At 29.2% G+C, this 269,928-nt stretch overlaps 9 protein-coding genes and 2 long non-coding RNA genes across 14 annotated transcripts; 5 read left to right on the top strand and 6 right to left on the bottom strand.

Moving 5' to 3' along the window:
* The first annotated feature begins 96,467 nt into the window (after positions 1–96,467).
* Positions 96,468–106,362, top strand: LOC142224502 (pickpocket protein 11-like). The gene is made up of 5 exons (XM_075294281.1): positions 96,468–97,240; positions 101,703–102,008; positions 102,072–102,532; positions 102,599–102,767; positions 105,943–106,362. The coding sequence occupies exons 1-5, from the start codon at positions 96,468–96,470 to the stop codon at positions 106,298–106,300; spliced, it is 2,067 nt and encodes a 688-aa protein (XP_075150396.1). The 3' UTR covers positions 106,301–106,362.
* Positions 106,363–106,594: 232 nt separating this feature from the next.
* On the top strand, positions 106,595–113,364 carry ppk16 (pickpocket 16). Its single transcript, XM_075294279.1, has 6 exons — positions 106,595–107,067; positions 111,877–112,185; positions 112,243–112,706; positions 112,779–112,947; positions 113,019–113,125; positions 113,197–113,364. Exons 1-6 carry the CDS (start codon positions 106,595–106,597, stop codon positions 113,307–113,309), a joined length of 1,635 nt encoding a protein of 544 aa, XP_075150394.1. The 3' UTR covers positions 113,310–113,364.
* A 3,927-nt stretch (positions 113,365–117,291) lies between these two features.
* Positions 117,292–158,818, top strand: ppk18 (pickpocket 18). The gene is made up of 13 exons (XM_075294278.1): positions 117,292–117,482; positions 117,554–117,760; positions 125,933–126,230; positions 126,633–126,837; positions 135,786–135,890; positions 135,935–136,122; positions 136,580–136,644; positions 142,296–142,646; positions 142,724–142,871; positions 142,942–143,135; positions 147,293–147,622; positions 147,682–147,791; positions 158,284–158,818. The coding sequence occupies exons 1-13, from the start codon at positions 117,292–117,294 to the stop codon at positions 158,547–158,549; spliced, it is 2,658 nt and encodes an 885-aa protein (XP_075150393.1). The 3' UTR covers positions 158,550–158,818.
* LOC142223777 (zinc carboxypeptidase A 1-like) lies at positions 125,871–127,281 on the bottom strand. The gene has a single exon (XM_075293630.1). It carries the CDS (start codon positions 127,230–127,232, stop codon positions 125,949–125,951), a length of 1,284 nt encoding a protein of 427 aa, XP_075149745.1. The 5' UTR covers positions 127,233–127,281; the 3' UTR covers positions 125,871–125,948.
* LOC142223778 (zinc carboxypeptidase A 1-like) lies at positions 135,727–137,046 on the bottom strand. The gene has a single exon (XM_075293631.1). The coding sequence runs from the start codon at positions 137,032–137,034 to the stop codon at positions 135,763–135,765; it is 1,272 nt and encodes a 423-aa protein (XP_075149746.1). The 5' UTR covers positions 137,035–137,046; the 3' UTR covers positions 135,727–135,762.
* Positions 158,811–163,665, bottom strand: Taf11 (TATA-box binding protein associated factor 11). The gene is made up of 3 exons (XM_075293632.1): positions 163,279–163,665; positions 161,634–161,818; positions 158,811–159,029 (listed from the first exon to the last, which is right to left on the bottom strand). Exons 1-3 carry the CDS (start codon positions 163,584–163,586, stop codon positions 158,893–158,895), a joined length of 630 nt encoding a protein of 209 aa, XP_075149747.1. The 5' UTR covers positions 163,587–163,665; the 3' UTR covers positions 158,811–158,892.
* A 1,944-nt stretch (positions 163,666–165,609) lies between these two features.
* Positions 165,610–173,979, top strand: und (methionyl aminopeptidase und). Of its 2 annotated transcripts, XM_075293629.1 has the most exons (4): positions 165,610–165,762; positions 165,838–166,008; positions 169,401–170,255; positions 173,182–173,979. In XM_075293629.1, the coding sequence occupies exons 2-4, from the start codon at positions 165,861–165,863 to the stop codon at positions 173,607–173,609; spliced, it is 1,431 nt and encodes a 476-aa protein (XP_075149744.1). In that variant the 5' UTR covers positions 165,610–165,762; positions 165,838–165,860; the 3' UTR covers positions 173,610–173,979. The 2 variants fall into 2 exon arrangements, with proteins under 2 accessions (XP_075149744.1, XP_075149743.1); XM_075293628.1 differs by having other exon boundaries at positions 165,704–166,008.
* Positions 166,232–169,059, top strand: LOC142223776 (uncharacterized). Its single transcript, XR_012718893.1, has 7 exons — positions 166,232–166,552; positions 166,618–166,949; positions 167,014–167,345; positions 167,410–167,730; positions 167,795–168,115; positions 168,180–168,500; positions 168,565–169,059. It is a non-coding gene; the product is annotated as an uncharacterized LOC142223776 (long non-coding RNA).
* A 2,114-nt stretch (positions 173,980–176,093) lies between the features above and the next one.
* On the bottom strand, positions 176,094–186,883 carry zf30C (zinc finger protein 30C). Of its 3 annotated transcripts, none has more exons than XM_075293625.1 (8): positions 186,750–186,883; positions 186,495–186,649; positions 181,398–182,120; positions 181,308–181,330; positions 181,031–181,238; positions 180,055–180,959; positions 176,664–177,647; positions 176,094–176,593 (listed from the first exon to the last, which is right to left on the bottom strand). In XM_075293625.1, exons 2-8 carry the CDS (start codon positions 186,511–186,513, stop codon positions 176,198–176,200), a joined length of 3,258 nt encoding a protein of 1,085 aa, XP_075149740.1. In that variant the 5' UTR covers positions 186,514–186,649; positions 186,750–186,883; the 3' UTR covers positions 176,094–176,197. The 3 variants fall into 3 exon arrangements, with proteins under 3 accessions (XP_075149740.1, XP_075149742.1, XP_075149741.1); XM_075293627.1 differs by having other exon boundaries at positions 186,495–186,669; positions 186,750–186,865; XM_075293626.1 differs by lacking the exon at positions 186,750–186,883 and having other exon boundaries at positions 186,495–186,732.
* Positions 186,884–193,953: 7,070 nt separating this feature from the next.
* LOC142223772 (lipase 3) lies at positions 193,954–246,472 on the bottom strand. Its single transcript, XM_075293624.1, has 4 exons — positions 246,339–246,472; positions 230,220–231,553; positions 201,247–201,972; positions 193,954–194,715 (listed from the first exon to the last, which is right to left on the bottom strand). Exons 2-4 carry the CDS (start codon positions 230,340–230,342, stop codon positions 194,299–194,301), a joined length of 1,266 nt encoding a protein of 421 aa, XP_075149739.1. The 5' UTR covers positions 230,343–231,553; positions 246,339–246,472; the 3' UTR covers positions 193,954–194,298.
* Positions 217,328–218,240, bottom strand: LOC142227457 (uncharacterized). The gene is made up of 2 exons (XR_012719839.1): positions 217,705–218,240; positions 217,328–217,643 (listed from the first exon to the last, which is right to left on the bottom strand). It is a non-coding gene; the product is annotated as an uncharacterized LOC142227457 (long non-coding RNA).
* Positions 246,473–269,928: the final 23,456 nt, after the last annotated feature.

Below are 269,928 nucleotides of genomic sequence, written 5' to 3'. Positions count from 1 at the left end.
TAGATGTAGTCACATATTCTCCTTCTCACACAACATAAGTTTGAATATACACCGATTGAATTATGTGAAATATGTGAACTATTTCCTATACGTCGGTATTTTAGATCCACGAGTAAACCTTTTGTTGTTAGGGGTGTGTCCTTAGGGAAAAATGAATCTGGCTGAGGTGAAACTTCCACACACAAAATTCAATGGCATACATTGGTTCAATTCTAGCACTTCCGACTATCATTTGGCTATGAAAAGGAGAACATAGTTTTTATTCCGTCCTAAGTGATTTAAGTTCAACACTGTCTCCCATGGTATGCTCGTGAAAAATATACAACTTTTTTTTCCCCATCTGCAAAGATTTTTAAAATTTTATGGTAACTTGGCGAAATGGTAGTATTTGAGGATACAATAGCCGAAAATAGTTCAATCGTCTTTTTGTTAAAAGAAAGGAATTGGGAATATTCGTTACAATATTACAAATTGTTAGATAGGATTGAATGTTTGATTGTAATCTTATATTAAGGCGAATCCATTCTCTAGAGTGATCAGAGGATCATTCTAGAGGAGTGAATTAATTCGAATTAAAAAATTCGAAGTAAAAATATTCAATACCGAAAAATAATGAATATCGAATAGTAAAAACTCGCTAAACTGGAGAGATATAAATTGAAGGGGATCCCTATCCCCTCATAGAATGAAAAAATGCGGGGGGAGTATATCTGAGTACTTACTTATATTGTATTGAATATGAATAGAACAAATATTCTATCAATTCACATACTCAACACACCAATCTATTCCACTACCATTAGTTGCAAAACTCTATCGTACATTCTCTGCTTCCCATATGTAAACAACATAAACAGTCTGAAGAGAGTTGTATCCATATGGACTGTATGTTGTTCAAAGTCTTTTCTCAACAGAGCCAACAGATCGCTGTGTGGTGGCCAAAGACAATATGCTTTACAAGTTGGGAAATTGACTTGCGTCATACCCAATGTTGCATTGACGGCGCTAGGTCCATTCATGTTTGTAATTTTTTATTTGCATTTTTAAATGAAAAAGTTAATTTTTTGAATTGAACAATGTTAAATTTTCAGCAATAAATTAAAAATTATATTTTCTCGTTTGTTCCAAGATATTTCCAACTCTTAAATTCTTTTTATTTGCATTTTAATGTGTCGAACCAAACACGTAAACGACAAGTAGGGACACCGATAAAAAAATAAATAAATAATAGAAAATCTATTAAGTTTATCAAACAACTTTTTCTTACTAAAAAGCCATTCCATTAAAACAGAAAATTTTTCCTATTCAAAAAAAAAAAATCACTACTCTGAGCAAATATGCAGCCAAAAAGTTAGGTCATTTTTGTACAATCATGCAAATTACAAAAAAAAAAAATCAAAACATATGTTTCATTTTAATATTATTTAAAATGCCGATTTTTTTACGATTTTTAAAATGCAAATGCCGGTTATGGCGATTTTTTCGGAAAAAAGAGACGATTTTTCTTGAATTTTTATTGGCACCATAAAAAAAAAAAACAAAACAACCCTCAGTGCTTTACTCACGTAGCTGTTCTGGTATTGTATGTATATGTGTTCCCATATCTGTTCTGGTATTGTATGTATATGTGTTCTCATATCTGATCATTATTTTCACTCTCTCAATTGCTATTCACAAGTGTCGGCTTAACTGTTGCTCATCGTATGAGATTCTTAATGTGTTTTGTGTGTGGGTTATCTAATTTGAGAAAGGTTGAGTATGGCTTTTTATTAGTAGGATTAGTATCAGTATGCGTTGTTATCATACTCCCTTCGACTTAGGTATTTTGGGTAGATATAAGTCCCATACCAGTTTGCGTTCTCTGGTACGTATGATTATTTAGTTTAGTACATAATAAAACTCATACGCCTATTGGTTCATCCGTCAAAATATACATAGATATTGTTAAATATTTTTACGCTCATATTACATGTATACTCTAGAGTGATCAGATTGTGCACTTATTACTATGGTGCCCTTAAAAATTCTAATCAACACTGATAGAAAAATAATCAATACCGTTATAAAATTTCAAGAATAACGAATAAAAATTAAAAACAAAAGTGCTAAAATGGAGAAATACAAATTAAAGGGGATGAGGGTACGTATGATTATTTTGTTTAGTACATAATAAAACTCATACGCCTATTGCTACTTCCGTCAAAATATACCATACTGGATTTTGTTTATTCATATTTAATTAAATTACAAATCTGTAATCAAAGTAGAAGTAGTTGACAATTTTGATGTATTTAATTAAAAATTACAAGAATTTAATAAATATATTTTTTTAATTGTACTTGAATAATGTTTCAATGACTGAAATTAATTATATTTAATTCAATTATTGTTTTAATAAAGTTTCCAACTGAAAATTCTAGCATAGTCAAAAAATAAATAAATAAATGAATAATTAACTTAATTATTTAATTGCTTCAATTAAATTATGTAGCCAATTTTGGAATAAAGGTTAGGTTAGGTTAAAGTAGCAGCCCGATTAAGATTCAGGCTCACTTAGACTATTCAGTCCATTGTGATACCACATAAACTAAAAGTACCTATTACATATGGACACTTCTAGTTATAACCGCTGGACTTTCTCGATTATTTTTCTTCGCTGAACCAACCAGATTGTTTCAAAAACATTAGCAGACTGCATAAGTTAACGTTTTCCAGATCCGCCAGTAATCTGAAGCTATATGCTCCTAAAAGTTGCTTGCGCTTTACACAAAAAGCAGGACACTCACACAAGAGGTGTTTTATTGATTCCTTTTCCTCCGCATCATGACAGCTCATACAATAGTCATTATACTTCGCGCCAATAGTTTTTGCAAAATCGCCTATCACGCAGCGACCCGTTATAGCAGATATCAGGAGTGATATCTGACGTCTCGAGAACATTATCATATCTAGTGTGCGGTTTAAGTTGAAATGGGGTCATATTTGCTTGGTGTCGTTACAACCCTTGCAATTCTCCCATCTAACATTTGCCATCATAACAGCCTTCTCACGCAGTATGAGCTTGCAGGTAGCTAGGGGCATGCCAATAGATTCTAGTTCCCCTGGAATATGTAAGGTAGTCCCTAGCCTTGCCAACTCATCCGCTTCGCAGTTCCCCGGTATGTTCCTATGGCCAGGCACCCATATTAGGTGAATATTGTACTGCTCAGCCATCTCATTGAGAGATTTGCAGCAGTCGATGGCCGTCTTCGAGGAACACAGAGTCCAAGGATTTTATTGCAGGTTGACTGTCTGAGTATATATTAATGCCCACATTTTTTGGAACATTACTTCTCAGCCAATTCGCCACCTCTCTTATTGCTAATATTTCAGCCTGAAAAACACTACAGTGATTAGGTAATCTTTTCGCTATTTGAAGTTCCAGATCATTAGAATATACTCCGAACCCCACGTGTCCATCCAATTTGGAGCCATCAGTGAAGAAATCTATATATTCTTTATTCCCCGGGGTCTGTGTGCACCACGCCTCACTGTTGGGGATTAGAGTCTCAAACTTTTTGTCGAAAAGTGGACTCGCCAAAGTGTAATCCACTACGTTAGGCACAACTGACATTATTTTGAGGACCGAACTGTGACCGTAACTTTTTTCCGACCACAGCGATAGCTCGCGTAACCGCACAGCCGTTGTTGCAGCTGACTGTTTGTCCAAAATGTCTAAAGGCTGCATCTATTGCATGACATTAAGGGAATTTGTTCCTGTCTTGCTGAATGCGCCTGAAATACACAAACACGCCATACGCTGAACTTTATCTAAACAAGTCGGTTTCTGAAGTGCCGGCCACCAGACTACAACACCATATAGCATTATAGGTCTAACCACTGCCGTGTATAGCCAATGCACAATTTTTGGTTTTACTCTCCACTTTTTTCCTATTGCCTTTTTGCACGAGTACAAAGCTACCGTTGCTTTTCTCGCCCTTTCTTCAATATTAAGCTTAAAGTTCAGCTTCCTGTCCAAAATAACGCGAAGGTATTTTGCACACTCACCAAAGGGAATTTCAATACCCCCTAAGGAAATAGGCCTAACCGTGGGAGTTTTGCGATCTTTGCAGTACATGACTAATTCTGTCTTTGCAGGATTTACCCCAAGACCATTGTCTTTCGCCCATTTCTCAGTCATCCGGAGGGCCCTCTGAATAATATCTATGATTGTGGATGGGAATTTTCCCCTGACTGCCAGAGCCACATCATCTGCGTATGCCACCACTTTTATCCTTTCTTTTTCTAGGGTAACCAGAAGGTTATTTATAGCAACATTCCAAAGAAGAGGTGATAGAACTCCTCCTTGGGGAGTGCCTCTGTTCACATACCTTTGTATGTTTGCTTGTCCTAGTGTGGCTGAAATACGTCTCTTCATTAGCAGTTCGTCTAACAGCCTGAGTATACATGGATAAACATTCAGAGTTGTCAGTCGATTTAATATCGAGCTCGGATGGACATTATTGAACGCCCCTTCGATGTCTAGAAACGCCACGATTGTGTCTGACTAGTTCATGTAATGCGGTCTCAGTAGACCTGCCCTTCGAGTATGCATGCTGTCGTTTCGAGAACAAACTTGAATCGATGCTAGTTCTAAGATAAATATCTATCATCCTCTCCAGAGTCTTAAGTAGGAATGAGGATAAGCTGATTGGTCGGAAATCCTTCGCCCTCGAGTGAGAGGCTTTTCCCGCTTTAGGTATGAAAACGACTTTTGTTTCCCTCCACTTTCCTGGGATATATGATAAGTGGATACATCCTTTATATATCGCCGACAACCAGGGGATAATTTTGTCAGTTACTGCTTGTAACTCCGCCATCAGGTCCGGGGGATTTGAATGGTTCAAAGCTATTTAGCGTCCATCTTATTCTAGTTTCCGTTACAATTTCCTCGACAGGAAACGACCGCTGAGCAACTGTGGCACCGCCAGTACATGGTTCAACCGTCTGATTTCCAGGAAAATGTGTGTCCAATAGTACCTCCAGCGTCTCCTCACTGGACGTTGTCCAAATGCCCTCCAATGTTTTAATGAAACCTGGAATAAAAGTCAATCAGTTTTCAAATTAATTATTAAAAAAATTTATTGATTTCGTTGTCAACATCAATTAAATTTTTATTTGAAAACTTGATTTAGTGTAAAGTAAATTGGTAACAGGTTCATTTCGTGATTGAAGCAACTTTGCATGCCCGCCTTCCGTGGGTTCAATTCCAGTTTCGACCAAACACTAAAAAAAAATTCAGTTGTGGTTTATCACCTCTCAGTAATGCTGATGACATTTCTGAGTGTATCTATACTAATTAATGTACTATTAATTAATGGGTTTGCGACCAATTACATTCATAATTTTTCTTCTCTATAATTTAATCTAGCAAATAAATAAATCACTCAAAAGTATGCATATATTGTACTATTTTTTTTTTGTTTCTGCTTAGTTATACAAATATAAATCTGTCAAAATGAAATATAATATCACGTTTTGTATTTAGTGCATGATTGACATATTGCTTAAGTTGCACGTTCAAAAATTTTTATGTAATATTTTCATTGAATTTATAGCATCCATACATTTTAAAGTTAGTTTTTTTTGTTATTTTTCTAAGCGAACAAAGTTATCTCGAATTTTGTATTCTAAAAAGTTATTAAATAGAGCCAAATATTAATACAAATCACAAAAGGTGGAAGATATTAGCACTATTACCAAAAATAAAACATACGATTACAGCATGACCATTACTTCATGAAAAATAAGAAAGTATCAACACAAGAATATATTAGTAAAGGAATGAGGAATATACAAATTCAAATATTTTAACAAAAAAAAAAAAAAAACAAAACTATATACACAATTGAAAAAATTTAAATTTTGTGGACTTTGACGTTTTGAAGTACTTTTCAAGAATCATTTGAATTTAACTGGTGGTAATGTAAAGAGCAAAATAGAACCAGGGAGGGAGAGATGGAGAGAGAGAGAGAGATCAAATACCAAACTTGAAATATATAGAGAAGTTACAAGATTTTTTAGGAGAGTTTTTTACCAGTAAAAAACTTGCATGAGGTAATACATAATTATAATAATTCCACAGCGTTAACAAGAAGTGTATTAAAAATAATATTAATATGCTTATTGTTTCAAAAGCTGTAAATGATTTGATGGTACTATAAAGCGTTCGCATTAATTTATGCTAAATCTAATAAAGAGACTATAATCCATTATTACTCTCTTTCAAGTTTTTACTAGAAAATTAAACAAACAGACCTCTGTAATACTTTCATAACGGTTCACGACAAGAAGGACAAATATAGAGTTCGCGCAACATTGATAACATTGCAACCAGCTGTTATATTGTATTGTTATCGTTATACTGGTGTACAGTTATATTAAACATTCTTGCAACCACTACCATATTTCTTATGGGAAAATAGAAATGTATGAGACTGCTGGTAGTGTGCCAACTTAAAATATTGCTGTTAACATCTTGGCGTTAAATTGACATAGGGTTACCACCAATTCCTACCTTTTGTAACTTGATGTCGAAATTACGGCAAATAAATGAAAACTGTAGTTAATCCAATAGAAATGCGCAAGAACTTGAAAATCTTAAACTGTGAGGACTTTTGAAATAAACACAAGCTACGAGAGTTTAAATAAAACAAGTAAGGAAAGTCGGGCGGGGCCAACTATATTATACCCTGCACCACTTTGTAGATCTAAATTTTCGATACCACATCACATCCGTCAAATGTGTTGAGGGCTTTATATAAAGGTTTGTCCCAAATACATACATTTAAATATCACTCGATCTGGACAGAATTTGATAGACTTCTACAAAATCTATAGACTTAAAATTTAAGTCGTCTAATGCACTAGGGTGGAACACAATGTTAGTAAAAAAAAATATGGGAAACATATAAATCTGAAGCAATTTTAAGGAAACTTCGCAAAAGTTTATTTATGATTTATCTCTCGATATATATGTATTAGAAGTTTAGGAAAATTAGAGTCATTTTTACAACCTTTCGACTAAGCAGTGGCGATTTTACAAGGAAAATGTTGGTAATTTGATCATTTTGTCGAAATCAGAAAAACATATATATGGGAGCTATATCTAAATCTGAACCAATTTCAACCAAATTTGGCACGCATAGGTATAATGCTAATTCTACTTCCTGTGCAAAATTTCAACTAAATCGGAGTTAAAAATTTGCCTCTGTGGTCATATGAGTGTAAATCGGGCGAAAGCTATATATGGGAGATATATCTAAATCTGAACCGATTTCAACCAAATGGGGCACACATAGCTACAATGCTAATTGTTGTCCCTGTGCAAAATTTCAACTAAATCGGAGCAAAAAATTGGCCTCTGTGGTCATATGAGTGTAAATCAGGGGAAAGCTATATATAGGAGCTATATCTAAATCTGAACCGATTTCAACCAAATTTGGCACGCATAGCTACAACGCTAATTCTACTCCCTGTGCAAAATTTCAACTAAATCGGAGTTAAAAATTGGCCACTGTGGTCATATGAGTGTAAATCGGGCGATAGATATATATGGGAGCTATATCTAAATCTGAAGCAATTTCAATAAAATTTGGCACACTTGACTACACTACTAATTGTACTCCTAGTGCAAAATTTCAACCAAATTGGGGTAAACCTCTGGCTTCTGGGGTCATATAAGTCCATATCGGGCGAAATATATATATATGGGAGCTATATCTAAATCTGAACCGATTTCTTCCAAAATCAATAGGGATCTATTCTGATCCAAAACACATAATTGTGCCAAATTTGAAGTCGATTGGACTAAAACTACGACCTAGACTTTGATTACAAAAATGTGTTCACGGACAGACGGACATCGCTATATCGACTCAGGAGCCCAGCCTGAGCATTTTTGCCAAAGACACCATGTGTCTATCTCGTCTCCTTCTGGGTGTTGCAAACATATGCACTAACTTATAATACCCTGTTCCACAGTGTGGCGCAGGGTATAATTAAAATATTTTAAAGTAATAGTAGTGTCGGTTTTATTGTGTAATATATTTTCTTAATGTGGCCCTAGAGATGTTTTTAAGAAGCATCAGAATTCTTTAGGGACCTTATAAAAGTTTGTTTAATGTTATATAAAACCTTCTTACTTATGTTTTTTACATATTTTTTATGTTTATAACATTGATGGGAAATCGTGGTCGCATATTTTACATTTTATTTTCTGTAGAAAACATTTTATTTTCTATAGAAAAATTTTGTCAAAATTTTATTTCTATAGAAAATTTTGACAAAATTTTATTTCTATAAAAATTTTTGCAAAATTTTATTTCTACAGAAATTTTTGTCAAAATTTTACTTCTAAAAATTTCACAACATTTTATTTCTATAGAAAATTTTATCAAAATTTTATTTCTATTGAAAATTTTCGCAAAATTTTATTTTTATAGAATTTTTTTTTTGATATTAAAATATTTTGAAGTAATGGTGGTGTTGGTTTTTATTGTGTAATATAATAAAGATGTTTTTTAGACGCTTCAAAATTGCTTATGGACTTAAAAAAAAATTGTTTAATCTTAAATACAACCTTCTTACGTATGTTTTTTACACATTTTTTATGTTTATACCTTTGATGGGAAATCATGATTGCGCACTTTTTGAATTTCTTGAATTTTTTGATTTCATTTTTTTTGAGTCTATTAACACACAATTATCTACAATTGTGTATAATCACCACAACTAATTGTGAATTCTAATCTAAATGAAGATCAATCCATCAATATATGTGAGACGTTAATTATTCTTTAAATAATTGCAAAAGTCATCATTTACTCTGAACCATTACAGAGCATTTGCATTTGAGTTTTGGTTCATATCATATGATATCATTTTTTTATTTATATTATAGATGGAAATAAATAAAAAATAAATTTGCAGTCCATATGTCGCAGAAGATATTGGAGATTTTATTTGGGAAGGGCAAAATGATCACAAGCGTTGTCTAGCGGTGCGCCGCGAAATTAATATCTACTCTAAATCGCAGAGAGAATTAAAACATAAGAGGACGAAAATTTCTCTTCTATAGAAACAACAAATGTCAACCGTATAGATGTCGCACAATGCCTGTAGCTTTGGTATTACCGACGTTGCGGTCGAAGCGCTGTTTTGATAAATTCTCTATAATGGCATCGGTAGTTATAATTTCAAATTGTCTGCCAAAAAATTAATAGAATGAAAAGATTTATATAAAAGAACATTTGTTGTTACAAAGTAGGTTCTAAATCCTATTTTCCTTACGTTTCGTAAAGCCGGCAGAGAACTGAACTGGGTGACGCCGACGCAAACGGTAAGATATTTGAGAGAAGCGCCGACAAAAACTGCATGATATTATAGAAATTTTCCTCATGGCTGCCACCTACTGACGCAGTTTTGCTTCACAGTTTCGACTTCTTGTCTTTTTATTGTCTCTGGCACTATTTAATATAGTGTTGCCACTAATTCTTATTATTTAATCTCAGTACTAGACATTTTGAAGATAGAATACATGTCATGCGTTAACCCGTAATGAAAAGGTTGAGTTTTCCTTTGCGGAATACTCTAACCGAGCTTTTTCTCGTAAGATAACAATTACTGTGGATTTTCTTTGGAAGGATTGGGTATATACAGAGCATATATTATTAAAATGTAAATTTTATTGAGAGATTGGTTGGATAACTTATCTCATAACGGTTCGGATTCCTTTAATTTGATTTTTTAGTGGATAAATGGCCGGCGCCAAAAAGACAAGTTTGTATCGGCGCTGTCGTCAACCCGCCGCCGCTGTTGACAAAGATTGAGTGCACCTCGCCACTGAGAAAAATGAGTCGGCTTCATTCTCTAAATTCCGGGACAGCCCTACAAGATATTTTCCAATGCAATAAAATTATAAACACTATTCTTTGAATTAGTATTGATATTCATTTATTTATTGTTATTGATTTTCTCAAGTGTTTGTCTTTATTTGAATTACACAATGAGCTCATTATTACAAGCAAAATAATTTATGTTACATGCACATGCAATTCAATGACAGAAAAGTCTTCATTCATAATTCTTACATTACATTCCAGTGGCGAAAAATAGGGGTATCTGCAAAACATTTTTTTTAAGTGATGTAAATGATTTCTGCGCTTATATACATTTTATTATCTATTTTGATGTTCAATTTTCTTTTATCAAATTCTAGTCAATGTTAATATCTTTTTTTTTAATTTGAAACTAGTATTAGAATTTTACCTTCTATCCTTGTAAAAGTCATCCTAATTGGACGGTGGAAGATTGGGAACGGATAATTTTGTTAAAAGCGTTATTTCTATAGAAAATTTTGTCAAAAATTTATTTTTATAGAAAATTTTGTCAAAATTTTATTTCTATAGAAAATTTTGTCAAAATTTTATTTCTATAGAAAATTTTGCCAAAATTGTATTTCTATAGAAAATTTTGTCAAAATTGTATTTCTATAGAAAAAATTTTCAAATTTTATTTCTATAGAAAATTTTGTCAAAATTTTATTTCTATAGAAAATTTGATCGAAATTTTATTTTCTATATAAAATTTTTATCAAAAATTTTATTTTCTATATATAATTTTATCAAAATTTAATTTCTATAGAAAATTTTATCGAAATTTTATTTTCTATATAAAATTTTTATCAAAATTGTATTTGCTATATATAATTTTATTAAAATTTCATTTTTTATAGAAAATTATGTCGAAATTTTATTTCTATAGTAAATTTGTCAACATTTTAGTTATGTAGAAAATGTTGTCAAAACTTTATTTCTATGGAAAATTTTGTCAAAATTTTATTTCTATTTTTGTTATTTCTATAGAGAATTTTGTAAAACTTTGTATTTCTATAGAAAATTTTGTCAAAATTTTATTTCTATGGAAAATTTTCTCAAAACTTTATTTCTAAAGAAAATTTCGTAAAATTTTATTTGTACAGAAAATGTTCTCACTATAGAAAATTGTTTCAATTTTTTTATATCTATAGAAAATTTTGTTGAAATTTTATTACTATGGAAAATTTTGTCGAAATTTTATTTCTATGGAAAATTTTGTCAAAGTTTTATTTCTAAAGAAAATTTCGTAAAATTTTATTTCTACAAAAAATTTTCTGAACATTTTATTTCTATTGAAAATTTTGTCAAAATCTTATTTCTATACTATAGAAAATATTGTCAAAATTTTATTTGTATAAAAACTTTGTCGAAATTTTCATTTCTATAGAAAATTTTGTCCAAATTTTAATTCTATGGAAAATTTTGTCGAAATTTTATTTCTATGGAAAATTTTGTCAAAATTTATTTCTAAAGACAATTTCGTAAAATTTTATTTCTACATAAAAGTTTCTTAACATTTTGTTTTTATAGAAAACTTTGCCAAAATTTTATTTCTATAAAAAATTTTTTCAAAATTTTATTTCTAAAGAAAATTTCGTAAAATTTTATTTGTACAGAAAATTTTCTCAACATTTTATTTCTATAGAAAATTTTGTCAGTTTTTTAATTTCAATAGAAAAATTTTGTCAATTTGTTTATTTCTATAGAAAATTTTGTCAAAATTTTATTTCTATAGGAAATTTTATTTTTTTAATTTTTTTGCCAATTTTTGTTATTTCTGTAGAGAATTTGCCAATTTTTGTTATTTCTATAGAGAATTTTGTAATTTTTTTGTATTTCTATAAAAAATTTTGTCAAAATTTTATTTCTATGGAATATTTTGTCAAAACTTTATTTCTAAAGAAAATTTCGTAAAATTTACAGAAAATTTTCTCACTATAGAAAATTTTTTCAATTTTTTTATTTCTATAGAAAATTTTGTCGAAATTTTATTCCTATAGAAAATTTTGTCGAAATTGTATTTCTATAGAAAATTTTGTCAAAATTTTATTTCTATGGAAAATTTTGTCAAAGTTTTATTTCTAAAGAAAATTTCGTAAAATTTTATTTCTATTGAAAACTTTGTCAAGATTTTATTTCTATACTATAGAAAATATTGTCAAAATTTTATTTGCATAAAAAATTTGTCGAAATTTTATTTCTATAGAAAATTTTGTCGAGATTTTATTTCTATAGAAAATTTGTGGAAATATTATTTTTGTAGAAAATTTTGTCGAAATTTTATTTCTATGGAAAATTTTGTAAAAATTTATTTCTAAAGAAAATTTCGTAAAATTTTATTTCTACAGAAAAATTTCTCAACATTTTATTTCTATAGAAAATTTTGTCAGTTTTTTTATTTCAATAGAAAAATGTTGTAAATTTTTTTATTTCTATAGAAAATTTTTGTCAATTTGTTTGTTTCTATAGAAAATTTTGTCAAAATTTTATTTCTATAGAAAATTTTATTTTTTGCCAATTTTTTGTTTGCCAATTTTTGTTATTTCTGTAGAGAATTTGCCAATTTTTGTTATTTCTATAGAGAATTTTGTAAATTTTTGTATTTCTATAGACAATTTTGTCAAAATTTTATTTCTATGGAAAATTTTTTCACAACTTTATTTCTAAAGAAAATTTCGTAAAATTTTATTTATACAGAAAATTTTCTCACTATAGAAATTTTTTTCAATTTTTTTATTTCTATAGAAAATTTTGTCGAAATTTTATTCCTATGGAAAATTTTGTCAAAATTTTATTTCTAAAGAAAATTTCGTAAAATTTTATTTCTAAAAAAAATTTCTGAACATTTTGTTTCTATTGAAAATTTGTCAAAATTTTATTTGTATAAAAAATTTGTCGAAATTTTATTTCTATAGAAAATTTTGTCGAGATTTTATTTCTATAGAAAATTTTGTCGAAATTTTATTTCTATAGAAAATTTTGTCGAAATTTTATTTGTCAAAATTTATTTCTAAACAAAATTTCGTAAAATTTTATTTCTACAGAAAAATTTCTTAACATTTTGTTTTTATAGAAAACTTTGCCAAAATTTTATTTCTAAAGAAAATTTCGTAAAATTTTATTTGTACAGAAAATTTTCTCAACATTTTATTTCTATAGAAAATTTTGTCAGTTTTTTTATTTCAGTAGAAAAATGTTGTAAATTTTTTTATTTCTATAGAAAAAATTTTGTAATTTGTTTATTTCTATAGAAAAATTTTGTAAATTTGTTTATTTCTATAGAAAATTTTATTTTTTGCCAATTTTTGTTATTTCTGTAGAGAATTTGCCAATTTTTGTTATTTGTATAGAGAATTTTGTAAATTTTTGTATTTCTATAGAAAATTTTGTCAAAATTTTATTTCTATGGAAAATTTTGTCAAAACTTTATTTCTAAAGAAAATTTCATAAAATTTTATTTGTACAGAAAATTTTCTCACTATAGAATTTTTTTTTTCAATTTTTTTTATTTCTATAGAAAATTTTGTCGAAATTTTATTCCTATGGAAAATTTTGTCGAAATTTTATTTCTATAGAAAATTTTGTCAAAATTTTATTCCTATGGAAAATTTTGTCAAAGTTTTATTTCTACAAAAAAATTTCTGAACATTTTATTTCTATTGAAAACTTTGTCAAAATTTTTTTTCTATAATATAGAAAATATTGTAAAAATTTTATTTGTATAAAAAATTTGTCGACATTTTATTTCTATAGAAAATTTTGTCGAGACTTTATTTCTATAGAAAATAATAAAAAAAATTTTATTTCTAAAGAAAATTTCGTAAAATTGTATTTGTACAGAAAATTTTCTCAGCATTTTATTTCTATAGAAAATTTTTGATATTTCTATAGAAAATTTTGTCAATTTTTTTTATTTCTATAGAAATATGTTGTAAATTTTTTTATTTCTGTAGAAATATGTTGTAAATTTTTTTATTTCTATAGAAGAATTTTGTCAATTTGTTTATTTCTATAGAAAATTTTGTCAAAATTTTATTTGTATAGAAAATTTTGCCAAAATGTTATTTCTACAGAAAATTTCTCAACATTTTATTTCTATAGAAAATATTGTCTAAATTTTATTTCTATAAAAAATTTGTCGACATTTTATTTCTACAGTAAATTTTGTAAATTTTTTTTTTCTGTAGAAAATTTTGTAAAAATTTTATTTGTATAGAAGATGTATATATACCAAACTTTTTCTTACAATTTATAAAAGATAAACCTGGAATATGTGACATTGCATAGTGCTATTGATATTATATTTTTACCACAAACTATGTGACATTTTTGCGGGGTAAATCGATTCGTTTTTCAGAAAAGAATTGCTCTTTAAATCGAATGTGTTTGTAGAATAAAAAGGTTTTTTTTTATTAAAACGTTTTTATACGTGTTAATACTTTTTATTATTATACTATCGTGGCTTGATTATCCAGTACTACAGGCCTAATGATTATTTTGTTGTACCCTGTCAATGCACATAGAAGTTGTTTTTTTTTGTGTAGGGGAGTGTCAGCACCTTGAATAGTTTTTATCATTCATTAACCCTATTTGCTTGGATCTCAAACTAGATTGTGAAACATCAGAATTGACGAGAAATATCAAATATTAACAATCTGTTTGGGCGAGGCCTTGCAAAATATTGCTACTGCCCAGACACACACATACACTAATATTCTCACACCCATCTCATTAGCAAACGACGATGACGATGGCAACCTTTAACTAGACTATTGACTCTACTCCAGTTTGACTTTGTAATGAATATAATGCAGGCCTGTCGTTGTTGGTTCGATGTGAGTCTGTCAACAACAACAACAACAATCACAAATCATCCATACATCCCATCTAATATGCACATAAACAATCAATGGGGATTTGAGTTGAGTAGTTTACATGGTTCTATTGTGTGAGTCTAGGCATATGAAGTGTCTTGTTTTGGTTGAAATGTCCATAGAGCTCCTTCTTGTTTTGGAATAAATAGATGCATCAGAGATACAAATAAATTAAGAAGCGCACGCGTACCAAACATGTGCTGTAGTCGTATGCCGCCATTGCTGTTGGTTGTGCTTTGATTGAGGTTTCAATTCATATCTTGGGCTTTGTCCATGTATGTATGTATCCCTTGTTGTCATTTAGTTTTGTAAAGGCGAAGTTCGTTGTCGTCTTTGTGGTAGTCGTCATTCATAGGTGATTACAAAACTCAAAATCGCGCAATTCGAAGGCGACAATTGACATAGAATCCGGCAAATACTTTAATATGATGGGTAAACGAATGAAACTAAATTGGATGTGAGTTGAAGCATTATGACGTGTTACATTGTCGTTGTTGACAGAAATGCCAAACATGTTTATTTTTTACATCCATCTTTGGGGTTATAAAATATGGTCGTTTTGCATGATGTAAAAATAAGCTGGCATCTCTAGGGCTAGGGCTATAAAAGATGAAAATTGATTTTTCGACTAATTGACTTTTTGTCAAAAATGCCACTTTTTTGTAAACCTTTGATATTTTTGAAAATCAACTTTTAACGAAAAAAAAAAATCGGACAAATGACTATGGATTGTAAGAGAAAATGTTTCTATAGTAACAACAGAGAGTATGAGAACAAAACTGTGAAGTAAAACTGCATCAGTAGGTGGCAGTTATGAGAAAAGATTCTCTAATATCATGCAGTTTTTGGCGGCGTTTCTCTTAACTCCTTGTGCGAATGTAAAACTATGGCTTCGGGGCCACTTTAGATATTGACCAAATGCGGTGTTACTTCACTTGTATGACGTTTGGTGGACATCGTTTCAGATTTCGATATAGTTCCCATATAAATCCTACGCCCGAGTTAGACTCATATGACCACCGGGAACCAAATTTTCACTCCGATTTACTTGAAATGTTACACAGATGGTAGAATTAACATTCTGGCTACACACACTGAATTGAAATCGGTTCAGATTAAGATATAGCTCCCATATATATATAGCTCACGCCCGATATGCACTTATATGGCGCCAGAAGCCAGGATTTTACTATGATTTGCTTAAAATTTTGCACAAGGAGTATATTTGATAGTATTATTGTGTCAAATTTGGTCAAAATCAGTTCAGATTTAGGTATGATCCCCATGTAAACGTACATTTGCAGAAATGCATTATTTTACCCGACTTTGTGATGTTTAGTGCAAGTTTTTGGCGCATTTTGCTAAGCAAAGCTCTAAATATAATATATCGTTGGAAAGGTCTTTTGGGAGAAATTTATTCTTATGTAATTGAATATAACAAAAATTACGAAAATTTTAAGTTTTTGGGGCAAGAAACAATTTTTTTCAAAAATTCCGAATTTTTTTTGGAAATGAAAAATATGAATTGAAATCTTTATAACTTTTGAACTAACGGCCGTTTTCATGTATCTCCGTTAGACTTTAACTCCCAGTTAGCAGAAAGTAAAATCGAAATATCTTCTCTCCGGTTAACTTTAACTGAAAAATTTTTAGCAGTTAAGTTTCTAACTGGCATATGAAATATATAGACAAGATGACAGACATGTCCATAGTACGGTTTAAAATTTCGTTAGCTAACGTAGCACTAACGGAGCTTCGTGAAAATGGGGGTACGTGTGATATCATTATGATTTGTATTGCATTTTTGCAGGGAAAATAGTTTTAAGAAATATTGCCGATTATACTATTCCCAAATTGGTATCAAAAATTCCCAAAATCCCAAAAATGGGGAAATATGTTAAACGTTATTTTTTTTGTAATTTGCATATTTCTCAGCTGTTTACTGGTGGCATGTTGAAGCCTTTTACAGTTAGTTAGTGGACACATGGGGCTTTGGGGAAAAGAGATCGGCTTAGCAATCGGTGCTTTGCCAAATGAGAATTAAAAAAAAACATGTTTTTCTTTTTGAAAAATTGTCGATTTTGGGAGAAGAAGAACTCATATACAAAAAAAAAATTCTGATTCAATCACGAAATTAATTGATCCAATTAATTTTTAATTGAAATGTCTTCAATCACAGAAATGATAGTATCAATTAAAAAATTAATTGAAAGTCAATTAAAAAGTTAATTGATCCAATTAAAAAATTAATTGATACTATTATTTTTGTGATTGATTTTTGTTTCAATTAAACAATTTGTTGAATCAATTAAATTTTTAATTGAATATTTTTTAAAACTCAATTAAAATTTTAATTGGAAAAATTTTCGAAATCCGATCCGGCTGAAATTTGGTACATGGTGTTAGTATATGGTCTCTAATGACCATGCAAAAATTGGTCTACATCGGTCCATAATTATATATAGCCCCCATATAAACGGATCCCCAAATTTGGGTTGCGATTGCTCTAAGAGAAGCAAATTTCATCCGATCCGGCTGAAATTTGGTACATGGTGTAAGTATTTGATTTCTTACAACCATGCAAAAATTGGTCCACATCGATCCATAATTATATATAGCCCCCATATAAACCGATCCCTCGATTTGGCTTGCGGAGCCTCTAAGAGAAGCAAATTTCATCCGATCCGGCTGAAATTTGGTAAATGGTGTTAGTATATGGTCTCTAATGACCATGCAAAAGTTGGTCCACATTGGTCAATAAATATATATAGCCCCCATATAAACCGATCCCCCGATTTGGTTTGCGGAGCCTCTGAGAGAAGCAAATTTCATCCGATCCGGCTGAAATTTGGTACATGGTGTTAGTATATGGTCTCTAACAACCATGCAAAAATTGGTACACATCGGTCCATAATTATATGTAGCCCCCATATAAACCAATCCCCAGATTTGACCTCCGGAGCCCTTTGGATTAGCAAAATCCGACCGATTCGGTTGAAATTTGGTACGTGATGTTAGTATATGGTATCCAACAACCATGCAGGAATTGGTTCATATCAGTCCATAATTATATATAGCCCCCATATAAATCGATCCCCAGATTTGACCTCCGGAGCCTTTTGGAGAAGCAAAATTCATCCGATCTGGTTGAAATTTGGTGGTAGTATATAATATTTAACAACCATGCAAAAATTGGTCCACATCGATCTATAATTATATATAGCCCCCATATAAACCGACCCCCCTATTTGGCTTGCGGAGCCTCTAAGAGAAGCAAATTTCATCTGATCCGGCTGAAATGTGGTACATGGTTTCAGCATATGATCTCTAACAACCATGCAAAAATTGGTCCACATCGATCCATAATTATATATAGAGCCACCGTGATGCAATGGTTAGCATGCCCGCCTTGCATACACAAGGTCGTGGGTTCGATTCCTGCTACGACCGAACACCAAAAAGTTTTTCAGCGGTGGATTATCCCACCTCAGTAATGCTGGTGACATTTCTGAGGGTTTCAAAGCTTCTCTAAGTGGTTTCACTAGAATGTGGAACGCCGTTCGGACTCGGCTATAAAAAGGAGGTCCCTTGTCATTGAGTTTAACATGGAATCGGGCAGCACTCAGTGATAAGAGAGAAGTTCACCACTGTGGTATCACAATGGACTGAATAGTCTAAGTGAGCCTGATACATCGGGCTGCCACATAACCTAACCTAACCTAACCTAGCCCCCATATAAACCGATCCCCCGATTTGGCTTGCGGAGCCTCCAAGAGAAGCAAATTTCATCCGATCCGGCTGAAATTTGGTACATGGTGTTAGTATATGGTCTCTAACAACCGTGCAAAAATTGGTCCACATCGGTCCATAATTATATATAGCCCCCATATCAAGTTCATAATTGTATATAGCCCCCATATTTCAATTCTGGCTCTCTATGTACCGTGCAAAAGTCCAAATCGATTCGAAATTATTTGTAGACTTACCTATACATACCTTTTTGTCTGATATATACCACGTATGGACTAACTCACAATTTAGAAAACGATGTTAAGAAGATTTAAGATACCTCAACACAAATAATTCGATTGTGGATGACAGTCTTTCGTAGAAGTTTCTACGCTATCCATGGTGGAGGGTACATAAGATTCGGTCTGGCCGAACTTACGGCCGTATATACTTGTTTCTTCTAAAATTCGTAGAATTTTTGTAGATAATTCAGTTAAGAAGAGAAATTACGGATCCACTCAAAAATGGACCTCCACTTTGTCAAAGTTTTCAAAAAAAAAAAAAAAAACATAAATTGTGGGGCCCATATATTGCGAACGGTAAAAGATAATCGTACACGTATGCGAACTTTTTTGTAGAGCTTTACAAGTTCCAGTATCGAGCAAAGAAGTTATCGAAATCGGTTCTAAATTGCGGTGTTGACAGCTAAAACAAAATTTCATACCCCCGAGGTGGGCAAATTTCAACGCCTACAGGTCAGCCCGGGAACCCACAAATTTGAAAACTTAAAGGAAAACACCCTAGGTTTCACACAAAAGACAAAATTATATTTTTCCAAAATATGTTGATATTTTTATCCATTCAAAAGGAATACATCCCATTAAATCCAACATAGCTAAGGATCATGCCCTCCAAGTTACGAACGAGATTTGAAACAAAAATTCGCCAACCAACATGATGTGTTGTTTCGAATTCATGGAAATTCCCACTTATCATTGCCGTTTACTTAACATACTATGGAAATAAGGCATTATTTGAATGCATATTTTAAGCAAACATTCCAAAATCTTTTAAGTTAGCTACAAAAATCCTTTGATCAACAAATCAATAATATATCGACTGATCATCATCAAGTATATGCTTGCATGAATTATTCACATTTTTTTAGTGTCAAAATCCTTTTGTTTTTTTTGCACTACAAGCATATGCATTAAGTCGAGGTCAGTCAGCCACTCAGTCACTCCAGTCACCATCAACTGAGTGATCACCACAATTGGCGTCATATTCAGTCATGTCATCATCATCATCATGCTAAAACAATAATCCAGAGTGAACAAAAAGCATCAGGGTATCAATCGAGCAAAATGAAACAATGTTCATATGTTGCTTGAGTAGAACAAACAAACAGAGATTCACAAATAAACAAAACAGTGTGGGGGGAGGAATATGGTGCGTTAACAAGATCTCAACCAACGATGTGGGCGATTGCAAATCTTTGTTATCTCCAAAGACAAAAAGTTTCAACCATCCCAATATTATGGGTAGTAGTTGTCCTGCTTCAATGTTTGTGGATTATTGTAATATCCCGGAAGATATTACACAAGTTGTTGACCTTTTTAAACGAATCGAATGAATAAGTTTTTGTTCTTTTGCAGCAATTAAGCTGACACAATTTGAAGAGAAAGGGAGCATCTACATACTCGACATTTGGTCTTTTAATTTGTAGAGTAGACTTTAGTATTAGCTGTAACATCGAATTTGCACTCTCTAAGAATTTGTAATCTCATAGAATTTACACTCTCAATAAAAGGAAGCAACCATCTACAACCTCAAAATTTGAAATTTTAGTATAAAATCGAAAGCTTCAGCATCAGTTATCCCGCGATAATATTTGAAAAGATTTTTAAAAAATTGTTGACCTTTTTGAACGAATCGAATGAATCAGTTTTTGTTCTTTTGCAGCAATTAAGATGACTCAATATTCTTAGAATTTACACTAACTATGATAAATGTACACTAACTTCGAATTTGCACTCTCTTAGAATTAATATTCTCAATAATATTCTCAATCTACATACTCCACATTTCGTCTTTTATATTATAAAGAAGACTTTAATATCAGCTGTAACATCGAATTTGCACTCTCTAAGAATTTACACTCTCATAGAATTTATACTCTCAATAAAAGAGAGCAACTATCTACAACCTCAAAATTTTAAGTTTTAGTATAAAATAGAAAGCTTAAAATTAATATTCTCATAGCCCAAAAGTACACGAACGCCATCCAGTAACTATTTGCTTATTCTAAATTTCAGCTTCTAAATACTAAAAACAATATAATATATAGTATAAAATCGAAAGCTTCAGCATCTGTTATCCCGCGATAATATTTGAAAAGATTTTTAATAAATTGTTGACCTTTTTGAACGAATCGAATGAATCAGTTTTTGTTCTTTTGCAGCAATTAAGATGACTCAATATTCTTAGAATTTACACTAACTATGATAAATGTACACTAACTTCGAATTTGCACTCTCTTAGAATTAATATTCTCAATAATTTTCTCAATCTACATACTCCACATTTCGTCTTTTATATTATAATGAAGACTTTAGTACCAGCTGTAACATCGAATTTGCACTCTCTAAGAATTTACACTCTCATAGAATTTATACTCTCAATAAAAGAGAGCAACTATCTACAACCTCAAAATTGTAAGTTTTAGTATAAAATAGAAAGCTTGAAATTAATATTCTCATAGCCCAAAAGTACACGAACGCCATCCAGTAACTATTTGCATATTCTAAATTTCAGCTTCTAAATACTAAAAACAATAAATGCATCCAGATTTTATATCCCAACCCACATGGTAGTTAGGGTATAATAACTTTGATCTGAACAAAAATGTGTCTACCAGAAATATTGATTTTAGTCTCCATAAAATGTACAGATCGACTTAGAATCACCTCCTGAGTCGATCTATTCGTATTCGTCCGTTCATCGGTCGGCCTGTCTATATATTGTTCGCAGGATTTCTGTAGCAATTATTTTAATGGAACTTAGTTCAGTGCTTTTTTTGGCACAAAGACAAACGCTATTGAATTTGGAAAAAATCGGATGAAATTTACATAAAGCCACCATATATATGTATCGCCTGATTTGAACAAATGGGGTCGCCTATTAACTAACCGGTCGTCTTCAAATTTAATACAAGGCAATTAGACACTCTTAAAGTAAGCAAAATTTAATCAAAATCCGTTCAGATTTCGAATTCGCTCGATATTCCCAACGTTTTGAACGAATTAAATATCGACATTTTCGAGGCAAAAATCGGAAGCTGCTATTTTTGAGTAAAAAATCGTCAAAATACCGATAAATCGGCAAAATTGGCAGCGCTGGTTGTAACATCGAATTTGCACTGTCTAAAAATTTACACTCTCACAAAATGAATACTCTCAATAAAAGAGAGCAACCATATACAACCTCAAAATGTGAAATTTTAGTATAAAAAAACTAGCGTACTCGGCCCGCTTCGCTGCGCCTCCCGAAGCAAGTCGGGTACAAAAACTGAAGTACTGATTAATCACAAAAACTGAAGTACTGATTTCCACACACGTGACCCGTACATTTCAAAAAAATCGAACTACTTGCTTTTTCGTTTATATACCGAAATAGGACGGTTATGCAGATATAAAACGGACCGGCTTAACAAACGTCGGGTAGGGGGTGTTCCCTTTCAACCATTTTTTTGTTTTTTAATTGTTCAGTATTCAAATCGTTAGACAATCTTGAAGCACCCTCTACGTTGCCTTTCAACTTCATGTAAATTTAAGTTTCTTACTTAAAAAAGTCTGGCAAAAGCCTGTGGAAAAACATAAAATTATGTATCGAGTTCCCATTTATCGACAATACTCTACTTTCTATTTTCAAAAAAAAAAATCGGACAAAAGGGAACCCCCCTCCTTCTGTAAACTTTCCTTCAAGTTTCATAGTGTGGGGCAAGGAGTAGGTTCCCGTCCCGTACTAAAAAATCAAGTACACCATATTGATTTCATAACCTTCCCCTACGGCCTTTGTAAATTTCAAGTAAACTTGAGAATTCTAGTTTTTTTTCAGTTTTAGAGGAGGTCTCCCTCCCTGTCCCAATATCGAAAAATGATATGCGTATATTATGTAGAGGTCCCAAAAAATTTCAAGCAAATTATAAGCCTAATTTTTAAACAGCAGGGCAAGGGGAGACCCCTCTTCCCTTCCGAATATCACAAAATTAGATATCCACTATAATAATATAACCTACCCTACATCCTCTGTAAATTTCAAGTAAATTGGAAAAGTTTGTTTCATGGTGTGTACTTGAGAAGAAATTAGGTCTCCCTGTGCCCTTTTATTTTTCCCCGACCAAATATTAAAAAATCATATACCTCATATAAATTTCATAATCTCCCCCAAGTTCTCCGTAAAATTTCAGTAAGTCGACAAATTTTAGTTTTTTCATTGTACCTTAAAAAAAGTCGGACAAAGGGGAGCCTAGAGGCCCCTTCAACCTTCACCCTTGAAGGAGTACAGCTTCAACATACTCAAATTTACTCTGTAGTGTAGATGGATGCTCTCTTATATTTAATATAAATTCAAAGGATATTTCTCTCCCACAAAAATTATTGTATTCAGATTATGTCTCTTCCCAAGGTATTATTTTATTTTATTTTTTAATTTTATTGGCCAGAAGCGAAACTAACATCAAATTTTAGAATCAGTTTGGATTTGTTCCAATTGGCTACATTTGGCACGAATTATGGTCTACAAATGGCCAATAAAGCCATCAAATGCTGCACGCTACAAACCTGCCAAAGATTTGTTAACTTTTGAATGCCAACGATAGGCGATTGTGGTTATAAAACATTCACACTTGAATTCCATTGCGAATGCTTTATATCTGAAGGCAATAGATCAAAATGTTTTTATAAGCTTCTAACCAATAAAATGAAATATCATAAATCATAGTAACCTGAAGTTGGTTGCAATATATATCAACCACCCTGCATATGCAATGTCTTAATACGTGTGTTGAGGGAAGGGCTGTTCATCTCAAAGGGAAAAATCAATTCTCCCGTACGGCCGGAGCATTCGAATTTACACTCTCTTACAATTTACACTCTCAATGAAACATCTTAAACATTTGGCCTTTTAAGAGAATAGAGAAAAAAAATCAATATGGTTAGAATACGTAAAAAACTGAAAAATTTCATTTGAATATTGAGGTATGTACATATAATACTAAAATTCAAACAAAACATCAATTTTTTTTTTATAAAATCGCCATATTTTTAAAAAATAAAATTATTTTGAATTACACTACAAGATGATGAAATAGTACATTTAATTTGAGTTTTATATTATCCAAATTCCTCAAAAATCGTGAAAGCAAATGTTATTGTTTTTGTTTATAAATGTTACAATAACAAAATTGTTTATATATAAATGCGATCTATATATTATTGTTATTGTTTTGTTTTTATTTCAAATTTCATTAATGCGGTCAGGTGACTGTTTTGAGTCATTTTTCACAAAATTAATATAAATTTGCCCAAAAAAATGGACTTTGTGCAATTTTTATTTTAGATGTCATTTGATTGTATACTATTGTTCCTTCGCTTACAATTTTTCATTACTAGAATTTTGACAAAAGGTAATATTTACGTCAAAGACGTAAATATTACTACAAAATTTGTATACACAACATATGGGCCTTTCAATGATAAATTCGATTTGGAGTTATTTGCATTGAATTGAAATTACTAGTAATTTAATTTAAATTTCGTAAATTTTATATAATTTAATTTTAAAAATTTTTTTAAATTTAAAATTTAAAAATTAAATTTAAAAGTTAAAAAAAAAGTGAATTTATTTTGAATATTAAAAATTTAATATAATTTATAATAATTTTAAATTTCTATAGAATTTATTATACCCTCCACCATAGGATGGGGGTATATTAACTTTGTCATTCCGTTTGTAACACATCGAAATATTGCTCTAAGACCCCATAAAGTATATATATTCTGGGTCGTGGTGAAATTCTGAGTCGATCTAAGCATGTCCGTCCGTCCGTCCGTCTGTCCGTCTGTCCGGCTGACCGTCCGTCTGTGGAAATCACGCTAACTTCCGAACGAAACAAGCTATCGACTTGAAACTTGGCACAAGTAGTTGTTATTGATGTAGGTCGGATGGTATTGAAAATCGGCCATATCGGACCACGTTTACGTATAGCCACCATATAAACCGATCCGCAAATTTGGTTTGGGGAGCCTCCCGGAGCAGCAAAATTCATCCGATCCGGTTGGAATTTGGTACCTGATGTTAGTATACGGCCTCTAACAACCATGCAAAAATTGGTCCATATCGGTCCATAATTATATATAGCTCCCATATAAACCGATCCCCAGATTTGACCTCCGGAGCCTCTTGGAGGAGCAAAATTCATCCGATCCGGTTGAAATTTAGTACGTGGTCTTAGTATACGGTCTCTAACACCCATGCAAAAATTGGTCCGTGTCGGTCCATAATTATATATAGCCCCCATATAAACCGATCCCCAGATTTGACCTCCGGAGCCTCTTGGAGGGGAAAAATTCATCCGATCCGGTTGAAATGTGGTACTTGATGTTAGTATACGGTCTCTAACAACCATGCAAAAATTGGTCCATATCGGTCCATAATTATATATAGCCCCCATATAAACCGATCCCCAGATTTGACCTCCGGAGCCTCTTGGAGGGGCAAGATTCATCCGATCCTGTTGAAATTTGGTACCTGATGTTAGTATACGGCCTCTAACAACCATGCAAAAATTGGTCCATATCGGTTCATAATTATATATAGCTCCCATATAAACCGATCACCAGATTTGACCTCCGGAGCCTCTTGGAGGGGCAAGATTCATCCGATCCTGTTGAAATTTGGTACCTGATGTTAGTATACGGCCTCTAACAACCATGCAAAAATTGGTCCATATCGGTCCATAATTATATATAGCAAAAGTCATCCGATGCGGTTGAAATTTGGTACATTTTGTCAATATATGGCCTCTAACAGCCATGTAAAAATTGGTCAATATCGGTCTTTAGTTATATATAGCCGATGACTTATTACACAAAAATTGGTCCATATCGCCAAAAATAATCTACCAAAACTTTATTTCCATGGAAAATTTTGTCAAATTTTATTACTATAGAAAGTTGTGTCAAAATTTCATTTCTATAGAAAGTTTTGTCAAACGTTTATTTCTATAGAAATGTTTGTCAAAATTTTATTTCCATAGAAAGTTTTGTCAAAATTTTATTTTTATAGAAAATTTTGTAAAAAATTTATTTCTGTAGAAAATTTTGTCAACATTTTATTTCTATCCAAAATTTTGTCAACATTGTACTTCCATAGAAAATTTTGTCAACATTTTATTTCTATAGAACATTTTGTCAAGTTTTTATTTCTATAGAAAATTTTGTCAAAATTTTATTTCTATAGAAAATTTTGTCAAGTTTTCGTTTCTATAGAAAATTATATACGTATTTAATCGGCCTTTTTTTGTTTAATATATACCCCGTATGGGCTAACTTACAATTTAGAAGACAGTGTTAAAAAGTTTTACGATACCTTGCCATCGGCAAGTGTTATCGCAACCCAAGTAATTCGATTGTGGATGACAGCCTTTAGTAGAAGTTCCTACGCAATCCATGGTGGAGGGTACATAAGATTCGGCCTGGCCGAACTTACGGCCGTATATACTTGTTTTTTATTGATTTTTTTTTTAAATTTTAACCAACTGGTTTTACGGTGAACTAAGCTGCAGTTACAATTGCATATTACATTACAGTGTTTTTAATACAGATTTATGCCAGAGAGAAGTTCACCACTGTGGTATCACAATTAACTGAATAGTCTAAGTGAGCCTGAAATATCGAGCTGCCACTATACCTAACCTAACTTATGCCAAAAAAAAAATTACCCATATTTTTTTAATTTTCAAATATTTGTATAATACAATTTTTTTATCATAATACTATTTAGTGACATTATTTTTAATATTTTGCATTTCCAAACCTTTTTATAGTACCACTTATTGATCATTAAAAAAATCTAAGGAAATATTTTATCACAACTAGTATAGTATAGAATAAGTTTTAAATTTTCATAGAATATCCCATAGAGTGTAAGTGTGAATCTGAAAAAAAATGTTTAAAAAATTGTAAATTAATTTTTTGTAAATATTTAATTTGAAATTTATTATTCGGTACCATTTTGCATGTAATTTGAACTGGGAAACGAATATTTGTTAATTGTTTATTTTTGTTTTTTTCTAATTACAAAAAATACGATTATGACGTCAATCATTTGAATTCCTTCCAATCATAATGTCGGATATTGGTATTTCTAAGGGGCTAAATTGAATGATTAATAGTTCGTAGTATTTTTTCGATACGAAAATGCTGTCACGTCCGCACACAGACTGTAATGAATTTAAAAGAAACGTCAAAGATTGGGGGCTTGTCAAAATAGTAAAATAATAGTAATACGATTTGACATTTCATTTTCCGGTACCATACAGCGATAGTGTAAGTAGCTATTCATCACAAAACCTAAAACTACTTTTAAACGGTGAAACTGGGTAAACGAAAATTTGAATTATCAAATTAAGGTGTGTATTTCATTGCGATCGCAATTTGTTGTGTGAAGTTGAACTAATGTTCTTTTGAATTGCCATGAACTTCATGTTATGTTTATATTTATAAAACTCGAAATGAAATATGCACGAATTGCAGACAAATATCACAGTCGTCTATGTGGCGTCAAACGATTGCTGGAAAAGTAGATTAAGTCATGTGTTTATATACCCATCAAAAAATGTTGACAACATTTTCTATAGGAATAACATTTTAATAAAATTTACTATAGAAATAAAATTTTAATAAAATTTTCTATATAAATCAAATTTTTGACAAAATTTTCTAAGAAAATAAAATGTTAACATAATTTTCTGTAGAAATAAACACAATTGCAAATTTTTCTTAAGAAATAAAATTGTGATAAAATTTCTATAGAAATAAAATTTTGACAAAATTTTCTATAGAAATAAAATTTTGACAAAATTTTCTACAGAAATAAAATTTTGGCAAAATTTTCTAAAGAAATAAAATTTTGGCAACATTTTCTATAGAAATAAAATTTTGACAAAATTTTCTAAAGAAATAAAATGTTGACAAAATTTTCTTAAGAAATAAAATTTTGACAAAATTCTCTATAAAAATAAAATTTTGACAAAATTTTCTATAGAAATTAAATTTTGACAAAATTTTCTATTAAAAAAAAAGTTTGACAAAATTTTCTTAAGAAATAAAATTTTGACAAAATTTTGTAAAGGGATAACATTTTGACAAAAATTTCTTTAGAAATAACATTTTGACAAAAATTTCTATAGAAATAAAATTTTGACAAAATTTTCTATACAAATAAAATTTTGGCAAAATTTTCTATAGGAATAAAATTTTGACAAAATTTTCTTTAGAAATGAAATTTTGACAAAATTTTCTATAGAAATAAAATTTCGGCAAAATTTTCTATAGAAATAAAATTTTGACAAAATTTTCTATAGAAATAAAATTTTGACAAAATTTTCTATAGATATAACAATTTTACAAATTTTCTATAGAAATAAAAATTTGACAAAACTTTCCATACAAATAAAATTTTTACATAATTTTCTATAGAAATAAAATTTTGATAAAATTTTCTATAGAATTAAAATTTCGACAAAATTTTATATAGAAATAAAATTTTGACAAAATTTTCTATAGAAATAAAATTTTGACAAAATTTTCTACAGAAATAAAATTTTGAAAAATTTTCTATAGAAATAAAATTTTGGCAAAATTTTCTATAGAAATAAAATGTTGACAAAATTTTCTATAGAAATAAAATGTTGACAAAATTTTCTATAGAAATAAAATTTTGATAAAATTTTCTATAGAAATAAAATGTTGGCAAAATTTTCTACAGAAACAAAATTTTTACAAAATTTTCTATAGAAATATTTTTTTTTTTAAATTTTTTTAAAATTTTGTCAAAATTTTATTTCTATAGAAAAATCTTTACAAAATTTTATTTCTATATTATATAGAAAAATGTTGACAAAATTTCCTATAGAAATTAAATTTTGACAAAATTTTCTATAGAAATAAAATGTTGACAAAATTTTCTTAAGAAATAAAATGTTGACAAAATGTTCTTAAGAAATAAAATTTTGATACAATTTTCGATAGAAATTAAATTTCGACAAAATTTTCTATAGAAATAAAATTTTGGCAAAATTTTCTTTAAAAATAAAATTTAGACAATATTTTCTATACAAATAAAATTATGACAAAATTTTCTATAGAATTAAAATTTCGACACAATTTTCTATAGAAATAAAATTTTGACAAAATTGTCTATAGAAATAAAATTTTGATAAAATTTTCTATAGTAATAAAATGTTGACAAAATGTTCTTAAGAAATAAAATTTTGACAACATTTTCTTAAGAAATAAAATTTTGACAAAATTTTCTATAGAAATAAAATGTTGACAAAATTTTCTATAGAAATGAAATTGCGACAAAATTTTCTATAGAAATGAAATTTTGGCAAAAATTTTATTTCTATAGAAAAATCTTTACAAAATTTTATTTCTATAGAAAATTTTGTAAAAATTTTATTTCTATAGAAAAATCTTTACAAAATTTTATTTCTATATTATATAGAAAAATGTTGACAAAATATCCTATAGAAATTAAATTTTGACAAAATTTTCTATAGAAATAAAATTTTGACAAAATTTTCTTAAGAAATGAAATTTTGACAAAATTTTCTAAAGAAATAAAATTTTCCATTCGTTTTGTTGTGTTATTGTTGGTTTTGTTCTTGAAGCATTGTTGTTGTTTTTATTGCAGTTTAAAACCATACATTGACTAAACTATAAAAAAACAAATTTTGACAAAATTTTCTAAAGAAATCAAATGTTGACAAAATTTTCTATGGGAATATTTTATTAAAATTTTCTATGGAAATAAAATTATGACAAAATTGTCTTAAAAAATAAAGTTTTGACAAAACTTTCTTAAGAAATAAAGTTTTAACAATTTTTTTTAAATAAGTTAAACATTTTATTTAAAAATAAATTAAAGAAATAAAATTTTGGCAAAATAGTCGGCTTTTGCCAAAATAAAAATTTCGACAAAATTTTCCATAGAAATACAATTTTGATAAAATTTTCTATAGAAATAAAATTTTGGCAAAACTTTCTACAGTAATAAAATTTTGACAAAATTTTCTATAGAAATAAAATTTTAATAAAATTATTTATAGAAACAAAATGTTGACAAAATTTTCTATAGAAATAAAATTTTGACAAAATTTTCTATAGAAATAAAATTTTGACAAAATTTTCTATTGAAATAATTTTTTTAAAAAATTTTCTATAGAAATAAAATGTTGACAAAATTTTCTATAGAAATGAAGTTTCGACAAAATTTTCTATAGAAATTAAATTTCGACAAAATTTTCTAAAGAAATAAAATTTTGACAAAATCAAATGTTGACAAAATTTTCTATGGGAATAAAATTTTGACAAAATTTTTTAAAGAAATAAAATTTTGACAAAATTTTCTAAAGATATAAAATTTTGACAAAATTTTCTAAAGATATAAAATTTTGACAAAATTTTCTTTAAAAATAAAATTTTGACAAAATTTTCTATAGAAATAAAATGTTGGCAAAATTTTCTATACAAATAAAATTTTGACAAAATTTTCCAATTTTCCTTTATTTCTCTAACCGCCACCCTTAAAATGTTTTGTTTTTTTTTAAGTTTTACCAATTAGTCATCGCTTAATGGGAAACAAAATGTATTGATTCTAATAATTGGACTTATACCATATCCATACACAATGGTCCATGCATATTGGCTTTGTTGTGAGTAATCATAAATAGTAATAGAATTTCAGTACATGCTTCCGTTTCTCCCACACACCCCCTCAAATTCCATATATAAATGTGATGATTGTTTTCAATATTTGAAATTCAATTTTGAATTGAAAATGCATTTATTCTAAACGAAAGTGAGTGAACTTTTGTAATCGAATAAGTTAAAATAGGAAAACAAATACAAATCCGTCATGATGAAATATGGGTATTTCATCAGAAGGACCAATGACCACCATCATAGAAAATGGAACGGAAATTACATTGCCATTTTGAAAAGAAGGCAAGATAACAAAAACTAACAACATCTGTTCGAAAATTCGAAGCAAAGCAAAAGTACATCATATTAAGAGTATCAATTTCAGAAAGTAATATGAAATGTACAATCAAGTTATATGTTATATATGGCTTTATAAGTTCCTCTTTGTTTGCCTAGGCACGTGACTGCTGTGAGTCTCCTCTACAATGGGTTGAGTAAACTGAATTATGGAGAAATGAAATAGCCAACGTTGGTCTATGGTGGCTATGGTAGACCCTACACGTTTGATGAAAATGGGAACCAAAGGTTCAACATTGCGGATTTGACAGCTAACAAAATAATACACCAGAGGTGACCAAATTGCAACGCCTACAGGTCAGCACGTGGACCCCACAAACTTAGAGGAAACACGGAGGAAAAACTTTGTTGATATTTTTATTTGCTCAAAAGCTGCAGATTTATGTAAGAATCGGGCTGTAAACATTTATTTTATAATTGAATGGGGAGGGGCTTCCCTCCACCACCAATTTTTTATAGGAACTACCAATTATTAGACAGAAAACCTTGAAATATTTTCTCAAAATTTTGTTTTATAGAAAATTTTGTCAAAATTATATTTCTATAGAAAATTTTGTCAAAATTTTTTTTCTTAAGAAAATTTTGTCAAAATTTTATTTCTTAAGAAAATTTTCTCAAAATTTTATTTCTTAAGAAAATTTTGTCAAAATTTTATTTCTTAAGAAAATTTTGTCAAAATTTTATTTCCTTAGAAAATTTTGTCAAAATTTTATTTCTTAAGAAGATTTTGTCAAAATTTTATTTCTATAGAAAATTTTGTTAAAATTGAATTACTGTAGAAAATTTTGTTCAAATTTTATTTCTATACAAAATTTTGTTCAAATTGTATTTCTATAGAAAATGTTGTCAAAATTTTATTTCTATAGAAAATTTTGTCAAAATTTTATTTCTATAGAAAATTTTGTCAAAATTTTATTTCTATAGAAAATTTTGTCAAAATTTTATTTCTATAGAAAATTTTGTCAAAATTTTATTTCTATAGAAAATTTTGTCAAAATTTTATTTCTATAGAAAATTTTGTCAAAATTTTATTTCTATAGAACATTTTGTCAAAATTTTATTTCTATAGAAAATTTTGTCAAAATTTTATTTCTATAGAAAATTTTGTCAAAATTTTATTTCTATAGAAAATTTTGTCAAAATTTCATTTCTATAGAAAATTTTGTCAAAATTTTATTTCTATAAAAAATTTTATATCTTTATAAAATATTGTCCAAATTTTATTTCTATAGAAAATTTTGTCAAACTTGTATTTCGATAGAAAATTTTGTCAAAATTGTTTTGCTATAGAAAATTTTGTCAAAATTTTATTTCTATAGAAAATTTTGTCAAAATTTTATTTCTATAGACAATTTTGTCAAAATTTTATTTCTATAGATAATTTTATCAAAATTTTATTTCTATAGAAAAGTTTGTCAAATTGTATTTCTATAGAAAATTTTGTCAAAATTTTATTTCTACAGAACATTTTGTCAAAATTTTATTTCAATAGAAAATTGTGTTAAAACTTTATTTATATAGAAAGTTTTGTCAAAATTTTATTTCTATAGAAAATTTTGTCAACATTTTATATCTATATAAAATATTATTCAAATTTTATTTCTATAGAAAATTTTGTCAAAATCTTATTTCTATAGGAAAATTTTTAAAAATTTTATATCTATAGAAAATTTTGTCAAAATTTTATATAGAAATACAAAATTTTGTAAAAATTGTATTTCTATAGAAAATTTTGTTCAAATTTTATTTCTTTAGGAAATTTTGTCAAATTTTTATTTCTTAAGAAAATTTTGTCAAAATTTTATTTCTTAAGAAAATTTTGTCAAAATTTTATTTCTATAGACAATTTTGTCAAAATTTTATTTCTATAGAAAATTTTGTCAAAATTTTATTTCTATAGAAAATTTTGTCAAAATTTTATTTCTGTAGAAAATTTTGTCGAAATTTTATTTCTATAGAACATTTTGTCAAAGTTTAATTTCTATAGGAAATTTTATCAAAATTTTGATTCTATAGGAAATTTTGTCGAAATTTTAATTCTATGGAAAATTTTATTTCTATAAAAAATTTGTAAAAATTTTATTTCTATAGAAAATTTTGTCAAAATTTTATTTCTATAGAAAATTTTGTCAAAATTTAATTTCTATAGTACATTTTATCAAAATTTTAATTCTATAGGAAATTTTGTCAAAGTTTTATTTCTATAGAAAATGTTGTCAAAATTTTATTTCTATAGAAAATTTTGTCAAAATTTTATTTCTATAGAAAATTTTGTCAAAATTTTATTTCTATAGAAAATATTGTCAATATTTTATTTCTATAGAAAATTTTGTATCTCTTTGCTGGAGAGGAATATTTTGCAAAATCTACCGAAACATCAGGAATACTACCAATCTTCATTAAAAAATTTACCGTGTTTGGTACAATTTTACCACTGTGGCAACACTGGTCGTAATACAGAATTACGTGAGCAATGGCATCAATATTTCAATTGCGTTACAAATTGAATCAAGAAATTACTATACCACCCATTCTATGGTTTAGGGTATATAAAATTATTCACAATGAAATATTATTGGCAATCCCTTGTTAATCAGCTTACAATAATCTACAATTATTATATTCGAAAATATTAAGCGATTACTTTGGCGTATGGGGGCAATTGACGTCTATGAATATTTGCACACAATTTCTTCCCATTATTAATAATTTCTACAATTTTTCAATCAATGAACTAACGGAGCAATGAGATGTACGCATTTCCGCTTTTTTGCATTGACGCTCAGAACAAAGCTTGCTAGATTAATCCTATTGGCTATTGGAGTACATTCTCACAAAATAGCTTGTTAGAAAAGTTCTAAGAAATATATTTTAAATAATAGCATCAAATGCAAAGAAGAAATTAAGAAAATAAAATCTATAGAAATACAATTTCGACGAAATTTCCTATAGAAATAAATTTTTAACAAAATTTTCTATAGAAATAAAATTTTGTCAAACATTTTTGTATAGAAAAAAATTTTGACTAAATTTTCTATAGCAATAAAAATTTTACTAAATTTTCTACAGAAATAAAAATTTTCTATAGAAATAAAAAAAGTCTACAGAAATAAAATTTTTAAAAAAAATGTCTATAGAAATAAAATTTTGACAACATTTTCTACAGAAATAAAATTTTGACGAATTATTCTATAGAAATAAAATTATGACAAAATTTTCTATACAAATAGAATGTTGAAAAAAAAATCTATAGAAATAAAATGTTGAAAAAATCTATAGAAATAAAATTTTGCAACAATTTTCTATAGAAATATTATTTTGACAAAATTTTCTATAGAAATTTTTTATTTATTTCGGCAAAAGCCGACTATCATAAACCTTTTTTCGGAAGGTTCCAGTGTGGTTCACTTTGGATTTGGTGAACTACCAGAATTTGTTCTGATAATTAGTTGATAGTTTTGCTGCAAGTAGAGGATGCTGACAAAATTTTCTATAGAAATAAAATTTTGATAAATCTTTCTATAGAAATGGCAAAATTTGTGTACAGAAATAATATTGTGACAAGATTTTCTATAGAAATAAAATTTTGACATTTTCTGTAGAAATAAAATTTTTATAAAATTTTCTATAGAAATAAAATTTTGACAAAATTTTCTATAGAAACAAAATTTTGACAAAATTTTCCATAAGAATAAAATTTTGACAAAATTTTATATAGAAATAAAATTTTGAGAAAATTTTCTATAGAAATAAAATTTTTGGGAAAATTTTTTAGAGAAAATTAATTTCTCTGTAGGAATGAAATTGTGACAAATTTTTTGATAAAAATAAAATATTGGCTAAATTTTCTATAAATGCTATATTAGCGTCAGCATCTTTAAAAATTTCAAATTTCGATTTAACATAGGTCATATTATGAAAGTCCATTGCAAGCAGGTCTCCTGTGTTGGAGAAATAGCAGTTTTCTATTTGATTAACTTGATGCTTTGCACATAGAATATAGCTAACATTTTTGCAATGTGTACCAAATTTGGTCAAAATAGGTTTTCTCTAGACTTCTTTGAATTCTATAAAAAACCCCTTGTTGTCAAGCTATATGTTTTTGTTCTATTCTCAACTAAATGTTGACCCATTAATTTATTATCCTCAGTTTATAAATAATTTCTAAATAAACCATAGACTTATAGTTACCATTTATTATCTATCTGAATATTTGTTAGTATTTTATTCCGTTGTACTTTATGGGTGTTTTTCCATAAATTAATGACAGCTGCCAGAATGGAGCCTGTTCGATGTGGCCTGTTTGTTGTTTTATCAGTAAATTTGTTCTTATTTGTTCTTGGCTTCGTTTTTTTTTTCTTCTTTGGTCCATGGTATGACGTCAATTGAGCTGTGTTGACATCTGCGAGAAACTCTTAGTAGAATTCAAGTAATGGACAATTAAATTTAATAAATTTGCATGGGGTATTCTTTTTTATTTTAAATATTTAATAATAAAAATAGAATTTTATATGATAATAATTTATATGAGTAGATGTTGTTTTTTTTTTAAATTAACATTGGTATCTTTTTTGCTGAAGTCAAAAAAATCTTTATTGACTGTTATTTAAAAAAGGGAATTATTATTATATGGCAGAATTAAAAAAATTGGAAGTATATTATGATTAAGAGCAATATACTGGGGATAAACAATCATCGTTATTATCGATTAAAAATAATCGGGACATAACCCAAGTAATTCCATTGTGGTGTCATGGTGGAGGGTACATAAGATTCGCCTCTGACCGAACTTTTGGCCGTCTTTACTTGTTTAGGTATAGCATACAAATACTATTTAAATTTGTACATATGTTTTTGTTTTTAATTTTTTTTCTATAACATATCATATGTATAGCGTAAAAGGTTACAAACGTTTCGCTTTTTGAAAAAAATTTTAAAACGTGATAAAAAAAATATGTATTGAAAATTTATGACATATATTTGTCTGGGGGTTTTGTATTTAACATAAAAGAACTCGTGTTTGTAGCGTGACGTAAATGGAGACATTTGAATACTACAAATAGTATGTTTGATATTCTATCTGTTCTATAGTGAGATACAATGATGAGTATATGATGTATAGTTCATTACCTTCAAATGGTGTTTACTAAACATTGTTGAAATAATAATAGAGCACCCCTCCATCATACAGAACGATGCAGATCGACTTAACAAAAATTTATAGAAAATATCCACTCTGCCATTGAATATGCGCTGGTACCATTGAAGCAATGTGATTTAAGTGACAAACACAAACCAACTTGAGTAGGTGAAATATTGGGTTTGTTCGCGTATATAATAAACCAATAAAACAAATAAAGGTCAGTGCTATGTTCGATTTTCGCGTCAAAATTTTATATCTATAGAAGATTTTGTCAAAATTTTATTTCTATAGAAAAAGAAGAGGAGGCACGCTCAAAATAAACCCAGCCATGTGAATTCAAATCGATGATTTGACAGTGGCATAGGAAAAGAGATATGTTTGTTTCGAATTTATTTCGGCATAAGCCGGCTATCAATGTAAAACCTTTTTTCGGAGGGTTCAAGTGTGGTTTTTGTTGGGTTTAATAAACTGCCTGAATTTATTCTGATAATTGGTTGATAGTTTTGCTGCAAGTAGAGGATGCTGATGAGGAATGTGGTAATGTGGCAATGCTTAAAGAACAAAACCAACAATAACAAAACAAAACAAATGGAAAATTTTATTTATATAGATTTTTTTTTTCAAAATTTTATTTCTATAGCAATTTGTTGTCAAAATTTTATTTCTATAGACAATTTGTCAAATTTTTAATTCTATAGCAATTTTTTGTCAAAATTTTATTTCTATAGACAATTTGTCAAATTTTTAATTCTATAGAAAATTTTGTCAAAGTTTTATTTCATTTTGTTTGTTTTTGTTGGGTTTTTCTTCTATAGCAATTTTTTGTCAACATTTTATTTCTATAGAAAATTTTGTCAAAATTTTATTTCTATAGACAATTTTTTTCAAATTTTTAATTCTATAGAAAATTTTGTCAAAATTTTTTTTCGTTTTGTTCGTTATTGTTGGTTTTTTCTTCTAAGCAAATTTTTGTCAACATTTTATTTCTATAGAAAATTTTGTCAAAATTTTATTTCTATAGAAAATTTTGTCAAAAATTTATTTCTATAGAAAATTTTGTCAAAATTTTATTTCTATAGCAATTTGTTGTCAAAATTTTATTTCTATAAAAAGTTTTGTCAAAATTTTTAATTCTATAGAAAATTTTGTAAAATTTTTAATTGTATAGAAAATTCTGTGAAAATGTCATTTCATTTCTATTTGTTTGTTATTGTTGATTTTTTTCTACAACAATTTTTTGTCAACATTTTATTTCTATATAAAATGTTGTCAAAATTTTATTTCTATAGCAAATTTTTGTAAAAATATTATTTGTAAAAATTTTGTCAAATTTTTAATTCTATAGAAAATTCTGTCAAAGTGTCATTTCATTTCTTTTTGTTTGTTATTGTTGATTTTTTTCTATAGCAATTTTTTGTCAACATTTTATTTCTTTAGAAAATTTTGTCATAATTTTATTTCGTTTTGTTTGTTATTGTTGGTTTTTCTTCGATTATTATTGTTGTTTTTGATTTCTATAGAAATAAAATTTTGACAAAATTTTCTATAGAAATAAAATATAAATAAAATTTTCCATAGAAATAAAATTTTGACAAAATTTTCTATAGAAATAAAATATAAAGAAAATTTTCCATAGAAATAACATTTTGACAAAATTTTCTATAGAAATGAAATTTATAGAAATTTTCCATAGAAATAACATTTTGACAAAATTTTCTATAGAAATAAAATTTATAGAAATTTTCATACAGAAATAAAATTTGACAAAATTTTCAAAGAAAGAAAATTTTGAGAAAATTTTCTATTGAAATAAAATTTTGAGAAATTTTCAATAGAAAATTTTTCTATGGAAAGAACATTTTGGGTAAATTTTCTACGGAAATAAAATTTTGAGAAAATTTTCTATAGAAATAAAATTTTGAGAAAATGTTCTATAGAATAAAATTTTTACAAAATTTTCTATAGAACAAAACTATGACAAAATTTTCCACGGAAATAAAATTTTGAAAAAATTTTCTATAGAAATAAAATATAAAGAAAAATTTCCATAGAAATAAAATTTTGACAATATTTTCTATAGAAATAAAATATAAAGAAAATTTTCCATAGAAATAAAATTTTGACAAAATTTTCTATAGAAATAAAATTTATAGAAATTTTCCTACAGAAATAAAATTTTGACAAAATTTTCTATAGAAATAAAATTTTGACAAAATTTTCATAGAAAGAAAATGTTGAGAAAATTTTCTATTGAAATAAAATTGTGAGAAATTTTCAATAGAAAATTTTTCTATGGAAAGAACATTTTCGGTAAATTTTCTATAGAAATAAAATTTTGAAAAAATTTTCTATAGAAATAAAATTTTGAGAAAATGTTCTATAGAACAAAACTTTGACAAATTTTTCCACGGAAATAAAATGTTGAGAAAATTTTCTATGGAAACAAAAAAAATGTTGACAAAATTTTCTATAGAAATAAAATTTTTTTCAAGATTTTTTTCCATGGAAAATTTTCGCAAAATTGTATTTCTATAGAACATTTTGTCAAAATTTTATTTCTATAGAGAATTTTTTCAAAATTGTATTTCTATAGAAACTTTTGTCAGAATTTTATTTCTCTAGAAATGTTCTCAAAATTGTATTTCATTTTTTAAAGTACCTCTTAGTTGGAACGAATTGTTTTGCAACATCTACATAAAACATAAAGAATTCTACCAATCTACCAAACAGTAAAAAATCTACTATTTTTGGTAGAATTATAGCAACTGTGACAACTGTGTTACCATGCCTGTCTTGCATACACAGGGTCGTGGGTTGAAATCTAGATTCGACTAAATACCAAAAAATTATCCAGCGTTTGATTATCCCCTCTAAGTAATGCTGGTGACATTTCTGAGTGTTTCAAGCTTCTCTAAGCGGTTTCACCGTAATGCGGACACCGTTCGGACTCGGCTATAAAAAAAGAGGTCCATTGTCCCCTTGAGCTTAACATAGAGTTGGGCAGCTCTCAGTGATAAGAGAGAACTTCACCACTGTGGTATCACAATGGAATGAATTGAGCCTATAATATCGGGCTGTCACCAAACCTAACCTAACCTAACCTAAGCTAGATATCCAATCCAGATGAGTTGAAAGGTTACTGTGTTGAAAAATTAATCCCCACCAAAATGTTTTCAAAATTTTCTATAGAAATAAAATTTTGACAAAATTTTCTAAGAAATAAAATTTTGACAGAGTTTTCTATAGAAATACAATTTTATCAAAATTTTTTATAGAAATAAAATTTTGACAGAGTTTTCTATAGAAATACAATTTTGTCAAACTTTTCTATAGAAATAACATTTTGACAAAATTTTCTATGCAAGTAAAACTTTGACAACATTTTCTATAGGAATAAAATTTTGAAAAAATTTTTGCATAGAAATAAAATTTTGGCAAAATTTCTATAGAAATAATATTTGTAGAAAATATTCTATAGAAATAAAATTTTGAGAAAATTTTCTATAGAAACAAAAAAAATTTTGACAAAATTTTCTATAGAAATAAAATTTTGAGAAAATTTTCTATAGAAACAAAAAATATTTTGACAAAATTTTCTATAGAATTAAAATTTTGGCAAAATTATCTATAAATTCAAAATCTTTTTCCACGGAAATAAAATTTTGAGAAAATTTTCTATAGAAACAAAAAATATTTTGACAAAATTTTCTATAGAAATAAAATTTTGTTTCAATAGAAATACAATTTTCTCAAATTTTTATATCCGTGGAAAATTTTGTCAATATTTTATTTCCATAGAAAATTTTGTCAAAATTCTATTTCTATATAAAATTTTGTCAAAATTTTATTTCTATAGAAAATTTTGTCAAAATTTTATTTCTATAAATTTTTTTTTCAAAATTTTATATCTAAAGAAAATTTTTTCAAATTCTTATTTCTATAGAAATTTTCTCAAAAGCTACAAGCGGTAAAAACATTTTGGTGGTGGTTAATTTTTCAACACAGTAACCTTTGTATCGATGTATCAGGCTCACTTAGACTATTCAGTCCATTGTGATACCACATTGGTGAACTTCTCTCTTATAGGTTAAAAGGTTACTGTGTTGAAAAATTATTCACCACCAAAATTTTTTTACATCTTGCAGTTTTGAGAAAATTTGCTATAATAATAAAATTTTGACAAAATTTTCTATAGGAATAAAATTTTGAGAAAATTTTTGCATAGAAATAAAATTTGGCAAAATTTCTATAGAAATAACATTTTTAGATAATATTTTATAGAAATAAAATTTTGAGAAAATTTTCTATAAAAATAAAATTTTGACAAAATTTTCTATAGAAATAAAATTTTGACAAAATTTTCTATAGAAATAAAATTTTGACAAAATTTTCTATAGAAATAAAATTTTGACAAAATTATCTATAAATTCAATATCGTTAAAAATTTTATTTTTCGTGTTAGATCATACAATCAAAATCCATTGTGAGTAAGTTCTCCGTTGTTTGTGGGAGTAGTATCTTTCGAAAAAAAAATTGTTTCATACTAACCACAAAAATGATCAAAAACTTCAAAATAAGATTTTTTTGACTTGGCAAATTTTTGGTAAATTTTTCTTCAAAGTTTGGTTGATTTTTTGGTACGAGTGGCAACCATGTTTGCAATATTCTCAGAAGATCTGATTCCCTTTCCTTTTTCCTTAGGTTTGGGAGAAGTCTCCACGATTTTCTTTGGAAAATTCTGCGCTGTCACATTTTTCATTAATTATCTAGTTCATCATTTTCAAATTTCGTCTAGACGGACGAAAAAGACTGTTTTTCATATGTTTGGGTGTAAAAATTATATGTTTGGAACTTAAGTTTTTTAACACAATATTTTTAAGTGCCAGCACATAATGTTCATAAACTAGCATAACATGTTTGGGATATATATGTTAATATGTTAGAACATATTATGTTTGGGACATAAACTGTTTGTAAATATAATATGCTTAGATGCAAACATATATTAATTTAGAAATAGCCTATAAACATATATGTGTTTAGAAGAGAGACCTAGAGAGTATGCTGCAAGTAAAATATGTTAATGGATGTAACCAGTTAAAAATATATCCACACAAAAAAAAATCATTAAAATTTTTTTCTACCAGTTTATGCCCTAAGGTGAAACATAATATGTTTGAACAATACAAACAATATTTTGTTTGGACCAATCCTGAAAATATATATGCTTGAAGCAAAATGTGTTTGGGGTATATTTTACAGAAGCGATTTTTTTGAGGGTGTAGCTTATTATCACTGGCATCCTTGACCACTTATTGGCTTCGCCGAGTTTTGAGTTCTCCAAGACGGAAATGTTAATATTAATGCCAGGATGCTTTATTCTTCCTTAAGCCTCTCCATTCTACTAAATGTTGGTGAATATTTAATAGTCACATATTAGCAAACATGGAATTTCCGTTCGGCATGGATTTTTTCCTCTTTAGTTATTGAAATTGCGGAAATTCAATAGAAAAAGTCTTAGTTGGCTTGAAATGACCACAAACTAAAGCTAAAAAGGGAAGGTACTCTATGACGCACGTCCGTTCAATTCATTCATAATAAACAAACTCCGAACTGATTAAATTTGAATTTCTTGGATTCCCCGTCATGCATTGTGGTGATTGTACTTAACCCAAATTGTTAATGAAATTAGAATAAATTTTTTATTTTTATATTTTTATATTTTTATTTGTTTGCCTTTCTTTTCACTGGGCTACTAATTGTAATGAGCGCTGACACTTTATAGAGCAAACTTGAACTTTACTGGGCGCTACTACTACTAGTTCTAAGCATGAATTAACAGATAATTAAAAACATTAGAGAGTTGATTAGAATGAGCAAAAAATTCTAGTATTTCAAATTGCTGGGTGAATTTTATTAATTTAATTTACATTAACTATATACATATACATGAATTATATTAAGGCTTTTTATTTATAGGAAATCCAGAATTAGAACAAAAATAAATAAAAAATTACAAACACATAATGTCAGTCAGGGGATCCGATAAGTACTTGACCTATAAATATTCTGTTTGTTTTTGACTTCATAGTTTCTTTGTTTTTGTGATTTAATTAATTTTTAATTGAAATGTCTTCAATCAATTGATACGATAAGGGTTTTGTGATTGATTTTTGTTTTAACTAAAAATTTTGTTGAACCAATTAAATTTTCAATTGAATTTTTTTTTGGTTTTTAAATTCAAATTTTCATTGAAAAATTTTTGGAGATAATTTTTTCTGTGTATACTTCTTTATAAGCCTGACTGGAGTGAAGAGGGGAGCTGTTTTCTTTTTCCACATCCTCATTGTTAGTGCCCTTTATTGGACAAAATATACACAGAAAAGGAATATAACCTCAAGAGCAAAGTGTATTTATTGACGGTGAAAATGGAATATTTTTGTCGCAAAAATTTTGTTTTCTCGGTTATTATATAAGTGGTTGCCGAAATCGGATACATAATTGTTGAGAACACATAATATGGTTGCCACAAACATGTTACATTTTGCCCGTCCAAAAATAATTTCTTTGCTCTTGAAACATGTTTGAGGTGATTACATTCTTTCTTTGGGTGTACTCATTCCAAGCCATAGCCATACAATATTGGCTAATTTTGTCTTTAAAATTACTGAGATTTTTCTATAGAAATAAAATATTGAGAACATTTTCTATAGAAATAAAATTTTGTGAAAATTTTCTGTAGAAATGGAATTTTGAGAAAATTTTATATTGAAATAAAATTTTTAACAAATCTTCCATAGAAATGAAAGTTTGAAAAAAAATTTGTATAGATATAAAATTTTGACAAAATTTTCCATAGAAATAAAATTTTGAGAAAATTTTCTATAGAAATAAAATTATGAGAAAATTTTCTATAGAAATAAAATTTTGATAAAATTTTCAATAGAAATGAAATTTTGATAACATTTCCTATACGAATAAAATTTTGAGAAAATTTTTTATAGAAATAAAATTTTGAGAAAATATTATATAGAAATAAAATTTTGAGAAAATTTTATATTGAAATAAAATTTTGAACAAATCTTCCATAGAAATAAAAGATTGAAGAAATTCTGTGTAGATATTAAATTTTGACAAAATATTCTATAAAAATAAAAATTTTGACAAAATTTTCTATAGAAATAAAATTTTGACAAAATTTTCTATAGAAATAAAATTTTGACAAAATTGTCTATAGAAATAGAATTTTTAGAAAATTTTCTATAGATATTAAATTTTGAGAAAATTTTCTATAGATATAAAATTTTGACAAAATTTTCTATAGAAATGAATTTTTGATAAAATTTTCTATAGAAATAAAATTTTGACAACATTTTCTATAAAAATAAGTTTGGAGAAAATTTTCTATAGAAGTAGAAAAATTGAGAAAATTTTTTATAGAAATAAAATTTTGAGAAAATTTTCCATAGAAATAAAGTTTAGAGAAAATTTTCTATAGAAATAAAATTTTGACAAAATTTTCGATAAAAATAAAATTTTGACAAAATTTCTTATTGATATAAAATCTTAACCAAATTTTCGATAGAAATAAAATTTTAAGAAAATTTTCTATAGATATAAAATTTTTACAAAATTTTTTATAGATATAAATTTTTGACAAAATTTTCTATAGAAATAAAATTTTGACAAAATTTTCTATAAAAATATTTGAGTATATTTTTTTATATATTTTCTCACAATTTTATTTCGATTATCAGTTTTGCTCGGCTTAAACAAAACTAATAATCAGAATAATCATAAAATAGATCAATTATGATTATTCTGATTATTAGTTTTGTTTAAGCCGAGCAAAACTGATAATCGAAATAAAATTGTGAGAAAATTTTCTATTGAAATAAAATTTGAGAGAATTTTATATTGAAATAAAATATTGAAAAAAATCTTCCATAGAAATAAAAGTTTGAAAAAATTTTCTATAAAAATAAAATTTTGACAAAATTTTCCATAGAAATAAAATTTTGAGAAAATGTTCTATAGAAATAACATTTTGAGAAAATTTTCGACAAAAATAATTTACATTGTGAGCCAATGTACATTTTTCGCCGATATATCGGATCTTTTAATTGAGTTCTATTTTTATACCCTCCATCATAGGATGGGGGTATATTAACTTTGTTATTCCGTTTGTAACACATCGAAATATTGCTCTAAGACCCCATAAAGTATATATATTCTGGGTCGTGGTGACATTCTGAGTCGATCTGAGCATGTTCGCCTGTCCGTCCGTCAATTTGTTGAAATTACGCTAACTTCCGTTGTTGTTATTGATGTAGATCGGATGGTATTGCAAATGGGTCATATCAGTCCACTTTTACGTATAGCCCCAATATAAACCGTTCCCCCGATTTGGCTTTCGGAGCCTCTAAGAGAAGCAAATTTCATCCGATCCGGTTGAAATTTGGTACATGGTGTAAGTATATAGTCTTTAACAACCATGCTAAAATTTGTCCACATCGGTTCATAATTATATATAGCCCCCATATAAACCGATCCCCCGATTTGACTTGCGGAGCCTCTAAGAGAAGAAAATTTCATCCGATCCGGCTGAAATTTGGTACATGGTGTTAGTATATGGTATCTAACAACTATGCAAAAATTGGTCCACATCGGTCAATAATTATATATAGCCCCCATATAAACCGATCCCCCGATTTGACCTCCGGAGCCTCTTGGAAGACCAAAACTCATCTGATTTAGTTGAAATTTAGTAGGTGGTGTTAATATATGGCCTCAAAGACCCATCCAAAAATTGGTCGAAATCGGTCAATAATTATATATAGTCGCCATATAAACCGATCCCCAGATTATACTTCCGGAGCTCCTTGGAAGATAAAAATTCATCCGATTCGGTTGAAATTTGGTACGCGATGTTAGTATACGGTATCCAACAACCATGCAGGAATTGGTTCATATCAGTCCATATTTATATATAGCCCCCATATAAACCGATCCCCAGATTTGACCTCCGGTGCCTTTTGGAGAAGCAAAAATCATCCCATCTGGTTGAAATTTGGTGATAGTATATGATATTTAACAACCATGCCAAAAGTGGTCCATATTAGTCAATAATCATGTATATCCCTCCATATAAACCGATCCCGAGATTTGGTTTTGGAGCCTCTTGGAGGAGCAAATTTTATCCGAGTTAGTTGAAATTTGGTACATTGTGCTAGTATATGGCCGTTAACAACCATGCCTAACTGGGTCCATATCGGTCTATAGTTATATATAGCCCTCAGATAAATCGATCCCCAATCACACAAAACTTGGTCCATAGCAAGTTCATAATTGTATAGCCCCCATATAAGCCACCCCCATATTTCAATTCTGGCTGTCTACGTACCGTGCAAAATTTCATATCGATTCGTAATTATTTGTAGACTACACCTACACCTACACATACCTTTTTTGTCTAATATATACCACGTATAGACTAACTCACAATTTAGAAAACGATGTTAAGAAGTTTTAAGATACCACAACCCAAGTAATTCGATTGTGGATGACAGTCTTTCGTAGAAGTTTCTACACAATCCATGGTGGAGGGTACATAAGATTCGGCCTGGCCGAACTTACGGCCGTATATACTTGTTTAAATTAATTTTTCTTTTATTTAAATTACATTTAAATTAATTTGGTAAGGCTTAATTTTATATATTTGAATTTAATTAATATCAAAATGTTGACTCTTAATAATATCCAATACATAAATATCTTTTCTGATAACATTCACTATGTGGTTCATGCAAATTGCATTCAACGTAAAATTAAATTGACGTTCTATTTTCTTCATTGAAATAATTCCACGTATATACTCGTAGTATGATACCACTTATAATTACCATACCAAATAACTTTCCAGTTTCATTTTCATGAAATTACATTTCAAACAGTGAGACTTTTTCAATACTGACGTCAAACATTATTTGAACTCTTGAAGACGTTGAAGCTGAGTTCATTGATTCAATTCCATGTTTGATTTTTAGTACATTTTCGAATAAGGTCGAAACAATCCATGTGATTTGTGACGATTTTGAATTCAGCAAATTAACATTCGGAAGAAGAATTCAAGATGTCTGGGTCTTTGTCCCTATTACCAAAAAAGAAGTTCATTGAAATATTGGCCTTTATTACAGATTGCATTGGGATGGTAATTTAAGAGGAAGATTCTCAAAAAAAAAACAACATTTGCCAAATATATGTCGGTATATTGTCAACTTGTAGACGGGTCGATGGACTGTAACACCTTTTTGGTAAGTCGAACCTTTCCTATGGTAAAGACATCAAAAGGCGGTAATCCTTTAAGAAGGAAGTTTACCGTTACTATTTTTTGGTTTTTGGAAAGATTTTTACTAAGGTCAACTTGCTTTTAATTATTCTGAAAAAAAAACTCTACAAAATCAATGAAATCGTTTTTAAATGTTTTGACTTTTTGCATCTTGGCTACAAGCATAATTTTTACATGTAGTCGAGTCGGAATTTGGAATTTTAAGTTGTCGTTAACACACGTTAAAATCCACATAGCACATTTAGAAAAAAAGCTGAAAAATTAATGAAAATTAAAATTTATTTCCTAGAATCAAGTAGTTGCAACTCAAATTTAAAAGAAAATTGTGTCTTAAATGTGTCCTTGCTTCAATTCTCAATACTGAAGTTATTATTGTTAAGACAAAATCTATTGAACCGGCATATTTTTTTATCCATTACGAGGAGATAATTTTAAAGAAAATTATACTTGTTGGAAGTATTTTAGCTTTATAGTCAAAATAAAAAAAATTGAACTTAAAGCGATTTCATTAATATTGGAATTTTTTTTCAGGTAATTAAAAGCTAGTCAATCTCAGTTCAACAAATTTTCTTTTATGTAAATCGTATTTTCACACTTTAGGGGAAGAATGCCTTGAATGAAAAGTTTAACAAAAAGAGAGAAAATATGTCTTCTATGCTAAGAAAAAATTGGAAACTAACTGTAGTTGAATTAATTTCCCTGTACAATTCTGGATGAGCTCGTTGAATAGTGGACTGTTAAGCGATTGCGGTTTAAGAGTCTCCAGGAATTGTAAAATACCAAAAAGAGACTGGATGACTGGATGAGGCCAGCTCGAAGAATTTTTGGCAGTTGGTCATTCGCGACTAGAACTTCCACATTTGATGGTTGAAAAAAAAAAATGAGGATCCGCTAGATCGTTCAGGTGGTTGTAGATACTGCGAAGCTTTGGTTCTGTGTTGGTGATTGGTGGGAAGTGTACTCATGAAATGTGACTCAATGAGGCAGCTAATCTGAATTTTGACCAATGGATCATGATACGATTCCAAATTTAATGTGCAAAATTCTTGGTTATTGCGTCTAGTAGTCTTTAAGTGTAATCGTTCTACCAATGACTTTAAAACAGCTGTCTGAGTATGGCCTGAGTTCAAAAACAACCTCACCTTGCTGGGACCACCATGAGTTACAACACACGCAAGCGCAGTGGGCACGTGAGTACGAGTTCGATTACCCAGCCGTTCGTTGAAAAAAACTTCGGTATCGTGTAGACTCTCTTGAAGACTGTGCTCGTTTACGGGATTCTTTCGATCTACTTCTATTTGTGGGGTAGCGTCGTAGTGTGGGTGTGTGTCGTTCTGGTGGACGGCGGTCACAATCTCTTGGCTTGGATGGGAGCTTAGAATCAACATGAACAAGGGTATGATGACAGATCATACACTTACTCCTAGAAGGGCACCAATCTCGGGTATGTGCCGTACATAGGCAATTGTAGCAAAAGCGTTTCTCGAGTAATTGTCTTCTCTCCAATACGGACATTTGTAGAAACTTCGTACAGTGTTTAAGAAAATGTCGGTCACCACAGACACGACATTTTGGTGTATTTGAAGTTAAGCTGTAAGGTAAGATTTAGTTATTGTGTGAACGGGTTGTTAAGGGATTAAGCAGTTGGAAGCATACATAATTTGACCAAGGGGGGATCCGGTTCGAAGGACCATATACAATTCTGGATGATCTCCTTGAATAGTGGACTGTTAAGCGATTACGGTTTAAGAGTCTCCAGGAATTGTAAAATACCAACAAGTATATACGGCCGTAAGTTCGGCCAGGCCGAATCTTATGTACCCTCCACCATGGATTGCGTAGAAACTTCTACGAAAGAATGTCATCCACAATCGAATTAATTGGGTTGTGGTATCTTAAAACTTCTTAACATCGTTTTCTAAATTGTGAGTTAGTCCATACTTGGTATATATTAGACAAAAAAGTTATGTATAGGTAAGTCTACAAATAATTACGAATCCATATGGACTTTTTGCACGATACGTAGAGAGCCAGAATTGAAATATGGGGGTCGCTTATGTGGGGGCTATATACAATTATGAACTTGATATGGACCAATTTTTGTATGATTGGGGATCGATTTATCTGATGGCTATATATAACTATAGACCGATATGGACCTAGTTAGGCATGGTTGTTAACGGCCATATACCAGCACAATGTACCAAATTTCAACTGACTCGGATGAAATTTGCTCCTCCAAAAGGCTCCAAAACCAAATCTCGGGATCGGTTTATATGGGGGCTATATATGATTATGGACCACTTTGGCATGATTGTTAAATATTATATACTACCACCACATACCAAATGTCAACCAGATCGGATGAATTTTTCTTCTCCATAAGGAACTGGAGGTCAAATCTGGGGATCGGTTTATATGGGGACTATATATAATTATGGACCGATTTCAACCAATTTTTGCATGAGTGTTTGAGGCCATATATTAACACCACGTACCAAATTTGAACTGAATCAGATGAATTTTGGTCTTCCAAGAGGCTCCGAAGGTCAAATCTGTTGATCGGTTTATATGACGGCTATATATAATTATGGACTAATGTTGACCAATTTGTGCATGGTCATTAGAGACCATATACTTACACCATGTACCAAATTTCAGCCGGATCGGATGAAATTTGCTTCTCTTAGAGGCTCCGCAAGCCAAATCTGGGGATCGGTTTATATGGGGGCTATATATAATTATGGACCGATGTGGACCAATTTTTGCATGGTTATTAGAAACCATATACTAACACCATGTACCAAATTTCAGCCGGATCGGATGACATTTGCTTCTCTTAGAGGCTCCGCAAGCCAAATCTGGGGATCGGTTTATAATTGTGGACCGATGTGGGCAAATTTTTGCATGGTTGTTAAAGACCATATACTAACACAATGTACCAAATTTCAGCCGGATCGGATGAAATTTGCTTCTCTTAGAGGCTCCGAAAGCCAAATCGGGGGATCGGTTTATATGACGGCTATATATAATTATGGACTAATGTTGACCAATTTGTGCATGGTCATTAGAGACCACATACTTACACCATGTACCAAATATCAACTGAATCAGATGAATTTTGGTCTTCCAAGAGGCTCCGGAGGTCAAATCTGGTGATCGGTTTATATGGGGGCTGTATATAATTATGCACCGATGTGGACCAATTTGTGCATGGTTGTTAGAGACCATATACTAATACCATGTACCAAATTTCAGCCGGATCGGTATAAAAAATGCAATCAGACATATTAAGTGTACAAATTAGTTAATTCAGCAATTCATTTTAATGGTGGAGAAGGACGAATATCGCTAAGATTAAATTTGAGTGAAAGCTTTCACTGAAGAGAAAAGCAAAGAGTTGCCACTTTCTCTATACTAGGTTATTTCAATTCAATTTGTTCAATTTCATTAAGAGTCCAATTTAAATATAAAATTAATTCAGTAAATACAATTCAATTATACATATACATTATATAGATATTTTAATCAAGGTAAAGATGGTTGAACAAGGTAAAGATGGTATAGATATTTTAATCAAGGTAAAGATGGTTGAACAGGCTTCAACATTCCCTTTTTCATGGAAATTGGCTTATGCTTCATATAAATGGCTAAACGGTTGAACTTAATCAATGATAAATTTTTGTGCTGGCATATGTAGACACATTGGAGCTACTAAACTTATAATTAATAAAAGAACTAATTGCATTTCAATTAATTTAAGTAAACTTTTTTATTTAATTCAGTTTAATTTTAGTTAATTTGATTAAAGTTAATTTAATTTAACTTTTAATTTAAATTTAATTTAACTTTAAACAAATTAACTAAAGTTAAACTAAATCAAAGAAAAGTTTATTTAAGTTAAATTAAACGAAATTACTGCTTTCTTTAATCATAAGTTTAGTAGCTCCAATGTGTCTACATATACCAGTACAGACATTTATCATCGATAATCAATCGATTCAATTTAACGTTTCGCGACTTATATGAATCATAAGCCAATTTCTATGAAAAAGGGAATTTAATTTAACCACAGTTATGACTGGATGCCATCAATGAATTTCTCTTTAGTTAATAGGTAAATTAATCACATTTTATTCCCAGAATAAATGCAGCGTTTATAGCAAAAACAAGTCTTTCTATTTACTCAAATGGTATTTCTTGTGGGTTTTACTTGAATTCAAATGGAATTCCATAATTAGACTATACGAAGAAGACTACTCTCATATACTATTACAGCTATTTGTGACGTTAACATCATTGCAGAAAACATCTTCTCAATATATATTTACCGTTATGAATTAGAGGTGTGCACGTGACACGAAATTGTCGTGACTCACGAAAATGTTCATGATTCGTGCGTGAGTCGTGAGTCACGCTCATGACAACAGCATGAGTGTGCGTGAGCGTGATTAACAAACCAAAATGTCGTGCGTGAGCGAAAATAATATCTTCGTGAGTGTGCGTGAGTAACGAATTACACTCACGACAATATTCCTGCTCACAAACATAAAACGCTTAAGAGTTAAATTCAATTACAATTCTAGTGACAATTGAGATGTTAAGAGTTTAATAACACTCTCGATTTTAATAATGCTCATGTTTTCAGACACTTCGGTAAGGTAAATTAATTATAAAATTATTCATGAGTCACGATATTTTTCGTGATTCACGGTATTTTTCGTGAGTCACAGTATTTTTTGTGAGTCACGACGTTTTCGTGCGTGAGTGTGCGTGAATACAAATTTTCTTTTCGTGAGTGTGCGTGAGCGTGAGTCCTACCAAAAAATATCGTGCGTGAGTGTGCGTGAGTATGATTTTTCTGTCGTGAGTGTGCGTGAGCGTGAGTAAACTATTACTCACGTGCACACCTCTATTATGAATGACGTCGATTGTTTGTTGTCACACCGCCGACAGAGCCTTAAGCAATGCGTTGCATTACATAAATTAAGAAACAACACACAAATATTATAGTGTAAACCTAATTTCATATTAAATACCAGTTTTTTTGTTGTCTGTGAGAGAAAAAACAAATGAGTAGACAGACGCTTTTAGTTTTTAAAAATAAACCAAAGCACGCAAGAGCATAATTTTCGTCAATGCTATCATTGATGTATTTAACGTCTTCACGAATTCATCAACGTAAACCCGAAGTGTTTAACGTCTTTTAATATACATATGTATGTATGTATGTGTCCAATTTGGGGGAAGAGGCGTGCTCTCATTGATGTCTAAAGATTTAAAACGTCATAAAATCACAATTAATTTGTGACATACTTGACTCCCGCTTCAATACGTTGTGAATCATTGCAATGCATTGTTTTAATTGTGGTTGTGCCAATTAGAGATAAATGTATCCTTGATTTGCCGTGACATAAGCCATCGCAAAATGTATAAAGTAGTAAAAAAATCCCAAAGTACGCAATGCTAAAAATTGCATGTAAAAAAAAAGAGAGGATGATAACAACAGGGCTGTTTGCTAACCTTTTCAGTAAAAAAAACATTCAGTTATAGCAACTGGACACAGTGTGTGGATCATCGACACAATGTGTGGATGATATGTGTTGCAATAAACTTCTGGTTGCTATCATTTCTAAACCCTCACCCAACACTAGACACTTTTATTCCAATTATAGACCATTTCATTGTTTACAAGCTTATAAAAGCATTTTGTTCTATTGCATTTGTTACCCTGATACTGGCAACATTGAGAACGGTAACAATACCAGAAATGAATGACAAATCTGATCGAAATTTTCGCCGCAATGGTAGAAAACATGAACTGAGCTGAACATATCGCGAGAATGGATGCAACGCATAAGCGATTTGGAACCATTGTGCGATGGTCGCTGCTCGCTTGTATTCATCGACGGTGGGGTCAAAATAGTACCGGATATTTTCGGGAAAATATCCCCAAGATGGTATTGAAGCTCTTGGCAGACAAGCTATTGATCGCAGATCATGGACACTCTAACTGGACGGACAACAAGAATGGCTTAAAATAAAGGTTCTTCACTTGACCGCACAATGGCTACCGAAATATACGGATCTCAATCCCAGTTGCCACTCGTGCCAAAAGGAATCTACCAAAATTTGAAGGAATATTTACAAAAAATCTATCAAACTTAAAAAGTCAAAATTTTATTTCTATAGAAAATTTTGCCAAAATTTTCTTTCTGTAGAACATTTTTTCAACATTTTATTTCTATAGAAAATTTTATCAAAATGTTATATCTATAGAAAATTTTGCCAAAATTTTCTTTGTGTAGAAATTTTTTTCAACATTTTATTTCTATAGTAAATTTTGGCATTTTTTTCTATAGAAAATTTTGTTAAAAAAATTTTATTTCTGTAGAAAATTTTGTCAAAATTTTATTTCTATAGAAAGGAGCCACCGTGGTGCAATGGATTATCACAATGGACTGAAGAGTCTAAGTGAGCCTGATACATCGGGCTGCCACCTAACCTTACCTAACCTAACCTTATTTCTATAGAAAATTTTGTCAAAATTTTATTTCTATAGAAAATTTTGTCAAAATTTTATTTCTATAGAAAATTTTACTTCCATAGAAAATTTTCTCAAAATTTTATTTCAATTGAAAATTTTGTCAAATTTTATTTCTATAGAAAATTTTGTCAAAATTTTATTTCTACAGAAAATTTTATTTCTATAGAAAACTAGCGTAACCCGGCCCGCTTCGCTGCGCCTTCCGTAGCACATTTTCGTTAACTTAGGCAACCATATCTCTGAAAACTCTTTTAAAAAGTAGGGTCAGGGGAAGTACTGATTAATCACTCCATGGTAAAATTTGGTCAAAATTTTATTTCTATAGAAAATTTTGTCACAATTTTATTTTTGTAGAAAATGTTGTTAAAATTTTATTTCTATAGAAAATTTTGTCAAAATTTTATTTCTAGAGAAAATTGTGTCAAAATTTTATTTCTATAGAAAAATTTGTCAAAATTTTATTCCTCAAAATTTTCTCAAAAATTTTATTTTTATAAAAATTTTATTTCTACAAAAAAAAATTTATTAAGAACAATGATTGTCTATAAGAAGAAAAAAAAACGCATATAAAAAAAAAGGTGTGTTTTTTCCGACTTTCTTATATCCGTTACCTACTGTAGAAAATTTTGTCAAAATTTTATTTCTATAGAAAATTTTATATTTTTAGTTTTAAGTGGTCTGTAAGGAATGTTGTATTTCCATGGACTTTTTTCAACATTTTATTTCTATAGAAAATTTTATCAAAATTTTATTTCTGTAGAAAATTTTGCCAAAATTTTATTTGTGTAGAAAACTTTTTCAACATTTTATTTCTATAGAAAATTTTGGCATATTTTTTCTATAGAAAATTTTGTTAAAATTTTATTTCTATAGACAATTTTGTCAAAATTTTATTTCTATAGAAAGGAGCCACCGTGGTGCAATGGATTATCACTATGGACTGAAGAGTCTAAGTGAGCCTGATACATCGGGCTGCCACCTAACCTTACCTAACCTAACCTTATTTCTATAGAAAATTTTGTCAAAATTTTATTTCTATAGAAAATTTTGTCAAAATTTTATTTCTATAGAAAATTTTACATCCATAGAAAATTTTCTCAAAATTGTATTTCTATTGAAAATTTTGTCAAAATTTTATTTCTATAGAAAATTTTGTCAAAATTTTATTTCTACAGAAAATTTTATTTCTATAGAAAACTAGCGTAACCCGGCCCGCTTCGCTGCGCTTTCCGTACCATATTTTCGTTAACTTAGGTAAACATATCTCTGAAAACTCTTTTAAAAAGTAGGGTCAGGAGAAGTACTGATTAATCACTCCATGGTAAAATTTGGTCAAAATTGTATTTCTATAGAAAATTTTGTCAAAATATTATTTCTGTAGAAAATTTTGTCAAAATTTTATTTCTATAGAAAATTTTGTCAAAATTTTATTTCTAGAGAAAATTTTGCCAAAATTTTATTTCTGTAGAAAATTTTACTTCCATAGAAAATTTTCTCAAAATTTTATTTCTATTGAAAATTTTGTCAAAATTTTATTTCTATAGAAAATTTTTTCAAAATTTTATTTCTACAAAAAAAATTGTCAAAATTTTATTTCTATAGAAAATTTTGTCAAAATTTTATTTCTATAGAAAATTTTGTCAAAATTTTATTTCTATAGAAAACTAGCTTAACCGGGCCCTCTTCGCTGTGCCTTCCGTAGCATATTTTCGTTAACTTAGGCAACCATATCCTTCGATCTGAAAACTCTTTTAAAAAGTAGGGTCAGGGGAAGTACTGATTAATCACTCCATGGTCAAATTTGGTCAAAATTTTATTTCTATAGAAAATTTTGTCACAATTTTATTTCTGTAGAAAATTTTGTCAAAATTTTATTTCTATAGAAAAATTTGTCAAAATTTTATTTCTAGAGAAAATTGTGTCAAAATTTTATTTCTATAGAAAAATTTGTCAAAATTTTATTTCTCAAAAATTGTATTTTTATAAAAATTTTATTTCTACAAAAAAAAATTTATTAAGAACAATGATTGTCTATAAGAAAAAAAATGTGTGTTTTTCCCGACTTTCTTATATCCGTTACATACTGTAGAAAATTTTGTCAAAATTTTATTTCTATAGAAAATTTTATATTTTTAGTTTTAAGTGGTCTGTAACGAATGTTGTATTTCCATGGACTTAAATAAATAAATAAATTTTGTCAAAATTTTATTTCTATAGAAAAATTAGTACAAATTTTATTTCAGTAGAAAATTCTGTCAAAACTAATCAGTTCGTCAATCATTTTTCCTGCAAAAGAGATTTTGCCTCCAGAACCTACTTCCGCATTTGATAATAAATGAAAATAAAAGTTTGTTTATATTTCCTAGAACTAAATATTTTTATTTTAAGCCCAAAAAAAGTGTTGAATTACCCAATATTTACTCTTCTATCATAATATTATTTTATCATCTTGGCTTAATTCTATAAAAAAAGCTATTGGAATGTTTCGCTTGGTATTAAAAAAACAACAACAATACAAATTTATTTGTTTTAGTGGATACTTTATTTTCTCATTGAAATATTTATTGCCGTATCTCTCAGTTATTTGTTTTTATTGTTAATTTGCCATATGGACTTTGCAAGATCTAGCTCGAAATTAGTCAGCAAGTATACAGGCTATCAAGTAAACATTTTCATTGCAAGACCATTTATTTTAATCGAATTTTAAATATTTATCTTTTTATTTAAATATTATTCACCGCCATCTGTGTTATATATCGTTCTCTATAATATACAAACAATATCTCTAAGGTTATCATTTCGTGAAATGATAATACCATTGATATGTGTATAGAGATTAGAAAAAATCATCCCAAGATTTTTATTTATTGCGTATTGGCTAAATTTATTTATTCGTAGGAGTTTTGAACTTTATAAAAATAAATCGTGTATTTTTAATTAAATTAAAACATAATCAAAATAAGTTATTTCAATTAAATTTAAATATTTCAGTTAATTTAAATACTAAAATTATATTAACTTCCCAGGAAAAAATGTGGGTGTTTTCTAAAGGCTTAGAAGTGCCTTTAGCGTTAGAGTGTATTAAAAATAAAATATCATAGAATTTTACAATTTACATCCAAAACACTGCATTCGGCTCACATCTTACGAAGTGATGTAAATTCTGTGCAACAGCTGTTGAAAAGGTGGACATCGGTCCTATGATAAGCCCATGCTAGTGTGGCTTTTTGTAGGTTTAAAGTTTTATTAACATTGGTTTATAATACTATGGTCAAATCTGTGCAAATCGGCCGATACATATATATCGGAGCTATATATAAATCTGAACGGATTTGAAAGACATTTGGCAGGTTTAGTTGATACCATAAAAAGTTACGATGCTAGATTTGAGTAAGATCCGTACATGGCGTTTCTTGTGGCAAAGAAATCGAATTTCATCAAAGTCGGTTAATAATTGTGACCGGAATCCTGCGAACAAGATATACATGGACAGACGGACGGACGCACGGAAAGCTAGATCTACTTAAGAGCACGGTTACCACAGCTGATAGAATTCTACCAAAAATGGTAGATTTTTTATAAAATAAAATTTTGATAAAATATTCTATAGAAATAAACTATTGACAAAAATTTCTATAGAAAAAAAATTTACAAAATTTTCTATAGAATTTTTTTTTCTATAGAAATAAAATTTTGACAAAATTTTCTATAAAAATTAAATGTTGACAAATTTTTCTATAGAAATAACATTTTGACATAATTTTCTATAGAAATAATATTTCTATAGAAATAAAATTTTGACAAAATTTTCTACAGAAATAAAATTTTGACAAAATTTTCTATAGAAATAAAATTTTTGACAAAATTTTCTACAGAAATATAATTTTGACAAATTTTCTATTGAAATAAAATTTTGACAAAATTTTCTACATAAATAAAATTTTGACAAAATTTTCTACAGAAATAAAATTTTGACAACATTTTCTATAGAAATAAATTTTTGACAAAATTTTCTATAAGAATAAAATTTTGACAAAATTTTCTAAAGAAATAAAATTTTGACAAAGTTTTCGATGGAAATAAAATTTTGACAAAAAATGCTATAGAAATAAAATTTTGACAAAATTTTCTATAGAAATAACACTTTGACAAAATTATCTATAGAAATAAAATTATAAAAACTTCTATAGAAATATGGAAATAAAATTTTCAGAAAATTTTCTATAGAAATAATATTTTGACTAAATTTTCTATTGAAGTAAAATTTTGACAAAATTTTCTACAGAAATAAAATTTTGACAAAATTTTCTTTAGAAATACAATTTTGACTAAATTTTATATAGAAATAAAATGTTGACTACATTTTCTATTGAAATAAAATTTTGAAAAAATTTTTATATAGAAACAAAATTTTCACAAAATTTTCTGTAGAAATAACATTTTGAAAACATTTTCTATAGAAATAAAATTATAACAATTTCTCTAGAAATATGGAAATAAAATTTTAATAAAATTTTGACAAAATTTTCTATAGAAATAACATTTTGACATAATTTTCTATAGAAATAATAATTTGCCAAAATTTTCTATAGAAAAAAAATTTTGACAAAATTTTCTATAGAAATAAAATTTTGACAAAATGTGCTATAGAAATAAAATTTTAACAAAATTTTCTATAAAAATAACATTTTGACAAAACTATCTATAGAAATAAAATAATAACAATTTATATAGAAATAAAATTTTGACATAATATTCTATAGATATACAAATTTTAAAAATTTTCTATAGAAATAAGAATTCGACAAAATTTTGACAAAATTTTCTATAGAAATAAAATTTTGACAAAATTTTCTATATTCGTTTTGTTTGTTATTGTTGGCTTCTCTTCAATCGTTATTGTTGTTTTTGATCTCAGCTTAAAGCCATGCATTGACTAAACTACAAGTGTAGCTTAACCAACAGAGGAAAAGTATGCTTGTCAAATTTATTTGGGCAAAGCCCTATAGAATGCAAGATGGTTGGATGTACAGCTGTTTCGGAATTACCACATTCCTCATCAGCATCCTCTACTTACAGCAAAACTATCAACCAATTATCAGAATAAATTCGGGTAATTCACTCAACCCAAAGTGAACTACACTTGAACCTCCCGAAGTAGAGGATGCTGATGAGGAATGTAGAGGATGCTGATGAGGAATGTGGTACACGCAGAGAAGAAACATGTTTGTCACAATCATATTCGAAGAGCAAAATAATATGATAGCAGCTATTTTTGCGGCGACCATGTAACATTTTAGCCTGCAACCATGTTGGCGCAATGAACATGGTTCTAAGAAAAATACAATTGTCTCCATCTAAAATGTTATTATATTGATAAAAAGAATTTTGTTTCCATTAAAAGACAATGGTCACGATCTAAAATGTTATGTTATTCGTCAAAAATGTTTTTCTTTTAGTTAAAAGAACATGGTCACAACCTAAAATGTTTTGATTTTTATGAAAAAACTTTTTTCGTCGTCGAAAAAAGGACGCCACTCGAGAAAAGAAAACACAAAATCAACTTTATTTATTTGTTTTTATTTATTTATAAACTAATTCATTGTTTATTTGTATTTATAATGTCGTGCAAGCAAACATCACATATTTTTACACACTCTAGTTTGGTTCAATTTCAACAATAATTAATCATTCCATATTTACTTCGTGCCCACCAAATGTACAAACGCAGACATCATGTAACTGCAAATAAAAATAAATGATACCATATAGCAAAATGCAGAACAAAAAACAGGTACATTTTTTCAATTACACTTTCCTTTTTTGTGTTCACATAAAACCACGTGCCACTTCTGAATAAATAAATAAACACAAAACACAGTAAATCCGTATTCTCCGTCCATTCCAAGAAACAACACACGACTGACGCGCAAAATAAAAATCGTGTGTACCTTCTCAATTTTTTTTATAAAATTCTTTTCGCTGCAAACAAGTTAAAAAATTAAATGGTCACGAAAAAAATGTAAATGGTCTTTATGGCCATGTAATGGTTCTAGACATGTCTATACTTAACCTATAAAAATACTTTTTTCCTTGTAAAAAAGTAAAAAAAATTGAATGGTCAGGTAAATGATTTTCCCAACCCGATGGTCTCAAATTCTATCATTTAAATGATAGAACATGTTTGCGGTATTTGAGAACCATTCAAATGCTTATTGCCACCATAAATTTTTCTCCGCTCGAAAACTATTTTTACAAAGACAAAATACATGGTTTTCGCGGCAATTACATGCTCTAGATAAGCATTAAATGGATGCGGCAACCATGTCCAAACATGGTTTTTCTGTGCGTGTAATTCCGAAACAGCTGTACATCCAACCATCTTGCAGTCTATAGGGCTTTGCCCAAATAAATTTGACAAGCATACTTTTCCTCTGTTGGTTAAGCTACACTTGTAGTTTAGTCAATGCATGGCTTTAAGCTGAGATCAAAAACAACAATAAAAATTTTCTATAGATATAAAAATTTGACAAAATTTTCCATAGATATAAAAATTTGACAAATTTTCTATTGAAATAAAATTTTGACATAATTTTCTATAGATATAAAATTTGACAAATTTTCTATAGAAATAAAATTATGAGAGAATTTTCTATATAACTAAAATTATTGTTGTTTTTGATTTCAGCTTAAAACCATGCATTGACTAAACTACAAATGTAGCTTAACCAACAGAGGAAAATAATGTTTGTCAAATTTATTTGGGCAAAGCCCTATAGACTGCAAGATGGTTGGATGGACGCACGTTTCGGAATTATCACATTCCTCATCAGCATCCTCTACTTGCAGCAAAACTATCAACCAATTATCAGAACAAATTCTGGTAGTTCACCAAACCCAAAGTGTACCACACTTGAACCTTCCGAAAAAAGGTTTATGATTGTCGGCCTTTGCCGAAATAAATCTTTTTTTTTTGAGAAAATTTTCTATAGAAATTAAATTTTATTTCTATAGAACATTTTGTCAAAATTTTCTATAGAAATAATATTTTTACAAATTTTTCTATAGAAATAACAATTTTGACAAAATTTTCTATAGAACATAGAAATAAAATTTTGACAACATTTTCTACAGAAATAAAAGTTTGACAAATTTTTCTATAGAAATAAAATTTTGGCAAAATTTTCTATAGAAATAAAATTTTGACAAAATTTTCTACAGAAATAAAATGTTGACAAAATTTGCTACCGAGATAAAATTTTGACAACATTTTCTATAGAAATAAAATTTTGACAAAATTTTCCATAGAAATAAAATTTGGACAAGATTTTCTATAGAAATAAAATTTTGACAAAATTTTCTATAGAAAAAACATTTTGACAAAATTTTCGATAGAAATAAAGTTTTTGACAAAATTTTCGATAGAAATAAAATTTTTGACAAAATTTTCTATATAAATAAAATGTTGACAACATTTTCTACAGAAATAAATTTTGACAAAATTTTCTACAGAAATAAAATTTTTCTACAGAAATAAAATTTTGACAAAATTTTCTATTAGAAAAAAAGTTTGACAAAATTTTCTATAGAAATAAAATTTTGACAAAATTTGCTATAAAAATAAAATTTTGACAAAATTTTCTATAAAAGTAAAATTTTGACAAAATTTTCTATAGGAAGAAAATTTTGACAATATTTTCTATTGAAATAAAATTTTGACAAAATTTTTTATAGAAATACAATTTTGACAAAATTTTCTATAGAAATAAATGTTCGACAAAGTTTTTTATAGAAATAAAACTTTGTCAAATTTTTCTATAGAAATACAATTTTGACAAAATTTTCTATAGAAACAAAATTCCCAATATACTAAAATCCAAGAGTGGGGATACTTTGCTTTAAAATGATAAATCATTAAATATAGGATACGAATCTGTCTTTGAAGTAAAGAAAAACATTTTTGATTTATAGAAATAATCTATAAAATAACTGAGATATTGAATCTTTGAATTAATTATAAAAAAGTTGAAATATAGGCTAAGACTTATTTTTAGGATTTTGTATCATTTGTTTTTTTGAATAAGGAAAACATTTTTTTTGCTTTGAAGTATCTCTTATAGCTCCCCAAAAAGTGTCTTTAATTTAAAGAAGCCGCATATTTGACTTGCAATAGGTCAAAACCTTTGGATTTGATTTAAACAAATTAATAAGGAATTTTCTCATTTTACAAATAAATCCAACTTATTTTTTGCCCACGGTAGTATGTTTTAAAAAATCATGCCATTTGGAAAGATTGCAATGGCCTCATATAGCTTTTGATGATATGTCTGCATGTGTTTTTGTTTTTTGGTTTGCTTAAATGACGTCAAAGCACTTAAAGTGATCTAGGAAAGTGTTATTTTAGTAGCTTCCAATTTAATCACTTTGATCGCAGTAGCGAATACAAACATTAAGAATATAATTTATTTTATTATAAACAAAATCGTTCAGTAGTGTTCGATCTTGCACCGAAAAGTGGTTAAATGTCCAAATTCAAAGAGCTAATGATAAAAATCACAATCTGTATATATTGTGAATAAAAGGCAAATACTTTGAATACGGCAACACGAATATACTTATGACCAAATAAGTAAAATGGAAAGTCGGGCGGGTACGACTATATCATAACCTAAACCACCCCTACTGAATTAGTAAACATAAGGATTTGTGGGGTATCATTGGTATAGGGTTTGGAGATAATGCGATTTATTAAAGAACATAAAGGGGTACATGTTTATTGGAGTCTTGTCGCAATCTGAACAGAAACGTCTGATATTAGGAGATATAATCGATTTTGCACCTACAGAGTTAGTACGCCACTAATATTGAGACCATTATAATATTAAATAAGAGTATTATGGCCAAATTTGGAAAAATCGAGCGATGCATATATATGGGAGCTATATCTAAATCCGAACCGATTTGGATGATATTTTGCAGGTTTAGTTTATATTACAGGAGATTACATTGTGATAAATTTGAGTATGATCGGTTAATAAATGAATTAATCAAAAATTAATAAATGATGGTCAAAATAAGATTATTAGAGGAAATTTTTCGAAATCGGCCGTTACATATATATGGGAGATACATCTAAATCTGAATCGATTGGGATGATATTTTGAAGGTTTGGTTGATACCATAGAAAGTTACTTTGTGCTAAATTTCAGTAAGATCGGTTAATAAATAAGGCTATTATGACCACATTTTGGAAAATCGGGCGTTACATATATTTGGGAGCTATATCTAAATCTGAACCGATTTCCATGATTTTTGGCACATATAGTTAGTACTATAGAATATTAGAGTAAGCTGGACTTTGAGTAAGATCGATTGATAAATAAGGGTTTTATGGCCAAATTTGGAAAAATCGGGCGATACATATATATGGGAGCTACAGCTAAATCTGAACCTATTTCGATGATTTTTTGCGCATATAGTAAGTACTATAAAAGATTAGAGTAAGCCAAGTTTGATTAAGATCGGTTCATAAATAATGTTTTTATACCCTTCACCACTACTGTGGTACAGGGTATAATAAGTTTGTGCATTTGTATGTAACGCCAAGGAATAGTGGTCATAGACATAGATCTTTTAGTATACCGATCGGCTTAGAATTAAATTCTGAGTCGATTTAGCGATGTCCGTCTGTCTGTCTGTCCGTCTGTATATGTAATTTTGTGCACAAAGTACAGCTCACAATTTAAGTTCGATCGTCCTCAAATTTGGCAGAGGGCCGTTTCTTGAGACTTCTTTCAGAGACAATCGCTATTGGTTTTGGAAAAAATCGGTTCAGATTTAGATATAGGTGCCATATATATTTATCCCCGATGTGGTCATAGTTAGCGTCTTTATCAACCGATTTTCTTAAAATACCGTACATCCAAATATTTTATGAATCTCGCAAATCTTGCAAAATATCAGCCAAATCGGTTCAGATTTAGATATAGCTCCCATATATATCTTTCGCCCGATATGGACTTATATGGCCCCAGAAGCCACATTTTTGGCCGAATTTGTTTTAAATTTTGCACTAGGAGTACAATTAGTAGTATAGTCAAGTGTGCAAAATTTGATTGAAATCGGTTCAGATTTACATATAGCTCCCATATATATCTTTCGCCCGATATGGACTAATATGGTCCTAAAAACCAGAGTTTTGGCCCAATTTGGTTGAAATTTTGCACAGGGAGTAGATTTAGCATTGTAGCTATGCGTGCCAAATTTGATTGAAATCGGTTCAGATTTAGATATAGCTTCCATATATATATTTTTCGCCCGATATGGACTTATATGGCCCCAGAAGCCAGAGTTTTGGCCCAATTTGGTTGAAATTTTGCACTAGGAGTACAATTAGTAATATAGTCATGTGTGCCAAATTTGATTGAAATCGGTTCAGATTTAGATATAGCTCCCATATATATTTTTCTGATTTCGACAAAAATGGTCAAATACCAATATTTTCCTTGTTAAATCGCCACTGCTTAGTCGAAAAGTTGTAAAAATGACTCTTTTATACCCACCACCATAGAATGGTGACGGGGGTATAATAAGTTTGTCATTCCGTTTGTAACACATCGAAATATCGATTTCCGACTATATAAAGTATATATATTCTTGATCAGGGAGAAATTCTAAGACGATATAACGATGTCCGTCTGTCTGTCTGTCTGTCTGTCTGTCTGTCTGTCTGTCTGTTGTAATCACGCTACAGTCTTCAATAATGAAGCAATCATGCTGAAATTTTGCACAAACTCGTCTTTTGTCTGCAGGCAGGTCAAGTTCGAAGATGGGCTATATCGGTCCAGGTTTTGATATAGTCCCCATATAAATCGACCTCCCGATTTGGGGTCTTGGCCTTATAGAAATCGTAGATTTTATCCAATTTGCCTGAAATTTTAAATCTAGAGGTATTTTGTGACCATAAAGAGGTGTGTTAAAAATGGTGAGTATCGGTCCATGTTTTGGTATAGCCCCCATATAGACCGATCTCCCAATTTTACTTCTTGGGCTTATAGAAACCGCAGTTTTTATTCAATTTACCTGAAATTGGAAATCTAGAGGTATTGTAGGACCACAAATGCGTGTGCCAAAAATTGTGAGTATCGGTCCATATTTTGGTATAGCCCCCATATAGACCGATCTCCTGATTTTACTTCTTGGGCTTATAGAAACCGCAGTTTTTATCCAATTTACCTGAAATTAGAAATCGAGAGGTACTTTAGAACCGTAAAGAGGTGTGCCAAAAATGGTAAGCATCGGTCCATGTTTTGGTATGGTCCCCATATAAATCGACCTCCCGATTTGGGGTCTTGGGCTTATAGAAATCGTAGTTTTTATCCAATTTGCCTGAAATGTTAAATCTAGAGGTATTTTATGACCATAAAGAGGTGTGCCAAAAATGGTGAGTATCGGTCCATGTTTTGGTATAGCCCCCATATAGACCGATCTCCCGATTTTACTTCTTGGGCTTATAGAAACCGCTGTTTTTATCAAATTTACCTGAACTTGGAAATCGAGAGGTACTTTAGAACCGTGTGCCAGAGGTGTACCAGAAATGGTGAGCATCGGTCCATGTTTTGGTATGGTCCCCATATAAATCGACCTCCCGATTTGGGGTCTTGGGCTTATAGAAATCGTAGTTTTTATCCAATTTGTCTGAAATTTTAAATCTAGAGGTACTTGAGGACCATCAAAAGGTGTGCCGAAAATGGTCCGTATCGTTCCATGTTTTGGTATAGCCCCCATATAGACCGATCTCCCGATTTTACATCTTGGGTTTATAGAATCCGTAGTTTATATACAATTTGTCTGAAATTGGAAATTTATATGTATTTTGGGACCATAAAGAGGTGTGCCACAAATGGTGAGTATCGGTCCATGTTTTGGTATAGCCCCTATATAGACCGATATCCCGATTTTATTTCTTGGGCTTCTAGAATCCGAAGTTTTTATCCAATTTGCCTGAAATTGGAAATCTAGAGGAAATCTGAGTATCGGTCCATATTTTAGTATAGCCCCCATAAGAACGATCTCCCGATTTAACTCCTTGGGTTTCTAGAAACCGTAGTTTTTATCCGATTTGCCTGATATTGTAAATATTGTCGTATTTTAGGCTCACAAAAACGTGTAAAGTTTTTATCGGTCCTTTTGGTAATGCCTCCATATAGACCGGCTTCACTTCTTGAGGGTATAGAAGGCGCACTGATCATGAAAATTGCGTGAAACTTTAAAATTTCCAGATTTTACTTTTCGGGTGAATCTACAGATTTCAGATTTCAAATCAAGACGTTATTTTACAATTTTCTTGCACACTTACAAGAGATGTTAATGATACCTCTAAAACTCAAACAAAAATGGTTCTCATAAATCCAGAATCTGATATAGTCCTCATAGGTGAAATCTTTAAATTTATCTTCGGGAAGTGTCCTCAAGTCCTCAAGCCCTCATGAAATTTCAAAGGAAACCCTAATATTTGGTTCATGGTGGTGGGTATTTAAGATTCGGCCCGGCCGAACTTACTGTATATACTTGTTTTTTTACTAAAATTGTGTTCCACCCTAGTGCATTAGCCAACTTAAATTTTGAGTCTATAGGTTTTGTAAAAGTCTATCAAATTCTGTCAAAATCGAGTGATATTTAAATGTATGTATTTGGGACAAACCTTTATATATAGGATGTGATATGGTATCGAAAATTTAGATCTACAAAGTGGTGCAGGGTATAATATAGTCGGCCCCGCCCGACTTTAGACTTTCCTTACTTGTTTATGGCCAAATTTGACAAATTCGGGTAATACATATAAAGGGTGATTCTTTTGAGGTTAGGATTTTCATGCATTAGTATTTGACAGATCACGTGGGATTTCAGACATGGTGTCAAAGAGAAAGATGTTCAGTATGCTTTGACATTTCATCATGAATAGACTTACTAACGAGCCACAACGTCGAATTTTCAGTGAATGGGCCCTAGAAAAGTTGGCAGAAAATCCGCTTTTTTATCGACAAATTTTGTTCAGCGATGAGGCTCATTTCTGGTTGAATGGCTACGTAAATAAGCAAAATTGCCGCATTTGGAGTGAAGAGCAACCAGAAGCCGTTCAAGAACTGCCCATGCATCCCGAAAAATGCACTGTTTGGTGTGGTTTGTACGCTGGTGGAATCATTGGACCGTATTTTTTCAAAGATGCTGTTGGACGCAACGTTACGGTGAATGGCGATCGCTATCGTTCGATGCTAACAAACTTTTTGTTGCCAAAAATGGAAGAACTGAACTTGGTTGACATGTGGTTTCAACAAGATGGCGCTACATGCCACACAGCTCGCGATTCTATGGCCATTTTGAGGGAAAACTTCGGAGAACAATTCATCTCAAGAAATGGACCGGTAAGTTGGCCACCAAGATCATGCGATTTGACGCCTTTAGACTATTTTTTGTGGGGCTACGTCAAGTCTAAAGTCTACAGAAATAAGCCAGCAACTATTCCAGCTTTGGAAGACAACATTTCCGAAGAAATTCGGGCTATTCCGGCCGAAATGCTCGAAAAAGTTGCCCAAAATTGGACTTTCCGAATGGACCACCTAAGACGCAGCCGCGGTCAACATTTAAATGAAATTATCTTCAAAAAGTAAATGTCATGGACCAATCTAACGTTTCAAATAAAGAACCGATGAGATTTTGCAAATTTTATGCGTTTTTTTTTAAAAAAAAGTTATCAAGCTCTTAACAAATCACCCTCAGGGATAACAGAGGTCACCACTGTGGTATCACAGTCACTATGCATAGCATTGTCCTTGTCTTTCTACTTCTAATTCTGCTTCTCCTTCTACTTTTACTTCTAATCCTACTTCCAATACTACTTCTATTTCTATCCTTATCTTTATCCTATTCTTATCCTATCATTATCATTATCATTATCATTATCATTATCATTATCATTATCATTATCATTATCATTATCATTATCTTTATCATTATCATTATCATTATCATTATCATTATCATTATCATTATCATTATCATTATCATTATCATTATCATTATCATTATCATTATCATTATCATTATCATTATCATTATCATTATCATTATCATTATCATTATCATTATCATTATCATTATCATTATCATTATCATTATCATTATCATTATCATTATCATTATCATTATCATTATCATTATCATTATCATTATCCTTATCATTATCATTATCATTATCATTATCATTATCATTATCATATGGGAGCTATATCTAAATCTGAACCGATTTCGATGAAATTTTGCAGACTTGAAGAGTGATGCAAAATATTACTTTGCGATAAATTTGACGACGATCGGTTAGTAAAAAAAGCGTAATGTGACCCAATTTGTCGAAATCGGGTGATACATATGTATGGGAGCTATATTTAAATTTGATCCGATTTCTTCCAAATTCAATATCGTCCTTGTGCTCAAAAAACACTCTGTACCAAACTTCATCAAAATCGGGTAATAATTGCGACCGGAATCCTGTGAACAACAAATACATACGCAGACGGACGGACGGACACCAAGCGCTAGATCGACTCAGGAGATGATTGTGTGTCGATCGGTATATATTTTATGGGGTCTAAAATCAATATTTCTGGTAGGCACAGAAGGTGCAGTGCTCCTGAAAATGCGTTACTTCATCGTTTTCTTGCACACTTACAAGAGATGTTTATGATTTCTCTAAAACTCATGGTTCTTATAAATCCAGAATCTGATCTAGTCTTCATAGGTAAAGTCTTTACATTTATCTTCGGGAAGTGTACTGGTTGAACTGATCTGCTTGGGAAAATATCTCTCATAACCCCCTTGAAATTTTCAAATGAAACTATTATATTTGATTCATGGTGGTGGGTATTTAAGACCCGGGCCGAACTTACGGCTGTACGAGTATATTATACTTGTTTTAAAATTCTAAAATCAATATTTCTAGTAGGCACATTTTTTTGGCAGATCAAAGTTATTATACCCTGACCACTACTCGTATGTGGTTTAGGGTATAATTAATTGATCCAATTAATTTTTGTGATTGATTTTAGTTTCAAGTAAAAATTTTGTTGAATCAATTAAATCCTTAACTCAATATTTTTTAAGACTCAATTAAGATTTTAATTGGAAAAAATTTTGTGAAATTTTTATCTGTGTAGATCGACTCATGGGCCGGCCCTGAGCAATATTGCCAATGACACCATATGTATATTTCGTCTCCTTCTGGGTGTTGCAAACATATGCACTAACACAGCGTGGCGCAGAGTATAAAAATTTGTCTTCAATTTGACAAAATTTAAGACATATTTCTATAAAATTGGGTACATGAGATTATTGTCCAGCTTCTGTTGTTGTAATGATTTTAAAGGGCTAGACAGACGTATTCTTCAAATTTGCCCTACTTTCCAAATCTTATTTTAAAACTAGCGTAATCCCGTCGGCATTCCTCAGCGGCAACAAACAAGGACTTCTAGTTTGATTATCTTTATTATTCAAACCCCAAAAAGAGAATGATCACTTAATTATGATAATTTTTGGTCACTTTTTTATATATACTTTTTTGGATGACGTTCCTTTAGCTAATAGGGCCTAGCGCATTTATGTAAATAAAACAATTTTTAATTACATGTTTCCCAACGTTTCGTCCATATATGTCGACATTATCAAAGGATTTTTTATTGTCTATAAATTGAAAAACAAATTATTACTGAATTTTTATAAGCATTTAAAATTTACAAAGAGAAATGTATTTTTTTACATTAAATTATTATTATTATTATAAGTAAACGTCCAATGACTTTTCCGAACACACATGTTTTTTTCTATTTTCTCTTGTATTCTTAGGCTCTCTATAATCAATCAATTTCTCTCTCCTCTTTCCTTGTCCAATATTTTGACATTGTCAAAGTCAGCAGTGTGGCTTGACTGCAGTACGAGTATGTGTTGTGATAGCGCAGTGCTTTGCTCTTTTCTTTTCTATGTCGTTCTTATGCTCTCCTATTCTTGTGTTTAAAGCTCTCTTCGTTGTCCAAATGTATATCATTTTCACAATGTTGTTGATTGTTACCTTTACATTACATTTTGCAGGTGTCTTCTTATTTAAAAGGAGTTTATGCATTAACCTAACGGCACTGATACAAATAAGAGTACAGTGATGTGGTTGTTGTTGTTACAAAATAAATAAGCTCTTCCAAAATTGAGTATTTCGAGTAATTGAGTAATCAATCAAAGCAGTGATTTATTAAAAGAGAGCGAGAGAGAGCGACAATTAGTGATAAGACAACCAGTTAGACGACACTAATGATCAATTATTTAAGTGCACATAAAAACAGAAATGAATGATTAATTATAACAAATATAAATTTAATACAAAAATAATGCATCTATTTCTAGAAAATAATTAATGATCTTGTTACAAATATATGTTCATTTTCTTTCATATAGGGTTAGTTTTTTGGGGTGACTATTTTTTGAATATAATATAAATATTGGTACACGTTAAATGCATTTTATAATTAGGTATAGACAAGATTCGTATAAAGAGATTAATGACAATTTTTCTCTTGTTCAAGTCAATGTCAATGAAAAAACTAAAAACATGCGATTTTTTTTTTCAAAAAACATGCTATTTGCAAAAAAAAAAAAATAGACATAGATTCACACAACTTATGATGATATGTCTTCATGCTGTTTGTTAATTGACGTCAACGTACTTCAAGTATATTCTAGTAAAGTGTTATTTTAGTGGCTTCCATTTTAATCACTTTGATCACCATGATGCCAAACAGAGTCTACATAGCTATTAACAAGAGAATTTGTTTTAATAATAAACAAAATAATCCATTTAGAATTTTCAAAAGAAAAAACAATTTGAATAACACAGAACAGATATTAGCAACAGTACAGACGGAAAGGCATATTAAAGTAGGCATTGTATACATCAAGAAGCGGCGAAGAATTATATAAACCATATGTTCTTAAAACCTTACAGAGTAAAAATAAATCTTATGGAAGTTTGTTTTTTGTTTTGCCACATGATTAATTACACATTATTCTTTATTCTTTATGAATTTACATTATTTTTATTATTTTAGTAATGATAGCTTTGTTGTACGTCATACAAAACGATTTTAAACGCATCCATCGGTCATCATGATGAATGCTTATCGTCAGGAAAAGAACCTTCAATTTTCTGCTGTTTTTTTCTCTCACCATGATGAATGATGATGATCGTTATTGTTGTAATATAAAACAAAATCAATGAAAAATCTGAGAATATTTTCATGATAAATATTGGCGTGTGTTGGCTTTAACACTTTCGTTTTGTTGATTGTTGGGAATTGTTTCGCAATGGTTACACAGTGGGGGAAAACAGTGTAATTATAAAAATCTTTCAGACCTCTAAAGAAACATCAGGTAAATTGAATAAAATCCGCATATGTCTGCATACAAATTTTTTTTCTGGTTCAATCACGAAATTAAATGATCCAATTAATTTTTGTGATTGAGTTTTGTTTTCATTAAAAAAATTATTTAATCAATTAAATTTTTAATTGAATATTTTTAAAAACTCAATTAAGACTTCTGTGTATAGATAAAAAAACATTTATTATTCAATAATAAATGTAGCCAATTTAGTCTTACAACCTATTTGCAAAATCCGAGTTGATCTTAGTTTGAGTTTGGATTTTGAATACATCTTAAATAGATTTTGAATATATCTTAAAAATCAATTTTTTAATTATAAAAATCTTTCAGACCTCTAAAGAAACATCAGGTAAATTGAATAAAATCCGCATATGTCTGCATACAATTTTTTTTCTGGTTCAATCACGAAATTAAATGATCCAATTAATTTTTGTGATTGAGTTTTGTTTTAATTAAAAAATTTATTTAATCAATTAAATTTTTAATTGAACATTTTTAAAAACTCAATTAAGACTTCTGTGTATAGAAAAAAAAACATTTTTTATTCAATAATAAATGTAGCCAATTTAGTCTTACAACCTATTTGCAAAATCCGAGTTGATCTTAGTTTGAGTTTGGATTTTGAATACATCTTAAATAGATTTTGAATATATCTTAAAAAGCAATTTTTTAAACATTTCATTAAAGAAAAGATTGAATAAAGTATTAATCTAATTTATTTTTATTGAAATTACGTAAATCACAAAAATGATACTTTCAATCGTGGTCTTACAATCTATTTGCGATATCCGAGCTGATTTTAGTTTGAATTTGGTTGATCTTCATAGACTAAAGAGATTTTCAATAAATCTTAAAAATCACATTTTTAAACAATTAATTAAGAAAATAATTGAATTTTTAAAAGAAAAAAAAATTTCGCTTTATTATTTTATTTTTTATTACAATTATTTTTTTCCTCCATTTGAAAAAAGAGAACAATTATTTCACTTCCTTTTTATATCCACCACCCTGGAATGGTGACGGGGGTATAATAAGTTTGTCATTCCGTTTGTAACACATCGAAATATCGATTTCCAACTATATAAAGTATATATATTCTTGATCAGGGGGAAATTCTAAGACGATGTAACCATGTTCGTCACGCCACAGTCTTCAATAATAAAGCAATCGTGCTGAAATTTTGCACAAACTCGTCTTTTGTCTGCAGGCAGGTCAAGTTCGAAGATGGGCTATATCGGTCCAGGTTTTGATATAGTCCCCATATAAACCGACCGACCCGATTTGGGGTCTTGGGCTTATAGAAACCGTAGTTTTTATCCAATTTGCCTGAAATTTGAAATCTAGAAATAATTTAGGACTATAAAGAGGTGTGCCAAAAAGGGCTAGTATCGGTTCATGTTTTTGTATAGCCGCCATATAACATAGACCGATACCCCGATTTTACTTCTTGGGCTTCTGGAATACGTAGTTTTTATCCAATTTGCCTGAAATTGGATATCTAGAGGTATTTTTAGGACCATAAAAAGGTGTGCCGAAAATGGTGTTTATCGGACCATGTTTTGATATAGCCCCCATATAGACCGATCTCCCGATTTGGGGTATTGGGCTTATAAAAACCGTAGTTTTTATCCAATTTGCCTGAAATTGGAAATCTACAGGTATTTTAGGACCATCAAAAAGTGTACTGAAAATGGTGCCTATCGGTCCATGTTTTGGTATAGCCCGCATATGGACCGATTTCCCGATTTTGCTTCTTGGGCGTCTAGAAAGTGTATTTTCTATCCGATTTGTCTGAAATTGAAAATCTAGAGGTATTTTAAGACCACAAATTGGTGTGTCAAAAATGGGGGGTATCGGTCCATGTTTTGGTATACCTCCCACATAGACCGATCTCCCGGTTTTACTTCTTGGACTTCGAGAATCCGTAGTTTTCACCCAATTTGCCTTAAATTTGAAATCTAGAGGTATTCTAGGAAAATAAAGAGATGTGCCGAAAATGGTGATTATCAGACCATGATTTGATATAAAGAGTGATACGGTCAAAATTTGGTCAATATAAACTTGACGTATTTCTTTCAATTTTGCATTTAAAAAACCTGAACACCCCTCATTTTGAAGGTGTGTGTGTAGAATGTTGCTCCTATTTTGATTTTGGAATTCACTCTTCAGTTGTCAAAATGCCGTCCAAGCAAGAAGAGCAGCGTATCAAAATTTTGCTCGCGCATCGCGAAAATCCGAGCTACTCGCACGCAAAGCTGGCAAAATCGCTAAAAGTTGCCAAATCAACCGTTACAAATGTAATTAAAGTGTTTGGGGAACGTTTGTCGACAGCCAGGAAGTCTGGAAATCGAAAACCGGAAGCCGCTGAGACGACAAAGAGAGTTGCCGGTAGTTTCAAGCGAAACCCTAACCTCTCTCTCTCCGAGATGCCGCAAATAAGCTGGGTGTATCGTCTACAATCGTGCATCGAGCCAAAAAACGAGCCGGACTATCGACTCCAAATCGCGATGATAAACAAAATACGACGGCCAAAGCGCGATCCCGGAGGCTGTACACGACGATGCTGACGATGTTTGACTGCGTGGTAATGGACGACGAAACCTACGTCAAAGCCGACTGCAAGCAGCTTCCGGGACAGGAGTTTTATACGGCAAAAGGAAGGGGAAAGGTAGCAGATATTTTCAAGCACATAAAACTGTCAAAGTTCGCAAAGAAATATCTGGTTTGGCAAGCCATCTGTACCTGTGGCTTGAAAAGCAGCATTTTCATAGCTTCCGGGACTGTCAAGAAATTTACGTGAAAGAGTGTTTGAATAAACGTCTGCTGCCTTTCCTGAAGAAACACGGTTGTTCCGTACTGTTTTGGACGGATTTGGCATCTTGCCATTACGGTAAAAAGGCCATGGAGTGGTATGCCGCCAACAACGTGCAGGTGGTTCCCAAGGACAAGAACCCTCCCAACACGCCAGAGCTCCGCCCAATTGAGAAATACTGGGCTATTGTCAAGCGGAACCTAAAGAAGACAAAAAAAAACTGCTAAGGACGAGCAGCAGTTCAAGGCAAACTGGCTTTCTGCGGCGAAAAAGGTGGACAAGGTGGCTGTACAAAATCTGATGGCAGGTGTCAAGCGTGAGGCCCGGCAATTCGGATTTGGAAAAGCGAAAGCCTAACTGAATATTTTTCCTGAATTTTATACTAATTGAACTTGAAAAAGAAATTTAATTTGATTTTTTAAATAAACGATTTCACCGATTTACACGCGTTTTCCCTTGACCAAATTTTGACCGTATCACCCTTTACACTAACACCATGTACCAAATTTCAGCCGGATCGGATGAAATTTGCTTCTCTTAGAGGATTCGCGAGCCAAATTTGGGGGTCCGTTTATATGGGGGCTATACGTAAAAGTGGACCGATATGGCCCATTTGCAATACCATCCGACCTACATCAATAACAACTACTTGTGCAAAGTTTCAAGTCGATAGCTTGTTTCGTTCGGAAGTTAGCGTGATTTCAACAGACGGACGGACGGACGGACATGCTCAGATCGACTCAGAATTTCACCACGACCCAGAATATATATACTTTATGGGGTCTTAGACCAATATTTCGATGTGTTACAAACGGAATGACAAAGTTAATATACCCCCATCCTATGGTGGAGGGTATAATAACATTTAGTTGAATTTTCGCTCGAGGTAGTTCAACTTTTCCATAAAACAATTTATTTATATGTTTGTAAGGCGCAAGGGAACTTTGGGGTGGGCTTCTTGGTTTACAGAACTGCCCATGGGGAAAATCTTGACGTTACTAACCTCTGCAAACAAAATCACTCCAAAATATTCGTTTATTTTTATTTGATTTATTTCGCACTATAACCTACTGTAAAGATTGGAGACTAGGTGCATTATTTTCATGACAACATTGCATTGAATGTCGCCAACAACTCATTAACACGAATGTGAATGGTGATTGAAACAATCACATGTTGTTGATCGTTTTGTTGATATTGTCTTCAATTTACTGGCAATGGTGTTTTCGTTGGCGTTGTTGATTGTGAACACAACCACACACGCTCTTATTTTCACTATTTGACATCCTCTACTCTAGACAGGGAATTCATATAGATTTCATCATTTTGTTTGTAAAAAAAATAGAAATATTGCACCCAGAGAAGGAATATGATCACCTCAAACATGTTTTAAGAGCAAAATGTAATTTTTGGGTGGTGACCATGTAACATGGTTTTCGCAACCATGTTGTTTTCTCGGAAATCATGTATCTGATTTCGGCAAGCAGGTTATATTTGACGAGAAAATAACATTTTAGTGACAAACATGATACATGATCACCATACAAAAATAACATTTTGCTCTTGAAACATGTTTGAGGTGATCATATTCCTTCTCTGCGTGTTGTCGATGTCCATAGTGTGATGTAGGATAAATTGGTAATATCCATAGTTAAAATTTTTATTCGGAACGAAATTTTAAGCATACTTAATTACCCTTTGTTATAAACTGCTTTTGTTTTTCATCGAATTTATGACAAGCATTGCAGCGATTGTGCTTAATCTTTATGTATTAACTATTAAAGATTTTCTTTTTAGCGTAAAAAAAAATTTCGTTTGTCTAAAAATTTCGTTCGCCAGCAATGAAAACACTTCTTTCAGTATAAAAACCTTCGATAATAATTGTAGAAAAATGCTAAGTCAAAACCAAAACTAACCCTTCACATACACACAAAAAAAAAACTAAAATTTGGATTCAATCACGAAATTAATTGATCCAATTAGTTATTAATTAAAATGTCGTCAATCACAGAAATGATAGAATCAATAACCGAAGTCAATTAAAAAATCATAAAAAACAAATTGTTGGATCAACTAAATTTTTAATTGAATATTTTTGAAAATTCAATTAAAATTTTAATTGGAAATATTTTTGGGTGAAATTTTTTCTGTGTACTGGTAATGTTACTCGATATATTCCAAATGGAGATTGTAATCAGAGTCAAAAATTCGATTTTTTGATTTCTTGACTTTTTCAAAATTTGGAAAAATCGATTTTCCGACAAATGTTTGTGCTGCGATTAAATCAGATAATTATACAAATTCATATTCATCGTAAAATCAAATAAAATTTACTTGCATTCAAAGATTTTGACCTTCCTTTAAGGCAAATAAGGAGAAATAGGGAGCCACCGTGGTGCAATGGTTAGCATGCACGCCTTGCATACACAAGGTCGTGGGTTCGATTCCTGCTTCGATCGAACACCAAAAAGTTTCTCAGCGTTCGATTATCCCACCTCAGTAATGCTGATGACTGAGGGTTTCAAAGCTTCTCTAAGTGTTTTCACTGCAATATGGAACGCCGTTCAGACAATTTTCGTTGCATAGTTTTAGGCGGTCCGAGTATCAGATTGAAAACATAGTGATATCCCAAGGGAAAATGATCGCCAACATAGTATTAGTGGCGGGAACTCGATTATTTGTTAAAGTGCCAATAACATAAATAAAATTTTGACAAATTTTTCTATAGAAATAAAATTTTGACAACATTTTTTATAGATATAAAAATTTGACAAAATTTTTTATAATAATAAAATTTTAACAAAATTTTCTATAGAAATAAAATTTTGACAAAATTTTCTATCGAAATAAAATTTTGACAAAATTTCCTAACAAAAAAAAAATTGACAAAACTTTACACCAAAATAAAATGTTGACAAAATTTTCTGTATAAATAAAATTTTGACAAAATTTTCAATAGAAATAAAATTTTGAAAAAATTTTTATAATAATAAAATTATGACAAAAATTTCTATAGAAATAAAATTTTGACAACATTTTCTACCAAAATAAAATTTTAAGAAAATTTACTAACAAAATAAAATTTTGACAAAGTTTTCTACCAAAATAAAATTTTGACACAATTTTCTACAAAAATAAAATTTTGACAAAATTTTCTATAGATATACAATTTTGACAAAATATTCTATAGAAATAAAATTTTGACTAAATTTTCTATCAAAATAAAATTTTGAAAAAATTTTCTATAATAATTAAATTATGACAAAAATTTCTATAGAAATAAAATTTTGACAAAATGTTGTACCAAAATAAAATTTTGAAAAAATTTTCTATAATAATTAAATTATGACAAAAACTCCTACAGAAATAAAATTTTGACAAAATTTTCTATAGAAATAAAATTTTGACAAAATTTTCTATAGAAATAAAATTTTGACAAAATTTTCTATAGAAATAAAATTTTGACAAAATTTTCTATAGAATTAAATTTTGACAAAATTTTCTATAGAATTAAATTTTGACAAAATTTTCCTAGAAATAAAATTTTTTATTCATTTTTTATAGATAAAAAATTTGACACAATTTCTATAATAATAAAATTTTAACAAAATTTTCTATAGAAATAAAATTTTGACAAAATTTTCTATAGAAATAAAATTTTGACAAAATATTCTATAGAAATAAAATTTTGACAAAATTTTCCACCAAAATAAAATTTTGACAAAATTTTCTGTAGAAATAAAATTTTGCAAAATTTTCTACCAAACTAAAATTTTGACAAAGTTTTTTGTAAAATAAAATTTTGACAAAATTTTCTATAGAAATAAAATTTTGACAAAATTTTCTATAGACATAAAATGTTGACAAAATATTCTATAGAAATAAAATTTTGACAAAATATTCTATAGAAATAAAATTTTGACAAAATTTTCTACCAAAATAAAATTTTGACAAAATTTTCTGTAGAAATAAATTTTTGAAAAAATATTCTATAATAATAAAATTATGACCAAAATTTCTATAGAAATAAAATTTTGACAAAATTTTCTATAGAAATAAAACTTTGACAAAATTTTCTATAGAAATTAATGTTGACAAAATTTTCTATAGAAATAAAATTTTGTCAAAATTTTCTATAGAAGTAAACTTTTTAAAAAATTTCCATAGAAATAAAATTTTGGCAACATTTTCTTGCAAATAATTTTTTTTTATTTATTTTAGAAATAAATTTTTAAATTTTCTATAATAATACAATTTTGACAAAATTTCGTACAGATATAAAATTGTGACAAAATATTCTATAGAAATAAAATTTTGACAAATTATTCTATAGAAATAAAATTTTGACAAAATTTTCTACCAAAATACAATTTTGCAAAATTTTCTACCAAAATAAAATTTTGACAAAGCATTTTGTAAAATAAAATTTTGACAAAATTTTCTATAGAAATAAAATTTTGACAAATTTTTCTATAGAAATAAAATTTTGACAAAATTTTCCGTAATAATAAAATGTTGACAAAATTTTCTATAGATATAAAATTTTGACAAAGTATTCTATAGAAATAAAATTTTGACAAAATTTTCTGTAGAAGTAAAATGTTGACAAAATTCTGTATAGAAATAAAATTTTGTCAAAATTTTCTATAGAAGTAAACTTTTTAAAAAATTTCCATAGAAATAAAATTTTGACAACATTTTCTTACAAATAATTTTTTTTATTTATTTTAGAAATAAATTTTTAAATTTTCTTAACAATACAATTTTGACAAAATTTCGTACAGATATAAAATTGTGACAAAATATTCTATAGATATAAAATTTTGACAAAGTATTCTATAGAAATAAAATTTTGACAAAATTTTCTGTAGAAATAAAATTTTGCAAAATTTTCTACCAAAATAAAATTTTGACAAAGCTTTTTGTAAAATAAAATTTTGAAAAAAAATTTCTATAATAATAAAATTATGACAAAAATGTCTATAGAAATAAAATTTTGACCAAATTTTCTATAGAAATAAAATTTTGACAAAATTTTCTATAGCAATAAAATTTTGACAAAATTTTCTATAGAAATAAATTTTTACAAAATTATCTATAGAACTAAATTTGGACAATTTTTACAAAATTTTCCTAGAAATAAAATTTTTTATTTATTTAAGAAATTATATATATAGAAATAAAAATATAGAAATATAAAAAAAATAGAAATAAAATTTTGACAACATTTTCTATAGAAATAAAATTTTGACAAAATTTTCTATAGAAATAAATTTTTGACAAAATTTTCTACCAAAATAAAATTTTGACAAAATTTTCTACCAAAATAAAATTTTGACAAAATTTTCTACCAAAATAAAATTTTGACAAAATTTTCTATAGAAATAAAATTTTGACAAAATTTTCTATAGAAACAAAATTTTGACAAAATATTCAATAAAAATAAAATATCAACAAAATTTTCTATAGATATAAAATTTTGACAAAATTTTCTGTATAAATAAAATTTAGCAAAATTTTCAATAGATATAAAATTTTGACAAAATTTTCTAAAGACATAAAATTTTGACAAAATGTTCTATAGAAATAAAATTTTGACAAAATTTTCTATAGCACTAAAATTTTGACAAAATTTTCTGTAGAAATAAATTTTTGACAAAATATTCTATAGAAATAAAATTTTTGAAAAAATTTTCTATAATAATAAAATTATGACAAACATTTCTATAGAAATAAAATTTTGACAAAATTTTCTATAGAAATAAAATTTTGACAAAATTTTCTATAGAAATAAAATTTTGACAAAATTTTCTATAAAAATAAAATTTTGACAAAATTTTCTATAAAAATAAAATTTTGACAAAATTTTCTATATATATAAAATTATGACAAGATTTTCTGTATAAATAAAATTTTGCAAAATTTTCAATAGATATAAAATTTTGACAAAATTTTCTATAGAAACAAAATTTACAAAATTTTCATAGAAATAAAATATTGACAAAATTTTCTATAGAAATAAAATTTTGACAAAATTTTCTATAGAAATAAAATTTCGACAAAATTTTCTAAAAAAATAAAATTTTGTCAAATTTTCTATAGAACTAAAATTTTTACAATATTGAAAAAATTTTCCTAGAAATAAAATTTTTTATTTATTTTAGAAATAAATTTTTGACAAAATTTTCTATAAAAATAAAATTTTGACAAAATTTTCTGTATAAATAAAAAATTTTTCAATATATATAAAATGTTGACCAAATTTTCTATAGAAATAAAATTTTGACATTTTCTATAAAACTAAGACTTTCTCAAAATATTACAATATTATATATAAACTATCTATGCAACCATAAATCTGATATCGGTTCAAAAATGTCTACACAAAAGGTACTAAATCATTCGTGGGGGTACTACGTTACTGACCAGGGTGAAAGTCGACCCAAAATAAAATTAGGACATATTTTCTCTTTCGATTTAAAAGACCGTGTGAAAATGAAGCCTAACTGATGGCAAAAAATATGAAGTTCAAGCTTTTTTTACTTTTAGTTTATTCTGATAATTGGTACAGTTCATATATTTTTATGGACTTTCTAATCAGGAACATTGATTGCAATAAGAATATTTTTCTCAAATGTTAACATTTCATATTTTGTATTTTTCACAAACCATTCCCAATCGACTTAGCCTACTTCATCAGTAATAAATCAATTTATTATATTGTGAGAGATTTCTGTTTCTGTGTTGCAATCAAAACAATAATGTTTTCTTCAATAAGCAATAAATTGAAATTGATTTAAAATTTAATTAAATGAATTTATTTTGGTTGTGTTTTTCACTCTTAAATATATTTTTAGTCATTGATCATGCACAAGACGAGTGTCTGGGTGCATGACTGATGGATGACATAGATGTATGGACTTTCGATGGACACATGTGCGACAACAAAAAAAAAACAAAAACTGGACATAAAAAGAATTCGATAAGAAGGGAGTACCATACACAAAGAAATGATAGTGTCTCGAAGCAATCGGGGAATATTTTTGGTATAATATAGGGGAAAAATTATATAAGCTAATTAGTATTTATTAATTATTTTTTATTTTAATAAATCAATCTGTAAAACAGTGATAGAAATTGTTGTGAATGCGGTTACCAAAGAATTTGTATAGGACCTATCACAATTTAATACACCCAAATAACAGATAAATGAATATTTCTAAAATAAATTATTCTTAACTTTTTTTGTTAAAATACACAACAAAAAAATACGATGTGATTAATGTGGAAATAATATGGCGCCAATTGTTTACTTTTAGTTAATTTTTGCTTTTATAATTAAAAATCAATATTGTACCCTTTATGGAAATAAAATAGAATACAATATAGTTCCATTTTCACACGAAATGCTTCATTTTTTAAGGATATAAAGTTAGAGTTGTCTTTTGCCCAGACACAAATCATCGGAGAACTTTGTAAATTTCACTTTTCAATGTAAAGTTTCCAAAAATTCTATCAATTGTCTCCTTCAGTTCTTGTTAATTGACTAAAATCAATAAAATATGAAAAATGTTTGCTATTTTTTTATATTTAGACCTTGAAACTTAGGGGAGTTAAACACCACAAATATACCACTTTTTTTGACTACTTCTAATGGACTAACCAAAGAGGATGGTAAACCCAACGGACGAGCATAAGGGGGTCTGTATAAGCGTTTGTGTCCATTTTACGGATACATTTTCTTCCAAATTTTGAGAGTGGCTCTGCGGTATTTTAGCCCAATTCCTACGAAGCGCCGTCTCGAGATCATAAACACTGTGATATTTTTACTCCCAACCTTACTCTCTACCATAAAATGCCCCAGGCGCAAAAGACAAACGGATTGAAATCGTGGTTGTCAGAGAATTTCACTGTATGGTATATTTTGCAAAATAAAACAAATTGACAATATATTCTATACACAAAACAATTTTGAGAAAAAATCTATAGAAATAAAATTTTGAAAAAATTTGTTATAGAAATCAAATTTTTTTACAAAAAATTTCTATACAACAAATGTTGAAAATTTTTCTATAGAAATAAAATTTTGACAACATTTTCTGTACAAATAAAATTTTGACAAAATCATCTATAAAAATAAAATTTTACTATAGAAAAAACATGTTTTCTATACAAATAAAATTTTGACAAAAGTTTCTATAGAAATAAAATTTTGACACAATTTTCTATATAAATCAAAATCTTGACAAAATTTGTTATAGAATCAAAATGTTGAAAAGTATTTTTATAGAATTCAAATTTTGACACAATTTTCTATAAAAATTAAAATCTTGACAAAATTTTCTATAGAATCAAAATGTTGAGAAGACTTTTTTAAAGAACTAAAATTTTGACAAAATTTTCTATAGAAATAAAATTTTGACAAAATTTTCTATAGATATAAAATTTAACAAAAAAAAATTTCTACATAAATAAAATCTTGACAAAAATTTCTATAGATTCAAAATGTTGACAAGACTTTTTTACAGAAATAACATTTTGACAAAATTTTCTATAGAAATAAAATTTTGACAAAATTTTCTATAGAAATAAAATTTTGACAAAATTTTCTATAGATATAAAATTTAAAAAAAAAAATTTCTACATAAATAAAATTTTGACAAAAATTTCCATAGGAATAAAATTTTGACAAAATTCTCTATAGACATAAAATTATACAAAAAAAAAATCTATAGAATTAAAATTTTGACACAATTTTCTATAAAAATTAAAATCTATACAAAATTTTCTATAGAATCAAAATGGTGACAAGACTTTTTTAAAGAAATAACATTTTGACAAAATTTTCTATAGAAATAAAGTTTAGACAAAATTTTCTATAGATATAAAATTTTACAAAAAAATTCTATGGAAATAAAATTTTGGCAAAATTTTTGTCAAAATTTTAGAAATAAAATTACTCTCTACCATAGAATGTCTCCTGCGCAAAAGTCAAACGGATTGAAATCGTAGTTGCCACGGAATTTCACTGTCTTGCAAAATAAAAAAAATTGGCAATATTTTCTATACAAATCAAATGTTCGCAAAAGGCTATAGAATTAAACTTTTGACAAAATTTCTATAGAAATAAAATTTCGAAAAAATTTGCTAGAGAAATCAAAATTTTTACATAAAATTTCTATACACAAAAATGTTGACAATTTTTCTATAGAAATAAAATTTTGACAACATTTTCTGTACAAATAAAATTTTGACAAAATCGTCTATAAAAATAAATTTTTTCTATAAAAAAAAACATGTTGACAAAATATTTTCAATACAAATAAAGTTTTGACAAAATTTTCTATAGATATTAAATTTTACAAAAAATTTTCTATATAAATAAAATTTTGACAAAATTTTCTATAGATATAAAATTTTACAAACTATTTTGTATGTAAATAAAATATTGACAAAATTTTCTATAGAAATAAAATTCTGACAAAATTTTCTATAGAAATAAAATTTTGAAAGCATTAAAATTTTTACAAAAAAATCTATAGAAGTAAAATTTTGACACAATTTCCTATAGAATCCAAATGTTGACAAGTCTTTTTATAGAACTAAAATTTTGACACAATTTTGTATACAAATTAAAATCTTTACAAAATTTTCTGTAGAATCAAAATATTGACAAGACTTTTTTAAAGAAATAAAATTTTGACAAAATTTTCTATAGAAATAAAATTTTGACAAAATTTTATATAGAAATAAAATTTTGACAACATTTTCTATAGAAATAAATTCTGACAAAATTTTATATAGAAATAAAATTTTGACAACATTTTCTATACAAATAAAATTTTGACAAAATTTTCTATAGAAATACAATTTTGACAAAATTTTCTATATAAATCATAATCTTGACAAAATTTGCTATAGAATCAAAATATTGACAAGATTTTTTTAAACAAAAAATAAATTTTGACACAATTTTCTATAGAAATAAAATTTTGACAAAATTTTCTATAGATATAAAATTTTGACACAATTTTCTATAGAATAAAAATGTTGACAGGTCTTTTTATAGAATTAAAATTTTGACACAATTTTCTATATAAATAAAATTTTGACAAAATTTTCTATAGATATAAAATTTTACAAACAATTTTGTATGTAAATAAAATATTGACAAAATTTTCTATAGAAATAAAATTCTGACAAAATTTTTTATAGAAATAAAATTTAGAAAGCATTCAAATTTTTACAAAAAATTCTATAGAAATAAAATTTTGACACATTTTCCTATAGAATCAAAATGTTGACAAGTCTTTTTATAGAACTAAAATTTTGACACAATTTTATATAAAAATTAAAATCTTTACAAAATTTTCTATAGAACCAAAATATTGACAAGACTTTTTTAAAGAAATAAAATTTTGACAAAATTTTCTATAGAAATAAAATTTTGACAAAATTTTATATAGAAATAAAATTTTGACAACATTTTCTATAGAAATAAATTCTGACAAAATTTTCTATAGAAATAAAATTTTGACAACATTTTCTATAGAAATAAAATTTTGACAAAATTACTCTCTACCATAAAATGTCTCCTGCGCAAAAGTCAAACGGATTGAAATCGTAGTTGCCACAGAATTTCACTGTGTTGCAAAATAAATAAAATTGGCAATATTTTCTATACAAATCAAATGTTCGCAAAAGGCTATAGAATTAAACTTTTGACAAAATTTCTATAGAAATAAAATGTCGAAAAAATTTGCTAGAGAAATCAAAATTTTTACATAAAATTTCTATACACAAAAATGTTGAAAATTTTTCTATAGAAATAAAATTTTGACAACATTTTCTGTACAAATAAAATTTTGACAAAATCATCTATAAAAATAAAATTTTTCTGTAGAAAAAACATGTTGACGAAATATTTTCAATACAAATAAAGTTTTGACAAAATTTTCTATAGATATTAAATTTTACAAACAAATTTCTATATAAATAAAATTTTGACAAAATTTTCTATAGATATAAAATTTTACAAACAATTTTGTATGTAAATAAAATATTGACAAAATTTTCTATAGAAATAAAATTCTGACAAAATTTTTTATAGAAATAAAATTTAGAAAGCATTAAAATTTTTACAAAAAATTCTATAGAAATAAAATTTTGACATAATTTCCTATAGAATCAAAATGTTGACAAGTCTTTTTATAGAACTAAAATTTTGACACAATTTTATATAAAAATTAAAATCTTTACAAAATTTTCTATAGAATCAAAATATTGACAAGACTTTTTTAAAGAAATAAAATTTTGACAAAATTTTCTATAGAAATAAAATTTTGACAAAATTTTATATAGAAATAAAATTTTGACAACATTTTCTATAGAAATAAATTCTGACAAAATTTTCTATAGAAATAAAATTTTGACAACATTTTCTATAGAAATAAAATGTTGACAAAATTACTCTCTACCATAAAATGTATCCTGCGCAAAAGTCAAACGGATTGAAATCGTAGTTGCCACAGAATTTCATTGTCTTGCAAAATAAAAAAATTGGCAATATTTTCTATACAAGTCAAATGTTCACAAAAAGTCTATAGAATTAAACTTTTGACAAAATTTCTATAGAAATAAAATTTTGAAAAAAATTGCTAGAGAAATCAAAATTTTTACATAAAATTTCTATACACAAAAATGTTGAAAATTTTTCTATAGAAATAAAATTGTGACAACATTTTCTGTACAAATAAAAGTTTGATAAAATCATCTATAAAAATAAATTTTTTCTATAGAAAATAAAAAATTTTGACAAAATATTTTCTATACAAATAAAATTTTGACAAAATTTTCTATAGAAATAAAATTTTGACAAAATTTTCCATATAAATCAAAATCTTGACAAAATTCGCTATAGAATCAAAATGTTGACAAGTCTTTTTGATAGGAATACAATATTGACGAAATTTTCTATAGAAATAAAATTTTGACATAATTTTCTATAGAAATAAAATTTTGACAAAATTTTCTATAGATATAAAATTTTACAAAAATTTTTCTATATAAATAAAATTTGGACAAAATTTTCTATAGATATAAAATTTTACAAAAATTTTTCTATATAAATAAAATTTGGACAAAATTTTCTATAGATATAAAATTTTACAAAAAATTAAAAATTAAAAAAATAAAAATTAAATTTTCTATAGATATAAAATTTTACAAAAAAAATTAAAAAATAAAAATAAAATTTTCACAAAATTTTCTATAGATATAAAATTTTACAAAAAATTAAAAAAAAATAATTTTCACAAAATTTTAAAATAAAATTTTTACAAAATTTTTTATAGAAATAAAATTTTGACAAAGTTACTCTCTACCATAAAATGTCTCCTGCGCAAAAGTCAAACGGATTGAAATCGTAGTTGCCACATAATTTCACTGTCTTGCAAAATAAAAAAATTGGCAATATTTTCTATACAAATCAAATGTTCACAAAAGCCTATAGAATTAAACTTTTGACAAAATTTCTATAGAAATAAAATTTTGAAAGAATTTGCTAAAGAAATCAAAAGAATTAAAATTTTGACACAATTTTCTATAAAAATCAAAATCTTGACAAAATTTTCTATAGAAATAAAATTTTTATAAAAATTTCTATAGAAATAAAATTTTGGCAAAATTTTCTATAGAAATAAAATTTTGAAAGCATTAAAATTTTTTCAAAACTTCTATAGAAATAAAATTTTGACAAAATTTTCTTTAGAAATAAGATTTTGACAAAATTTTCTACAAAAATAAAATTTTGACAAAATTTTCTATAGAAGTTGCTATTTTGTAGGATAAAATGAGTGTTTAAAGTTTTTTTCACTAATTTCTATTTTTTCGGTTTTAACATCTTAACCGACTTTAAGTAAAATAAAAACTAAAAACGAAACCCGAGATTGGGAGTATTGAATAAACTGAAAACCAACCTTTTCAAAAAAAAAAACAAAACGGTTTTTGGACACCCCAATCAAAATGCTAAAATAATCTGTCTGTGAAATAAACTGAAGTTGTAGGCAATCAGCCCATTCCATTGTAGACATAAGAAAGGATAAAAACAGCACTTAAGTCCAAGAAAAACAGAAGCGAAAATTTTATGAAATTCCGGGAAAGCCTTTATGCAATACATACTATGAGCCACCCTATATTGGGACAGTATAGCATTATGAGAAAAAAAAACAATTTTTTTCATTACATTTTTAATTAAGAGCTTCAAGTCATGTTTTTTTATATTTATAGCCAAGAGCAGATCAACTAATTTCTCTATAAATATTTAAAATCTATTTTCAGTATCAATATATTATTAAGTAGTACATAATATGCAAATATGCATTTGTTCTTATTGCAGGAGAATGAGAACGTTATTAACACGCTTTATGGATCAATTAGCAACATGTGCGGAAAGCCGGTCTAAACAATAGCACTATCTGACAATGAACTGCTAAATGTCTACCGCCAACATGCAAATAAAATACCACAAATAGTTTGTGCGATTATTATTGATATACTGCACAAAGGCTATGAATCGAGGAGGGAATTTGTTGACACGGACGATTATTACAAGCTCAGAAAAAAAAGAAAACATTTTTGGACCTGTTTTGGACCACGGTCTCAAAACCTTATATATTTGATCTTTATGAAAAGGTAATAAACTTTTATTTGGACCTCAATTTTTTTCTATTTTATGTTTTTTATTTATTTTATTTTTCTATTATTATTAATGACTGTAACCATTTTATAGTCACAACTAAGATGTATATTTTTTCGTGACCCTGTAATTCTTCGAATTGTATAAGTTAAAAAGAATTTTTTAGTTCACACAATTTCCAGGCAAGTAGCACGAAAAGTGACACACTTATTAAACATTAAGAAAAATAAAAATTAAATCAGTTTTCCTAAATTCAATTGTAAACTCAATTGTTTCAAATTAAATTGAAATATCGTAGCAATCAAAATCACCATTTGAACTTTATAATACGGGGGGAGTAGCATGATTTACCTATTAAAGAAAACTTTCGTTGCATAGTTTTAGGCGGCATGTTTGGAAACATTGTGCTATTCAAAGGGAAGTTGATTACAATTGTAGAGTGATTTTGTAATAGTTGTAGGGAACTATTTAAAACAAAAAATCAGAAAAATGCATGAAGTTCGGTCCATATAATTTAATATTTGAAGATAATTGTTGAGCGCGACAAAATTTTCTATAGAAATAAAATGTTGACAGAATATTTGTATAGAAAATTTTGTCAAAATGTTATTTCTATAGAAAATTTTGTCAAAATTTTATTTGTATTTTTTTTTTTTAATTTATTCCAATAGAAAATTTTGTCATATTTTGTGTTATTTGTAAAACTTTTTTTCACAAATAAAATTTTGACAAAATTTTCTATTGAAAATGTTTTATAGAAATAAATTTTTGACAACATTTTCTATAGAAATAAAATGTTGACAAAATTGTCTATAAAAAACAAGTATGGAAAGTCTAAAGTCGGGCGGGGCCGACTATATTATACCCTGCACCACTTTGTAGATCTAAATTTTCGATGCCATATCACACAGTGTGGCGCAGGGTATAAATATGGGAAACATTTAAATCTGAAGCAATTTTAAGGAAACTTCGCAAAAGTTTATTTATGATTTATCGCTCGATATATATGTATTAGAAGTTAAGGAAAATTAGAGTCATTTTTACAACTTTTCGACTAAGCAGTGGCGATTTAACAAGGAAAATGTTGGTATTTTGACCATTTTTTCGAAATCAGAAAAACATATATATGGGAGCTATATCTAAATCTGAACCGATTTCAATCAAATTTGGCACACATGACTATATTACTAATTGTACTCCTAGTGCAAAATTTCAACCAAATTGGGCCAAAACTCTGGCTTCTGGGGCCATATAAGTCCATATCAAGCGAAGAATATATATGGAAGCTATATCTAAATCTGAACCGATTTCAATCAAATTTGGCACACATGACTATATTACTAATTGTACTCCTAGTGCAAAATTTCAACCAAATTGGGCCAAAACTCTGGCTTCTGGGGCCATATAAGTCCATATCAGGCGAAAAATATATATGGAAGCTATATCTAAATTTGAACCGATTTCAATCAAATTTGGCACACATGACTATACTACCAATAGTACTCCTTGTGCAAAATTTCAAGCTAATCGGGATAAAACTCTGGCATCTGGGTCCATATAAGTGCATATCGGGCGAAAGATATATATGGGAGCTATATCTAAATCTGAACCGATTTCAATCAAATTTTGCACACTTGACTATACTACTAATTATATTCCTAGTGCAAAATTTCAACCAAATTCGGCCAATAATCTGGCTTCTGGGGCCATATAAGTCCATATCGGGCGAAAGATATATATGGGAGCTATATCTAAATCTGAACCGATTTCAATACAATTTTGCACACTTGACTATACGACTAAGCGTTATGTTTGTACAAAATTTCAAGCATATCGGTATAAAACTCTGGCTGCTGGGTCCATATTAGTGCATATCGGGCAAAAGATATATATGGGAGCTATATCTAAATCTGAACCGATTTCTTCCTAAATCAATAGGGTTCTATTCTAACCCAAATTAGGAACATGTGCCAAATTTGAAGGCGATTGGACTTAAATTTCGACCTAAACTTTGATCACAAAAATGTGTTCACAGACAGACGGACGGACGGACAGACGGACATGGTTATATCGACTCAGAGACCCACCCTGAGCATTATTGCCAAAGACACCATGTGTCTATCTCGTCTCGCACTAACTTATAATACCCTGTTCCACAGTGTGGCGCAGGGTATAAAAATTAACAACATTTTCTATACAAATAAAATTTTCTATAGAAAATGTTTTTGTGAAAAGAGTTACTTGACACGCCCAACATTTTCTTTCATTACACATTTTAAAACCTAGTTATTAATTTTACTTTATGTATTTTGGAGCTTATGCTGGTGAAACATTTTTTCTAGAGTGTTTGTACAAGAATTCCATAAATTTCAATTTATTGTCACAAAAGTATAACATTAATTTCTCTCAAAGGAAAAAAAAACTATTTTTCCATTGTATTTTGTGTAATTAATAGGTAAAGTCATGTAGATTATTTATTACCAAAGCCATACCCACTAATTTCACTACAAATATTTTTCTAAATCTATTTTCATTATAAATTTATTATTAGAAATGCAAATATCCATTTGTTCTTATTGAGATCATTGCACATGGCTACAGATATAAGCAAGTAAATAAAATAATTTAAATATCAAGTTATTTATTAACACGCTTTATAGGTTGATTAATAACATGCGCGGAAAGTCAGTTGAAATATTGACATTATTTATCCATTACTATGGACTGGTAATGTCTGCGAATAGTCAAATAAAATACGACAAATAGTTTGTAAATGTATTACACATATAGATACTAACCGAAAGCTTTGAATGGAGGGGAGAAATTATTTACATACCCGATTAGTATGTGCAATTTTGTCAAATTTTATTTCTATAGACAATTTTGTCAAAATTGTATTTCTATAGAAAATTTAGTTAAAATTTTATTTCTATAGTAAATTTTCTCAAATTTTTATTTCTATAGAAAATTTTGTCAAAATTTTATTTCTATAGAAAATTTTGTTAAAATTTTATTTCCATAGAAAATTTTGTCAAAATTTTATTTCTATAAAATTTTTTTTTGTTGAAATTTCATTTCTGTTGTTTTTTATTGCAGCTTAAAACCATACATTGAGAAAAGAGATAGGTTTGTTTCGAATTTATTCTGATAATTGGTTGATAGTTTTGCTGCAAGTAGAGGATGCTGATGAGGAATGTGGTAATTCCGCAACGTGCGTTCATCCAACCAATTTTGCAGTCTATAGGGCTTTGCACAAATAAATTTGACAAACATTATTTTCTTCTGCTGGTTAAGCTACACTTGTAGTTTAGTCAATGTATGGTTTTAAGCTGCAATAAAAAACAACAACAATGCTTAAATAACAAAAACAACAATAACAAAACAAAACGAATGAATTTCATTTCTATAGAAAATGTTGTTGAAATTTCATTTCTATAGAAAATGTTCTTAAAATTTTATTTCTATAGAAAATTTTGTCAAAATTTTATTTCTATAAAAAATTTTGTCAAAATTGTATTTTTATAGAAAACTTTGTCATAACTTTATTTCTATAGAAAATTTTCAAAATGTTATTTCAAAATTTTGTCACATTTTTATTTCTATAGAAAATTTTGTCAAAATTTTATTTTTATAGAAAACTTTGTCACAATTTTATTTCTATAGAAAATTTTGTCAAAATTTTATTTCTATAGAAAATTTTGTTAAAATTTCATTTTTATAGAAAATTTTGTTAAAATTTTATTTCTATAGAATATTTTGTCAAAATTTTATTTCTATAGAAAATTTTGTTGAAATTTCATTTCTATAGAAAATTTCGTTGAAATTTCATTTCTATAGAAAATGTTGTTAAAATTTTACTTGTATAGAAAATTTTGTCAAAATTTTATTTCTATAGAAAATATTGTCAAAATTTTATTTCTATAGAAAAATTGTCAAAATTGTATTTCAATAGAGATGTTTAGCAAAATTTTATTTCTATAGAAAATTTTGTCAAAATTTTATTTCTATAGAAAATATTGTCAAAATTGTATTTCTATAGAGATGTTTAGCAAAATTTTATTTCTATAGAAAATTTTTCAAAATTTTGTCACAATTTTATTTCTATAGAATATTTTGTCAAAATTTTATTTCTATAGAAAATTTTGTCAAAATTTCATTTCTATAGAAAATTTTGTCAAAATTGTATTTCTATAGAATATTTTGTCAAAATTTTATTGCTATAGAAAATTTTGTTAAAATTTTATTTCTATAGAAAATTTTGTCAAAATTTTATTTCTAAATTTTGTCAAATTTTATTTCTTTAGAAAATTTATCAAAACTTTATTTCTATAAACAATTTTGTCAAAATTTTATTACTATAGAAAATTTCGTTAAAATTTTATTTCTATAGAAAATTTTGTCAAAATTTTATTTCTATATTTTTTTTTAATTTTATATCTAAAGAACATTTTGTCAAAATTTTATTTGTACAGAAAAATTTTATTAAAATTTTACTTCTAAAGAACAGTAGTATGTGCAATTTTGTCAAAATTGTATTTCTATGGAAAATTTTGTCAAAATTGTATTTCTATAGAAAATTTATCAAAATTCTATTTCTATAGAAAATTTTGTCAAAATTTTATTTCTCCAGAAAATTTATCAAAATTTTATTGTTATAAACAATTTTGTCAAACTTTTATTACTATAGAAAAATTTGTTGAAATTTTATTTCTATAGAATATTTTTCAAAATTTTATTTCTATAGAAAATTTTGTTAAAATTTCGTTTCTATAGAAAATTTTGTTAAAATTTTACTTCTGAAGGACATTAGTATGTACAATTTTGTAAAAATTGTATTTCTATAGAAAATTTTGTCAAAATTGTATTTCTATGGAAAATGTAGTTAAAATTTTATTTCTATAGTAAATTTTCTCAAATTTTTATTTCTATAGAAATTTTTGTCAAAATTTATTTCTATAGAAAATTTTGTCAAAATTTTATTTCTATAGAAAATTTTGTCAAAATTTTATTTCTATAGAAAATTTTGTCAAAATTTTATTTCTATAGAAAATTTTGTAAAAATTTTATTTCTATAGAAAATTGTGTCAAAATTTTATTTCTATACAAATTTTTTGCAAAAATTTTATTTTTATAGAAAATTTTGTTAAAATTTCATTTCTATAGATTTTTTTTTAAATTTTATATCTAAAGAACATTTTGTCAAAATTTTATTTCTGCAGAAAAATTTTGTCACAATTTTATTACTATAGAAAATTTTGTTAAAATTTTATTTCTATAGAAAATTTAGTCAAAATTTTATTTCTATAAACAATTTTGTCAAAATTTTATTTCTAAAGAAAATTTTGTCAAAATTTTATCTCTAAAGAAAATTTTGTCAAAATTTTATTTCTAAAGAAAATTTTGTCAAAATTTTATTTCTATAGAAAATTTCACCAAAATGTTAATTATTTTATTATTTATTTAAAGAACATTAGTATGTGCAATTTTGTCAAACTTTTATTACTATAGAAAATTTTGTTAAAATTTTATTTCTATATAATATTTTTCAAAATTTTATTTCTATAGAAAAATTTGTTAAAATTTCGTTTCTATAGAAAATTTTGTTAAAATTTTACTTCTAAAGAACATTAGTATGTACAATTTTGTCAAAATTTTATTTCTATAGAAAATTTTGTCAAAATTATATTTCTATGGAAAATTTTCGCAAAATTTTATTTCTATAGAAAATTTTCGCAAAATTTTAGTTAGAAAATCTTTGAAAGACTCAGAAATGTGGCCAGCATTACAAGTCCTCCTCGGTGAAGAGATGGGTTCTGTAGATTGTCAGCTCTGGGTCGTCAGTTCTTTATCTATAATCATTCCAGAAGCTGTTAATTTATGCAATGATTGAATTTTCCAGAATTTATCCCCTAAACAAAACTATAGTCCAGATGCTGTGAATTACTCATTCCTTTGAGAAATAAGACAAAAAAAAACACCAAATTAATTCTACTTCATGGCATATTAAATGACAAAATGCAACAATTGTGTATTGCGCTTCAGTCCATACCATATGCATTTGAAATCAGGAAACCTCCATCGCAGCATTGCATTAATCTTTAATGGGCATTTGGTTTTTTCATAGAATCCACCACTTACCATAGAAAGAAAACGAGGAATCAACCATATGGATGATTGAATAGAACGATGAATTTTCCAAATGGTTTTGAAGTCATTGGTAATTTTATGTAATGTCAGTGCATATGGCAGTTGATTTTCAAAAAAAAAAAATAATTAAATTAAATTGTATGTACATAAATCTTTGACAATTGTGCCTACCTACAATGAAAACATCCGTGATAGACATACGACACAAAGTATGATGGCTGTGGATAGATGGTGGTGATGAAACTGAAAAAAATTGTTCTAGTTTGATCGATTGGTTGATTAACAATCGATTTGTTTTGTAAATGAGAATAGTGAAGCTGCGCCAAGACGAGGCTGTGATTTAGGCATCATTTTCCTTTGTTTTTCATTTTTTATTGATTTTTTTGCTCAAAAAGAATATTTTGAAAAAATTTTATCCAAATTTGGCCAGAAGTTTCCTTTGTTGCATAAAAGTGGTATACACAATAGAAGAAAAGGTACAGACTGACAATATTTATTTATAACTAGCGTAACCCGCTTCGCTGCGCCTTCCAAAGAGTATTTGTAGGAACATTTTGCGTTAACTTAGTCAACCATATCCTTCGTGCTGAAAACAAATTCGAAAAGATTTGAATTCTTTCAAACAAATCGGACTACTTGCTTTTTCGTTTATAGATATAAAAATACGGCGGATATGCATATGTAAAACGGTTCGTCTTAAAAAATGTCGGGGAGAGGGAGTACCCAAATTTTTTAAATAATGTTCTGTATTCAAGTAGTTGGACAACCACACTTAAAATTCTTGTGAATTTTAAGTGTGGTTTATCAATGAAAGGTATCCTTTTCCTCAACATTAAGCACTATATAATAACATACAAAGAATTCCTGTTTCCCATCCAATAAATCGGAAAAGGTCAAAATCTTTGGATCCAAGTAAACTTTTTTTTGAGTGTACTTTAAAAAAGTCAAACAAAGGGGAGGTCCGCCACCAAATATCGAAATATAAATTTTCAAAAAGTCCGACAAAGGGGAGGTCCTCCTCCGCGACCAAGTGTCAAAAACTGAGGTAAACTATTTTCACCACATGAGCGCCCCCTATGATCTCTGAAAGTTTCATATAAATCGGTTCAGCCGTTTCCGATCCTACCCGGAACATACAAACAAACATACTTAGAATTTTATATATATAAATAAATGGAAAAAATAAAGCTAAAGTATTTTATATAGAACATTTTTTTGACAAAATAATTTTGACAATATTTTTCTATAGAAATAAAATTTTTACATCATTTTTTATAGAAAAAAAAAATTTTACACAATTTTCTATGGAAATAAAAGTTTGACAACATTTTCTATAGAAATAAAATTTTGAAAAAATTTACTATAGAAATAAAATTTTGACAACATTTTCCATAGAAATAAAATTTTGACAACATTTTCTATAGAAATAAAATTTTGACAAAATTTTCTATAAAAAAAATTTTTTCACAACATTTTCTATAGAAATAAAATTTTGAAAAAATTTTCTATAGAAATAACATTTTGAGAAAATTTTCTATAGAAATAAAATTTAGAGAAAATTTTCTATAGAAATAAAATTTTGAAAAAATTTTTTTATAGAAAAAAAATTTTGAGAAAATTTTTTATAGAAATAAAATTTTCTTAAAAATAAAATTTTGAGAAAATTTTCTTTAAAAATAAAATTTGACAAATTATTTTATAGAGATTTAATTTTGACAAAATTTTCTTTAAAAATAAAATTTTGAAAAAATTTTCTATAGAAATAAAATTTTGACAAAATTTTCTATAAAAAAATTTTTTTCACAACATAGAAATAATATTTTGAAAAAATTTTCTATAGAAATGACATTTTGAGAAAAATTTCTATAGAAATAAAATTTAGAGAAAATTTTCTATAGAAATAAAATTTAGAGAAAATTTTCTATAGAAATAAAATTTTGAGAAAATTTTTTATAGAAATAAAATTTTCTTAAAAATAAAATTTTGAGAAAATTTTCTTTAAAAATAAAATTTGACTAATTATTTTATAGAGATTTAATTTTGACAAAATTTTCTTTAAAAATAAAATTTTGAAAAAATTTTCTATAGAAATAAAATTTTGAGGATATTTTCTATAGAAATAAAATTTTGACAACATTTTCTATAGAAATAAAAGTTGGACAAAATTTTCTATGGACGAAAAAAAAATGTTGATAAATTTTTCTATAGAAATAAAATTTTGAGAAAATTTTCTATAGAAATAAAATTTTGACAACATTTTCTATAGAAATAAAAGTTGGACAAAATTTTCTATGGAAATAAAATGTTGATAAATTTTTCTATAGAAATAAGATTTTGAGAAAATTTTCTATAGAAATTAAATTTTGCTAAAATTTTCTATAGAAATAAAATTTTAAAATTTTAAGGATAAAAATTCTCATAGAAATAAAATTTTTCTAACATTTTCTTTAAAAAAAAAATGTTGAGAAAAATTTTATAGAAATAACAAAATTTTCTACAGAAATAATATTTTGACAAAATTTTCTATAGAAATAAAATGTTGATAAATTTTTCTATAGAAATAAAATTTGGACAAAATTTTCTATAGAAATAAAATTAAAAAAAAATTAAAGAAATATTGACAGCCACCCTGACATTCCCACTTATGAGAAATAATCTGGAAGAATATTGAAAAAAAAATCCGAAATGGTAATATGTTATCTGTACAGGATAACCACGTTACCCTCTTTATAATGCTGAAAAATTACACAAAATTCGCACAAACATTTGTAAATTCCCCACAAAAACCCCAAGTTACCAACTCAAAAATGTCGTCCCCATTCCTGAAGAAATATCCGTTATTTGGGGGAAAACCCCCCATATTGGCATCACTGGTTACAGAGTCTTGGCGAACTTGGAAAAAGGGGCTTCCGAATAAAACTGCTCAAAAATATTGATGTATATTAGAAAAATTTTATTCGGGTTCGAAGGTATCGATAGTATGTCTTGCGAACAAAATACTACAAATATTTACATTTTTCTATTTCGTAAATTTATTTCGCAAAAATCGAAAATTTAGTTCGTTTTAGCGAACTTTCGCCTTGGGTGGGAATATAAATAGTTTGAACACCCCTACACCCCTACTTAACCAACAATATACTCAGTGCCTTTCAAACAGTTAAGTACTAATACCTTTAATGAAAATAAATTAAAGCATACTGTTAGGCTGATGACAATTCCTTGTACAGGGGTTGGGGTTTCACTATCTTACAAGAAACATCGGCATGTCGAACATATAAAAGGCATAACTTTCACTTGCATATAGAATTATTCGCTGCTCGCCTTAAAGCAACAAAACCTATAAAAATAAACTGCTTATTTCCAACAAAAGTTATTAGTCGAGAATAATTTTAAGAGTACGTACAAGGTAAACAAGAACTCCGAAAAATGTTGTCCAATAAAAAATCCCCAAAAATTCAATCAACCAAGGACAACAAGCAGCAACCTATATATTACATAACATTTGATGATTATTTAAAACCCACAAAATTTCATAAAAATCCCAAACCTTTGCTATTGACCGATAAACAAAATCGTAAACCTGAATTGCGTTTAAAACTTTTAGAACATCCAGTTCTGGTGGCAGGCCGTAAATCAAAATGGAAAAATTTTAAGGAAAATTTAAAAAACATCGTTCAAGTGAAAACTGCCAAACCAGAGAAATCAAAAACATTTCTTCGAACTCCAGAGCATAAAAAGCAAGCAAAAGAAAATGGAATTTGTTATGAATACAATCAACGAATTAAAAAATTTGCCAAACATTGGCAAGATAAGACTTTAAATCGTTGCTCTACGAATTTGATCAGTTCTCTGAAACTTCCGAAATTTTTGGCTTTTCTCAAGGCCCGCAATGATGATGGATTGTGTAAGCGTAAATCTGGATTTGAAATTTATTGTGAAATGGCCAGTATTCATGGTTTCATTAATTTTGTTGGTGCTACAACGGGGCAACGGGCTTTTTGGTGTTTTGTCATATTTGTGGCCATATCAATGTCTGGTTTTATTCTATTACTATCGCATTTGATGAATAAGAGTACACCGACTATAGTGTATACGGAAAGTACGCAACATCCAACGTTTTTTATACCATTTCCATCGGTTACCATCTGTAATTTGAATTTAATGTCGAAGAGCAGAGTACGATCGCTGGCTGAAAGATTGTAAGTAAAATAGATTAAAATAAAATATCAAAATTTTACTTCTATAGAACATTTTCTCAAAATTTTACTTCTATAGAACATTTTCTCAAAATTTTAATTCTATAGAAAAATTTTTTTTTAAATTTTATTTCTATAGAAATTTTTCTAAAAATTTTATTTTATTGAAAACTTTCCTCAAAATTTTACTTCTATAGAAAATTTTCAAAATTTTATTTCCAACGAAAACGTTGTCAAAATTTATTTTCTATAAAGAGTTTTATCAAAATTTTATTTCTATTTGGCAAAAAATTATTTCTATAGAAAATGTTTGGCAAAAATTTATTTCTATAGACACTGTTGTCAAAATTTTATTTCTATAGAAAAATTTATCAGAATTTTTTTCTATAGAATATTTTCTCCAAATTTTATTTCTATATGAAATTTTCGCAAAAATTTATTTCGATAGAAAATTTTATCAAAATTATTTCTTTAGAAAATTTTGTCAAAATTTTATTTCTATAGAAACTTTTGTCAAAATTTTATTTCTATAGAAAATGTTGTCAAAATTTTATTTCTATAGAAAATTTTGTCACAACGTTATTTCTATAGAAAATTTTGTCAAAATGTTATTTCTATAGAAAATGTTGTCAAAATTTTATTTCTATAGAAAATGTTGTCAAAATTTTATTTCTATAGAAAATTTTGTCAAAATTTTATTTCTATAGAAAATTTTCCCAAAATGTTATTTCTATAGAAAATTTTGTCAAAATTTTATTTCTATAGAAAATTTTGTCAAAACTTTATTTCTATAGAAAATTTTGTCAAAATTTTGTTTCTATAGAAAATTTTGTCGCAATTTTATTTCTATAGAAAATTTTGTGAAAATTTTATTTCTATAGAAAATTTTGTCAACATTTTATTTCCATAGAAAATTTTGTCAAAATATTATTTCTACAGAAAATTTTTGGCAAAAATTTATTTCTATAGACAATTTTGTCAACATTTTATTTTAATAGAAAATTTTATCAAAATATTTTTGTATAGAAAATTTTGTCAAAATTTTATTTCTGTAGAAATTTCTTTCAAAATTTTATTTCTATTAAAAATTTTGTCAAAATTTTATTTCTATTGAAACTTTTGTTAAAAATGTATTTCTATAGAAAATTTTGCCAAAATTTTATTTCAATAGAAAATTTTGCCAAAATTTTATTTCAATAGAAAATTTTCCCAAAATTTTATTTCTTTAGAAAATTTTTACAAAATTTTATTTCTATAGAAAATTTTGTCAAAATTTTATTTCTATAGAAAATGTTGTCAAAATTTTATTTCTATAGAAACTGTTGTCCAAGTTTTATTTCTATAAAAAATTTTCTCAAAATTTTATTTCCATAGAAAAATTGTGTCAAAATATTATTTCTATAGAAAAATTTTGTCAAAATATTATTTCTATAGAAAATTTTGTCAAAATTTTGTTTCTATAGAAAATTTTGTCGGAATTTTATTTCTATAGAAAATTTTGTGAAAATTTTATTTCTATAGAAAATTTTGTGAAAATTTTATTTTTATAGAAAATCTTGTCAAAATTTTATTTCTATAGAAAATTTTGTCAAAGTTTTATTTCAATAGAAAATTTTGTCAATATTTTATTTCTATAGAAAAATTTTATCAAAATTTTATTTCAATAGAAAAATTTTGTCAAAATAGTATTTCTATAGAATATTTTTGGCAAAAATTTATTTCTATAGAGAATGTTGTCAAAATTTTATTTTTATAAAAAATTTTATCAAAATATTTTTGTATAGAAAATTTTGTCAACATTTTATTTCTATAAAAAATTTTGTCAAAATTTTATTTCTATAGAATTTTTCTTTCAAAATTTTATTTCTATTGCAAATTTTGTCAAAATTTTATTTCTATTGAAAGTTTTGTCAAAATTTTATTTCTATAGAAATTTTGCCAAATATTATTTCTATAGAAAAATTTTGTCAAAATATTATTATTATAGAAAATTTTTGGCAAAATTTTATTTCCATAGACAATGTTGTCAAAATTTTAGTTTTATAGAAATTTTTATCAAAATATTTTTGTATAGAAAATTTTGTCAAAATTTTTATTCTATTGAAACTTTTTTCTATTGAAACTTTTGTCAAAATTTTATATCTAAGAAAATTTTGCCAACATTTTATTTCTATTGAAAATTTTGCCAAAATTTTATTTCTATAGAAAATTTTCCCAAATTTTATTTCTATAAAAAAATTTTGTCAAAATATTATTTCTATAGAAAAATTTTGTCAAAATATTATCTCTTTACAAAATTTTTGGCAAAAATTTATCTATAGACAATGTTGTCAAAATTTTGTTTTTATAGAAAATTTTATCAAAATATTTTTGTATAGAAAATTTTGTCAAAATTTTATTTCTATAAAAAATTTTGTCAAAATTTTATTCCTTTAGAACATTTTTTTTTTTCAAAATTTTATTTCATTGAAAATTTTGTCAAAGTTTTATTTCTATAGAAAATTTCCCAAAATTTTATTTCTATTGAAAATTTTGTCAAAATTTTATTTCTGTTGAAACTTTTGTCAACATTTTATTTCTATAGAAAATTTTGTCAAAATTGTATTTCTATAGAAAATTTTGTAAACATTTTATTTCTATAGAAAATTTTGTCAAAATTTTATTTCTATAGAATATTTTTTCAAAATTTTATTTCTATAGAATTTTTTTTTTGAAAATTTTATTTCTATAGAAAATTTTGCCAAAATTTTATTTCTATAAAAAATTTTGTCAAAATTTTATTTCTATAGAAAATTTTCTCAAAATTTTATTTCCATAGAAAATTTGTTTTTTCTATAGAAAATTTTATAAATTATTTCTATAGAAAATTTTATCAACAATATTATATTTTACAGAAAGTTTCCTCAAAATTATTTCCACAGAAAATTTTGTCAAAGTTTTATTTCTATAGCAATTTTTTTTTTAATTTTATTTCTATAGAAAATTTTAGTTCTATAGAAACTGTTGTCAAAAATTTAATTTCCATAGAAAAAATTTTTTCAAAATTTTATTTCTATAGAAAATTTTGTCAAAATTTTATTTCTATAGAAAATTTTGTCACAATTTTATTTCTACAGAAAATTTTGTCAAAATTTAATTTTTTTAGAAAATTATACCTAAAATTTTATTTCTATAGAAATTTTTTTCAAAATTTTATTTCTATAGAAAATTTTCCCAAAATGTTATTTTTTTAGAAAATTGTACCTAAAATTTTATTTCTATCGAAATTTTTTTCAAAATTTTATTTCTATAGAAAATTTTGTCAAAATTTTATTTCCATAGGAAATTTTGTCAAAATTTTTATTTCTGTAGCAAATTTTGTCTAAATTTTATTTCTATAGAAAATTTGTTTTTCTATAGAAAATTTTATAAATTATTTCTATAGAAAATTTTATCAACAATATTATATTTTAATGAAAGTTTCCTCAAAATTATTTCCACAGAAAATTTTGTCAAAGTTTTATTTCTATAGCATTTTTTTTTAATTTTATTTCTATAGAATATTTTAATTCTATAGAAACTGCTGTCAAAAATTTAATTTCCATGGAAAAATTTTTTTCAAAATTTTATTTCTATAGAAAATTTTGTCACAATTTTATTTCTACAAAAAATTTTGTCAAAATTTTATTTTTTTAGAAAATTGTACCTAAAATATTATTTCTATAGAAATTTTTTTCAAAATTTTATTTCTATAGAAAATTTTGTCAAAATTTTATTTTTTTAGAAAATTGTACCTAAAATTTTATTTCTATCGATTTTTTTTTCAAAATTTTATTTCTATAGAAAATTTTGTCAAAATTTTTTTGTATAGAAAATTTTGTCAAAATTTTTATTTCTATAGCAAATTTTGTCAAAATTTTATTCCTATTGAAAATTTTGTCAAAATTTTATTTCTATAGAAAATTTTGTCAAAATTTTTTTGTATAGAAAATTTTGTCAAAGTTTTTATTTCTATAACAAATTTTGTCAAAATTTTATTTCTATAGAAAATTTTGTCCAAATTTTATTTCTATAGAAAATTTTGTCAAAAATTTATTTCTATTGAAACTTTTGTCAAAATTTTATTTCTATAGAAACTTTTCTCAATATTTTATTTCTATAGAAAATTTTTACAAAATATTATTTCTATAGAAAATTTTTGGCAAAAATTTATTTCTATAGACAATGTTGTCAAAATTTTATTTTTATAGAAAATTTTATCAAAATATTTTTGTATAGAAAATTTTTTCAAAATTTTATTTCTATAAAAAATGTTGTCAAAATGTTGTTTCTATTGAAAATTTTGTCAACATTTTATTTCGATAGGATTTTTTTTTTTAATTTTATTTCTATAGAAAATTCTGTCAAAATTTTATTTCTCTAGAAAATGTAATTTCCATTGAAGCATTTTTTATTTCTATAGAAAATTTTAAATTTTTAATTTCAGCCACAAAAACACCAACTTTACTATCGATGAAGTAATTCATTTCTTTCGCTTGACTCTATATACTTCCGAAACAATTGATGCTGGACCTGAAGAATTCAAAAAATTGGATGACATTTTGGAAAAGAACAATATAACAATGTGGCAATTAGAGGAAAGACTTAAACCGAATTGTCAAACTTCTATTTTGAGATGTAAATGGAAAGGACATTACGAGAAATGCAATCACATTTTTAAGAAAATAAAAACCTCTCAGGGTTATTGTTGTTCCTTCAATAATATGATGTTAAAAAAGAATATCTACAAAAGGTTAGTGAACAAAAATCTAATAAACGTAAACATTCAAAATTAAAAGTGATTTCCTCCAAACAGAACAGATATGATGGGCAATGAAGAGGTGGAGTATACCACTAGCTGTGGTCCACCCACAGGACTAAGTGTTTTATTAAATCCTGAATTGGAAGATTATCACTTAGCAGCACGTAAAACACCTGGCATGCAAGTGTTCATACAGGATTCCTATGATTTTACCGATAATAATGCTTTGCAAAGTATTATAACACCGAAAAGTGTCAATCATCTTGGTATAACACCTCAAGAGACAAGAGCCACTGATTATATAGAATCTTTGGAATTACGTACTCGTCGTTGTTATCTACCCCAAGAAAGAAAACTTTTCTATTTTCCCACTTATTCACAACCAAATTGTTTGGCCGAATGTCGTTCGGCTAAATTGTATGAGAAATGTCGATGTACGCTAAACAATTGGCCGCAAAAAGTAAATTGGACCATTTGTGGCTTAAGAGAAAGAGAATGCGTCTTGAAGAATAAAGGTAAAGGGATTTTTTTACTATATATTCGCTTAAAGAAATTAAATGATTTCTATTTGAAACTTTCAGATATTTATAATTCTTTCTTACAATCGAATAATGCCGATTATCGTAATAATTATTATGCTGAGAGTTTCATTTGTGATTGTTATCCTTTGTGCGATTTCAATATGTATGCCTTAAATATGGATTCCGGAAAATTAGATCGAAAATTTGCTCTAACCGATCAACGATTTTTGTAAGTAATCACAATTATTTTTATTTATATGATATACATGCTCAATAATGCGTATGACTAACATTAATTTAGGATACAATAGGGGGTATGAGGAGTTTGGCCTGTTATCACAGTTGCCACAGTTGGTAGAATTCTACCAAAATATGTAGATTTTTCAAAGAGGAGAAATAAACTCTTGATAAAATTTTTTATCGAAATAAATTTTTGACAAAATTATCTATAAAAATAAACTTTTGACAAAATTTTTTATAGAAACAAAATGTTGACAATTTTTTTTGTAGAAATAAACTTTTGGCAAAATTTTTTATAAAAATAAAATTGTGACGAAATTTTCTATAGAAATAAAATTTTGACATTTTTTTTGTAGAAATAAACTTTTGACAAAATTTTTTATAGAAATAAAATTTTGACAAAATTTTCTATAGAAATAAAATTTTTGAGAAATTTTCTATTGAAAATTTTTTTCAAGAAAATTTTCTATAGAAATAAAATGTTAACAAATTTTTTTCCTAAAAAAAAAATTACAAAATTTTCTATAAAAGTAAAATGTTGAAAAAATTTTCTATAGAAATAAAACTTTGCTAAAATTTTCTATAAAAATAAAATTTTGCTAAATAATGACTGTGGGAAAGTTCACTCGGCCGAAAGGAAACATGTACAGCCAGGCGTGTACAGATTTGTATCTGGCGGTTTCTTTTCAATGACTTTGTTGATAAAGTTCCCTAATCTCCTTTGTCCATGAAAGCTCGAATGATAATTAATTGTAAATTGACAAAATTTTCTATAAAAATAAAATGTTGACAATTTGTTTTGGAGAAATAAACTTTAGCATAAAAATAAAATTGTGACAAAATTTTCTATAGAAATAAATTTTTGACAAATTATTTTGTAGAAATAAAATTTTGACAAAATTTCCCATAAAAATAAAATTGTGACAAAATTTTCTATAGAAAAAAAAATTTGATGAAATTTTCTATAGAAATAAAATTTTGACGAAATTTGCTATAGAAATAAAATTTTGACGAAATTTTCTATAGAAATAAAATTTTGACAAAATTTTCTATAGAAATAAAATTTTGACAAAATTGTCTATAGAAATAAAAATTTTGCTAAAATTTTCTATAGAAATAAAATTTTGCTAAATAATGACTGTGGAAAAGTTCACTCGGCTGAAAGGAAACATGTACAGTCAGGCGTGTACAGATTTTTATCTGGCGGTTTCTTTTCAATGACTTTGTTGATAAAGTTCCCTAATCTCCTTTGTCCATGAAAGCTCGAATGATAAATAATTGTAAATTGTCAAAATTTTCTATAGAAATAAAATTTTGACAATTTTTTTTTTGGAGAAATAAACTTTTAGCAAAATTTTTTTTATAGAAATAAAATTTTGACAAAATTTCCCATAAAAATAAAATTGTGACAAAATTTTCTATAGAAATAAAATTTTGACAATTATTTTGTAGAAATAAACTTTTGACAAAATTTATTATAGAAATAAAATTTTGACAAAATTTCCCATAAAAATAAAATTGTGACAAAATTTTCTATAGAAATAAAATGTTGACAAAATTTTCTATAGAAATAAAATTTTGACGAAATTTTCTATAGAAATAAAATTTTGACAAAATTTTCTATAGAAATAAAATTTGGACAAAATTGTCTATAGAAATAAAATTTTGACAAAATTTTCTATAGAAATAAACTTTTGACAAAATTTATTATAGAAATAAAATTTTGACAAAGTTTTCTAAAGAAATAAAATTTTGCTAAAATTTATTATAGAAATAAAATTTTGACAAAATTTCCCATAAAAATTAAATTGTGACAAAATTTTCTATAGAAATAAAATTTTGATGAAATTTTCTATAGAAATAAAATTTTGACGAAATTTTCTATAGAAATAAAATTTTGACGAAATTTTCTATAGAAATAAAATTTTGACAAAATTTTCTATAGAAATAAAATTTTGACAAAATTGTCTATAGAAATAAAAATTTTGACAAAATTTTCTATAGAAATAAAATTTTGCTAAAATTTTCTATAGAAATAAAATTTTGCTAAATAATGACTGTGGAAAAGTTCACTCGGCTGAAAGGAAACATGTACAGTCAGGCGTGTACAGATTTTTATCTGGCGGTTTCTTTTCAATGACTTTGCTGATAAAGTTCCCTAATCTCCTTTGTCCATGAAAGCTCGAATGATAAATAATTGTAAATTGCCAAAATTTTCTATAAAAATAAAATTTTGACAATTTTTTTTTTGAGAAATAAACTTTTAGCAAAATTTTTTTTAGAAATAAAATTTTGACAAAATTTTCCATAAAAATAAAATTGTGACAAAATTTTCTATAGAAATAAAATTTTGACAAAATTTTCTATAAATATAAAATTTTGACAAAATTTTCTATAGAAATAAAATTTTGTCATTTGTACATGAAAGCTCCAAAGATAATTAATTGTAAATTGACAAAATTATATATAGAAATAAAATTTTGACAACATTTTCTATAGAAATAAAATTTTGCTAAAATTTTCTATAGAAATAAAATTTTGCTAAAATTTTCTATAGAAATAAAATTTTGCTAAATAAAGACTGTGGAAAAGTTCACTCGGCCGAAAGGGAACATGTACAGTCAAGCGTGTACAGCTGTTTCTTTTCAATGACTTTGTTGATAAAGTTCCCTAATCACCGTTGTCCGTGAAAGCTCGAATGATAATTAATTGTAAATTGACAAAATTATATAAAGAAACAAACTTTTGACAAAATTTTCTATAGAAATAAAATTTTGTATAAACGAAAAAGCAAGTTGTCTGCTTTGTTTGAAAGAATTCAAATCTCTTCGAATTTGTTTTCAGCTCGAAGGATATGGCTGACTAAGTTAACGCAAATTGTTCCTACAAATATGCTGCAGAAGGCGCAGCGAAGCGGGCCGGGTTATGCTAATGTTCTATAAATATAACATTTTGACAAAATAAGATATTTTTGTTTGGTAGTTTTGTTTTTGGCAAAATATCAAAATTTTTTTTAATTCACATTTAAACCTCTGAATTCTGCGCCAACTTTGTACCAGTTCCGGATCCAAAATGAACATTTTCCCTACTTTTTTGTCGATGCATTTTTTGCTGGGTTATTTTATATAATTATTATATTTTTTTCTAAATTCATTCACTTTCAGCAAAGACATTAATATCACCAATCACATAGTACTGCATGTCTTCTATGACACTCTCTATGCGGAGCGTATGCGTCTGGATGTCTATGAGAATTGGTTGACATTTATTGGAACGTTTGGTGGTATAACAGGACTCCATATGGGCTATAGTTTTGTATCGGGCTTTGAGATGATATTCTTTGCATTTGTCCGTCCTGCCTGTAATTGGTTGACTAAAAAACAAATACGCTATCGAATAAAGCGACGTCAAAGGAAAGCCCAAATGGAAGCCGAAAAGAAACGCAAAATGGAAGAGGAAAAAGAAAGGCAAGAGCGTATAGAGGCGTTTCTACGAATGCGACCCCATTGTCCACAATATTAAGAACAATTAAATATGATAATTAATAAATGGTATAAAAATATACATATATGTGAAAAATTCAATTACCATAGTCTGATGGGTTTGTTACGATTGAGAGGTTAATTGAAGGTTCATTCAAATTAATGATGGTCATGGTCAATCATAGGAGACATTGTAATGATGGTTTTGAGTGATTAGTAGACAACACTTGTTGTTCTTAATCTATTGGTGTCAGGGATAAAATTATCCTTGTTTGTTGTTTTTTTTTTTTAGTAGTTAAGCTAGTTTGACAGAATATACTTGGCGTCCGGGATCATGAAAACTAAAATAAAACCCACATCGTATCATATAAAAACGGTGATACCCTATCAACAAAATTTTGATGGATATTTAAAACCTTCATTTTCTTCATCATGGGATTCAACACACGTCTCAAAGAAACGTCGTCGATCTTCTGCACCGCGGACAAAAGTTCAACACATTAAAATCTGGTTTATGGAGAATTTTCGTAATTTTTGTAATACCACATCATTGCATGGCTTCAATTATATTAGCCGTTTGGATTTGTCACACAATGAAAGACTTTTTTGGTTGATTATTACCATCGTAGCGATAATAGTTTCTATCGTTCTCGTTATGATCTCATACATTTGGAATCGTGAAACGCCAACAGTAACGGTCATCGAAAGTTCTCATTATCCCACCTGGAATATACCTTTCCCTGCAGTGACTCTATGCAATTTTAATAAAATATCCAAAACGAAATCTATGAATATGGCCAAGGCATTGTAAGTAAATGTATTTATTTCAAATTGTTTAGCCAGTCAAACAAGTGCTTTGGATAAATAGAAATAAAATTAAAACAAAATTTTTTACAGAAATAAAATTTTGACAAACTTTTATATAGAAATAAAATTTTCACAAAATTTTCTATAGAAATAAAATTTTGACAACATTTTCTAGAGATATAAAATTTTGAAAAAATTTTCTACAAAATACAATTTTGGCACAAGTTTCTATGGAAATAAAATTTTGCCAAAAATTTTCTATAGAAATAAAATTTTGATACAATTTTCTATAGAATTAAAATTTTGACAAAATTTTCTATAGAAATAAAATCTTGAGAAAAATTTCTATAGAATTAAAATGTTGACAAATTTTCTATAGAAATAAAATTTGGAGAAAATTTTGCCGACATCTTCTAGAGAAATAAAATTTTGACAAAATTTTCTATAGAAATAAACTTTTGCTAAAATTTTCTATAGAAATACAATTTTGACAAAATTTTCTATACAAATAAAATGTTGACAAAATTTTGTATAGAAATAAAATGTTGACAAAATTTTCTGCAGAAATAAAATATTGACAAAATTGTTGTATAGATATTAAATTTTGCTATAATTTTCTATAGAAATAAAATTGTGACAAAATTTTCTATGGAAATAAAATTTTGACAAAATTTTTTATAGAAATAAAATTTTGACAAAATTTTCTAAATAAATAAAATTTTGCTAAAATTTTTTATAGAAATACAATTTTGACAAATTTTTTTATACAAATAAAATGTTGACAAAATTTTCTAGAAATAAAATTTTGACAAAATTTTCTATAGAAATAAAATTTTGACAAAATTTTCTATAGAAATAAAATTTTGCTAAAATTTTCGTAACAAATAAAAATTTTAACAAAATTTTCTATAGAAATAAAATTTTGCTAAAAATTTCTATAGAAATAAAATTTTGCTAAAATTTTCTATAGAAATAAATTTTTAACAAAATTTTCTATAGAAATAAAATGTTGACAAATTTTTTTATAGAAATCAAATATTGACAAAATTTTCTATAGAAATAACATTTTTACAAGATTTTCTATGAAAATAAAATTTTGACAACATTTTCTATAGAAATAAAATTTTCACAAAATTTTCTATAGAACTAAAATTTTACAAATTTTTCTATAGAAATAAAATTTTGCTAAAATTTTCTATAAAAATAAAATTTCCATAACTTTCTATAGAAATAAAATTTTAACAAAATTTTAATGACAGTACAATTTTGCGAAAATTATCTATAGAAATAAAATAGAGGATGCTGATGAAGAATGTGGTAATTCCGAAACAGCTGTACATCCAACCATCTTGCAGTCTATAGGGCTTTTCCCAAATAAATTTGACAAGCATACTTTTCATCTGTTGGTTAAGCTACACTTGTAGTTAAATTTTGCAAAAACTTTCTTTATAATTTGCTCAAAATGTTATATCTATAGATAATTTTGTCAAAATATTATTTCTATAGAAAATATTGCCAAAATTTTATTTCTATAGAAAATTTTGACAAAATTGCATTTCTATAGAAAATTTTATTTCTATATAAAATTTTGTTAAAATTTTATTTCTATAGAAAATTTTGACAAAATTGTATTTGTAACGAAAATTTAAGCAAAATTTTCTTTAGAAAAAAATTGCCAAAATTTTCTATAGAAAAAAAATTTGCCAAAATTTTCTATAGAAATGAAATATTGCTAAAATTTTCTATAAAAATAAAATTTTCACAAAATTTTCTATAGAAATAAAATCTTCACAAAATTGTCTATAGAAATAAGATTTTGACAAATTGTTCTATAGAAATACATTTTTAACAAAATTTTCTATACCAAATAAAATTTTGACAAAACTTTCTATACAAAAAAAAATGTTAAAAAATGTTTAAAATTTTCTATAGAAATACAATTTTGACAAAATTTTCTATACAAATAAAATGTTGACAAAATTTTGTATAGAAATAAAATGTTGACAAAATTTTCTGTAGAAATAAAATATTGACAAAATTGTTGTATAGATATTAAATTTTGCTATAATTTTCTATAGAAATAAAATTGTGACAAAATTTTCTATGGAAATAAAATTTTGACAAAATTTTTTATAGAAATAAAATTTTGACAAAATTTTCTAAATAAATAAAATTTTGCTAAAATTTTTTATAGAAATACAATTTTGACAAATTTTTTTATACAAATAAAATGTTGACAAAATTTTCTAGAAATAAAATTTTGACAAAATTTTCTATAGAAATAAAATTTTGACAAAATTTTCTATAGAAATAAAATTTTGACAAAATTTTCTATAGAAATAAAATTTTGCTAAAATTTTCGTTACAAATAAAAATTTTAACAAAATTTTCTATAGAAATAAAATTTTGCTAAAAATTTCTATAGAAATAAAATTTTGCTAAAATTTTCTATAGAAATAAATTTTTAACAAAATTTTCTATAGAAATAAAATGTTGACACATTTTTTTATAGAAATAAAATATTGACAAAATTTTCTATAGAAATAAAATTTTTACAAGATTTTCTATGAAAATAAAATTTTGACAACATTTTCTATAGATATAAAATTTTCACAAAATTTTCTATAGAACTAAAATTTTACAAATTTTTCTATAGAAATAAAATTTTGCTAAAATTTTCTATAAAAATAAAATTTCCATAACTTTCTATAGAAATAAAATTTTAACAAAATTTTAATGACAATACAATTTTGCGAAAATTATCTATAGAAATAAAATAGAGGATGCTGATGAAGAATGTGGTAATTCCGAAACAGCTGTACATCCAACCATCTTGCAGTCTATAGGGCTTTTCCCAAATAAATTTGACAAGCATACTTTTCATCTGTTGGTTAAGCTACACTTGTAGTTAAATTTTGCAAAAACTTTCTTTATAATTTGCTCAAAATGTTTTATCTATAGAAAATTTTGTCAAAATATTATTTCTATAGAAAATATTGCCAAAATTTTATTTCTATAGAAAATTTTGACAAAATTGTATTTCTATAGAAAATTTTATTTCTATATAAAATTTTGTTAAAATTTTATTTCTATAGAAAATTTTGACAAAGTTGTATTTGTAACGAAAATTTAAGCAAAATTTTCTTTAGAAAAAAAATTGCCAAAATTTTCTATAGAAAAAAAATTTGCCAAAATTTTCTATAGAAATAAAATATTGCTAAAATTTTCTATAAAAATAAAATTTTCACAAAATTTTCTATAGAAATAAAATCTTCACAAAATTGTCTATAGAAATAAGATTTTGGCAAATTGTTCTATAGAAATACATTTTTAACAAAATTTTCTATACCAAATAAAATTTTGACAAAACTTTCTATACAAAAAAAATGTTTAAAATTTTCTATAGAAATAAAATGTTGACAAAATTTTCTTTAGAAATAAAATTTTAACAAAATTTTCTATAGAAATAAAACTTTGACAAAATTTTCTATAGAAACAAAATGTTGACAAAATGTTCTATAGAAATAAAATTTTGACAAAATTTGCTATAGAAATAAAATTTTGACAAAATTTTCTATAGAAATAAAATTTTGACAAAATTTTCTATAGAACTAAAATTTTGACAAAATTTTCTATAAACCTAAAATTTTTACAAAATTTTCTATAGACCCAAAATTTTGAAAATTTTTTCTACAGAAATAAGATTTTGACAAATTGTTCCATAGAAATAAATTTTTAACAAAATTTTCTATACCAAATAAAATTTTGACAAAACTTTCTATACAACAAAAATGTTGATAAAATTTTCTATAGAAATAAAATGTTGACAAATTTTTCTGTAGAAATATGATGTTGACAAAATTTTCTATAGAAATAACATTTTAACAAAATTTTCTATAGAAATAAAATTTTGGCAAAATTTTCTTTTGAAATAAAATTATGATAAAGTTTTCTATGAAAATAAAATTTTTACATTTGCTTTAGAACTAAAATTTTGACAAATTTTTCTATATAAATAAAATTTTGCTAAAATTTTCTATAAAAATAAAATTTTAACAAAATTTTCTATACCAAATAAAATTTTGACAAAATTTTAATAAAAATACAATTTTGTGGAAATTTTCTATAACAGTAAAATTTTGCTAAAATTTTCTTTATAATTTGGTCAAAATTTTTTTTCTGCACAAAATTTGGACAAAATTTTATTTCTATAGAAAATATTGCCAAAATTTTATTTCTATAGAAAATTTGGCAAAATTGAATTTCTATAGAAAATTTTGTCAAAATTTTATTTCTATCGAATATTTTGATAATTTTTTTCCTATAGAAAATTTTTACAAAATTTTATTTGTAACGAAAATTTAAGCAAAACTTCCCATAAAAAAAATTTTCAAAATATTCTATAGAAATAAAATATTGCTAAAATTTTCTATACAAATAAAATTTTGACAAAATTTTCTATAGAAATAAAATCTTTAGAAAATTTTCTATAGAAATAAAATTTTGACAAAATTTTCTATAGAAATAAAATTTTATCAAAATTTTCTATAGAAATAAAATTTTGCGAAAATATTCTCAAGAAACAAAATTTGGCAACATGTTCTATACATATTAAATTTTGACAAAAATTTCGTTAGAAATAAAATTTTGACAAAATTTTCTATAGAATTACAATTTTCACAAAATATTCTATAGAAATAAAATTTTGTCAAATTTTTCTATAGAAATACAATTTTGACAAAAATTTTCTATAAAAATAAATTTTAGTCCAAATGGTAAGTTTTTCTTTTTTATTATTTACTTCTCTAGGAAACGTCCTCAAAATACCAGCGAGGAAGACATTCTTCGAATGTTTCCCATTGTAATGTTTTACAGTTTTGCCTTCAATCAATCCAGTGCTAATATTTCATTGGCCAAGGAAATTCTACAACTCAATAACATGACTCTAAATGATTTAGCAAGGACATTGTCGCCAAATTGTATGGATATGATATCGCGATGTTATTGGAAGGGAACCAATACTCGATGTGATGGTTTATTTCAACCTATCAAGTCAACCGGTTTGGGTGAATGTTGTGCATTTAATTATTTCGGTGAGGAGAAACATAATTTTCCACCGTAAGTAAGAGTGAATATCTTTGCCAAGAAAAACTTTCCTTATATCGTTCTCTACAGAAAAATTGCCTATCAAATTCCCAAACGCCCTTATCGTGTAACAGGCTGTGGTTATCCCACTGGCTTATCGATTCTCATCAATCCCTTTGCCTATGACTATTTTGCTTCATCGTTTAGCAGTTATGGTTTTCGTTTATTAATTCATGATTCCTATAATGCCCCCGATGAGAATGCTGAAACTAAGATCATTTCCTCATCCCGTGAAAGTTTTGTCCACATAAATCCTGAATCGACCTATGCCACAAGTGAGATTAGTAACATGGATATCGAACTGAGGAATTGTCTATTTCCCCATGAGCGCAAATTGGGAATAATGCAACATTATAGCTTTACCAATTGTATGTTCGAATGCCGTATAAAATATATTTTGATGGGATGTGGGTGTGTACCCCATACGGTGCCCAACAATGGAACCTATCGAGTGTGCGATGTCCAGGATTTGAAATGTGTTATTAAGAACAGAAGTAAGAAGAATAACATTTCGATGAAAAATCCTAAGAGATTTCAAATGACATTTTTTGTTTTGGAAATTTTAGTAATCTTTACAAAAGCCTTAAATGACTATAATACCACCCTCTCAGCTGTTAAGACTACACAAAAATTCCCCTGTGATTGTTTGCCCGATTGTCAATCGAATCGTTTTATGTCTGAAATAACCATGGGCCGACTAAATGTTAAATTATTATTTCAAAATGAAGATGTTGAGTAAGTAACTTTTTCTTTAAAACCAAAAACAGGATACAACATAAATTTTTATTTATATCCCCTTTTTCTAGGAGGGCTCCCAATGACACCAATAATATTTTACTTCATATATTCTTTAGTGATCTTATGTCTACTAGATATCGTAAAGAGGTCTATCAAAATTGGTTATCAGCCTTGGGTAAGACTTTTTATGATATTATTATAAATTGGTTTCTATATATAAAATTTTATTTTCATTCAATTTTCCAGCTTCATTTGGTGGTCTCTTAGGTCTAATAATGGGTTTTAGTATTGTGACTGCCTTTGAATTTGTATACTTTCTAACATTTCGACCAGTTTTTAATTATTATAATAACCATTGAATGTCTGTGAATTGTTTAAAATTTTAATAAAAATATGTTCTTTTTATTTAGGTTATTTTTTTTTTTTGATGCGTATGAGTTATAATAATAGTAGGGCAAAGGGTGCGTATGATTAACTTAAGAGGTACAGGGTGCGTATGAACAATCCATAGATATTAGTGGGGCATATGGTGCGTATGATTAATGGAACAAAGTCTTTATAGTTCCCATCGTACCCAAAAAAAAAAACAAAAAAAAATATTACCAAAATATTTTTTATTAAAAAGTTAATTTGAGCTGAAAACCTTTTCAATTAAAAAATTACTTGATACAATTAACATTTTAATCAAACTAGAAACATAAAATCAATGTGTGCAAATTTTTAAATTTTTAATTAAATAATTTATTTATTCCATTAACTTTTTAATCAAACTCTGAGAAACTAAGTCAGTTATAAAAATTATTGCACTTTATAAGTGATACAATCATGTTTTAATCAAACTAAAAACACAAAGTCAGTTAAGAAAATGAGTTTTACAATCGATATCAATTACACTTTTTAATTGATTGAATTAAAAAATTAATTGAAATTTTCTAATGAAATCAATTAAATATTTAATAGAATATTCTCTTGTTTTATTCCCAATTAAAACTGTATTTGATATTATTATTTTCGAGATTGAAAAGATTTCAATTTAAAAACAAGTATAAACGGCCGTAAGTTCGGCCAGGCCGAATCTTATGTACCCTCCACCATGGATTGCGTAGAAACTTCTACGAAAGACTGTCATCCAAAATCGAATTACTTGGGTTGTGGTATCTTAAATAGTTTTGTAAATTGTGAGGTAGTCCATACGTGGTATATATTAGACAAAAAGGTATGTAAGTGTACAAATAATTACGAATCTATATGGAATTTGCACGGTACGTAGGAAGCCAGAATTGAAATATGGGGATCGCTTATATGGGGGCTATATACAATTATGAACTTGATATGGACCAATTTTTGTGTGATTGGGGATCGATTTATCTGAGGGCTATATATAACTATAGACCTATATGGACCTAGTTAGGCATGGTTGTTAACGGCCATATACTAGCACAATGTACCAAATTTCAACTGACTCGGATGACATTTGCTCCTCCAAGAGGCTCCAAAACCACATCTCGGGATCGGTTTATATGGGGGCTATATATGATTATGAACTGATATGGACCACTTTTGGCATGGTTGTTAAATATCATATACTACCACTACGTACCAAATTTCAACCAGATCGGATGAATTTTGCTTCTCCATAAGGCACCGGATGTCAAATCTGGGGATCGTTTTATATGGAGGCTATATATAATTATGGACTGATATGAACCAATTCCTGCATGGTTGTTGGATACCATATACTAACATCACGTACCAAATTTCAACCGAATCGGTTGAATTTTGCTCTTCCAAGGGGCTCCGGAGGTCAAATCTGGGGGTCGGTTTATATGGGGGCTATATATAATTATGGACCGATTTCGACCAATTTTTGCATGGGTGTTTGAGGCCATATATTAACACCACGTACCAAATTTGAACTGAATCAGATGCATTTTGGTCTTCCAAGAGGCTCCGGACGTCAAATCTGGTGATCGGTTTATATGGCGGCTATATATAATTATGGACCGATGTTGACCAATTTTTGCATGGTCATTAGAGACCATATACATACACCATGTACCAAATTTCAGACGGATTGGATGAAATTTATTCTCTTTTTGAAATGTTTCTCTTTAATGTATCTGGAATTTTTTAAGGATAAAATGTTGCAGCAACATGATATTTCCTTACAGAATTCCTTATATGGGTATTTCCAAAATGACGTGACGTGACATTTGTACGAATGAAAGTTAAAAAAAAATGAAAATGTCGATTTTTTTTAAAAGAGATCTATATATTTACGTAGCTATTGAATAGTACTATATTCAGTAAAAAAATTAGAATAATCGATTGTAAGGATTTAAAGATAGAAGAAAAAATATGTGCTGACGTGACGTGACAAAAAAGGGAAGTGGGGTTTTTCTTGAATTACAAAATTGCAAAACTCTGCGAATTTACCAAGACCTTTTGTATACAACATTTTTTACTAATATTTAGAGGAATATTAGTTTATTATCCAACTTATAAAATTTAAAAACTTTTTCTATTTTTTTCTTTATTAGCCTCTGTGTCTGACGTGACGTTACATGACGTTATGCTACTAAAATTGCAGCGGGAAATTTTTAGTTCAGATTGTTTTAAAAAATTATTTAACACATATACAACATAAATTTTAGGTATTATATTATTTATTAAGGTAATGATTATAAGAAACAGTTAAGATAGTCAAAAGGAAATTATATATGTACAGTTCTTATATAATAGATTTATGCGAAAATGCAGTTTCAGCTGCTTTTATTTGCATGTCTTCGCTGCATGACAAAAATAAATTTGATGGATACCAGGTATTTTAGGTAACTCCTTCCACTTTTCGGTTAACGAAGTAGAAAACATGTCTATTTTCTCTGAGGAAATGTATATAAAATTTACCCCAATGACGTTATTTGAGCACATTGATAAAATGAGAGCGCATTTTCTAAAGTTAAATTGTTTGTTTTTGTCATCTGCCAAACTTTTCGTTTTATGGTTACTCCTATCCCATCGACAGCACCTTTGCCGTGAGAAGTTGCAAAGTAATTCCACTCTAACACCTTGCAACCAAATTCAGAAACAAAATCAGGCAAACTTTGAGCAATGAACTTATTTTTAAATTGAGAGCTGCATCCATCCGAAAAAACATAAAGATTTTGGAATTGCCCATGTTCATTTTTGATCATCTTCACCAGTTTGGTCAAAAAGCAGTAAACATCGAACTTGTTATGGCTCAGTTTGTTACTGATTATTGAATAGGATTTCACTCCGCCAATTAGCCAAGCAACGCATGTAAAGATCGTAACTTGGCGGTAGCTGAAGTGTGCGCTCGGTATCTCATTTTGAAAAAATATCCTGTAATTCTCTGCGAAATCAATTTGCAGAACTAGGTCTCCGGCCTTAATATATGTTTTTCGCGTTTCAAAATAATTTTTCTGGGAACGTTTTACAAAAAAGTGGCGTTTAAAAAAGGGCAACGGGGCATCTAATTCATATAAGAGATCAGATAGCGCTTTGCACTATTTTTACTTTCAGTAGATGTGATACCATCCAAAACATACCATACAAAACAAGTTTAATTTAAAGTAAAAACAAAGCTGACCATAAGGACAACAACAATAACTAAAAGAAATATAAAAAAAATATTTTGCAAGAAAATTACTTACAATGTGGCGTAACGTGACACACTTTTGAAATTCAATATAAAATTAACTACTTCCTTAAAAGCCGAGTTATTTATTATTATTGGATTACTTTATTAACCTTCGTTAAAATCCGAAATTACACTTGATTTGCGACCGTCAGCGTTGAGATAATGACAAAAAATGCTTTTTATATGACGTGACGTTACCTTAGAATGTCCATAAAATCAAATTAAAATTTAACCGTTAACTGATATTTGTTTGGTCTTTTGCATTTATTTTATGGTAAGTTGTTGTTATAGCTAAAGGTTTACTATAAGAGTGGATTAGAACAATTACTCTTAGAAATGTAAATTGTAAAGCGAAGATTCTCTTAGAAATAAACAAAACTGTGCAAAACGTAAACCTTAAATTTATAGCCCGATATCTCAACATCGTGACTAAGGAAAGCTTTGAACTCTTCGATTTAAATAATTTTGAATATTTTTCTTTAACAATACAAGCAGAAAAATAATATTTGTGAACTTTTCATTTTTGAGGAACGGTTTACTTTTCCCTGGAAATACCCATATACATACTTATAAACATTTCAGAAAAAATATGTTCTCAAACAAACACTTTTGAAATTATATCCTGTCTACGACCATCATAATTAGAATGTCTATCAAATATATGATTGATTTATTTATTAATGACGGGTAAATGCTATATAAAAGGCAACATCTTCAAATACAAATGCGACAGTAATTTAAAAATTCCTACAAAAATGGTTTTCGGCATAAAGGTGAAAAAGCATAGAAATCGTTTCAATGAATTCCTTAAAGAAACTTCCATACATGGATTACGTTTATTACTATTCTATACACCATTTAAATATGCCAGGTATGCCAGGTCGAATTCCTGAAATTACATACAAAAACAAGTAATTTTAATTTCTTTTCTTATGTTTTTAGAGTACTTTGGAAATTCTTAATGGTTGCCGTTATCATTTGGACACATTTTATTATTATCAATTTAATCATAGAATATATAGATCAACCCACTGAATTGCATATGTCCACAAATCGAGTCCACATAGCCAATAGTCCATTTCCAGCATTTGGAGTTTGTAATGGCAATAAATTCAGTCGCAAGAAATTGCAAGCCTATGCTGAAGAATTGTAAGTACATATCTGCTATGCCATGAAGTATGTTTCCATAGACCCATATTGGATTAGACTAGACTGTTTGTTTTTTAAGTGCACTTAATTAATTAACACTTTCAATAAAAGTGGATTCTTTGTTTTTCTAAGTGGACGTGATAAGAATTTTATGGGTTATTGGTTTGAAAAATCACAACATTTGTGATAAGTTAACCTAGAAATGGACTTGAGTAAAACAATTCGATTTTTCTAATAATAAAAAAAAGTTCTAATAAAATTCGTCAAATCAAATTAAAACTTTCTCATTACAAATAAAACTTTTTTTCAAATCTAATGATTCTCTAAAATCGAAGGAATTCTTTCTAATGAATGACTTTATAATTCGCTAATTTTTATACCATCCGCCATAGGATGGGGGTATATTCCGTTTGTAACACATCGAAATATTGCTCTAAGACTCCATAAAGTATATACTTCTGGGTCGTGGTGAAATTCTGAGTCGATCTAAGCATGTCCGTCCGTCTGTTGAAATCACGCTAACTTCCGACTGAAACAAGCTATCGACTTGAAACTTGGCACAAGTAGTTGTTATTGATGTAGGTGGGAGCCACCGTGGTGCAATGGTTAGCATGCCCGCCTTGCATACACAAGGTCGTGGGTTCGATTCCTGCTTCGACCGAACACCAAAAAGTTTTTCAGCGGTGGATTATCCCACCTCAGTAATGCTGGTGACATTTCTGAGGGTTTAAAAGCTTCTCTAAGTGGTTTCAGTGCAATTTGGATCGCAGTTCGGACTCGGCTATAAAAAGGAGGTCCCTTGTCATTGAGCTTAACATGGAATCGGGCAGCACTCAGTGATAAGATGGTATTGCAACTGGGCCATATAGGTCCACTTTTAAGTATAGCCCCCATATAAACGGATCCCCAAATTTGGTTTGCGATTGCTCTAAGAGAAGCAAATTTCATCCGATCCAGCTGAAATTTGGTACATGGTGTTAATATATGGTCTCTAACAACGACGCAAAAATTGGTCCACATCAGTCCATAATTATATATATCCCCCATATAAATCGATCCCCAGATTTGGCTTGAGGAGCCTCAAAGAGAAGCAAATTTCATTCGATCCGGCTGAAATTTGGTACATGGTGTTAGTATATGGTCTCTAACAACCATGCCAGAATTGGTCCATATCGGTCCATAATTATATATAGCCCCCATATAAACCGTTCTCCAGATTTGGCTTGCGGAACCTCGAAGAGAAGCAAATTTCATCCGATCCGGTTAAAATTTGGAACATAGGGTTAGTATATGGTCTCTAATAACTATGCTAGAATTGGTCCATATTGGTCCATAATTATATATAGCCCCCATATAAACCGATCCCCAGATTTGGCTTGCGGAACCTCGAACGGATCCCCAAATTTGGCTTGCGATTGCTCTAAGAGAAGCAAATTTCATTCGATCCGGCTGAAATTTGGTACATGGTGTTAGTATATGGTCTCTAACAACCATGCCAGAATTGGTCCATATCGGTCCATAATTATATATAGCCCCCATATAGACAGATCCCCAGATTTGGATTGCGGAGCCTCTAAGAGAAGCAAATTTCATCCGATCCGGCTGAAATTTGGTACATGGCGTTAGTATATGGTCTCTAACAACCATGCAAAAATTGGTCCACATCGGTCCATAATTATATATAGCCCCCATATAAACCGATCACCCGATTTGGCTTGCGGAGCCTCTAAGAGAAGCAAATTTCATCCGATCCGGCTGAAATTTGGTACATGGTGTTACTATATGGTCTCTAACAACCATGCAAAAATTGGTCCACATCGGTCCATAATTATATATAGCCCCCATATAAACCGATCCCCAGATTTGGCTTGCGGAACCTCGAAGAGAAGCAAATTTCATCCGATCCGGTTAAAATTTGGAACATAGGGTTAGTATATGGTCTCTAATAACTATGCTAGAATTGGTCCATATTGGTCCATAATTATATATAGCCCCCATATAAACCGTTCTCCAGATTTGACCTCCGGAGCCTCTTGGAGGAGCAAAATTCCGATCCGGTTCAAATTTGGAACGTGGTGTTTGTATATGGTCTCTAACAACCATGCAAAACTTTGTCCACATCGGTTCATAATTATATATAGCCCCCATATAGACCGATCCCCAGATTTGGATTGCGGAGCCTCTAAGAGAAGCAAATTTCATCCGATCCGGCTGAAATTTGGTACATGGTGTTAGTATATGGTCTCTAACAACCATGCAAAAATTGGTCCACATCGGTCCATAATTATATATAGCCCCCATATAAACCGATCCCCCGATTTGGCTTGCGGAGCCTCTAAGAGAAGCAAATTTCATCCGATCCGGCTGAAATTTGGTACATTGAGTTGGTATATAGTCTCAAATAACCATGCAAAACTTTGTCCACTTCGGTTCATAATTATATATAGCCCCCACATAAACAGTTCTCCAGACTTGGCTTGCGGAGCCTCGAAGAGAAGCAAATTTCATCCGATCCGGTTAAAATTTGGAACATAGGGTTAGTATATGGTCTCTAATAACTATGCTAGAATTGGTCCATATTGGTCCATAATTATATATAGCCCTCATATAAACCGTTCTCCAGATTTGACCTCCGGAGCCTCTTGGAGGAGCAAAATTCCGATCCGGTTCAAATTTGGAACGTGGTGTTTGTATATGGTCTCTAACAACCATGCAAAACTTTGTCCACATCGGTTCATAATTATATATAGCCCCCATATAGACCGATCCCCAGATTTGGATTGCGGAGCCTCTAAGAGAAGCAAATTTCATCCGATCCGGTTGAGATTTGGAACATGGCGTTAGTATATGGTCTCTAATAACCATAGAAAAATTGGTCCACATCGGTCCATAATTATATAGAGCTCCCATATAAACCGTTCTCCAGATTTGGCTTGCGGAGCCTCAAAGTGAAGCAAATTTCATCCGATCCGGCTGAAATTTGGTACATTGAGTTGGTATATAGTCTCAAATAACCATGCAAAACTTTGTCCACTTCGGTTCATAATTATATATAACCCCCATATAAACCGTTCTCCAGGATTGGCTTGCGGAGCCTCTAAGAGAAGCAAATTTCATCCGATCCGGTTGAAATTTGGAACGTGGTGTTTGTATATGGTCTCTAACAACCATGCAAAACTTTTTCCACACCGGTTCATAATTATATATAGCCCCCATATAAACCGATCCCCAGATTTGGATTGCGTAGCCTCTGAGAGAAGCAAATTTTATCAGATCCGGTTGAGATTTGGAACATGGTGTTAGTATATGGTCTCTAACAACCATACCAGAATTGGTCCATATCGGTCCATAATTATATATAGCCCCCAAATAAACCGTTCTCCAGATTTGACCTCCGGAGCCTCTTGGAGCAGTAAAATTCATTCGACCCGGTTCAAATTTTGTACATGGTGTTAGTATATGGTCTCTAATAATCATGCTAGAATTGGTCCATATCGGTCCATAATTATATATAGCCCCCATATAAACCGATCCCTAGATTTGGCTTGCGGAGCCTCGAACAGAAGCAAATTTCATCCGATCCGGTTGAAATTTGGAACATAGGGTTAGTGTATGGTCTCTAATAACTATACTAGAATTGGTCAATATCGGTCCATAATTATATATAGCCCTCATATAAACCGTTCTCCAGATTTGACCTCCGGAGCCTCTTGGAGGAGCAAAATTCCGATCCGGTTCAAATGTGGAACGTGGTGTTAGTATATGGTCTCTAACAACCATGCAAAACTTTGTCCACATCGGTTCATAATTATATATAGCCCCCGTATAAACCGATCCCCAGATTTGGATTGCAGAGCCTCTAAGAGAAGCAAATTTCATCCGATCCGGTTGAGATTTGGAATATGGTGTTAGTATATGGTATCTAGAATTGGTCCATATCGGTCCATAAATATATATATAGACCCCAAATAAGCCGTTCTCCAGATTTGACCTCCGGAGCCTCTTGGAGCAGCAAAATTCATTCGACCCGGTTCAAATTTGGAACGTGGTGTTAGTATATGGCCGCTAACAACCATACCAAAATTGGTCCATATCGGTCTATAGTTAGATTAGGTTAAAGTGGCAGCCCGATTAAGTTTCAGACTCACTTAGACTATTCAGTCCATTGTTATATATAGCCGATCCCCAATCACACAAAAATTGGTCCATATCGATTCATAATCATGGTTGCCACTCGAGCCAAAAATAATCTACCAAAATTTTATTTCTATAGAAAATTTTGTTAAGATTTTATTTCTATAGAAAATTTTGTCAAACTGAATTATATACGTATTTAATCGGTCTTTTTTTAATTTAATATTTTAATATATACGTATGGACTTACTTACAATTTAGAAGACGGTGTTAGGAAGTTTTTAAGATACCTTGCCATCGGCAAGCGTTACCGCAACCCAAGTAATTCGATTGTGGATAGCAGTGTTTAGAAGAAGTTTCTGCGCAATCCATGGTGGAGGGTACATAAGCTTCGGTCTAGCCGAACTTACGGCCGTATATACTTGTTTTTAATTGAAATGTTATACATACATTTATTAGAACTTTTAAGTAAATTAAAATCGTTATCATCGTTAGGTTAGGTTAGGTTGAAGTGGCAGCCCGATTAAGTTTCAGGCTCACTTAGACTATTCAGTCCATTGTGATACCACTTAGACTATTCAGTCCATTGTGATACCTATTACTGAACCTTCTCGATGATTTTCTTCTGTTGAACCAACCAGATTGTTCAAAAAACATTAGCAGACTGCTTAAGTTAACATTTTCCAAGTCCACCAGTAATCTAAAGCTATATGCCCCTAAAATTTGCTTACGTCTTACACAAAATGCAGGACACTCACACAAGAGGTGTTTAATTGATTCCTTTTCCTCCGCATCATGGCAGCTCTTACAATAGTCATTATACATCGCGCCAAAACTCCTATCAGGCAGCGAGCCGTTATAGCAGATATCAGGAGTGAAATCTGTCGTCTTGTGTGCGGTTTAAGTTTAAATGGGGCCATATTTGCTCGGTGTCATTACAACCCTTGCAATTCTCCCATCGAACATTTGCCTTCATAACAGCCTTCTCACACAGTAAGAGCTTGCACGTAGCCAGAGACATATCAACAGATTCTAGTTCCCGTGTAATATGTGATGTAGTTCCTAGCCTTGCTAACTCATCCGCCTCACAGTTCCCCTGTATGTTCCTACGGCCAGGCACCCATATTAGGTTCACACAAAAATTTTTTTTTCTGATTCAATCACGAAATTAATTGATCCAATTAATTTTTTAATTGAAATGTCTTCAATCACGAAAATGATAGTTTCAATCACAGTTTTAATTGGGCATAGAAAAAATTCTTGATTAAAAAATTAATTGATTTCATTGCCAAATTTCAATTAATTTTTTAATTGATTCAATTAAAAATTTAATTGATGTTGATTGCAAAACTCAATTAATTTATTAATTAAAAAAGGTAACTATTTTCAATTACATTCTGAGTTGGCTTAGAATTTTTATTTGGATCAACAATTGATTGTTTGAAAAAAAATTTAACTAAAAATTTAAAAAAAAATGTTCATCATCATCATAAACTGACTTAGTCTTCCGAATTTGATTAATTGTATCAATTAACTTTTTAATTAAAAATTTTAAAATGTTCAATCATTGACTTAATTAACTTAATGTTTCTATCTTGATTAAAAAGTTAATTGTACCAATTAATTTATTAATTGAAAAAAATTTCAACTTCAATTAACTTTTTAATTGGAAATATTTTGGTGATATTTTTTTCTGTGTTAGGTTAGGTGGCAGACCCATGTATCAGGCTCACTTAGGCTATTCAGTCCATTGTGATACCACATTGGTGAACTTCTCACTTATCACTGAGTGCTGCCCGATTCCATGTTAAGCTCAATGACAAAGGACCTACGTTTTATAGCCGAATCCGAACGGCGTTCCACATTGCAGTGAAACCACTTAGAGAAGCTTTGAAACACACAGAAATGTCACCAGCATTACTGAGGTGGGATAAACACCTCTGGAAAACTTTTTGGTGTTCGGTCGATGCAGGAATCGAACCCACTGAGGTTTGAAAAACTTTTTGGTGTTCGGTCGAAGCAGGAATCGAACCCACGACCTTGTGTATGCAAGCCGGGCATGCTAACCATTGCACCACGGTGGATCCATACTAGGTGAATATTGTAACATACTGCTCAGGCATCTCGTTGAGAGATTCGCGGCAGTCGATAGCCATTTGTTTTATACCGTAATGTTGGTGAAAAATGGTTCAACACGGTTGCCACAGATCGTATTATTCTACCAAAACTGGTAGATTTGTGACTGTTTGGTAAATTGGTAGAATTTTTGATGTTTTGGTAAATTTCGCAATATATTCCTCATCAACTAAAAGGTAATTCACACATTTTCCAGAGAAAACAAAAATGTCTATAAAAAAAAATTGACAAAATTTTCTATAGAAAGAAAATTTTGAAAAAATTTTCTATAGAACAAAATATTGACAACATTTTGTATAGAAACAAAATTAAAAATATCTTATAGAAATAAAATGTTTGACCAAATTTTCTACTGAAATAAAATTATCTATAGAAATAAAATTTTGATAAAAATTTCTATGAAATAAAATGTTAATAAAATTTTTTATAGAAACAAAATTTGAAGAAAATTTTCTGTAGAAATAAAATGTTTACAAAATTTCCTATAGAAATAAAATTTTGACAAAAAAAATTTATAGAAATACAATTTTGACAAAATTTTCTATAGGAATAAAATTTTGACAAAATTTTCTATAGAAATAAAATTTTGACAAAATTTTCTATAGGAATAAAATTTTGACAAAATTTTCTATAGAAATAAAATTTTGACATAATTTTCTATAGAAATAAAATTTTGACAAAAATTTCTATAGAGAATTTTGGAAAAATTTTGTATAGAAATAAAATTTTAACAAAGTTTTCTATAGAAATACAATTTGACAAAATTTTCTAAAGAAATAAGATTTTGTTAAAATTTTCTAAAGAAATAAGATTTTGTTAAAATTTTCTACCAAAATAAAATTTTGACAAATTTTTCTATAGAAATAAAATTTTGACAAAATTTTCTATAGAAATAAAATTTTGACAAATTTTTCTATAGAAATAAAATGTTTACTAAATTTTCTATAGAAATAAAATGTTGATAAAATTTTCTATGAAAATAAAATGTTGACAGCATTTTCTATAGAAATAAAATTTAAAAAATTCTATAGTAATAACATTTTGAGAATATTTTGACAAAATTTTCTAAAGAAATAAGATTTTGTTAAAATTTTCTGTAGAAATAAAATTTCGGAAAAATTTTCTACCAAAATAAAATTTTGACAAAATTTTCTATAGAAATAAAATATTTACAAAATTTTCTATGAAAATAAAATGTTGACAACATTTTCTATAGAAATAAAATTTAAAAAATTCTATAGTAATAACATTTTGAGAATATTTTCTATAGAAATAAAATTTTAACAAAATTTTTCTATAGAAAGAAAATCTTAATAAAATCGGAAATAGAAATAAAATTTTGACAAAATTTCCTATAGAAATAAAATTTTGACAAAATTTCCTATAGAAATAAAATTTTGACTAAATTTCCTATAGAAAAAAATGTTGACAAAATTTTCTAAAGATATAAAATTTTGATTAAAATTTTCTATATAAATAAAATGTTGACAAAATTTTGCTATAGAAATAAAATTTTGACAAAATTTTCCATCGAAATAAAATTTTGACAAAATTTTCCATCGAAATAACATTTTGACAAAATTTTCTATAGAAATAACATTTTGACAAATTTTTCTATAGGAATAAAATTTTGACAAAATTTTCTATAGGAATAAAATTTTGACAAAATTTTCTCCAGAAATTAAATTTTAACAAAATTTTCTATAGAAATAAAACTTTGACAAAATTTGCTATAGAAAAAAAATTGACAAAATTTTCTCTAGAAATACAATTTTAACAAAATTTTCTATAAAAATAGAATTTTAACAAAATTGTCTGTAAGAAGTAAGTCTAGGTAGGATTTTAACATACAAGCACTTTTTTATTTAATTTTCACAAATTACTCAAAATTCTCATTCTCAGTAAACTTCAAACTCAATTAGTTTTTGAAATAACCCAACTTTTGAACTTCTTCCACCATAGCGGTAAGGGAGTCCAAAGTTTCTTCACCAGTGGGAATAATTTGAGAGGCAGGCAATTTGAAACCAACCAAAATACTATTGCCCGATGGACGCAATTCATAGCAGAAAGTCATTTTAGTACCAATGGTGTCATAGGCCCAATCAATACTGGCACCAGCGGCTGGATAGATGGCATCATAGATATTACCTCCAGTGTATTTGGTACCATAACGTTTTTCAACAGCAGCAACACTAACATCGTAAACACGTTCGAAATCCTTGTGATTTTCAGGCAATTCACCAGTATGGCCATAGGGATACAAGAGCAGTTGCGAGTAGGCATGGAATGAGATGTATAGTGAAATTTTTCCTTCCAAAGTCTTAAGGTATTCGGAAAAAGAACGAGTTTCGATTTCAGAGAAAGCCTCGGGACCAGCATAGGTATCGGTACAGGGATCATTACTGGCTCCAACGGTATTCCATTGGAAGCCCCAATTGCGATTGGGATCAGCACCAAAGCACAAGCCATAGGGTTTGCGAGTTTTACGCCACATACGATCGGTTTTGTGGGTATAGACATAACCATCGGGATTGGCATGGGGCACCACATACCAGGTATAGTTTTCAGCCAATTGTTTAACACTCTCCTCCTCGGAGGTCAGCAATTGATGGACGATATAGGTGGCGGTGGCAGGAGCAATCCATTCGCGGGCATGAATACCAGCTTCAAGGAAGATACCGGGCTTTTCCGATTTGCTCTTTGTAATTTTAACACCCAAAATGGTACGTCCTTGATAGGTTTTGCCAGCTTCAATCAATGTAACAACCCCGGGGTATTCATAAGCCAATTGTTGCATCCATCTGTAGGTATCATCCAATTCATGGTATTGAGTCCAGCTATAGCTAACGGCCCGAGCAGTGGGATCCGATTTGGCAACTTCATCTTCTTCATTCTCCAAATGGCTTTGCAAATTGGAATCCATCAGCTGGTATTCGATTTCATGGGAGCCCATAATTTCCAAAAAATCAGGAATCTTATGGGGAGCAACAACAACCTTAATGGGCTTGTTCAAGAAATGTATAGAGTCGAGGAACATAATGGAATCACTGGAACTATCCAACTTCTTCAACACTTCCAATTCGGCAGGGCTAGAAGCTTTAGTCGTATAGACACGATAGTTGTCATAGCGAGCACGTTCTCCCGAACACAAGGTCACTGCCACTAGGCAGAAACCCAAAACTAGGTTAAGTTTAAAGGCCATAACTCACTCGTCGTATAACTCAACACTGAAGTGAATGTTTCGATAGTGGCCTCCAACATGACTTTTATAGCAAAATATATAGCGTAGAAACACTGTCTCCAACATTGAGGATTACCCGGAGCTTTGGCAATTGATAATTGCTAGTTTTCACCAATTCAAATAAATGATAAGCACTCATTGTAATGGTGTAACTTTTTGTAAAAAAAAAAATACTCGGTGACGATTGACTGGTGGTTTCATGCACTTGTCCAACTCATCAACTACAATTTAATCAAATCAAATGTCAAATGTGATTTTAATTCTAATTTGTAAATATGTATATCAAATGTAGGGACAAACTAAATCAGTATGTCTCTATATAGGGCTCAAGAGTGAAGAGGTCCTCAAGGGGTTCTAGTCAATTCTTTGAGTTTTCTTATCAAAGCAGTTCAAAAATTCTTTATATCGTTGATTTAGACGTAATAGCTTTTAAGGTACACTAAGAAAATAATGATCTAATTTAAAATACTATATACATATAATCCTATTTTTAAGTCTCAGAGAAATAAAATTTTGACAAAATTTTCTGTAGTAATAAAATTTTGACAAAATTTTCTATAGAAATAAAATTTAAACAAAATTTTCTATGGGAATAAAATTTTCACAAAATTTTCTATACAAATAATATTTTGAAAAAAATTTCTATAGAACTAAAATTTGGCAAAATTTTCTATAGAAATAAAATGTTGACAACATTTTCTGTAGAAATAAAATTTAAACAAAATATTCTATGGGAATAAAATTTTCACAAAATTTTCTATAGAAATAAAATTTTGACAAAATTTTGACTCGTGGTCGAGAGCAGATACGATCACGATTGCCACAGTTGGTAAAATTCTACCAAAATTGATAGATTTTTTACAGTTTGGTAGGTTAGTAGAATTCTTAATGTTTTGGTAGATTTTCCATAATATTCCTCTACAACTAAGAGTAATTTCATAATTTTTCTATAGAAAAACAATTTTGACAAAATTTTCTATAGATATAAAATCTTGACAAAATTTTCTATAGAAATACAATTTTTACAAAACAGTTCCATAGAAATAAAATTTTGAAAAAAGAAATTCATTGACAAAATTTTCTATAGAAACAAAATTTTGATAAAATTTTCTATAGAAACGAAATTTTGGAAAAAAAAGTTTTTATTGTTTGGTAAAATTTTCTTCCAACTCTCAAAGTAGGGGAAAAACGGTAACAACACCAGAAATGATGCGAAAAGTGGATGCCACAATTAATTGAAATCCAAGCGGCAAAAATTGTTCGTGAGCTGAACATATTTTCCAACTAAAAGGTATTTCATTATTATATATAGAAATAAAATTTTGACAAAATTGTCTATAGAAATAAAATATTGACAAAATGTTTTATAGAAATAAAATGTCGACAAAATTGTCCATAGAAATAAAATTTTTTACAGAAATAAAATTTTGAAAAAAAAATACATGGAAATAAAATTTAAAAAAAAAAATCCATAAAAATAAAATTTTTACAAAATTTTCTACAGAAATAAGATGTTGACAACATTTTCTATAGAAACACAATTTTGACAAAAGTTTCTATATAAAGAAAATTTTTGGCAAAATTTTCTATAGAAATACAATTTTGAAAAAATTTTCTATATAAAGAAAATTTTTGGCAAAATTTTCTATAGAAATACAATTTTGAAAAAATTTTCTATAGAAATAAAATTTTGCAAAATTTTTCGATAGAAGTAAAATGTTGACAAAATTTTGAGACAATTTTCTATAGAAATAAAATTTTGAAAAAAATTTCTATAGAAATAAAATGTTGACAAAATTGTCTATAGAAATAAAATTTTGACATAATTCTCTTTAGAAATAAAATTTTGAAAAAAAATATTTCCAAAGATATAAACTTTTGACAAAATTTTCTATAGAAATAAAATTTTGACATAATTCTCTATAGAAATAAAATGTTCACAAAATGTTTTTAGAAAAAACATTTTGACAAAATTTTCTATGGAAATAAAATTTTGAGAAAAAAATTTGATAAAAATAAGATTTTGAAAAAAAAATCCGTAGAAATAAAATTTTGAAACAATTCCATTGACAAAATTTTCTATAGAAACAAAATTTTGATAAAATCTATATATATATAAAATTCAATCTGTTTGTTTATTTGTTTGTTTGTTTGTTTGCATGTTCCGAGTTGGCTCCGAAACGGCTGATCCGATTTACTTGAAACTTTCAGAGGTCGTAAGGGGCGTTCATGTGGTGAAAATAGGGTACCTCATTTTTTGACACCTGGTCGCGGAGGGGGACCTCCCCTTTGTCGGACTTTTTGAAAATTGGAACAAAGTTGACCAATTTGCTTGAAATTTTCATTGAAGGTTGGGGTTGGTATCTACACAATGATCCACTACTTTTTATTTCGATATTTAGTGGCGGAGGGGGACCTCCCCTTTGTTCGACTTTTTTTTAAAGTACAGTGAAAAAACTAAAATTCTCTAAATTATCTGAGAACATGCGGTGAGGTTATGGAATTAATATGGGGTACCTGATGATTTCATATGTGGACGGGGAGGGGGACCTCCCCCTTTCCCTACTTTTTGAAACTTGGAACAAAATTATGCGATTTGCTTGAAATTTTCATTGAATGTTGGGGTTGGCATCTAGACAAAAAACCGCTACATTATTTTTTGATATTTGGTCGGGGAGGGGGGCCACCCCTTTGCCCGATTTTTTTTTTTTTTTTTTTGAAAGTACAAACAAAACTAAACTTCCCCGACTGACATTTTACGGAAAAAATGGGTTATGAAATTTATATCAGGTTCTTAATTTTTTAATAAAAATAAAAGGGCATAGGGAGACATCCGCTTCTCTTAAGTACATACAGAGAAACAATTAAACTTTTACCGAGTTACTTGAAATTTACAGAGGATTGGGGAGAGGTTACGATATTAATAGTTGAAACCTGATTTTGTGATATTTGGACGGAGGAGAGGTCGCCCTTTTAGGCTTATAATTTGCTTGACATTTTCTGGGACGTTTACAAAAGATACGCTACATCACTTTTCGATATTTAGTCGGGGAGGAGGTCCTCCTCTTAAACTGCAAAAAAAAAACAACAATTCATAAGTTTTCTTGAAATTTACATAGGCAGTGGGGGAAGGTTATGAACGAAGAGGCAACCTTCCTTGCCCCACACTTGAAGGAAAGTTTCAAGAATTTTCAGGGAAGGTTAGGGGTGCTATTCACTACGGTGTTTGTCGATATTGTATCGGGGAAAGTGACGTCCCTTTAAAACAATAGAGCAAAATTTAAACATCGCCGATCTACTTGAAATTTACAGGGAACGTGGGAGGAGGTGATTAAATTTATACATGATTTTTAAATTAGTATATGATTTTTCGATATCTGGTTGGGGATTGAAATAAACTTTGTCGATTTACTTCGATAGAATTTATAAGGACCATTGAGTCGTTGCGAAATTAATATTGGGTACGTGATAGTCCGATATCAGGTCGGAGTGGAGCGAAGGTGGGGAGAGGGTTCCCTTTTGTCCATTTTTTTTTTCTTAAGTTGAAAGTAGAGGGTTGTCCGTAAATGGGAACTCGGTACATAATTTTATGATTTTTGTACAGGCTTCTGCCAGACTTCTTTTTAGTAAAGAACTTAAATTTACATGAAATTGGCAGCCAACGTAGAGGGTGCATCATTTTCCAACAATTTAGCAAATGTTAATGTGGTAATTTTTTTTTTACTACTTTTGCTTTTTCCGATTTATTGGATGGGAAACAGTAATTCTTTGTATGTTATTATAATATAGTGCTTAATTTTAAGATATGTTGAGGAGAAGGATACCTTTCCTTGACAAACCACACTTAAAATTTACAAGAAATATAGAAGATTCTCCAACTACTTGAATATAGAACATTATTAAACAAATTTGGAGGAAAAGGTACACCCACTCCCGCCGTATTTGTACCTATAAACGAAAAATTAAGTAGTCCGATTTGTTTAAAAGAATTCAAATCTTTTCGAATTTGTTTTCAGCACGAAGGATATAGTTGACTAAATTAACGCAAAATGTTCCTCCAAATATGCTTCGGAAGGCGCAGCGAAGCGGGCCGGGTGACGCTAGTTTTCCATAATATTCCTCTACAACTAAGAGGTACTTCATAATTTTTCTATACAAATAAAATTTTTGCAAAATTTTCTATAGAAATACAATTTTGACAAAATTTTCTATAGGATTAAAAATTTTACAAAATTTTCTATAGAAATAACATTTTTGACAAAATTTTCTATGCAAATAAAATTTTGACAAAATTTTCTATACAAATAAAATTTTGACAAAAAATTTCCATAGAAATAAAATTAAAAAAAAAATCCATTGAAAAAACTATCTATAAAATAAAATTTTGCAAAATTTTTCTATAAAAATAAAATTTTGACAAAATTTTCTAAAAAATAAAATTTTGACAAAATTTTCCATAGAAATAAAATTTTGACAAAATTTTCCATAGAAATAAAATTTTAACAAAATTTTCTATAGAAATAAAATTTTGGCAAATTTTCTATAGAAATAAAATTTTGAAAAAAAAAAATATTTCTGAATGCAATAAATCAAGATGCTTTTGTAAGCTTGTAAACAATAAAATTAACTGTCACGAGAATAAATCTGTCAGCTGTTAGACGAGCGGTTTAGAAATGATTGTCCATGCTGTATATAGTTTTTGTAAAAATTAAGACATCTGGTGGTCGAAGACTTTGGATTTTTTTGCCGAATGTATTCAAGAATGCCAAGATTATTTAAATTAACCATTGAACTCATCATTTATTCTTAATCATTAGGTTTTTGTTACATTTTCTAACTTTTATAAAGACAGGTATTATAAGCACTGATTCTTATTCAAATACAAAACAGTCAATAAACATCACGTTTATTCATATTTAATTTAAGTTTTAATTAAAAATTTACATTTTTCTTTAAAAACTTTAGAAATGATCGTCAACTCAAAATGGAGTTAGATATTTTGTATTTATCATTTTCTATATTCCATTATATATTGTTGATTATATATTATGTATATATTGTTTAATTACAAATTCAAGTGACTAAATTAATTGGACTATAAAGCGATCTCTTAGTTTCTTCAACCTAAGGGAGTATTCATGCTTATCGTTAATGAGGTTCCATGACGACACATTTGCTTATGTGGACCAATTTTTGTATGGCCATATACGAACACCATGTACCAAATTTCAGCCAGATCGGATGAAATATGCTTCTCTTAGAGGCTCCGCAAGCCAAATCTGGGGGTCCGTTTATATGGGGGCTATACGTAAAAGTGAACCGATATGGCCCATTTGCAATATCATCCGATCTACACTAAAAAAAAAGGAAACTCACCAGGAAGGAAAATGTAGCATAATTTAAGTAAAATTTCAACTAAACTGTATTACAAACGACGATATCAAAATAATAAATAACCTATGGGAAATGGATCAACCCCAGTCGTTAATGTGTATGGACCAGTCCCAATTCCGCTCAAAACGTATGGAAGCTACCGGTCACTTTAACATGGGTTTGTCATTGACGTTCCAAAGGACACGTCCTAGGACAAATTAGTAGAATTACCCCATAGACAGGTCCACACGATCTAGTCTGGAATATACGCACGAAAAATTTTCACGAAAATTTTTCGGATTAAAGACTTAATTGAGATATAAAATATATTCAATTAAAAATTGAATTGATTCAACAAATTTTTTAATTTAAACAAAAATCAATCCCAAAAATTAATAGTATCAATTAATTATTTAATTGGCTTCCAATTAGTTTTTTAATTGATACTATCATTTCTGTGATTGAAGACATTTCAATTAAAAAATTAATTGGATCAATTAATTTCGTGATTGAATCAGAAAAAAAACTTGTGTGTAGAGATCAATAGATTATATGAAATTTTTAAAAATTGCAACAAACTAGTACCAGTCCTGTGATAGGCCTCTTTTTGGCAATTTGCACCAATTTCCCGTAGGATTTTTTTTACTTTAAAAAGGAAGTTCCAAAATGTTAAAAATGTATTTAGCACCACACGAAGTTCAGGATGGGCACATTTTTGGTTAAAAATTGTTAAGAAATTCTGAACTATTATGTGGGAAATAAGATTATTGTCAAACTTTAAGGTGAGTACTAAGTTCGAGTTTAGCCACTAAAATTACAAAATGAATCAGTACACAGAAAAAATTTTCACGAAAAATTCTCCAATTAAAGTATTAATTGAGTTTGACAAACTTTTCTAAAGAAATAAAATTTTGACCAAATTTTTTATAGAAATAAAATTTTGACTAAATTTTTTATAGAAATAAATTTTGACAAAATTTTCTATACAAATGAAATTTTGACAAAATTTTTTATACAAATAAAGTTTTGAAAAAATATTCTATAGAAATAAAATGTTGACAAAATTTTCTATAGAAATAAAATTTTGACAAAAATTTTCTGTAGAAATAAAATTTTGACAAAATTTTCTATAGAAAAAAAAATTTGACAAAATTTTTTATACAAATAAAATTTTGACTACATATTCTATAGGAATAAAATTTTGACAAAAATGTTCCATAGAAATAAAATTTTAACAAAATTTTCTATACAAATAAAACTTTTACAAATTTGTGTATAAAAATAAAAGTGTGCAAACATTTTTTTGTTTTGTAGTTTTTTGATTAAATTTTCTCCAAAATTTGGTAGATTTTTTTTGGCTCGAGTCGAACAACCTTGTATACAATGCACATCAAATTTTGAATTTGATGTGAATTGCGTTCATAAATAAATTTGCCAAATAAGATTATTTATACCAGAAACACAATTTTGAAAAAACCTTCTATTGGAATAAAATTTTGCAAACATTTTCTAGGGAAATAAAATTTTGATAAATTTTTCTTTTTGCAAACATTTTCTAAAGAAATAAATTTTTGACAAATTTTGTATGGAATACAATTTAGACAAAATTTTTTATAGAAATAAAATTTTGACAAAAATTTTCTATAGAAATAAAATTTTGACAACATTTTCTATAGAAATAAAAGTTTGACAAAATTTTCTATAGAAATAAAATCTTGACAAATTTTTTTATAGAAACACAATTTTGAAAAAAATTTCTATAGAAATAAAGTTTTGCAAAAATTTTCTAGTGAAATAAAATTTTGATAAATTTTTCTATAGAAATAAAATTTTGCAAACATTTTCTAAAGAAATAAAATTTTGACAAATTTTGTATGGAATACAATTTTAACAACATTTTTTATAGAAATAAAATTTTGACAAAAATTTTCTGTAGAAATAAAATTTTGACAAAATTTTCTATAGAAATAAAATTTTGACAAAATTTTCTATAGAAATAAAATTTTGACAAAATTTCTATAGAAATAAAATTTTGACAAAATTTTCTATAGAAATAAAATTTTAACAAAAGTTTTCTATGGAAATAAAATTTTGACAAAAAATTTCTATAGAAATAAAATTTTGACAAAATTTTCTATAGAAATAAAATTTTGACAAAAATTTTCTGTAGAAATAAAATTTTGACAAAAATTTTCTAGTGAAATAAAATTTTGACAAAATTTGCTATAAAAATAAATTTTTGATAAAATTTTCTAAAAAAAATAAAATTATGACTAAATTTGCTATAGAAATAAAAATTTAATAATATTTTCTATAGAAATAAAATTTTTACAAAATTTTTTATAGAAATAAAATTTTGACAAAATGTTCTATAGAAATAAAATTTTGACAAAATGTTCTATAGAAATAAAATTTTGACAAAATTTTCTATAGAAATAAAATTTTGACAAAATTGTTTATAGAAACACAATTTTGAAAAAAAAAACTTTTCGAGTCGAACAACCCTGTATACAATTCGCATCAAATTTTGAATTTTTTCATAAATAAATTTGCCAAATAAGATAATTTATACCAGTCCATTGCTAGTACCACCCATCATAGAACTATAAATGGATTATTATTCAAATAGGATTTAGTCGACTCCGGATAATGTAGTTTATTTGAATTCATTTCCTCATTCCCATCTCTATCAAAATTCTAACTACATATATTTAAAATGTACTCACAAAAATAAAGCTGCAAAAAAACATAAATATAATAAGTTCTGCTCTCAAGAAGATATTGAGACCATAATTTATTCCCACAACGGCTACCATATATTTTTGATAAGATTATAAGCAAATCACCATGGACGAAACGTCACATTTGGGTTTAGCTCCATTATCTTATGGCAAAATCAAGAAATTCACCTACGATACGTTCATTTTCGATTAATCATAAATTTAATTAATAAATACAAATTCGATAAGAGCAAAAAAAAGCAAAGCAAGATTTCTCCTTCAAGGGGCCCCTAATCAAAGTCCCAAGAACATAACAAAAGATTTATGGGAAGAAAAATCGAAACAAAAAAAAAATTAACAAATTTGATTAAATTTTACGATTTATTCTTGGAAAACATTTACAAAAATTTCGAAATACCAGCTTCCTTGACCATGGCAATCAAAGAATCCAAACTTTCCTCAGCAGTGGGGATAATTTGGGCTGCTGGCAATTTGAACCCGGTCAAGATATTCAAATTGGATGGACGTAACTCATAGCAGAAGGCATATTTCACATCTTGCTCACCATAGACCCAGTCCACACTAGCACCAGCAGCAGGATAGATGGCATCATAGATATTCCCACCGGTATATTTGGTTCCATAACGCTGCTTAATAGCAGCTACGGCCACATCAAATATCCGCTTCAAGTCATTATAATTTGGTGGCAATTCATTTGTGTGACCATAGGGGAACAAGAGCAATTGCGAATAGGAATGGTAGGAGACATACAAAAAGATTTTACCCTTCAACTCACGGTCAATGTATTCGGATAGGGATTTTGTTTCAATTTCGGAGAAGGCATAGGGACCAGCATAGGTATCGGAGCAAGGATTATTACTAGCACCAACTTCATTCCAATGGAAGCCCCAGTTACGATTGGGATCAGCACCATAACAATCACCTTCATAGGGGGTACGAGTTTTACGCCACAAACGATCAGTGGTATGGGTATAGACAAAACCATCAGGATTGGCATGGGGCACAAAGTACCAGTCGAAACTTTCGGCAATCATGCGAACCTCCTTGTTCTCACTGGTCAATAGTTCGTTAAGCATATAGGTGACAGTAGCGGGACCAATCCATTCGCGAGCATGCATACCACCTTCAATGAAGATACCCCTATTGCCTGAGCCATAGGACACCTTAACACCCAAAATATCGCGTTTCTCATAGGTGGTGCCTGCCTTAAAGACCGATACAATATCGGGATATTTTTCAGCCAAACTGTGTAACCAATTGTAAGTATCTTCCAATTCATGATATTCCTCCCAGGTGTAATCTGAACTACGTCTCTTGGGATCAGCCACCTCTTCATCTTCCAAATGGGCCTGAGCATTGGTATCCAATAGTTCATAGACAATGGCATTCTTTTCCAAAGAATTGACAAAATCTGGCACACGATGAGGAGCCACAATCACATTGATCTTTGAGTTAATATAGTGCACAGCATCCAGGAAGATATAGGAATCCCTTGAACCATCCAATTTCTTAATAAAATCCAATTGTTCCCGGGTCTGTGGTTGTATCCGATAGATGTGATAATTGTCATAGCGAGCCTTCAAACCCGACGAGACCGAGGCCAGTCCCAGTATGGCCAGGACCGCCAATGCAATGGATAAATGTTTCATGTTACGCGTACTTTCGACGTATAGTCGATGATTTTCATGCGTTAATCGCTTTTATAGGTTTTCATGTTGGTTTTTGGTTACTTGGTTTTTCTTTGCTTTTGCATGATAAGCTACCAAATGGAGGGGTTTAGCTATTATCCAAAGACAGAGATATTTATAGTACTCGAACGAAGTATGTATTCTTGGTAAGGAAGTAATTGGCAGCAACTGGCTGCTACTGAAGTATTTGGCAAGAATTATGCAGTCAATAACAGATAAGCAGGTTCTAATCAAATGAAAGAGAATTTAGCAAGAAAAACATAGAAAGTCATATGAAATTGAAGAAAATCAAGTTGATCAAATCTCTGTCAAAGTTCAACCTTGCAATAATTTTATCGCATTTCCATAAAAAATTTTGAAAATTTTGTCAAAATTTTATTTCTATAGGACATCATTTAAAAATTTTATTTCTATAGAACATCTTTTAAAAATTTTACTTCTATAAATTTTTTTTCTTTAGAAAGTTTGTTTTTTTGTTCAAAATTTTATTTTTATAGAAAATTTTACCAAAATTTTATGTCTATAGACAATTTTAGCAAAATTTTATTTCTATAGAAAATTTTACCAAAATTTTATGTCTATAGACAACAAAATTTCTTGTCTATAGAATATTTTGTCAAAATTTTATTCTTATAAAAAAATTTGTCAAAATTTTGTTCTTATAAAAAATTTTGTCAAAATTTTATTCTTATAGAAAATGTTGTCAAAATTTTATTTTTGTTGTTTTTCATTTCAGCTTAAAACCATGCATTGACTAAACTACAAGTGTTGCTTAACCAACAGAGTAAAAGAATATTTATCAAATTTATTTGGGCAATGCCCTATAGACTGCAAGATGGTTGGATGGACGCACGTTTCCGAATTACCACATTCCTCATCAGCATCCTCTACTTGCAACAAAACTATCAACCAATTATCAGAATTAATTCAGGCAATTCATTAAACCCAAAGTGAACCACACTTGAACCTTCCGAAAAAAGGTTTATGATAGTCGGCTTTTGCCGAAATAAATCTGTGTACAAACATCTGTCTTTTCCTCTGTTGGTTAAGCTACACTTGTAGTTTAGTCAATGCATAGTTTTAAGCTGAAATCAAAAACAACAATAATGATTGAAGTATAAACCAACAATAACAAAACAATAAAATTGTTTTTATAGAAAATTTCATTAAAATTTTATTTCTATAGAAAATTTTGCCAAATTTTTATTTCTAAAGATTTTTTTTTTAAATTTTAGATCTATAGAAAATTTCAACAAAATTTTATTTCTATAGAAAATTTTAATGAAATTGTATTCCTCTAGAAAATTTTGGCAATATTTTATTTCAAATTTGTTGTTTTGATCTCAGCTTTAAAACCATTGTGTTGACTAAACTACAAGAGTAGCTTAACCAACAGAGGAAAAGAATGTTTGTCAAATTTATTTCTCTTTCTATTTCTACTCTTGTAGTTTAGTCAACACAATGGTTTTAACGCTGAGATCAAAACAACAAATATGATTGAAGTACAAACCCACAATAAAAAACAAAACACGAATGAAGTAAGAGGAAGCACGCTCAAAATAAACCCAGCCAACTGCACTCAAATCGATGATTTGATGGTGGCAAAGGAAACGAGAAATGTTTGTATGAATTTATTTCGGCATAAGCCGGCTATCATAAACCTTTTTTCGGAAGGTTCAAGTGTGGTTCATTGTTGGGCTTAATGAGCTGCCTGAATTTATTCTGATAATTGGTTGATAGTTTTGCTGCAAGTAGAGGATGCTGATGAGGAATGTGGTAATTCCGAAACGTGCGTCCATCCAACCATCTTGCCGTCTATAGGGCTTTGCCCAAATAAATTTGACAAACATTATTTTCCTCTGTTGGTTAAGCTACTCTTGTAGTTTAGTCAACACAATGGTTTTAAAACTGAGATCAAACCAACAAATATGATTGAAGTACAAACCCACAATAAAAAACAAAATATTTTATTTTTTATAAAATTTTAACAAAATTTTATTTTTTATAAAAAAAATTATCAAAATTTTATTCTTATAGAAAATTTTGTCGAAATTTTATTCTTATAGAAAGTTTTGTCAAAATTTTATTTTTATAGAGAATGTTGTCAAAGTTTTATTTTTATAGAAAATTTTGTCAAAATATTTTTCTTGCAGAAAATTTTGTCAAAATGTTATTTATATAGCAAATTTTGTCAAAATTTTATTCTATAGAAAATTTTAACAAAATTTTATTTCAATAGAAAATTTTACAAAAATTTTATTTCTATAGAAAATTTTGACAAAATTGTATTTCTATAGAAAATTTTACTATAATTTTATTTCGTTTTAACTTTTTTTATTTCAAGTAACTTAAAAACAGAGTAATAAATAATAAAATGGTACCAATTATTAAACTTTGTCGAACAAAATGCTAAATCCAATCTAGAAAAATTGCGAATTTTTGAAAATATTTGAGGTCAAAGGTTTCAGGCAAGCTAACGCTTGTGTTAAAAATCATAAAAAATTATAAAAAAAAACAAGTAAGGAAAGTCTAAAGTCGGGCGGGGCCGACTATATTATACCCTGCACCACTTTGTAGATCTAAATTTTCGATACCATATCACATCCGTCAAATGTGTTGGGTGCTATATATACACGCAAAAAAATAATTCTTTCCTCCCAAACGAAATTTTAGACAAACAAAGTTCGTTTCTCATTTGCTTTTCGTTGAAAGGAAGTACATTTGGAAGAAAAGTATATACTTTTTGTGATAAACGTTTATTCTTTTCCAGGATGTAAAAACAATTTCATAAAGACTAACTCAAAAAAATTTTTTTCTGGCTAATTGCATTTTCCCTCACATCTTTCTCACTTCCACGAAGTTTTTTAGTTCTTAGCACCTTTTTCTGTAATACCAACAATGTAGAAGAAATTACACGATTTTATAAATTTTTAAAATTTTTTTACCTTTCGCCTGGACGGAGAATCGAACCGCGGACCATGCACTTTGTAAGCCAACACACTAACCACTGAGCTATGTACCTGTTATGGTCATCAATAGATAAATATCCATATAAGTTATATTTATATAGCATAGCTTGCGGCGCCCACGAACCGAATAAACAAAGTTTATTTAACAGAAACAAACATTTAGTTTGGCACCGTGGAGCAGTGGTTGCTACGTCCGACTTGCATGCCAAGGGTCGTGGGTTCGATCCCCGCTTCGACCAAAGTTTTTTTTTTTGTTTTTTTTTATTACATATATTCCAGATATGTTCGGAAGATTCCGAAAAAATGTTCAACATTACATTGTAGTATATTAAATTTTGAACTGTAAACTGTGTCTTATTAAAGACCTAAAGTCGGAAAAGAACAGTGTTTGATATAAACGAAATGGACTGTGTTGTTGTTTCAAAAATAACTTTTTTTTATTGAAAAAATAAAAATTTTGTAACAAACGAATTTTTTTGGTGATAAAAGTTTAAAATTTTCGAAGCAATTCAAAAAACCCTAACAAAAGAAAAACGTTTTCGGTACACGTTTTCCAAACGTTTTTTTTTCTTTGCGTGTAAAGGTTTGTCCCAAATACATACATTTAAATATCACTCGATTTGGACTGAATTTGATAGACTTTTACAAAATCTATAGACTCAAAATTTAAGTTGGCTAATGCACTAGGGTGGAACACAATGTTAGTAAAAAAAATATGGGAAACATTTAAATCTGAAGCAATTCTAAGGAAACTTCGCAAAAGTTTATTTATGATTTATCGCTCGATATATATGTATTAGAAGTTTAGGAAAATTAGAATCATTTTTACAACTTTTCGACTAAGCAGTGGCGATTTAACAAGAAAAATTTCAATCAAATTTGGCACACATGACTATATTACTAATTGTACTCCCAGTGGAAAATTTCAACCAAATTGGGCCAAAACTCTGGTTTCTGGGCTATATCTAAATCTGAACCGATTTCTTCCAAAATCAATAGGGTTCTATTCTGACCCAAATTACGAACATGTGCCAAATTTGAAGGCGATTGGACTTAAATTGCGACCTACACTTTGATCACAAAAATGTGTTCACAGACAGACGGACGGACGGACAGACGGACATGGTTATATCGACTCAACTAACCACCCTGAGCATTATTGCCAAATACACCATATGTCTACCTCGTCTCCTTCTGGGTGTTACAAACATATGCACTATCTTATAATTACCTGTTCCACAGTGTGGCGCAGGGTATAAATAGTTATGCGTTAAAAATCATAAAAACTCTTTATTTGGCAAAATATTACAAAATTTTTTAATTCACTTCCAAAACACTGATTTCAAATCACACCTTAAGAAGTGATGCAAATGCAGTGTAACGGCTGGTGAAATGGTGGACATCCGTCCTATGACAAGCACATGTTAAATTCATCGCTTCTGCGCCAATTTTGCACCCCTTCCCGAACCAAAAAGAACATTTTCACTACTTTTTTGGCGACGCTTTTTTTTTTGCTGGGTTGTAACAAAATTTTATTTCTATACAAAATTTTATTTCTATCGAGAATGTTTCCAAAATTTTAACAAAATCCTATTTCTATAGAAAATTTTGTTAACACTTTATTTCTATAGAACGTTTTATCAAATTTTTATTTCCATAGACATTTTTGTCAAAATTCTATTTTTAAAGAAAATTTTGTCAAAATTTTATTTCTAATGTAAATTTTTTCAAAATTTTATTTCTATGGAAAGTTTTGTCAAAATTTTATTTCTATAGAAAATTTTGTCAAAATTTTATTTCTATAAAAAATTTTAGCAAAATTTTATTTCTATAGAAAATTTTAACAAAATTTTATTTCTATAGAAAATTTTAACAAAATTTTATTTCTATAGAAAATTTTAACAAAATTTTATTTCTATAGAAAATTTTAACAAAATTTTATTTCTATAGAAAATTTTAACAAAAACTTATTTCTATAGAAAATTTTACCAAAATTTTATTTCTATAGAAAATTTTATTTCTATAGAAAATTTTAATAAAATTTTATTTCTAAGAAAATTGTAACAAAAATTTATTTCTAAGAAACTTGTAACAAAATTTTATTTCTATAGAAAATGTTCACTGAAATTTTCCTATACCTCAAAATCGACCGATTATCATATATGTACTGGCATTTAATGCTATTATCGCTTAAAAGAAGAAAATAATAATTTTTACATATTAACCCCTCCATTTCAATATTTTGTTTTGCAGATTTGAAAAACAACAAAGTTACAAACCATTTTATTTGGCTAAAACGCCAAATGAAATGTTTCAATATTTATTGACATTGAATGATTTCTACATATTTCCCTATGGTGATACCAATGTCAATGAGACCATTGTAAAAAAATTGGATAACATATTGAAATATGTTTATAATACTGAACAATATCCCATAAGAGATATATTAAAAGATCTTGGACCGGATTGTGATGGATTAATTATAAAAGGTATCGTCTATGGAATTCCAGTAAATATATCCGATTATTTTCGTAAACGTTTAACCTCATCGGGTGCATGCTGCATATTTAACTATAAAAGAGAAAGTTATAGTACTGATGAGTAAGTATTGCAAAAAAAAACAGTTACAAATTTCAATCATCATATATTCTATATTTTTCAAAATTCAATTATGGCAGGGCAATACGTGAAAGTGATAATGAATTTGTAAGGAATCATGCTCCAGTACCATTTGAAGCGAATTCTATATTGAATTCAATACAGTTTGTCTTACAAGCCGACCCGGATGATGCCACCATAAGAGATTTTGATATAGATGCCTTTATGGTATGATTTTATATTTAATTCTAATATAAAATATTATTTTATATATTAATTAATATTAATTTCTTTGCAGATTACTGTTTTTCCTCAGGAAGATTATTCGAACATTCAGTCCAGTCATATTGGAGAAATTTTAGTGAATTATTATTCCATAGTTGAAATACCTATACAACCAGAATTTTATGATTCTAGTGAAAGCGTTCGTCAATTTTCCCCAGATGTTAGGAAATGTTATTTTCCAGAAGAGGGTCAAATGCTTTTGAACAGGTGCGTATCTCAAAGGGAGGAAAATTCTTCAGGGATATCTTGAAGAAATCGTATAAAATATATATAACAGAGGGTCGAATGCATGGTTGCCACAGTAGGTAGAATTCTACCAAACATGGTAGATTTTTTACTGTTTGGTAGATTGGTAGAATTGTAAAAGTTTTGATAGATTTTTCAAAATATTCCTCTCTAACTAAGAGGCACTTCACAAATTTTCTAAAGACATACAATTTTGACAACATTATATTTCTATAGAAAATTTTGCCAAAATTTTATTACTACAGAAAATTTTGTCAAAATTTTATTTCTATAGAAAAATTTTCCAAAAAATTTATTTCTATAGAAAATTTTATCAAAATTTTATTTCTATAGAAAATTTTGTCTAAATTTTATTTCTACAGAAAATTTTGCCAAAATTTTATTTCTATAGAAAATGATGTTAAAATTTTCTTTTTATAGAAAATGTTGTTAAAATTTTATTTCTATAGAAAATTTTGTCCAAATTTTATTTCTATAGAAAAATTTTCCAAAAATTTTATTTCTATAGAAAATTTTGTCAAAATGTTATTTCTATAGAAAATTTTGTCTAAATTTTATTTCTATAGAAAATTTTGTCTAAATTTTATTTCTATAGAAAATTTTGTCTAAATTTTATTTCCATAGAAAATTTTACCAAAATTTTATTTCTATAGAAAATTTTGTCTATATTTTGTTTCCGTAGAAAATTTTGTGAAAATTTTATTTCTATAGAAAATTTTGTGAAAATTTTATTTCTATAGAAAAATTTGTCAAAATTTATTTCTATAGGCAATTTTACCAAAATTGTATTTCTACAGAAAATTTTTCCATAGAAATAGACAATTTTTTCTATTTCTATAGAAATTTTTATTTTTATAGAAAATGTTGTTCAAATTTTATTTCTATAGAAAATTTTGTCAAAATTTTATTTCTATAGAAAAATTTTCCAAAAATTTTATTTCTATAGAAAATTTTGTCAAAATTTTATTTCTATAGAAAATGTTGTCAAAATTTTATTTCTATAGAAAATGTTGTCAAAATTTTATTTCTATAGAAAACTTATCAACACTTTATTTCTACAGAAAATTTTGTCAATATTTCATTTCTATAGAAAATTTTTTCAAAATTTTATTTCTATAGAAAATTTTGTCAAAATTTTATTTCTATAGAAAATTTTGTCAAAATTTTATTTCAGTAGAAAATTTTGTCAAAATTTTATTTCTATAGAAAATTTTATTTTCATAGAAAATTTTGTCAAAAATTTATTTATATAGAAAATTTTGCCAAAATTTTATTTCTGTAAAAAATTTTCTTAACATTTTATTTCTGTAGAAAATTTTGTCAAAACTTTATTTCTATAGAAAATTTAGTCAAAATTTTATTTCTATAGAAAATGTTGTCAAAATTTTATTTCTATAGAAAACTTATCAACACTTTATTTCTACAGAAAATTTTGTCAATATTTCATTTCTATAGAAAATTTTGTCAAAATTTTATTTCCATAGAAAATTTTGTCAAAATTTTATTTCTATAGAAAATTTTGTCAAAATTTTATTTCTATAGAAAATTTTGACAAAATTTTATTTCTGTAGAAAATTTTGTCAAAATTTTATTTCTATAGAAAATTTTACGGAAATCTCCCTCCCAAATACTCTTTAGAGATGGTTGGCAAACTATATGTCTAGTAGACATTGGTATGTGGAATATATAAACAAAAAAAAAAAAACAACCACCAAGCAGAAGGCAAAGACGAGTCTTCCGTGCACTCAGACCAGACAGCCCTCTAATGGTCATTTGCAAGTGTGTACTCGAGACGATAATTGCCGCCAAAAGTCCCACCGCAATTGGCCAAATTGTTTGCCTACGAGAATGTTTTCCTCAGCACCCTCGAAATTTAGGATATCTGGATAATAGGAAAGGTTGTTCTGTTTCTGAAACCAGGGAAACAGGTTTCAGAAACTCTCCTTTGCCCTGTTACAACGATTCTTGAAGGAATTTTACTGCCCTACTTCACAGAACTCCTAATGTTGGAAGACTATCACCATGACTTCTGCTCGGGCAGGAATTCGACCTCTGCACTATGTAAATTAACAGCCAACATTGTAGTGGGATTGCATAGTATAAGGCCGTATAAGCGATCGATTCTTGTAGCTTTGGATCTGTCTGAAGTCTTTGATACAGTGATCAACACCACCATCTTAAGGGATATTAAGGAAAGCTACCTCCCTAATAATCATAAGAGATGTTTGGCAAACTATATGGCTGGTAGACATTCCTATGTAGAATTTTGAGACAAAAGCATCCTGGAGAAACAAACAAGGCGTACCTCAAGGCGGCGTACAGACCTCCTGTCCAAGCAGAAGTCAAAGTCGAGTCTTCCGCACACTCAGACCATTGGTCATTACCGCCAGACCGCCAGAAGTTCCACCGTTTCCTCAGCACGCTTGATATACCAGATATCTGGATAATAGGGAAGGTCTTTCCGCTTCTGAAACCAGGGAAACAAGTACACCTTGGAGACTCTTATCGGTCCATTACTCTCCTTTCTCCGTTTCCAAAAATTCTTAAGGCAATTCTACTGCCCTACTTCACAGAACTCCTAATGTTGGCAGAGTATCAGCATAATTTCCGCTCGGGTAGGAATACGACCAGCCAGCACTGCAGATGAATTGAATGTTAAAAGGTCCCATAAACGTTTTAGTCTCGTAGCATTGGATTTTTCTGAAACCTTTGATACAGTGAACCACACCTCCCTCTTAAGGGATTTTATGGAAAACTCCCTCCCGAATTATCATAAGAGATGGTTAGCAAATTATTTGGCTGGTAGACATTCCAATGTGGAATTTAGAGGAAACACTTCCCCCAACACACAAAAAATTTTTTCTCTGATTCAATCACCAAATTAATTGATCCAATTAATTTTTTAATTGAAATGTCTTCAATCACGAAAATGATAGTCAATCACAGTTTTAATTGGGCATAGAAAAAATTCTTGATTAAAAAATTAATTGATTTTTTCAGCAAAATTCAATTAATTTTTTAATTGATTCAATTAAAAATTTAATTGATGTTGATTGCAAAACGCAATTAATTTATTAATTAAAAAAGGTAACTATTTTTAATTACTTAGTTAGATTGGCTTAGAGTTTTTATTTGGATTAACAAATGATTGTTTGAAATACATTTTTAATTAAAAAAGTAAAAAAAAATCAGCACTTTTTTAAACTGAATTAGTCTTCCGAATTTGATTAAAAAGTTAATTGTATCAATTAATTTTTTATTTAAACATTTTAAAAATTTCAATCATTGACTTAATTAACTTAATGTTTCTATCATGATTAAAAAGTTAATTGTATCAATTAATTTATTAATTGAAAAAATTTTCAACTTCAATTAACTTTTTAATTGGAAATATTTTGGTGATATTTTGTTCTGTGCAACCCAAGCTCCTAGGTGTGACATTTGATGCCTGTTGCGCTTTGGAAAACATGGGGAAATGGTTGCTAAAAATGTTGGGAGTAGAAACAAGATCCTGAAGGCATTGGTTGGTAGCACTTAGGGGAGAGATAAAGAGACGATTCAAAGTCGATGGATTGCTCACTTATCGATAATGCGGCCCCCGCTTGGACTTCCAGTAGTAAACTCAGTGGAGTGAAATCCAGTGCAGATTACCGCTGGATGTCACTCCAAGACAACGGAACTGCATCTGCAGCATGATTCCAAAATGCTCGCGGTGAGGCAACACAGTGACCTCTTCACCCACCAGCATCTGATAAAGTGCAGGGGGTGTCAAACCACTATTCTGATCCCCAAACACTACGATTCAAAAGACCTAGGAGTCGACTCTGCGGCCCCACTAGTCGATTATGCGGTCCCCGCTTGGACTTCCAGTAGTAAACCTAGTGGAGTAATATCCATTGCAGATTGCCATTGGATATCACTCCAAGACAACGGAACTGCATCTGCAGCATGATTCGAAAATGCTCACGGTGAAGCAACACAGTGACCTCCACACCGACCAGCATCTGATAAAGATCTCTCTCAATAAATTTTATCTTATTACAATAAGATAAAATGTATTCAGATAGATCTTTTGGATAAGATAATAACCCGAATAATATGAACATTTTCTAATCTAGATCCTATTATTCCATTGATGAATGTTTACTTAAATGTCGCTCCACATCGATGATGAAACATTGCGGTTGTGTTACACCACCCATGGTATCAACACCAAATTTAACCGTTTGTAATCTTGTCGATTTAACATGTCTCCGTCAATGGAATGCTATATGGTATGGATGGAGCTATTTCGATTATGTCAAAAGTGCAAGTGAAGATGACAGCACAAATGGAGGATATGCATGTGCACATTGTTTACCACTCTGTGATGGAGTACAATTTCGAATATTTCTCAATGAGATGACAATGCGTCGAACCAATGGTGAAGCTTATAGCAGTGGATTACTGTAAGTCACAAAACATATTTAGAATCAATAAGTAGTGAATATTTTTTCCAAAATTTTAGAAAGGGTATAGATGATAAAAAGCCTTTGGCCATCATAAAATTATTTTTTAAACAACGTTTTGCCCAGGCAACGGAAATGGATATTGTAGGCGATTGGATTGTCCAATTAAGTAAGTTGAGAAATTTTATAGCTGTTCTATGTCTCACATGGGTAGTTTTCACAATGTCGCCTAAATGGATCATGAAATATGTGCCTAACACACATCCATACTTTGGAAGACATATTAAGGACATCAGAATATATCGAAAAATTTGTATATCGTGACAACATTTCAAGCGACTTTGCCAACTGGATTAGCAGGTTGGCCTTCGATATTGGGAATCCGTCTTCAAATGCAGTCTAGAATTAAAACACCGAAACAGGTTTGCTTCCTAGGGGAACTGGCAAGCAGTGTTCAAGGCATCTTCGATACTCTACACCGCGTGTCCGATGTCCTGCACGTATTGCTCTGATTCCTATGCTTATTCCAATCATATTTCCCTCATTTAACAGAAGTATGGTCGTGGAGGGACGAACTTAAGCCAACTTTAATCCGATGTAGCGATGATCTGAGAATCTATTCTGGCGTAAAATCGACCACTCAGATAACTTATCATTCACTTACAGGCGAAGGTGATGTCCGAAACCTTTTGCTTGTTTCATGTGACTGCAGACAGTTCGTCGAACACCCCCAGACAGTAGATCGTGCAAGCAGAAAGCAAAGGCGAGTCTTCCGTGCACACAGACAGGACAGCCCCCCTATGGTCATCAGTCAGGAGAATGTTCTCCAGGCGATAAAGGCCGCCAAGAACTCCACAGCAATTTGCCCAGATGGCTTAGCCACGAGGATGTTGAAACACATTGGAGAGAATGGCGTTAGATTCCTGACCCATACCTTCAATGTTTTCATCAACACTCTCGAAATACCAGACATCTGAAAAATAGGGAAGGTTGTTCCCGTTCTGAAACCAGGAAAGCAGGCACATCTTGGAGAATCGTATCCCATTACGAAGATTCTGGAAACTATTTTACTGCCCTACTTCGCAGAACATCTAAGAACATCAGTACGGTTCCCGCTCGGGCAGGAGTGCGACCACTGGCCGCATAAACGTTCGATTCTCGTTGCATTAGACTTGTCTAAGGCGTTCGATACATTGATGCGGGACATATCCCAGATGTTGACTGTTCGGAGATGAACTGATGAAGAGCTGGAATGTGAAATAATTTTGCCTTCCGAAATAATTACACGTGAAGAAATTTTAGTTTTAAATTTTAAAATTCAGGAATATTTATTTACAATTGGTTTAGGGTGTAATTTTAATCTAAATTCATTATTTATTATTAGATTTAAGTTTTAAATTAGATTTTAAGGTTTACAATTAGATTTAGAAATTATTTACAAAAGAAATTCAATTTTAGTTCAACTTTTGGAAAGGGTGTAATTAAGGGTTGTTTCAATTTAAATTCATTTGACAATAGGGAATTGTGCAATATAGTTTTAAGTGAAAATATTATGTGCAATTACATGGAATTTTTGGGCAATATAGTATTAAGGCAAATTAATGTATTTTTGTGTTGTGATTTTGTTCTGATGATTTTTTGTTGATGATGATTGTTGTTAGTGGCCGGCACTTTTCTTTTTGGGTTTATGAGTGGGGAATGGGTTGTTATGGTGTTGATGTGTCTTTATGTATCACTGTGTATTAATCGTCTTCACTAATAGTTTACCTGTAAATGTTCTTTATTTTTAAATGTTCACTTCAATGTTTATATGTTTCAAAGTTTGTTTTATTTTTTCAATAACGAATGTTTCACTACACTTGTTTATCACGGGGGGAGATCGGCAGCGCGCACGCGAGTTGATGGTCGGTTCAAGACTGGTTCGTTGCCCTCTTGAGTGATGCTTAGTAGCTGATGCAAAGCTTAGCGACAAAACTACAAGCATCGATCAAAGGGCACCTTTCCAGGTAAACAAATAGAAAAACAAAAGGACACGACGATTAAAAATTATTTGTGCCGCTACGCACAGTGTTTCAAACCGAGTTCAAACAAATTTTGAACATTCTGCCCCCCGCGAAAGAGTGTAGTTTACCTTACCTTATTGGTTGCTGACTTCGGTTGGACTACTGACGGGCCCCACGAAAACATAGCCCCAATCGGTGAGTTGGGCAAAAACTCTTCCCAGGCCCGTCTGTACGACTCCATCTCGCCGCAGGTAGGCATACGCACTTGCGCCCACTTCGACGTCAATTGACTCGTTGCCTCTGGGATCTATATCTGCCAGTTCATGAGCCTCCATATTTGTGGCTGGGTCCTCAAGGATGGGGTCTGAGTATGGGCGTCTGGGCAGGTCGCGGGTCACCAATGCTTTAAGTTTGTATACCAGCCGACTTCCATAGCGTCGTGCGCGTAATCTAATGGTGGCAAACGTACGACCATCCTTTTCCCTTGTTGGGATGCGAAGCCGGGTGACGGTCGATGCAGCGACTCGGGTATGGGTGGCAGCTTGGCATAACAACACCCTTACACTGGCCCAGTCCTCAGACTCCTCAGCCATCATATCCACCTGGGCTGTAGGAATGAAAACCGAAGATCGGTGGTACGGTAACTCTACCGGCGGTGGCGTATAGCGTCCAAAAGTTTCACGAAGCTGAGGAGCCCCATGCAACATCGTATGGTGACGGAGGTTGCATTCCCGACACGCGGTGAGGACTGGGCAGTCTGGAGCCAAATGACTGCGCGCCAAGCAGTTACGGCAGTAGCTGCGCCTCTCCACAGTCTCATACCGCTGGTAAGGGGTCTGTCGACGGAAAAAAGCACATGACTTGATTGGGTGGTCGTCTTGGCACAGCCCACATGCATACTGCCAGTGCGCAGGTCGGTGTCGACGATTGGGGCGAGAGGGTCCATTTGGTGATGGGTCGCGAACTGGTAATACTCCGGCCATCTCTGTAACAAAAGTTTTGTGAGTACCGTGTTTTTTGATGAATTTGTGATATGCTAGTCAGTCCGCAAATAGTTTTACTATCTTCGTTATGGGTCGGCTGAGCATACCGCTAGCGGTTCTAATGTCTACTACTCGAATATTTTTGTCAGCGCCTTCGTAGGTTTTGACAACCCTCCCTAGTTTCCATTCATTTGAAGGTAAGTGATCATCTTTTATAATAACTAAATCATTTATGGCAAGGTTTTGTTGTGGGTATTTCCATTTGTATCTACGGTGTAATTCATTCAAATATTCCGATTTCCATCTTTGACAAAAATTCTGAGAAATAACTTTTAATCGTGTCCACCGATTTATTAATGTCACATCCCCACCAGAAATATCGGGTTCTGCCGGGGTCAACAATGGAGAACCTATCAGAAAATGTCCTGGGGTCAAAGGCTCTAAGTCTGAAGGGTCATCACTAGTTGGACTAATCGGACGTGAATTAAGACAAGCCTCTATGCGGGCTAAAATCGTTGATAATTCTTCAAACGTAAAATTCATTTTTGGCATTGTTTTCTTAAGGTGGGTCTTGAACGATTTAACTCCCGCCTCCCACAGACCTCCCATATGGGGAGCCCCTGGAGGATTAAACTTCCATTCTAAATTTTGATGCGCGTGTCTTTGAATAGTAGTGTCTTGAATTGATTTCATAAATGCGATCCTATCTTTTTTAATAAGTTCCGCGGCACCTATAAAGTTTTTCCCATTATCCGAGAATATTTTTTCTGGACACCCTCTTCTGCCTATAAAGCGATCTAAAGCAGCTATGAAGGATTGGGTCGACAAATCACTAGTAGCTTCTAAGTGGATTGCGCGAGTCGAAAAACAAACAAATATACAGACATAACCCTTTGTAATAAGACAAGCTCGAGCAGTCAAACTTTTTATCCCAAAGGGTCCAGCAAAATCTACCCCCGTATTTTGAAAGGGTCTAGATAACATAGTGCGTTCTGGTGGCAGGGATGCCATAATTTGAGTTTGGGTCCGGTGTCGATGTATAGAACATATCCGACAATTGTGAATAACCTTTTTTACTAATTGTTTCACACGAAAAATCCAAAATTCCGATCGAATGACACGAACCATTAGTTGATTGCCACCGTGCATTGTGACCTTGTGAACAAATTCTACAAATAAAAGAGCAAACCGAGAGTCGTATGGAATTAAGATAGGATGGCGTTCGCTATATGTAAGAGCCGGAGATTGAACTAAACGACCGTTTGATCTAAGCACTCCTTTTGAGTCGATAAATGGGTTAAACGATAAAATACTACTGCTTGGCGAGAGTCGCTTCTTTTGAGTCAAAGCTAAATATTCTTCAGCAAAATAATGTTTTTGAGTAACGATGATTAGACGAGTTTTTATATCATTGAGTTCAGATGAGGATATGTCCTCCGACGCAATTCGAGACCGATTTGAACCTGTATTCCGCCAAAAACGCATTACATACGATAGCACCCGATAAGCGCGTGATAAAGATGAGAAACGGGTCAAAGGGTCTTCGAAAACAGTTGTCGCGAAAACTTTAACTTGTTTAGCTTCAAGATTCGTATCTGCGTTGAGTTGAGTTTTGGGCCACCGATCTCTGGGCAATTTCAACCATTCCGGCCCCGTCCACCACAAATGATGTTCTTTTAACTCATCTGGTGAACAACCACGACTCGCGATATCGGCTGGGTTCGATTCAGAGTCCACGTGATTCCAGTTTTCATTACCGACGCTTTCTAAAATTTCGGAAACCCGATTTCCAACAAAAGTGCTCCAAAAACACGGTGGTTTACGAAGCCACGCTAAAACTATGGTGGAGTCAGTCCAGAAATGTGTCGTAAATTGCGTTATTTGTAGATTTGGAAAAATTGCGTTAGCTAACTTTGATAACATAACCGCTCCGCATAACTCTAATCTCGGTAGAGAAATTTTCTTTATTGGAGCCACACGAGTTTTGGCTGCTAAAAGAAAAGTGTCTACTTGGTTTCCGATTTCTACTCGAATATAAAGAGCTGCAGCGTACGCGCTTTCCGACGCGTCACAGAAACCGTGTATTTCGACCGCGCTGGAGGGTGAAAATCGAATCCATCTTGGTACAGATATAGTATTAATAATCGGGCTATTTTTCACAAAATTTCTCCAATTCATAGTGGTTACGGGTCTTAATGTGTCATCCCACCCTATTTTATCTAACCAGACTTGCTGCATCACTAATTTGGCAACTATAATGATCGGAGCAAGCCAGCCGCAAGGGTCGAAAAATTTAGCAATTGTCGATAAAACTTCGCGTTTAGTGAAAAGTTCTCTTTCTTCAACATTTGGCGCTTTAAATGAGAAAGCATCGGTCGCTACATTCCAACGAATGCCAAGGGTCTTGGTTGACGATCCTTCAGAAAGATCTAACCAATTGACAGGCAACAATAAATCAGGATGTAGATCATTTAATAGACGTGGGTCGTTAGAGGTCCATTTCCTCAACTCGAAACCAGCAGAGTCTAAAACAGATGTTAATTGTTTTCTAGCGGCGATGGTGTCTTCAATCGTGTGTCCCCCCGCTAATACATCATCAACGTATAAATTTTCTTTGATTATTTTTGAGCCCAAAGGGTATGAGTCTTGTACATCTTCAGCTAATTGAAGCAGGGTTCTTATTGCCAAAAACGGTGCGCAATTTACGCCAAAAGTGACGGTTAACAATTCAAAATCTTCCACTGGGCCATTTTCGGAGAATCGGAAAAGTATTCTTTGAAACGAAGCTTGATTTGGGTCTATTAATATCTGCCGATACATTTTTGTAACATCGGCGTTGAAAACGTATTTGAAAAAACGCCATTTTAAAATTTGTAACACCAAATCCTGTTGAAGAATAGGCCCTGTATGTAAAATATCGTTAAGACTCTTTTTATTTGAAGTAGGGCTTGATGCATTAAATACCACTCTAAGTTTGGTGGTCGTTCTATCTGGTTTAATAACTGCGTGGTGCGGTAAATAGTAATGAGGGGTCTTGTAAATATTTTGTGGATCAACTTTTCGCATGTGTCCCAATTGAAGATATTCCCTAATAGCAGCGTCGTATTCCGCCTTTATATCAGGGGTCCTGGCCAATTTCTTCTCCATTCTGTGAAATTGTGCAAGTGCAATGTTTCGAGATGCACCAATTTCTGCGCAACTTTTGAATGGTAGAGTCACTATGTATCTTCCCGCTTCATTACGTTTCGTCGTAGACTTGTAATTTGTTTCACAATAAATATCTTCAGCTGACCTCAAAATCTTTTTTGGGGTTTCTTCCACCTCCCAAAAACGTGTGATTATTTTTTCCAAAGATGAGGCACTGTGAAGAGCAATTTTCCTAGTTGTCTCAATATTTTGTTGAATGGGTCCACCAACTATCCATCCAAATACAGTGTCTTGTGCCAATATTGAGCCAAATGATTTCATAGGAACATCATGAGTGTATATGAACGGTCCTATATCAAGCCCGATGAGCATATCAACGGGTCGACTATCAAAGAATTGAGGATCGGCTAATCTAAGATGCCGGAACTCATCAAACAATGTTCGATCAAGAGTATGCGTTGGTAAATTAGACGGAAGGGTCTTTAACACGGGTGCCCAAACCTCTAATTCAAAAGTAGGGTCTATGCGTGAACAAAGATTAAAAACACAAGCCTTTGTAGATGTCTCAGCAACTGTGTCACTCAAACCTGTGACGTGAACTAAATTCCTGACTGTAGGAAGTTGTAATCTGTTTTTGATTCTTTCAGAAATAAATGTCGATTGTGACCCAGGATCAATGATTGCCCTGGCGTCATATCTCTGTCCCTTTGATTCGATTTGAACGATTGCGGTAAACAAAAGTGTAGTTTCGGGTCGTGGAGTGGGTCTATCTTCTTGCAACGTGAGAGTCGTTATACTAGGCCTTTCGTTAGTAGAAGTGGACTGTATACTAGATGAAATCGATGATTGAACTAGAGTGGAACAAGTGGCAGCACTTGCACTAGATTGTGCTCCACCTTGAACCTGATCAACAAAAGTGTTGAGAGCGGCAGCACTTGTGCTAGGTTGTGCTCCGTCTCGTACTTGATGAATTAAAGTGTTGAGAGCAACAGCACTTGCACTAGATTGTGCTGCGTCTCGTGTATGTGTTGTGTTTGTAGGGACAGAGCCAACATTGCCCTTATGTAACAGACTGTGGTGTCGCTGATTACATTCCCTACAACTATAACGACTTTTGCATTCCCGAACTCCATGATCGGCCAATAAACAATTGTAGCATAGATGATTTTGTTTCGTTATTTGTATTCTGTCATTGGGTGACTTTTCCAAAAATTTGGGACAGTTTCGCAACAAATGATTTGTCCGACAAATTGGACAAACGCTTTCACTTTGTTTGCGACTAGGGTTATTAATATTTTTCGAATTATGGTTGGCTTGTGAATTGTTATTATTATTATTGAGTCTTGAACCCGAAGGATTATGTTTCTGAGTGACATTTGTATGAAAACTATTAACACGATTCCCCCTTCTATCATTATCCGATCTTGATTGATTATGTTTCGAATTTTGAATTTTAATATTCCCCACCGATTCCAAAGTTTTAAACTTGTGTGACAGAAAGTCGTCTAATTTCTGCCAACTTGGAAGTGTGGAACAATCCTCTAAACTGTTCTCAAATTCTTCCAAGAATGTACGAGGTAATTTTGTTGAAACAAGGTATACTAATATTGGGTCCCATTCTCCCGTGTCTACTAGTAAAGTTTCCAAAGTTTGTGTACAAGTGTTAATCGTGCGTTGTAATTTTTGTATCGTTGACGCGTTTTCAACTGATACTGTAGGCAAATTAAAGAGAATCCTAAGCTGTTCGTTAACTTGCATCCGTTTATTTTCGTATCTATTTTCTAAATTTCTCCAAGCTATATCGAAACCCTCATTAGTTAGGGGTACATTTGTAATGATTTCCCGCGCTTCTCCCGAAGTTTTTTGGGTCAAATGGAATAACTTCTCGACTTTACTCAATCTTGGGTTATTTATGTAAATTGCAGCAAATAAATCTCTGAATGTAGGCCATTCGCTATACCCGCCCTTAAAAATGTCGGTGTCGCATGGTGGTAATCGTAAATTTGGGGTCGAATTTGGGTCTACTGCCATATTTTGTGTCATTAATGATTCCCTAGCTAATTTTTCCTGATTCTCCCGTTCCTGCCGCGCCGAGATCTGTGAGTTAATCGTACTTAAACCTGTCTTATAGACGTCCATACCGTTTTTATAATGACCGCGAAGCTTATCCTTATCTATAGGAGTCTCTCCCTCAACTGGAACCCTATCTCGACAGTTTACATAAGCCCGCCTAACTTGGTCCCATAACGTATTTAGCTCCACTCGAGCCGCTTCCAACGCGTGTAAATCTTCGGTGGCCGCCTTAACAGATAAAACGCTTTCAACATCCACGAGATCATTTAAGCAATTGGCAAATTTTTCTTTCAAAATTCTATCCATAATGTATTTTAAACTTTTTTGCACCGGTCAAAAAACTAAAATAGTCGCTGGTTCATATCCGGTTCGAAGGACCAAAATGTTCGGAGATGAACTGATGAAGAGCTGGAATGTGAAATAATTTTGCCTTCCGAAATAATTACACGTGAAGAAATTTTAGTTTTAAATTTTAAAATTCAGGAATATTTATTTACAATTGGTTTAGGGTGTAATTTTAATCTAAATTCATTATTTATTATTAGATTTAAGTTTTAAATTAGATTTTAAGGTTTACAATTAGATTTAGAAATTATTTACAAAAGAAATTCAATTTTAGTTCAACTTTTGGAAAGGGTGTAATTAAGGGTTGTTTCAATTTAAATTCATTTGACAATAGGGAATTGTGCAATATAGTTTTAAGTGAAAATATTATGTGCAATTACATGGAATTTTTGGGCAATATAGTATTAAGGCAAATTAATGTATTTTTGTGTTGTGATTTTGTTCTGATGATTTTTTGTTGATGATGATTGTTGTTAGTGGCCGGCACTTTTCTTTTTGGGTTTATGAGTGGGGAATGGGTTGTTATGGTGTTGATGTGTCTTTATGTATCACTGTGTATTAATCGTCTTCACTAATAGTTTACCTGTAAATGTTCTTTATTTTTAAATGTTCACTTCAATGTTTATATGTTTCAAAGTTTGTTTTATTTTTTCAATAACGAATGTTTCACTACACTTGTTTATCACGGGGGGAGATCGGCAGCGCGCACGCGAGTTGATGGTCGGTTCAAGACTGGTTCGTTGCCCTCTTGAGTGATGCTTAGTAGCTGATGCAAAGCTTAGCGACAAAACTACAAGCATCGATCAAAGGGCACCTTTCCAGGTAAACAAATAGAAAAACAAAAGGACACGACGATTAAAAATTATTTGTGCCGCTACGCACAGTGTTTCAAACCGAGTTCAAACAAATTTTGAACATTGACCACACTATAAGTTATGTTAGACCGCATAATCGATACTGCTGCTTGTTAATGTGATCGATAACATATTTTTCGATTATTTAATCATCGCCGAAAATTCGTATCGATTGGCCACGCTATAAGATTCTTTAGAAACACAGACATTCCGTCCGGAATAATTTATAGTCTGGACGGCGCATGAACCACACCACACTCTTAGGAGATATTATGGGAACATCCCTTCCTAGTAATCTTAAGAGATGGCTGGCAGACAATCCTATGTGGAATTTAGAGGAAAAACAAGGAAGGAATAAACAAGGCGGTGAGATAATTTTACGTGGCTGGAGCTCTCCTTCCACCATCAGATGTTCACCTGATTACCTATGCGGACGATTGTCCAATAGTGACATCAGGTAGAGATATCAGGGAGCTTGAGGTGACGATTAATGACTACCTCCTTGCACTTAGGGACTTATTTGTCAGCAGGAATCTGAAACTTTCTGTCCCTAAATCGACGGCGACCATTTTTACATCGTAGACCAAGGAAGTGAACCTTGGAACCCAATATCCATATACGTGGCCAGAGTATCCCTACATGTAAGAACGCCAAGGTTCTTGGTGTGACATTTGATAGTCTGTTCGTCTTTGCTAAACCTGCGGTAGCTAAGAACGTTGGGAGTAGAAACAAGATTCTGAAGACTTTGGCTTGTAGCATCTGGGGGAAAGATAAAGAGACGATGCAAAAGACCTATGAGTCTATTGATCGTCCCTTTTCGATTACGCAGCCTTCGTTTGGACTCCCAGTATTACCGATACCCAATGAAGAAATCTTCAAACGGTGCAAAATACTGCGTTGCGGATTGTCACTGGATGTCACTCTAAGACACCAGAACAGCATCTGCAACACGAGGTCAAAATGCTATCGGTAAGGCAACACTGCATCTTCCTCACCCAACAGCATCTGATAAAGTGCAGAGGGATTAACCACCCAAACCACGCCACATCCAGGAGTGTACCAACCGAAACCCATTCGGTTTCATTTTAAGGATATCCAGTCAATAGACCACTTGATCGGCGATGACAGTGATGAGAGAATAAGGATGGCATTGACGGCGGTTCAGAAGGCAATAGATCTCTCATGTGAGACCTAGCACAGACATTTACCTTTCTATTTTTCATATATATTAATGTAATTTTTTTTTACCATTTCAGATCGTTTAGGTGGCATTATGGGGCTTATGTATGGATTTAGCCTAATTAGCTACATTGAAATTTTTTATTTTGCCTCTGGAAAATATTTCACATTTTATTGGAAACAATGGAAATCAAATGCTCAAAGAAAATTATCTGGACTATCCACAAAGGCTAGAAGTGCCACAAATCGTGAGGAAGTTCAACCAGTCTATGGTTTATATTGGAATGAATTGAAACCAAAAAGTCGATCTTACATAAGGCGGACCTATGAAAAAAATTATTAACTGAATATATGGGATATGTGCACTATGTGATGGATAAGCACATCTCGTAAAAAAAAATATACAACATTATTTATTCTAATAAACTACATACAAAAAAATATGTTTTTCCGACCTTCTTATATGCATTATCCATTGTTGTTAATTATTAACATCTTGAGAAATTTGTGTTAGAATGATATTATAAATTTATTTTATATCTTGAACTTTTGTAATTTTCCCATTTTACCTTTTGAAGTTCATACAATTAAATGTAATCAAAACTTATCTTACTCAATATAATTTGTAATACTTTATTGCAATGTACAAAAATATTAAATAACCTACTAAAATTTTGTTTAATTAACTAATTTAATCTAAAATAGGGTTTTTGGAATTTTCCAATTGGCATACGGTTACGTTGCCTCAGCCGCCTAACTGCCTCGCGTAAATATTTGGGCTGTAAAGCTCCAGTGTCACCCATTTCCTCCATAACATCCAAGGCTGAAATTGTAAGATATACAAAAAATCATTTTAAGGAAGTTAATACAAAAATATTTCTTTAATATATGCTCTGCTCTGAATGAATAAATAAAAAATTTTGCCAAAATTGTACTATTTCTATAGAAGATGACAAAATTTTGAAATTGAGATACAAAAATCATTTTAAGGAAGTCAATACAAACAGATTTCTTTAAAAAAGAGAACATTTTGCCAAAATTATATTTCTATAGAAAATTTTGCCCAAATTTTATTTCTATAGAAAATGTTATCAAAATTTTATTTCTATAGCAAATTTTGTCAAAATTGCATTTCCTAGAAAATTTTATCAGTATTATTTCCATAGAAAATTTTGTCAAAATTTTATTTCTATAGAAAATTTTGTCAAAATTGTATTTCCATAGAAATTTTTATCAATATGTTATTTCTATAGAAAATTTTGTCAAAATTTTATTTCTATAGAAAATTTTGTCAAAATTTTATTTCTATAGAAATTTTTGTCAAAAATTTATTTCCATAGAAAATTTTGTCAAAATTTTATTTCTATAGAAAATTGTGTCAAAATTTTATTTCTGTAAAAAATGTCAAAATGTTATTGCTATAGAAAATTTTGTCAAAATTTTATTTCTATAGAAAATTTTGTCAAAATTTTATTGCTATAAAAAAATTGTGTCCAAATTTCATTTCTATAGAGGATTTTATCAAAATTTTATTTCTATAGAAAATTTTGTCAAAATTGTATTTCTATAGAAAATTTTGTCAAAATTGTATTTCTATAGAAAATTTTGTCAAAATTTTATTTCTATAGAAAATTTTGTCAAAATTTTATTTCTATAGAAATTTTTGTCAAAATTTTATTTCTATAGAAAATTTTGTCAAAATTTTATTTCTATAGATAATTTTGTCAAAATTTTATTTCTATAGAATTTGTATTGCTATAGAAAATGTTGTCAAAATTTTATTGCTATAGAAAATTGTGTCAAAATTTTATTTCTATAGAAAATTTTGTATTTTTTTTTTCTATAGAATATTTTGTCAAAATTTTACTTCTATAGAAAATTTTATTTCTATAGAAAATTTTATTTCTATAGAAAATTTTGTCAAAATTTTATTTCTATAGAAAATTTTGTCAAAATTTTATTTCTATAGATAAGTTTGTCAACATTTTTTTTCTATAGAATATTTTGTCAAAATTTTATTTCTATAGAAAATTTTATCAAAATTTTATTTCTATAGAAAATTGTATTGCTATAGAAAATTTTATCAAAATTTTATTTCTATAGAAAATTTTGTCAAAATTGTATTTCCATAGAAATTTTTATCAATATGTTATTTCTATAGAAAATTTTGTCAACATTTTATTTCTATAGAAAATTTTGTCAAAATTTTATTCCTACAGAAATTTTTGTCCAAAATTTATTTCCATAGAAAATTTTGTCAAAATTTTATTTCTATAGAAAATTGTGTCAAAATTTTATTTCTGTAGAAAATGTTGTCAAAATTTTATTTCTATAGAAAATTTTGTCAAAATTGTATTGCTATAGAAAATTTTGTCAAAATTTTATTGCTATAAAAAATTGTGTCAAAATTTCATTTCTATAGAAAATTTTATCAAAATTTTATTTCTATAGAAAATTTTGCCAAAATTGTATTTCTATAGAAAATTTTGTCAAAATTTTATTTCTATAGAAAATTTTGTCAAAATTTTATTTCTATAGATAAGTTTGTCAACATTTTTTTTCTATAGAATATTTTGTCAAAATTTTATTTCTATAGAAAATTTTATCAAAATTTTATTTCTATAGAAAATTGTATTGCTATAGAAAATTTTGTCAAAACTTTATTTCTATAGAAAATTTTGTCAAAATGTTATTGCTATAGAAAATTTTGTCAAAATTTTATTTCTATAGAAAATTTTGTCAAAATTTTACTTCTGTAGAAAATTTTGTCAAAATTTTATTTCTATAGAAAATTTTGCCAAAATTTTATTTCTGTAGAAAATTTTGTCAAAATTTTATTTCAATAGAAAATTTTTTCAAAATTTTTTTTCAATATAAAATTTTATCAAAATTTTATTTCTATAGAAAATTGAGTCAAAATTTTATTTCTATAGAAAATTTTGTCAAAATTTTATTTCTATAGAAAATTTTGTCAAAATTTTATTTCTATAGAAAATTTTGTCAAAATTTTATTTCTATAGAAAATTGAGTCAAAATTTTATTTCTATAGAATATTTTGTCAAAATTTTATTTCTATAGAAAATTTTATCAAAATTTTATTTCTGAGAAAATGTTGGCAAAATTTTATTTCTATAGAAAATTTGTGAAGTACTTCTTAGTTGGAGGGGATTATTTTGAAAAATCTACCAAAACATCAAGAATTCTACCTACGTCAGGTACGCTATCAATCACTGATAGGTAGGAATTGAGGCGGCTTGAAACCTGATGGGAATGATTTGTCAGAGGGTAGCCTATTTACATGGATAACCACCGCACTTCATACTGATGGTGTAGCTCTGGTGCCTTTAAATGATAGTGGCAGCAACCCGATGTTCATTCAACTTAATTTGTTTTGAAAAGCTGCTTCAATTTTATTATAGTTACTTACCTTCTTCTACTATTTCACCAACAAAAACTTTGGCTATTCCAGACATGGCAATTACAACATTCTGGGAAACTGAACACCCAGTAATAGTTTGCATTAGACGTTTGACCGCTGCTTTGGGAAAGGCTGATCTTCTATACATTTCATAACGATCTAGTTGCTCTTCTGTGAAATTGGAAACCAATACCCTAAAATATAAACAATAGTCAATAAATACGTCTGCTATGTATACCCTTTGAATAAAAACCAGTAAGGAAAGTCTAAAGTCGGGCGGGGCCGACTATATTATACCCTGCACCACTTTGTAGATCTAAATTTTCGATACCATATCCCATCCGTCAAATGTGTTGGGGCTATATATAAAGGTTTGTCCCAAATACATAAATTTAAATATCACTCGATCTGGAAGAATTTGATAGAATTCTACAAAATCTATAGACTCAAAATTTAAGTCGGCTAATGCACTAGGGTGGAACACAATGTTAGTAAAAAAAATATGGGAAACGTTTAAGTCTGAAGCAATTTTAAGGAAACTTCAAAAAAGTTTATTTATGATTTATCGCTCGATATATATGTATTAGAAGTTTAGGAAAATTAGAGTCATTTTTACAACCTTTCGATTAAGCAGTGGCGATTTTACAAGGAAAATGTTGGTATTTTGACCATTTTTGTCGAAATCAGAAAAACATATATATGGGAGCTATATCTAAATCTGAACCGATTTCAACCAAATTTGGCACGCATAGCTACAATGCTAATTCTACTCCCTGTGCAAAATTTCAACTAAATCGGAGTTAAAAATTGGCCTCTGTGGTCATATGAGTGTAAATCGGGCGAAAGCTATATATGGGAGATATATCCAAATCTGAACCGATTTCAACCAAATTTGGCACGCATAGTAACAATGCTAATTATACTCCCTGTGCAAAATTTCAACTAAATCGGAGTTAAAAATTGGCCTCTGTGCTCATATGAGTGTAAATCGGGAGAAAGGTATATATGGGAGATATATCTAAATCTGAACCGATTTCAACCAAATTTGGCACGCATGGCTACAATGCTAATTCTACTCCCTGTGCAAAATTTCAACTAAATCGGAGTTAAAAATTGGCCTCTGTGGTCATATGAGTGTAAATCGGGCGAAAGCTATATATGGGAGCTATATCTAAATCTGAACAGATTTTGCTGATATTTTGCAAGTTTTTCGAGACTCATAGAATATTCGGATGTACGGAATTTGAGGAAGATCGGTTGATATACACGCCAATTATGACCAGATCGGTGAAAAATATATATGGCAGCTATATCTAAATCTGAACCGATTTTTTCCAAAATCAATAGGGATCGTCTTTGAGCCGAAACAGGATCCTATACCAAATTTTAGGACAATCGGACTAAAACTGCGAGCTGTACTTTGCACACAAAAATACATCAACAGACAGACAGACAGACAGACGGACAGACAGACGGACAGACAGACAGACGGACATGGCTAAATCGACTCAGAATTTAATTCTAAGCCGATCCGTATACTAAAAGGTTGGTCTATGATTACTCCTTCTTGGCGTTACATACAAATGCACAAACTTATTATACCCTGTACCACAGTAGTGGTGAAGGGTATAAAAACTGGGGAACGTTAACTTACTGCATTTTTTCTCTCTCCTCCTCTTCCATTTCTTTTTTACTCTTTTGTTTCTTATTTTGTGGCTGATCATCTCCATCATCTCGGTGATCTGAGTTTTCCGATTTAATTCTTTGATTTTCTTCTCTACTATCGCCAAATTCTTCTCGATTATCCTCAGATTTGTGACCACCACCCTGTTCATCGGACGACGAATTCTGGCTGCTCTCACTTGTCTTGTGGTTGTCTTGATGATGGGAATCAAAAAATTTCAAATCATCTGAATCATCCAAGCTATTTGATTTTGTTGGTGGAAAGAAAATATCGTCCATTTTAGAATTATTTGACTATGATGTGAAGTGAAATATTTTGGTTTGTTTATGACGGCAATTTGCTTTCATATTTTGGTTGTGTTCATTAAGACTTTTGACATTTGGAGAAACTCAGATGTGCTTTTTCACATACCGAATGGTAAAATGGAAGCGGTCATAATGGGTATGTTCGGGTACAAATTATGCACAAAAACATGCAAGAAGGTAGAGTGGGCTTCGATTTTACAACATATAAAAAACAACGACATTATAAAAAAATGCACCTCTACCAGATACACGTGAAATTTACTCTTCACCTCCAAAAAAATTTTCTGCTACCTTAAAAAATACATTGCTATGTTTGCTACCCAAAATTCCGTTATACGTTGTTATCGATTGTTTACATGGTTTGTTATTGGCACGCAAATTTCGCTAGAGGTGCATATCGGTTTTTATTAGGGCTGCCATTCGGGATCGATTTTTATTAGGGCTGTCACCCGGGAGAAACCCCGTCCCGAAAATCTAGGGACTTTTTATTTTGAATCCCGGGATTTTTCGGGATCCCGAAAAATATTTCCAAATTGTTAAATATGTGGTTTTTTAGCATTATTTATTAATAAATTGTAGTCAAATGGCCCTTTAATTTTATACAACAATGACTTCATGTGAAATGGAATTCTTGCAACATAAAATAAAATGTAATGATAAAACGACGATATGCCAAGATCGCGTTTAAGCTAAGTACTATGTTCAGGATTCAAGCTGAAAACCATCTTGTTTTCACGGTTACTTTTTTTAATTAATTAATTTAGAAATATAAAACTATTTGCAATCAATTTCATGGATCTTTTCCATTCACTATTTGGCAAGACTTGATCAAAATATAATCATCTTCATAAATATATTGGTACTTTTAATTTAGCGTTTTGGTGAAAACCCCGAACATAGTTCTCACCTTTATCTGATAAAAATTTTGATGACTGAAGTACGAAAGATTACCACAAGTGTACGAAAATATACGTACTATAATCAAAATCCTTAATCCTGAAATTGCTTTTTAATTATTTTTTTTCTTTTCTTTTTTTCATATTGTTTAGTTGGACTTGTTTTGTTAAATATGATACCAATTTGAAATTGCTTTTTAATTTACTCTTATGTTCTTTTTTTGTTTTTTGTTTTAATTGAATTAAATTAAATTGGTTTAATGTATGTACAACAATTTTTTTGCGATGCATTTAAAGAATCCCTAATATTTCGGGATCACGAAAATTATCTTGGAAATCCCGGGATTTCGGGACGGGATCTATCCCTAGTTTTTATGCAAACAGTCGATATCACCGTCCTCATGAACATTTAAAAATTTCCGACGAGTTTTGGATATCGTATACGACTGTTTTCGACGTGGTGGAGATTCTCAGAGCGCCGTCGAATTTAAAAAATGTTTGCAAGGTTAAATAAATTATAATAAGCTAGTTGCGCTTGGCGTTTCACAAAATATAAAATGACTCTTGTAACGATAGTGATGGCAATATACTTTCATGTACATTTTGATACGCTTTCCCATCGCAGTTGGCGATTGTTTTAGTGTCACGAGTCTGTGGTAGCGATGAGGATGAAATGGAACTTTGAAATGCTGGCAGGGAAATAAAACCAAAAATGAAGTACTGAAAACATAGTTATTACGCTTAAAAGAGGTATATTGGTGAACAATTTTTGAATCCTTCAAGAATAAACACTGACAGACACTGGAGCATCAGCCGAATATAGCAGAATTGCAACTTATAAATCAACATACGTAATTCCTATTTTAAGGCATTATGTTCAATGTGTTTTTATACGTATAAATGGTATTATAAATTAAATTAGTACTTTTTTGGACTAATTTTGGTCCGATCGCACCGAAATGGCAACCTTGCTTTTGGGAAATGTCTGTTTTTTTTTTTGTTGAGAACGTGATTTTCTCAACAATTTCTCTTCTTTAATATTCTCTCGAAAATATATTTGCAAAATTGTTGAAAGTTAGCATTTTTCAAACGTTTGTGTTTATTGGAAGGCTTGAATTGTTTTTTGCTCTATCACAAACAGCTGACACGTCACGAACATTGACGATACGTTTACGACGGCATAACCACATCTTTCGAACGAAACGTGCAATTGGAGGGTATAAAATTATTTCTTTCCGTGGTTTCGGTTTCAGGTTGTTTGATATTCCATAGAGCTTTACAAAATTAAACAAGAATATAAAATATTCTCTATCTTTGTACTATATTAGTCATAAATCCAAAGCTCTAGAACATGTCGGCTGTTGTAGAAGAAACAAAGGTTGATGGCAATGTCCAGGCAACAAATCAGGAAAAGGCCGAGGAATCGAATAATGCCACCACACAAGACGAGACAAAAAAACAGAAGAAGCCCAAACCCAATAATAAGAAATTAAGACAAGGTAAGTTCTCAAAGATATCAAAAACAAGAGATTAGTAAGAAATAAAATTGGTCATGATGGAAGTGTGATATTGACTACCTACATTCGAATATAGAAAAAGACCCTCAAATACAAATGGACTTTTCTTTGCATGGGGTTATTGAAGCAAAAAGTTTCTTAAGCTTCCTATTTGTGTTTTACCGGTATAGTATTTTTTCATACTAAAGCCATCCCAATAAACACAGGATGAGCGTTTTTCAAATGCAACACCTCTTCAGTTTGAGGGTAAATATCATTTTCAACATAAATTCAACTTGACTTGAAAAAGCTCATCTTCAATTCATCTTCAAATTGTTTGCGAATTACAACCAATTTGGCAAAATGTTGACGAAAACTTTGAAAATGTGTTGAAGATAATTGGAGAAAACTTTGACAAAACACTACCCTGAAATGCAACGAAAAAACCACATGGTTTTCAATACTACTTTGGACAACAAAGTTCGTGGAAGAAATACAAAAATGTGGAAATTTTTTAATAATCAATTGAAATTGCTTATAATAATTGGTAAGTAAAACTAAAACACGAAATGAAAACTTGAAGGAAGTCACTAAACTCAAATCTCTTTGCAGACAACTAAAATATTTGGATGCTGATTCTTGGACACATTAAGAGGCTGGCCGATGAAAAATGGTAGTGGCTTATCGAGAAGAGAAAGTTTCCATAAATCAAAGTGCAACCAAAAAAACTTGGTATTTATGCTTTTCCATATCAACAACTACTGGATGATCGCATCATCGGTTTAATTTGTTATTTTGTGCATTGAAATTGCTGGAAATTTATTCCAATTATCTGGCCATCAAGTTCCTGAAAATTGCCAGTATTTTAATAACAACAATTTTGTAACACCAACGTTCTTGAGGAAATCACGAAGTACGTGGTCAGTTGGAAGAAATACAAATTGGTAAGTCAAAATAAAAAGTGAAATGAAAATATAATGGAAATCACAAAACTCGATTGTTTTGCAGAAAACTAAAATCATTGAATGGTATATTCTTGGAAGATGTTGGCCGATGAAAAACCGATGAAGGAAACAACAAAGAAAAGTTTTCAGAAAACTTACAAAGTGCAACCAACTAAAACAAAGTGCAACAATTCCTATATCAAGGACTTCTGGATGAAAATGTGCATCATCGGTTTAATTTGTTATTTTGTGAATTGAAATTGCTGGAAATTTATTCCAATTATCTGGCCATCAAGTTCCTGAAAATTGCCAGTATTTTAATAACAACAATTTTGTAATACCAACGTTCTTGAGGAAATCACGAAGTACCTGGTCAGTTGGAAGAAATACAAATTGGTAAGTCAAAATAAAAAGTGAAATGAAAACATAATGGAAATCACAAAACTCGATTGTTTTGCAGAAAACTAAAATCATTGAATGGTATATTCTTGGAAGATGTTGGCCGATGAAGGAAACAACAAAGAAAAGTTTTCAGAAAACTTACAAAGTGCAACCAACTAAAACAAAGTGCAACAATTCCTATATCAAGAACTTCTGGGTGAAAATGTGCATCATCGGTTTAATTTGTTATTTTGTGAATTGAAATTGCTGGAAATTTATTCCAATTATCTGGTCATCAAGTTCCTGAAAATTGCCAGTATTTTAATAACAACAATTTTGTAACACCAACATTCTTGAGGAAATCACGAAGTACGTGGTCAGTTGGAAGAAATACAAATTGGTAAGTCAAAATAAAAAGTGAAATGAAAACATAATGGAAATCACAAAACTCGATTGTTTTGCAGAAAACTAAAATCATTGAATGGTATATTCTTGGAAGATGTTGGCCGATGAAGGAAACAACAAAGAAAAGTTTTCAGAAAACTTACAAAGTGCAACCAACTAAAACAAAGTGCAACAATTCCTATATCAAGAACTTCTGGGTGAAAATGTGCATCATCGGTTTAATTTGTTATTTTGTGAATTGAAATTGCTGGAAATTTATTCCAATTATCTGGTCATCAAGTTCCTGAAAATTGCCAGTATTTTAATAACAACAATTTTGTAACACCAACATTCTTGAGGAAATCACGAAGTACGTGGTCAGTTGGAAGAAATACAAATTGGTAAGTCAAAATAAAAAGTGAAATGAAAACATAATGGAAATCACAAAACTCGATTGTTTTGCAGAAAACTAAAATCATTGAATGGTATATTCTTGGAAGATGTTGGCCGATGAAGGAAACAACAAAGAAAAGTTTTCAGAAAACTTACAAAGTGCAACCAACTAAAACAAAGTGCAACAATTCCTATATCAAGAACTTCTGGGTGAAAATGTGCATCATCGGTTTAATTTGTTATTTTGTGAATTGAAATTGCTGGAAATTTATTCCAATTATCTGGTCATCAAGTTCCTGAAAATTGCCAGTATTTTAATAACAACAATTTTGTAACACCAACATTCTTGAGGAAATCACGAAGTACGTGGTCAGTTGGAAGAAATACAAATTGGTAAGTCAAAATAAAAAGTGAAATGAAAACATAATGGAAATCACAAAACTCGATTGTTTTGCAGAAAACTAAAATCATTGAATGGTATATTCTTGGAAGATGTTGGCCGATGAAAAACCGATGAAGGAAACAACAAAGAAAAGTTTTCAGAAAACTTACAAAGTGCAACCAATTAAAACAAAGTGCAACAATTCCTATATCAAGAACTTCTGGATGAAAATGTGCATTACATCAATTTACCCGTCATCAGTTTGATATTTTGTGATTTCCTCTTGCTGGAATCTATTCTAACACACAAGCCAGCAAGATCCTCGATAGTAATTATTTCAAATTGCCAGCATATTAATGACACCAACATTATGGAGGAAATGGAATTATACATGTAAAAATGTTTAAGATATTTAAAGTTGTATTCATAGTTTTATTTATTAATACGTTTAATAAGATAATTACATTTTGATTGGTATAATATTATTATTTTCATATATTATTAATGTTATTTTTAAGATTATTATATTTGTTAACGAAAAAATAATAAAATTTACAAAATCCCTAGAAATTTAGTATTGACTTTCAGTTAGAACTAGGATTGACTTTCATACAAATTGTGGTTTGAAAGTATTCGCAACAATGCTAGTTTTTTATTTTTCTCACATTGAAAACTGTTTGAGAAATTATTGAGTAGCGATGCATTTAAATTTGAGGATTACAATTGAGAAATTATTGCTATTTTGTTGAATTTTACTGTTGAGGGTAATGTCTGTTTTTTGTTGAGAACGCGATTTTCTCAACAATTTCTCAACTTGAATATTACCCTAATTCTTTGAAAAAATGTTTGAAAAATTATTGAATTTTAGTATTTTTCAAACGTTTGTGTTTATTGGGATGTTCCCGTTTCAGAAGCTGCTGCGAAAAAGGCAGCTGATGGTGGCGGCGAGGATGGTGGCAATACTGCCGCCTCTGAAGCCCAAGAAAAGAGTGCCGAGAATGGTGAATCGGGAGATGGCGAAAAGAAATCAGCCAACAAAAAGAAGAATAAAAACAAAAACAAAGGACAAAAGAAGGGAGGTCAAACAGATCCTCCTTCGGTACCCATTTCGGAACTTTTCCCCGATGGCAATTTTCCCGAAGGTGAAATAATGAAACATCCTGTCCCCAAAGATTGGTCCGATGATCGTACTGCAGTAGATCGTTTTACATCGGAAGAAAAACGCGCCTTGGATCGTATGCACAACGATATATATCAGGAATTGCGTCAGGCTGCTGAGGCCCATAGACAAACTCGTCAATATATGCAACGTTATATTAAACCAGGCATGACCATGATTCAAATATGTGAAGAATTGGAGAATACAGCACGTCGTTTGATTGGTGAAAATGGTTTAGAAGCTGGTTTGGCCTTTCCCACCGGTTGTTCGTTGAATCATTGCGCTGCCCATTACACACCCAATGCTGGTGATACCACTGTCCTCGGCTATGATGATGTGTGTAAAATCGATTTCGGTACACACATTAAGGGTCGTATTATTGATTGCGCATTTACTCTGACATTTAACGATAAATATGATAAATTATTGCAAGCGGTAAAAGATGCTACCAACACTGGTATCAAGGAAGCTGGTATTGATGTGCGTCTATGTGATATTGGCGCTGCCATTCAAGAAGTTATGGAATCGTATGAAGTAGAATTGGATGGTAAAACATATCAAGTGAAGGCGATACGTAATTTGAATGGTCATTCGATTAGTCCATATCGTAAGTACATTGTAATTTTGCTTTGTTTTTTTTTTTCTTCTTATAAATATTGTTAATTATCATTTATGGGGGTATCAAATATATGCAATAATGCAATTTTTCTGGTCAGTTGCATTCATTAAGAGTCCGGCCAATCCGACATATTTTTTTACAATTTGGATCTGAAAGTCCACTGTATTGTACCGGTCAATCCGGCATATTTTTTACAATTCGGAGCTGAAGGTCCACTGTAATGAAGGTCCACCGTTGTAGACCGATTTCTCTGGGTGATAAATGGCTATTGTACAATTAAGCTGTTGTCTAAGCTTTGTAGAATAGATGTAGAGTTTAAATTAAAACTTGTCCCCGCAGCTTTATATCTCCAAGGGGAATGACATGACTGATAGCCGAGAGAAGGAAAATCGGTTCGTCCAATAACTGGATTCCTCTTGTGTTTTAATTAGCAGAACAAACCAATTTATTCTAGACACATCGGCTATAATGAGCGAAATTTTCAACTACAGCTAAATCCAAATGTTACAACACCACAAATGATATTTTATCGTGGTCTAGATTTTCATGTATCTTGGTTGATTATAGCCACGAGGAGAATGCTCGGCTTGCATGATTTACCTTTGCTCAATTTATCGCCTGGCATAATAAGCAAATTTAAATTGAGTCTGCTGGGTAAAAAAGAACGAATCGATCTCAATATTCGAAACTAACCACAAGTTAGTTTCGAAGATTGGCATGGTTAGGCTTAGATATAGTGGCAGCCCATTATTTCAGCCTCACCTAGACTATTCAGTCCATTGTGACACCATAGGCGTGAACTTTTGTCTTATAACTGATTGCTGCTGATGCCATGTTAAGCTCAACAGCAAGGGACCTACTTTTTAAAGGCCTAATGGCGTTTGGCATATGTATACGACAACCTAGAGAACCTTAGAAGCACTTAGAAACACTTAATGCTGTTCAGCCGAAACTGAGATTGTCATGACTTCAATCTCAATTTCGACTTGGTCTTTAAGACAGGCACGATAGCCATTGGACCACATTGGGATTTTTAGTACGATTGGTTGCGAAAATCATGTCAATGTGTCGCCTAACGAATTTGACCAGCTACGATAAATCGAACGGCCGTTGCATTAATTATGTCTCGGGTATTCATCTCTCTAATCTGAACACCCAAGGAATTATTCCAATTGACTTTATCCTGTTTTGTATACGTCCGACTCTTAGTGATGAAGAAGTTGGAAGTGTGTTGAAACTAATGAAATACTATCGTTCAAAAGATCAGGATATGCTAAATAAAAAAATTATTGCCACCAATATTTCTGGTGGAGGCATTATAGTTTACCGCGAGAAAACTTGGAATCAGCAATATACTCTGACAATATACTTTTTATTTATTTTCGAAAATCACAAAAAGTAAAAAAGTCGACTTTTCCAAATTTAAAAAAAAAATTGGAAAAGCAGAGCTGTTGGTCCTAATTACAATTCCTATCCACTACTAAAATCGTTTACAACTTTTAGAGAGGGATGGAATATTCGATATTGGGCTTTCACTTTATCGTAGCTAAACGAATAATCGGCCTTCGGTATTCGGACAAAAGTTGATAATCGGCCTTCGGCGTCAAGAGGCCTATTAACCGAAGCAGATGTGGTTTTTAATAATTTGCTTCAGTCAGAACACCCAGTAAAAAATAAAACAAAAAGTTCAAAGTCCTCCATATGGGAAAAATATGATTCCATGCCTATTCAAATTGAAAAGAGTAAAAAACAGTATTAAAGAATAAGATGGATTCATATATTACGGATCCTACCATGCTACGTAGGGAGTCATCGTGGTGCAATGGTTAGCAGCATGTCCGCCTTGCATACACAGTGTCGTGGTTCAAACCCAGTTTCGACCAAACACCAAAAAGTTTTTCAGCAGTGGATTATCCCACGCCAGTAATGCTGGTGACATTTCTGAGTGTTTCAAAGCTTCTCTATGTGGTTTCACTGCAATGTGGAACGCCGTTCGGACTGGGCTATAAAAAGGAGATCCCTTGTCATTGAACTTAACATGGAATCGGGCAGCACTCAGTGATAAGTGCGAAGTTCACCACTGTGGTATCACAATGGACTGAATAGTCTAAGTGAGACTGAAATATCGGGGTACTTAACCTAAGCTACTATGCTACGTAATGGTAACATATTTGAATATTGGATGAGTTCTTAGTTTCAATATTTAACATATTTAGCGCTCCACCGACAAGTGTGGCCAGCGAACAATTGTTTAGTGCAGCGGGATGTCTTTCTTGCGAAAGACGATCGAGTTTGCATGGCGAAAATGTACAAAAAGTTCTTTTTTCATTATAATATATAACTACTTAATTTTGAATATTAAAAAATCTGTAAGTTCTAAAAATAGTATTAAAAGTCCTGAATTACTTTAATTTGTTGATTTTTATGCCTTTGTTCAAATATGGAAATATTGAACTTAAACTTCTAACTTTGCATACGATACACATGGCTCTCACAGAAAAAATGTTTGTGTACATTTTCCAGGTCTGTGACAGTGTGAAATATAGATCAGAAAACCTCTTCAGTTTGACACCTCATTAAAGTAATACATGTACGATTATAAAAGTTCTTGTTTGTTTCCCCAACTCAACGATTTGTAGCCTATCCCCTTCCAAATGGAGTACCAATGTGAATCTCTTTACATATATGTACAGCTCAGTTCAGAATATATAAAAGCAAGAAGGTAGATTCTTTTAATCGTATTGGTGTGATAACAGTTGAATTTCATAATTACTAGACCATTTAAAGATTATTGAACTGTATGGCACCACTCATAGACACTCAAAAATAAAAACAATCGAATCACATTGTAATTCTCATATATGTTAAATTTTTTGTTGTTGCGATTAACAAACTAATTTCTTTTACTTTACAGGTATTCATGCTGGCAAAACTGTACCCATTGTTAAGGGAGGAGAATCTACTCGTATGGAAGAAAATGAATTCTATGCCATTGAAACATTCGGTTCAACTGGTCGTGGTCTAGTCCATGATGATATGGATTGCTCGCATTATATGAAAAACTTTGATGCCCCCTTTGTGCCATTGCGTTTGCAATCGTCTAAACAACTGTTGGGTACCATCAATAAACATTTTGGCACTCTGGCCTTCTGTAAACGTTGGTTGGATCGTGCTGGTGCAACTAAATATCAAATGGCTTTAAAGGATTTATGTGACAAAGGTGTCGTTGAAGCCTATCCACCACTGTGCGATATTAAAGGATGTTATACAGCTCAATATGAACACACTATTATGTTGCGACCCACATGCAAAGAAATTGTCTCACGTGGTGATGATTATTAAGTTATCATATAGAAGCAAAAAACGAGTGCCGTGTGTTTGTTTACGATGAAATTGTGCCACGATGAAGCAAGTGGAGTAATATGGGTTTATAAAAATGCTTGAAAGATTAAAAAAAAACAGCATCATGATTTGAAATTGATACATACATATATACATTACCTACATTTATTTTATATAAAACAAAAAGAAATCAGTCAACTATATATTTCGTTTATTTTTACCAAAATGGAAGGGACAAAATCCCCTTGTTTTCTTTCTTAATTATTGTTGTTATCAAATAACAAAATATTTGTTTGAATTTGGATACGAATATCTTTCAACAATTGCTCGATATTTACTAATAAAGAAAAAATTATTTCATATTGCTAAATTCCGAGATTAAATTACGTTTAATTTACCTTACAAAACAAGGCAACACAAGATAGGAACAACATACAATTTTAACAATAATTTTCTTTAGAAAAAAAATTGAAAAAATTTTCTATAGAAATAGATTTTTGACAAAATTTTCTATAGAAAACAAAAAATGTCGACAAAATTTTTTATAGAAATAAAATTTTGACAAAATTATCTATCGAAATAAAATTTTGACAAAATTTTCTATAGAAATAAAATTTTGACAAAATATTCTATAGAAATAAAATTTTGACCAAATTTTCGTTAGAAGTAAAATTTTGACAAAATTTTCTATAGAAATAAAATGTTGACAAAATTTTCTATAGAAATAAAATTTTGACAAAATTTTCTATAGAAAAAAAATTTCGACAAAATTTTCTATACAAATAAAATTTTTACAAAATTTTCTATAGAAATAACATTTTGACAAAATTTTCTATAGAACTAAAATTTTGACAAAATTTTCTATAGAAATAAAATTTTGCCACATTTTCTGTAGAAAAAAATTTTGACAAAATTTTCTATAGAAATAAAATTTTGACAAAATTTTCTATGGAAATAAAATTTTAACAAAATTTTCTATAGAAATAAGATTTTGACAAAATTTTCTATAGAAATAAAATTTTGACAAAATTTTCTATAGAAATAAAATTTTGACAAAATTTTCTATAGAAATAAAATTTTGACAAAATATTCTATAGAAATAAAATTATGACAAATTTTCTATAGAAATAAAATTTTGACAAAATCTTCTAAAGAAATAAAATGTTGCCAAATTTTCTGCAGAAAAAAATTTTGGCAAAATTTTCTATAGAAATAAAATTTTGACAAAATTTTCTATAGAAATAAAATTTTGACAAAATTTTCTATAGAAATAAAATTTTGACAAAATTTTCCATAGAAATAAAATTTCGACAAAATTTTCTATAGAAACAAAATTTTGACTAAATTTTCTATGGAAATAAAATTATGACAAAATTTTCATAGAAATAAAATTTTGACAAAATTTTCTATAGATATAAAATTTGGCAAAATTTTCTATAGATATAAAATTTTGACAAAATTTTCTATAGAAATAAAATTTTGACAAAATTTCCTATAGAAATAAAATTTTGACAATATTTTCTATAGAAATAAGATTTTGACAATATTTTCTATAGAAATAAAATTTTGACAAAATTTTCTATAGAAATAAAATTTTGACAAAATTTTCTATAGAAATAAAATGTTGACAAAATTTTCTATAGAATAAAATTTTGACAAAATTTCTATAGAAATAAAATTTTGACAAAATTTCTATAGAAATAAAATTTTGACAAAATTTTCTATAGAAATAAAATTTTGACAAATTTTTCTATAGAAATAAAATTTTGACAAAATTTTCTATAGAAATAACATTTTGACAAAATTTTCTGTAGAAATAAAATTTTAACAAAATTTTCTATAGAAATAAAATTTTGACAAAATTTTCTATAGAAATAAAATTTTGACAAAATTTTCTGTAGAAATAAAATTTTGACAAAATTTTCTATAGAAATAAAATTTTGACAAAATGTTCTATAGAAATAAAATTTTTGGCAAAATTTTCTATTGATAATTCCGGAAACTCTCACAATTGTAAACAATTGATAGTTTCAAACCAATGGGGGAAAAACACCAATAATTTTTAATGTTTTATTTGTACAAGAAGTCGTTTTATTTGTACCGTCGCTGCAGAAGTATATTTCAATCAACTCAAGGAATTAGGAATTCATTGTTTATCATATTCAGATAAATGTCGATTAGAATTTAAATTAAAATTGAGTGCTGCAGTGATAGCCCAATTTAAGAAAGGGTTACTTAACTAATATCCTACATACATTACAATTCCCCATGTTGCGATATTCGGAATCACAAATCGCAAGAATTTACTTTTTCTCACAGCGAAAAATAGAGATACTTGCCGAGTTAAATCTAATTCTAATTTGATATTCTCATAACCCTCTGCACCCACAGAGGGTTATGAGAATATCATGGCCAACATTTGATTAAACTTCCAACCTAAACTTTGGACCCTCCATGGAAAGTAAATAAAAAAAACACTGCATATTATTTTAAATATGAATATATGTGTAATATAATTCATATATAATAATTAATAAAGTATACCGTAATATTATTCTATGATTAAAATTATGACAAACCTCTCAACATTATAAAAGTATTATATCTGTTGTATAATTTAATGGTAGTCCTCCAGTCAATGAATTACTGGGTTGTGAACTTCTAAGAATATCGTCGGGAACCATATGCACATCCTGTGTGTAAACTTCTTTGGCCACCAATGTTTGAGATTCAACATAGTCTAGACCGGGTTCGGGTTTGGCTCCCAACAATAGATTACCCTTCTGGACACCCATATATTGTGTAGCCTTTGCATTCAAAGGCAAAAGACCGCAGGTTTCGGCATGAACCTTGCGGTGAGCTTGTAAATTGGAGACGCATGTGAATCTCTTGCCACAGCCATTGCAAAGGAATCGCTTAATGCCAGTATGTACAGACATATGGGTCAATAAACTTTCACGATATGGATAGGCTTTGGGACAGAGCTGAAAATTAAAAAAAAAAATAGATTTCAAAACTTTCTAGTATGAATTTTTAATAAAAAAAAAAACTCACATGACATTTGAAACGTTTCTCATCCGAATGGGCAAATTTAGTGTGCGTTTTGTATTGGGCCTTTATCTTAAATGTTTTACCACATGTATCACACTCATAGGGACGTTCATCTTGATGCAAAAGCATATGTGTTTTCAAAATACCCGCTGTGGTCAAACATTTGCCACAAACTTGACATTGATATATAGGCACACGACCACAATCCGATCGCACATGATCCATTAGTTGTGTTCGACCCATAAATTTCTTACCACATTTATCGCAAACCAAATTCCTTTTGAATTGCACCTCCTTGGAGCCATGTAAACGGGCCCGGTGGGTTTTGAGGGCATCACTGCCAGTCATAAACTTTTCACATATTGCACACCATAACAGATCTTTGTGAGCTTGTTGGGCATGTAATTGAGCCTCTTCGCGTGTAGCAAAATATTGCAGACAATAACAGGGACACTTATGTATTAGGCTACCATCTGGGCCATGCTTGGGAATGTGATCCTTTAAACGTTTCTCCATGAGATAGATTTTATCGCATATATGACACTTGAAGACATCATCTGTGGGCACGTCATCCAAAACCGGTCTCAATAATTCCTTGATTTCTTCATCGGTTTTATTGTGATCCTCTCTCATGTGTCTTTCGAATGGTTTTCTCATGTAGTACAATTTAATGCAGTGTGGACATTGGTATGATTTGTCGCGTTTTTTAAGTTTCAAACGTGCCCTTAACTCTTGACCTGTGATTTTTGATTTTCTTTGACCTTTAGGTGCTTCCCTGTCCGAACAACCTCTTGGACGATATTGGCGTTTTTTGTTTGCTTTTCGCATAAGGCTTTTGAGCGATGGATTCTTGGAAAAGAATGGTTGACAATTGCGTGAAACTTTAATGGTCGACTGTGTCTTCAATTCAGGATAACGAACAGTTATGTGTTGCAATAATACACGGCATTCTGTGTTTCCACCAGTGTCGATCGTATGTGGGGGATACTACAAGGAAACAGCGGAGAAAAGATAGTAGAAAATAAACGTTAAGTGCATACACTCATAGAAAAAAGTCTGTCCAAAATTTCTTTGGGTGTAGCATGTACATAGAAGTAAAATTTTGTAAAATATTTATTTCTATGGAAAATTTTGTCAAAATTTTATTTCTATAGAAAATTTTGTAAAAAAATTATTTCTATAGAAACCTGTGTCAAAATTTTATTTCTATAGAAACTTTTGTAAAAATTTTATTTCTATAGAAAATTTTGTCAAAATTTTATTTTTATAGAAAATTTTATTTCTATAGAAAATTTTGTCAAAATTTTATTTTCTATAGAAAATTTTGTCAAAATTTTATTTCTATACAAAAATTTGTCAAAATTTTATTTCTATAGAAAATTTTGTCAACATTTTATTTCTATAGAAAATTTTGTCAAAATTTTATTTCTATAGAAAATTTTGTCAAAATTTTATTTCTATAGAAAATTTTGTAAAAAATTTATTTCTATAGAAAACTGTGTCAAAATTTTATTTCTATAGAAAATTTTGTAAAAATTTTATTTCTATAGAAAATTTTGTGAAAATTTTATTTCTATAGAAAATTTTGTGAAAATTTTATTTCAATAGAAAATTTTGTCAAAATTTTATTTCTATAGAAAATTTTGTCAAAAATTTATTTCTATAGTCCGGTACCCCTGGCAAATATTTTAGGGTTTATTTTGATCTAATTTGAAAAAAAACTGGACTTCAAAATTTCGTAGTAACGGTTCAGAATTTTCTAAAAATATAAGCGACTGTTATACGAGTGACACATTTCATGTCATGGGCACGGTTGCTACCAAAAGTTGTAAATTTTTTACTGTTTCGTAGAATTCGTGATGTTTTGGTAGATTTTGCAGAATTTTGACAAAATTTTCTATAGAAACAAAAATTTGACAAAATTTTCTATAGAAATAAAATTTTGACAAAATTTTCTATAGAAATAAAATTTTGACAAAATTTTCTATAGAAATAAAATTTTGACAAAATTTTCTACAGAAATAAATTTTTTTACCAAATTTTCTATAGAAATAAAATTTTGAAATTTTTTTCTATAGAAATAAAATTTTGACAAAATTTTCTATAGAAATAAAATTTTGACAAAATTTTCTATAGAAATAAAATTTTGACAAAATTTTCTATAGAAATAAAATTTTGACAAAATTTTCTATAGAAATAAAATTTTGACAAAATTTTCTATAGAAACAAAATTTTGACAAAATTTTCTATAGAAATAAAATTTTGACAAAATTTTCTATAGAAATAAAATTTTGACAAAATTTTCTATAGAAATAAAATTTTGACAAAATTTTCTATAGAAATAAAATTTTGACAAAATTTTCTATAGAAATAAAATTTTGACAAAATTTTCTATAGAAATCAATTTGGACAAAATTTTCTATAGAAATAAAATTTTCTATAGAAATACAATTTTCTATAGAAATACAATTTTCTATAGAAATACAATTTTGACAAAATTTTCTATAGAAGTAAATGTTGACAAAATTTTCTATAGAAATAAAATTTTCAAAAATTTTCTATAGAAATAAAATTTTGACAAAATTTTCTATAGAAATAAAATTTTGACAAAATTCTCTATAGAAATAAAATTTTGACAAAATTTTCTATAGAAATAAAATTTTGACAAAATTTTCTATAGAAATAAAATTTTGACAAAATTTTCTATAGAAATAAAATTTTGACAAAATTTTCTATATAAATAAAATTTTGACAAAATTTTCTATATAAATAAAATTTTGACAAAATTTTCTATAGAAATAAAATTTTGACAAAATTTTCTATAGAAATAAAATTTTGACAAAATCTTCTATAGAAATAAAATTTTGACAAAATTTCTATAGCAATAAAATTTTGACAAAATTTTCTCTAGAAATAAAATTTTGACAAAATTTTCTATAGAAATAAAATTTTGACAAAATGAGATTTTTTTGTTTGGTAGTTTTTTGGTAAAATTTTGACAAAATGAGATTTTTTGTTTGGTAGGTTTTTTTTTGCAATGGAAATTGTCTGTAATAGGTTAATCGAATTTTCTCCCATGAATTTTCTCCCATTAATTTTCGATGAAGTTGAGGTAGGGTTTATTTTTGTTCTAACTTAAAAGAAAATGGATATCAAAATTTCGTAGAAAAAGAAAATTTCTAAAAATATGTGCATTTTATTGCTAGTGACACTTTTTGTGCCATGGTCTAATATATGACTCATTTTTAAACCATGACCACATGGCGCCCATTATTTTTTCGCGTTCCCTGCCCAAACGACTTCTGTCGCCCATATATCACTCTGGGCACACTTCCCATCCTAATCGCAGAGTTCGTCTACTTGCATATGCCATATATGTATATGAACAACTTACCTCTGCTTTTACTTCTAACATATCCTCCAAGGGAAAATGATCATCATCGTCATCATCGCTGTCTTCATTTTTCACCAGCACAACTTCTGTTTCTTCCAATGTATAATCTTTGTCACATTCTTCTGTAGAATAATTTTTCAATAGCTTTCCTTTTTTGACATGACTTTGTGCTTTATATTCTGTAGGCGCGTTTGTTGTCCCCGTTGGCAAACTAGTGTCAATAAACGAATCGCCTTCGCTTAGCAAACATTCCAAAATTTTATCTTTTTCACTGAATATATTGATATCATCTTTTTCGGATTTTACAGCGCTCGTATCGATAGTTGAATATTCAAATTCATCTAGATTTTGAATATCAAGGTGTGAAGTATCCTCCTTGGCCTCTTGTTTTATTTTAATGGGAAATTTGAGATCTTTGGATTCCTTTGCTTCTTCCTCGGAATCATCTTCTTTCTCAAAATCTGGAACATAATCATCTTCACTGTCATCGGACCATGCCGTAGATGGTCCCGCCGTAATGGGGACTTCTTCAATAGGGTCAGTTTCTGGTTTACCACGCGTTTTACGCTCTCGCTTGGGTCGTACTATTTTATCCTTTAAGGGTTTATCTTCAGAATCCTGCTCTTCATTGCCGTTATCTTTTCTGCCAGTCCAATCGACATCTTCGTCATCACTATCATCAAACTCAATTGTGGTCTTTGAACGCTTTTTATTCTTTGTTTGTCTTTTGCGAATGGGTAAATTCAAACCTCCGCCACCGGTACGCTTTCGAGCTGTTCTCGGTGGTTTTGGTTTTTCAGAGGCTTCTTTTTCTTTTGCCTTAGCTTTTTCCAAATCATCAGGTTTAATAATTTTATTAACATTTACGACTTTTATTTCCGTATTGGGATTTAAGAGAGCCGGAACTGAAAAATGAAAAACAAAATTAAATGTATATCTTAAGATCATAAATGTGAGCTATGGTTGCTATGTTTACTTCTTGAGGTAAATTTCCTAATACGATTTCGTGGTGGATCATATTCCGGTTGACCACAAGTATCAGGTCTATTGCGGCGATGTTTAATTAAATTGGAGTAACACGAGAAACGTGAGCTGCAGCATTTACACTCGATAAGTCTGATGCCAGTATGAATAGTGGAATGGGTTACAATGCTTTCGCGATGGGAGAAACTTTTGCCACATACCTAAAATATGAAAGAAGTGATGAGAGTGATAGTAGAATCGAACAAGAATTCAATCTTTGATTATCTTACATCGCATTTGTATGGTTTTTCTCCTAAAATAAAAGAAAAAATGAAATTAATTTTTAGGGCAAATAAAACAAATAAATAAAAATTATTTACCTGTATGAGTTCTTTCATGTTCAATCAATCGAGCTTTTTGCTTAAAGTTTCTGCCACAATAGCTACAACAGAATTTCAATTCCCCACTATGATTCTCTTTGTGGTGTTTCAAATTGTATTTTGTCACAAATGCCATGGGACACAAATCACATTTAAATGGCTTAATTGAGCCACAATCGTTTTCGATATGTCGGCGATAGGGTTCTATGGTCTTATAGGCTGCCCCACATTTTTCACAATTATACAATTGTCGGTCCACTCCATTGTGTATATCTCGTATGTGGACCCTGTAGTCTTCTTCATTAGTGAACGTTGTGTCCTTGCATAGACGACAAGCAATTGTTGTATGCTCTGTTTCACGATGTTTTTTTAATTCTTCGTCAGAGCAAAAACGAGCCTCACAATATCGACAAAGAAATCCTCCAGGAGGTTCATGTTTTTTCACATGTTTCACATAGCCATGTAACGATACCAAGGCCTTATTACAAATTGGACAAAATAGTTTCGGTACTCCTTGTGTGGATAATTTAACGAGCATAGCCAATTGAGCCTCTGTTGAGGTTGCAGCAGATGCATCCAGTTGTTCTTGGAAAGCCGATGTTTCGGGTTGGTCTGGAAAAGTAGTCTCATCGGGGTGATCTGGGAAAGCAGATTCATCGTGTTGTTGTTCTAGGAAAGCTGATGGATCGGGTTGTTCCGGGAATGCCGATGTATCGGGGTTTTCTAAAAATAAAAAAAAATTAATAACTAATAACTAAAAACATGGGAAAGGATAAAAATATTTTAAGATTGATGCTTGTTTCATCTGTATTTAATTAACAAAAATGTGTAGAAAATTTATGTCTGGATAAGAAAATTTGATTTGCACTTAAAATTTCGGCTAACGTCAAAAAATTTTGACAACATTTCCTTATAGAAATAAAATTTTGAGAAAATTTCCTTATATAAATAAAATTTTGACAACATTTCCTTATAGAAATACAATTTTGAGAAAATTTCCTATAGAAATGAAATTTTGGCAAAATTTCCTTATAGAAATAAAATTTGGACAAAATTTCCTATAGAAGTGAAATTTTGACAAAATTTCCTATAGAAATTAAATTTTGACAAAATTTCCTATAGAAATGAAATTTTGGCAAAATTTCCTATAGAAATGAAATTTTGGCAAAATTTCCTATAGAAATGAAATTTTGGCAAAATTTCCTATAGAAATGAAATTTTGGCAAAATTTCCTATAGAAATGAAACTTTGCCAAAATTTCCTATAGAAATGAAATTTTGGCAAAATTTCCTATAGAAATGAAATTTTGGCAAAATTTCCTATAGAAATGAAATTTTGGCAAAATTTCCTATAGAAATGAAATTTTGGCAAAATTTCCTATAGAAATGAAATTTTGGCAAAATTTCCTATAGAAATGAAATTTTGGCAAAATTTCCTATAGAAATGAAATTTTGGCAAAATTTCCTATAGAAATGAAATTTTGGCAAAATTTCCTATAGAAATGAAATTTTGACAAAATTTCCTAAGAAATGAAATTTTGACAAAATTTCCTATAGAAATGAAATTTTTCTTTAGAAGTGAATTTTTCTATAGAAGTGAAATTTTGGCAAAATTTCCTATAGAAATGAAATTTTGGCAAAATTTCCTATAGAAATGAAATTTTGGCAAAATTTCCTATAGAAATGAAATTTTGGCAAAATTTCCTATAGAAATGAAATTTTGGCAAAATTTCCTATAGAAATGAAATTTTGGCAAAATTTCCTATAGAAATGAAATTTTGACAAAATTTCCTAAGAAATGAAATTTTGACAAAATTTCCTATAGAAATGAAATTTTTCTTTAGAAGTGAATTTTTCTATAGAAGTGAAATTTTGGCAAAATTTCCTATAGAAATGAAATTTTGGCAAAATTTCCTATAGAAATGAAATTTTGGCAAAATTTCCTATAGAAATGAAATTTTGGCAAAATTTCCTATAGAAATGAAACTTTGGCAAAATTTCCTATAGAAATGAAATTTTGGCAAAATTTCCTATAGAAATGAAATTTTGGCAAAATTTCCTATAGAAATGAAATTTTGGCAAAATTTCCTATAGAAATGAAATTTTGGCAAAATTTCCTATAGAAATGAAATTTTGGCAAAATTTCCTATAGAAATGAAATTTTGGCAAAATTTCCTATAGAAATGAAATTTTGGCAAAATTTCCTATAGAAATGAAATTTTGGCAAAATTTCCTATAGAAATGAAATTTTGACAAAATTTCCTAAGAAATGAAATTTTGACAAAATTTCCTATAGAAATGAAATTTTTCTTTAGAAGTGAATTTTTCTATAGAAGTGAAATTTTGACAAAATTTCCTATAGAAATGAAATTTTGGCAAAATTTCCTATAGAAATGAAATTTTGACAAAATTTCCTAAGAAATGAAATTTTGACAAAATTTCCTATAGAAATGAAATTTTTCTTTAGAAGTGAATTTTTCTATAGAAGTGAAATTTTGGCAAAATTTCCTATAGAAATGAAATTTTGGCAAAATTTCCTATAGAAATGAAATTTTGGCAAAATTTCCTATAGAAATGAAATTTTGGCAAAATTTCCTATAGAAATGAAATTTTGGCAAAATTTCCTATAGAAATGAAATTTTGACAAAATTTCGTATAGACATGAAATTTTGACAAAATTTCCTAAGAAATGAAATTTTGACAAAATTTCCTATAGAAATGAAATTTTTCTTTAGAAGTGAATTTTTCTATAGAAGTGAAATTTTGACAAAATTTCCTATAGAAATGAAATTTTGACAAAATTTCCTATAGAAATTAACTTTTGCAATTTTTTTATATCCACCATCGAAACAGGAACTTAATGTCCATTCTGTTGTACTGACAATTTGTTCGGCTAACAACAACAAAGGCTAATTGCCGATAGATATTGACACCGAAATGTCATAATATTTTTCACTCCTTCCGATCTCTTATTTCCACAGTAATGGCCGCATCCTCAGATTAGTTCCTTAAAAGTCGGTATGTACATCCTACGAAATTTCCGTTAACCATAAGAAATGTACTGTTATTTTTTTTTTTTTTTGTTTTAGAGAATACCGAGTTATCGACTGTCTACAATGTGCTACCATAAGAACTAAAAGGCAAAGCTGTATTAATGGCATACTACAGGAATTTTCCAAACTCAATTTCCGAATGATATTAAAACTGGAATGCCATCATATTTTTCACTCCTGCCAATCCCATATTTCCATAGTAGTGGTCGCATCCTCAGATTAGTACCTAATGCTCCGTCCAGACTATACGTTATTCCGGACGGAATATCTGTGTTTGTAAAGAATCTTTACAGTGTATCCAATCGCTAGGAATTGTCGGCGATGGCTAAATAATCGGTAAATGTGTTATCAATCCCATTAACAAGCTGCGGTATGTGGCCAATATCTGGCATATGTTCAACCCGAACATTGCCGTCCGGATAAACTTATAGTCTGGACGGCGCATAAAGGGCGGTATGCACGTCTAACGAATTTCCGGTAGCCTTAAGATATGCATTCATATTTTTTACAAGACGATGAGGACCCGACCGTTCTACAAGATCATCAAAATTTGTGGAACCCAAATGACATGCATATTTTCTATGCAAGTTTTGACAAGATTTGATAAAAATGTAATCGCCGTCAAATATAAAGTATATATGTTTACTAGGGCTGTCAGCCGGGAAATCCCGGGATTTTAAGGACTGAATTATTCCTGAAAATTGGGAGCCACCATGGTGTAATGGTTGGTTAGCATGGCCGCCTTGCATACACAAGGTCGTGGGTTCGATTCCTGCTTCGACCGAACACCAAAAAATTTTCCAGCGGTGGATTATCCCACCTCAGTAATGCTGGTGACATTTCTGAGGGTTTCAAAGCTTCTCTAAGTGCTTTCACTGCAATGTGGAACGCCGTTCGGACTCGGCTACAAAAAGGAGGTCCTTTGTCATTGAGCTTAACATGGAATCGGGCAGCACTCAGCGATTAGAGAGAAATTCACCAATGTGGTATAACAATAGACTGAAAAGTCAAAGTGAGCCTTATACATCGGGCTGCCACCTAACCTAATTCTGAATTTCGGTTTTTTGTTTTTATTTTGGATAAAAAAAAAATAATCCAAATTTTTTAAATTTGTGGCTTTTTAAGATTTGTTATTAATAAATTGAAATCTTAGACCATTGTCGACTGTGAGAGATGTTTTTCATTGTATTTATTTGATGAAACTTTAGATGCTTGATATTTTTATGAAGTTACTTAAAACGATGAAGTACAAAAAATAACATGATGGTACAATGAAAATCCTTTAAATCTTTTTTTTTTTGAGTAAGATAGCGATATGATATTACTTCCTTCTCTTCATAAAATTGAATTGGACTAAGTGCTACATTTTTTTTCAATTTTTCAATATGCCTTTGTTAGCTTTTTTGTTAATAATATTGAATTAAGCCAAATTGGCATAATGTACTACAATTTTTCGGTGCTGTAGATTGTTATTAGTTACAATATTTAAAGAATCCCGAAAACTCCCTAGATTCAATATTTTGAAATCCCAAATCGCTAGATTTTTAAAAATCAATCCCGAATGACAGCCTAAATATTTACACTTTTCATTTATACCTCATTCACATTACACTTTCAATGTGGATGGGCTATTAGATATTTCCACCAAAACTCTAATACCCATTCATTCAATTCGAAATCTACTAAAAGTGGGTCTAAAGTTCCCTTTTTTAGAGTTGAAATCTAATTAAAGTGGATCTAAAATCCCCTTTTTAGAGTTGAAATCTAATTAAAGTGGATTTTTGAAGTGTGTTGAGAACGAGGTATTAACAACACTCTTTTATAGTGCCACCATTACATTGTTCGGCCCTCAATGTATTAAAATAACAAATCGACAAGTACAACCCTGTGATAGCGGCCTTTTTTGACACTTGTTTTTTTCTGAAGTCATGAACACCACCAACAAGAAAATCTTATGGAAAAGATGAATATACAACAGAACACGAAAAAAGATTGAAAATCAGATATAAAATTTAATAAAATCTTAATAATATACAAACACTCACCCACTCCCGTCGATTCCATTGTGGACAGATAAAACTATTCCAAGTTCCTAATTTATCTTATGAAGGTTTATTGCTTTTTGTCATTCCGCATACCAATTGAATTGCTTTTTTTCCCCTTTTTCTGCTAATCAATTCTTAATTTCCATGGAAGTGTACTGATGAATAGACAGAAAAACTTAATAGTTTTGTTATCGATGTAAAATTGTTTTCAAATTCATTTCATTTAGTTCTTTATATTTCGTCAACTACACACACCTTTTTATACACTTTAAAAATTCATTAAAATATCAAACGATCACGGAAAGAAATAATTTTTCGTCTTCGTTGCAATTTTTCTGGTTACACCTTGAGAAAAAGTCGATGAAATTATTCTCTACCAAGCAATGGCGTTGTTCACTAAAAACAGAGATGCCAAGCCGAAGATATTTGGTATCACTAAATAAAAACGTGGTGACCCTACTAATAACTGTCAATGTAATACGGCATTTTTTAACGGAGATTGGAAATTAACGAAAATGATGGTGCGAGTGTTTTATAGCAAACTTGGAAAAAATAATCCTATTTAAATAGCTATATATTCGAGAGATTTTAGTGCTGAACTAATCTAACTTTAACATACGTTTTTAAATGTCATAAGGTAAGTATGATATTATTTTTATTCACTTATTATGGGCCGTACTGAGTTCGTGTCTCATAGGTAAAAATCATTTTTTTTTTCGTATTTAGAGTTGTTAAGGTAGGTATTAAGTTCCACTTTAAGGTGAGTACTACGTTCGGGTTTTTCACCAAAACACTAAATTAAAAGTACAAATATATATTTGAAGACAACTATATTTTTATAAAGTTTTGTGAAATAATGAATGGAAACGATATAAGGAATTGATTGTGAACCCTTTTATATTTATAATTTAATTAATTTAAAAAAGTAACCGTGAAAACAAGCTGGTTTTCAGCTTGAAAACCGAACATAGTACTCAGCTTTAGCCGCTAAAGTGAAAACTAAATCACCAACAAAAAAAGCATACAATTATACATATTTTTTACAAAATGTATTATAACTTGATGGGGAATAGCCCAAAGCAAATTTTCGGAAAGTTTGTATTCCTTAAAATGGATTATTAAACAAAAGTAATCGTGAAAAAATGAAGATTTTAACGGCTAAAGGTGAGACTAAGTTCCAGTTTAGCCGCTAAAGTGAAAACTACATCAGCAAAAAAGGCATAAAATTATACATATTTTTTACAAATTTTATTATAACTTGATGGGGGAATAGTCCAAAGCAAATTTTCAGGAAGTTTGTATTCCTTAAAATGGATTAAAGAAAAGTAATGGTAAAAAAATGAAGATTTTAACGGCTAATGCTTAGTACTAAGCTCGTTTCTGCGACAATCGAATATCTTCTCCTATCTCCGTAACTAGGGTCTCAAACCCAGGGATGTTAACTTATTTATGCGAAATAATATGCCTGTCTATTTTTTCGTGCGAAAAATCCAGGGCTGTTTAAATATTTGTTGGAAAATGCTCAAAACAAATATTTCGCATTTATTCCGCACTAACGTTTTTTTATATGGAGTATAACAGTTTTTCGTGCGAAAACGTGATCTTAGTACTAGGCTTAACATTTTAAAAATGCGCATTCTGTACAGACAAAATGACGGCAAAGCACTTTTTTCAGAAAAGAAAACACCATTAAACTCGAACTTAATACCCACCTTTATGCTTAGTACTAAGTTCGTTTATGCGAAAAACGAGTATTTTCATATATCTCTCTAAATAGGGTCTCAAAACCAGAGATGTTAACTTACTTATGCGAAATAATATACATACCTGGCTATTTTTTCGTGCGAAAAATCCAGAGTTGTATAAATATGTTCTTTAAAATGCTCAAAACAAACATTTCGCATCCATTCCGCGCTAACGTTTTTTTTATATGTAGTATAACAGTTTTTCGCGCGAAAACGTGATCTTAGTACTAGGCTTTACGGAGAAGTGACAATTTAAAGCCCGGTATGCAGCTCTTGGGAAAATTCCTGTTGCGTGTCGATAATACAGATTTTACCATACATTTCTCATGGGAACATAATGTAAACCATCGATAACAACTCCTCACGAATTTTCGATAGCGAAAATACCAATGCATTTCTTATTGGTAGGGGAAATTTCATTAGAGGCGCATACCGGCATTAAAACCCGGTACGAACCTGTAGCGGAAATTTTGTTTACATGCCAATAACACAATTATGCTATGTATTAAGGGAGCAAAATGTAAACAATCGATATTAACGCCTCACGGAACTTTCGTTAGCAAATATGTAGCAATGCATTTCTTATGAATAAAGCCCGGGCTTTTACGTGCACAGTTACGCAATGTATTAAGGGAGCAACATTTAAAAATCGATAATAACGTCTCACGGAACTTTCGTTAGCAAATATGTAGCAATGCATTTCTTATGCGCCGTACAGATTATAAGTTTATCCGGACGACAATGGTCGTGTCGAACATATCCCATATATTGGCCACATTATAAGTTAAGTCCGAAGGCATAATCGATACTGCTGCATTTTTATGGGGTCGACAACATATTTACCGTTTATTTAGTCATCAACGAATTGTCGTATCGATTGGACACACTCTAATGGTGTTTTCTTTTCTTGTAAAAAATGTGCACTTTTTTTGCAAAATGTACTTTTTAGGTTCTTTTCTAAAAAAAAAAACAGGCAAAAGTGCGAAAAGGCTTCGAATTCTGTTGTGAAAATAGTGCCACGCATAGAGACAAATTACGGGCATTTTCAGCACTGCCAACAAACGAGAGTGCTGCGATTGCCCTGTTTCCTTCTTTGAATTCTTTTCTGCCCGCTGAAATGATAGCATTTTTTTAGGTTGCTGGTAACATTTAAAAAATGCGCATTCTGTACAGACAAAATGACGGCAAAGCACTTTTTTCAGAAAAGAAAACACCATTAGTTTCTTTTCAAATACAGACATTCCGTCCGGAAAAACTTATAGTCTGTAAGACGCTTTATGAATCTTCCGTGCTTCCGGTCTTCCGTGCTTTTAAATGCCAATAACACAGTTTGCAATGTATTAAGGGAGCAAAATATAAAAATCGATAATAAAGCCTCACGGAACTTTCGTTAGCAAATATATAGCAATGCATTTCTTATGACTAAAGCCCGGTGTGCATCGCTTGCGAAAAATTTCTGTTTCATGCCGATAACAATTTCCAATGAAAGAAATATGTAAATAGTCGATAACAACGCCAAGCGGGATTTTCAATAGCAAAAACAATCGGACGTTAAGTCTGGTATGCACCTGTGGCGGAAATTTCGTTTGTATGTCAATAATACAGTTTTGTCATGTATTTCTTATGGGAGAAAAATTGGAAACAATCGATAATAACTCCTCACGGAATTTTCCTTAGCAAATATTGCAATGCCTATCGTATGGGTAGTGAAATTTCATTAGAGAGGCATATCGGGCTTTATGGCAGAAAATGCAAAGCATCGATAAAATCGTTCTACTGAAAATTTCACTCGAAAAAGTACCTATGCATTTCTATGGGTAGCGAAAATTCCGAAAAAACGCGATTTTCAACTCGAAACCCGAACGTATTACCCACCTTATAGTGAATATTGGGTTTACGTGCCAATAACACAGTTATGCAATGTATTAAGGGAGAACAAAAAGTAAACAGTCGATAATAACACCTCATGGAACTTTCGTTAGCAAATATGTAGCAATGCATATCTTATGACTAAAGTCCGGTATGCGGATTTTCTTTTACGTATCGATAATGCAGTTTGTCACATATTTCCATTACATATGTAGATTATGGATAACATATGTAAATTATGGATAATGCGCTTTACAGACTATCAGTAATTCCGTACGGAATGTCGGTGTTTGTAAAAAATCTTACAGTGTGTCGGATCGATACGACTTGTCGGCGATGACTACATAATCGGTAAATGTGTTATCGATCCCATAAACATGCAGCAGTATCGATTATGCCTTCGGACTTAACTTAAGCGGACCTTAGACGGTCGGATAAACAATCCGACAGAGGTTCGTCTATTTGTTGTGTGTTCGTTCAAGTTTTGCCCTTACACTGCACGAACAAATGTGATGACAACATTAAAAAATAAGAAGAAGCATAAACAAACAATGAAGTTGTACGAAATCTTCGGTGAAACCATTTTTTACTGAAAAAATGGAAGAAAATAATAAAAAAATCCTGGTATATGTGTCAAAACAATGATACCTGAAGTAATCCACATTTAATATATTACAAATTACTTGATGAATTTAAAATACTTGTCGCCTGGTTTCCCATTGATTGGAAGTGGATATTTTCCACGTTTTTGCCACAATACTGGTTTAGATTTATATATTTCTTTAATTTTCAACCAGAATTGGCGATCCATCATTAATTTCATTGCAGAAATGCCTGTTTTTAATGTAAAAATAAATTTGTCTTTGATAATGTTTGTCGAACATCCCCTTACACTCAATGATTTGTACCACCCAACCAGAAAAAATCAAAGTTGTTTTGATTTTATACCAACACGTCCCCGCGACAGCCGAACACGACCTTATACAATCGGATTTGTCGCCGCAACGTGTTGTGTCGCAGGGTTTATCCGACCGTATAAGGTGCCCTTTATAATATGCACAATATATGGGATATGTTCGACACGAGCACTGTCGTCCGGAATAACTGATAGTCTGTAAAGCGCATAACATCGCTTCGCGGAATTTTCAATTGAAAAAACACAATCGGGCTTTAAGTCCGGTACGCACCTCCAACGGAAATTTCGTTTGTATGCCAATAATAGTACAGTTTTGGCATGTACCTCGTATTGGAGAAAAATGTAAACAATCGATAATAAAGCCTCACAGAAATTTCCTTAGCAAATATAGCAATGTCTATCTCATCGAAAAAGTACCTATGCATTTCTCAATGGGTAGGGAAAATTTCGCTGTTGCCATTAACGCTACCGAAAAATTTCGTGGAGTGTTGTTATCGATTTTAACATACACACATGGTAACACTGCATTATCTGTATACAACGGAATTTTCACTAGATAACGGGTTCACTGCATAACGGGTTTAAAAGTAGAAAATGAAAAAAATCGATAAGATCGGAAATCTCGCTATTAAAAATAAATATTTATTTCTTATCGATAAAATAAAATTTTGACAAAATTTTCTATAGAAATAAAATTTTGACTAAATTTTCGAAAGAAATAAAATTTTGACAAAATTTTCGAAAGAAATAAAATTTTGACAAAATTTTCTATAGAAATAAAATTTTGACAAAATTTTTTATAGAAATAAAATTTTGATAAAATTTTGACAAAATTTTCCGTAGAAATTAAGTTTTGACAAAATTTTAAAGCAATAAAATTGTGACAAATAAGAAATAAAATTTGGCAAAATTTTCTATAGAAATAAAATGATGACAAAATTTTCTATAAAAATAAAATTTTGACAAAATTTTCTATAGAAATAAAATGAAGACAAAATGTTGACAAAATTTTCTATAGAAATAAAATTTTGACAAAATTTTTGATAGAAATAAACTGTTGACAAAATTTTCTATAGAAATAAAATTTTGACAAAATTTTCTATCGAAATAAAATTTTGACAAAATGTTGTATAGAAATAAAATGTTGACAAAATTTTCCATAGAAATAAAATTTTGACAAAATTTTCTATAGAAATAAAATTTAAGGGAGTAAACTGTAAACAGTCGATAATCATGGAATCTTCGTCATCGATATAGCAATGCATTGACAATAAATAGAAATAAAATTTTGATACATTTTCAATAGAAATAAAATTTTGACAGTATTTTTTACAGAAATAAAATTTTGACAAAATTTGCTATAGAAATAAAATTTTGACAAAATTTGCTATATAAATAAAATTTTGACAAATTTTTTATAGAAATAAAATTTTGCAAAATTTTCTATAGAAATTTGACAACATTTTATAGCAATAAAATTTGGACAAAATTTTCTATAGAAATAAAATTTTTTATAGAAATACAATTTTGACAACATTTTCGATAGAAATAAAATTTTGACAAAATTTTCTATAGAAATAAAATTTTGACAAAATTTTTGATAGAAATAAAATGTTGACAAAATTTTCTATAGAAATAACTTTTTAACAACATTTTCTATAGAAATAAAATTTTAACAAAATTTTCTATAGAAATAAAATTTTGACAAAAATTTCTATAGAAATAAAATTTTGACAAAATTTTCTATAAAAATAAAATTTTGACAAAATTTTCTATGGAAAAAACATTTTGACAAAATTTTCTATAGAAATAACATTTTGACAAAGTCTTCTATAGAAATAACATTTTGACAAAATTTTCTATAGAAATAAAATTTTGACAAAATTTTCTATAGAAATAAAATTTTGACAAAATTTTCTATAGAAATAAAATTTTGACAAATTTTCTATAGAAATAAAATTTTGACAAAATTTTCTATAGAAATAACTTTTTAACAAAATTTTCTATAGAAATTAGGTTTTGACAAAATTTTCTATAGAAATAAAATTTGACAGCATTTTATAGAAATAAAATTTTGACAAAATTTGCTATAGAAATAAAATTTAGACAAATTTTTTATAGAAATAAAATTTTGATCAAATTTTCTATAGAAATAAAATGATGTCAAAATTTGCTATAGAAATAAAATTTAGACAAATTTTTTATAGAAATAAAATTTTGCAAAATTTTCTATAGAAATAAAATTTGACAACATTTGACAGAAATAAAAGTTTGACAAAATTTGCTATAGAAATAAAATTTAGACAAATTTTCTATAGAAATAAAATGATGACAAAATTTTCTATAGAAATTAAACTTTGACAAAATTTTCTATAGAAATAAAATTTTGACAAAATGTATAGCAATGCATTGACAATTGTGCAACCGACAATAATTTTCTATAGAAATAACATTTTGATAAACTTTTCTATAGAAATAAAATTTTGACAAAATTTTCTATAGAAATTAAGTTTTGACAAAATTTTCTATAGAAATTAAGTTTTGACAAAATTTTCTATAGAAATAAAATTTTGACAAAATTTTCCATAGAAATAAAATTTTCTATAGAAATTAAGTTTTGACAAAATTTTCTATAGAAATAAAATTTTGACAAAATTTTCCATAGAAATAAAATTTTGACAAAATTTTCTATAGAAATAAAATTTTGACAAAATTTTCTATAGAAATAAAATTTTGACAAAATTTTCTATAGAAATTAAATTTTGACAAAATTTTCTATAGAAATTAAGTTTTGACAAAATTTTCTATAGAAATAAAATTTTGACCAAATTTCCCATAGAAATAAAATTTTGACAAAATTTTCTATGGAAAGAAAATTTCGACAAAATTTTCTATAGAAATAAAATTTTGACATAAATAAAACTATAAATTTCAATTAATTTCTTTAATGTTTTATTTTCAAATATATTTTTTTGATTTTATTTTTGGAATCTTACATTTTTGTATATTCAGCAAATGTTGTTTTTCATTAATTTTATTAATGTTTCTTTAGTAACTGCTCTTCTTATAAATTACTAATATTTAAATACAAAACTAGGGTACTTGTAGAAATAAAAGCGCATCTGAACCATTTAAGCCTTACAACAATTATTGAGTTCCTATGAAATAGTATCACTTGTTCGTTGCTATAATTCTTATTAATTATTACTTAAAATTTAAATTATCCAAATAATATTTACAAAATTTAAACAATACAAAAAACAATGTAGGAATATCAGGTTGTGTGATTTATACTCTGGTCATGATCATGCGTTCGCTCATAATGTTCTATCTTCTCTATAATACGATCGTTTATCATTTCCTTAACATTAATGGACCATAGGAAATCATAATGATTCCAATCATCATAGGGTATACGATATAGCTCAGCACAGGGTAATAAACTGGCCAAGTATTCGACATCTTCAACGGCGGACATATAATCGTTTGTGCTATAATACATGTGAACACAGCTCTTGATATTGGTCACATCATAATGGGGTGGGGTTTTTTGGTTGTACTTCTTGAGATTGAGATCAATGCCATAGTCAAATTGTTTGAAATCTCCTGAGGTATACAATTGCAAATAATGGATGATTTGTGTGGTTGAAGCTCCCGCTGGATGAGTTTCACAGACATGAGGCAATAAAGTCTGGAATTATATAAGAAAGAAAATATGGAATTAGTATTGACCATTCCCTCAAATCTCTTTAGTGTGTAAACATAACCATAGCGATAAGCGGTAGGCGAAACATTTTCCCGCTACATACAAATACAATAAGCTTGTCGGCCAGGGATTCCGGACTGTCTTGTTTCCGGACTTGCTTGTGATGGAGTTGAATAAAAATATACGCTGTTCTGTTCTGAAGATGAAGACTTTCCACGCGACCAAGCAACAGCAACGCTTAGTAGTGTCTTGCAAATTTTGGAATGCAATGGCAACATTATGGCATTTCCGCCCATGAATTTGAATAGACTTTAACAATCCCACGGTGTAAGGTTCTCTATATCGGATTGACCCGATGGGTCCAGCTCATCGGCCTGCCGCTGCCACATCAGTGTTCGTCTTTCGTCTCCATGTGCTGGAGGAGGTGCATCCCGGAGAGCCTTCTCCGTTTGCTTCTGGTCCGAGCCGAGATAGATTCGCGACCCTGATTCTCTTCCGATGGATGGAGTTGCATAAAATCATACGCTTTTCTGAAGATAAAAGAATTTCCACGGGACCAGGCAATAACAACGCTAAGTAGTGACTTAAAAATTATGGAATGCAATGGCAACATTATGGCATATTCGCCAAGTAATTAGAATAAACTTGAACAATTCTACGGCGATAGGTTCTATGTATCGGATTGATTCGATGGGTCCAGCTCATCGGCCTGCGGCTGCAACATCAGTGTTCGTCTTGTTTCTTACGTCTCCATGTGCTGGAGGAAGTGCATTCCGAAGAGCCTCCTCCGTTTGTGTCTGGTACGAGCCGGAATAGATTGGCGACCCTGATTGTATTCCGATGGATGGAGTTTAATAAAAACATAAGCCTTTCTGAAGCTAAAAGAATTTCCACGGTTCATAAAATCTACAATGTCACTGTTCTTTCCTCGGAGCCCATTGCAATCAAATTGCAAATATGATGGACTTTCCGGAACTGGTACCACAATATTCGGTTGGTGAGCTGGAGAAGTCGGTGGGGTCAGGTAGTCTGATGACCCAGTACTGCTGTCGTTGGCACAGCATCCTAAGACATAGCCAATGTGACTATACTCCCGTAGCAATGTTTGGCCGAAACAGTTCCGGAAGTGCACCTATTCCAGGTACCGGTTATAGCTCACCGAGACCGAACTGCGGTGAATTTTGTTTCGGAAGACGGAACATTACCATGGTCCAGGTTTTTCCTTTATCACGGATCGAACTAAAATCGGAGTGAGTAGGCTCCCCGGGATGCACCTCCTCCAACACAAAAAGACAGACCAAATAACACGTACACTGATGTGGCAGCCGTTGGTCGATGAGGAGGATCCATCGGATCAAATTTCAAAAATGATGCTTATTCCGGACCTGGTACCACAATATTCGCTTTCAGATGCTGCGGTGGGAAATATTGGTGAGCTGGAGAAGACGATGGGATCAAGCAGTCTGTCTTTGGCGCAGCATCCTTCGCGTAGTCAGTGTGACTATACTCACGTATCGATTTTAGGCCGGAACAGTTCCCAAGCGCATCCACTGCAGGCACCGGTAACACCTCAGCGAAACCGAGCGGTGGTGAATTTGGTTTTGGCAGACTGAACATTACCATAGTCCGGGGTTTTCCACTATCCTGGAGCGAACTAAAATTAGACGGAGTAGACTCCCCGGGATGCACCTCCTCCAATACAAAAAGACAGACCAAACACCACGAAAACTGATGTGGCATCCCTTGGCCGATGAGTTGGACCCATCGGGTCAATCCAGTGCAAAGAACCCGCCGCCATGGAATAGCGGACCATTGTACTGTACAGTCTGTCGAGATCAGATTTAGAAGATTCGATTTCGGCAAGGTTTTACAGGTGCTTGGAGTGGATGTACTTCCGAAAGTGTTCCGGCCTAACATAGCTTAGGGAGTAGTAACACGGACTGCATGGCAGAATGCTGTGACAACGACAACAGTAGGGGGTCGACAGGCTACATGCCCTCCAACTCATTATCACACACACATCAATAATGTCGCAGCATCGAACACCGAATATTGTTGTACCAGTCGCGGAAAGTGCATAATTTTTGCAATTTAATTGCCATGGACACAGAGGTAAGATTTGTAACAAAATACGGTTTATGAAAGTGAATCCAGGTTGCGGCGGTCCAAGTAACAATGACACCTGTAGCTTACGCCATTGTGATAGATACAAAATGCTGGGTAAGGATCGCCTAAGGAATAGAGATGGTGGCTTTTATATCGTGCAGAATAGACCTATCTCCCTTGTGCCAAACAATAGTTACCCTTACATGGAATGTATGGGAATTGAAGTCAAGTCTGAAGCTGATGGGTGGTAGCTGTGCTTCAGGCTATAGCCCACAAATTGAGTGACTGTGGTGTGGACATAACCGATTCGTGCTAGGAGACTTCAATGTCCTCCATGAACTTTGGAATTTTCTCCTGGGTAATTACCAGAGAGGCATAGCTTTGGCAGAATAGATAAATGACTCCGTCAGATATTTCTTAGCGCCAACTGATAAATGACATTTTGTCCACTTAATTTTACTAGGATCAGATCACCTCCCCACAGTGGTGCAATGGTTAGCATGCCCGCCTTGCATAAACAAGGTCGTGGGTTCAATTCCTGCTTCGACCGAACACCAAAAAGTTTTCAGCGGTGGATTATCCCATCTCAGTAATGCTGGTGACATTTCTGAGGATTTCAAAGCTTCTCTAAGTAGTTTCACTGCAATGTGGAACGCCGTTCGGACTCGGCTATAAAAAGGAGGTCCCTTGTCATTGAGCTTAACATGGAATCGGCAGCACTCAGTGATAAGAGAGAAGTTCACCAATGTGGTATCACAATGGACTGAATAGTCTAAGTGAGCCTGATACATCGGGCTGCCACCTAACCTAACCTCCCCATAGTTCTCACCATTGGCCCGACCCTCCGATTTAATAAGCTGTGAACGTAGACGTTCATCACCACCAAAAGAAAAACCAACTAAGACGATTTTAGCTCACGTCCCCTCCTATGTTCATGTAGCCCAGAGGGTACTCCTGCACATCATCAACGCAGCATCCTCTCGCTTAATAACCGCTGGTTCCAACTTCCCAGCAGAAGCGGCGGGAAGTCGTCTGCCAACGCCACTGAAATTTGTGATAAGCTCCGTAGTAGAATCGTGGTCTTCAAGTCGCTTGCCGGCAGCACATGGAATGCGCACAAAGAAAAACCAACTGGGACGATTTCAGCTCCCGTCCTCTCCTATGTTCATGTAGCCCAGAGGGTGCTTCTAGACATCATTAACGCATCAGCCTCTCGCTTCATAACCGCTGGTGCCAACTTCACATCAGAAGCGGCGGGAAGTCGCCTGCCCATGCCACTGAAATTTGTGATAAGCTCTGTAGTAGAAACGCGGTCCTCAAGCCGCTTGCCGGCTGCACAAAGAAAAACCAACTGGGACGATATCAGCTCCCGTCCTCTCCTATATTCATGTAGCCCATAGGGTACTCCTGGACATCGTTAACACAGCAGCCTCTCGCTTCATAACCGCAGGTCCCAACTTCCCAGCAGAAGGGGCGGGAAGTCGCCTGCCAACGCCACTGAAATTTGTGATGAGCTCCGTTGTAGAATCGTGGTCCTCAAGTCGCTTGCCGGCAGCACATGGAATGCGCACAAAGAAAAACCAACTGGAACGATTTCAGCTCCCGTCCTCTCCTATATTCATGTAGCCCAGAGGATGCTTCTAGACATCATTAACGCATCAGCCTCTCGCTTCATAACCGCTGGTGCCAACTTCCCATCAGAAGCGGCGGGAAGTCGCCTGCCCACGCTACTGAAATTTGTGATATGCTCTGTAGTAGAAACGCGGTCCTCAAGCCGCTTGCCGGCTGCACAAAGAAAAACCAACTGGGACGATATCAGCTCCCGCCCTCTCCTATATTCATGTAGCCCATAGGGTACTCCTGGACATCATTAACACAGCAGCCTCTCGCTTCATACCGCAGGTCCCAACTTCCCAGTAGAAGCGGCGGGAAGTCGCCTGCCATCGCCATTGAAATTTATGATGAGCTACGTTGTAGAACCGTGGTACTCAAGTCGTTTGCTTGTTGCACAAAGAAACCCAACTGGGACGATTTCAGCTCCCGTCCTCTCCTATATTCATGTAGCCCATAGAGTACTCCTGGACATCATTAACACAGCAGCCTCTCGCTTCGTAACCGCAGGTCCCAACTTCCCAGCAGAAGCGGCGTGAAGTCGCCTGCCATCGCCACTGAAATTTGTGATGAGCTACGTTGTAGAACCGTGGTACTCAAGTCGCTTGCCGGCAGCACATGAAAGCGTACAAAGAAACCTTAAACTATGCGGCGCAGTGTGAACGTCTAAGACAAGTGAAACGCAGTGGAATAACATACTGATTGACGCTTGTCACATTTTCGCTTGCTCAACCATATCTACCCGACTGACCAGATCACTCTGGACGCATCCCATTTTATTCGCAGAGTTCCTAGATCTCGATGCAAGCTGATGTACCATAACGCAACGCAAAATTGGACGATAAACACACTGCTACAACAACAAAAGTTAAAGGGTGATACGGTCAAAATTTTGTCAATAAAAACTTGACGTATTTCTTTCAATTTTACATTTAAAAAACCTGAACACCCCTCATTTTGAAGGTGTGTGTGTGAAGAATGTTGCTTCTATTTTGATTTTGGAATTCACTCTTCAGTTGTCAAAATGCCGACCAAGCAAGAAGAGCAGCATATCAAAATTTTGCTCGCGCATCGCGAAAATCCGAGCTACTCTCACGCAAAGCTGGCAAAATCGCTAAAACTTGCCAAATCAACCGTTACAAATGTAATTAAAGTGTTTGGGGAACGTTTGTCGACAGCCAGGAAGTCTGGATCGGGGGGAAATCGAAAACCGGAAGCCGCTGAGACGACAAAGAGAGTTGCCGGTAGTTTCAAGCGAAACCCTAACCTCTCTCTCCGATATGCCGCAAATAAGCTGGGTGTATCGTCTACAACCATGCATCGAGCCAAAAAACGAGCCGGACTATCGACTTACAAGAAGGTAGTGACTCCAAATCGCGATGATAAACAAAATACGACGGCCAAAGCACAATCCCGGAGGCTGACGAAGTTTGACTGCGTGGTAATGGACGACGAAACCTACGTCAAAGCCGACTACAAGCAGCTTCCGGGACAGGAGTTTTATACGGCAAAAGGAAGGAAAGGTAGCAGATATTTTCAAGCACATAAAACTGTCAAAGTTCGCAAAGAAATATCTGGTTTGGCAAGCCATCTGTATCTGTGGTTTGAAAAGCAGCATTTTCATAGCTTCCGGGACTGTCAACCAAGAAATTTACGTGAAAGAGTGTTTGAATAAACGTCTGCTGCCTTTCCTGAAGAAACACGGTTGTTCCGTACTGTTTTGGCCGGATTTGGCATCTTGCCATTACGGTAAAAAGGCCATGGAGTGGTACGCCGCCAACAACGTGCAGGTGGTTCCCAAGGACAAAAACCCTCCCAACACGCCAGAGCTCCGCCCAATTGAGAAATACTGGGCTATTGTCAAGCGGAACCTAAAAAAGACAAAAAAAAAACTGCTAAGGACGAGCAGCAGTTCAAGGCAAACTGGCTTTCTGCGGCGAAGAAGGTGGACAAGGTGGCTGTACAAAATCTGATGGCAGGTGTCAAGCGTGAGGCCCGGCAATTCGGATTTGGTTAGGCGAAAGCCTAACTGAATATTTTTCCTGAATTTTATACTAATTGAACTTGAAAAAGAAATTTAATTTGATTTTTTAAATAAACGATTTCACCGATTTACACGCGTTTTCCCTTGACCAAATCGACCGTATCACCCTTTAGACTATTCAGTCCATTGTGATACCACATTGGTGAACTTCTCTCTTATCACTGAGTGCTGTCCGATTCCATGTTAAGCTCAATGACAAGGGACCTCCTTTTTATAGCCGAGTCCGAACGGCGTTCCACATTGCAGTGAAACCCTCAGAAAAGTCATAAGCATTACTGAGGTGGGATAATCCACCACTGAAAACCTTTTTGGTGTTCGGTCGAAGCAGGAATCGAACCCACGACCTTGTTTATGCAAGGCGGGCATGCTAACCATTGCACCACTGTGGCACCTAGGTGAACACTTGCTTACGTGTATTTCTTATGGGAAGCCCAAAATCCGCTACGGAATACCGTGACCGCTAGCGGCGTGTCGCCAAATTAAAGTCTATTCTAATTCCTTGGCGGAAAATGGTATAGTGTTTCCATCGCTTATCAAATGTTTGAACTCATCACTAGGCATTGTTGTTGCCTTGCCACGTGGACACTCTTTTATCTTCAAATTTATTGTATTTGTCGCCTCGAACAAAATGTTTCGCCTACCGCTCAACGCCTACCGCCTATCGCTATGGTTATATTTTCACACTTACGTCGCTTTTTTTTTCTATTCGCCCATCGCTATGATTATGTTTTATACACTCATTAGTCCATACTTACATGATTCAAATGCCTTGTGCCCCAGCCTCCAATGAAATTCAAAATTCCCGAACATAAAAATTGAAAATGTGAATCGGGTGAGCAAATATATTCACAGAATAGCTTTTGTACACTTGTCGTCGGCAGCAGTTCAACTCCGGCCAAGACCATACTCAAAAATGATGGATAACCCAGAAATATGCCACCCACTTTGGATAAGACAAACGAATGATTTCGCATAAATGCTATGGGTGCTAATAAATGGACGGTGCGTACTTTTTCATTGTACCATGGCATCGAAGACATTAGAACAAAAAATGTTGTTGTTCCCTGGGAGTGTGCCACAAAGTGGACAGAACCCACATTCGTCTCCTCCAAGACATAATCCAACATCGCCGTTAAATCATAGACCCCGATCTCATGCCAACTAAAATTCCAAAAATCTGATGAATCGGGTCTTTTGTGTTTATGTTGGCGGGAATAGGTATTGCCCCGGGCATTTCCCAACCACACATCGTAACCCATATCGGCAAACATATAGGCCAGCGATGTCTCTGGTCCATTTATAATCCAATCGTCCGAGGCACATAGTATACCATGTTGTAGAAATACCACTGGTTTTGTGGTCACATTGCTGTCTCGAAGCTTTGGTGAATCTGGAATGCGATACATTGTGAGAATGTAATCATCATTTGTATGGACTATATGCTCTTCCACAGGATAATTGTGGTTGGATATTAGGGTGGCCTGTGGAAAGGAGATGATGTAAAAAGAATTAAAATTATATCAAAACAATTATGGTAAATACAAAATAAAATATTAAATATGATATTAAAAAAACAATTTTGGTATTATTATTTACTTTAAAATAGAAAACCTTCTTTAAAATATTTAAAAATATTTTTGTGAAAATTTCATTTCTATAGAAAATTTTGTCAAAATTTTATTTTTTTTTAAATGTTCTCAAAATTTTAATTCTATAGAAAATTTTGTCAGGATTTTATTTCTGTGGAAAATTTATGCCAAAAATTTTATTCTTTTGAAAATTTTGTCAAAAATAAATGAAAGAAAAGAAATAAAATAAAATAAATCTTTTATATCTATAGATAATTTATATCAAAATTTTATTTTTTTTTTAAATGTTCTCAAAATTTTAATTCTATAGAAAATTTTGTCAGGATTTTATTTCTGTGGAAAATTTATGTCAAAATTTTATTTCTGTCGAAAAATTTGTCACAAAATAAATAAAAGAAAAGAAATATAATAAAATAAATCTTTTATGTCTATAGCAAATTTTGTCAAAATTTTATTTCTATAGAAAATTTATATCAAAATTTTAGTTTTATAAAAAATTTTCTCAAAATTTTATTTCTGTAGAAAATTTATGTCAAAATTTTATTTTTATAGAAAATTTTGTCAAAATTTTATTTCTATAGCAAATATTGTCAAAATTTTATTTCTATAGAAAGTATTGTGAAAATTGTATTTCAATAAAAAATTTATGTCAAAATAATAATTCTATAAAGAAATTTGTCAAAATTGTATGCCTATTGAAATTTTTATCAAAATTTTATTTCTATAGAAATTTTTGTCAAAATTTTATTTCTATAGAAAATTTTAACAAAATTTTATTTCTATAGAAAATTGTAACAAAATTTTATTTCTATAGAAAATTTTGTCAATTTTTTATTTAACTGTTTTCAATAGAAAATTTTGTCAAAATTTTATTTTTATACAAAATTTTGCCAAAATTTTATTTCTATACAAAATTTTGCAAAAATTTTATTTCTATAGAAAGTTTTGTGAACATTGTATTTCAATAGAAAATTTATGTCAAAATATTATTTCTATAGAAAATTTTGTCAAAATTTTATTTCTATAGAAAATTTTGTGAAAATTTTATTTCTATAGAAAATTTTGTCAAAATGTTATGCCTATTGAAATTTTTATCAAAATTTTATTTCTATAAAAATTTTTGTCAAAATTTTATTTCTATAGAAAATTTTGTCAAAATTTTAATTCTTTAGACAATTTTTGCAAAATTTTATTTCCATAAAAAATTTTAACAAAATTTTATATCTATAGAAAATTTTGTCAAATTTTTATTTCTATAGAAAATTTTAACAAAATTTTATTTTTATAGAAAATTTTAACAAAATTTTATTATTATAGAAAATTTTGTCAAAATTTTTATTTCTATAGAAAATTTTGTCAAAATTTTGTTTCTATAGAAAATTTTGTCAAAATTTTGTTTCTATAGAAAATTTTGTCAAAATTTTGTTTCTATAGAAAATTTTGTCAATTTTTTTTAAAGAAAATTTTTTCAAAATTTTATTTCTATAGAAACTTTTGCCAAAATTTTATTTTTATAGAAAATTGTGTATACATTTTTATTTCTATAGAAAATTGTGTATACATTTTTATTTCTATAGAAAATTTTGTAAAAATTTTATTTCTATAGAAAATTTTGTAAAAATTTTATTTTTGTAGAAAATTTTGTCAAAATTTTATTTCTATAGAAAACTTTGTTAAAATTTGATTTAGATAGAAAACTTTGTTAAAATTTTATTTCTTTAGAAAATTTTTGCAAAATTTTATTTCTTTAGAAAATTTTTGCAAAATTTTATTTCTATAGAAAATTTTAACAAAATTTTATTTCTATAGAAAAATTTAACAAAATTTAACAAATTTTTTAGAAAATTTTGTCAAAATTTTATTTCTATAGAAAATTTTGTCAAAATTTTGTTTCTAAAGAAAATTTTGTCAAAATTTTGTTTCTATAGAAAATTTTGTCAAAAATTTTTTTTAAAGAAATTTTTTTCAAAATTTTATTTCTATAGAAACTTTTGCCAAAATTTTATTTTTATAGAAAATTGTGTATACATTTTTATTTCTATAGAAAATTTTGTCAAAATTTTGTTTCTATAGAAAATTTTGTAAAAATTTTATTTTTATAGAAAATTGTGCGAAATTTTATTTTAGTAGAAAATTTTGTCAAAATTTTATTTCTATAGAAAACTTTGTTAAAATTTTATTTCGATAGAAAACTTTGTTAAAATTTTATTTATATAGAAAACTTTGTTAAAATTTTATTTCTTTAGAAAATTTTTGCAAAATTTTATTTCTATAGAAAATTTTAACAAAATTTTATTTCTATAGAAAATTTCAACAAAATTTTATTTTAGTAGAAAATTTTGTCAAAATTTTATTTCTATAGAAAATTTTGTCAAAATTTTATTTCTGTAGAAAATTTTGTTTCTATAGAAAATTTTAACAAAATTTTATTTATATTGAAAATTTTGTCAAAATTTTATTTCTTTAGAACATTGATGTCAAGATTTTATTTCTATAGAAAATTTTGTCAAAATTTTATTTGTATAGAAATTTTAATAATTTTTTTTCTATAGAAAATTTTGTCAAAATTTTATTTCTATAGACAATTTTGTCAACATTTTATTTCTTATAGAAAATTTTGTCAAAATTTTATTTCTATAGAAAACTTTGTTAAAATTTTATTTCGATAGAAAACTTTGTTAAAATTTTATTTCTTTAGAAAATTTTTGCAAAATTTTATTTCTATAGAAAATTTTGTCAAAATTTTATATCTATAGAAAATTTTGTCAAAATTTTATTTCTATAGAAAATTTTAATAAAATTTTATTTCTATAGAAAATTTTAACAAAATTTTATTTCTATAGAAAATTTTATTTCTATAGAAAATTTTAACAAAATTTTATTTCTATAGAAAATTTTGTCAAAATTCTATTTCTATAGAAAATTTTCTCAAAATTTTATTTCCATAGAAAATTTTCTCAAATTTTGATTTCTGTAGAAAATTTTTTCAAAATTTTATTTCTATAGAAAATTTTTTCAAAATTTTATTTTTATAGAAAATTGTGTAAAAATTTTATTTTTATAGAAAATTGTGTAAACATTTTATTTTTATAGAAAATTGTGTTCATTTTTTTTCTATAGAAAATTTTGTCGAAATTTGATTTCCCAAAGTTCATTAGCATTGTGCCTAAATATAATTATGCATTTAATTTTTATTTAGTTTTTGGACAATTAATTTTTATATTATATGTACATTCATTAGTTTGTGCTTTTGTTCCCTCATCGAGTAAATAGTAATTAGAAAGTCATTGACATTTTGAAAACCCCCAAAAGAAGTATATAAATATTTGCTATATATTTAAGAATTTTTCTTGTTTAAATTATATCAATTTTGTTGTCACTGAATATTGTTGTGTTGCTGGGTTCTTGCGGATTATTGACGTTTGTTTAACTTGGGAGAAAACTTTAAAAGAAACGCGAAATAATTTTGCTTAAGGCAAAGTAAAAAAAAAACAACAACAAAACAAAAAAATTTTAGCATATGGTCAATGTCAAGGGAAAAGTTTTTTTGTTTGCAGAACGTGTCTTTCTTATGGTATCTACATTGATTTAAAATCGAATAAAAAATCTTGAATTTTTGTATATATTTAAACTATTATCTATTTTAGGCATTGTATATATAATACAATAATTTTCATATATTATTTTTATTATATTTTAAATGTTTTTCCCATAGTGTTCCAACTAATCTATGCTGGGCTCTATAAAAATTGTGTTCATTAGCATTTCTAATCGATGTAGTCAAATCCCCTTCTAGATTGATAGAGTATCACATTGATTATCAATTAAGTCACTCTCACGCTCATTTATAGTCAGGGAGCATGTGACAGTTTTATCTAATTACGTAAACGCACACATACGTACATATTTCGATAGTAATTATCATCAACAATAAGCCAACATCAATCACATTGATGCAATGAACCTTACTACATATTTAAGTATTGCAAACATATGCTTTCGTCGTACGACAAAGATCAACTTCTACACGTAATGGCCAATGGAGATTTGTATACATACATTTTTATTTAAAAAAATGTGTATTTGTATATGTTGTATCCCCATTTGGCATATTCTTTAAATGGCAATGAAATTGACTTAAAAAAAAAAAAACAAAAATAATAAATTTATTCATATCAACAAAACAAAATCGATTATTCGCACCACGACAATGCCGGCAAAAGCAATACAAGGAGGCCATCCAATCTCGCAAACCAAAAGAGAGTTAAATTAAATATATATGTTATGAGATTCTCTGAATACACAGTTATAAATGTTGATTTGGTTGCTCTCTTCATTCATTCTCTGTTTGTAAAGGGTGATTCTTTTGAGGTTAGGATTTTCATGCATTAGTATTTGACAGATCACGTGGGATTTCAGACATGGTGTCAAAGAGAAAGATGCTCAGTATGCTTTGACATTTCATCATGAATAGACTTACTAACGAGCCACAACGTTGAATTTTCAGTGAATGGGCCCTAGAAAAGTTGGCAGAAAATCCGCTTTTTTATCGACAAATTTTGTTCAGCGATGAGGCTCATTTCTGATTGAATGGCTACGTAAATAAGCAAAATTGCCGCATTTGGAGTGAAGAGCAACCAGAAGCCGTTCAAGAACTGCCCATGCATCCCGAAAAATGCACTGTTTGGTGTGGTTTGTACGCTGGTGGAATCATTGGACCGTATTTTTTCAAAGATGCTGTTGGACGCAACGTTACGGTGAATGGCGATCGCTATCGTTCGATGCTAACAAACTTTTTGTTGCCAAAAATGAAAGAACTGAACTTGGTTGACATGTGGTTTCAACAAGATGGCGCTACATGCCACACAGCTCGCGATTCTATGGCCATTTTGAGGGAAAACTTCGGAGAACAATTCATCTCAAGAAATGGACCGGTAAGTTGGCCACCAAGATCATGCGATTTGACGCCTTTAGACTATTTTTTGTGGGGCTACGTCAAGTCTAAAGTCTACAGAAATAAGCCAGCAACTATTCCAGCTTTGGAAGACAACATTTCCGAAGAAATTCGGGCTATTCCGGCCGAAATGCTCGAAAAAGTTGCCCAAAATTGGACTTTCCGAATGGACCACCTAAGACGCAGCCGCGGTCAACATTTAAATGAAATTATCTTCAAAAAGTAAATGTCATGGACCAATCTAACGTTTCAAATAAAGAACCGATGAGATTTTGCAAATCTTATGCGTTTTTTTTTTTTAAAAAGTTATCAAGCTCTTAACAAATCACCCTTTAATTTACATTGATCAAGGGTTTGGCCCCCTCTTTAAATTACTCCCATAGGGGGTATTATGCTCATGGACAACAACAACACCATGAATGACAATGACTTTTTTATACAATGGCAGTCAACTAGACTACGAATTGAATATGTATACGTATTGATAAGTATATAATTTTGCTTAAAGAATAAAAAAACACATGGTTTATACTCCTTTGCTTATTTCTTTTGTTTACTCTCTACTTCTCATAGAAGAAAAACATTCGTGATTCTGCAAATATTCCGGTTTTTTTCTGTTTCGTTTAGATTCGTTTTTTATGCTATAATACTTGCGTAATTTCTAACTGTTTATGGTTTTGTTTATTTAGAATAGTTAGCGATTCTTAGGAATGTAGAAGGGGTGTGGACTTTAACCACTTCGTACACTAATAGTGATATGGTTATGAGAAAGAGGGGTATCATACACGTGTAACTATTTATGTTTGAATTATTTTGATAGGCATCTTTAAATCAAACTCTCTGTAGTATAGAATATAGTACATTCTCAAATTACTATGTTTTCAGCTTAAAATGTAGAGTTTACGAGAGAGTGTAAAACGTCTGTATTAGTGGGGCTTCACGTCATTATATCTTAATCACAAAAGTCAAAAAATAAACTCCTTAAATTGCCATAAATAGTTAATTTTGAGAGTATATGTGCGAAAAAGGCCACAACAAGACCGACTCTTGCACAGAGCAAGAACCTCTAACTTCCGATGCTAGGTCTGACCCATCATTTTTATTTTTTAAAGAATAACTATCGCATTTTAGACTTCCCTTTGTCACTGATAAGACACGCCGAGGATACTATCGCTTCGAACAAAGACTCTCACTCGATAAGAAAATAATAACGCCTAAGAAAGTTTTATCTTCGTTGGCGAAACTAATTTGACAAACTTTCGATAGAACATGTTTGAAGGAGTGGCTTTCATTTCACTGAGATAAAAATAAAATCGGGCTAATTATATGAGAATAATTCCCCGATCAAGAAATGAAGTCAATATGGCCCTATCTCTCAAGTTATGTTGGTCTATGATCTACCTAACATTTATTTCTCTAGAAAATTTTCTTTGCTACAAAAAATTTGACAAATAAAATTTTTCTATAGAAATATTGACAATATTTTATTTCTATAGAAAAATTTCAAAAAGTTATTTTCTATAGAAAGTTTTGTAAAATTTTATTTATATATAGAAAATTTTGTCAAAATTTTATTTCTATAGAAAATTTTGTCAAAATTTTATTTCTATAGAAAATTTTGTTTTGCAGTCTAAGGAGCTATGTCCAAATAAATTTGACAAATATACTTTTCCTCTGTTGATTAAGATAAGATAAGATTGTAATTTATGAGTTTAAGCTGAAATCAACACAAACCAAAAAAGAAATCAACAATAGAAAAAAATTATTTCTATAGAACATTTTGTCAAAATTTTATTTCTATAGAAAATTTTGTCAGAATTTTATTTCTATAGAAAATTTTCTCAAAATTTTATTTCAATAGAAAGTTTTCTCAAAATTTTATTTCTATAGAAAAATGTAAAATTTTTTTGATAGAAAATTTTGTCAAAATTTCATTTCTCTAGAAAATTTTGTTAAAATTTTATTTCTATAGAAAATTTTTTCCTATAATTTATGTCAAAATTTTATTACTACAAACATTTTTTGTAAAAATTTTATTTCTATATAAAGTTTTTTCAAATTTTTATTTCTATAGAAAATTGTTGCAAATTTTTATTTCTATAGAAAATTTTTGCAAATTTTTATTTCTATAGAATTTTTTTGCAAAATTTTTTTTCTAGAAAATGTATGCAAATTTTATTTTTATAGAAAAATGTTGTCATTTTGTCATTATTTCTACAGAAAATAGCAAAAAAAATTATTTCTATAGAACATTTTGTCAAAATTTAATTTCTATAGAAAATTTTGTCAAAATTTTATTTCTATAGAAAGTTTTCTCAAAATTTTATTTCTATAGACAAATGTTGTCAATTTTTTTTCTATAGAAAATTTTGTCAAAATTTCATTTCTATAGAAAATTTTGTCAAAATGTTATTTCTATAGAACATTTTTGCAAAATTTTATTTCTATAAAAAATTTATGTCAAAATTTTATTACTATAAAAAATTTTGTCAAAATTTTATTTCTATAGAAAATTTTTGCAAATTTTTATTTCTATAGAATTTTTTTTGCAAATTTTTATACCCTGCGCCACACTGTGGAACTGGGTATTATAAGTTAGTGCATATGTTTGCAACACCCAGAAGGAGACGAGATAGACACATGGTGTCTTTGGCAAAAATGCTCAGGGTGGGCTCCTGAGTCGATATAGCTATGTCCGTCTGTCCGCGAACACATTTTTGTAATCAAAGTCTAGGTCGCAGTTTTAGTCCAATCGACTTCAAATTTGGCACAAGTATGTGTTTTGGCTCAGAATAGAACCCTATTGATTTTGGAAGAAATCGGTTCAGATTTAGATATAGCTCCCATATAGATATTTCGCCCGATATGGACTTATATGGCCCCAGAAGCCAGAGTTTTACCCTAATTTGTTTAAAATTTTGCACAAGAAGAACAATTAGTACTATAGTCAAGTGTGCCAAATTTTATTGAAATCGGTTCAGATTTAGATATAGCTCCCATATATATCGTTCGCCCGATTTACACTCATATGACCACAGTGGCCAATCTTTTACTCCGATTTAATTGAAATTTTGCACAGTGAATAGAATTAGCATTGTAGCTATGCGTGGCAAATTTGGTTGAAATCGGTTCAGATTTAGATATAGCTGCCATATATAGCTTTCGCCCGATTTACACTCATATGACCACAGAGGCCAATTTTTGCTCCGATTTAGTTGAAATCTTGCACAGGGAGTAGAATTAGCATTGTAGATATGCGTGCCAAATTTGGTTGAAATCGGTTCAAATTTAGATATAGCTCCCATATACATATATGTTTTTCTGATTTCGACAAAAATGGTCCAAATACCAACATTTTCCTTGTTAAATCGTCACTGCTTAGTCGAAAAGTTGTAAAAATGACTCTAATTTTCCTAAACTTCTAATACATATATATCGAGCGATAAATCATAAATAAACTTTTGCGAAGTTTATTTAAAATTGCTTCAGATTTAAAAGTTTCCCATATTTTTGTACTAAAATTGTGTTCCACCCTAGTGCATTAGCCAACTTAAATTTGGAGTCTATAGATTTTGTAAAAGTCTATCAAATTCTGTCACAAAAAATCGCTTCTGTAACATATACTCCCAAACATATTTTGCTTCAAGCATATACATTTTTGGCTATTGTCCAAACATTTATATGTTTGATCTCTTCCAATATATAATATGTTTGAAAGCATATTGGTCTAAAAAATATATGTTTGGGTAGTCAATTTTCAAACATTTTGCATTTTTGCATCCAAATTCAATAATGTTGTCTTCCAAAAAACAATATGTTATTATGTGAACATATAATATGTTTGGAAGCATTTTGCACCCAAAAATATTATATGCTTAAAAAAATTCTCCCAAACAATATTGTGCTCAAAATTTTATTTATTTATTTATATATTTACAATCATAATGAATTATGAAAATAAACAGGTAATATAGGTGCTAACAACATAGGTTTTCGACCTGAATGCTCAAAATTTTGTTTCTGCCCAATTGTATATTACCCCACATCTTTCTCACTTCCACGAGATTTTTTAGATCTTAGCACCTTTTTCTGTAATACAAACATTGTAGAAGAAATTATTAAATTTTTTTTATTTTAATTTTACCTTTTGCTGGACGGGGATTCGAACAGCGGACCACACAGTTTGTAAGGATCAAAGAAGTAGCTGATCAATTGCCCAAGGAAAAATAAAATGTTAATTTTGTAATAACAAGCAACAACCACCAACTTAATTCAATATCGCTCCCTGTTAAATAGCGCTCCAAGCTACTAAACACATATATGTTTATAGGCTATTTCTAAATTAATATATGTTTGCATCCAAGCATATTATATTTAAAAACATTTTATGTCCCAAACATAATATGTTCTAACATATTAACATATATGTCCCAAACATGTTATGCTAGTTTATGAACATTATATGCTTGCACTCAAAAATATTGTGTTTAAAAATTTGTTTTCCAAACATATAATGTTTATAGCCAAACATATGAAAAACAGTCTTTTTCATCCGTGTAGCACCCAACACATTTGACGGATGTGATATGGTATCGAAAATTTAGATCTACAAAGTGGTGCAGGGTATACATTTTAAATTTAAAATTTAAATTTTAATTCTAGAGTTTTTGTAGAAGTACAAAAAATTGTTTCCATTAAAAGTATTTGTATCTGGAAATGCAAACTTTTATATAGCTCCCAGCAAATTTTAAGTAGTTGAGATGGTAACACAAATGTTTGTCTACATAGTGGTGAAGGGTGTAATATAGTCGGCTCCGCCCGACTGTAGACTTTACTTACTTGTTTTTTACTAAAATTTTGAGTCTATAGATTTTGTAGAAGTCTATCAAATTCTGTCCAGATCGAGTGATACTTAAATGTATGTATTTGGGACAAACCTTTATATATAGCCCCCAACACGTTTGACGGATGCGATATGGTATCGAAAATTTGGATCTACGAAGTGGTGCAGGGTATAATATAGTGGGCCCCGCCCGACTTTAGACTTTCCTTACTTTTTTTTTTATAGAAAATTTATTGAAATTTTTTTTTTACAGAAAAATGTTGTCAAAATTTTATTTCTATAGAAACTTTTGTCAAAATTTAATTTCTATTCTACCATCCAGAAAAAAATTTGGAAGTTCTTCTAAAGGCACAACTTTAAAAGCACTTTCAAAAATGCCCTCTCAAAGATGTTCTTTATTTTAACTACACAGGATGTTGTTGTTAATTCAACTTGCTTTTTTCATATTTTTAATGGGTAATTTTTACTTTTTTTTGTTTCAAATAGATTAAAAACAGAGTAAGAATTAATAAAATGGAACAAATTATTAAAATTTTGTCGATAAAAATGCTAAATCCATTCTAGAAAAATTGCGAATTTAGTTGAGGTCAAACATTTCAAACAAGCGTTAGAGTGCATTGGAAATCATAAAAAATTGTAAAAAATATTTATTTAGGAAAATATCACAACATTTTTTAATTCACATCCAAAACAATGAATTCGGAGCACACCGTAAGAAGTGATGCAAATTCAGTACAACGGCTGTTGAAATGGTGGACATCCATCCTATGACAAGCCCATGTTAAATACATCGCTTCTGTGCTAATTTTGCACCACTTCCGGATCCAAAAAAAAAAACATTTTCACTACTTTTTTGGCGACGCTTTTTTTACTGGGCAACTGTGGCAACCGTGCTGCCACCACCAATAACTAGGTCAATTTTATGATGACCTGACCACATGGTGATATGGCTATAAAAATATTAGAATAACATCCTTGTGTCCATATTATCATTTCAATAGAATTCAGATATCTTGTTTTTGTTGATATATTAATATGAGTGCGATTGTTACTTTTAATTCACTCTCTTTAAAAAGCTTGAAACAGTTGCAATATACGATTTTTGAAGGATCGAATCTTGTTTTACTTCTCTATTACTCACTTGTTTTCTTGACAAATGGTTTGACTTAGAGGTGTGCGCGTGAGGGATTTTTCACGCACGCTCACGCACGCTCACGCACGCTCACGCACGCTCACGCACGCTCACAAATTCAAAATGTCATTCACGCACAATCACGCACGCCTTTTTTAGAATTGCTCACGCACGCTCCCGAATGAATTCGTAACATTCACGCACGATCACGCACGCCCGTTTATGAATTGCTCACACTCACGCACGCTCACGAATGAATTCGTAACATTCACGCACGAAGGTTTTTATTGATTCACGCTCACGCACGTTCACGAACCAAAATCCTGCAAAGATAAACACTCACGATTGCAGAATAGTGACTACCGCACGCTCACGACGGGAAATATCAACTCACGAACAACAAACTTATTCACGCACACTCACGATTCGAAAAAACTACTCACGCACGTTCACGAACAATGAAACATACTTCCACACACCCACGATTCATAAAAAATTATTCACTCACGCTCACGATGTAAAATGCAACTCACGCACGTTCACGACATACGAAACTTACTCACGCACACTCACGATTCATAAAAACTATTCACGCACGCTCACGATGTAAAATGCAACTCACGCACATTCACGATTCATAAAAACTATTCACGCACGCTCACGATGTAAAATCAACTCACGCTCGTTCACGACTATTATACTTACAAAACAAACGAAAAAATGTAATTCACGAATGAGTACGAACTTAAAAACTTACTCACTCTTGCTTGTGATACAAATGAGCTACCCACACAAATTCGCCAAAATATTTCTAATTTAAAATCTGAAGTTGAAAACGTACTCAATTAAAAAATTAACAGATACGATTAACATTTTAATCAAATCAAAATATAAACTCAATTAAAATTTGAATTGATTTTGTCCGAAAACTTAATTAATTTTTAATTGAGGCAATCAATGATTTATAGTGTTATTGTTTACTTATTTTATTTTTTATTATATTATAATTACATATATTATAATTATACTATATGGAATTATTTTTTCAGATCTAAGCCAAAATTTAATGAACCAATGAAATTATTTCCGAAAATTGTTAATTTTATATTTGGAAGTATGTTTTCAATTTAAAAATGTAAAAATGTTCAATCATTATCTTAGTTGGCTTTATTATTTATTTTGATTAACAAGTTAATTTTATAAGTTAATTAATTAATTGATTACGTTTTCAATTCCAATCAACTTTTCAATTGGAAATATTTTACTGATATTTTTTCGTGTAAAGAAAAAATCCAACTATAATATAATCAGAAAGCACATAAGAAAGTGTAAACTCTTGTAAAGTTACCATAAATTATTTCATCGAAGAAACCAATAATTAAAAATAAATAAACAATACAATAAATAATTATTGCCTCAATTAAAAAATTAAGTTTCGACCACAACCAATTAAGTAATTCATTGAAAGTGCCGGAAGAAATCAATTATTGTTTAATCAAATAAGGCTTCTTGTTTCTTATTAATTCTGTGATTGATATCTAATCTGTGGCAATATCTAAAAATAAAATGCTGCTTATGTTTAAAAATGTAGTCAAAGATCATATAATACATGAAATTATAATACTACATGAAACAATTGACTTCGTTATAAAGAATAACGATAGATACGGCTTTTTTTTTTTGCTGCAGAAAATGTCTTGAATGCATAGAAAACTATCTTTCGTCCGAATGGTTGTCCTCGATATATCTAGCAAGTAAACCAGGCCCAAAATTACGTTAAATTGTGTGTGTTGTTGCATTCTCCCTAAATCATACATTCAAAACAGATCATATTACTAGTGCGGTTTAAATGGGAGCTATATATAACTAAGGACCCATATGGAAATTTGCTCATCCGGAAGCCAAATATGGGGGCCCATTTGTAATACCATCCACCTACATAAATAACAACTATTTATACCAAGTTTCGTTCGGAAATTAGGTTTCAACATGCGGACCGGCATCGCTAGATCGAGTTTCACCACGACCCAGAATATTATTCTGTATGAGAGCAGTATTTCAATATGTTACAACCGGAATGACGACGTCAGTTATACCCCAACACATTATTCAGAATTTTTCGATATAAAAATGAAAGCAGTATCGATACTGGACATTTTGCTTAATATGCGTCATATATTTCAAATAGTTCATTGAGTACACTATGTTCATAGGATTTAAAATTTAACCCCATGAAACTATGTACATGTTAAAAATTTTCGTAAAATATACTTGAGTAAATCTTACTTTTTAAAGCTAATTATTAAAAAATAAATTTTAGCTGCGAAACATGAATAATGAAAATGTTGTTTTTAATGAATTTTTCGTGAATGTGAGTTTCTTCGTGAACGTGAATTTTCTCGTGAGAGTGAATTTTTCGTGAACGTGAATTTTCTCGTGAGAGTGAATTTTTCGTGAACGTGAATTTTTTCGTGAACGTGAATGTCATCGTGAGTGTGAAGTTTTCGTGAATGTGAATTTCTTCGTGAACGTCAATTTCTTCGTGAACGTGAATTTTGTCGTGAGCGTGAATTTTTCGTGAATGTGAATTTTTTCGTGAACGTGAATTTTGTCGTGAGCGTGATTTTGAAAAAAATTTACTCACGCACATTCACGAACAGAATTTGATGTTCACGCACGATCACGCACGACACATTTTTGTTCAGTCCCATTCACGCACATTCACGTGATTTGGTCAAAATTTCATTCACGAATCACGTAACTCACGCGTGAATCACGCGTGTCACGAAAACTTCGTGTCACGCGCACACCTCTAGTTTGACTCTCTTACTAGATTACTCGAATGGGAGTGTTGGTATATTCATACATTCATATGTAATTGAATATTATCTCCATTGAAAACAACAACGTTTTCGATGGTAATTACAAACATTCTTACATGCTAATACACTGAATGTGTGACGATTTTACATATTGGTGAGTTACGAGTCAACCATGTTCAATTTGCTTATCTTTTTTTAACAATACATATTTCCTATAGAATGAAAAATATTCGAGAAATTTCTGCTTTGTTGCGACCATTTTTCTTAATGACATACAATTTAAGAAATATTCTTTTCATTTTATAAGCTTGCTTTGGGTATTCAATAATTTTGTATAATTATCTTCAAATTGTATTGGGAAATCTTTCAATTACTATAAAAGGCCAGCAAAAGAGAGACAGAGAGAGATAAAATGTGACGTTCCCATACTTCCTCTGGCAATTTTAGCAAAGAGAATAAATATCACTCTAACTCTCTTGTTAATTTTTATGCGTATAGGCATATTAGTGAACAACGCTTAATTTTGAGCAACAATTTAATGTGAATGGGCATAATATGAACTTGATCATATTAGAGTATCACATTATGCTAAATCATAATTTTCTGAGTGTACATTTCATATGGTGTTGTAGTTATAAAAATCTACTCACCCCAACTCTTCCCTATTCTCGCTATGGTGAGTTTTACCGACTAAAATGTTCAAATTCATACCAGTATGTATGGGGTTATACATATATGATTGCCAATTTGGAAAATAAAAAAATGTATGTTTAATAGTTTTTTTTTTTGCAAATTTATGTGTATGTTTGTATTTTTTGGTTTTTGCGCAGCAATTTATTAGCAAAAATTGTATCTCTCAACTATTGCGATAGTGCCTTTTCTTGATTAAGTTCACAAAGTTAAGAATACAATTCAAGGTCGGTATTTTAATATGCGTTAGTGTGGGTTTACTCAGAGAACTAAGACTCAAGCATGATTTATTTTGTATAGCATATGAGAATACTGTGAAAGGGTTTATTATAACTTCCCAGCGAACAATTACTTCCGAATTCGGACCGAATTCTGACAGAACGTCTGCTAAATCATCCGAGTCTGATTCCGAATTCGGTCCGAATTCGTTCGGAAAGTATAATGAGCGGTTGACAAGAATTCGGACCGAAATGTCTGAGGGAAATCGGAAGATTGTCCCGACATTCCGACAGAATTCTGTCCGAATTCGGATGGGCAATTCTGAGGGAAATCTGATAGTTTGACCGACATTATGCAGAGAAGCTCGAACAATTCTCGGACATTTTTCCCGACATTTAGCAGAGCATCTCGGAACTTTCTCGGACAATTTTACCGACATTTAGCAGATAATTTCGGACCTTTCTCGGACATTATGTCCGATTTTGTTCGGAGAAATTCGGACCATTGTCGGACACTTTGTCCGACTATCTACCGAGAAGCTCGGACTTTTGTCGGACAATTAAAAATGTGATTCAAAGTTATTTAAAAAGATTTAAAACTAAAATTTTATTTCAAAGTTATTTAAAAAGATTTTAAACTAAAATTATATTTCAAAGTTATTAAAAATCTATGTTATGCTAAGAGATCATATTAATTTGTCCAATTCAATGGTAGTTTGTAAATTAAATATTAATATATTACATATAATGTAACCTAATATTGTTAAAAAATATATACAGTATAGTTCGGCAATCTTTCTCTTATTTCTTTTATTCAGTCGATCTTTTGCTGCATTGAAAACAGCCTTCATATTTAATTCAATAGTAGAGTTCGACGCTTGAGGAATTCTTTCAAATATGAGATCTAAAAAATGAAGTTATAATCATTAAAATTATAATAATAACAATAGCGCTGTTTTAAATACCTTTAAGCAACTTTATAAAATAGAAATCCTTGGCAGGTATGTTGTTGTTCGTATTTGACCAAGAAAATTTCGAAGCAATGTTGTCGTCTTTAAATAAAAGTTTTTTTTATTTTTTTTTTAGAACACCGTTATGATATTGTTATTTACTATTTTAACACTTCACTTTGCCACTATTTTGTTTATTCACTCACCGTTTTATTTGTACGATCTGTTCCGCGCGATATCACAATAGAAACTGACAATGGAATGCAAAAATAATAACAAAATGCAAAAACAAAAATTCCTTCCGAACTTTTGCAGAGGTTTTCGGTCAAATCTCGGTTGACAAAATTCCCTTCAGAGATTCTGCCGACTACGTCGGTTAGTTCTCGTACGAAACTTCAGAGATTGTGCAGACATCGTCTGAAAAAAGATCCGAGAATGTGCAGACAAAGTCGGATAAATCTCGGAAGAAATAACAGAATTTCGGCTAAATGTCTGATATAATACCAGAGATTTAGCAGACGTTTTCGGACGTCCGACACGTCGGACATAATTGCTCGCTGGGTTATGGTGATTTCGATTTCTACGAAAAGGTGTTACACTACTTCGAAAAAAGGTCTCTCGTCATTGAGCTAAACATCGACTCAGGGAGCATTTATTCATAAGAGAGAGAGAGAGAGATATAGAGATCACTATGGAACTTAAAATAACCTAACCTATGCAACTCGCCCAATTTTCATTAGGGCCTATCTTAAAAAAACCAAAAAAAAAAAACTACTACTTAGGGTCACTTCCAGATTGGATTTATAAAGGGTGATTTGTTAAGAGCTTGATAACTTTTTTTTAAAAAAAAAACGCATAAAATTTGCAAAATCTCATCGGTTCTTTATTTGAAACGTTAGATTGGTCCATGACATTTACTTTTTGAAGATAATTTCATTTAAATGTTGACCGCGGCTGCGTCTTAGGTGGTCCATTCGGAAAGTCCAATTTTGGGCAACTTTTTCGAGCATTTCGGCCGGAATAGCCCGAATTTCTTCGGAAATGTTGTCTTCCAAAGCTGGAATAGTTGCTGGCTTATTTCTGTAGACTTTAGACTTGACGTAGCCCCACAAAAAATAGTCTAAAGGCGTCAAATCGCATGATCTTGGTGGCCAACTTACCGGTCCATTTCTTGAGATGAATTGTTCTCCGAAGTTTTCCCTCAAAATGGCCATAGAATCGCGAGCTGTGTGGCATGTAGCGCCATCTTGTTGAAACCACATGTCAACCAAGTTCAGTTCTTCCATTTTTGGCAACAAAAAGTTTGTTAGCATCGAACGATAGCGATCGCCATTCACCGTAACGTTGCGTCCAACAGCATCTTTGAAAAAATACGGTCCAATGATTCCACCAGCGTACAAACCACACCAAACAGTGCATTTTTCGGGATGCATGGGCAGTTCTTGAACGGCTTCTGGTTGCTCTTCACTCCAAATGCGGCAATTTTGCTTATTTACGTAGCCATTCAACCAGAAATGAGCCTCATCGCTGAACAAAATTTGTCGATAAAAAAGCGGATTTTCTGCCACTGATTTTGGTAATAAAATTCAATGATTTGCAAGCGTTGCTCGTTAGTAAGTCTATTCATGATGCAATGTCAAAGCATACTGAGCATCTTTCTCTTTGACACCATGTCTGAAATCCCACGTGATCTGTCAAATACTAATGCATGAAAATCCTAACCTCAAAAGAATCACCCTTTAGATATCCGCCTATTTTTATATACTCCACCATTATATAATGTAAGATCTGGGACAAATGTTTCTTTCGAAGTTATAGAACTCTTACCATATAATGATTTTATGTATAAATCTAAATCGAATGATTTTCTATCAATTAGATTAGTAATATTGGAACAAAGGATCAATGCCAAAATTTGACATTGTTAAAAAAAGGTACTTAACAAAAGAAAACAAACGATATACAGTCACTTAAACTACATCGTTATCATTATTTTATTTTATTGACCAACCAAGACACGATTACCCTCCAACAAATGAGACTTTGAACTACTTTGTCCAAGAAATCGATGAGAAGATACTTTCACTCTTATCTTATCAATTAGGCAATTTCAATCAGTAGCAATATCGAAACGTTATAAACAATAATACATTAACTTCCGACATACATTTTTAGGTTTGAATGACTAGCGTTCAGATAACAAAATGTTTGACGATTTTCCAAAGTAAACAAAAATCATCATTTCATTATTCTTTTGATTTCAGCTTAAAGCCATACACGTTGATTACACTACTACAAGCCGGACTTAGTTAGCTTGTATTTAACATTTATCACATATCTGTTAAAGTATATGGAAGATGATCTGCATATGCACTCGACAATTTCCTCAATGTCATAAAATTACATGTAACTACGAACAAAAGCTTGGAATATGTATTATTCACACGAATGCAAACAACAACAACAACAACAATCAACAATGGGGTGACAAGTTTGTTCTCACGGGAAGAGAACATTCCATATGGCAAATGTATAGTAAACAGCAATGTAAATGTTTGCTTTACTCTTTACAATTGTGTTAATGGGGAGTGTTATCTTAGAAAATTATGTTAAAGTTTTAATATAGAGACAATATGTACGTCATTACATCTTTAAATAGCAACCTTAACATTGAACTTGTAACATATTTTTTCATGTCATTGGTCACAACCCACAGCTCTCTGTGTTAGTATAGATAACAGGGTGGTGTAGACAGATTTTAGGTGTAATGTTATTTATGTGAAATACTCGTTGCATTCATAAACATAAATATGTGGCTATAAATGTCTTTATTTTATTAGAGATTTTATTAAAATAGAAATATTTTTGCCTATTATCTTCTACTGAGTGATGGTGATACATTTATCACCTATCTGTTAAAATATGTGTAAGATGACCTGCATATGAAAATTCATAATGACCTGCATATGAAAATTCATAATTCATAATTAATAAACATTAATACTCGACAAATTCCTCAATTGCATAAAATTGCATGTAATTACGAACAAAAAGCTTAGAATATCTATTACTCACACGAATGTAAACAACAACAATCGACGATTTTTTATCTTGATTTGTTAAATTGTTTTTACCCACAACGATGGGGCGACAAGTTTGTTATCACTGGAATAGGGATCTATTAATCGAAAATCGATTAATCGATTATTCGAATTTTGGCATGAAAATCTAAAAAAGTCGAAATCGATTATTAACCTTAAAATAATCGCAAAATCAATTTTAGATTTTTAACTAATTTTTAATTTTAACTATCATAAAAATGACTATCATAAATTTTTAATTTTGACTAGAATAAAAATGTTGACTTGATTAAATAAAATATGAAATTGGTGGAAATGAATCCTTTATTTTTTAAATTTCCTTGAATTTATACGGGTAATTATTTGGGGAGATAATGATAAGTTATTTCATATTGAGTATTTTCAAAATATATTAAACAAATATTTAAGGAAATAATAATAAATGACACGTACATGTTAAAAATTTTATATTGAACATTTTAAAAATATATTAAACAACTTAAAAAAATTAACATGTTTGACTGGAACACTAATTTTTGGCATTTCTTACCAACTATTGTTGATAACACTAACAAAAAACAAATAGATACCATAAAATCGAATATTTTGTAATCATTATTTCTATGAAATTCGGTTATGAAAAATCGAATATTCGAATTTTGATTGGTGAAAATAATCGAAAATCGATTTTTGATTAATAGTCAATAATCGAATAGTCGAAAAATCGATTATTGGTTTATAAAGGGTGATTCTTTTGAGGTTAGGATTTTCATGCATTAGTATTTGACAGATCACGTGGGATTTCAGACATGGTGTCAAAGAGAAAGATGCTCAGTATGCTTTGACATTTCATCATGAATAGACTTACTAACGAGCAACGCTTGCAAATCATTGAATTTTATTACCAAAATCAGTGGCAGAAAATCCGCTTTTTTATCGACAAATTTTGTTCAGCGATGAGGCTCATTTCTGGTTGAATGGCTACGTAAATAAGCAAAATTGCCGCATTTGGAGTGAAGAGCAACCAGAAGCCGTTCAAGAACTGCCCATGCATCCCGAAAAATGCACTGTTTGGTGTGGTTTGTACGCTGGTGGAATCATTGGACCGTATTTTTTCAAAGATGCTGTTGGACGCAACGTTACGGTGAATGGCGATCGCTATCGTTCGATGCTAACAAACTTTTTGTTGCCAAAAATGGAAGAACTGAACTTGGTTGACATGTGGTTTCAACAAGATGGCGCTACATGCCACACAGCTCGCGATTCTATGGCCATCTTGAGGGAAAACTTCGGAGAACAATTCATCTCAAGAAATGGACCGGTAAGTTGGCCACCAAGATCATGCGATTTGACGCCTTTAGACTATTTTTTGTGGGGCTACGTCAAGTCTAAAGTCTACAGAAATAAGCCAGCAACTATTCCAGCTTTGGAAGACAACATTTCCGAAGAAATTCGGGCTATTCCGGCCGAAATGCTCGAAAAAGTTGCCCAAAATTGGACTTTCCGAATGGACCACCTAAGACGCAGCCGCGGTCAACATTTAAATGAAATTATCTTCAAAAAGTAAATGTCATGGACCAATCTAACGTTTCAAATAAAGAACCGATGAGATTTTGCAAATTTTATGCGTTTTTTTTTTAAAAAAAGTTATCAAGCTCTTAACAAATCACCCTTTACTATAGATCCCTACACTGGAATAGAACATTCCATTTGGCAAATGTATAGTAAACATCAATGTAATTTTTTGTTGTATTCTTTACAGTTGATGTTGTCATTTGGTGTTAATGGGAAGTGTTATCTCAGAAAATAATGTTAGAGTTCGTATATAGAGACAATATATACACATACGTCATTACATCTTTAAATAACAACCTTAACATTGAACTTGTAACATATTTGCATGTCATTGGTCACAAACCACAACCCCCAGCTCTCTGTGTTAGTATAGATAACAGGGTGATGTGGTTAGATTTTAGGTGTAATGTTATTTATGTGAAATACTTGTTGCATTCATAAACATACATACATATATATGTGTCTATAAATGTCTTAATTTTATTGGAGATTTTATTAAAATAGAAATATTTTTGCCTTTTATCGTCCACTGAGTGATGGTGATACTGAATTTGTTTGACCTATATTTTATTTTTGTTTCATTTGACTATATTATATGAAATTTATTCATATTTGGTTGTGGTCCAACTCGATTTGTTGGTTTCGCACTAAAATAAAAGTCATATCAATTCCATATAATCTCAGCACAACAAAAACAAAATGGAAATTGTTTCACAAGCATTTCTTTTTAAGAGCATCTTAAAAATGTTTTCCATGAAGTTTTTTTCGGACCAGTCCTAGAAAATAAGCTATTTGCCCGTTTAAAGTCAATATTTTGGACAATTAAATATCACAAAAAAAAAATATAAAATAAATAAAAAAGTAAAAAAAATGAACCAAGGCCGTTTGAATTGTTTACATCAATGGAAATGCTTTTAGAAGATTTTTGCAAAATATGAGAATTTTCAATTTTTGATATATGTATAACTACAAAATAATATTTTTGAAAAATATTTGATAAAAAAAATTCACCGCTAGTGAGATTTGAACCTCGAGAAATAGTTAGAACTGACCAACAAAAGGGTAGCAAAAAAAATGTAAAAAGTGTGTGTCATTTATTGGCACAACAAAAAAGTGGAACAAAAATGTCAACGCTTATCCACTAAATTCCCTACTTTTTCAAATTTTTGTGCTTTTTGACATGCTGTGCCACTAAATGCCCTACTTTTGACATCTTTGTACCAGCTGTTTGCCATATTGTGCCACTTTCTTTCCTAAATTTTTATTCCAAATCCCTTTAAAATCAATGTCTTAACATAAAATCGAACTAATGCGTTCATTACTATACCTTTGAGTAATTTTAACTTTATGAGTAGGACGCCTGAAAATAGGCAATGGATGTGCCTCCTTTGTTTAGAAATTCTCAATGCTAATGCTGAGACTAAGTCTAGGAAGCCATTGTCACTAAACTAAATATAGAATCGAGTAGCACTCATTGATTTGAAAGATGTTCAACATCTTTGCTATCACAATAGACAGAGTGGAATGGAGATGGAGGCGAGAGCCTTAAACAATGGACTGTCACATTAAAATCAAACTAATGCATCCCTTTTTAAAATTTTGAGCACTTTTCCCTTCTCAAACCATTGTGTCATAAAGCGGACAAGTGGTACTCCTGAAAATATGCAAAGACAATTTTCTGTAGTGATGCCTGTAAATATGCAAAGGAAATTTGTCTGTAATAGGTAAACCGGGTTTCCGCAAGAACTGCTAATTGATAATTGGATTGATATTCGATGTAAAGGAGCTAAAATGATCGTGGGGTTTATTTAGACTTAATTTAAAAGAGAAACGCAAATTCACAATTTCATAGAAAAAACGGTATAACATTTTTTTAATTCGAATTTTTTGTTTAACAAAAAAGTGTGGCATCTTATCATACCCTCCACCATAGCATGGGGGTATATTAATTTTGTCATTCCGTTTGTAACACATCGAAATATTGGTCTAAGACCCCATAACGTATATATATTCTGGGTCGTGGTGAAATTCTTAGTCGATCTATCCATGACCTCCGTCCCTCTGTCTGTTGAAATCATGCTAACTTCCGAACGATACAAGCTATCGTCTTGAAACTTGGCACATGTAGTTGTTATTAATGTAGGTCGGATGGTATTGCAAATCGGTCATATCGGACTACTTTTACGTATAGCCCCCATATAATTCGACCACCAGATTTGGCTTGCGGAGCCTCTTAGAGAACCAAATTCCATCCGATCAGGTTGAAATTTAGTACGTGGGTTTTATATAAAGGGTGATTCTTTTGAGGTTAGGATTTTCATGCATTAGTATTTGACAGATCACGTGGGATTTCAGACATGGTGTCAAAGAGAAAGATGCTCAGTATGCTTTGACATTTCATCATGAATAGACTTACTAACGAGCAACGCTTGCAAATCATTGAATTTTATTACCAAAATCAGTGGCAGAAAATCCGCTTTTTTATCGACAAATTTTGTTCAGCGATGAGGCTCATTTCTGGTTGAATGGCTACGTAAATAAGCAAAATTGCCGCATTTGGAGTGAAGAGCAACCAGAAGCCGTTCAAGAACTGCCCATGCATCCCGAAAAATGCACTGTTTGGTGTGGTTTGTACGCTGGTGGAATCATTGGACCGTATTTTTTCAAAGATGCTGTTGGACGCAACGTTACGGTGAATGGCGATCGCTATCGTTCGATGCTAACAAACTTTTTGTTGCCAAAAATGGAAGAACTGAACTTGGTTGACATGTGGTTTCAACAAGATGGCGCTACATGCCACACAGCTCGCGATTCTATGGCCATTTTGAGGGAAAACTTCGGAGAACAATTCATCTCAAGAAATGGACCGCTAAGTTGGCCACCAAGATCATGCGATTTGACGCCTTTAGACTATTTTTTGTGGGGCTACGTCAAGTCTAAAGTCTACAGAAATAAGCCAGCAACTATTCCAGCTTTGGAAGACAAAATTTCCGAAGAAATTCGGGCTATTCCGGCCGAAATGCTCGAAAAAGTTGCCCAAAATTGGACTTTCCGAATGGACCACCTAAGACGCAGCCGCGGTCAACATTTAAATGAAATTATCTTCAAAAAGTAAATGTCATGGACCAATCTAACGTTTCAAATAAAGAACCGATGAGATTTTGCAAATTTTATGCGTTTTTTTTTTAAAAAAAGTTATCAAGCTCTTAACAAATCACCCTTTATGTCCTCTAAAAATCGTCCAAAAATTCGTCCATATCGGTCCATATACAGCCCCCATATAAACCGATCCCCAAATTTGACCTCTGGAGCCTCTTGAAGGAGTAAATTTCATCCGATTCCTTTGTTACGTTGTGCTAAGATATGACCGCTAACAACCATGCCAACATTGTTCCATATCGGTCCATAGCTATATAGAGCCTCCAGATAAACCGATCCCCAATCACACAAAAATTCGTCAACATCAGTTCATAATCTAAATACCAAGCAAAAATTCATATCAGAGGCAGACGAGCTAGACATATGGTGCCTTTGGCAATATTGCCCTTGAGTCGATCTAGCCATGTCCGTCCGTCCGTCGGTGCGTCTGTCTGTGAACACATTTTTGTAATCAAAGTCTAGGTCGCAATTTTAGTCCAATCGTCTTCAAATTTGCCACAAGTATGTGTTTTGGGTCAGAATTGAACCCTATTGATTTTGGAAGAAATCGGTTCAGTTTTAGATATAGCTCCCATATATATCTTTCGCCCGATATCTACTAATTTTATTTCTATAGACAATTTTCTCAATATTTTATTTCAATAGAAAATGTTGTCAAAATTTTATTTCTATAGAAATTTTGTCAAAATTTTATTTCTGTAGAAAATTTTCGTCAAAATTTTATTTTTGTAGAAAATTTTGTCAACCTTTTATTTCTGTTAAAAATTTTCGTCAATATTTTATTTTTATAGAAAATTTTGCCAACATTTTATTTCTATATTTGGTCTAAATTTTATTTCTAAAGAAAATTTTGCCAATTTTTTTTTTATAGAAAATTTTGTCAAAATTTTATTTCTATAAAATATTTTGTCAAAATTTTATGTCTATAGTGCGTTTTCTCAAAATTATATTTGTATAGAAAATTTTGTTAAAATTTTATTTGTATAGAAAATTTTGTCAAAATTTTTTTTCTTTAGAAAATTTTGAAAAAAATTTTATTTCTATAGAAAATTTTCTCAAAATTTTAGAAAATTTTTTCATTTCAAAATTTTATTTCTATAGAAAATTTTGTCAAAATTTTATTTCTATACAAAATTTTGTCAAAATTTTATTTCTAATTTTGAGCACTTTTTCCTTCTCAAACCATAGTATTGTCAAGCGAACAAGAGAGACGCCTAAAAATAGGCAAATAAAATTTTCTAGGTTCTACAAAAAGGGAGATCTAACTCACAATGGACTTTGATAAAATGAATGAAAGATGAAATAAAAATTTTTAAAGATATTGAATTATAAAAATTTTATTATTTCTATAGAAAATTTTGTTAAAATTTTATTTGTATAGAAAATTTTGTCAAAATTTTGTTTCTTTAGAAAATTTTGACAAAATTTTATTTCTATAGAAAATGTTCTCAAAATTTTATTTTTATAGAAAATTTTGCCAAAATTTTATTCCTATAGAAAATTTTTTAAATATTTTATTTCTATAGAAAATTTTTTAAAAATTTTATTTCTATAGAAAATTTTGTCAAAATTTTATTTCTATACATTCCTAATTTTGAGCACTTTATCCTTCTCAAACCATAGTATTGTCAAGCGAACAAGAGAGACGCCTAAAAATATGCAAATAAAATTTTCTTCACAAAGGGAGATCCAACTCACAATGGACTTTGATAAAATTTTATTTCTATAGAAAATTTTCTCAAAATTTTATTTTTATAGAAAATTTTGTCAAAATTTTATTTCTATAGAAAATTTTTTAAAAATTTTATTTCTATAGAAATTTTTTTAAAACTTTTATTTCAATAGAAAATGTTGTCAAAATTTTATTTCTATAGAAAATTTTGTCAAAAAAAAAAAAAAAATATTTCTATAGAAAAATTTTCTCAAAATTTTGTAAACTATTATTTTTATAGAAAATTTTGTCAAAATTTTATTTCTATAGAAAATTTTATCAATTTTTTTATAGAAAATTTTGTCAAAATTTTATTATTATAGAAAATTTTGTCAAAATTTTATTTCTAATTTTGAACACTTCTTCTTTCTCAAACCATAGTATTATCGAGTGAACAAGAGATGTGCCTAAAAATATGCAAATAAAATTTTCTAGGTTCGATAGTGAGATCTAACTCACAATAGACTTTGATAAAATGAATGAAAGATGAAATAAAAATTTTTAAAGATATTGAATTATAAAAATTGTTTGAAAAAAATTTATTTCTATAGAAAATTTTCTCAAAATGTTATTTCTATAGAAAATTTTCTCAAAGTTCTATTTCTATAGCAAATTTTGTAAATTTTTTTCTATAGATATTTTTCTCAAAATTTTATTTATATAGAAAATTTTGCCAAAATTTATTTCTATAGAAAATACGAATTAATGTAGGTGCTATGAAAATGGGCCCCATGAAAATTGGCCCCAAAAAAATTTTTGTCAATATTTTATTTCTATAGAATATTTTGTCAAAAATGTTATTTCTATAGAAAATTTTGTCAAAATTTTATTTCTATGGAAAATTTTGTCAACAGTTTATTTCTATAGAAATTTTTTGTATACCCTGCGCCACACTGTGGAACAGGTGCAAAATTCGATTGAAATCGGTTCAGATTTAGATATAGCTCCCATATATATCTTTCGCCCGATATGGACTTATATGGCCCCAGAAGACAGATTTTTGGCCGAATTTGGTTGAAATTTTGCACTAGGAGTACAATTAGTAGTATAGTCAAGTGTGAAAAATTTGATTGAAATCGGTTCAGATTTAGATACAGCTCCCATATATATCTTTCGCCCGATATGGACTAATATGGTCCTAAAAGCCAGAGTTTTGGCCCAATTTGGTTGAAATTTTGCACAGGGAGTAGATTTAGCATTGTAGCTATGCGCGCCAAATTTGATTGAAATCGATTCAGATTTAGATATAGCTCCCATATATATCTTTCGCCCGATATGGACTAATATGGTCCTAGAAGCCAGAGTTTTTGCCCAATTTGTTTGAAATTTTGCACTAGGAGTAAATTTAGCATTGTTGCTATGCGTGCCAAATTTGGTTGAAATCGGTTCAGATTTAGATATAGCTCCCATATATAGCTTTCACCCGATTTACACTCATAGGACCACAGAGGCCAATTTTTTGCTCCGATTTAGTTGAAATTTTGCACAGGGAGTAGAATTAACATTCTATCTGTGCGTGCCAAAGTTGGTTGAAATCGGTTCAGATTTAAATATATCTCCCATATATAGCTTTCGCCCGATTTACATTCGTATGACCACAGAGGCCAATTTTTAACTCCGATTTAGATAAAATTTTGCACAGGGTGTAGAATAAGCATTGTTGCTATGCGTGCCAAATTTGGTTGAAATCGGTTCAGATTTAGATATAGCTCCCATATATATGTTTTTCTGATTTCGACAAAAATGGTCAATGTTGGTAACATTTTCCTTGTTAAATCGCCACTGCTTAGTCGAAAAGTTGTAAAAATGACTCTAATTTTCCTAAACTTCTAATACATATATATCGAGCGATAAATCATAAATAAACTTTTGCGAAGTTTCCTTAAAATTGCTTCAGATTTAATGTTTCCCATATTTTTTTTTTACTAAAATAGTGTTCCACCCTAGTGCATTAGCCAACTTAAATTTTGAGTCTATAGATTTTGTAAAAGCCTTTCAAATTCTGTCCAAATCGAGTGATATTTAAACGTATGTATTTGGGACAAACCTTTATATATAGCACTCAACACATTTGACCGAAGTGATATGGTATCGAAAATTTAGATCTACAAAGTGGTGCAGGGTATAATATTGTCGGCATCGCCCGACTTTAGACTTTCCTTACTTGTTTAATTTTATTTCTATAGCAAATTTTCTCAAAATTTTATTTTTATAGAAAATTTTGTCAACATTTTATTTCTATAGAAAATTGAGTCAAAATTTTATTTCTATAGAAAATTTTGTCAACATTTTATTTCTATAGAAAATTTTGTAAATTATTTTATTTCTATAGAAAATTTTGTCAAAATTTTATTTCTATAGAAAATTTTTTTCAATATTTTATTTCTATAGAAAATTGAGTCAAAATTTTATTTCTATAGAAAATTTTGTTAACATTTTATTTCTATAGAAAATTTTGTAAATTATTTTATTTCTATAGAAAATTTTGTCAAAATTTTATTTCTATAGAATATTTTGTCAAAATTTTTTTTCTATAGAAAATTTTGTCAAAATTTTATTTCTATTGAAAATATTGTCTAAATTTTATTTCTATAGCGAATTTTATCAAAATTTTATTTTTATAGAAAATTTTATCAACATTTTATTTCTATAGAAAAATGAGACAAAATTTTATTTCTATAGAAAAATTTCTCAAAATCTTATTTCTATAGAAAATTGAGTCAAAATTTTATTTCAGTTAATACTATAGGCTACAGAAATTTTTGTCAATACTCTTTAGAAAATTTTGTCAAAATTTTATTTGTTTATTGTTTTGTCTAATTTTGTAAAAATTGTATTTATAATTTCATACAAAAACACATTTATCAAATTCATTTAAATCTTATTTTTGTGTGTGCCACTTTTATTTTTAAATTTAGTGACACTTTTTGTGCCACTCTTTTGAGTGACTTATTTCATATTTTTGTCGTTTTTACTTATTTTTTTTTTAATATTTTTCTACTCACCGTAACTTTAAATCCATTGGTCCGAGGAATTACATTGGCTAATAGCAGTACAACTCCAAATGAAATCCAAAATGAAATATTTTTGCAATTTCTATGGTATGGCGTAAACAACATTTTCATCATTGTAGCAATAAAAGCGTATGTTGTAATTAAAAAAAATGTGTTTTTTTTTAATAGCAAAAATATTTGCTAAGAACTACCATACATTTCAGTTAATACTATAGGCCATAAGGAATGTGGTAATATGCGTTGAGTGTTTGGATTTTTTTTCAATTTCGGGTTTGAATTTTGCACGACTCGTTATGAGCCGGGTATCAAGTTGCACTGACCAAATTTAATTCAAATGCGAAAAATCACTTGTTTTACCGGTAGGCGTTATTTTTTTTGTAATTTATCTTTAGTTTTTTAGTTAAGTTGCTTGCTATTGCCCGTCTCAATGATTTTTTTATTTCATCGTTGATTATTTGTAAGTTATGTGGCGTTGGTCAATAGCGATAGCGTCTAAGCGGAGATGACCTAGTTTTTTTTTTTTGGTTTTAGCACAACCAGGTAATTACTGGATTTTTAGTTTTTAGATTATGGGAATTGATGAAGTTTTTTTCCTATTTCAGCAAAGGAGATTTTTTTATATCACTTGTTTTTTTGGATTTAATCAGGCACTTTATTATTTTTTTGTTTTTTAAATTACATTAAATTTTTTTTATGAAGAAAAAAATTAATTTTAGCTGCTAATATTTCCGTTTATGTGTGTTTGCTTCGATGGCTACTAGTGAAGTGTTCAATTGGCTGCGATCTCAAATGGGGGACTTTAATATTTTTCTTCTTTGCAATATTTTCATTGAAGCAAATATGGTTCCACTATCGTTTAATAATATTATTCATATTGTTATTATTTTGTCATGGTTATAATTTTTTGTGTGTGTTTTTTCATAAACCTTTTGAAACTCTTTAATGTGAGCAAAAAAAAAAAAAAATAGCAAACAAAAAAAAAACACTACTTGGCTCTAGTATTTTATTTTAATTGTTTTTTTTTTTACTTCTTTTCGCGGTTGATAAGATTTTGTGTTCTCTTGTTTTTTTTTTCAATTTTTTTTTAATTTTTTTTTCTTTCGTTTATACTCTATTATCGATTTTTTTAATTCAATTGCTTGGTTATTTTCTTAGTTGTATTGTTATTGTTTTTACTAAAGTTCATTTCATTATAGTGACGTAGTTTTTGTTAATGTTTCGCTATATCGTTCTCCATGTGTGATGGCTGCTGCCTATATTTTTTTCGCCAAGCTTCCCACTCTGTTCAAAGTGCGATGAGTTTTTTTTGTTTTTTTGTTTTTAATCTGAAATCATAAAACAAAAATAAAATGTCATAGTCATTTGGAAATTGTATTTGTCTTGGACAAAGTAATTAATTTTTTTATGGTAATAATATCAGTTTTTTTATTATGATCAATATATCGGTCGAAGACTAAAGAATATCTATAGGGATAAGCGAATAATAGAGAAAATTATATTATATTATAAGGTAAATTAGATTACTAAGCCGCTTTCCATAAATTTCTATATATTCTATTATATGGGAAGTGGTTAATAAGTCCTCAGCTTTGATCATAACGATGTAATAATCTAAAGAACAAATACGATATTCACAATCGAAGGGGAATTAATGGACTTTGGCAAAAAAAAAATAGAAATTGGCTTCACGAATTAAGGCCCCAGCTGCTATGAAAATGACCCCATGAAAATTGGCCCCAAAATCTAAATGAAGTAGGACCCAAAAAAAATTGTGTACAAAACAACAACACCAGATTTTAATGCTTTTATTTGGGAATAACTTCATTTAATTTTTGGGGCTCGTTTGGCTTATGAAAATAAACCGCAAAATTTTTAATGAATATATACCCCAATTTCCTTCTTGGTATTGTGATTATGGTTGCCACTCGAGACCAAACTACGAGGGCAGTTCGGAAACTTCTTAGCCTAGCACAAAAAGCGCGGTATAAACAGAAAAAAGTTAAGTGTTTTGGAAACTTCCATCTCTGTTATGAACACATGTTAAATTTTGTTTCGATCTGGCAACTCCTTCATATAAAAACAGGTGTTGTTTTTACAATGGAAAAATTAGAAATGCGTGCTGTTATTAAATATTCACATAAAAAAGGTTATCGGAACAAGAAATTCATAATGAAATGGTGAATGTGTTAGGTGAAAGTGTTCCTTCATATGCAACAGTAAAAAATTGGGTTGCTGAATTTAAACGTGGTCGTACAAAAATTTTACCAAACACTATAAAACAGAAAAATCTTATATTGGAAAATTTCTATAAAAATAGAGAATTTTGTCAAAATAGTATTTCTATAGAAAATTTTGTCCAAATTGTATTTTTATAGAAAATTTTGTCGCAATTTTATTTCTATAGAAAATTTTGTCAAAATTTTATTTCTATAGAAAAATTTGTCAAAATTTTATTTCTATAAAAATTTTATCAAAATTTTATTTCTATAAAAATTTTATCAAAATTTTATTTCTATAGAAAATTTTATTTCTATAGAAAATTTTGTCAAAATTTTATTTCTATGGAAAATTTTGGCAAATTTTTTGCTTCTATAGAAATATTTGACAAAATTTTATTTCTTTAGAAAGTTTTGTCAAAATTTTATTCCTATAGAAAATTTTGTCAAAATTTTATTCCTTGTAAAAAATTTTATCAAAATTTTATTCCTGTAGAAATTTTATTTCTATAGAAAATTTTGTCAAAATTTTATTTGTATAGAAAATTTTGTCAAAACTTTATTTCTATAGAAAATTTTGTTAAAATTATTATTTCTATAGAAAATTTTCTCAAAATTATTATTTCCATAGAAAATTTCGACAAAATTTTATTTCTATAGAAAATTTTGTCAAAATTTTATTTCTATGGAAAATTTTGTCAAAATTTTATTCCTTGTAGAAAATTTTGTCAAAATTTTATTCCTGTAGAAAATTTTGTCAAAATTTTATTTCTGTAGAAAATTTTGTCAAAATTTTATTTCTATAGAAAATTTTGTCAAAATTTTATTTGTATAGAAAATTTTGTCAAAACTCTATTTCTATAGAAAATGTCAAAGTCAAGTCAAAACTCTATTTCTATAGAAAATTTTGTTAAAATTATTATTTCTATAGAAAATTTTGTCAAAATTTTATTTCTATGGAAAATTTTGTCAAAATTTTATTTCTATGGAAAATTTTGTCAAAATTTTATTTCTATAGAAAATTTTGTCAACATTTTATTTCTATAGAAAATTTTCTCAAAATTATTATTTCTATAGAAAATTTCGACAAAATTTTATTTCTATAGAAAATTTCGACAAAATTTTATTTCTATAGAAAATTTTGTCAAAAATTTTATTTCTATGAAAAATTTTGTCAAAAATTTTATTTCTATAGAAAATTTTGTCAAAATTTTATTTCTATAGAAAATGTTTTAAAAATTTTATTTCTATAGAAAATTTTGTCGCAATTTTATTTCTATAGAAAATTTTGTAAAAATTTTATTTCTATGGAAAATTTTGGCAAATTTTTTGCTTCTATAGAAATATTTGACAAAATTTTATTTCTTTAGAGAGTTTTGTCAAAATTTTATTCTATAGAAAATTTTGTCAAAATTTTATTCCTTGTAGAAAATTTTGTCAAAATTTTATTTTTATAGAAAATGTTGTCAAAATTTTATTTCCATAGAAAATTTTGTCAAAATTTTATTTGTATAGCAAATTTTGTCAAAACATTATTTCTATAGAAAATTTTGTTAAAATTATTATTTCTATAGAAATTTTTCTCAAAATTATTATTTCCATAGAAAATTTCGACAAAATTTTATTTCTATAGAAAATTTAGTCAAAATTTTATTTGTATAGAACATTTTGTCAAAACTCTATTTCTATAGAAAAAGTTGTTAAAATTATTATTTCTATAGAAATTTTTCTCAAAATTATCATTTCCATAGAAAATTTCGACAAAATTTTATTTCTATAGAAAATTTTGTCAAAATTTTATTTCTATGGAAAATTTTGTCAAAATTTTATTTCTATGGAAAATTTTGTCAAAATTTTATTTCTATAGAAAATTTTGTCAAAATTTTATTTCTATAGAAAATGTTTAAACAATTTATTTGTATAGAAAATTTTGTCAACATTTTATTTCTATAGAAAATTTTGTCGCAATTTTATTCGTATAGAAAATTTTGTCAAAATTTTATTTCTATAGAAAATTTTGTCGCAATTTTATTTCTATAGAAAATTTTGTCAAAACTTTATTTCTATAGAAAATTTTGTTAAAATTATTATTTCCATAGAAAATTTTCTCAAAATTATTATTTCCATAGAAAATTTTGTCAACATTTTATTTCTATAGAAGATGTTTTAAAAATTTTATTTGTATAGAAAATTTTGTCAAAATTTTATTTCTTAGACAATTTTGTCAAAATTTAATTTCTATAGAAATTTTTGTCAAAATTTTATTTTTATAGAAAATTTTGTCAAAACTATTATTTCCACAGAAAATTTTCTCAAAATTATTATATCTATAGAAAATTTTCTCAATATTTTATTTCTGTAGAAAATTTTGTCAAAAATTTATTTCTAAATTTTGAGAAAATTTTCTATAGAAATAAAATTTTGGAGAGAAGACAATTTTTATACCCACCACCATAGACTGGAGACGGGGGTATAGTAAGTTTGTCATTTCGTTTCCCAGCAAAAAAAGTGTCGCCAAAAAAGTAATGCAAATGTTCTTTTCGGATCCAAAAGTGGTGCAAAATTGACGCAGAAGCGATGAATTTAACATGGGCTTGTCATAGGACGGAAGTCCTCCATTTCAACAGCCGATGCACTGAATTTGCATCACTTCTTTAGGTGTGATCCGAATTCAATGTTTTGGATGTAAATTAAAAAATTCTGTGATATTTTGTCAAATAAATAATTTTTATAATATTTTATAATTTTTAATGGATTCGAATGCTTGTCGGAAACGTTTGACCTCAAATACTTTCAAAAATTCACAATTTTTTCAGATTGGATTTAGGATTTTTTTCGACAAAATTTAAATGATTTGTATCATTTTATGAATTCTTACTCTATTTTTAACATATTTGAAACAAAAAAGTTAAAATTACCCATTAAAAGTATGAAAAAACCAAGTTATAAAAAATTGAATTAAAAGAACTTCCTGGGTAGTTAAAGTAAAGAACATCATTGGGAGTGCATCTTCTGGAAGTGCTTTTAAAGTTGTGCCTTTGGAAGAACTTCCAAATTTTTTTGCTGGGTTGTAACACATCGAAGTATCGATTTCCGACTAACAGGTTGGCTGATAAGTCCCCTGTCTGACACATAGATGGCGTCGCTAGTATTAAATGCATATTATTTTTATATAGTACCAACCTTCAAATGATTCGTGTCAGAATTTGACGTCTGTGAGTCAATTAGTTTGTGAGATAGAGCGACTTTTGCGAAAAAAATGGAAAAAAAGGAATTTCTTGTTTTGATAAAATACTGTTTTCTGAAGGGAAAAAATACGGTGGAAGCAAAAACTTGGCTTGATAATGAGTTTCCGGACTCTGCCCCAGGGAAATCAACAATAATTGATTGGTATGCAAAATTCAAGCGTGGTGAAATGAGCACGGAGGACGGTGAACGCAGTGGACGCCCGAAAGAGGTGGTTACCGACGAAAACATCAAAAAATCCACAAAATGATTTAGAATGACCGTAAAATGAAGTTGATCGAGATAGCAGAGGCCTTAAAGATATCAAAGGAACGTGTTGGTCATATCATTCATCAATATTTGGATATGCGGAAGCTCTGTGCAAAATGGGTGCCGCGCGAGCTCACAGCTGTTAACTCGTAATACACCCGAGTTTTTCTGTCGATATGTGACAATGGTTGAAACATGGCTCCATCACTACACTCCTGAGTCCAATCGACAGTCGGTTGAGTGGACAGCGACCGTCTCCGAAGCGTGGAAAAACTCAAAAGTCCGCTGGAAAAGTAATGGCCTCTGTTTTTTGGGATGCGCATGGAATAATTTTAATCGATTATCTTGAGAAGGGAAAAACCATCAACAGTGAGTATTATATGGCGTTATTGGAGCATTTGAAGGTCGAAATCGCGGCAAAACGGCCCCATATGAAGAAGAAAAAAGTGTTGTTCCACCAAGACAACGTACCGTGCCACAAGTCATTGAGAACGATGGCAAAAATTCATGAATTGGGCTTCGAATTGCTTCCCCACCCACCGTATTCTCCAGATCTGGCCCCAGCGACTTTTTCTTGTTCTAAGACCTCAAAAGCATGCTCGCAGGGAAAAAATTTGGCTGCCATGAAGAGGTGATCGCCGAATCAGAGGCCTATTTTGAGGCAAAACCGAAGGATTACTACCAAAATGGTATCAAAAAATTGGAAGGTCGTTATATTCGTTGTATTGTTCTTGAAGGGAACTATATTGAATAATAAAAACGATTTTTAACAAAAAAAAAAAATGTTTTTCTTTGTTAGACCGGGGACTTATCAGCCAACCTGTTATATAAAGTATATATATCCTTGATCAGGGATATATATACTAAAACGATATGTGTATGTCCGTCTGTCTGTTGTAATCACGCTACAGCCTTCAATAATGGCGCTATCGTCCTGAAATTTGGCGCAGATTCGTTTTTGGTCTGCAGGCAGGTCAAGTTTGAGGATGGGCTATATCGGTCCAAGTTTTGATATAGTCCCCATATAAACCGACCTCCTGATTTGGGGTCTTGGGCTTATAAAACCCGTAGTTTTTATGCAATTTGCCTGAAATTGAAAATCGGGAGGTATTTTAGGACCATCAAATGGTGTGCAGAAAATGGTCCGTGTCGGTCCATGTTTTGGTATAGCCCCCATACAGACCGATGTCCCGATTTTATTTCTTGGGCTTCTCGAAACTGTATTTACTATCCGTCTATCCGCGTCTAGAAACTGTATTTTCTATCTGATTAGCTTGAAATTGAAAATCTAGAGGTATTTTGAGACTACAAATAGGTGTATCGAAAATAGGGTGAATCGGTCCATGTTTTAGTGTAGCCCCCATTTAGACCGATTTCCCAAATTTACATCTTGGGCTTCTAGAATCCGTAGTTTTTACCCAATTTGTCTGAAATTGGAATTCTAGAGGTATTTGAGGACCATTAAGAGGTGTGTCGAAAATGATAAGTATCGGTCCATATTTTGGTATAGCCCCCATATAGACCTACATCCCGAATTTATTTCTTGGGCTGTAGTTTTTATCCACTTTCCCTGAAATTGGAAACCTAGGGGTATTTTAGTACCACATATATGTCAGCCGAATTTGGTTTGTATCGAGCCATGTTTTGGTATATCCCCCATATAGACCGATCTCCCGAATTAACTCCTTCGGTTTCTAGAAACCGTAGTTTTTATCCGATTTGCCCGAAAATGTAAATATTGGTGTTTTAGACCCTCAAAAATCTGGTATTTTAGACCCTCAAAAATCTGTATCGCATTTATTTTTACCGGTCCATTTGATAAGGCATCGGTATAGACCGATTTCACTTCTTGAGGGTATAGAAGGAGCTCTGATCATAAAAATAGCTTGAAACTGAAAGTAAATTTTCCAGATTTTATTTCTCGTAATCATTTAAATAATGGCGGTAAGAATCTACATATTTAAGATTTCAAATCAAGGCTTTATTTCATCATTTACATGATATGTTTATGGTTTCTCTAAAACTCAAACAAAATTGGTTCTTATAAATCCAGAATCTGATCTAGTCTTCATTGGTAGAATCTTTTTCTTCGGGAAGCGTGCTGGTCGAACTGATCTGCTTGGGAGAATATCTGTCATCAAACCTCCTGAAATTCTATATATTATCAAGCAACGATCTTGTTTTTTGGGAGCAAAGTGCAACATTTCCACCTGAGTCATTACCAGACTTTGATCAACGTTTGTGTTGCTCACATTTTATTATCTACCACCCATATCATTATTAATATGGAAGTAATAAAGTATTTTAAAATGGTGTTTAAACACTTTCAATTGCTTAACAATTAGAAATTTACGAGCTTTTATTAAAATATTAAAACCAATTAATGTGTTATATAAATTCATAGAAACGATACAAAAATGATCATGAAATGACATTTCCGTAGATTCGGCCAGGCCGAATCTTATGTACCCTCCACCATGGTTTGCGTAGAAACTTCTACTAAAGAATGTTATCCACTTTTTTTATTTTTACTTTAGATCGATTTAGCCCATCTTCAAGTCAAGACTTCTAGAAAATATAATCTCCATTTTTGGAAGCTGCAGCAAGTGCATTTATTGATTGACTGAAAAATTCCATAGAATCCAATGTTCGTAAATATTTGTTTAGTTACAAAAATATGAAGTATTTTATAAAATTTAGGTTTGGCCAGAATCGGAGTCCAGCATATTTTTTATTGTCCAATTTAAATTTTATTGTTAAAAAACCAACAAATATCGAAAATAACATCAAATTTAGAATTTGCCTAACTACCTGTCACTAATTATGGCCTACAAGAATGGTTGCCACAGAATTCTACCAAAAATGGTCGATTTTTTACTTTTTGGTAGATTGGTAGAATTCTTCATGTTTTGGTAGATTTTGCCAAATATTCTCCCTACCTAATAGGTACTTCAATTTGTTACAGAAATAAAATTCTCAGAAAAATTTCTATAAAAATAAAATATTGAGGAAATTTTCTATAGAAATAACATTTTAACAAAATTTTCTATGGAAATAAAAATTTGAAAATATTTTTATGGAAATACAATTTTGACAAAATTTACTATAGAAGTAAAATGCTTAGAAACTTTTCTATAGAAATAACATTTGTAGAAAATGTTCTAAAAAGTAAAACTTTGACAAAAAAAATTTCTATAGAAATAAAATTTTGACAAAATTTTCTATGTAGATAAAATTTTGACAAAATTTTCTATGGAAATAAAATTTTGACAACATTTTCTATAGAAATAAAATTTTGATAAAATTTTCTATAGGAATAAAATTTTGACAAAATTTTCTATAGAAATAAAATTGACAAAATTTTCTGAAGAAATAAAATTTTGGGAAAATTTTCTCTATGAATAAAATTTTGACAAAACTTTTTATAGAAATAACATGTTGACAAAACTTAGACAAAATTTTTTATATAAATAAAATGTTGACAAAATTCTCTATAGAAATAAAATTTTGACAAAATTTTCTGTAGAAATAAAATTTTGATAAAATTGTCTATAGAAATAAAATTTTGACATAATTTTTTACACAAATAAAATTTTGACAACATTTTCTATGGAAATAAAATTTTGACAAAATTTTTTATACAAATAAAATTTTGACAACATTTTCTGTTGAAATAAAATTTTGACAAAATTTTTTATACAAATAAAATTTTGACAAAATTTTCTATGGAAATAACATTTTGACATAATTTTTTTATACAAATAAAATTTTGACAAAATTTTCTGTAGAAATAAAATTTTGACATGATTTTTTATACAAATAAAATTTTGACAAAATTTTCTATGGAAATAACATTTTGAAAAAATTTTGTATAGAAATAAAATTGTGACAAAATTTTCAACAGAAATAAAATTTTAACAAAATTTTCTATAGACAATTTTTTTTAGAAAAAAGCAAAATTGACAAAATTTTCTATGGAAATAAAATTTTAAAATAATTTTGTGTAGAAAAAAAATTGACAATAATTTCTATGAAAATAAAATTTTGACAAAATTATCGATAGAACCAAAATTTTGACAAAATTTTTTTATAGAAATAAAATGTTGACAAAATTTTGTATAGAAATAAATATAAATAAAATTGTGACAACATTTTCTACAGAAATAAAATTTTAACAAAATTTTCTATTGACAAATTTTTTTTAGAAAAAAAAAACAAAATTGACAAAATTTTCTATGGAAATAAAATTTTAAAATAATTTTGTGTAGAAAAAAAAAAATTGACAATAATTTCTATGAAAATAAAATTTTGACAAAATTATCGATAGAACCAAAATTTTGACAAAATTTTTTTATAGAAATAAAATGTTGACAAAATTTTGTATAGAAATAAATATAAATAAAATTGTGACAACATTTTCTACAGAAATAAAATTTTAACAAAATTTTCTATTGACAATTTTTTTTTAGAAAAAAAAAACAAAATTGACAAATTTTTCTATGGAAATAAAATTTTTACATAATTTTCTATAGAAAAAAAAAAAATTTGACAAAATTTTCTATAGAAATAAAAATTTGACAAAATTTTCTATAGGAATAAACTTTTGACAAAATTTTCTATAGAAATAAAATTTTGACAAAATTTTCTATGGAAATAAAATTTTGACAACATTTTCTATAGAAATAAAATTTTGATAAAATTTTCTATATAAATAAAATTTTGATAAAATTTTCTATAGAAATAAAATTTTGATAAAATTATCTATAGAAATAAAATTTTGATAAAATTTTCTATCGAAATAAAATGTTGGGAAAATGTTCTCTATGAATAAAATTTTGACAAAATTTTTATAGAAATAAAATGTTGACAAAATGTTGTATAAAAATAAATTGAGAAAATTTTCTATAAAAATTTTTATCAAAATTTTTACATAATTTTTTATACAAATAAAATTTTGACATAATTTTTTATACAAAAATGTTGACAAAATTTTCTTTAGAAATAAAATTTTTGACAAAATTTTCTATAGAAATAAAATTTTGATAAAAATTTGACAAAAATTTTTATAGAAATAAAATTAAAAATAAATTTCGTGTTGTTGCATTACTATGTAACAAAACGAAATAAAAATAAGATTAAGGGACTTGTAAGTTATATGAAAAGATGATGTACAGTGGGAGAAAAAATGATTCAATTTGTAAGAGGAAATTTCCCAAATGTTTTCTCCATAAGGAGTTAGCAAAAAGGGCCCAAAATTGAGTTATCTCTCCCAGCCAGATCTATACTAAAGGCTGTGGAAAGGTTAATTCGCCCAAACCGAAACATGTACAGTCCAGGCGTGTATAGATTCGTATCTGGCGTTTTCTTTTCAATGGCTCTATTAACCATGTTCCTTAATCTATATCTGTCCATAAAGCTCGAAAAATAATTGTATAATTAGATATAATGCATTTGGACGTCAATTGCCTGTTTCAGTATCAGGCTAACATGAAATATAATAATTTTCTATAGAAAAACAAATTTTGACAAAATATTCTTTGGAAAAAAATTTTTGACATCATTTTTTATACAAATAAAATTTTGACAAAATTTTCTATGGAAATAAAATTTTGACAAAATTTTTTATACAAATAAAATTTTTACAACATTTTCTGTTGAAATAAAATTTTGACATTTTCTATGGAAATACAATTTTGACATAATTTTTTATACAAATAAAATTTTCTGTAGAAATAAAATTTTGACATGATTTTTTATACAAATAAAATTTTGACAAAATTTTCTATGGAAATTAAATTCTGATAATTGGTTGATAGTTTTGCTGCAAGTAGAGGATGCTGATGAGGAATGTGGTAATTCCGAAACGTGCGTCCATCCAACCATCTTGCAGTCTATAGGGCTTTGCCCAAATAAATTTGACAAACATTCTTTTCCTCTGTTGGTTAAGCTACTCTTGTAGTTTAGTCAATGTATGGTTTTAAGCTGAAATAAAAAAAAAACAACAACAAAATTTTTTATAGAAATAAAATTGTGACAAAATTTTCAACAGAAATAAAATTTTAACAAAATTTTCTATAGACAATTTTTTTTAGAAAAAAACAAAATTGACAAAATTTTCTATGGAAATAAAATTTTAAAATAATTTTCTATAGAAAAAAACATTGACAATAATTTCTATGGAAATAAAATTTTGACAAAATTTTCGATAGAAATAAAATTTTGACAAAACTTTTTATAGAAATAAAATTTTGACAAAATTTTGTATAGAAATAAAATTTTTAAAAAATTTTCTATAGAAATAAAAAATTTAGAAAATTTTCTAAAAAGTAAAATTTTGAAAAAAAACTATAGAAATAAGCTTTTGACAAAATTTTCTATAGAAATAAAATTTTGACAAAATTTGCTATAGAAATAAAAATTTGACAAAATTTTCTGTAGGAATAAACTTTTGACAAAATTTTCTATAGAAATAAAATTTTGACAAAATTTTCTATAGAAATAAAATTTTCCATTCGTTTTGTTTTGTTATTGTTGGTTTTGTTCTTTAAGCATTGTTGTTGTTTTTTTTATTTCAGCTTAAAACCATACATTGACTAAACTACAAGTGTAGCTTAACCAACAGAGGAAAAGAATGTTTGTCAAATTTATTTGGGCAAAGCCATATAGACTGCAAGATGGTTGGATGGACGCACGTTTCGGAATTACCACATTCCTCATCAGCATCCTCTACTTGCAGCAAAACTATCAACCAATTATCAGAATAAATTCAGCCAGTTCATTAAACCCAACAATGAACCACACTTGAACCTTCCGAAAAAAGGTTTTGTATGATAGCCGGCTTATGCCGAAATAAATTCGAAACAAACATATCTCTTTTCCTATGCCACTGTCAAATCACCGATTTGAATGCAGTTGTCTGGGTTTATTTTGAGCGTGCTTCCTCTTCTTTTGATAAAATTTTCTATAGAAATAAAATTTTGACAAAATTTTCTTTAGAAATAAAATTTTGATAAAATTTTCTTTAGAAATAAAACTTTGATAAAATTTTCTATATAAATAAAATTTTGATAAAATTTTCTATAGAAATAAAATTTTGACAGAATTTTTTATAGAGATAAAATTTGGACAAAATTTTCTTTAGAAATAAAATTTTGATAAAATTCTCTATATAAATAAAATTTTCTATAGAAATAAAATTTTGACATACTTTTTTATACAAATAAAATTTTGACAAAATTTTCCATGGAAATAAAATTTTGACAAAATTTTTTATAGAAATAAAATTTTGACAAAATTTTTTACAGAAATAAAATTTTGACAAAATTTTTTATAGAAATAAAATTTTTACAAAATTTTTTATAGAAATAAAATTTTGACAAAATTTACTTTAGAAATAAAATTTTGACAAAATTTCCTATAGAAATAAAATTTTGACAAAATTTTCTATAGAAATAAAATTTTGGCAAAATTTTCTATAGAAATAAAAATTTGACATAATTTTTTATAGAAATAAAATTTTGACAAAATTTTCTGTAGAAATAAAATTTTGAGAAAATTTTCTATAGAAATAAAATTTTGAGAAAATTTTCTGTAGAAATAAAATTTTTAGAAAATTTTCTATAGAAATAAAATTTTGACAAAATGTTCTATAGATATAAAATTTTGACAAAATTTTCTATAGAAATAAAATGTTGACAAAATTTTCTATAGAAATAAAATGTTGACAAAATTTTCTATAGAAATAAAATTTTGACAAAATTATTTATTTATAGAATTAATTTATTAATTTATAGAATTAATTTATAGAAATAAAATCTGAAAAAATTTTCTATGGAAATAAAATCTGAAAAAATTTTCTATGGAAATAAAATTTTGACAAAATTTTCTATAGAAATAAAAATTTTACAAAATTTTCTATGGAAATAAAATTTTGACAAATTTTGACAAATTCTTTGTGGTAAATTAATCAGCTGTGGTGACGAAAATGAAAAGCAACCACAATACACCCGCCATACACTTTCTTTTGTATCTCGAATAATATAAGCGTCTTCAACAGCTGTTTGAAAGTGTAACCATTTGCACCGTTGACTAGCTCAGTGCAAAATGCTTTACAAATTTGGTCTTATGATGGGTAACACTCCGTCGATGTTTCTATTTATGGGCATAAGCGTAGGAAGGCATCTGGGGAGGGGGCTTAGACCCCCCAGAAAAAATTTTAGCCCCCCCCCCCAGAATTTGAAAACCTATTTACGATTTTGCATTGTGGTAGCAGTTGCTGATGGCAATATATAATTTTAATTTAATTTAATTTTATTTATTATAAGGCGAATTAAAAAATTTTGTGATATTTTCCTGAATAACTTTTTTTTTAAGTTTTGATGATTTTTGATGCATTATAACGCTTGTCTGAAAAATTTGACCTCGAATATTTTCAAAAATTTTTAAAATATTAAAATTTTTGCAATAAAATTTGTATCATTTTATAAATCTTACTCTTTTTTTAACCTATTAAAAACATACCCATTCAAAATACGTAAAAACGAGTTAATAGCTCATTCATATTAGGCTCGAAATCGAATAAAAGTGGATTTGAAATCCCCTTTTTATAAGGCAAATGACAGTTGAAATCTAGTTAAAGTGGATTTTGGAAGTGTAATGTGAATGAGGTATAAAACATTGAACTAAAAAAATTTTCTGCATAGGTTAAACATTTAACTTTTTGTGATGACATTTTTGGAAGTGCTTTTAAAGTTGTGCCTTTAGAACAACACCCAAAAGTTTGGAAATACTTTTAGTTGCTTTTTTTATAAATTAATTGTCTAGTTATGTTGAAGTCTGATTTTTTTATTTATTTTTATAAAATAAAACATTAATTGAAGCTATAACTTCAGTCTTATAATTTTTTGCTAGGGGGCCTATAGCCCCGCCTAGGAAAATTGTCTAGCAACGCTAATGTTTATAGGCGTAATTTTTTAATTTTAATTGATTTATGTGATTCAATGTAAATTATAAGTTAAAAGCTGTTAAGTTTTTCGGATATATTAAATTTAATAAACTTATCATATATGATACATTCATTAAATGCACGAAGTAGATTCAACTTAACTTAGTACATGTAATGATATAATGTTTTTTTATTAACCTATGATTACTGATTAAATTAAATATTATTGCATGTTACTGAGTTAATATAATAATTTAAATTCTATTAAATTTGTAAATATTGAAAGAAAAATTAAAAAAAAAAAATGTTTTGAGTTTTATTAAATAAACAATTTAAAAAATGGCATGAATTAAAAAATAACATTAATGGAGTTTTCTTTTCCTGTAAAATATGCGAATTTTGTCTAATAATAACGACAAACGAGAGTGCTGCGATTGCCCTTAAAAGCAGAGTTGCATATGCATGATGATGGTGACGACTTGAATTAATGAAAATTTAATTATTTAATAAAATTATGTTTTCTTCAAATTATCATGCTTTATTTTTTTTTGAACTGAATAAAAACTTAAATTTTTCCACTAAATTTTTATTATTTAAGTTAGTTTTCTTAAAGAACAGAAAAATTGCTTTTAATTGAACTTGGTTTAAACGATATTCTTTAAATTTGTAAATTAAAAAAAATTAAAAAAAAATATTTTTATTTTAGTTAACAATTCACTTTTATTTCTATAGCAGGATGTAATATTTCAAAAATGTATAATATTGTTAGTTTTCATTTTAAAAAGCTTTGAAAAATGTTTCCGCCTTCTCACAAATTCTGAAAATTATTTTAAAATATTTTTTTTTCAAAGAACTAATGAGATATTTATGGCATTTCATTACTGACACTAAGATGTTGGTAAATTGTGATTGTAAATGACATGTCTTTCGTCATTCGTGCTAGACTAATTGGCAACAATATTTTTAATATTGGAGAGACTTGCTTTTTATTTCAGCATCATAGATGATTTTCATTTAAAGTTAAAAAAATAAATAAATAAAAATATCACAAATCGGGTATTCACTTGAACTTGTAGATATTTTTTTCAACATTTTTTATTTATAAAACTTATGTGTATGTGCCACTAAGAACTTTGATCACTTTCTAGTTGTAGAGACAAAGCCATTCATTGTAAATTTTATGTATTTCACTTGCATTTTTAATTACATGAGAATTTCGATTTCAATATTTTTCTCTATTTGCTATGCCTTTAAAACTTAAAGAAACTGTTAAGCGTCTATGTACGTATCGCTTAAAACTTAAAGCACATTTAATTTCAGGAAAGTGCAATGACGTTATTGTCTTGGGGTGTGTGTTTTTTGGTGTCGCCACATTACCAAATATATTAAATCATTCAAAAATGTAATAAATAAATCAATAGTTTAAGCATTACAAAAAAAAAAACTCTCACAAACCGTTGATAGCTCAAAGAAATGCCAAAAAAAACGTCATTCGCGACAGACGAACAGAAACATGGTGCGTTTACTTAAATTTGCCGACTAAAACTAAACTTAAACATTTTTTTCGAATTTAAAATTCCAATGCCCATGAGACCAATACAAATATCCAACAGTCAAAACATCCATTGAATGAATTATTTTTTCTCCATTGTCTATGGGTTAGTTGTTTGTGTAGTTTGCCATTTCGGGGTAGCTTTTTGTTGTTGGTTTCTCAATAACTGTATGATCGTTTAATGCTCTCTGCCTATGTATGTATGTATGTATGAATACTTAAAGATCATTGTTAAGATATATGATGATAAAGAGAGAGAGAGGGAGAGCGAAATATCTTGACAGAATTTACAGCTGATGTACGAGGTTAGTAATAAAAGGTTTGTTCGTAAAGTAATTAAATTTAAAAATGTTTGGTATTGAAATTGGATATACAGGTGTTTTGATACTTCTCTATACAGGGTGTTTGATATGTAATACAACAAACTTTGAGTTGCTATCATTTCTAAATCACTCGTTTGACAATTGACAGATTTATTCTAGTCAGTTAATTTTATTGTTTCCAATTTTACAAAAGCATTTTGATATATTGCATTCAGAAATAAAATTATTCGTGATAGAAATCAAGTGTGATTTGGTTAGAAAATGTGAATAAATTTTTTGTTTATCGTAACATTGCTCGTTACATTGACACTGGCAGTGTTGTATCGCAACCAAAAATTGAGCTAAATGAAATGGTAACGATACCAGAAATTCCCCAAAAAGGCCGAAATTCATGCCGCAACGGTAGAAAACTTGATCATAAGCTGAACATATCGCCAGAACAGAGGTAACACATATTGAAAAATGGTCTGAAGCCATTGAAGTTTCAAAAAGTGCAACAACTCACCTATACATAAAAGAGAGTTAGACTGGAAAGAATCAAGGATCTGCTTCGAATTTCTTTGGTAAGAAGCAGTGTTGGCAAAAGCAGGGGAAATTCACTACGTGTAGGTTTTTTTTTATAATATTTAGCGTCTCGTAGGGACGTGGGGGCACAATGTAGGGACTTTTTTACTCAACACAATTTTTAAGAGTTTTTACATTTTGGTGGCTCTGGAGAAGATCTTTAAAATGAAGAAGATTTTCAAGAAAATTTTACTACAAATCTACCAAACAAATATTTCTATAGAAAATTTAGCAAAATTTTATTTCTATAGAAAACTTTGTCAAAATTTTATTCCATAGAAAATTTTGTCAAAATTTTATTTGTATAGAAAATTTTCTCAAAATTTTATTTCTATATAAAATTTTCTCAAAATTTTATTTCTATAGAAAATATTATCAAAGTTTTATTTCTATAGAACATTTTGTCAAAATTTTATTTCTATAGAAAATTTTCTCAAAATTTTATTTCTATAGAAAATTTTCTCAAAATTTTATTTCTATAGAAAATTTTCTCAAAATTGTATTTCTATAGAAAATTTTCTCATAATTTTATTTCTATAGAAAATTTTGTCAAAATTTTATTTCTATAGAAAATTTTGTCAATCTATTTCTATTGAAAATTTTCTCAAAGTTTGATTTCTATACAAAATTTAGTCAAAATTTTATTTCTATTGAAAATTTTCTCAAACTCTGATTTCTATACAAAATTTAGTCAAAATTTTATTTCTATACAATATTTTGTCACAATTTTATTTCTATAGAAAATTTTCTCAATCTATTTCTATTTAAAATTTTCTCAAACTTTGATTTCTATATAAAATTTAGTCAACATTTTATTTCTATAGAAAATTTTCTCAAAATTCAATTCTCAAAAAATTTCTATAGAAAATTTTATAAAAGTTTTATTTCTATAGAAAATTTTGTCAAAATTTTATTTCTATAGAAAATTTTGGGAAATTTTTATTTCTATAAAAATCTTGTCAACATTTTATTTCCATAAAAAATTTTGTCAAAATTTTATTTCTATAGAAAATTTTGTCAAAATTTTATTCCTATAAAAATCTTGTCAACATTTTATTTCCATAGAAAATTTTGTCAAAATTTTATTTCCATAAAAAAATTCAAATTTTTATTTTGATAGAAAATTTTGTTAAAACTTTATTTCCATAAAAAAAAAATTTTGAAAATTTTTATTTCCATAGAAAATTTTGTTAAAATTTTATTTCTAAATAAAATTTTATCAAAAATTTATTTCTATAGAAAATTTTGTCAAAATTTTATTTCTAAATAAAATTTTGTCAAAATTTTATCAAAGTTTTCTTTCTATAGAACATTTTGTCAAAATTTTATTTCTATAGAAAATTTTGTCAAAATTGTATTTCTATAGAAAATGTTGTCAAAATTTTATTTTGTTGGCAAAAGCAAGGGAAATTCACTACGTGTAGGTTTTTTTTATAATATTTAGCGTCTCTTAGGGACGTAGGGGCACAATGTAGGGACTTTTTCACTCAACACAATTTTTAAGAGTTTTTACATTTTGATGGCTCTGGAGAAGATCTTTAAAAATGAAGAAAATTTTACTACAAATATTTCTATAGAAAATTTAGTCAAAATTTTATTCCATAGAAAATTTTCTCAAAATTTTATTTCTATAGAAAATTTTGTCAAAATTTTAGTTCTATAGAAAATTTTCTCAAAATATAATTTCTATAGAAAATTTTGTAAAATTTTATTTCTACAGAAAATTTTGTCAAAATTTTATTTGTATAGAAAATTTTCTCAAAATTTTATTTCTATAGAAAATTTTGTCAAAATTTTATTTCTATAGAAAATTTTGTCAAAATTTTATTTCTATAGAAAATTTTCTCAAAATATAATTTCTATAGAAAATTTTGTAAAACTTTATTTCTACAGAAAATTTTGTCAAAATTTTATTTCTATAGAAAATTTTCTCAATCTATTTCTATTGAAAATTCGCTCAAACTTTGATTTCTATACAAAATTTAACCAAAATTTTATTTCTATAGATAATTTTCTCAAAATTTTATTTGCATAGAAAATTTTCTCAAAATTTTATTTCTATAGAAAATTTTCTCATAATTTTATTTCTATAGAAAATTTTTTCAAAATTTTATTTCTATAGAAAATTTTCTCAAAATTTTATTTCTATAGAAAATTTTATCAAAGTTTTATTTCTATAGAAAATTTTGTCAAAATTTTATTTCTATAGAAAATTTTGTCAAAATTTTATTTCTATAGAAAATTTTCTCAAAATTTTATTTCTATAGAAAATTTTGTCAAATTTTTATTTCTATAGAAAATTTTCTCAAAATATTATTTCTAGAGAAAATTTTGTCAAAACTTTTTTTCTATAGAAAATTTTGTTAAAATTATATTTCCGTAGAAAATTTTCTCAATCTTCTATAGAATATTTTGTTAAAATTATATTTCCATAGAAAATTTTCTCAATCTATTTATATTGAAAATTTTCTCAAACTTTGATTTCTATACAAAATTTTGTCAAAATTTTATTCCTATAAAAAATTTTGTCAAAATTTTATCAAAGTTTTATTTCTATAGAACATTTTGTCAAAATTTTATTTCTATAGAAAATTTTGTCAAAATTTTATTTCTATAGAAAGTTTTCTCAACCTTTTTCTATTGAAAATTTTCTCAATGTTTGATTTCTATACAAAATTTAGTCAAAAATTTTTTTCTGTACAAAATTTAGTCAAAATTTTATTTCTATAGAAAATTTTGTCAAAATTTTATTTCTATAGAAAATTTTCTCAAAATTTTATTTCTACACAAAATTTAGTCAGAATTTTTTTTCTATACATTATTCAGTCAAAATTTTATTTCTTTAGAAAATTTTTTCAAAATTTTATTTCTTTAGAACATTTTGTCAAAATTTTATTTCTATAGAAAATTTTCTCAAAATTTTATTTCTATAGAAAATTTTCTCAAAATTTAATTTCTATAGAAAATTTTCTCAAAATTTTATTGCTATAGAAAATTTTGTGAAAATTTTATTTCTATAGAAAATTTTGTGAAAATTTTATTTCTATAGAAAATTTTGTCAAAATTTTATTTGTATTGAAAATTTTCTCAAAATTTTATTTCTGTAGAAAATTTTGTCAACATTTTATTTCTACAGAAAATTTTGTCAACATTTTATTTCCATAGAAAATTTTGTTAAAATTTTATTTCTATAGAAAATTTTCTCAATCTTTTTCTATTGAAATTTTTCTCAAAAGTGTGATTTCTATACAAAAGTAAGTCAAAATTTTATTTCTATACAAAATTTTATTCCGTAGAAAATTTTATCAAAATTTTATTTCTATAGAAAATTTTATCAAAGTTTTATTTCTATAGAATATTTTGTCAAAATTTTATTTCTATAGAAAATTTTGTCAAAATTTTATTTCCATAGAAATTGTTGTCAACATTTTATTTCTATAAAAAATTTTGTCAAAATTTTATTTCTATAGAAAATTTTGTTAAAATTGCATTTCTATAGAAATTTTTTTTCAAAATTTTATTTCTTTAGAACATTTTGTCAAAATTTTATTTCTATAGAAAATTTTGTCAAAATGTTATTTCTATAGAAAATTTTCTCAAAATTTTATTTCTATAGAAAATTTTCTCAAAATTTTATTTCTATAGAAATTTTTCTCAAAATTTTATTTCTATAGAACATTTTGTCAACATTTTATTTCTATTGAATTTTTTCTAAAAATTTTATTTCTATAAAAAATTTTCTCAAAATTTTATTTCTATCGAAAATTTACCCAAAATTTTATTTCTGCAAAAAACTCTCTCAAAATTGTATTTCTATGAAATTTTTTCTAAAAATATTATTTCTGTAGATAATGTTCTCAAATTTTTATTTCTATAGAAAATTTTCTCAAAATTTTATTTTTTGGGAATGTAGGGGAAAGTAGGGAACTTTGTTTGGCCTGGTAGGGTAAACCGAAAAATTTCCCTGGCGTCACCGGTAAGAAGCCATTCCAATGATCATTGAAAATAAGAAGATTAAGCCTTGTGCTCTCAAGGTTTAGAGGGCTATAAAAAATTGCTTTATTTGTCAATTTTTTTCCAAGGCAGCTCTGCCCAGGAATAAATTAAAACTGCAATATTCACATAAAACCATAATAAATATTCGCTTTAATATACACATACGTTTTATTTAAATTTTCTATAATCGTTCTGATTTTAATTCTGAAATTTATGAAAAAAACACAAATGTTTTGATATTTTCCGATGCAAACGGCAGTACATTTGAGAGACACGTCGACGCAAACTTCACGATATTTTGTTGGCAGAGTGCTCTGGTGCTTCAGTTTTTCTATGACAAGACTTCGTCTTCTTCTAATTTGTCTATGGCCATTCCAAATTGAATAGTTAACAAAATGATCGAGATTACTTTCCAAAGAGGTCAGCAGAAAATTTACACCTTCGATTGGTGTGGGCTGCCGTACCGGCTGATGTTTGCTCCCTGCTGGTATGTTATTTTGTTTGTTGTACTTAAAACAAGAAAATTATTAGATTTCAGTTTATGGTTTTTGAATTAAAATTCTAAATTATTTTTAACCACATCTATTTTACGGATTTTGTGAACATACAAAATCCTTTTAAACCACCCCTCGTATCATTCCCACTTACATAGCTTTGATTTACTAAAATTTGTTTTGTTTTTATTTTTAATCAAAACAAATGAGTATGTAGGGAATTCCGAATATCGAGAGTACAATAACATGTAGAGATAGAAAATTGTCGTCATCATCATCATACTATCAAACTCTTCTCTAACCCTACATCTGTATATCTTATCAGATGATGTCATTCGGAATGTTTAGTGGAACTATGTAGAATGAAGAATGTTGTGATTTGTTTTTATAAAAGTTACTCATTAGAATTATTTGGATTTACATTTTTTATCGATCGCCCAATTTTATTACTTGAGTATTTAAAAGTAAATTGTCGTTTTTAAATACATGATAACCGAACTCCAGTTTTTTTTGAAATTTTGATCAGTTTGCAACTCGGCATGAGAAAAAAATTATTTTTGTTTTCAATTTTTAAATTGTTACGAATTTTCTAGATTGTTTTTATAAAAATTGATTTTATTGGGGATTTTTGTGAGGAATTTTAATTTAAATTGGGGATTTTTAGGAATGAAAGCCTCTCAATTCGGGGACAAATGCCAGAAAAATACTGGCAACATGGTGCATAAGAAAGTAATAGACAAAGAAGATGATACATTAGATCGTATTAAAATTAAGATAAATATTTCGTAATTTAAGTGTTTTATATGCAAAAAATTAATTCGATTTAAAACTGATCATTTTTTGCTTATCAGTTTGCCACATATAAAATGGACCATTTAAGCTGAATTTATAGCTTAAATAGTCCCTCTAATATGTGGATTCTATGAAATCCTTCATTTTTAATCTCTTACAGTCTCTCAGAGGTAGAGAGCGAATCTCTTTATCTCTAAGTGGAATGAAATATTAACCCTTTAAAGCCGAAGTCCTCCTTGAGCCCGGGTTTTCTCCGGAACGATAGAAAAGACAAACAAACTCGAATTTATTGGAATCATTTTTTCCCATAAACAAGAAAAATAAACAAGAAAATTTCGTTCGTCGAAAAATTCGTTGCTCATAAAGAAACCCCATTTTTTCAGTGTAAAAGTAAAAAAAAAAATAAACAAAATTTATTGAAAATTACACAACAGACTTTGCAGCATTTACTGGATTCTATCGTATAGATGTTTCTTGTTTCGTGGATCCTTAATATGCCTTGGATATCAAGGAGCTTCAATTGATATTAAAATTTTAATGTCTATCGTAGGGTAATACTTACTTTAGCCACAGTAAATTTCATTACAAAACATTTCATTTGCATTGTGATTACATTGTATATAACAAGAAGCGGACGGGGAGGTTTAACGATCTCTGAGAAATAGCTAGTTGGTATGTGTATATATATGGGAGAGTAATTTAACATACCATATGTTAATCACAGAATATGTTAAACAACAAAGATAAATATAACAACTATTAAAGTTAACTGACTTTAAGCTTTACAAAAAAGAAGGTGTGTTTCCTTATTGAAGTTATACATAAAAAATGGTGGGGGGGATATGTTAACCTGCCTGAGCTACTGAATATCACGTCATCAAATAAACACTGTATTAGTATTTATCCATACATCCATACACACTTGTAACTTTTATGGGTCGACTCTGCTCTGTAGCGTCAGCCACATACTCAGTGTTGTGGATAGTAGCAAAGGCCGATAACAGTTTTTAATGAAGATTCTTCAAACTTATGCTTCAATATACCTTTAATATACGTCGTGTATTGTTTTTATTCAAATATTAAAATTCTTTGCTCGATATTTAATTCTGTGATTATCGTAATCGGAAAGCTACATCGTAGGGTAATAAAGGGTGATTTGTTAAGAGCTTGATAACTTTTTTTTAAAAAAAAACGCATAAAATTTGCAAAATCTCATCGGTTCTTTATTTGAAACGTTAGATTGGTCCATGACATTTACTTTTTGAAGATAATTTCATTTAAATGTTGACCGCGGCTGCGTCTTAGGTGGTCCATTCGGAAAGTCCAATTTTGGGCAACTTTTTCGAGCATTTCGGCCGGAATAGCCCGAATTTCTTCGGAAATGTTGTCTTCCAAAGCTGGAATAGTTGCTGGCTTATTTCTGTAGACTTTAGACTTGACGTAGCCCCACAAAAAATAGTCTAAAGGCGTCAAATCGCATGATCTTGGTGGCCAACTTACCGGTCCATTTCTTGAGATGAATTGTTCTCCGAAGTTTTCCCTCAAAATGGCCATAGAATCGCGAGCTGTGTGGCATGTAGCGCCATCTTGTTGAAACCACATGTCAACCAAGTTCAGTTCTTCCATTTTTGGCAACAAAAAGTTTGTTAGCATCGAACGATAGCGATCGCCATTCACCGTAACGTTGCGTCCAACAGCATCTTTGAAAAAATACGGTCCAATGATTCCACCAGCGTACAAACCACACCAAACAGTGCATTTTTCGGGATGCATGGGCAGTTCTTGAACGGCTTCTGGTTGCTCTTCACTCCAAATGCGGCAATTTTGCTTATTTACGTAGCCATTCAACCAGAAATGAGCCTCATCGCTGAACAAAATTTGTCGATAAAAAAGCGGATTTTCTGCCAACTTTTCTAGGGCCCATTCACTGAAAATTCGACGTTGTGGCTCGTTAGTAAGTCTATTCATGATGAAATGTCAAAGCATACTGAGCATCTTTCTCTTTGACACCATGTCTGAAATCCCACGTGATCTGTCAAATACTAATGCATGAAAATCCTAACCTCAAAAGAATCACCCTTTATTTACTGTAGACATCGTGAATTTCATTTGCATTGTGATTACATTTTATATTGCAAGAAGAGGGGGGAGTGTTAACTATCTATGAGAGAGTTATGGCCAGTTCCTCATCCTCCGATTAATTTTAACCGGAGGATAGACCTCCGGTTAGTAAAATTTTTGTATGGGATCAGTTGTTTTATCGACACGATAAATAATAAAACAACATTGAGAAACTGGCCCTTAGTGTGTGTATCTCAAAGTAATTTAACATATGCTAATCACAGAATATGTAAAACAACAACAATTAATGTTCACTTAATGCTTTACCCAAAACAAAAAGAAGGTGTGTGTTTCCTCATTGAAGTTATTCATAAAAAAATGGGGGTATGTTAGCCCGCCGGAGCTACTCTCAATATCACGCCACCACAAAAGCTCTATAGTACTCATACATACACTTGTCTCTTTCAAGTGTAGAGTCTATACTGTACTGTTAAGTATAATAACAAAGGCCGATAACCGTTTTTAATGAAGATTCTTGTAGCATGGCATGTTATCCAATACAAGGAAATAAATGAGGTTTTATTTATGGATTTAAACATATAGTATATTGTTGTCGTATATTGAACACTTTGCCAAAAAAAAAAACAACGAATTTTATATAAGAGTTTTGATCTTCATTAGGAATGCCATTAATTTTCAAAATACTAGGAAGATTAACACCACATAGATTGAATGACAGATGATGGTTAAGCAAACCACAAATAACCTTTTAATTATAAGCTCACATTCTAACTAAGTAATGCATCATTTTTAGTATTAAAAAAAAAAACAAGCAAACATTTGCTGCGTTTGTGGTGAACATATTTTAAGGTCAAAGTTTTAAGATGAAAGATAGGTTTATGTAATATTGAATCTATATGTCGCTATAAATAATAAGAAACACTTTTATCTTAATCTATAAAAAAAATTACTAATTTGTTTTATTTTCTATTCTGCTAGTGCTCTTATAAATAAAATTTATAATTATACTAAATCAAGTAATAAATAAATACTAAAATTTCCTGTATATAACAATTGTGACTAATTGCCTCAAAATCTCATAATAATGCTTTTCTGCAATTTCCGCTAATAAATAAAACTGCACTTTTTGAAGTCATTTGACCATCCATACTTAACGAACAAGTCATTCAACTTTGTGTTCGAAGTTGGTGCTATCTTCATTGGTATCCACTACCGGCTAAATGCACTCACTTTCATTTACTTTCACTAAATCGTTTGGTAGGCAGACCGTACGTTTATCTCTATGTTATGCTCTATACAAATACATGGCTTCAAACCAGTTGAACTTGACATACTAAAGTTTTTTTTTTTTGATATTTGTTTTGGTTTCTTTTTTATCGCTTTTCCCACTAGTTTTGGTATATTTTGCGATATTTATTAAAGATGTCTGCAATGGTTTATTAATTCGGTTTGTTTTTAGAAGAATTGAATGATTTGTTTAGATAAAAAAAAACAAGATTGTGGGCCAAAGGGAAATACAAAATTTTTTTCTATAGATTTTTTTTCAAAATTGTATTTAATAGAAAATGTTGCCAAAATTTTATTTCTATACACAATTTTGTCAACGTTTAGTTCTATAGAAAATTTTATTTCATTGTTGTTGTTTTTGATTTCAGCTTAAAACCATGCATTGACTAAACTACAATTTTATTTCTATTGAAAATTTTGTCAAAATTTTATTTCTATAGAAAATTTTGTCAAAATTTTATTTCTATAGAAAATTTTGTCACAATTTTATTTCTATAGAAAATTTTGTCAAAATTTTATTTCTATAGAAAATTTTGTCAAAATTTTATTAATTTTATTTAATTCTATAGAAAATTTTATTTCTATAGAAAAAATGTTCTATAATCTTATTTCTATAGAAAATTTTCGATAGCAAATTTTGTAGAAATTTTGTCAAAATTTTATTTCTATAGAAAATTTTGTCAAAATTTTATTTCTATTGAAAATTTTGTCAAAATTTTATTTCTATAGAAAATTTTGTCAAAATTTTATTTCTATAGAAAATTTTGTCAAAATTTTATTTCTATAGAAAATTTTGTCAAAATTTTATTTCTATAGAAAATTTTGTCAAAATTTTATTTCTATAGAAAATTTTGTCAAAATTTTATTTCTATAGAAAATTTTCTCAAAATATTATATCTATATAAAAAATTTTTTCAAAATTTTATTTAATGGAAAATGTTGTAAAGTTTTTATTTCTATAGAAAAGTTCAAAATTTTATTTCTACAGAAAATTTTATCAAAATTTTATTTCAATAGAAAATTTTGTCAAAAATTTATTTCTATTGAAAATTTTTTCAAAATTTTATTTCTACAGAAAATTTTATCAACATTTTATTTCTATAGAAAATTTTCTAAAAATTATTATATCCATAGAAAATTTTTCCAAAATTTTATTTCTATAGAAAAAAATTTGTCAAAATTTTGTTTCAATAGACAATTTTCTCAAATTGTTTTTCTATAGAAAATGTTTGTCAAAATTTTAATTCTATAGAAAATTTTGTCAAAAATTTATTTCTATAGAAAATTTACTAAACTACATGTGTAGCTTAACCAACAGAGGAAAAGAATATTTGTCAAATTTATTTGGACGAAGCCCTATAGACTGCAAGATGGTTGGATGGACGCACGTTTCGGAATTACCACATTCCTCATCAGCATCCTCTATTTGCAGCAAAACTATCAACCAATTATCAGAAAAGAAATTATATTTCTATAGAATATTTTGTCAAAATTATATTTCTATAGAGAATTTTGTCAACATTTTATTTCTATAGAAAGTTTTGTCAACATTTTATTTTTATATAAAATTTTGTTAAAATTTTATTTCTTTAGAAAATTTTGTTAAAATTTTATTTCTATAGAAAATTTTCTCAAAATTATATATCTATAGAAATTTTTTTTTTTTAATTTTATTTAGTAGAAAATGTTGTCAAATATTTATTTCTATAGAAAATTTTCTCCAAATTTTATTTCTATAGAAAACTCTGTCAAAATTTTATTTCTATAGAAAATTCTGTCAAAATTTTATTTCTATAGAAAATGTTGTCAAAATTTTATTTCTACAGAAATTTTTCTCAAAATTATTATATCTATAGAAATTTTTTCAAAATTTTATTTAATGGAATATTTTGTAAAATTTTTATTTCTATGGAAAATGTTGTCAAAATTTCATTGCTACAGAAAATGTCAAATTTTTATTTCTATAGAAAATGTCAAAATTTTATCAAAATTTTATTTCTATAGAAAATTTTGTCAAAAATTTATTTCTATTGAAAATTTTGTCAAAATTTTATTTCTATAGAAAATTTTTTAAAATTTTATTTCTATAGAAAATTTTGTCAAAATTTTATTTCTATAGAAAATTCTGTCAAAATTTTATTTCTATAGAAAATTCTGTCAAAATTTTATTTCTATAGACAATTTTGTCAAAATTTTATTTCTATAGAAAATTTTTTCTATAGAAATTATTTCTATAGAAAATTTTCGCAAAATATTATATCTATAGACAATTTTTTCAAAATTTTATTTAATGAAAAATGTTGTAAAATTTTTATTTCTATAGAAAATTCTCTCCAAATTTTATTTCTATAGCAAATTCTGTCAAAATTTTATTTCTATAGAAAATTTTGTCAAAATTATATTTCTATAGAAAATTCTGTCAAAATTTTATTTCTAGAAAATTTTGTCAAAAATTTATTTCTATTGAAAATTTTGTCAAAATTTTATTTCTATAGAAAATTTTGTTAAAATTTTATTTCTATAGAAAATTTTGTCAAAATTTTATTTCTATAGAAAATTCTGTCAAAATTTTATTTCTATAGAAAATTCTGTCAAAATTTTATTTCTATAGAAAATTTTTTCTATAGAAATTATTTCTATAGCAAAATTTTCTCAAAATATTATATCTATAGAAAATTTTTTCAAAATTTTATTTAATGAAAAATGTTGTAAAATTTTTATTTCTATAGAAAATTCTCTCCAAATTTTATTTCTATAGAAAATTCTGTCAAAATTTTATTTCTATAGAAAATTTTGTCAAAATTATATTTCTATAGAAAATTCTGTCAAAATTTTATTTCTATAGAAAATTTTGTCAAAATTTTATTTCTGTAGAAAATTTTCTCAAAATATTATATCTATAGAAAAATTTTCCAAAATTTTATTTAATGGAAAATGTTGTCAAAATTTTATTTCTATGGACAATTTTGTCAAATTTTTATTTCTACAGAAAATTTTATCAAAATTTTATTTCTATAGAAAAAAAAAATTGTCAAAATTTTATTTCAATAGACAATTTTCTCAAATTGTTTTTCTATAGAAAATTTTTGTCAAAATTTTATTTCTATTGTTGTTGTTTTTGATTTCAGCTTAAAACCATGCATTGACTAAACTACAAGTGTAACTTAACCAACAGAGGAAAAAAATGTTTGTCAAATTTTTTTGGGCAAAGCCCTATAGACTGCAAGATGGTTGGATGGACGCACGTTTCGGAATTACCACATTCCTCATCAGCATCCTCTACATGTAGCAAAACTATCAACCAATTATCAGAATAAATTCAGTTCATTAAACCCAACAATTAACCACACTTGAACCTTCCGAAAAAAGGTTTTACATGATAGCCGGCTTATGCCGAAAATAAATTCGTACAAACATATTGTTTTCCTTTGCCACCGTCAAAGTAGAGTATGCTGATGGGGAATGTGGTAATTCCGAAACGTGAGTCCATCCAACCATCTTGCAGTCTATAGGGCTTTGCCCAAATAAATTTGACAAACACTATTTTCCTCTGTTGGTTAAGCTTCACTTGTAGTTTAGTCAATGCATGGTTTTAAGCTGAAATCAAAAACAACAACAATGGTTAAAGAAAAAACCAACAATAACAAAACAAAACGAATGAAAAAAAGAGGAAGCACGCTCAAAATAAACCCAGCCAACTGCACTCAAATCGATGATTTGACGGTGGCAAAGGAAAAGAAATATGTTTGTCGAATTTATTTTGGCATAAGCCGGCTATCGTGTAAAATCTTTTTTCGGAAGGTTCAAGTGTGGTTCACTTTTGGGTTTAGTGAACTGCCTGTATTTATTCTGATAATTGGTTGATAGTTTTGCTGCAAGTAGAGGATGCTGATGAGGAATGTGGTAATTCCGAAACGTGCGTCCATCCAACCATCTTGCAGTCTATATGGCTTTGCCCAAATAAATTTGACAAGCATACTTTTCCTCTGTTCGTTAAGCTACACTTGTAGTTTAGTCAATGTATGGTTTTAAGCTGAAATCAAAAACAACAACAATGGTTAAAGAAAAAAACCAACAATAACAAAACAAAACGAATTTTATTTCTATAGAAAATTTTATTCAAATTTTATATAGAAAATGTTGTCAACATTTTATTGCTATAGAAAATGTTGTCAAAATTTTATTTCTATAGAAAATTTTTTCCCAAATTTTATTTCTATAGAAAATTTTTACCAAAATTTTATTTCTATAGATTTTTTTTTGAGTTCTATTGATTTTTTTTTCAAAATTTGAGTTCTATAGAAATATTTGCAAAATATATTTCTATAGAAATTTTTATTTCTATAGAAATTTTTATTTCGATTGAATATTCGGTCAAAATTGTATTTCTATAGAAAATTTGGTCAAAATTTTATTTCTAATATTTATATATATAGTTAGCTTTGTCCACCTTGTCGTTTTTTTATTTGGCAAAAATACTATTTGCCAATTTCCACAAATGATTTGTATTTAAGGCTAATTATGATATTTCATTTCTATGGGAATTTCCCCATAGTGAAAGGCTACAAAGTTCATTAAATTTCTAATGAAATCATGCTGCAATATTTTGTTTTTATTGATTCGCGATAAGATAACAATTTTTTTATTGGAAAGTTTTATGCCCTTATAACTTTCTAAAATTTAAAGATGTTTTGTTTTTAATTTCACATATAATACCCAAATTGTATAAAATGTCCTGATTTTGTGCTCAAGCCATTCTTTATAATATTTCTATATTTATATGCCATTTCAATATTCCGTATTGAAATGAAACGCGTCATATTCCATATTCAAGTCTGACTCATCATCAGGGTACGACAGGGTGATCATCAGTGAATTATTACATGGCACAATGTAATTTCTAATAAAATAAAGATTGACAGTTTTGATTAGTAAATCAAAACCAGAGCAGATGGTGTAAATAGGACTAGAACTCGTAAATATCATCGAACGATAGTCGTCTAACACTTGCATTTTTTCACGGCTAATGACAAGAAAATTCGAAAAAAAAATCATACCATTCAAGGTTGAATCCGATTAACCATATTGTAAAGCCTATAATGCCAGCTGCTAATCATCGTAAGTATAAAAAAAAAACAATAACAAAGATTTATAAAATATAACAAGACCAATTAAAAACGAAAAGAACAATAGGCACTGTGTCATAAATAAAATTTTAAACGCATTTTATTATTCTCTCGCTCTTTATTTGCCTATTTGTAGGCTTTGTAGTTTGTATGTATTTGAGATTCTGGCACACTCCTATTTTCTAATCAGTCTTTGTTCCATTATCTAAATATATGCATGTATGTATATAGGAATGACCCTCCTCCGTTGGTGGTCAATTGAAAATGCCCCAATAATAAATGACGAAAATGAATACTATCGCTATTACTCTCTATAACTATAAAAATATTTATTTTTATCAATATTATGCTGAAAGTATATAGTGATTATCTTGGACCTCTATTTGTTTTGTACAATAGTTTGTTTTGCTGGTTATTATGATGGAGGTTGTCGATATTTAAATACCCTAAATTAATGAATAAAATTTAAATATTAATTTTCAAATAAAATAATACTAAACAAAAATAAATAAATTGTGTATGAGATCTAATTAAAGCTGTAATAATAACATTATTATATTGAATTTATTTGTTGTCATTATCATGTTTCGTATTTGGTGTTAAGCTTTACATTAGCTGTTATTACGTGTTAATGTTATTTCTAATGTTAACATAAGTTAATTGTGTCTGTTTAGGTCTCACCTCACCAGCATACAACACACACAACATAAATTCTTCTCAGCTCTCAAAATGTTAGTTGTTATGCTCACACGTGAGAAGAACATCTTTTCCGGATCGCAAATGATAAAATGACTGATTTATTTTGCAAAACATTTTATTTGCAGACTGAAACTATAAACTCAACTTATTTTTCCGGTAAATTCGAAAAATAAAAGGATTGAAATAGACTGTGTAAATCAAAGCCAAACAATGTCCTCCGAATTTTTATTTACCAGTTAATACTATAAGGAAGAGAGCATTTCAGGCTTAAGACCCTAGCAGTCAAAGCTCACAATTATATTTACAATTTTATTGTAAATGTAAGTAATCGATAAATAAATAAATATAATGAAGATAGCATTTTATTTTATTCTTCAAAAGCTTGTTTTGATTTTATCATCAGAAATAACCACTGTGACATACTCCTTTTGTTTGGCGGAGGAAACGTTTTTTATACCCTCCACCATAGGATGGGGGGCTATATTAACTTTGTCATTCCGTTTGTAACACATCGAAATATTGCTCTAAGACCCCATAAAGTATATATATTCTGGGTCGTGGTGAAATTCTGTGTCGATCTGAGCATGTCCGTCCGTCCGTCTGTTGAAATCACGCTAACTTCCGAACGAAAGAAGCTATCAGCTTGAAACTTGGCACAAGTAGTTGTTATTGATGTAGGTCGGATGGTATTGCAAATGGGCCATATCGGTCCACTTTTACGTATAGCCCCCATATAAACGGATCCCCAAATTTGGCTTGCAGACCCTCTAAGAGAAGCAAATTTCATCCGATCTAGCTGAAATTTTGTACATGGTGTTTGTATATGGTCTCTAACAACTGTGCAAAAATTGGTACACATCGGTCCATAATTATATGTAGCCCCCATATAAACCGATCCCCCGATTTGGCTTGCGGAGCCTCTAAGAGAAACAAATTTTATCCGATCCGGCTGAAATTTGGTACATGGTGTTAGTATCTGGTCTTTAACAACCATGCAAAAATTGGTCCACATCGGTCCATAATTATATATAGCCCCCATATAAACCGATCCCCAGATTTGGCTTGCAGAGCCTCTAAGAGAAGAAAATTTCATCCGATCCTGCTGAAATTTGGTACATGGTGTTAGTATATAGCCTCTAACAACTGTGCAAAAATTGGTACACATCGGTATATAATTATATATAGCCCCCATATAAACCGATCCCCCGATTTGGCTTGCGGAGCCTCTAAGAGAAGCAAATTTCATCCGATCCGGCTGAAATTTAGTACAGATTTGACCCCCGGAGCCTATTGGAAGAACAAAATTCATCTGATTCAGTTGATATTTGGTACGAGGTGTTAATATATGGCATCAAACACCCATGCAAAAATTGGTCGAAATCGGTCCATAATTATATATAGCCCCCATAAAAACCGATCCCCAGATTTGACCTCCGGAGCCCCTTGGAAGAGCAAAATTCATCCGATTCGGTTGAAATTTGGTACGTGATGTTAGCATATGGTATCCAACAACCATGCAGGAATTGGTTCATATCAGTCCGTAATATATAAACCGATCCCCCGATTTGACCACCGGTGCTTTTTGGAGAAGCAAAATTCATCCGATCTGGTTGAAATTTAGTACGTGGTGGTAGTGTATGATATTTAACAGCCATGCCAAAAGTGGTCCATATCAGTTCATAATCATATATAGCCCCCATATAAACCGATCCGGAGATTTGGTTTTGGAGCCTCTTGGAGGAGCAAATTTCATCCGAGTCAGTTGAAATTTGGTACATTGTGCTAGTATATGGCCGTTAACAACCATGCCTAACTAGGTCCATATCGGTCTATAGTTATATATAGCCCTCAGATAAATCGATCCCCAATCACACAAAAATTGGTCCATATCAAGTTCATAATTGTATATAGCCCCCATATAAGCGACCCCCATATTTCAATTCTGGCTCTCTACGTACCGTGCGAAAGTTCATATCGATTCGTAATTATTTGTAGACTTACCTACACATACCTTTTTTGTCTAATATATACCACGTATGGACTAACTCAAAATTTAGAAAACGATTTAAGATACCACAACCCAAGTAGGGATCTATAAATCGAAAATCGATTAATCGATTATTCGAATATTGGCATGAAAATCTAAAAAAATCGAAATCGATTATCAACCTAAAAATAATCGCAAAATCGATTTTAGATTTTCGACTAATTTTTAATTTTGACGATCAAATATAGATTTTGGATTTTCAACTATTTTTTTAATTTTGACTTTCACAAATCGATTTTAATGTTTTATTCATTGGTTTAAATTGAATTGAAATGTGTCTATATGTAAGGAATTCTATTACCAATAAGAATAAAAATTCTGATTTGATTAAATAAAATATGAAAGTGTTGGAAATGAATCCTTTGTGATTTGAATATCCTTCAATTTATACCCCCAGGCCCCAGGAATGAAACATGGCCACAAATTTGGGGCGACACTTCATTATTTTGGGAAATAATGATAAATGATTTGTACATGTTAAAAATTTTATATTGAACCTTTTAAAAATATAATAAACAAATTAAAAAATTAACACGTTTGACCAGAACACTAATTTTTGTCATTTCATAGCAACTATTGTTGATAACACTCGAAAAAAGACAAATAGATTTCATAAAATTGATTATTTTGTATAGTCATTATTTCTATGAAATTCGATTATGAAAAATCGAATATTCGAATTTTGATTGGTAAATATAATCGAAAATCAATTTTTGATTAAAAGTCAATAATCGAAAAGTCGAAAAATCGATTATTGGTTTCTACTATAGATCCCTAAACCCAAGTAATTCGATTGTGGATGACAGTCTTTCGTAGAAGTTTCTGCGCAATCCATGGTGGAGGGTACATAAGATTCGGCCTGGCCGAACTTACGGCCATATATACTTGTTTTTATTTAATACGGACATTGTATATTTTGTCCCCAATTATGAGAGGTTAAAATAACAAACGTCCCCAGACAACTGTCTAATTTTGGGAGTTGTCCGGTTTTCAGAGAGTCCAAGTTTGAGAGGTTTCACTGTATATAAATATGTTTTAGATCATGGTGAAATTCTGAGTCGATCTAGCGATGTACGCCCGTCTATTGAAATTACACTGACTTTCGAATTAAACAAGCTATAGACTTGAAACATGATACAAGTAGTTGTTTTTGATGTAGATCTGTTGGTAATGCAAATGGGCCATATCGTCCCACTTTTAGGTATAACCGATCCCCAGATTTGCCTTATGGAGCCTCTTGGGGGAGCCAATTTAATCCGATGCGGTTGAGATTTGGTATGTAATGTTAGTATATGTCCCTAACAATCATGTAAGGGGTTGTGATAACTCCCATGTAATTCGATTATGGATAACAGTCTTTAGTTGAACTTTGTACGCAATCTATGGTGGAGGATACATAGGATTCGGCCTGGCCGATTTCTCGGCCATATTTACTTGTTTATTCTACAATAGAAATATTTAAATTATTTTTTTATTTTGGAAATAAAGATCAATTTCATAGAAAGAATATATAATTCTGCATTGCAAACATTGCATTTTTAATGCAAATTGATTGATTAGTACGACAATACTCACTCTCCAAAGATTTCTCTTTGAGTGAACCAAATGTCCATTTGTGTTTAATGCATCCAACACCAGCGCTGTTAAGGTATAGGGATAACTATACCTTCTTTAAATGTTCCTAGAATCGCTCTCTATACTCAGTTGGTTATCTCACAGACACAGTGATAACTTTGAGTGTATCAATACTGCTCTCACATCTCATATCTCATTTCATAAGATGTTCTTATTAATCATATGGTATGGGTTCAGAAGCAGCGTTGCCATTGGGAATTTCTATAATTTGGCATAAAAAGTGACATAAACGGTGGCACATTAATTTAACCCTAATTTAACGACGCTTAATTTCATGTTCGATTTAAACTATATTTTGGTCTATTGGGAAATGATAAATTTAAGTTATTCTTATTCAAAGATTTTATGAAATTTTGTTTAATATTAATTTAAAATTAACTGAATAAAAATTTAAACAAAATTTTGGTTCTTAATTTGATTTACAGTCTTTAGAAAATTGTCTTTGAATACTATCAGGCTGTGGAAGTGGCACAAACATGACAAAAGTTTAACGTTCACAATAAAAAAGTGGCACAGAGATATCAACGACTACAAAAATTCGCCCAAGGTTAGGTTATGTTAGGTATAGTGGCAGTCCGATAATTGTCACATAGACAATTCCGTCCATTGCGATACCATAGTGGTGAACATCTCTCTTATCACTGAGTGCTGGGTGCCCGATTCTATGTTTAGCTAACCTCTTAGAGTAGCTTTGAAACACTCAAAAATGTCACCAGCATTACTGAGAGGGGGAATCCACCCTCTCAGAAATCCACCGCTGAAAAACCTTTTGGTGTTTGATCGAAACTGGGATTGGAGCCAAGGTTGCCACTCGTGCCAATAATAAACTACCAAAATTTGAAGGAAATTTTACCACAATTTGCCAAAGTAAAAAAAAATATATATGTTGTTTTGAAGTTTTAAATGAAATTATTGTGGTTAGTTAAAAAGTATTAAAAACTAAAAAGGGAGAATAAACTAACAATGGATCGTATGAAATAACACGAAAATTAATATAGCAAAAGACTTTGAATTTTGTCAAAATTTTATTTCTTTTCCTCTGATGGTTAAATTACTCTTGTAGTTTAGTCAACACAATGGTTTTAAAGCTGAGATCAAAACAACAAATATGATTGAAGTACAAACCCATAGTAAAAAACAAAACACGAATGAAGTAAGAGGAAGCACGATCAAAATAAACCCAGCCAACTGCACTCAAATCGATGATTTGATGGTGGCAAAGGAAAAGAGAAATGTTTGTATGAATTTATTTCGGCATAAGCTGGTTATTATAAACCTTTTTTCGAAAGGTTCAAGTGTGGTTCACCATGGGTTTAGTGAACTGCCTGAATTTATTCTGATAATTGGTTCATAGTTTTGCTGCAAGTAGAGGATGCTGATGAGGAATGTGGTAATTCCGAAACATGCGTCCATCCAACCATCTTGCAGTCTATAGGGCTTTGCCCAAATAAATTTGACAAACATTATTTTCCTCTGTTGGTTAAGCTACTATTGTAGTTTAGTCAACACAATGGTTTTAAAGCAGTCGCAATTTTATTTCTATAAAAAATTTTGTCTTAATTTTATTTCTATGGAAAATTTTGTCCCAATTTTATTTCTATAGAAAATTTTGTCAAAATTTTATTTCTATTGGAAATTTTATCACAATTTTATCTCTATAGAAATTTTTTAAAATTTTTTTCTATAGAAAATTTTGTCACAATTTTTTTTCTATAGATTTTGTTAAAATTTTATTTTTATAGAAATTTTTGTCAGAATTTTATTTCTGTAGAAAATTTTGTCACAATTTGATTTCTATAGGAAATTTTGTCAACATTTTATTTCTGCAGAAATTTTTTTCAAGATTTTATTTCTATAGAAAATGTTCAATAAAATTTTATTTCTATAGCAAGTTTCGTAAAAAATTATATTTCTGTAGAAGTTTTTTTTAAATTTTATTTATATAGGAAATTTGGTCACAACTTTATTTCTATAAAAAATGTTGTTAAAATTTTATTTCTATAGAAACTTTTGCCAAAATTTTGTTTTTATAGACAATTTTGTCAACATTTTGTTTCTATAGACAATTTTGTCAAAATTTTATTTATATAGGAAATTTTATCCAAATTTTATTGTTATACAAAATTTTGTCAAAATTTTATTTCAATACAAAATGTTGTTTATATAGAAATTTTGTCAAAATTTTATTTCTATAGAAACTTTTGTCATAATTTTATTTCTATAGACATTTTTGTCAAAATTTTATTTCTGTAGAATTTTTTTCAAAATTTTATTTCTATAGAACATTTTGTTAATATTTTATTTCTATACAAAATTTTGTTAAAATTTTATTTCTACTAAAAATTTGCCAAATTTTATTTCCATAGAAAATTTTGTTAAAATTGTATCTATTTCTATAGAAAATTTTGTCAAAATTTTTTTCCTAGAGAAAATTAGTCAAAATTTTTTTCCTATAGAAAATGTAGTCAAAATTTTATTTCTATAGAACATTTGATCAAAATTTTATTTCTGTAAAAAATTTTGTCAAAAATTTATTTCTCTAGAAAATTTTGTCAAAATGTTATTTCTATAGAAGATTTGTTAAAATTTTATTTCTATAAAAAATTTTGTCAAAATTTTATTTCTATAGAAAATTTATCAACATGTTTTTCCTATAAATGTTTTTAAATTTTATTTCTATAGAACATCAAATAATTATTTTATTTCTATAAAAAAAAATTTCAAAAATGTATTTCTATAAAAAATTGTGTTAAAATTTTATTTCCATAGAAAATTTTGCCAAAATTTTATATCAATGGAAATGTTTTTCAAAATTTTATTTCTATAGAAAATTTAGTCAATATTTTCTTTCTATCGAAAATTTGTCAAAATTTTATTTCTATAGAAAATTTTGTCAAAATTTTTTTTTCTAGAGAAAATTTGTCAAACTTTTTATACCCTTCACCACTACTGTGGTACAGGGTATAATAAGTTTGTGCATTTGTATGTAACGCCAAGAAGGAAAAGTCTGAGACCCATCGTTTAGTATACGATCGTCTTAGAATTAAATTCTGAATCAAGTTAGCGATGTCCGTCTGTCTGTCTGTCTGTCTGTATGTATGTCTGTCCGTCTGTCTGTCTGTTGATGTATTTTTGTGTGCAAAGTACAGCTCGCAGTTTTAGTCCGATTGTCCTAAAATTTGGTATAGGGTCCTGTTTCGGCTCAAAGACGATCCCTATTGATTTTGGAAAAAATCGGTTCAGATTTAGATATAGCTGCCATATATATTTTTCACCGATCTGGTCATAATTGGCGTGTATATCAACCGATCTTCCTCAAATTCTGTACATCCGAATATTTTATGACTCTCGAAAAACTTGCAAAATATCAGCCAAATCGGTTCAGATTTAGATATAGCTCCCATATATAGCTTTCGCCCGATTTACACTCCTTTGCCCACAGAGGCCAATTTTTTGCTCCGATTTAGTTGAAATTTTGCACAGGGAGTAGAATTAGAATTGTAGCTATGCGTGCCAAATTTGGTTGAAATCGGTTCAGATTTAGATATAGCTCCCATATATAGCTTTCGCCCGATTTACACTCATATGACCACAGAGGCCAATTTTTAACTCCGATTTAGTTGAAATTTTGCACAAGGAGTAGAATTAGCATTATAGCTATGCGTGCCAAATTTGGTTGACATCGGTTCAGATTTAGATTTAGTTCCCATATATATGTTTTTCTGATTTCGACCAACATTTTCCTTGTAAAATCGCCACTGCTTGGTCGAAAAGTTGTAAAAATGACTCTAATTTTCCTAAACTTCTAATACATATATATCGAGCGATAAATCATAAATAAACTTTTGCGAAGTTTCCTTAAAATTGCTTCAGATTTAAATGTTTCCCATATTTTTTTTTACTAAAATTGGGTTCCACCCTATTGCATTATCCAACTTAAATTTTGAGTCTATAGATTTTTTAGAAGTCTATCAAATTCTGTCCAAATCGAGTGATATTTAAATGTATGTATTTGGGACAAACCTTTATATATAGCCCCAACACATTTGACGGATGTGATATGGTATCGAAAATTTAGATCTACAAAGTGGTGCAGGGTATAATATAGTCGGCCCCGCCCGACTTTAGACTTTCCTTACTTGTTTTCCTATAGAAAATGTTGTCAAAATTTTATTTCTATAGAACATAAAATGTTTATATTACTTCTATAAAAAATTTTGTAAAAAATTTATTTCTATAGAAAATTGTGTTAAAATTTTATTTCTATAGAAAATTTTGTCAAAATTTTATATCTGTGGAATTTTTTTTTCAAAATTTTATTTTATCTGTGTAGAAAATTTTTGTCAAAATTTTATTTCTATAGAAAATTTTGTCAGAATTTTATTTCTATAGAAATTTGGTTAAAATTTTATTTCTATAGAAAATTTAGTCAAAATTTTCTTTCTATA

The sequence above is a fragment of the Haematobia irritans genome, chromosome 2, assembly GCF_050003625.1.
Source record: "Haematobia irritans isolate KBUSLIRL chromosome 2, ASM5000362v1, whole genome shotgun sequence".
Lineage (NCBI taxonomy): Eukaryota > Metazoa > Arthropoda > Insecta > Diptera > Muscidae > Haematobia > Haematobia irritans.
The sequence above is the reverse complement of the archived record's forward strand: the minus strand, read 5'-3'. Positions and strand labels throughout refer to the sequence as shown.

Coding starts and splice junctions, on each gene's coding strand:
- LOC142223777 (XM_075293630.1), bottom strand. CDS start 127,232: ATGGCCTTTAAACTTAACCTAGTTTTGGGTTTCTGCCTAGTGGCAGTG.
- LOC142223778 (XM_075293631.1), bottom strand. CDS start 137,034: ATGAAACATTTATCCATTGCATTGGCGGTCCTGGCCATACTGGGACTG.
- ppk18 (XM_075294278.1), top strand. CDS start 117,292: ATGACGGGTAAATGCTATATAAAAGGCAACATCTTCAAATACAAATGC. Junction 117,761..125,932: donor CAAGCCTATGCTGAAGAATT/GTAAGTACATAT, acceptor TCTCATTCTCAG/TAAACTTCAAACTCAATTAG. Junction 147,623..147,681: donor GCTTATAGCAGTGGATTACT/GTAAGTCACAAA, acceptor CCAAAATTTTAG/AAAGGGTATAGATGATAAAA.
- ppk16 (XM_075294279.1), top strand. CDS start 106,595: ATGAAAACTAAAATAAAACCCACATCGTATCATATAAAAACGGTGATA. Junction 112,186..112,242: donor GAGAAACATAATTTTCCACC/GTAAGTAAGAGT, acceptor CGTTCTCTACAG/AAAAATTGCCTATCAAATTC. Junction 113,126..113,196: donor AAATTGGTTATCAGCCTTGG/GTAAGACTTTTT, acceptor TCAATTTTCCAG/CTTCATTTGGTGGTCTCTTA.
- zf30C (XM_075293625.1), bottom strand. Junction 181,331..181,397: donor ACATGAAAGAACTCATACAG/GTAAATAATTTT, acceptor CTTTTATTTTAG/GAGAAAAACCATACAAATGC. Junction 177,648..180,054: donor TGTTAGAAGTAAAAGCAGAG/GTAAGTTGTTCA, acceptor GTTTCCTTGTAG/TATCCCCCACATACGATCGA.
- LOC142224502 (XM_075294281.1), top strand. CDS start 96,468: ATGTTGTCCAATAAAAAATCCCCAAAAATTCAATCAACCAAGGACAAC. Junction 97,241..101,702: donor CGATCGCTGGCTGAAAGATT/GTAAGTAAAATA, acceptor TTTTAATTTCAG/CCACAAAAACACCAACTTTA. Junction 102,009..102,071: donor AAAAAGAATATCTACAAAAG/GTTAGTGAACAA, acceptor TCCTCCAAACAG/AACAGATATGATGGGCAATG.
- LOC142223772 (XM_075293624.1), bottom strand. CDS start 230,342: ATGATGAAAATGTTGTTTACGCCATACCATAGAAATTGCAAAAATATT. Junction 201,973..230,219: donor CCAATGGATTTAAAGTTACG/GTGAGTAGAAAA, acceptor TCCTTTCCACAG/GCCACCCTAATATCCAACCA. Junction 194,716..201,246: donor GCACAAGGCATTTGAATCAT/GTAAGTATGGAC, acceptor ATATAATTCCAG/ACTTTATTGCCTCATGTCTG.
- Taf11 (XM_075293632.1), bottom strand. CDS start 163,586: ATGGACGATATTTTCTTTCCACCAACAAAATCAAATAGCTTGGATGAT. Junction 161,819..163,278: donor GAGGAGAGAGAAAAAATGCA/GTAAGTTAACGT, acceptor TTTATATTTTAG/GGTATTGGTTTCCAATTTCA. Junction 159,030..161,633: donor TGGTGAAATAGTAGAAGAAG/GTAAGTAACTAT, acceptor TTACAATTTCAG/CCTTGGATGTTATGGAGGAA.
- und (XM_075293629.1), top strand. CDS start 165,861: ATGTCGGCTGTTGTAGAAGAAACAAAGGTTGATGGCAATGTCCAGGCA. Junction 166,009..169,400: donor TAATAAGAAATTAAGACAAG/GTAAGTTCTCAA, acceptor TTCCCGTTTCAG/AAGCTGCTGCGAAAAAGGCA. Junction 170,256..173,181: donor TCATTCGATTAGTCCATATC/GTAAGTACATTG, acceptor TTTACTTTACAG/GTATTCATGCTGGCAAAACT.